At 39.3% G+C, this 288,358-nt stretch overlaps 19 protein-coding genes and 2 long non-coding RNA genes across 29 annotated transcripts; 11 read left to right on the top strand and 10 right to left on the bottom strand.

The window, feature by feature from the left end:
- Positions 1 to 10,049: 10,049 nt before the first annotated feature.
- On the bottom strand, positions 10,050 to 13,227 carry LOC132706251 (odorant receptor Or2-like). Its single transcript, XM_060677467.1, has 4 exons — positions 12,441 to 13,227; positions 10,892 to 10,991; positions 10,577 to 10,834; positions 10,050 to 10,472 (listed from the first exon to the last, which is right to left on the bottom strand). The coding sequence occupies exons 1-4, from the start codon at positions 13,211 to 13,213 to the stop codon at positions 10,413 to 10,415; spliced, it is 1,191 nt and encodes a 396-aa protein (XP_060533450.1). The 5' UTR covers positions 13,214 to 13,227; the 3' UTR covers positions 10,050 to 10,412.
- A 2,430-nt stretch (positions 13,228 to 15,657) lies between these two features.
- Positions 15,658 to 17,568, bottom strand: LOC132706252 (odorant receptor Or2-like). 2 transcript variants are annotated; one of them, XM_060677468.1, is made up of 5 exons: positions 16,777 to 17,568; positions 16,624 to 16,723; positions 16,469 to 16,576; positions 16,061 to 16,216; positions 15,658 to 15,888 (listed from the first exon to the last, which is right to left on the bottom strand). In XM_060677468.1, exons 1-5 carry the CDS (start codon positions 17,532 to 17,534, stop codon positions 15,835 to 15,837), a joined length of 1,176 nt encoding a protein of 391 aa, XP_060533451.1. In that variant the 5' UTR covers positions 17,535 to 17,568; the 3' UTR covers positions 15,658 to 15,834. The 2 variants fall into 2 exon arrangements, with proteins under 2 accessions (XP_060533451.1, XP_060533452.1); XM_060677469.1 differs by having other exon boundaries at positions 15,658 to 15,846.
- An 857-nt stretch (positions 17,569 to 18,425) lies between these two features.
- LOC132706509 (odorant receptor 49b-like) lies at positions 18,426 to 19,859 on the bottom strand. Its single transcript, XM_060677862.1, has 5 exons — positions 19,117 to 19,859; positions 18,912 to 19,011; positions 18,740 to 18,841; positions 18,532 to 18,687; positions 18,426 to 18,476 (listed from the first exon to the last, which is right to left on the bottom strand). The coding sequence occupies exons 1-5, from the start codon at positions 19,857 to 19,859 to the stop codon at positions 18,426 to 18,428; spliced, it is 1,152 nt and encodes a 383-aa protein (XP_060533845.1).
- Positions 19,860 to 58,186: 38,327 nt separating this feature from the next.
- On the top strand, positions 58,187 to 141,254 carry LOC132705965 (zinc finger protein castor homolog 1-like). Of its 4 annotated transcripts, none has more exons than XM_060676961.1 (13): positions 58,187 to 58,435; positions 78,783 to 78,865; positions 80,487 to 81,170; positions 112,629 to 113,023; positions 115,965 to 116,055; positions 132,309 to 132,780; positions 133,554 to 133,672; positions 133,735 to 135,273; positions 137,204 to 137,305; positions 137,831 to 138,384; positions 138,567 to 138,737; positions 138,791 to 139,004; positions 139,667 to 141,254. In XM_060676961.1, the coding sequence occupies exons 2-13, from the start codon at positions 78,799 to 78,801 to the stop codon at positions 139,939 to 139,941; spliced, it is 4,683 nt and encodes a 1,560-aa protein (XP_060532944.1). In that variant the 5' UTR covers positions 58,187 to 58,435; positions 78,783 to 78,798; the 3' UTR covers positions 139,942 to 141,254. The 4 variants fall into 4 exon arrangements, with proteins under 4 accessions (XP_060532944.1, XP_060532943.1, XP_060532946.1 ...); XM_060676960.1 differs by having other exon boundaries at positions 137,786 to 138,384; XM_060676963.1 differs by lacking the exon at positions 137,204 to 137,305.
- LOC132705966 (uncharacterized) lies at positions 127,426 to 128,426 on the bottom strand. The gene is made up of 2 exons (XR_009619539.1): positions 127,704 to 128,426; positions 127,426 to 127,635 (listed from the first exon to the last, which is right to left on the bottom strand). It is a non-coding gene; the product is annotated as an uncharacterized LOC132705966 (long non-coding RNA).
- A 487-nt stretch (positions 141,255 to 141,741) lies between the features above and the next one.
- On the top strand, positions 141,742 to 143,593 carry LOC132705974 (caspase-8). The gene has a single exon (XM_060676973.1). It carries the CDS (start codon positions 141,837 to 141,839, stop codon positions 143,511 to 143,513), a length of 1,677 nt encoding a protein of 558 aa, XP_060532956.1. The 5' UTR covers positions 141,742 to 141,836; the 3' UTR covers positions 143,514 to 143,593.
- A 1,025-nt stretch (positions 143,594 to 144,618) lies between these two features.
- Positions 144,619 to 146,058, bottom strand: LOC132705976 (small ribosomal subunit protein eS1). The gene is made up of 4 exons (XM_060676975.1): positions 145,937 to 146,058; positions 145,434 to 145,657; positions 145,174 to 145,376; positions 144,619 to 144,977 (listed from the first exon to the last, which is right to left on the bottom strand). The coding sequence occupies exons 1-4, from the start codon at positions 145,996 to 145,998 to the stop codon at positions 144,663 to 144,665; spliced, it is 804 nt and encodes a 267-aa protein (XP_060532958.1). The 5' UTR covers positions 145,999 to 146,058; the 3' UTR covers positions 144,619 to 144,662.
- A 94-nt stretch (positions 146,059 to 146,152) lies between these two features.
- LOC132705975 (NADH-cytochrome b5 reductase-like) lies at positions 146,153 to 147,209 on the top strand. The gene has a single exon (XM_060676974.1). The coding sequence runs from the start codon at positions 146,209 to 146,211 to the stop codon at positions 147,097 to 147,099; it is 891 nt and encodes a 296-aa protein (XP_060532957.1). The 5' UTR covers positions 146,153 to 146,208; the 3' UTR covers positions 147,100 to 147,209.
- Positions 147,120 to 147,951, bottom strand: LOC132705977 (enhancer of rudimentary homolog). Its single transcript, XM_060676976.1, has 3 exons — positions 147,788 to 147,951; positions 147,418 to 147,603; positions 147,120 to 147,362 (listed from the first exon to the last, which is right to left on the bottom strand). The coding sequence occupies exons 1-3, from the start codon at positions 147,788 to 147,790 to the stop codon at positions 147,231 to 147,233; spliced, it is 321 nt and encodes a 106-aa protein (XP_060532959.1). The 5' UTR covers positions 147,791 to 147,951; the 3' UTR covers positions 147,120 to 147,230.
- A 635-nt stretch (positions 147,952 to 148,586) lies between these two features.
- LOC132706209 (uncharacterized) lies at positions 148,587 to 149,632 on the top strand. Its single transcript, XR_009619565.1, has 3 exons — positions 148,587 to 149,181; positions 149,296 to 149,466; positions 149,528 to 149,632. It is a non-coding gene; the product is annotated as an uncharacterized LOC132706209 (long non-coding RNA).
- Positions 149,633 to 149,737: 105 nt separating this feature from the next.
- LOC132706208 (myb/SANT-like DNA-binding domain-containing protein 3) lies at positions 149,738 to 151,506 on the bottom strand. Its single transcript, XM_060677398.1, has 4 exons — positions 151,229 to 151,506; positions 150,987 to 151,175; positions 150,620 to 150,851; positions 149,738 to 150,538 (listed from the first exon to the last, which is right to left on the bottom strand). Exons 2-4 carry the CDS (start codon positions 151,149 to 151,151, stop codon positions 150,099 to 150,101), a joined length of 837 nt encoding a protein of 278 aa, XP_060533381.1. The 5' UTR covers positions 151,152 to 151,175; positions 151,229 to 151,506; the 3' UTR covers positions 149,738 to 150,098.
- Positions 151,507 to 151,949: 443 nt separating this feature from the next.
- Positions 151,950 to 166,090, bottom strand: LOC132706180 (protein ELYS). 3 transcript variants are annotated; one of them, XM_060677353.1, is made up of 10 exons: positions 165,907 to 166,090; positions 165,558 to 165,850; positions 164,237 to 164,525; positions 163,492 to 163,877; positions 161,703 to 162,296; positions 160,834 to 161,646; positions 160,637 to 160,762; positions 160,433 to 160,583; positions 156,769 to 157,863; positions 151,950 to 154,914 (listed from the first exon to the last, which is right to left on the bottom strand). In XM_060677353.1, the coding sequence occupies exons 1-10, from the start codon at positions 165,971 to 165,973 to the stop codon at positions 152,078 to 152,080; spliced, it is 6,651 nt and encodes a 2,216-aa protein (XP_060533336.1). In that variant the 5' UTR covers positions 165,974 to 166,090; the 3' UTR covers positions 151,950 to 152,077. The 3 variants fall into 3 exon arrangements, with proteins under 3 accessions (XP_060533336.1, XP_060533337.1, XP_060533338.1); XM_060677354.1 differs by having other exon boundaries at positions 164,237 to 164,572; positions 165,907 to 166,046; XM_060677355.1 differs by lacking the exons at positions 165,558 to 165,850; positions 165,907 to 166,090 and adding an exon at positions 165,200 to 165,495.
- A 677-nt stretch (positions 166,091 to 166,767) lies between these two features.
- Positions 166,768 to 167,837, top strand: LOC132706822 (small ribosomal subunit protein mS22). Its single transcript, XM_060678388.1, has one exon. The coding sequence runs from the start codon at positions 166,805 to 166,807 to the stop codon at positions 167,801 to 167,803; it is 999 nt and encodes a 332-aa protein (XP_060534371.1). The 5' UTR covers positions 166,768 to 166,804; the 3' UTR covers positions 167,804 to 167,837.
- Positions 167,838 to 167,986: 149 nt separating this feature from the next.
- LOC132706823 (uncharacterized) lies at positions 167,987 to 168,510 on the top strand. The gene is made up of 2 exons (XM_060678389.1): positions 167,987 to 168,150; positions 168,200 to 168,510. Exons 1-2 carry the CDS (start codon positions 168,010 to 168,012, stop codon positions 168,383 to 168,385), a joined length of 327 nt encoding a protein of 108 aa, XP_060534372.1. The 5' UTR covers positions 167,987 to 168,009; the 3' UTR covers positions 168,386 to 168,510.
- A 771-nt stretch (positions 168,511 to 169,281) lies between these two features.
- LOC132706821 (serine/threonine-protein kinase Wnk) lies at positions 169,282 to 184,524 on the top strand. The gene is made up of 20 exons (XM_060678387.1): positions 169,282 to 169,446; positions 169,508 to 170,319; positions 171,194 to 171,384; positions 171,510 to 171,680; positions 172,880 to 173,277; positions 174,088 to 174,363; positions 174,421 to 174,634; positions 174,690 to 174,854; positions 174,919 to 175,218; positions 175,291 to 176,150; positions 176,204 to 177,158; positions 177,218 to 177,565; positions 177,681 to 177,740; positions 177,857 to 179,422; positions 179,478 to 179,801; positions 180,527 to 180,824; positions 180,908 to 180,945; positions 181,632 to 182,342; positions 183,954 to 184,044; positions 184,103 to 184,524. The coding sequence occupies exons 2-20, from the start codon at positions 170,061 to 170,063 to the stop codon at positions 184,174 to 184,176; spliced, it is 7,299 nt and encodes a 2,432-aa protein (XP_060534370.1). The 5' UTR covers positions 169,282 to 169,446; positions 169,508 to 170,060; the 3' UTR covers positions 184,177 to 184,524.
- Positions 184,525 to 185,638: 1,114 nt separating this feature from the next.
- Positions 185,639 to 186,548, bottom strand: LOC132706387 (macrophage migration inhibitory factor homolog). Its single transcript, XM_060677696.1, has 3 exons — positions 186,182 to 186,548; positions 185,956 to 186,131; positions 185,639 to 185,906 (listed from the first exon to the last, which is right to left on the bottom strand). Exons 1-3 carry the CDS (start codon positions 186,290 to 186,292, stop codon positions 185,825 to 185,827), a joined length of 369 nt encoding a protein of 122 aa, XP_060533679.1. The 5' UTR covers positions 186,293 to 186,548; the 3' UTR covers positions 185,639 to 185,824.
- A 661-nt stretch (positions 186,549 to 187,209) lies between these two features.
- Positions 187,210 to 190,061, top strand: LOC132706386 (chitinase-3-like protein 2). The gene is made up of 5 exons (XM_060677695.1): positions 187,210 to 187,569; positions 187,626 to 187,777; positions 187,820 to 188,201; positions 188,373 to 188,615; positions 188,966 to 190,061. The coding sequence occupies exons 1-5, from the start codon at positions 187,523 to 187,525 to the stop codon at positions 189,543 to 189,545; spliced, it is 1,404 nt and encodes a 467-aa protein (XP_060533678.1). The 5' UTR covers positions 187,210 to 187,522; the 3' UTR covers positions 189,546 to 190,061.
- A 58,994-nt stretch (positions 190,062 to 249,055) lies between these two features.
- LOC132705783 (E3 ubiquitin-protein ligase FANCL) lies at positions 249,056 to 251,233 on the top strand. Its single transcript, XM_060676641.1, has 5 exons — positions 249,056 to 249,212; positions 249,265 to 249,702; positions 249,764 to 250,042; positions 250,670 to 251,034; positions 251,094 to 251,233. Coding segments are annotated over exons 1-5 (1,185 nt in total). The 5' UTR covers positions 249,056 to 249,211; the 3' UTR covers positions 251,196 to 251,233.
- Positions 251,234 to 251,486: 253 nt separating this feature from the next.
- LOC132705782 (SID1 transmembrane family member 1-like) lies at positions 251,487 to 263,979 on the bottom strand. Of its 2 annotated transcripts, XM_060676639.1 has the most exons (18): positions 263,857 to 263,979; positions 263,626 to 263,740; positions 263,235 to 263,555; positions 262,803 to 263,007; positions 262,013 to 262,732; positions 261,030 to 261,231; positions 260,844 to 260,976; positions 260,619 to 260,739; positions 259,413 to 259,496; positions 259,173 to 259,356; positions 256,360 to 256,898; positions 254,520 to 254,637; positions 254,335 to 254,457; positions 254,163 to 254,279; positions 252,096 to 252,182; positions 251,896 to 252,047; positions 251,725 to 251,835; positions 251,487 to 251,663 (listed from the first exon to the last, which is right to left on the bottom strand). In XM_060676639.1, the coding sequence occupies exons 5-18, from the start codon at positions 262,166 to 262,168 to the stop codon at positions 251,487 to 251,489; spliced, it is 2,304 nt and encodes a 767-aa protein (XP_060532622.1). In that variant the 5' UTR covers positions 262,169 to 262,732; positions 262,803 to 263,007; positions 263,235 to 263,555; positions 263,626 to 263,740; positions 263,857 to 263,979. The 2 variants fall into 2 exon arrangements, with proteins under 2 accessions (XP_060532622.1, XP_060532623.1); XM_060676640.1 differs by lacking the exons at positions 262,013 to 262,732; positions 262,803 to 263,007; positions 263,235 to 263,555; positions 263,626 to 263,740; positions 263,857 to 263,979 and having other exon boundaries at positions 261,025 to 261,158.
- Positions 263,980 to 264,088: 109 nt separating this feature from the next.
- Positions 264,089 to 270,832, top strand: LOC132706604 (WSCD family member CG9164). The gene is made up of 5 exons (XM_060678024.1): positions 264,089 to 264,373; positions 264,431 to 264,647; positions 265,508 to 265,751; positions 268,594 to 268,845; positions 269,500 to 270,832. The coding sequence occupies exons 2-5, from the start codon at positions 264,519 to 264,521 to the stop codon at positions 269,823 to 269,825; spliced, it is 951 nt and encodes a 316-aa protein (XP_060534007.1). The 5' UTR covers positions 264,089 to 264,373; positions 264,431 to 264,518; the 3' UTR covers positions 269,826 to 270,832.
- Positions 270,833 to 275,613: 4,781 nt separating this feature from the next.
- LOC132706351 (cytochrome P450 307a1-like) lies at positions 275,614 to 283,210 on the top strand. 2 transcript variants are annotated; one of them, XM_060677636.1, is made up of 4 exons: positions 275,614 to 275,640; positions 278,455 to 279,114; positions 281,537 to 282,319; positions 282,846 to 283,210. In XM_060677636.1, exons 2-4 carry the CDS (start codon positions 278,754 to 278,756, stop codon positions 283,208 to 283,210), a joined length of 1,509 nt encoding a protein of 502 aa, XP_060533619.1. In that variant the 5' UTR covers positions 275,614 to 275,640; positions 278,455 to 278,753. The 2 variants fall into 2 exon arrangements, with proteins under 2 accessions (XP_060533619.1, XP_060533618.1); XM_060677635.1 differs by having other exon boundaries at positions 275,622 to 276,109.
- The last annotated feature ends 5,148 nt before the right edge of the window (positions 283,211 to 288,358 follow it).

Below are 288,358 nucleotides of genomic sequence, written 5' to 3'. Positions count from 1 at the left end.
TCCCCGTTAGAAGCGTTGACGTGTCGACCGAATAAGACGCAGAACAATGTGAAAAGCAAGTGTCCCATATTTTTTTAACATTTATTCGACAGAATTTCCATAAAATGAAAAAACGTAAAAGCGTGGTAGCAAAATTATATTCGAATAGAATACGCTATACATTTCTGCATTACACGCAGAGTTTTAATGAGACATTCTCAACTTATGGGGACAAAATAGAACTTTTTCGAAAAACTTGTTTAATATGGTCTATTTTGCGCTGCCAGTAAATTTATTCGTGTTGTTTTGCGAAATTCTTGACTAACTCGTTTATTAAAAACTCGCTCCGCTGCGCTCCGCTGCGCTCCGCTCGTGTCAAATAAACTCGTGAGTCAAATGCCGTTTACCGCACTTGCTGCATAATATACTATAAATGTGTTGGTTAGTAATCATACAAAGAAAAAAATCAGAGAAAAAATAGTTTAACCTTCAAGTTAGCAAGGCTTTGGAAACCCCTCTGTAAGATATAATAGTGGGTGCTTCATCATACTCACATTAATACAACTGACTATCGGAATATCCATTTTTTTGATTATTAAAGCAGCAGATTGAAAGAGAATAACAAATCCGAAGACAATATGTTTTTTTAATCCGCTTTCCCTGAAAAGTTGGCAACAGAATTCACGGTCAAGGTCAAATTTTTGAAAAAATAATTCCTAACTCAAAAATTTGCTTGAAATTTGCAAAAAAAAAAGCAGCGCCCTGCAGCGTGCTTCCTAGCTTTTAAAAATCAACTGTATCTCACGTGTACCACCAAAAACCAGTTTACCCGAGAACAAACCGGGTACTTTGGTCAAATATGTACAGTTAAAGCGGAATCGTAAAATAAAACCCGATACGCGTGGTTTTTAGACGAAATAATTAGCTTTTTAATTTTTGAAGCAAACAAAACGTTCGGTCGGTAAATCCAACGCGGTTAATTGGTGACCCATCGGCGTGGAAAAATTAACATACTACCTAAAACAAATATTGAAGAAGGAAAAAAACTTAGATGTTAACCATTATTGTCTATTTTTATAAATAAACAAATGTGTCCGGTTTTTCTCGTATCTATCCCGTTTAGAAGACCGTTTAGAACTTTAGTTTGATGTCGGCTGCGGGGCTTCCTATGCGGAAGCTGCGTTTCATCGGTCGCTGGAGCTTGAATCAGGCCATGTTATCGTCCGTTCTTCTATGGTAGCCGATTGCGAGTTGTTTTAGCTCGCGGAACCCGCTCGGACGGTGCTTTGCGTTACCCCGTGAGCTCTTGGGTGGGCCCGTCGAGATCCAGGTCCCGATTTATCGCGCCGAACGTAACATCCCCTTCGCGTATTCTGGGAATCCGCCATGCAAATGGCGCGAAACTGGCCTCACATTGTGTCCCGTTTTGATTTATGGGCGCACCGGAGGGTTGAAAATTTCTAGTAACCCCGCGACGCCGAAATAATAAAAAAGGGGTTAAGGCCTCATTTGCATATTCAGATTTAGTTTGACGCTCGTTCGGATGCCGTATACGACGAAATTAATCGGGCTGATATTTGATTTGCGCATTATATGGCAAAAGATTTATCGTGCCCGATGGCGGACGATGGATGTTTGTTCAGGGAATTCGGTAGGGGGGATGAAAGGCCACGAAAAACTTCATCCTTTGTCGTCCAAATATACAGGGTGTCGCAAGTTATTTTATCACTAAGCTGTTTCGAATTCGCTGTCGAAAGTTTGGGATGCAAACTAAGTTACTGAAGTCTACTTAAGAGTGTTCGTGATCATTTATCATCACACTAATAGTCCAAACTTATATTTATAGAGTGCCACTACAGTAGAAGTGTCCAATCAAAGGTTAACACTAATTTTAAAGCAGTGATTGTAATGGGTGTTTTTTTTTCGATGTATAGAACTTTAAGTTGGCATTACTGTTCAATATGGCGACCGATTTAACAGCTGTTAAGTGATTTATTCTCAGTTTGGTTTGGCAATTCATCATGAATAGTGCAAATAACGCAATTTTATTTCGAAAATAATGGTTCTGTGCGGAATACGTATCGCGCACTACGTCCATTTTATCGTCGACAAAATCGGCCATCAGAGCAGTTAATTCGATTAACCATGGAACGCTTTCGCACCACGTTTACTCTTGTTGATATATTGATAACTCGCATCCCCAGAGACGCCGTACGGTGCGTACAGAAGAAGCTATTGCTGCTGTAGAGCGTAGCATTGAGGAAGACCCGAATGAGTCCATCCGCCATCGAGCACAGGAATTCGATCTGTGTCCATCCACTTTATGGAAGATATTGCTCAAGGATCTTGGTTTACGTGCTTACAAAATCCAACTCGTGCAAGAATTGAAGCGGAACGATCATCAAGTAAGGCGTAGATTCGTCGAATGGGCCCAAAACGAGATTGCCGTTGTTCCCGATTTTCATAAGCGAATTTTGTTTAGCGATGAAGCGTATTTCTGGTTGAATGGCTACGTCAACAAACAAAACTGCCGCATTTGGAGCGAAGCTAATCCTCAAGTGTATGTCGAAACACCGTTACATCAAGAAAAACTGACTGTTTGGTGCGCTTTATGGTCTGGTGGAATCATTGGTCCGTACTTTTTGAAAAACGATGATGGCCAGAACGTTACAGTCAATGGTGATCCGTATAGAGCTATGATTACTAACTCTTTCATTCCTGAATTGAATAACTATGATGTCCAGGAGATGTGGTTTCAACAAAACTGCGCAACATGTCACACAGCTCGTGCGACAATCGATTTATTGAAATACACGTTTGGTGACCGCCTAATTTCACGTTTTGGACCTGTGAATTGGCCTCCAAGATCGTAACACCGCTAGACTACTTTCTGTGGGGCTAAAGTCATTGGTCTATGCGGATAAGCCACAAACGCTTGACCATTTGGAAGGCAACATTCGCCGATATACGGCCACAAATGTTGCAAAAAGTCATCGAAAATTGGACGTCCAGATTGGAGTACATCCGCGCCACCCGTGGCGGTCATGTGCCAGAAATCATATTTAAAATGTAATGCCACAAGATTATCTTTCGGATAAATAAAATGCATGTCAATCGAATAATCCATCGTTGTTTTATTGCAACTTAAAGTCCTATACATCGAAAAAAACACCCCTTATATCAAGAGCCATATAAACAATGACGCGCTGGTTATAAATTGGAATGCAACTTCGCCCTGTTGTCACACATGTTTTTCTGTTTAGCTCTTTGTAAATAAAAACTTTTCAATTATTTTTCAATACTAATCCTCATTTTAAGGCAAAACGTATGTCCTAAACTTTCGCGCATCCGTGCTCGATTTGACTAACATATTTTTGAAGAAAAAACGGTCACAAATTGTATTTTTTCAAGGGAATTTTGTGGTTTGGATGGTACAGTGATTTCCGCATTATAATCACCTCTTTCGTTTTGCTTGTCAGATGCACCGCATTTGATTAAAATAATTAAATTTGTAAAAGTTTCACTTTACTACACGTTAAATATATTATGAATTTTTTGTATGTCAAAAAAAAAAAAAAAAAAATATATATATATATATATATATATATATATATATATATATATATATATATATATATATATATATATATGCAATAAGTAGAATGGTTTTATAATAAAAAATCTCATTTTTATATATTTCTTTATGAATATTGCAAATAAAAAACTATTAGTAAAAGTGACTGAAGTATTTGTTGGATCACTCTGTAGTCCCTTTGGATACATAATAAGGTTTTATTACTCTACACCTTTCTGACTTTACTTCTCGGAGATTGTTCTTTTCCGAGTGTCTTACGTAATACATTTCGTACAATGAACGTTTCCCTTATCATCGACTATTTGAATAGGCCATGAACCTTCCCAAAACAAGCGACTTAAGTCGTCTTGTTACCATGGAAACGTCAACAGTAATTTTGTAATATTTGTTGCCCGCGTCATTCGTACAATTTTCAGCGTGACAAGTGAAGGGGATCTTTTAAAAGAAATTAGTTTTTGATAAAATTCAAAATGCAGGAAGCCAGTAAAGGCAAGTTTTGAGGCTAATTTTATGCTAAGTAAATTACCCTAAAGGGCAATTATCCTTAAAAAATTCTACATTGTTTTGAGTCATATTAAAAAAATTGCCCAAAAAAGTATATTTGTAATTATTTATTAAGGAATATGTTACAATTTTAGTATAATTTAGAGACGCTGTTGATACGATGAAAAAGAAAACGAGAAAAATGTTTTACATTATAAGTTTTGACCTATTAATATATTACTTTGATTTTTTTATGGAGCGATACTGTAACTTAAGTTTAATTCCTGTAAGACATTTTTATTACTTTTGACATTTCAATAGTGAAAGGTATTGTCATAACTTTTGTTCACTATGAGTCGTCATGCTCTTTTGACACTAAGACTAACCTTAAATCGAAACCTTAAATGAACGCTCTTATTGCAAAGCAATGGTTTAACTTTTTAGAGCTATGACTAATGCAAAAAAGATAATAAAAACAGTGCTTGAGTGAATAATAATTTAGATGATAGAAAGATATAGATAAGATAGAAAACTTATTGAAAATTCCGATAACATTAATTTGTTATAATCTATATTAAATAAATAACTTTTTTTTGTTTAATTGTTATTTTTTGGACACGCTGTATTTTTTTTTGTATTTACTGAAATATCGTTATTTCAAAACATTTTGTGCGGTGATATTAAAGCGTTTTCACGATTTCATTAAAAACTGTTTTATTATTATATTGTATTAAAGTTTGATGTTCGTCATAATTTTTTCTTTTTATTGATGTGTTTTTATTAATATGAAGGCAAATTTATTGGCATAACAAAAAAATTGAATTAGTCAAACGCCTAGGGTTTCCCTGGCCCTCTGGATACGACGCAGAAAAAAAGAGCATCGTGCCGCGCCAATACCGAAGCCGGGCCGACGTTTCTCTTTTGCGAAACTAAACCGCCGTATTTTCATCCCGGCCGCTTTATTTATGCCAAAGTTTCGATGTAGATTTCGAACATTCGCAGGCGAAAAAAATCGACAACAATATGGAAGTTGAAACGGCCGGGTTCATATTTAATATAATTTCTTTATTGTATGCAAATCGGTCTGAATACATTACCGTCGCCGTGTACCATGTAACGAATTTTATATTATTGAAGATTAACATATTGCGCATATATCGTTAATATAGGTATATATACCCGGCGATCTATGGGTATAAGCGGGCGCGTATAATGGCGACGCTGCGCTGCCGCTCCGCCCTTTTTTTTATCGACGATATTCGCGAGCGGAATTTGATTACGAGGAGTCCGGCGTTCATTGATCGGCAACGCCAATCGTTTTGTCAATCAAAATTTCGCGCGTAACAATCGTAACACGTAAGAGATTCTGTCGCCTTGTCTCGGAAGGTATGGGGTCAACGCGTTCACCACGTTAGCATTCAAACAAAATGAATTTTACAAAAAATCAAACAGCAATGAAAAGTCACAGGAGTAGTATCCGAACAAAATTTTCCTGGGAATTTGGCCATTATTATTCCGTACGTTTCGGCCGAAAACAGTAGACCATCTTCAGGGATGTGTTGTAAATAAAGGAACTTAGTTTAATGATTAATGGGCTTAACGCTTCAAAACAATTTTTAAAAAACAAATTAATTTTTAAATCAAGTTCCTTCAAGTGCAATATACGAGGTGCGTTCAAAAAATAAGGTGACTTTTGTAGGTACATTCGATCTTCGATAATTTTTTTGGTATGTTGGGACACATGTCCCTGATATGTCCATAGTTTCAGCCAGTTCGCATAAAATTTTTAAATCACATTTCACATGAAACAAATTAATTTATAAATAAAGTTCCTTCACGTACAATATACGAGGTTTTTTCCAAAAGTAAGCTGACGTTTTTAATTGGGCGGGCTAGGTACATTCGATCTTCGATATAGTTTTAGCCGGTTTGCACGCTTATTTTTTGCTGTAAAAAAATGGAAAAAAAATTGCATAAAATTTTGAGTAAAAATTGGAATACCTTGCTGCAAAACACTTGAAATGTTGACAGCGGCTTATGGTGAATCTGCTTTGAGCAAAAAAAATGTTAATACAACCTGTACAACCTGTTCCTCCTCCTGACTAACTTTTGGGCGTGAACCGTATAGCAGCAAAATTTGTTCCGAAACTGCTTAATTTTAAACAAAAGGACTGTAGAGGAAGCATCGTTCAAGAGATGTTACACGACGTCAATGATGATGCTGATACGCTCGAAAAGGTCATAACTGGTGACGAATCACGGGTATATGGTTATGACGTCGAAAGCAAAGCTCAGTCGTCCCAATGGAGGAAACCAGAATCACCTTGAAGTTATGCGGCGTTTCCGCAATACGAAGAAAACGTCCCTAATGGTAGGAACACAATTCATGGATGTTGCATCGCTTTTTGGTCACAAACAAAACCACAATCCAATGCTGCTGCTACTGCTACTTTTTCCTACTATTCCTAAAACTCCGAAAACCCTTGAAATAAAGGAGTTCTGAAACGATCGAGGAGATAAAGAAAAAATCGCTTCGAGGATTAAAAAAAACGTTGTATTATATCTGTGAGGGATTACTTTGAAGGGGACAACATTAATTTTGATAAGTGATAAGAAATTGTAGCTAGTATTTGATGTTTATTTCTGGGAGGATATATCTCTGGTTTTTTTCACACATAAGCCTAATATCCCTGATACACTAAAAAAAGTTTAAATGTAGAATAGTATTATATATAATATTAAACGGCATTTGACTCACGAGTTTATTTGACACGAGCGGAGCGAGTTTTAAGTAAACGGAAATGGCCGAAGTGGCTCGGATTCGTGGAAAACGAAACTGACGTGGTCAAGTGACGCTTCCCGCACGCTTGATCGGTGGGTAATTAGATATTTTACAGACGGGAGTAGAAAAATTCGTTAATGAATACGGATCAAACCAGAAACAAAAGAACACCTCCAAAGCAAACTTGCTGCAGCATTTTTCGCATAGCTGGGAATTTTATAGGAGGAAGTAAAGATGGCTAGTTACAAAAAATGTCGCTTAACATTATTAATATTAATTTATTTGTTTTCAACATTCTTCTTTCTTTCTTCTTTCCGTAGCGTCACAACCCTTCGTGGGTCTTAGCTGCATCTACGACTCGTCTCCATCTGTCCCTGTCCAACACAACCTCCTTCCAGTTCCGTACTCCCAAGATTTTTACATCCTCTTCGATATTGTCCCTCCATCTGAGCCTTGGTCTTCCTAAGGGTCTCTTTCCTGCTGGGTTTTCTTCCCATATCCTCTTTACAAGACGTTCATTCGGCGATCTCTGCACGTGTCCAGCCCACCTGAGCCTTTGTGCTTTTATTTCGTTTACTAAACTCGGTCTTTTGTACATGTCGTTAAGCTCCGCATTCGTTCTTATTCGATATTGATCCTTCGTTCAAAGCGTCTTAACACTAGTTCGTTCTGCTTTGTCATTGTCCATGTTTCCGAGCCATACATTACGATTGGCTTGATTACTGCCGAATATATCCGTAGTTTTGAGTTCCTAGATATCAGTCGGGACTTAAACAGGTTCTGCAAGGCGAAAAAACATTTATTGCCCTTTTGTATTCTTGCTTTTATTTCGCTAGTGATATCGTTATCCGAAGTTATAACTGCTCCTAGGTACTGAAATTGGTTTACGCATTCAAAATTGTGGGTGTCCATGGTTATGTTCTGTCCTATTCTGCCCCTTCCTGCTCTCCGTCCGGCCCACATATATTTGGTCTTGTCCTCGTTGATCATCAGTCCTACCTTCTTGGTCTCCTTCTCTATGTTCATGAACATTTCTTTTGTTTTAATCGTACTGCTTCCTACCGTATCAATGTCATCGGCAAATGCCAAAATCATTTCTGGGCCCTTATTTGTAAATATTTCCAAGCCAATATTCGCTTCTTTGATGGCCATGTCCAGCACTATGTTGAAAAGCAATGGTGAAAGTCCATCGCCCTGTTTTAGGCCATTGTTAATGGAGAAAGCCTCGGTGTTGTTCTTTCAACATTCTAGAGAATGTAAATAAGGAACCAACAAATTTAAAGCTCAAAACTTAAAGCTGGTATTGGGATCGTTGGGGTGTACGCAGGCGCTTGGGACTAAATCGCGTTACGCCGAAAACGGTGTTATGCAAATTCTAAATCAACACGAGGGGGTATAAAGGAGAGGCAAAAATTCGCAAGCCATATCGTCGCAAACCCATAAATAACGCGTTATGGTATGCAAATCGGCTTCAAATCGATACAGGGCCAGAGTTAAGAGCGCGTAAGGGCGTACGAAAACCGAAAACCGTGTTGAAATTATGCTAATTTCCATTTGGTCGTTCGCTAACAAGGTCCGTATTCATATTTAAATGCGACCGTTGAGGCGCTAAATATACGATCAACCGACCTATAACTAAATTTCCGAATACTATACGCGGCGCGGAGAGGTATTTTTAGTGTTTTTTTTTGCGCACTTTTTGTGATGTTGATATTCCATAGATATGTAACCAATTTTCTAACTTTAATTCTCGTGACATCAGAAAACCAGCAGCCCTGTCTCAAGCCTTTCGTTGTTTCGAAAGAAATGTTTAGTCTGCTTCCAAGTTTGATTGAAATTTTGTTTCTAGCAACTTTTATATCCCATGGTGACTTTACGGACCACGGAAGAAGGGTTACATTAGGTTGTGAGTGGAAGTTTCTTACTGAAGCTATTTGCTTTTAACTGTTATGACTGATGATAAGGCCTTAGTAAGTGTAATCTTCCCTTGAGCTCATAAACAAAGCGTTGCTGAAAACGATCCGATATCACCCCTCATCCTATTCAAGCCGGTCTAGATCCTGTTAGTAATGGCAATACCGACCAAGGACGGTTCCAGCCGATAAGTTTTGTATAAATCGAGCAGTTCTTTATCAATCACAGTCCTTCTAAGATGTATATGTCAATGGCAACAAAAAATATCAAGGTTCCTAACCCATAAGAAGGAAAAAACAAAGTAATGGCGGCCATTTTTTTCAGGATACCTACCATTATTGTAAATTTACTGTTTAAACGACAACATTATCTGTAAAATTTCAATTATAATTAGTAAACATATTTGAACAATCCCAATTCAATTCGATTTAACACATATTTTAACAGAAGCAGTTGCTTTTTCGATGTTCTACTGGGGGATTTTTTTTTTAAATAAAGGCACCAAAACACACTGTAAATAGTTGGATACTTAATATGGTTGAGACCATCACTATAATTTTTGCAATTTCGTTTTGCAAAGCACACTTCGATTATAGAAATAGCCAATTTCGAGTGGACCGTTGGACGATATTGAGTATTAATGAGTATGACGAGTATTAATTATCATGGCCATTTTAGATATAATTTTTGTATTTTAAAAGTGCATTATTTCGAGTTTATATTTCTTTTACTTAAATTATAGGTTTGGAAAAAGATATGGAATAAGAATGTTGCAAAACGCCATCTAGCGGCGACGCAAACAGTCGGCCATTTTGAAGCTATTGACATTTATTTCCGGAAATAGTTGAGATAGCGCAAAAACAATTCTTTGAAGGATAATTAAATTTATTTCTACTGTGGTGTCCATTTTAACTATCTGTAGTATAAGATTATTCCTTAAAAATAATATTCCAGAAAACGATTACGTCTCCTGATGGCCATTAAAAATACTTTCGAGCAAGTCTTTACTTTACTTTACTTTACCAGCCCTTCTTAATTGGCAAATAGGACATTGAAATAATAAATAATAATATGTAATAATAAAACATGTATATTTGAAATTTTTTTTTATTTAAAACAAACAATATAAGTATGTACAGTATATGTACCAATTTTTGTTACCGTGTAATCCTTTTAATAATTATTATTTTTAGGGTTTAATTTTTGAAATATCCTATATAAACAAAAAATGTGTGAAATTAATTTTAAATGGGTTTAATTATACCATATTGACATTTAAAAATCACTTACCAATAAAATTCCGACTTTTGATTATGTTTATTCAGCAAAATTAATTCTTAGAATTGGGGATCAAAGGTCACACGTGAAAACCTCAGAAAGGTCGAAACAACGTGCAAAAAAAGGCAAATCGGAGATAGCGGAGTTTTGACTTAATTATTAAATACAACGCTATATTATTTCGACCCTATTGTTCGACGAGGATGATTTGTATTCAGACAATCCGCATAACGTATTCGTTATTACAGGTAAATATGTGTTGAACGGATCCTCCTCTATTATTACGCGACAATTCCGAGGCGATTTTTGGTGTCTCGCGAAAATCGTCGGGATTGTCTGCGTGCAGGGAAATGAAACACCGCGGCTCTTTTAAATGAATGTTTACTCTCGTTGGTACTTTTGCATCATAACAGTACCGTATGTATACGCGGCCTTCATAATCTAAAAGAAAACGGGAAAAAATAATTATCAACGCTCATACTCAATCGACAGCTTAAATTATTATACGATCTCCAGTGTAAACCTCACAAAGTTCTAAATACTACCGTAAGAGAAGACTGAATGGTCATTTCGTCGAAAGGCCCAATGGTCAACGCCAGAGGTCGCTGGGCTCTGAGTATCATCATGTGGAGCAACCTCCTGACTGACAAAGGTCGCTCGTACCAGCCGCTCTCGTAGATCGCATCGGCCAGACCTTGGCTCTGAACTTTGATTTCGTTAGAGGTCCAACCTAGTGCGAAAATGATGACCATCATACGTCCGGAATAAAAAACGCACGATGCAAATTGCATGCCGGTTTCCGCCTGCAAAAAATAACCAAAATAATGTACAGAGTAATTCAAGTCGCTATGGTGCCTTACCTCGAGAAAGAGGAGCATAACCAAAGCCATGTTCATCGCGTTAAGGAAATAATCCATCAGCATTAAGTGCTTCACCGCTTCGTTTAATTGTTTGATGAACCTGGGTAAAAGCAAATTGGCATTAGTTATCGCTTCAAGGGAGCAGCAACAGCATGTTACAAGGCCTGTGAAACTGAATACTGAAGTGTGTCGAGGAGCGCCATATTTCAAGCAATGGGAGTTTCGGTTTCCTCTGACTATTATATCAAACAAGTCCTATTAGAGTCTAGTAAAGAAACAAAGGTAGCGAATTGAAATTTTGTATCGGTCCTCAAGCTTTGAGTCAATCCGAATCAGAGAGGCACTGGGAAATAGAGTCATACTTTTGGCGCTTATAATTAAGACGAATACAAGCATTCTGAAGTCGTTGGAATCTCTCTTAACTCCTAACATATCACATAGTTCAAGTTTGACTTCCTCACTGAGATGATTATGAATATTCAATGTCTGCAACTTATAGAAAGATTTTGGAACACCGAGCCAGCGTGTTTAGAAAACCGCAAGTCGTCACTTTTCACTTTTATTGCGTTTTTTGGTAGTCATTACGAGGTCATGAGCCGCAGACACATTCGATTTTTTTTAATCTAAATTTATTATAGTAGTAACATTTGCAGCTTCACTAGAAACAGAAGATATAGTGAGTATCGTAGGCGCATCAATGAGATTTACAAAATTTAAGAAAAGTAGAGAAGTCTCTCCCAGGGAACACACCTCTCCGAAGCAATTGCGTCTGAATGAGTATTTCCTATAACCACTCTTTGGTGTCTCGGGCAATTTTTTTTTAAATGAAGGAGTTGTACTTTTTATCCCAGGTGCCGAGCGTCTTACCATTGACTCAGAGTATGAGACAAGGGTTTATTTTAGAGTCAGCTGCTCTCAATAAATTATCAGTTACATGAAGCAAAGCAGAAGTAGTGCTGTGAAGACGCCGAAAACCCGATTGACTTTATGGGAGGAAATGTGATCCCATGGGAACTTTGAGATGGTGGGCAACAAACTGATTTATCTAAAATCATTCACGACACTTTCTTTGGAACGCGTATAATGTCAGCTTGCTTCCAAGAGCCAGGGAAAATCCCAGACAAAAGACACAAGAAAATGATAGCTAAAAATCATTTTGATATCTTTATTGTATGCGTAACGAGCTTTAGTTCTAATACTAATCAAAGATTTCTTAACTATGTTCCGAAAAAGGGTTGGATGGCGGTCTTTTTGCTGCTTAAGATTACAAAAAACAACACGGTGCCTGAGGTATCATTCCTCTCATTAACTTCAATATTGTCACACATGGATAATTTAGAGGTAGCAAGTACATCCATAAGCAAACTAGAATTGTCTGGAACCCAAGTCTATGATCAGTTGGTGCTGTGGAAGTTCGTAAAAGTATTTGAAAATAAGAGGAATTTAAACTCCGCAAACATCAAAAAATCAAGTGCGGTAAGGACTTTTTTGCAGAGAGTCAAGACATTCAAGTACATACAGCACAAACATAGGACTGTGACATACTCACCTCACAACTCGTTGGTGTTCCTTCACGAGACCAGCCAACGTGACTGTCATGTCGTTATCGCCAACGCTCATCTTCTTTAGTTTAACCTGTAGGGCCTTTAGCACTGACGACGCGAAAATGATGCAAGTAAGGAAGATGCTCTGGGTGGAGACTCCCATTAAAATGGCCACCAAGACACTGAACGCATTCAGAATCACCAAAATCGAGGCTCTCTTTTCCGTGTCGACTTTGTAGTAGTACAGCTCATAGACGAAAGGTCTACGTACGGTGCTGTTGCTCGCACTGTTGAGCTGTCCTATGCTCACCCTGAGAAAGGCGTTGGAAACTATGGCGGCCGATCCTAGAAGAGCCGTAAAGTAGAAAATGGCCCAGTTGATCTTTTTGTCCAACGCAATCTGTCGACGATGGTATGCCAAAATCTCCTCGTCGCCAGAATTGGAAAGGTTCTCTTCTTCTTCGATTATGTAACAGATTATTCGTCTCAGTGGCTTCGTCTGACAAATGACGGCTTTGATTTGGGTTACGAGGAAGGAGATGAGGTAAGCGAAGGCTGTAAATAGTAAGTCGACGGATTCCTTGGTCGGGTGATTTTCATGGATGGAGAGAATCGCGAAACGGATGACCATGGAGACGACGAAGATGGCGAGGTAAACCTGGATACATATGGAGTATAACGCGTACAATATTTGAAAGGATGGTCTCGTAGTGACAGGAAACCGCCAGATCCCTGCCGCGATCATGCCGCATTTGGACAAGGTCAAAATCGTAGTCATGGTTTTGGAGATGTGGTGAAATCGAAGTGTGGTGCACGGTTTATTTATAGGCATAACAGTCGACGTTGAGGTTTTGATTTTTTTATATTCTCCAAGACAGGGCCGTAATCAGATCCGTCAGTTTTAAAAGCGACGAAGTGTCATAAAAATTTTAGTCCTAACGGTAATAGAAAATAATTATTGAATTATGGTTGATGTATTAAAAAAACTAATGTACACATTATAGTGTATTACGCAATAACATCCGATTGTTCCCAAACCTGTGCCGTAATTTCCCGGAAATTGCCGAAGTGGCTCGACTACGTGACAAACGAAACGGTCTTGACAAAATGACACAGACAGGAGTAGAAAAATATATTTTAACTCAATTAATTTCGGTATGAACTAACGTATTATTGGGAAATACATATGGAGTTCGATCCTGGCGGGGTATTAAATCTTGGCCATGAATAATTCGGACTATTTGCCACAAAGTTCCGCCTTTCTATGATGATAGGCTTCCGACTTGCTGCTTCCTTGTAATCATCGAAATTCAAGTCTAAAGGTACATTCTGGACAGAATGTAAATTATGTTATTGCCAAGTCCAGACAATTGAGATTTAGAAAGTAAAGGTAATATGATGGTTGTCGCCCGCGTCGATAATATTTGTTCGATTAAAACTGCGGAGTGACGTGACTTTTGTGGCGCGTGAGTTTTGCAAGGTACGTATATAATTGAAGTTGCATTAAAACTACCGAAAATGGTGAACCTTAACAGTGCCAACAGCCTTAATTATTTATTTCTGTGGTCGATTTGAATACCGACGACAAAACAATGTCGTTGTTTTCGATCACGGAAGAACAAAGCTCGACAGGTATATAAAACATTTCCCATTTTCTCTCTGATCTTCTAAGTACTCTTAAAAAGAAACTAATTAAAAGCTGAGTGCACTATGTTTGCGATAGTTTACCTTAAATCCTTCGATTGCTATAGACTATGCAATTGAAAATTAAGTAATAAAATAGCATTTTTCTGACTTATCAATTTGGGTTACGTTTGCTTAAGTTGAGTGATAACGCCAATTTATAACTTGATAAAAATAGAAAATTTTCATCTCCCGGATATCGCAAGTCGGTCGGTGACTAATTATTTTACCTTAAAGAAAAAGTTCTACTGATTCGAAATTCAAATATGTACAACATAAATTGCAATATTTATGGAGGTTAAACAGAGGAAAAAGGAGAAAACACACAAATGAAAAGCCTGGAACAAAGTTTTGCTCGGCGCTGCCTTTTGTTACCATAAAACATTGGCTTTCCACCACACAACTTAAATGACATTATTTGGATTTCAGTATGTATCTACGAGGGCAACGCCAAAATTTCCCGGCCTGAATATGAAAGAAACAGAAGTAGAGTAACAATTTTGTATTATTTTTCAATATAATCGCCCTTAACTTTAATACACTTATTACATCTTTTTATTAACAAGTCAATCCCTTTAAAAACATATTCTTTTGGTTTGTCTGCAAAACGAGCTAAAACAGCCTCTTTAAGTAAGTCCCTTTTTCAAATAATTCGCTGGGAGCCATATCTAGACTATAGGGAGGATGATCTATCTGTTGGAACCCACACTATAAAATAGCAGCTTGTGCAACACGAGCACTATGGACAGATGCATTATCGTGCACGTATGCAGTTTCGCAATTTATGTAATAATGTTGCGTAATATTTACCATTGACAGTGGTATTAGTTTCTTTAAAATCTAGCAAAAGAATTCCTTCACAGTCCCATCACCCTTTTTGTTGACTGGCAGACTCTGAATTTTCTTTGAGGTGCTTCACCCTGACAACGTTACTCCGTTGATTCTTTTTTCGATAGAGGGTCACAATAGAGAACCATAGTTTCATCTCCGGTCTATAGTTTCTATGACAGGGTACGGTTCCGACCACAGAGTTCCAAAAAAGACCGCGACACGGCGTTGTATTTGAATAGCCGAAAGGTTTTTAGGAACCCATCTTGCACTAACCTTATGCATACCCAAATGATGAAAGAAATTGGAGTAATTGAAATGACTGGAAGTTGCCATTGGATTTTTTATTTTAATATTGACTTGCAGTCGTACGTAACCCATTTTCCGTGGTATTTTGATTAATATCCGTTCCGAATTCGTTAAAATTAAGTGTATTTAGTGACTACCATTATAAAAATTTGTGTTTTTAACAATTAACAATTTTTGTTTAGATTTTATGGATATTAAAAATTATCCAAAAAGTTAGTTGTTGTTAAAATTCTTGTTTTTGCATAGTAAATAAAAAACGCGTTGTTTAATTTTTTTATGAGTGAATCTTCCCAGCAAAAATATTTCGCTCAGAGGTATGTTTGAAAACATAAACAGAAAACCTTTTGGTATTCTACACACGTTATCCTTAAGTAAGTTCGGTATAATCAGGTTGCCTGCGATTTTTGGTAAAGTATTTTTGACGTCGCTTTTAGTTCAAGTCAAGAATTAACAATAGATAAATAAAACCAGAGATTCCGCAAGTATATTTTTTATAAATTTTTAAATTTTTATTCTACTCTAGTGATCAGAACGTTCAAATCGGAAAGACTAGGTAAACGCCGCGTCGAGATGATTCATCTATTTGTACTCCTGCGACATCAGAGAGACGTACGAGTAAGCCGCTTTCATCATCTGAAACGCGACCATATTATCGCGAAAACACGCGACATGGCGTCAGAAACCAGTTTGAACCTGTCACTCAACTGTCACTCAAAAAACATTCAATGTATCCAAAAAACACTTGAGTGACAGGAATTGACAGTTCCAAACCGGTTCCTGACTGCTGTTGGAAGGTTATCGTTACCGTCAAGGATGTCTCAATCGTCATGTCTCCGAAAGGTCCCTTAGATAGCACCATCGGCTTCTGGGACCGCATCAGCATTATGAACAAAATGCGTTTCGCTTCCTCCGACTGCTCGTACCAACGGGTCTCGAAAATTGAGTTCGCCACTTGCGCGCTCTAAAACAACAATTCCTGAAAATACCTCTGAAGCGATGGTCGACATCTGTTTTTCAAAATATTTTTACTTCAACTGTCCTATAAGATATAGTTCAGATTATGTTCACAATATAATTTAGATATTACGAAAATAGCACTTAGTAACTGGCATAAATCTCAATTGTTGAAAACTGAGACTCTGGAAACTTTCAGACAGATTTTCAAAATAACCCAACTTTATTACCCTTCCATTAAAAAAAAACGTCAACCTACCTGCACTCTAATTTCGTTTGATGTCCAGCCCAAGGCGAATATGTTGGTAATCAACCAGGCAGAGTAGCACGACCTTCCGAACAAGAACATGGCGGTCAGCTCTTTCTCCTGAAACCACGAGATTGCCGAACCAGAGAGAAATCGTCCTCACTTACCGTAATGAATTCGATCAAAACGGACGCGATGTTGAACGATGCCAACACGTATTCCATCAGCATGAGGTATTTCATCGCGTCGTTGAGCTCCTCCACGAACCTGCAAGTATACGCGCTGTCATTCATCGGTCGAAACCGAGTCCTTTTCATCACCTTATGGCCCTCTGGTGTTGCACCACCAGACTTTTCAAAGTAGCCACGGTATCTTTGCTCGCGTCCACCAACTTACCGAACCTAATTTGCAACGTCTCGAAAACGGATGCTACGAATACAATCGAAGACAGAAAAATGATCTGGGTCGATATGCAGACGATGGCTGCTATGACGACGGTACAGTAGTTGAGCCACATCAACGCCGTGCTGTTTTCCTCGGTATCTAACTGGCCGTAGTAAAATTCGTATAAGAACGGCTTCCTCAAAGTCTCATTGTGCGCGAGATTGTACGCTCCGATCTCTAAGCGGTTCTGGATGTTTTCTGCGATAGCACCTAGCCCCAGCGCAGACGTGAACGAGAATATCGCCAAGTTGATGTGGTTGCCGACTTTAACACGCCTGGCGTATCTGTCGAGGACTTCGTCATCGCCGCAGCCAACGATCTTAGTTTCCTCCTCCAAGATATAAGTGAAAATCTGCTTCACGCGGCGCGTCTGGCAAATCAAGGACTTGGCTTGGGCTATGATCAACGATAAGGTGTAGGAAAGAACGCGGAACAAAATATCTGCAGCTATTTTCTCTCGGATTATAACTATCACCTTTGTACAGAACAGAAGGGTAAACGTGAGGAAATACATCTGTGCTGCTACGGAGTACACGGAGTAAGTTTTCCTGACGAGAGGGTTCTTGGAAAACGGAGCTCGCCAGATTCCGCCCCCTATCATTGTATATTTGGCAAAACCGAGTACTTCAGGCATGCTGATCTTGGGAAGGTTTCTCTGTGGGATTCGTTTTCGGTTAGATCAACTCATAAAAGTGAGACGCGCGCAGAGGATTACTTCGGTTTAAAACCTATAGGCTTTATTTTTTATTCAGTATGGGTCCAGGACCGAACTTGAGAGTTTCCGTTTGATTGGGGTTTTTCTGAAAATTTTTTCACGAAGATGATTTTTTAATTGATTTTTTTTGGTAATAGATTTGGTATTTATTATTAAATTTCACTCATTTAATTCTAGTTTGTTTGTTGATGTATTTGAAACTTGTTCTTTTTGCTTTTGTCGTTCAGCACGTCGTTAATTAGCCTTGGAGGGCCTTTAACGATTATTTTTGAGTAAAAGTTAGGTTTCAGTTCTTCGAGATTAATTATCTTCTATATAATTTAATTTTGTGTTATATTCTTGAATTAGGAAATGCGGAGCCGAAAAACAATCGAAGTACGCACCTGCAGTGTAAAAACATCGCCCGACAAAGCTTTATCAATTATTCGGCTGCGAGGAGTAGCAGCAATATTTCCTACAATAACTTACCGTATTTTCTTTGATTATAGGTGTGGGTTCGGTTTTTCTTTTATCGGCAACCGCAAATTTTATATTCTAATGAAAGGCCTTGCGTGTCAACGACTGTCGATAAATTGCGTCAGTAGTTTTCACACGGCCGAATGAAGTGGTCTTGGAACTGTTTGACATAAAGCTTAGAGAAGGAGTGTTATATTTTTTGTGAAACATAAATCTCAAGTGAGGGCACATTGTTATTCTAAAACTAAACCACCGGTGTCAGCAGTCTCCTTAGTTTAATTTTATTGCTTAGCACTCTCCGAGTCAATTTTTTCCTAATACCAATTTTCAATCTCGAAAATGATCAGAAAGTCGCTAGTATTTCTGAATCATTATCATGCTGTAGGAGTAGGCCGCTTTCATTATCTAAAACGAAAAAAAAAACGTAGTCTATTTCTGTAACCGGGCGCTCCAACTCTACCGTGAGTGAGGACTGCAGAACCATCTCCCCGAAAGGTCCGATCGTCAACACCAGAGGTTTCTGAGCTCGTATCATTACCATCAATAGATGTCTCTTGAGCTCCTTATCGTAATTATACCACGAGCTTTCATAAATAGCGTCGGACAGTCTCAAGCCCTGAAAAATAAACTTGAGTAATCAGAACACACAAAGTTGTGGATTTGCTGACTTGCATTTTGATTTCGTTAGCTGCCCAACCTGTAGCGAATATGTTGGTCATCAAATAACCAGCGTAAGATACAACGGAAAGCCACTGCGCGTATGTATCCACCTGAAACGAAAGACTCGCTTGCTCGCTTGACTGGGAGGAAATTGATTATTGTTTTAGCAGCCGCACTCACCTTCAAAAACAGAAATATTATCAACGCCATATTTAAAGAGTTTAGGGCGTAGTCCATCATCAGCACGTACTTAGTAGACGCGTTTAGGTATTGCACGTACCTGAAACTCAAAGATATAATCGCACTATTCTGCACGAGTACTACTAAAGAGATAGACGGTATGGTACAACAATAGCATCAAGTGCCGCGAAAAAACCTCACTTACTCAATAACATCCTGGTAGTCTTTGATTAGTCGGACCAGTCCATCTTCAGCGTAGCTTGCGGCTTTCTTCAGCCTAATGCCCAACGCTCCCAGCGGCGAGGACGCGAAGAAGGTCGAGGAAAAGTACACGCAATGCGTGGCAAAGGTCATGCAGGCTGCCAAAGTCAGAGAAAATCCGTTGACGACGAGCAGAAGCATTTCGTGAGCTTCCGTATCGATTGAACCGTAATACCATTGGAACACGAAACGTTTTTCTAACGTCGTGTTGAAAACTCGATTGTGCTCTTCGATTGCGGTGCGTTGAAACAAGTTCGCGATGATAAGCTCCGCAGTGAAGCAGAAATTGAAGAAGAAGACCACCAGGTTGATCTTTCGGGCGAAACGAACCTGCGACGAATGGAAAGACGCTATTTCGGGCTCGTTGAGACGAAAGAGGTCGTCTTCAGCTTCTTGGATCCGCCGCAACAGTCGGAGGAACTTGTCGGACTGGCAGAGGGCGGCTTTTATTTGGACGACAGTCAGGGATATTAGATAAGCGATACACGTAAAAATGAAATCTGCTGGCTCGTCGATGGCGGTTCCTTTGGCGGCGAAGATGTCGAAGAGGTAGGCGTACATTAGCGCGAGGCTTATTAGATAGCAAATGCGCACGAAGGATGAGTAGATTTGGTAGATAGAGTTGTACGGGAATGGTGACCGCCAGATACCGGCGACCGTCATACTGTACCTCGACAGCTTCAACATGGTGGACTGAGTTACGGATGGCAGATAAACTACGGGTCAAACGAGCAGTTTAAATACTAATTAGGGTCATCTAACATTTATTGAGGTCGACGGAATTTAATTTTTTGTCTTTGTATAAAGCATTCCTAAAAAATCAAGTTTCCCTAATTGCTGGTAAGTGGAAGCGGGACGTATAATTATAGATGGAGGGAAAAAATCCGATGACATGAATAATGTAACAGTTCGTGATTCGGTGAGAAGTTAAAGTTGAAGGGGATATAAGAGAAAAAGGGGAAAGCTAATAAAACTTGGCGAACTTTGATTAGATTTCGCAATAGAAATAGAAATAGGATAGTCTTACGGGGTTTGTTTACATCGAAAACCAAGATTGCATCGTTTCTTGGACATTTGATGATAGGCGTAGTTATAAAAAGAAAACGTCTTTTCCTATTCCACCTAGCAAAAACACTAGTTCTACTGAGATACTTCAAAAAGGAAAAACCAGCAGCTATATTTTCATGTATGTCTCCGAATATTTTCCAAACACCATGTAAAATTTTTAAAAATTGTAAATTATAATAATTGTGTATTTTTAACGCCAGCAAAAAGTCAGCGAGCAGGGAGCAAGCGTACGCAGAGTCGAACAAAGGTAAAAAGGGCGGGTGTCTGATGGAATTCCTAAACGAACCTATAACTTACCCGCTCACTTACGAGGCGATCGGTCTCCAAAAACCAATAAAACCCGCGTGATTTAGTACCACTCTTGACGTTTAGTGCCCGACTCTGGTCAATTTTGCGTGGAAAAATTAACTGCCTTTTTTTTAATTTTTACTCATTCTCCAGCGGTACATACCCATCGCGAGATTTCCCTCGGCTTATTTAAATACGCACGTTGCCAGATCGTACCGCCATTGGAGCGACAACCTAACAAGTAATGCTCGACTCGGCGTAGAGTTCTCCCAACCATATACCGTTTTTATAACCTTTTATGGTTTTGTCTTCGGAATGTTTTTCAGACCCGCCTGTTGTAAAACTTCCTGCCCAGATATTTATAATTAGGTCTTTTTTAAATTAATAATATTAATTAACTTCAAACCTTTATAATTTGCGTTTTGATTAGTTCAAAATCGCTTTCGATTTTTACTATGATTTATTAATAGTTATACTTCAAATTTTTTTATTTCGCTCCTCCAAAATCCACCATTTTAGTCTAAACATTGGCGGGACAGCTGAATTCGATTCAACTTAATTTATGTTGAGTTATCGGTCTTTCAGAAACCCGGCCGGTACCGGCAACGGCGCGTCGAGGGTCCCGAAACGGTTTATGCAAATGTTTCAATTTTTTCGCCACCTCCAATAAACAATAAAATGTAATTACGTCACCGGAGAGTCAGTTTCGCGAAGTTTTACTGTCGTCGGTCGGCGTTGCGCCGCTTTTATTTCAGTTTTAACGACCCCCGGTGCGCTTATTAAAATTATCGTTATGTGTGCTCTCGTATTGATTGATTTTGCAGACGGGCGATCCGGTAGTACCGCCGTTTAGGACGGAGGCGGAAAAACACAATATGGCGCACGGACCGGATATTTCAACGATGCTGAAGCGCTCAGTAAATGCTACTCCACATTTTCACTTTCGCTGATACACACTGCTAATTTTCAAACACTTAGTCGCTGTTAGTTCGTTAAATTTTAAACTGTTCACAGTCTTTTGGGAACATCACAATTTTTGTTTAATTGTGCTCAAATTTTGATAGGTTTTGGACAGGATTTTAAGGAAAATAAGAAAGGAAGCAAAGGCTTTTTCTTATAATAAAATAAAATAACAAAATAATAGATTGTGATTATTAGATAAAACACTCCGAAACATTTCTTGAAGGAACATGAAAAATGAGTTGACGAGAGAATGATTTTTATTACATATTTATGCACACATAGCCAGGTAGCAACATACAATGAATCTGCTCTCCGTATTTCAATCCGTGTGACATGCTTGTTGGCATTTTTTTCTAAAATTATTGAATTTTATATTGCAAACATTTTGGCAAATTGCTTAAATGTTTACAGCAATCCTTTTCGTAGTTCCCATCAAACACTCTAGTGTATTAAATACTGCATTACTCTAAAAGTCTGCGGTAAATGTCAGCTTCGGATATTTTCAGACTTTTTTTTAATGGTTTTGAAGCGATCGGATGTTAACCAGGCTAAATCAAAGATTTACAGTTTATGTTAATTAATGTCGGCTCAGAATTGTAAACAAAATTAACTTAATTAAGGATAGGACTTCCCTTGGCTTTGTTAATTTATAATTTCTCCCGAAGATTAAATTTTTAAATTTAGATGTTCTTGAACAGTTCAAAGAATAGGTCCACCCAAATGCTTAAGTTTTTTTGAAAATTGCTTCAGGGTAGTGTTTGTTTTATATATAGATAAAAAACGTGAAGCATTGGAATCTACGTTCATCTATTAGATGACATGACAGTGTGTATTTGTTGGCGAATTCGAAAAACAACTTATTGATATGTAAAATAATGGGATTTAAACTAATGGGCATCCGTAGGATATAAAAATACACCATCTGCACATTTCAACTATCCTCCTTCTTCCTTAAAGTCATATCGGGTCACGAGGAATTCATATACTTACATCAATTAACAAATGCTAATGTTTTATATTACTTTTAGAGGCCCGAGAAGGGATAAAGTTAGGCTTGGGTCATTCAGTTATTAAAAAAGCTTTGAATGTAATAGTACAACTCTTCGCCGTGCATGCGATGTTTTAGATCGAACTATTAAATGTATTAAAAACAAGTAGTATTTATTTCATAAAGTTTACAATAGGTTGAATCCATCCTCGAAATAGTTCCCCAGGTATGACGGCGCTATTTTCCTTCTAACATTTTGTACTCAGTTTGCATTTCTTAACCCGTGTTAAGACTTCGACGATTTCGCGGAAACTGAACCCAAGCTCGAATCACCAAAAGGCGCCGCGATATTTTCAGTTCGTCCGCGATTATAAGCGACTGTTAATTACAATTTAACCGAGTCAGCCGAACGCGATAAACAATTAAGACGCGGGAGGCGGAGAGAGAGAGAGAGAGAAAAAAAAGGTTTCCTCGCGTAACCCGAGACCATCGCGTACGCAGCGCATTCCTGCGCGGCGGCGGCCCCGTCGCGTACACCTAGACGCGATAAATCGGCAAATTGTTTGGAACAACGCGCTCGTTTATAATAAACACGGAAAGTGAAAATGTCGGATTTTTTTTAAGTGACTTTTTCGATAGCAATTCGCGGCGTAATAGAAAAGCCACGCAAATTTTACGATAAACAGAGTCAAATATTTTTTGTTTAATGCTGTTTGCTCTATCTCTGCGACGAATGTGGCAGTGTTCGGACGTTTTCTTAAATAAATGTAATCGCAAAAAACTAATTTTCTGGAAAAATAGTCAATATCTTTATGTTATCGACTAACTTTTAAGCTGAATTATAAAAAAAAAGGAAGTTAACTCTCATGAATAATCAGGTTGACCAGTTTTATTTGTTATAAAATATGTATTGGAATAATCAGTATTTTTCAGTATTAGATTACGATGTGTTTAGATGAAAAGTGTTTAATGCAACAAATATCGAACAAATTTAAACTAATTAAAACCGTAGCCAATCAAGAGACTGGCAATTGGTGTTGGAACCGTGGATAATTGACCGCCAATTGACAATTGACGGTTATGCTTTACTTACACAAAAAATACATTATGATGATAAACGATTTTTAATTCATAGCAGCAAGACGTTATTTTTACAACCATTTCCTTTATTTTCATGAACGTTGTTCTTCGTTGTTCTTTTGAATAACTTGTTTTGGGAAAGTTTTGTTGTAGATCCGCAGATTAATGTTAATTACAACTCTGCGCCGTTACCGTTGCGACATTTGGGTCGTATCAGAGTAGGAAGATTTGTTTTTCAAATTCCGTCATCCAAATTCAATATCTAAAGCCGAGGCTCATATACATAACCCCAATTACCGTACACCGTATATACACGCCTTTCTATTGTTTTTAAGCCGTATTTGCATTAACGAAGTCAGTCTAACAAATTATCGTTATTAATAAGCTCGGCCTCAATTCGCGATCGGTTTTCCCGTTTCGCGGCGGCCATTTTGTCTCGCAAAAAAAGTCCGTTGCCGGTTTCCCGCGATTCCCACAAAAATTACGTGCCGAAAATTTATCCACTCCGTCGGAAATATCGAAAATTAATCCATCTTTTTAACGATCAATCACCCCTGAAAATCATTAGCAGATATCGCGTTACGTCACCTAACCCTACCGGAGGGAAAAAAACACCCTTAAAAAAACATACTAGGGTGAGTATTACCTGCGGCGGGACGCAAACTTTTCTGTGCCGATTTCTCTCTCTGTCTCAAAAAAATGATCGATGTATTTTTACTATTAATCGTTTTTTTTTTATTATTATCCGTCGAAATACCGACGGAAGATGTAAAACAGGGCGGTTTAAAGGGTGGGAAATTTTTGGCTATAACCGAGCATGAAAAACCCGGTGATAAATGGATCTTAGAAATTTTGGTTTTTGACCGATATGTACTGGCGTCTAGTTCTCACCAGACTGCTAAGAACTCTTCTTTTTATACCAGAAAAAACATTTATAAGGCTTTATAAGGATGCATAAGGGTGCAAAAAATCGTATCTAGGGTATCTATAAAATTAAAGTTGTAAAGTTGTAAAAGGCTCAGAAAATCAGCTCATGATGGCGTCAATAAGGGACTTCTACCGAGGTTTACCCAAAAAAGAAAAGAAAATGTTCCCATCTTTGGAAAAATAATGACAGTGGCAATATTCTTAAGGCCGATGAAACCGACCGTTTCTACACTTGATAAGACATTGAAATTCCAAGGAGAAAGGTGTGCAGGTGGAAAATTGCCCAAGGTCCGAATAACAGTTCAGGTTCAGTAAACCCAATATGTTTTAAAAACAGGACCTTATCAGTCAAGAACACATGTGACTTATGTACCTAAGAGCTGTTCCAATACAGAATTGAAGAAGAAGGACAGAAAAATTATCCAGCACAATTGAACCAAATCAAACTGGTATATATGCTGCCCAATACAAGTTCAAAACTGCAGTGTCAAAACTGAAGTGTCACTATAGGAAGACTTTGCTGATAAAGATGATAACAGCAATCGATGACGGTTAAGAGTTTTCAGTGAGCTTATTGGATGCAGTAAATTTTATTTACCCTGCTTGGCAGGAAGTTAGCAAAAACAACTATTACAAACAGTTATAAACATGCAGGATTCTTTAAAGCAGAAGATGATTTTGACTCTGATGATGAATTGGCTCTAACGGAATGGCTAAAAAAACATTCAGGAGGTTCCGAAAATACTGAGAAAAATACCGACACCCACAAAGCCCTTGAAGCGGAGATTAGGAATAGGATTGAACATTTCGACTTCGAAAGTTACGTTTCGATAGACGATCAACCAACCGAATCTTTGACAGAAGGAGGTTATTGGGGAAGTGGCCGAGTGACGGAAAAAATAATAGACATTCTTACGTTTTTGGAGTCACGCAACGTTCCCGAGAAAGTTTGGAATTCTTTTTGTAAACTTGAAATTTATAAGGGTAATATTAACTTTCCTAACAGACTCGTTTAAACCGAAATATCCGACTTGTTTATCCAAGAGTGGGTGGATACATTTTTATTTTTAGTTTATTTTACATAATACATATACATATCTAGACCAATGCCTGGCATTTTTTTACAAAACCAATATTATATATTATGTAATAATATACAAAAATTTACAAAAGTTCAATTATTGCCTCTAGTAAACCTCGGATACAGCGAACCAATTTTGACGCAACTTTCGAGTTCACTATATTTTTACTTCGCTGTTTTCCATACAACATAACCACCAATAAACCCATCTAAATTGTCCGATGTTTTAAAATTAAATTGAACTTAATAAATATAATATTCTGTTTGTCTTTCAAAACTCACAAGACAGTGAATTAAATATTATAAATTGCTTCTGGTATGGTTGGTAATGTTTATTAATTATTACTGTTCTTGTTTCATAATTATGTGTTGTGTGTCTCCACCACCACGAAGAATGGAGGGAGAACGAAATGACAATGTGACGGACAATTAATCGCCCCTTGGATTAAAATAATCTATCATCGCAAAGTAAAGGCGAAATTGAACCTCTATTTTATTTTCATTAGGTTGAAATTAAAAATTGTTAAATTAATTGCATTTTTATTGGTACGACAAAAAGATTCACAAAGTGATAAACGCCAAGTAACATCAAAATATTTGTCATCCGACAATTGTAGAGAACTATTCTGGGACCCCTCCGGGGGGCCGGGTCGAAATTTCGTCGGATTTTCGTTTTTTTTTTTTTTTTTTCACGGCCGAAATGATGGATTACGTTTATAATCGATTTTTTCATTCCGCCGTCAAATCGGGTGGGAATTTTTTAACGCGTTGATTCGGCGCAAAAGCACATTAACGGACTTTTAAAATCGGGTACCTGGTTTTTAACGAACCTATACAAATTTAAATGTTTAAATGTTCGCAAGGTAACCGATATCGGTGGGCAACGAAAAAATATTTAATTTCGGATGTAAAATTATTCAGAAAACGGTGAAAGAAAGGCAAGAGCGAAACCTTCTACCCCCCCTGCGCTCTCCCGTTCGAGGCGGCGATATAAAGAAATTAATACCGAATTTAAGGACCAGTTTTTCGAATTATGCGTGTGTGTGTGAGAACGGATTAAGTAGAAAACTTAATACCTTGGGGGAACTCGTCCGATTTACATATTTTTTTAAAAAGGATTTTATTTAATTTTTTTTCCGACGGGTGTCGCTATCGAGGGGTACGTTTTGAAAAAAAAAAATTCTTGTTCGCCGATATCGTGTAACTGGAAAAATAAAGAAAATGGCAACGTAATAGATAAACTATAGGGAATATGCTTTGTGATATTGCCCACCCAGTAAATGTAAATATATTTTGCAAGTATTTTGGGAAGTAGTTGAGAGAAATATGAATAACATGTTTGAACAAATTTAAAAAGAGAAATTCTTAAAAATTCCATAGTGATTTGCGTGATATGTCCAGAAGGAACAATCTCTAAAGACACTATGATATACTTAGGTCGTGGTCGTCTTGGGAGATCACCAGAGAGAATGGACACAGTTTGTTAAGTGAATTGTGGAATTAGCCTTTGTCTATGTTTTAGGCCGAAGAAATTTATTTTCTCTAGGCCTTTGAAAAACATGGCTTCTGCACCTCTCTCTCCTTCAACTCCAAAACTCCAGTGTGACAAAGAAAAATTCCGAAGTTGTGGAATTATGTCTTAAAAGAATATTGGAATGGAGATAAGAAGACCAGGGCGCTAAAGAAATAGCGAAATCCTTAGGAATTCCCGAACTACAAGAGGTAAGGAACTGGCATCATTCTTAAATATCAAATGAAGAGATAAATATGTCTTCAATACGTCAGGTCAAGGGGAGTTCTTCGACCATGAAAAGCATCAGCAATTGTCATCGGAAATAACAAGAAAAATACATTTAATCATATATATTATAATGGCAAATTGCGTGTATAAGAACAAACATAATTATACAAAAGTGCACTGCCATGGTAACATAAAGCACTGAAACTCTCAGTACAATCTCGATCTCGCAGTGTACACACTCAATAGAGAGAAATCGCAGATGTATCTAAACTTGTGAACACAGGAGATCAGAACGCTAAATCTGGCTAGACGTTAACAGTGTACAAGTCTGGTAATTTGTTAACTAAACTTCATGCAGGCAACCACCAGACAAACATTATAGCTAAGCTTTATATTGGTATGACGTATTGGTTAGTGACTTTTTGAACAGAAATTACTTGAAAATTGAGAAAGATAATGATGACGCCATTGAGTGTAAATGTAAGTATTGGGTTAACCACTCTTTTCCTTGGCATCAGTGACGTCAGAGAACATAAACTTTATTTAAATAAATTATAGTTAGCAGCATATACGCACGGTAACCCTTTTATTTATTTATTTATTTATTTATTTATTTACATACACTGCTCAACAGGATCAAACCCAATTACAGAGCACGAGATCACCAACTACATTTAATTAGAATTACAAAATTATTTACAAAGTATAAACACCATCACACAAATACACTAATATTGCAAAAAAGATGATCCGCAACAAAATGAACATAAGAAAATTGCTGAGGAACACCCTGTTCAGTATAAGATCCATGAGTTTTATAATACATATATTTTAGAAATCGCCTTTGAATGGGCTCCAAGTTCTGCGAATGAACGCTATAACCAGGCGACCAGACGGCAGAGGCAAATTCTAACTTCGAATAAAAGCAGTAAACAAAAGCTTTATCGAGTAAAGCAAAATCCCTACCGCATCTGACCAAAAAACCTGAAGTTTTAGATGAGCTTGCCACTACGGACTCGATGTGATCGACAAACGACAACTTTTTACCGAATATTACATCTAGGTCGCGCCCTAAGCCCGGTCTAGCAAGAGATGTTGAGCCAATGCTGTAGTCAAAGAGAATTGGGGACGATTTGTTAATGTTAAGAGGCATCATGTTGTTGTTACACAGTTTTAAGTCATCCACATAAAGAAGGTATTTGAAGGAAAGGCCCAGCCCTATGTCATTCATAAATTGAATGAACAATAAGGGCCCTAGGACGGAGCCCTGTGGCACACCCGAAGTTACACTGTATTCGCTCGAACTGAAACCATTTACGAAAACGTACCGCCTGCGGTTAGTTAAGTATGATTCAGTCAACGTGAGTAAAGAGGAGGAAAATCCAATTCTAGATAATTTGTTTAACAGAATGCTGCGATCTAGTCTGTCAAAGGCTTTTGTTAAATCTACATAAATGACATCGATGGTCATCGACGGCACTAGTATATCCTGCGTGATAAGAAATAAATTTGTAGTAGTAGTTTTGTAGGATTTCGAAAACCTTGAGGAAGTTGCATATTATCGAGATGACGTTCTTGTCTGTCCGGAAGTTTTCCACGACTTAAGATTATTCAGGCAGGATTCAATACTTCCTAGCTTTCTTTAAATATTTTTCGAAAGTATTCCACTGCAGGCGAATGTTTCAAGTACCCCCTTTGGTGTTTTGATGCAAGCTGTGCGTTTTCGCTTATTTATAGTCGGCATTCGCGGGAAGTAGGTTATCGCGATATTTCGATCGACCCAAAAGGCCCCGTAACTTCAGCACGTAGACTAAACACTACGCAATGTTTTCACCGAATTCGGCATTTCGCAGGTTTGTTTTCTTTGCCCGCGCCGCGTGTGTGGTCGCCGTGTGTTTTTCGCCTTGTTTAAATTTACTTGCATTAATAATTACCTTTGAGCCTTTGAAAAAACAGTATCTTACCTTTTGAGTTTGAGCTGGCTTCTTTATTACTGCAAAAATGGATCCATACAACACATTATAACCATAGATCTATCCGACAAAATATGGCGTTAATCTGCATCAAATTTAAATGGGTTAGTTGGAATAGTCATATATATATATATATATATATATATATATATATATATATATATATATATATATATATATATATATATATATATATATATATATATATATATATATATATATATATATATATATATATATATATATATATATATATATATATATATATATATATATATATATATATATATATATATATATATATATATATATATATATATATATATATATATATATATATATATATATATATATATATATATATATATATATATATATATATATATATATATATATATATATATATATATATATATATATATATATATATAAGGTTGTTCGGAAAGTCATTTCGTTTTTTCCCGTCAGAGGACTTTACGTTTTTTCGAAACCAACTTCACACTTAAGCCGCATAACCATTATATGTCTTGAGAGCTGATATTGCAAGGCTTGTGTGTGAAAAAGTTCTATTAATTCTACGCAGTAGTTTTTGGTTGGTGCCCTTTTAAATATGGAGAGCAATAAGCAGCATTTTCGTCATATTTTACTTCAGAAAAGGTAAAAATGCTGTCCAAGCGAGAAAAAAATTGAGGGATGTGTATGGAGAAGGCGTGTTAACAGTACGCCAGTGCCAGAACTGGTTTGCAAAATTTCGATCCGGCAATTTTGATGTCGAAGATGCACCACGGTCTGGAAGGCCGGTCGAAGCTGACAAAGATGCGATAAAGGCATTAGTTGATGCAAATCGGCGAACCAGTTTTTTGCCAGCAAGGACCAAAACTTGTATGAGAGGGGAATTTTGTTACTGCCAGAAAGATGGCAAAAGGTGCCAAAAAAAATGAAATGACTTTCCGAATATATATATATATATATATATATATATATATATATATATATATATATATATATATATATATATATATTTGGTATTGGTATTAAAAGGGGGCGCCCTCGCGGGCGTCCAAGCACTTAGGCCACCAGATGGGCCCGTTGTGCCCCCAGGCCGCTCTAGAGGGCTCCTTTAGCCCAATACCGTGCACTGAGTCCGGATCGATCAGGGCCGTTCCGAAGACTCCCAATCTTGCCCATGTCAAGGCAGGGCACTCGGTGAGCATATGATACGGGGTCTCCTCCCCTTCCATGCACCACCTACACTCCGGGTCGTCTCCAATGCCTAGCAAGCAAAGATGCCTCCTAAGCCTGCAATGTCCTGTGTAGACCTGTTAGTGCTCTACACTCCCTTCTGGTCAGTCCAAGCAGCTCCCTGGTCCGAGGAAGGGCGGGCCCATCCATCATAAGCCTCACCTGCCTCATTCCCGGAGAAGAAAGAAAGAATAAAAAAAACGAGAGAATAAAAATACAATTAAAAGGATTGGAAGCGGGACCGCTGCAGTTGGAGGGGGTTGGGGTATAGCGTTTGACGGTGAAATGTACTTACTGCTCAAGTAATATTTGTTTCTTTATTCTGTTCGTAAATTTAAATGTGATTATAAGAAAACGATTTTTTAAAACTTTCAATATCACTTCGAAAACAAACGTTGGCGGTAACAAAACCGGTGAGGCGGTATTGCGGCATGAAACCTGTATCTGGTAAACATACTAAGCCATCTTTTTCTTCAACCGATATTTTTGCAAAATACTCGTTCGTTTCTACTCCTTCTAGACTTCCAGGCTGTGGCCGAAATATATTGTATGATTCTATAACGTCTTCTCGCAAACAATCTTCTTTAGAGCGATTCTATAACGTTACTATGATTTAGAATGGGTCATTTTTCTCACAATTTGTTATTGCCTTTTTCGGATTTGTAAGATAACATTTTACGATTAGTCTATATTATAGAATGTTTGACAGTAACAATAATAATATTAACAATATGGTATTCACTCCAGAAGAAGTGGGTACAATTGTTGCGTTAATAGAGGACAGTCGCCAGTATTTTGCATCAAAAATATATTACAGTGTGTTAAAAAAGTGAGCCTCTTTCACTACTCCTTCCCTGTCATCAACACATTGAGTTTGAGGAACTTGAGGACTGCTGAAATTATCTAGTTCGTACATGTGCTGAGCGAATATCTGGATGAAATTGAGCTTTGACGAATCAAGCTTCTATGGGGTTTGAAGTTACGATAAGAAAACAACATGTTTCTCTATAAAATAAAACAACAATCAAAATCAATCAAATCAACTATTCATAATTACTATGTATGCATTCATTTGCTAGTGATTGACTCAGAACATTAACATTAGGACCCACATTATTAGTTGACGACAATAAAACATTACGTTAATTATTTGGGAATTGTGATTACATGAGCGTTTTTTTCTCTATATGTATGTCATCAAGTTAAAAACATAGAAATTACATATGGCCGAATGATCCCAGCAGTCGTGGCCAATAGATGTAAAAGAAGAAGAAATAACATAAAAGTTTCGATACGCAAGTACAAAGAAATCCTTTTGATACGGGGACAAAATCGGCAGAAAATATCGACCTGGCAGGAACCACGCCAATCGCAAAATCTTTAGGCGAAGTCTTAAATCGTGATTAAATTGATAAATCTCCGACCCCTCGTCGTTCAGAAATAACCCCATCCGTCACGCCGCCCCCCTCTTTTCTGCGACGCAAAAAAACACGAAAAATTTGTAAAGAAACGTTCCTTTGGAATCCCAGCGACACGTGTTATCCACGTATCGGGCAACAAAAGGCGTTAAAGATTTTCAATATTTTCTTTTCGACCTAAACGCAAACTTATCACGTCACAGTGGACCAGACGTGCCGAGCGTACCGTCGCGTCTCGTACTTCGCCGCCAGTACTCGAGTTGAACGAACGCGTTTCTTGCCAGGTACAAGCAGAAAGCGATTTTTAGGGGGAATCCAACAAAAGAAGTCCGGTTTCACGAAAAAGATTTATATCTTTTTTTCTTTCGAGATATTAAACCAGTCAGAGAAATGGTTATATGAAAAAAAATTGAATGGCAAACGGCCTGAAAGAGTTGGGCACTTTTTGTTCGAAAAAGTTTTGTTTTGTGACGCGGCAGATGTAATTTTGATTAGAAAACGGCAGCAGTATCGTGGCGGTTTGCGTTTTTTTCGTTTCTTGCGGTACTAAAGCAGATTGGATGAGCAGATCTTTTAAAAATATAAATCAACAGGAAACTAGATCTATGGTACTGTGTGTTGTGTATTATATTTTTTCATTGAACATTATTTTTTGGACACATTTTTGCAAAACGTCAAGAATACTTACGCTGCATGACCGTTAGGAAAAATATCATCGATCCTAATGCCAAGCAACTTGCTTGACGGACTGTCCACTATTTACCAAGCAATTGGAGGAAAACACAATACTCTGGGCCTTGTCTAAATTTAATTTAAGATAATTATTTTCGAACCCTGTCCTCCAACATACCAACCCTAACGGACAACTCCTCGACACTCTTAGCAGACGTAGTGAAGGATGTATCGTCGGCAAACATCACGCAGTGATTGGGGGCCAAGAAATGATAAAGGTCATTTATGTAGACTGTAAATAGTAGCGGGCCAAGGACCGAACCCTGGGGCACCCCGCTTACTACTGATTCAAGCGATGACCGGTCATCCTGGTATTCTAGAAACTGCTGTCGGCCCTGCAAGTAGGACGCTATAAGATCTAAGGGCAGACCTCGTATACCGTATCTACATAGCTTTTGAATAAGAAGCTGGTGAGAAACATAGTCGAAGGCCCTGGAGAGATCACACAAGCAATCCATTCAACACATGCGCTCTGTACATTGTGATTCGCCGTTAAGATCTTTATAATATTAATCGAGACAGAACTAAAAAAACTGTTAAGATCGTTTGCTGTTAAATCAGATTCTTTATCACATCTCCCAAGACATTTTCTTTCATAGTTAACGATTTTCCAGCCATCTTTGTTTTTATTGGTTGATTTTTCGATAAAGCCACCAAAGGCAGCTTTTTTGGTTTGTTGAGTTTTTTGTTTATATTCCTTATTTAGTGATTTATACACTTCTGTATATAAAGGGTTCTATGAGACTTTAAGAACAATGACGTTTCTATTCTACTCTAGAACACCACGAAAATAAATACCCAAACTAAAAACTTAGCAAAATTAAATATCATAAATATATTATCAATTTCAGGAGGTCCCACAAATGCCTATAGTTAGGTTAAAAAAAAAGCCAATGGAAAGGTTTTCGTTTTCGAGGGAGAATTGTGGTTTATGGCAGAAAAATAACACCACTAGGATTAAACTCTCGAACCTTAATACAATTTGAGAGTTCCATACAGAGTGGGAGAAGAAGTTTCACATTTTAATTTTCATAAACGTGGTGATTTTTGGTAAAAAAAATACATGCTAGTGTCCGATTTATTAGAAAAGAATACAATATTTTTGATCATTAATCACATGGTCATCTATTGGGACACCCCACACTTAACCTTAGCCAGTAAAATTTCTACGCCCATTACTGACATAGTTGAAGAACAAAATAATTTTCCGTTCATCTGAAAAGAAAAAGAAGAAGAACATTTTTGCAAGAAAAAAAACTCTTAATACCGACGTTTCACATTTTTATTGAGATATCTTGGAGGCATTACAACAACTTAAAAAACCAATAAATCCTGATCTACAATGTAGAACCACTAAATCAGGAGCAATAACTTGTTTTGACTGGTATAATTTTGCTTTTAATATCTACTTCCTTTTCCAATCTAATATAACGTATATACTCACAGAAGATGATAATGAAATGATAATAAAAGCTCTACAGTGTGTGCGTATTGTCGTCGAGCCTTAAATCACATCAAGCTATGCAGGGGGAAAATAATTTACAGTCGGCTTTAGCTTGAAAAACTAAAATAACATCTACGATGGTCGATAAAGAACATAAACCTGCGGGAATGAATGTACATATAGCGAACCAACGTATATCGAAAATATAAGATTGAACTTTACAGTTCATTTAGAAACTTTTTTTTATTTCAAATCATCCAAGTAAATGCTCGGAGGACTGTGGGAAAAGACGACCGCCTTTTTTTAACGGAGGCCGCTAAAAAAACCTCTTCTTCCGAACTCTGACCCACATTCGTTGTGACAACCCGACAGAAAAAACGCGTCTTCGTTCCGGGACCCCCCCCTCAGAAGGCCACACGCTGGGCCACGGGCCGTCCGATAATGACCTTTTAACGAGGCCCTTCTCGACAAAGGGACTAGGTGTGAATATATAGTGTCCGATCGCCGACGGGTGCCTCGCATTATCCTCTAATTGAATCTGTCTGCGCCTTATCGCTGTCCCCCTCCCCACGTTAAGACGGCAAACGTCGATCGAGCGCAAATAATCCGTCATTGTGTCTTTGACGTCTTCGACGGTATATCGTTCCGACCGCCCCGCCGCGTTGAGCCCTTCTGACCACCCTTGACCTGTTCGTTTCGGATCCAGCTGAGCCAGATCGCCAATAGCTATCCTGATCTAGATTATGTACTTTCCACTGCAAGGATAGTAGCATGATGCGATAACTTTTTGAGCATTTCTGAGCCTGATCGTTGCCACTCTACTTACGAGTGCAGCGCCACAATTTCCCGGCCTGAATATGAAAGAAACAAAGTAGAGCAACAATTTTTTATTATTTTTCAATATAACTCCCCTTAACTTCAATACCCCTATTACATCTCTTTATTAACAACTCAATCCCTTTAAAAAAATATCCTTTTGGTTTGTCTGCAAAAAAACAGCCTCTTTTAACTCAACTTCGTCGTTAAACCGCTGTCCACGTAAGTCGTTTTTGAAATATCCAAATAAATAATAGTCGCTGGGGGCCATATCTGGACTATAGGGAGGATGATCTATCTGTTCGAACCCACACTCTGAAATGGCTCTTTCGTGCAAAAGACACATGCCTCTGGTCAGTTTTCCTCGACGTTTTACACGTATTCAGCCTCGCTATTTATGTAATAATGTTGCGTAATATTTACCATTCACACTGGTACCAGTTTCTTTAAAATCTATGAAAAAATTCCTTCACAATCCCATCATCTTTTTTGTTGACTGGCAGACTCTGAATTTTCTTGGAGGTGCTTCACCCTTACGACGCCACTCGATGGATTCCTTATCGATAGAGGTTCATAATAGAGAACCATGGTTTCATCTCCCATCACAATCCGACCCACAGAGTTCCAAAAAAAAAAGCGCAAACTCGACACGGCGTTGTTTTTGAATAGCCGAAATGATCATGCAGGATTCGACGAACACTTGTATGAGAAAGCTTAGTAATTTCTGAGATTTGCTTGACCTTTAAACGTCGATCACTCAATACCACTTCTTCCACAATCGCAACAATATCTTCCGTTATGCCTTCACTGGTCGACCAGTTCTTGAATCATCTTCCAATGCGAAGGAGAACTTTGGCCGTACACACCATTCAGCCTTTCTTTAATAATTTTAGGTGCTAACCTCGTATACTTTATATCAAAAAGTGTATTTCAGCATAAGATGACGTAAATAGGAGTTAGCGTTAGTTAGGAGTTGCTTCCGCAGATAAGTTAGTATTCTAATCCAAAGGTGAGAGCTACCTCTTGAAATGATACAACAGTGTAAAAAGGCCTTAACACAGTTTTTTTTCCACTGCATCTTTCCGACATTTCTGGGCATGATTGTTGCCGTTCTACTATGTATAAAACAACGTAAATATTGGTTAACGGAGTTGTTTCCTTACCACAGTGATAAAGTTAAGTTTCTCCCTTCTGATCCAAAGTATTTTTGAGTGTACCTACAATAGCAGTGCTAAGACACTACCCTCTTTGTGAACATTTCTGAGCTTCCGCAATATAGAAATAAAACTATCCTCTCAGTTTGAGGAGATTACTTTTGGTGTCCTTTTTTTCGCCTCGAAGTAATAAAATAATGAGAAATCAAAAAATTAAAAAAATGTTCGTAGCCGTTCACTTATCACCTGTTACTTCGGGTTTCTTCCGAGCCTCCAAGGATGGTCCCGCGACTGTGTGAACTCTTTTCGCATAACTTATCTATTACTCGACCGGATATTCCCGCAACTTTTTTTTTCGACGACGCCTCTGCTCTACAGCGACCCCCGAATGGGGTAAAAACGGGGAAAATTCGTCAACGTCAGCGGCACGCGGACTCCGTGGTTGTAATGTCGTCCAATTAACATACGGATTTGCATAAAATTTGAAACTCACAGCCGTTTCGGGCGATTCTGCCCCCGGGCCTGTCACTGACTTGAGTTATGCGACGGGCTCAAACTTTGCCGATTTTTCTTCGCTAATGGGAAAGTTTAGTGGCGTCTCAGATTAAGCGCAAACAATGTGGGATGCTTTTTTTCCATTTAAAAATGTCCGACGAAGGCGAATTGAGGTTAACCTCGAGTTTTTTTCTAAGCCCGCTTATTGCTGACAGCGTCTTATAGATCACGAAATAAAATCATCGTTTTTATTTAATTTAAAAAATATAAAGCAATAAATATGAGAAAAATAAATTTATGCAAAAACAAATTCACATACTTACAAGGATAGTGCTAACACAATACTATTTAGTGCGACGACTTTCTGACCGTTCACGAGCCTGGTTGTTGTCGATCTACTATATATATTTTATAAATTGAACTGAGGTAGCTCTAACTTGATGAAAGTCCATTTAACAAAATAAATAACAACTAAGAGTTCAAATTTTCACGAAATTATCATATGACAATTGTTTCGACAACACCAAATGTAATATTTCAACTACCTACTACTATATATACCGAAAAATGACATGAAAATCTTAATTAATGTTGTTGTGAGAATTTAAGTTTAATAATGGAGAGGTATTTAAATTTAATTGATCGTTAAGCAATACATTTGAATGTCTCATTTTGTTAATCTCCATGGCTTCCAATAGATTTAATTTTCTACTTTTTGTGGCTATATGTAAAATATATTTATGTATTTTTATTTTTTATTTATATAAAAGATTTTTATATATTTTATAGGTTATGGCCAACAATGGCGCAAGTCTTCTTAGGACTACTTATACCTTTCCTTCTCTTCAAACAAAAAAGTAATGTAAAAAGGATTAAAGCCGTTTCACTGAAAAGTTAGGACACTACGCCCTCACTTTTTGAGTCTGATTGTTGACTACTGTCGGCATTTTTACTCTTGAAACAATAAAGTTATGTACAAAGAATCCAACACTGGTACTCGCGTTCTGGTGCCAATGCCTTTCTGAGCACTTCTAAGCCCTGTTCTTATCGGTCTAAATTTTATGTTGATGTTTTGCTCATCAAACAATAATGAAAAAGGGCCCAACAGAGATGTTTTTTCATTGCAAAGATAGTAAGTAGCATTAAAACTCTTTAATCCAATCAATGCAACGATAGCAGTGCTATCGTTGCATTGAAATTGCAAATTGAAATTGTTGAATCTCTAAACTCCATACTTTGTGGTTTATGAAAAATAATGAGTTAACATACTTGCTGCCGCAATATAGAAATTAAATTTGATTGATATTTGCTCCTGAACAAAAGTCTGTCTTAGACATAAAACAACATAATGTAAAAAGAACCAAACCCGGTATACTAGTGTTCTGGACTTCGTTGCTGCCGCCTTACTAGCTATATTTTACGAGTTTTCTTTCGCAATATAACGATATTGGTGTTTTTACTCTAGTGAAATTCTCCCAACACCTTTCCACTGCAAGAATAGTAAGTGCTAAGACACTACCTTTACGAAATAGCTCTCTTGGCGTTTCTGAGCGTGATTCTGATAGGTCTGCCATATATTTTTTACGTTTTATGTCAAACAACGCTTTGCAGAACTTAAACACAGTAAGATTAGAGTTGAAAGGACATAGAGTTAGTGATTCGTAACCCTTTTGTTATAGAGACGGGCCGAAGACGCGAGAGAGATCTCGGTTTCGTAAGGAATCGTGAGCAGCGTCGGGGCGAGGCGAGCAACAAGTAGCCATCGGATGGCTCCAACAGGTGGGGTCCGCTCACTTAATCGTCGGCAATCATAATCGTCCGATGTAACTGCCGTCGAGTGTGTGAGTGTCTCCCATTAAACGGTGGCGTGTTCGAACCTTCTTCTCGGTAGCCGTAAATTTTTCAGCGCCTCCTAGTCGACTACGACGGTCGCACCAGGTCCGCAATCAGAACTTCGCGCGTCGAATTAGACGCGGTTTTGCTACCTACCTTTTTCTGGCTCTGCTGTTTGCAGAAATGACTGTACTTCACGTACATTTCTCTGGGTTTTGTTACGGCTTCTATTTGCTATGCGTACACTGGATCCCTTCTTAATGTCCCCTTCTTCTTCTTCTTCTTCTATCTGGTTCAGCTACGGTTACTTGACGATCTAATATCTGTGGTTGTTTCTGGTTAATCTCTCAAACTTCTTTCTGCGTATATAGAAAAACGTATTGCTTCCTTTCTCGCTCAATCTTGCATGCTTCTTTTAACATCTACCTGCGTGGCTCTGACAGCCGTCTTTTCTTCTGTAAATCCTGAAGATTTGCCTCATTTGAGTGACCCTAATTGTCAACACACATTTCCAACTTTTAGAGATCTCTCATGTACTGGTCTTAGGAAACCTTTTGTCTTTCTTTCTGGATTATTTCTTAAACTTTTTCCTACGTTTGTGTAAAACGAGTGGTCTTATATATTACTTCCTTCCCGACTTCACCTTTTCAGGCTTTTATTAATGTATAATGTATATGACTTTGAAGGTCATCTTTTCCTTTGGAAATCTTGAAGGTCTGCAAAATTGTCAAAACACAATACACCTTTTCAGTTTTAAGGGCTGATCGACTTGGGTGTATTTCAACAATTTTACTGTTACTAGGACTTACTGATTTATGTGGTGCGTTCTAAGTCCTTGCCCCTTTTAAAAAGATTTTGTTGGAAGCTTAGGTTTTTCGGCTGAAATGTTCTTAGGGCTTTAGGGTTCTTCGAGCCTTTGAAAATCGTGAGCCGCTTTCTGCGTTACGGTCCTGGGAAACGACGTCGAAGCTGGCCGAGGCACGCGCCACGAAAACAAATGAATGTCGCGATTGCGGCGAAACGCGGATTTTCGAACGCGGACCGCGGAATGTCAGCGACGTCGACGGGGATGGCGCGAGCCTACTACTAATCGCCCCGAGGTCGACGACGACGTTGCCAGATCGACGATTAAGATCGTCGCGCGAACTTTAAAAACTCGCCGCGTCAGTTTTTCATCCAGCGTCCGGTCGATCCTATCGACTGCGCCGCTCGAAAACGAACCGGAGCGTTTCCGGTCACAAAGCCCCGTTCTGGAACTGTCACCTGCGGAAAGGAGTGCCCGAAGAACCCACCTAGAGGGCGCGGCACCGCCGCAACAAATTACGACCTTAATAACGCACGCGGAATCGTAAATTATAACGACTAGAGGGCGGCCCGTTTTTCTCGTATCTGTGTGGCGCATAAAATCGCGAACCAGCTTTTGGATTATGCGGTGGATTTTTCCGACGAGGGAAAATATAAAATGGATAGCCTTGTCCAGAGATAAATTAGAGTGTGGATGGGAGTCTCACAGTGAACTCGATCTAATGAACCAGGTAGCGAATATCGATTTTGGGAGGTATGCGTAATAACAGATATTTAAAAAAAAATTCTTGGTTTGCATATGATTAAATAAATAAATGAATTACACATGTAGTTACATTAATACAATATACAGTGTCACCACAAAATTATTTAATTAATGAAATTTTTTTAATTGTCTACAAAATTCAAAAATTATAGAATAGAATTTGAAGATTACATTTCCAACTATACTTACGTAGATACAACCAAATTTGCATCTTCTATAATAGTCTTGTAAAAAAGCGTAATTGTTGGATAAGGCCAAGAGATCGATATTTTTGAAGGTCTGGCAAGAGTAACGCAGGGCTTTTCATTGTAATATTTTTAATTTTTATATTCATTTTTTTTAACATGTTGGAGTAATCAGCTATAGACGATTAGAGATGTCGCTGGTCAGAACCAATCAGAACATTGTAGACCAAGATCTAACGTCAAAATTCTACAGAAAACATCCGATCACTCCTATCTTAGAGTAGGGAGAAGAAAAATATATTGTTCTTGCCAAAACTGGACTCGAAAGAATGAAAAATACAATTTGAAAACGGCAACGATTGAGAAAAGCAGATAAACGACCCTCCATTGCTATGTGTTTTGTAACATCCTGTATAAAAATGAAATCCGATCACAATTGGTAAGTTATGGACAATATCTACAACGGAGAGCTTATTTTAAGCCTTTAAATCCGCTGAAATCTCTTTAGCGAACTCATAAACCAGTAAACAAATGATACATGTCAATTCCGGTGAGATTCTTTGCCATGATTTATGGTAGAATTAACGGAAATTTTCCAAATCCTCAAAAAAGCGACCCTATTTATAATAAAAAAACTATATCCCCAACTATTTAAATATATAAAAAATGGAATAAAATACGATAGCCCTTAAAAGGCATTTTAAATGTGGGAACCCGTCGACACTTCATCGTCACTGGGTCTGCCGAAATCGACCCCTTAAAAAAAGTCTCCGCCACAAAAAAAGGCCCAATTTGCAAAATTCCCGCGTCCCTGCCCTAGACCGATACGGGTGGGTCCATCCCCTGTATCTTAATGCCGGCCACACGCTGGGCTGGGTGTCCCTTCGGATAATGGCTCTCGCGGCGCCTGTCAAAACACCCGGATGTATTTATAATTGGCGCAGTCGTCGACGCGACGGGTCAAGTGCTGACCGCCGCAGAAGGTTTTTTTTTTTCTGGGCTAATTGGGTTATTCTCGTCCATTTCACGCATCATGGGAAAGATGGGTCAGCAGGTATTGAATATATCGGTTCCATCCGTGAAAAAATACAGGTGTTTGTAAACTTGGGGTGGTTGGGCTCTAAAATTAATTATACTTCAAGTTTTCGTACGGAGACTGTGGAAGGTGAGTCCAAATGGATTGCAGTTACTCTTTTTTTGAAGACTAAGTAGACGATCCCATCTTATCACAATTAGAAATAACCAGATTTGTTTTTAACCTTGTTAGCACCAAGTAATTTTCAATATATGTGTATCTGTACGATGTGTGAAAATCAAATCTAAATGGTGGTTAGTTGCGTAAGCCTGAGAAAAAGGAGGACTTTTAATCTTCAGGAGAAGATTAAAACTAAACTTGATAGAACAAATGTTCTCTGTATATATATACACATCGGGAAGTGGGAGGGGAATTACGCACTGTTCACGCAACCAATCAATGCGTATAATGGGCTAAATGGGATTGGACCTCTGTCCTTGTTCAGTGTCTTACTCCCTCCCTTAACAATTTCTAAGCTTTCGTAGGCATCTAATTTTCTACTATTATTTACATGTTTAACTAATTTTAAATTACTTGTATCTACCTTATGATTATTGTTGAACATATGTTCGGCTACACTTGATTTTTCTATTCTAGCGAATTTTAAATGAGCTAAATGTTCCTTAAATCTAACATTAATTGATCTTTTGGTTTGCCCTACATATGACTTGTCACAATCGTTACAACATATTTCATAAATTCCCGACTTTTCAAAGAGTGATTAGCTCTTCAATTATATCTTTACTGTAGTTATTATATTCGAGTAATTTCCTGAGGTATTCCGAAGTTTCTGGTATAGGAACGCTTGGAAATAATGAGGAGACATCAAAGGATACTAAACGTTCATGTTCATTTAGCCTTACGTCTTTAATTTTACCAATTTGTATTTCAGATTTTGAGTAATAAGGTTATTGTTATTTGTTATTTATCTAACATTAATTATATTAAGATAATTTTATATTTTTACATTCGTATTATACTGACAACACTTATGGAAATAAAGCTATCTTTTATATGAAAGCAACATGTCAAATTTGATTCACAATAGAGCAGTGGGAACGCAGATGAAAGGGGCGTGACTAACACATTAAGAGGCGTGTCTTCAACCAAGAGCCCCGTCCTAAAGGGTGTGGCTACGATAAGGGAGTCCTAGAATGTCAAAACTGCATCGCAGAATGCGCGAACGAATCGGCAACGTCGCGCAATGATAAAACAAACGAATGACGGAAACGACCGTTTCGACGTGTTTTCGACGCGAACGCTCGCGCGTATAAAAAATTCAAAAAGCGAACGTCGTTTCCTCCCGAACGGGCTCGTCGACATGGACGATGAATTTTAATCGTACGGTACAGCTTATTGAGGTTATTTCGATGACATCTGACGGTCCGGGTGCCGGAATTATGACGAATTCCGATACGATCCGTGGACGCGCGCGTGTGTGTGTGTATCTTCGGTCGTTTTCGTCAAAGTCAACGACCCCTACCGACTGCGCCTATTGAGATGGGGGAAGCGAACTCGCTGTGATCGCAATAATCACAATAACAAATATTTTAACGACCCAAATTTTAATGGTGTCCGTACGAAGTGCCAAGTTTTTTTTTGCGCTTTTAGGTCTTTATTTATGTAGTTTAGGAGGGTGGCGAGATCTAGCAATTCACCTAACCACCCTAAATCAAAAAGTTTTATAATAAAAGCAGTTAACTTCGCATGAGTACCAATACTAGGTTCAAATGGTCGAAATAACTTTAAATATGTTTCCAATTTGTCACCTCAGTGAAACGGAAACGTAACGCAGTGCATTATAAAAAAGAGCTTGTCGTGAGGAAAAGCGCTGCGAAACGAATGTTGAAGCATGTTAAAAAATAAATTAGCTTTAAGACGCATCCTAAAGCATGAAACGCCCGAGCCGTCCTTGCCATCACGAGGGATAGAATTGAAGCGGGGTCCAGATGCCTTGTAGTACGTTCATGAATGGAAAAATTATCTTTGACGCAATTTCAGCCACCCGGATCCATTGTGATACGGTGAAATGTGGTCAAATTTTCTTGTATTATAACAAAATCTTAAACAGCTATTTCGTAACCTCTGTAATCTTAAGGGTTCTTAGTTTCCCGTAGCTTTTCTGCAATTCGAAGCGAAGATTGCTGTTGAAAAATACCCCTAAAATTTTATAAGATTCTTGCTATGATTTGGACAAAGTGTCAGTGAAAATAGCATAATTCTCGGCGACTTCAATGTTCCCACCTTTATGTATTTGCGAGCACTCCGTGCTCTGTTGATAAGGACGAGTTCCCTACTGTTATGCCTGTACCACTTCACTCTAAAATATGATAAACTGTTAAGACTAGAATGGTGACCTGTTGGTGATGTTTCTGGCATGGATATTATACAAACCTTTGAGAAAGATAAACTTTTTCGTCCTTACAAAAGTAAACGCGGCCCTTTGTTGCTATCTAGATTAAAAACTCCTATTCGTCAAATCAAAACTTAAACAGAGGAGTACTTAAGCAATATCGAATTGAATACCTCAAATTCAAAATATTCAATCGAAGACAAGTAGCTTCAGAGTCCCAGGCTGGTGCTGTTGACATTTGTAGCTTCTTTGAGGACTATATCGGTGTCTTCGCTTCATGAGCTGTTTTTCACAAAGATGACGCGAGTATAATTGAAAATTATTGGTCCATATAGCTATTCTAGTCGTAATAATAATATTAGGATTGAGTGAAAAGCTTCTTTTTTTTCCAAATAAGTCGTGCACAATATTTATAGGAATCAATTGATGAATTAGGTCTGACGGATGTAGTATATACAAATTTTAAAAATGCATTTGATCAAATAGCCGTTACAAAACTTGCTGAAATCCAACCTGTTGTTCAGTATGAGAGGTTTAGCCCCCTATTAAGTGAAGTTAAAGACTTGGGGATTGCCAAAGTTACTTTTGTACCTCATATTGGGCAATTAGTATTATCGGCGTAGCCAGAGTTGAGTTTTGAAGAGAATTGTTAGATCTCTGTACTATTCCTACTGATTAGAATTAGAATATGGGTCATTGGGACAGCACTTAGTTGTTCCAGAGACGGTTCCTTAAATAATATATATCCTCGCAGAGGATTTAACCACCACGTAATATTACGCAGGTTCGGGGAATCATCTCTGTTTAGGAGGGACATAAATTCTTTGAACTTTGAGTGGCTTTGAAACAAAGTAAAATTTTACGTCCCCAGAACTGAAGCCAGATTTAGGCCTACATTTCCTCTCCCTACTTCTAGGACAAACGTTTTATATCAGTCGCCAACTTTGTTTGCGTGTGATAATTTCAATATTGTTTCAGACATATGGTGAGATTAATTGTTGGCTGTTTTTTGGGCCACGCGCAGAGCTTATAACTATTTGGAGTACAGGTGTGGAGCTTTCTTGTATTTTGTACTGTGTTTTAATTATTTTTCTCTTATTTATATATTTTCTGTAATTTGGTGCAAACCTGCTGAAATAAATTTGCTTATTATTAAGAATCAATAGCATTTATGTTTTTATTATTCAATAGAATATTAAAGTTATTATTATTATAAGTGATCCTTCTTTTTTATCTCAAAAAAGTAAACAAAACTCAAACGTCTAACGCTTCACAATTACAACCTTGTTATTGGTTGATATTTTCTTATCAAATTTTCGGAAGTTCTATTTGCGACTATTTGTTTATAGACAAACAAAAGTTGTTTAATATTCCACTTGAAGAAATAATGCTAACATATACGTTTATGCCAAACTTGAAGCAATAAATATTCATGTCAATGGCATTAAACCTATTGATGCCTTTGAAGGTAAACAATTTATGTGGTATAATTTTTGAAATTTAGAAAAGTATACACTTCAATATAAAATTTATGATTTAACTGTTTCGCTAGACAGTTCAGCTTCATAAGATACACTACCAATGTATTTTTTTTAATATTTTCCATGCTTTGCCTACATTGTACTTTAGTTTGTTTAATTTTAAATTTAAATTTCTCTTATTTTTTTTTCTTATAAACAATATACATTAGGTATAAGATTAAAATCTTACTACACAAATTAAGAAATACTTTTTTTTTAGATTGTTAGATTTTTTTCTATCTTCCTTTGGATGCAATACAAGGGCCCATAAATATTAACCAATATTAATATTATAATAATAATAAATAATAATAATTGACAATAAAATAAGGTTAAATAATAAAAGTTATATTTGGTTATAGCTGGGTGCTTCCAAGTCGAGAGGAGAGGAGAGTCGATGATCCCCCCCCCCCCGCGAGCGCAGCTACCGCGGAGGCGGCAGAAAAACTTCGCGTTAAATCCTCGCGGCTAATTCGGTCGAAAACATGAGCCCCCCGGTTATATATTACTCCCGTTAAAAGCGGATGTACATGACTGTAAACGGGACGCAAAAACAACTCCGTACTGTGTCCCGGGGATTATTAAATCGCTCGCGAACATTACCCGAACCCTGCCGGTGTCACTTTTGTTTAACGACACCAGTTTCGCAATTACGGGACTGCCGCGCGTCCCATTTACATGTCGAAACGGGTCGGTTGATTTGTTTCAAGCGCTTTTTGCTTTTTCCGTTTCCCCCCCCTCTCGGGTGGGGAGGCGTACGACTCCCCTCTCACCAATTTTGAGATCTCCCGCATACCACCGCCGAGATACTGGCTCCACTTCGTGCTCCATCTGATACTTGCGACCACTCTTCTGATCTGCTAGATTACGACAGCTAGCAAAACATATATTATATCTTTATCTATTATTTAGTTTTGTTTTTTATTTTCGTAATTCCAATATAAGTGTATTTATTATTATTATTATTACTAATATTATTATTATTATTATTATTATTATTATTATTATTATTATTATTATTATTATTATTATGTATTTTTATTCAACAACCTTTGAGATATAATCAAAGATATATTGCATTTGCATTGCATTATTCGAAACTGATTAGAACGTTTACATTTAATTTATGTTTGTTCAATTTGAAATACGTGTTTATTTTTATTTTAACGTAAAATTTAGAATAATTGCAAAAATAAAATAAAATAATTGCAACCTGATTAACGTTTTTGAATTTAAATATAATTAACAATAAATATTTTGCCTTCTATATTATAGATTTATGTATTTTTAATTTTTTTTTATCTACGGTTAAGATCCATTTATTTATAATATTTATTTATGTAAAAATTAAATGGTTATATTGTAAATATGTCTGTATATTCAGGGCATAATGAAACTTCATCATCATGAAAAGTGAGCACATAATCATTATTAATTATTTTAATTAATCTCGCGGATACGGTATTTTGTACAATCATCGACATTAGCAAGATGACAATGGCTTATTGCAAGTTGGGGAATAACCAAATAACAACCTTTTTGAAAAGAGCTAGAACATAGACTAGATAAGTTGTTGAAAGTGTCCTCCATCTTCAAGGATACACACTTCAGCTCTTTCCTTCATATTGCCTCTTTGAAGTATACCTTAAGTGTTTCTTATTAAATCCCAGAAAGCTCTTAATATTAACTGGGATGCGGAAAACCAGACTTTTACGATGCTCCCATAAGAAAAAGTCCAAGGTAGTTAAATCTGAGGATCTAGGGGGGCATGGTTAACTTACTGGAACTACTGCAACACTAAAGTGAGCTGGCACGCCGCCATGCATGAAACACATTCTGTTTCTAATTAAATTTGGTACTTTTAGCCATATTGGCAAATCATCTTCTAAAAACCTGGCAGGAAAAACTGTCCAATTCAGTAAGTTCCAACAACTCCTGCCGAAATATTTACCGAAAACTGTCGATGTTTAAATTCTACAACTGCATGGGTGTTTTCATCGGTCCAAATATTGTGGAAATTTTTGATCGTATCTCTGGAAAGGTTATCTTTTAGTAAATAATAATTTCGCACAAACCATTAATATAAATTAACACGCAAGTGAAAATCTCTGGGAGGTAACGCTTGGACTGGTTGACTATGATATGGGAACGATAGAAAATACTGCAATATTTTCCATACCAAGACTTGCGAGATATTTCCAATTTTTCTAGTACTAAGTTCTGGTTTTTCAATAATGAAATTTAAAACTGCTCCTTCAATTTCTAGAGTTCTTAAATGATTATTTGCCCTCAAAGTAGTCAACCTTCTGTGCCTTTGAAAATCTTCTCATATTTCATATGACTCTATTAGGAACGCTCCCTGCTCACTGCCATGAACCAAACCGTACATAAAATTCATATCCGCCAACTGCTCATCAGTTAACTCGATCATTCTTGTTTAAAATAACAATGCTCGGATATAATAAGACGCGGAAAAATTAACTAAAAAACTGATGTCAAACCGCCTTGACAACAGAACTAATAATTCTTGCAGACAGATTCTTTGAAGTATTTTAATAAAACAGATAGACAATTACTTAAGTAAGAAATAATAATGGTTTATTTTTTTAAGTGACTCGATGTACGAGTTGAAAAACACCAAGAAATAAAATTTTTTTGGAAATGATTGGAGATTGAAAGAATAATTTTTAGTTTAAGAGAAATCAGTGGCGTACCACCAAAAAAATGTCTAAAGTGATATTGCAGATATTAAAAAAATATATTTTATTTTTGAATACCAAAAGTTTGCGACATATGTTCTTATCAAGTTTAAAGTTGTATTATGTTTTGAAGACAGTTTTTCTTAAGCGCAACGCCAATGGTCTCCTGAGAAAAAAAAACTAATTATCCAATATCCTCTCGCCTTAAAAAAAAAAAAAAACGTAAAATCCAATTTCGTCGAGTTTCTCACAACGCGGGCGCCCCGCCCCGTAGACTTTCGCTTTCCTTACCCTTTTTGCGGCGTCTAACGTTACGTCGTGGGGGACACACACGGCCCGACGTGTTTTACCTGCCCCGCGTACCCGTAACCGGAGACTTATTTCGTCACCCCTTTTTTTTTCGGCAAAAAAAAATCTCCGGAAATCCGCGCGTCGTCACCGTCGCAGGTAAAAGTCCATGCAAATAAAACGTAACTCTATCCAGCTGTTAGACAGGTACGGCGCATTGTGCAAATTTTTAATAACACGGTAAAAGGGTAAAAACGTAAAGAAAGGAAAAGGACCCGGAGAAAAAGGATTCGGCGTTTTTGGTGAGAAAAATCCCGAACGGCGTGCGGCCGGGCGTACCTGGAAGGTGTGTTTGCTTAAAAGATTTTTTTACTCGGGTCTTTTTTTTCCTACGTTGTCATCCGGCATCTGTTCGCGTCGATTCGTTTTCTAACTTTGGGATTAATACAGGTAAACGAAACGCGGAGAGTGATTTCGACAATAATTAGATAGTTTTTTTGTAGTAACGTCCCTGACAATGTGTGTCTGTGTTGTCATACACATATCAACAATTAAGTAAGTTTAAAATAACGATTTTTTATAGTCTGTTACCACTCTTATCTGAAGAACTTTGATTGTCCCTGGTAAATAAATGTATAATGGAAAATTTGTCGACTGCGAACTTATACTAAAAACTGCTTCACACACAACGGCTGCAGATACTAAACTACTCTTCAATTTCCCTTTCACATCTTCTTTTATTTGTGTTCCTTAGTCCTCATAACCTTCGATCCTTATGTTGTTCTAGATCCTTTGTCTTGCGTAAGCTGATAATACTCTTGAAGCAAAAAATGCTGAGAACGAATAGTTCATCCATTTGTCTCCTTAAATTTTTTGGAAAAGAACCTATTGTATATTGACGTTTAGAGAGAAATTAGCACGCGAACATTTTAGAAATATTGTTGATTGTATACAGAGTTTCATAAAACCGCGGAACACAAATATACATCCTCTTAATGTAACAACTTATACATTTTTACATATTGTGATTCCTCCAAGAAATGTGCATTGCTGCCAAGTTATATGCAGAAAAAAATATTTTATAATTATGGATTGATATATCGGTAGGTTTATTTTAAATCAATTTTATATTTGCCCTTTATCAATCGATGACAAAAAAATATATTCAAATTTGTTATTTAGTAAAAACATATTTTTGGGAATATTGAATCAATTATTTGAATTTTAAATGTACTTTTACCTTCAGGGCTCACTAAATAGATGTAAATTGTAAATTGCACAATTGAAAACAAATATTACGGAAAACATTGAATTCATAGATATAGGGAAACCTGAACAATCGAACAAAAGCTGAACATTGAAATTATCATTTATAATACGAACTTAACTTCGTTGGTATCGAAGCTACAAAGTCAGCTAAGTAACCATCAAAATCACTTATTTCAATATAAAGAGGAAGATGAACACACACAACTAAATTTCACAACCTCTTTCATTCCAAAATGAGAAGCCAAATGAAGAAAATGATTATAGTCTTCTATTTAGTCTATCGACTCTTGTTTCCTCTTTCAGGAAAAAAAGTTGTACTAACTGTTCTCATCTATACATCCAAAAAATGTATCATGTTGCGACTTCTCAGCCCTAGCTAAGTACTAAAGCACTTAGCTAGGGCTAAGAGGTGAGAAAAAAATTGTATGCAAATTGCAAGATGTTTTATTGAGTGTGAAGAAATCAAGAGATCAAGAGAAAATTTAGTTTCGTCTTATTGTTGTCAGCTTTCCTCGCCTGAGTGTTGTGATTTTTGTCTGCGGTGGTGAAACAATAAATATTTGTAATTTTTGCCGAAGTTTGAAATTGTTTTGTCTATTCAATTTTACCTGAGATCGAGAAAAGCTTTTAAAGTATAATCCAAGTCCATAATTTTTTTATTGGTATTTTTAAACACTTTTTTGATTATGTTAAAATCGAAAAATATCTAATCAAATTGTGTTAGCAACAAAAACATTTACTACATCAGTGGGTAGTTCTATCTAAATCTATTTAAAAAATCTGCAGTTGCCGAAACCTATAGCATAGTCTATATAGCATAGCATAGTCTGTATTAGTTAGGCAAGTAAAGGCACCAAACTGAAAGATATAGAAGACTATAGAAAAACATTTTTTTAAAATATTTTTGATTTTCCCCAATAAGTTTGCAAAGTGGCATTAAAACACAAAAACAATCACGATGTCTTAAAACATTTCTTGTAAAAATGGCAATATGCAAAAATAAATGAGATGTATATCTTTTTTTTTATTAATATTATTATTTGTGTTCAATTGAAGTTTAAATGTTATGAAATAAAACTTTTTTCTGGCGAGCTATTCTCAAACGAAGATATAGTCTACTTTTATTGTTTATTTGTTAGGTTTTTAAAAGTTATTTAAAAATTACAATTTTATTATGTTGAATTTTTCTACTATTCTCGTCGATAACGCGTCATATTACAGGCAAATTTCAACGTCATTTTCTCGTCAGGATATGACGTTTTCCTGGACGTTAGAAGTTCCACGTCATTCTTTTGTTACGTCAAAACGCTCCCGACTACGACGTGTATCAACGTCACGTTGACGTCACACGGGTCACTTCGTACGCGCCGCCACTCGGATCCGAAAAAAAAATGGCGCCGACGACTTACAATTTGTTGTCGATTAAATTATCGGCGCGGAATCTGTCCGCGCGCGAGACACGAGATTTTATCGTCAAAGAGTAAGGGTAAGGGGTGGGGGGGCTTCCCTCCCGATTTCGTTAACATTTTTACGACGCATAGAAAATGCCGCTGCTGCGTCGGGGTGGCGGCGGGGGGGGAGTAGGATCGCGACAATGCGCGACGTTTTTGCTCGCGCCACTTACGCCTTCAGGAACGGCCGCGGCCGGTCGAAATTAAAATTTAATAAACCCATATAAATTCAGACGCTATGAGGGGCTTTTGGCCGGGCGCGCTCCTCTCATTTAAAAATGTAATTAAAAGGGGGCCCCGAGAACGGCGGGGTCGGGGGACGGGGGGGGCGACGGGACAGAGTGCGAGAACGGCCCGTCGTTTTTTGTTCATTTTTGAAATTCCCCGGGACCGCGCCCGACCAGTTTTATGATTTATTTCGTCTGTGCGTTTTCGGTCGTTTTTTGCATTTTTAAAACTCGCGCGCCCCGACAATAAAAATCCGGACCCATAAAATGAAGAAAGAGATTTTTCGGCGGGACCCGGCGCGTCCGCCGCCGCCAGGCCGGAAACCACGACTCGTAATACCCACGCCGCTGATTTCGACGATTTATTTCCAATAATATAGAAAACATATTTCGTGTCAAGAAGACGTTCTCGAAACGTCCACAAGAGGCCATTTTCGGATTGACGATGAAATAAAGTTGTCGCAATGTACAACATAACCTTACAAGCGTTGGCCGAATGATGCTAGCAGTCTTGGCCAACAGAAGTAAAAGAAGACGAAGAAGAACCTAACCTAATTATTAGAGTATACGACGAACAATCCCACATGGCGGACGTTGCTCCTGGCAGCTTCCGGTTCCGTTTGAAATTAGTGTCGTTAGTTTTAAAATAGTGATTTGTATATTTGTTATCTGAAGTGATGGAAGCTCAGTGCCTATAAATTTGGGAAATGGTTTTCGTCTTAAGCCGATGTATACGGATTTGCGATATGTTATTTATGTAGAAGTTGTTCCACTGTACGAATTTATTAAAAAAACTCGGAAGGTAGTCCAGCCCCTTTTATGACGAAGGTACTCTTTAGGATTTCTTGTCATTAGAAGTAAAATAACTAACTAACCTTAAAACCTTATCCTAAAATTCTTTTTCGCCTTAAAACCATCAACCAACCAATCGACCCATACCTGCACTCTCTAATTTTTCGAAGACTGAAGTAAATAAATTAATTATCACTTTATTTAACAATTTAGATTAAGTAATAATTAAGGACTCTGATTAACTCTGTCCTCCTGTAAATGAGAGACTTTTGGATTATAAACTTTCTCTGGCAAAGAAGAAGCATTTACGTCATACACACGTCGAAGAGACATCTAGAAAACTTTCCTTGGTCGTGCACTCCATCAAAAGAGACCGAGCATTTATAATTAATAAAGTATACAGTCTAAGCTAAACATCTTGCGGGGCAGAGACGTCGACAGCGTCGCAGGTGATTTCCTCGGGCCCCGTTGAGGAAGAATTACCACTTAGTAAAAGTAACAGCGTCGGTTGGTAAATTACAACGGCATGGAGCGTAACCTAAAAATCCTCAACGACCTTGAGTCGGGCGGTACTGCGGCCTGGGCGCAACATTAGCTGGCCCAACCGTAAAATAACTATAACCGAGGGAACCGATATTTGAACGACCAAAAGCTTAGAAAAAGAGGGCGGCATGCCTGGCGGAAACCTCGCGGCAGCATTCTCTCTCACTCTGTCTCAGTCGGCCCATCGCGTTCGTCGTTATTCGGCGGAATCGGCAGTACCATCGGAGAACCGGAGATCGTACCTACGCCCATACATATACCAAAAATGACGCTGCTTATTGTTTATGAGTCGACCGTGAAACAGCCAAGGACTCGCTATAAGCTCGCGAACCCCCTCCCTATCTTTTTCCTGCAAACTTTGACCTTTCAGGACCTTCCGCAGACTGTTATTACTCGCGGCGCTTTCACTACTCAGCCCTTTGGAAGGAAAAAAACGCTTTTGCGATGTTTTTATTGTAACACTATAGTTTAAGCATTTTTATGAATTTATAATATTTTTTTGAAATTACATTAAAAGTTTTCACGAAAGTGGTCCAGACGAAAATCGCTCGTTAAATTATGAACTTTGAAGTGTAAATCCAATAGTCTTGTTAATTGTTTTTTTTTGTTTGATTTTCTTATGCTTAATATTTTTTCTAGTATTGACTCTTGATGTTTTGAATATCAAGTTTTTAAGTAAGTTTGTGTGCGTAAGGGTTAAACCAAAAACAAGAAAAAAAGGAAAACGAAGAATTTCTATTTCTCCGAGTGGTTTATAGATTTTTTTTGTCTTGTGTCTTGTATTACCCACAAATTTAGTGAAAATATTTGTTGGTAAAAAACAAAGAGTTGGAGATTTCAAAAATGTTGGTTCTCATTGCAATGCCGAAAGTAATAAAAAAAAATTACCCCAAACAAGATTCATATAAATACGAGGTGTTCCGCAAGGATTGTTTTAATTTCATAGAAGCACTGCAGATAATGGCTCTCTGCAATCTACATTACAATTATCTACAAATTCGAATTGCTCACAAAAATATATGCGAAAATATTGGTTCAAAATAAATTTAAGTAGAAGAATCAAAAATTAATTTTTACTTCTTTACGAATATAATTAAAAAAATCAAATAGGTTAACGAATAATATAGTTCGTTATTCTATAGTAGTCAAAATTTTCAGCTTTTATCCTAAATAAAAAAAAAATACTTTAGGGGCGTCAGAAAATTTTAAAAAAAAATTAAAAAGGGGAGCCGCTACGCCACTGATCCGCCGACGTAAACGTCTTCGTCAGGCCCGATATCGGGGCCCATATCGCCGTCTCAGTCTTCGCGTACGGCCCCCACGGCAGATCTTCATTTGTTTCTCCGAAACGGACGTTGCGATTCGGACCGTTTTATTTTTAAAAATTCGCCCAATATTACAATGCCGCACGTTTTTTCGGTTTTGGCCTTTTTGCGTTTTGTCCGCGGCGCGGCCATCGCCCCCCCTCCGACCCTCTCAACACCGCCGTTCGACTATTCCGCTTATTGAATTTCGACGAGCCCATGGTGCGGTTTTTCTGTTTACGGTCTTTCTTGTTGTTACAGATTACGAACAGATCGAAGAAAAAATAAACTAAAATGACAGGAAATTTATTATTTTTCTTATTCAAGTTACATTGTTGAATTTTTGTTTGTTACTTATTAAAATAAATATAATAATAAATAATTCTAACTGGCCGCACCGACCCATTTCAAAATTACCGTCGGATAATTAGGGAATGCAAGAAGATCTGCATGAGGTGCTTGTGGAAAGAGAAAAACATCAAAATCAATATAATTGCAATGTGTGTATCTTCTGCTTCTTCTTTTGGTCTCGTAAACGATTTTTTATTTTTTTTAAATACTTCCCGACCCCCCAGCCCCCCATTTTCAACAGGTTCCGTCACGGGGCAAAACTGCATATATGTGCCAAATATGAAGTCGATCGCTTCAAATTTCGGACACTTACCGTGTTTTCATAGCAACGTCCAAAAACCAGTCGAAAATCGCGAAAAAAAAGTGGATACCGGCGTCGGATCGGGGCCATTTCTTATAAGCTTATGTGCCTCGTGGAAGGTTAAAAAGGAGGCGAATTTCTATTTTGTAGCTCTGATGGTTCGAAAGTTATTCAGAAAAAACCAAAAGCCGAGACCGGAGAACGGAGAACGGACAAAGAGACAAAAAAAAATTTTTTTTTCGACGGTGATCATTTCTGCAGCGCAGATACTTTCGATTTCATCGATTTTCGAAAGTAACAAGAAAATGTCAAAATACGCGACAGCAACGCGGCCGTTTGCAAGAAACGATAAGATAATTTTCCAGTCGAACAAACATACTAATTGCATACGGGAAATCGCGCACACCGCGCCGACATAAATCACTTAACATATTCATATAAATTATTATACGCGGCCCATAACAATTTCGAAAAAATCATCGGCAAAGTATTTCTTTGTTTACCAACGAACGGCCGGATCGGGTAAAAAAAAATCAACCTTTCAGCTCACGTCTCCCACACTTTATGGACGCAAAAGCGCGGTTCAGTTATGGCCGCAATTATTTATTACTCTAACACATTTTATATGAATTTTATCTATAAGTGTGTGTGGTGTCGCTGGCGTTGAAAACTGTATACAGGCCGTCGCTAAATATGACTGATATAATAGTTAAACGCGACGACGACGACGCCGAAATACGGATTAACTGCAACTCGTCCAAACTCCGTATTTACCCCTTAATATAATGATTTCATTGTATTATTTTTTTGTTAGTATCTGAGGAGGATTAACCAGTGCGCCTCTGGTATGGTGTATAGTGTACCAACACTTCAAACAAAGTAGGACAAGGACACGTGAAAATTGTTTTAAAGAACTGTGCGGAAAATATTTTTTTAGTTTTTAGATAGACCACCCTGTAAATCAGTCAATTATCCAATCAATCACATTTTATCTAAGTCATCTCGGATTAATTTTAAAAATTTTTAAGCTGAGGATTATATTTATTATATTAGACGATAAGAAGGACAGCAAATACGTAGTAGCTCCAGAAAAGGGAAACGGCAAACAAATTGAAAAAAATCTATGAATGTTGTTGTGTTATCTATAAAACTTTAATACCCTGACGCCCATTAAAGGGTCATAGACGCTGAAAAGGTTTCAGTGTTTTTACCGACGCCTTCCGACAAACTGAAATATTTTCAAAATAATTAAAATGGGTCAACATATTCTTAATTAAATTCGACAAAGCGTCCCTGGACTCTCGTGGGCGGGAGAGTGAGTGGGCAGTTGAGATTTTCGTTTAAACCATTCGGAAAGTTTTCAGTTTCGCGGCCAAGGGGGCGTTTAATAGAACTAATTTAAAATTGCTAAATATATTGAACTTAAGTTTCAAGAAACCCGCGATTTTTCAAAAAGGAAATTGTGCAAAATTTGATAAAAACCATTTTTGCTTGATAAACGAGTGACTGATGAAGAAGTGTGAAAGAGAGAAAGTTCAGACTCGTCTGCTATGAAGTGTTTCAAAAATCTGCAGCTGACTGGAAAGTTAAAAAAAAATATATGAAAATATTTAGGTTTGCGTTCAAGATATTAGTGTTGTATCAGATTGTATCTATTTTTCAGCAACTTCCTTGAGATTTGTGTTTAAAATGAAGGTGTTTCAAATCCTACCAGAAAACCAAACAAACTCTCGTAATCAATTGTTATATTTTCTTTTTTTTTTTAATCATTATTTTTTAGGTTGTGATTTTATTTCTTTTTTAATATTTTCTCAGTCTAAATTATAAATAAATCGAAATAACATTTAAAAATGTGTAGGTAATCAAAACCCATCGCTAAAGAAAAAACACGATTTGAACATTATTTTTTTAATTTCTCGGAAAATTTTCGAAATATTCTTTGTATTTTATTGTAATTAAAGAGGGATGGAATGGGGAATTCAAAAAAATTCAATTTCAAAAAAAAAAAAAACAAGGCAGCAATTTGGACGATTTGAATTTAACAAAATCGGGACGAACTGTATAGGTAGCACTTTCCCGTAAACGCGAAGGCTATTAAAAAAATAAAAAACGTCCCAGAATTTTTCGTAGTTATACCAAATCGGTCGGCGTCGACGTGTGTGCGCCGAAAGCCGATTAAAATCGAAAATATACGCAACGCCGCCGTATACGATCGTCACGTACGACAAATATCTATAGGAAAAAAATTCATTTTTATTAAGTATCGTTTCCTGTACTTAATAGTCAACCCGGTCCGCTGAATATTAATGGTTTCGGGAAAAAAGGGGGTCATACTGTATATGTTTCGCCTTTTTGATTTTTAATCGGAACCTATTCGTTGGCTCGTTACGAAGGAATTTGTCAGCCACTGGCGATCTGAATATAAATCGGCGCTTTTTTTTTCAAATTTGGGAAGAGTTTCAAATTAGTCCTACACGTCCTAAAACGCCGCATAGCTATATTGAAATATTTTTAAAAAGTGTAACGTAATAATTTTTAGGGTCGTAATGATTATTCAAACAAATGACAGTTCCCTCGGAAAAAACTTGAAATTCTAATTGGCAATAATAATAATAAACTCTTTATTTGGAGATGAAGAAAGGAGCGCTATACAACAAATAGCTGTAATTCAACTTTTCAAGAGAGAAAAAAAACATAAAAAAAGGAAAAAAGTACAAAATACTAGGTAATTGTAAATGAAACCGGTTTGGAACTGTAAATTCATGTTATTCAATTGATTTTGGCTATTGCCTGATCCTAAAATATTGCTTTAGGAAACCTGACTAAGAATAAAACGATATCTGAGGAATTTCCAACGGATGACTCTTGAATTTATACTTCACCGAAGAAGTTTTCTGCAATTTCCCAAGACATCTTTCATAGATCGTCCAGGACAACAACAAAACTCACGAAAAATTTCCTAAAGCGTCCCATTATAGGATGGCAAATGTAAAAAATGTAATAATCGCTATGGTTTAAACGATTATTCATACAAAACACGGAACTGAAACAATTACTTAAGAAAAAAACTAGAAATTCCAGTTTTCATTGGAAATACCCATCAGGACATTGGAAGGAGATTGCTCCTTCTCTGACATTACCTTAGCGATCTGAACTATAATCTAATAAGAACATTTCGATGTCTCCGGGAATTTTGCGGATGTCTTGGGATTTAATTAAGTTGCGTATTCTTTAACGTCTTAATTCTTCGCCTTAATTTCTCAAGACAACTTGCAAAGATTATTCACAACATCATCTATACCGATTTTCTCAAGATGTTCGAAGATTATCTGGGGATATACCATACCAAGGAATCAAAAGAATGTCGATGCTGTGGGGATTGGAAATCCATCTATTATGAAAACCGTTGATATCTCGGTGACGCCTGTCTGCATTGAGAAAATCACCATAGGATGCATAAAACAGTACTTGACAAGGGTCCTAGGAGTTCAGTCGTTTTTATTGCTTGATTTGGGAACGCCCGAGCGAGAAAAATTCATTGCGTACCGATGATGACCGAAGACGTCCGAAACGTAGTGGACTCGCGTCGGCGGTCTTTCGGGGGCCGCGCGATAGGCGTCGCCACCTACCACGTAGCGAGGCTGCTTTTACGCCAAAAGTCGAGAAATTCCGCGACGACCCTCTCCCCCCGCCATGCGGGGCTCACGCCGCGCCCCCCGGCCAATCTGATCCTCACGAATTTACAGAAATTTTCACGGCCGCAGCTAGGGGTGGGGATGGCCGCGCCACGGCCGACTCGATTTCGGGAAACAGTCGAAGCAGACGTACCAGGCCGGTCGTAGATGTTCGGCCGCACGTACAGGCCTGCCAACCGCCGCACAAAAAGAACCGTACCGATTATTCGAGCCGTCGTCGTCGTCGTCGTCGTCGACGTCGCCCGACATTTTTATTGCCCAGAGTTCGGGTCGCGAGTTTTCGGTGTGAGTGCGGCCCTAGGATTTGACCGTTTTTTTTTTTTTTCGTTCTCCCCCCGTATTATGTGGTGACTCTGTGGTGACCCGCCGCCCAGGAGGATTTGGTGGCTCGTTTTAGGTAAATGGCGCAAAAGCGGTTATTTTGTGACTGCAAACCCGGCCGGGCTTCTTTCTACGCACTCGGAAACGAAAATTATACAGTGCGATCCAGGGAAAAGGAGCTTTTTTTTCACGTAATACCACTCGCAAGAAACTGCCAGAAATTTTGGTTATCGTGAGGTTTACGTACACGGGGTGTCTTATTTTCGAAGAAACATTCAACTTTATATACGTATTTTCCTGCTCCGTGGCTTTTTTTTTTAATTCGAAATTCTTTAACTTCTCACCCTATAACGATTATTAAAAAAATTATAAAATGATGGTTAGATGATACAAATATATTTGCCTTAATTGCGCGATTTGGCTAATTGCTGCAATTAATTCTACATTAGATACGCTCTTAACGATGGCAACCTTCCAGCACTAACAATAAATCAACAAATATTAAAATATTTTTAAAGTAATTTTTTTATTTAGTTAAAAACAATTCTGGTATAACTCCAAAATCTAAAAGAGAATAAAAATGGACCTTATTTCGTGAAAACTTCTACACTATTTGCTTAAAATTTATTTTGGGATGCGGTACTATTAAAATTTTAATAAAACTTTATAATTACAAAATCTGTCCCAACAAAGCTGTCTAAATATAATGAATTCTGCTCTGCCGATGCTACGACAGTCATAACATTGTTAAAAGGTATGTACAGCCAACCATCATGGCAAATACATATATCTCTCACATCTAATCTTCCTTGCACCCCCTGCAAAAGTCTGGATATATGTAAACTAATAACTATCAGTTTTCAGTAATTTGAGTACTATGTTTTCCGAAAATTTGTATCTACCTGGACGCGCCCAACTTATCCCGAACAAGCTAACTGAATGCTACCGAAACGTGTCAGAAACGCCTCGAGATTTTGTCGAATTTTAATCGTAATACGTACAAGAAAACAACGACACGATGTCGAAATATATCGCGAATCGATGTGTGAAAGTTCCGTTGAACCCGCTGACCCCAAAAAACTACACGTAATAAAATTTGGCAATTTTATTTATGTTTGTTTAACGCCACGTTATTAAGCGTTAAGTAAAAATATGTTTGCGTTTGTCTTTCGGAAGTCCCGTTAAACGACGATAGAACGTACACTATACAAGGGCGATCCGGAAAGTAGATTTTATAGTACATTGAAGATACGAGAAGCTGGTCGCGAGTAGCGAATCATAGGCATTCTATGCGATAACAACCCCCTAGACTCTGTTTCTAGGATTAGAAATTTACCCTAACTCGGAAACAGGTTAACCCATTGGTGAAACAAGATTTATTAGATTGCTTAACAATATCTTTAGACCAAAATTATTTTGAATTTAATGGACAGATTTATATCTCTAAAGAAGGTTTGATTATGGGAAACCCACTTAGTCCTTTGTTAGCCGAGATTTTTATGGATAATATGGAAAATATCATACTAGAACATCCTTTAAGTAAAAGTTTTCTATATTGGTATATATACGTGAATGATGTCTTTGCTTGCTTTGTTGGAATTTACAGACAATTGAATTCTTTTTTAAATTACATTAACTCAATGCATAACACAAAATGGCTGCTCTTTTATACACAGACTTCTTAATACGCCAATCTCGACAGAAAATTACAACAAAGAACTTAATATCATTAAACAAATTGCACTGAACAACGGCTACAATCCGTCCATTATAGATGAAATTATAAACAAAAAACAAATACAGACAACATTAAACTCTATTTATCCGAAACCAAATACAGAACACGAAGTTTCAAAACATTTGTCAAAATGTGGTTTAAAAATAGCTTTCAGAACTAGCAACACAATAGGAAAATATTTAAAAAACAATAAATCGAAATGTCCAAAATACCAAAAATCAGGCGTCTACAGGTTGAAATGTGGATCTTGTCCTAAAATTTATATTGGACAAACAGGTAGATCCTTCAAGAAACGCATTAACGAACATATAAGAGCTACACACTTAAACACAGAAAAACACATTTTTTACGACAATTTTGATACACAAAAAGTAGAAAATTAAATTTATTGGAAGCCATGGAGATTAACAAAATGAGACATTCAAATGTATTGCTTAACGATCAATTAGATTTAAATACCTCTCCTTTACTGAACTTAAATTCTCGCAACAACGTTAATTAAGGTTTTATGGTCATTTTTATAAGACACGGTGTTGTCGAAACAATTGTCATGTCATAATATATAATTTCTATTTATTTTGATTAGAAATGTACCTAAATCGTAGAAAAACTGAAAGTGGAGTGATTAATTAGGTAAATTTATTTCTTTTTCCGCTATTTTTAATATTTTAAAAAAGCCTATATTAAAATCCATTAAACCATTTAATAATGTCTAGTTTTAATTTACCAATTTACAGTGGGCAATGTGGGTCAAGTTAATGTTTTCTTTATCAGCGTGTTTTAAATGTCGAATTGCTATGACGATGCAAAAGTATAAAAATCAGCGTTGACGACATCGCTTGAAGCTAACAAGCGGATTTTGAGTTTAAATTCCCTTATTTCCTCGTTGCGTATTATTTTAAAATACAAACTGCAAAAATGAAACGCTCGAAAAAAGTAAATTTGCGTAAAATGCGTAAAATATCGCCAGTTTACTTTCCTTCTTGCCAATTCCGGTACAGGGCGTTAAAGCTAAAATTTTATTTCTGATTTTTTTTTCCGTAAATGTTGGGTTCGTCCTACAGAAAATTCGAACCGAAATTACAAGATGAGGAATATTGTTATACTTGGTGTCCCAAAAGTTGACTGTTATTGTAGTTATCGTAGTTTTTGTATTTTTCGCTAAAATTTAATGTGATGTTTAATTTACTTTTCTGTATGCTATAAGTCATCAAAAAGACGCCCTCACAAATCAAACATAATAAAAGGTAAAACCGTATAATGTCACAATTATTTTGTATAACATATTAGTCGATAGAAAATATGAACACTCAGCTTTATTAATGGAAGTTGTGTAACCATGAATGATTTCCGATTTATGAGGCAATTTTTTGTGAGAGGACAACAAATACTAAAATTCACAGGGTTCAGGAAAATCTATAGAAAATGCTATTGCATGTAAAGTTAAATAAAAGTCTAGAAAACTGTATTGCAATAAATTTCATAAAATCGGAAGAAGTTACTTTGGGATAAAATATCTATTATTTAATTATATCATTATTTTATGTCGCATACCTTAAAAACACGTGGTCAGTAATGTTATATTCGAATGTAACTAGACTTTCAAAGAAGTCTGTAAAATATCACTCCTTGGTGATTATCGCATTCACCGTATATGTAATTTTCCACGCAATATTTTGGATATTTCACATTTACTCTTCAAATGCCGCTTTTGTCAACCTGGTTTAGTCAAACAGCGTCTCCGTGTCACATTGAATTGACGGAGGGTGGAAAACGCCATACAGAGCGATACATAAAAAACAACAGAAATTAAAGAAACCGGTGTGCCGAACAAAATAAGAAAAACTCGCTCAAAATTTCGCCGTCAAGTCGTTAAAGCAGCCCAGACGGCCAGAGCTTAACCGCGTCGAAGGTTCCGAGAACCGCGACCAAATCCACTAAAATATCCCGTAGATTTCACAATGGTCTTAAACTGCCAATCCCCGCAACGTATATATATACGTTTTCAATTTATTCAAATCTCGCGAGTGGGCTTCACCTATAACAATACACTCTGTAGATTTGCATACGGCCGGTTGAGTTATCCTCGGTCCGGCACTATATACTCTCCGGCATCGGAATGTCGTTTTTGCCCGGATTTTACGTCTCGTTTGGCCGTATTCCCGATATCGGTCGGGGTTGTTTTGACCGGAAATCGACTCACACTTGTTTGACAGCTGCCCCTCAGTTACGCAACCAACAAAACAGTCACATTTGTTTGCAAGATTAATAACTGCATGCAGGAAATTTTAAAAACGAGTCGACTTTGACTTTGAGCACTTATTAAAAATAAGAAGAAATTCCTAGAGAGAGTGTAGAAATAGACATCAGATAGATGCACGAAAATTTTTAGGTTATGGTCAAAGTGTATGCAGATAGCATACGTTATACCTCTAGTGTAATATGCCGAGACTATTGGAATCGATACAGTGTTGTCATATTTGTCAAAGATTTTCGCGTTGCGAGGTACCAATAGAAGCAGCAACTTTTTGAAGCATGCGCTGTAGCAATAGCGTAACATTTCCCACTTCGCTTCTTTCCTTAAATATGTCGGAGTATTATTTTGTGAAATTACATAAATAGAAATGGTTTATTTATAGTAACTGTAGTTTATGTAGTCGATGAAAAAGACCGTGAACTTTGTAATTCAAATTTTTGAAGGTACCTCTGTTTTTTTCTTTTTTTGATATTTTCAATTTTTATACAAACTACTGTTACTAAAGCTGAATGTGTTCAAAAGTTTCAAACAGACTTTCTTTTTTTAAATAACTCTTAGCATAGACTAATATATATAGGTTCAGATGGGTTGTGGAATGGACCAGTCAATTTTTAAAGAATATTTTCTCTCTCTCTTTCTCTCTCTCTCTCTCTCTCTCTCTCTCTCGCAAACAAATAGATTATAATTCCGGGCTTTCTAAGATTTCGACGATATTTGGGCGTAGCCTGGGCCGACAAAAAAACAGCGATACTATACACGGTTGTCGACATTCCGATTTTATCGACTCAAACGAAGCAAAAAAAAAAACGACTCGCGCCTTAATAGTCGTTATATCGCTTATATGCGCCGACGTATGCCCGGCACAAACGTACGCCCACCAGCCCCGTCGTTACTCCATATTTCTAATAATTTGTGCGACATGTTTATGTTGGTATAACGATTTCGAGTTGTGAAATGTGATATATATACGCGTCGGGGATACCGTACGACGGAGTACGAAGTACTGCGGAGTAATTTACTGGTTCTGTGACGAAAAATTTCCATAACTCCATCGCCCGCGAGAGATTAACGACCAGTTTGACGTACTAGCGTGGTATAGGGACTCCGAATGCAAAGATAAACAGGAAGAGGTGCCGTCCTCTGTCATTTTTTACTCGCATCTGTAATATAAGTAATGACAAATTTAATTATATTCTTTAGTCGTGTCTCATGTAACAGCTTCAAAATTAGTAAATATTTTAAAGTTCCACACAGATTTTAAACCAAAATTTGCAGTATAAAATTCTTTTGAATTAATCAACAAAATTAAAGATATAAAAATCCCTTCTAACGCAACTCTATTGTCTTTTGATGTACAAAACTTATTTCTTAGTATTCCACCTATAGATGTGATACATTTAGTAGATTTTACCCTAACTCGGAAACAGGTTAACCCATTGGTGAAACAAGATTTATTAGATTGCTTAATAGTATCTTTGTCCAAAATCCCAAAAATCGGGTGTCTACAGGTTGAAATGCGGATCTTGTCCTAAAATTATATTGGACAAACAGGTAGATCCTTCAAGAAACGCATTAACGAACATAAAAGAGCGTTTAAAAGCAATAGTTTAGATTCTAATTATGCAACACACTTAAACACAGAAAAACACATTTTTGACGACAATTTTGATATTTTACATACAGCCACAAAAACTAACTTCAAGACATTCAAATTTATTGCTCAACGATCAATTAGATTTAAATACCTGTCCTTTATTGAACTTAAATTCTCATAACAACATTAATTAAGGTTTTATGGTCATTTTTCGGTATATATAGTAGCAGGTAGTTTGTAAATATTACATTTGATAAAGACGCGGTGTTGTCGAAACAATTGTCATCTCATAATATAAGGTTGTTCGGAAAGTCATTTCGTTTTTTCCCGTCAGAGGACTTAATTGCGTTTTTTCGAAACCAACTTCACACTTAAGCCGCATAACCATTATATGTCTTGAGAGCTGATATTGCAAGGCTTGTGTGTGAAAAAGTTCTATTAATTCTACGCAGTAGTTTTTGGTTGGAGCCCTTTTAAATATGGAGAGCAATAAGCAGCATTCTCGTCATATTTTACTTTTTTACTTCAGAAAAGGTAAAAATGCTGTCCAAGCGAGAAAAAAATTGACGGATGTGTATGGAGAAGGCGTGTTAACAGTACGCCAGTGCCAGAACTGGTTTGCAAAATTTCGATCCGGCAATTTTGATGTCGAAGATGCACCACGGTCTGGAAGGCCGGTCGAAGCTGACAAAGATGCGATAAAGGCATTAGTTGATGCAAATCGGCGAATAACCACACGAGAGATCGGTGAGAGATTAAATTTGCCGAATTCGACTGTTTATGGCCATTTGAAAGGCATGGGCTTAACCTCGAAGCTCGATGTGTGGGTGCCCCATGTCCTTACGGAGCGAAATTTGTGTCGTCGCGTTGACGTGTGTGATTCGCTCCTCAAACGTCAAGACAATGATCCATTTTTGAAGCGGATTATTACTGGGGACGAAAAATGGGTTGTATACAACAATGTTAAACGCAAGAGGTCATGGAGCAGAAAAGATGAACCGGCTCAAGGCGTGTCAAAAGTCAACATTTACCAAAAAAAAGGTGATGCTCTCCGTTTGGTGGGATGTCAAAGGAATCGTTTTTTTTTGAGCTTTTGCCGGACAATACAACGATTAATTCAGAAGTCTATTGTCATCAACTGGACAAATTGAATGATTCACTTAAAGAGAAGAGGCCCGAATTAATCAACAGGAAGGGTGTAGTGTTCCACCAGGATAATGCGAGACCTCACACAAGTTTGGTCATTCGCCAAAAACTTTTACAGCTTGAATGGGACGTACTGCAACATCCACCATATTCTCCAGATCTGGCGCCTTCCGACTACTATTTGTTCCGGTCCCTGCGAAATTTTTTGGATGGCAAAACCTTTACCTCAAATGAAGATGTCAAAAACCACCTGAACCAGTTTTTTTCCAGCAAGGACCAAAACTTTTATGAGAGGGGAATTATGTTACTGCCAGAAAGATGTCAAAAGGTGTTGGACCAGAATGGCCAATATATAATTTAATAAAATATTTATTCATTATACGAAAACTGTCTTTCATGTTCCCCAAAAAAAACGAAATGACTTTCCGAACAACCCAATATATGATTTCGTGAAAATCTGAACTTTGAGTTCTTATTTATTTTAATATAAACCAGCTTTTGAGCTCCGGCGATTGATCCGGTCGATGTCAAAATCAAAAATTTATTCATTAATTGAAAAATGTAAAGAAATATTGCTTACTAGAGACAAAAACCGGTTAATGAACAGAGACAAAAAATTGGCATTGGTTTTGTAGTGAGGTCAAAATTTAAAGTATATAAAAACTTTCAAGTTTTGTAGTAATACACAATGACAATAATGTGTGGCCTTTCCAAAATATGCATTTATTTACCATTATTTCAGAAAACAACCTCAATATTTAGAGAATATACCGAAATCTTGAAAAGTTGCCGGTTTCTCGATCAGAAAGTCCAAAAAAAGGAAATGATAATTTTATTTGGTTTGGTTTGGCTTAGTTTTGATCAGTTTTGGAGTTGATATTGGATTAACAATAACGTGTGTTTTTTTGGAAAATATAACCTATATATAATAATTATAAAATACAACTTCAAAATTTAGTATTTAAAAAAATTATTTATTCTATTTACAAGAGTACTGAAAAATAAAATAAAGTGAACAATAGATTATTAATGTTAAAATAAAAAATGTACCTAACAATAAATGTTTGACATGACCTTTTCGATAACAAAAGTAGCAAGCTGCAAAATGTTTGAAAAAAGGGTAACTTCCGGTCAAAAAAAAATTTGCTTTCTTCCGTCTACGAAGAAAAATAGATATAAATGCAGTCTTTCAAAAAAGTTCAATCAGAAAATTCAAAATTGAAAACAAATATTGAGGTTAGATGCAGAGAACCACCCTTATCTACAACCGATTTTGATGTAACTTCTCGCTATACATACATATTAAAGTAACGGAAAAAAGAAACCATTGTTTTTAAGGAAATTCCCTCCATTAATTCGACTGAACCGAGAAGCAATAAAATCTATTAATTTTTTTTAGTTGTTCCCTATTTATTTTTATTTGTTCCGCCTTTTCAACCCGCGTATAGAACAGAGCACGCGAGTGCGAGGGAGAGGGCGATAACGTAACGGAGATAAATGACCGTTGCGAGTTTCTTTTATTCAAATTTAAAACACCGTACTATGATTAATGGTGCGCTTCCTATGCACAATAATACACCGTTTTCATCATTAATTTTTGTATTTGTCCGCGGGTACCGGAGCCGAGTCCGGCGGGGGAAAAACGACAGCCGAGGAGGCAGGAAAGGTTTTTTTTTCTGGCGTGCGGCGTTTAATTTTGAGTCGTCCTGTATATAGAATGGGCAATACTAGAAAAGTGCTACGGAAAAAATCTGAATAAAATTTTCGAAAAATTATATAAAAGTTCCTTCTTATTAAGAGATGTGTTTTTTTTTTTTTTTTTGTCAAAATTGGGTACTAGAAGGGCGCACATCTGCGTTAATTTAATTTTTATGTGTTCAACATTTGTCAACTTTTTACTTACGTTTGTATTGACCGGGGTTGCTTTCACCTGCCAGACTCGCTCTTGGTTTTTTATCGTTACAATTCAAACGCCTCAACCCCAAATTTGTGAACCCAAAGCGGTCGTTTGGCCGAAGACCAGTTGCGTCAATAAGTATAAGAGCTATTGAACCTTTGATTTGGAATTAAACGGTTGATTAATCTCATGAAAGAGAACTTACAATAAAATAACTCTTTAATTTGGATCAGTCACCTAATAAACTTTTTATAAAAACTTTTTTTCCTAATTTTGTTATATATGTAGTTTTACGTTCTTGTTTCTCCCTTTTATTTTTTCCCTGTTCGCTTTGCTTTTTTGTTTTATACCTACTATATTTATATTTATCCTATATTCGTTCATTTCAATAGATAATTTAGGGGGTCGAATAAGAGCAACAATTTTGTGTATGTCATCCGAAATAATAACATTCTGATTTTTATATATTTTTTTATTATTATGCAAGGGCCAAACTTTTTTCAAAGAAAACAAAATGCGCTTACGGTATTTTTACTAATAAATTCAACTAGCGTGGTGGATATTATCCATTTTATCCAAATTTATCCTGCCATTTCCACCAACTGTAGTCAATCGTATAAAGGTTGTATGTTGCCGTTTAAATTTGTGTTATTTTATTTTGTTATTTGCTCCCTTTGCTATCCCTACTTAACAAAACTTCTTATTTTGTTATGCACGAAATCATCAGATCTTTTTTTTTTGTAATCCTATTAATAAGGTTACGTTAATATATTACCGGAGGGTTTTTGGGTTTAAAAGAAATTTTTAGGTAATAGAAATCTTAAACATCTCCCCCGGAGTAAAATTCTTCCTTTTTTCAAGATTGCCGGAAATAATTTATGTGTATTATAGTACCGTTAAAAATAAAACCTAATTCTAATTAAATAAAATAATTAACCTGACAGACGTACATTCTCGCCAGGACGAGTAATAAATTTAAAGCTCGCGTTTAGGATGTGATCTTTAAGTTGAGGCAGTATAAGAGCTAAAAACTCCCGGTTCCCGGTTCCTCGGTTATGATGGTGACACTTAAAATTTTGAGTTTGTTTACGGTTTTGAATTTATCGGGGCAACGGGACGGTATCGTCGGTCTGACATCCGTACATAATTTGAGCAGAACCGTGGGACGCGATAAGGAACCCCCCTATCGCGCGCGCCTAGCGTTGGTTTTCCTAGTTTCTTTCAAATTAATCGGTTTTAATTTATGCAAAGTTTTCAACCGGATTTTTTTCCCGCCGTCGTCCGAGCGAATGTCCAATTATAAGAAATCAGGAAGCCCGAATTTTGATTTGTTGTTCGTATTATTTTTTTTTATACGTCGATTGTCGCAACCGGTTCGCCGCCATGGGCGCGCCGTTTTCACGGTAATAACGTGAGTATTTCATTTAAAAAAAGAACAAAACAAAACAAACTGTATATTTTTTTTTTTCAAAAGGAGACGAATTAAATTTAATATAAATACAACTCATAATAAACGTTTTTGGAGACCGCTTAAAACTTTTTTACAGTTGACATTGTTCGACAACACGACTACATTCACTAACATTATTAAAAATTATTTTTTCTAGTCCCGTCTGTAAAATACCTAATTACCCGCCGATCTAGTGTGCGGGAAGCGTCACTTTACCACGTCAGTTTCGTTTCCCACGGATCCGAGCCGCTTCGGACATTTCCGGGATTCTACCGCACGGATTTGGGAGCAATCGGATGTTTTCGGAGATATTTGAATTTTGACGTTTGTCAATTCTGACGGTCATGTCAGTGAATGTATTTGTGTTGTTTTGCGAAAATGTACCCAAAAATTCGGTAAACTTTTTAAGTCACTCGTTTATTAAAAACTCGCTCCGCTGCGCTCTTTTTGATTCCTAATTGTTTTATAAATATTATAAATAAAAATTAATATATTCCTGTTATATTGTAAAATTTATTTCTATATTTAGTTGAGCTGAATTAAGCAGATTTCAACTGTATAATAGCCAAATTAGACGACTACCTTACAATGCCGAAGGTCTTCACAGGATTATAGCCACACATTTGTAAGGGTTAATAAGGTGATAATAGTACCTGTCCTTACCGGTCGTCTGTCAGCAGCAATGCCTCAAATAGATATTGTAAACCCTTTCAAGTCATCCGTTCGCTGACCCCTGAGCAGGATTTGGGTATTTTAAAACAATAACAGCTTGGAGAAACCTTCACGACAAAAAGTAAAATTGTTTAAAAAGAACTATAAGCAAAGGGGTATATATATCCATATTAGCAACAGAGAGAAAATAGTTGAAAAAGAAATTTTGTAAAAGATAAGTAATAAATGAACTTACATTCTTTTTGTCAACACCACAGATGGCAAAAAAGAAGAAGAAACGTTGACAACGTCGGGTGTAACAATTTGTACTTTTATGGTAGTTCAATTTTTGGATCTAGATGGAGCGGCTGTCGGTTTTGGTTTTCTCAAATTTGACTGCACATGAAACGTTTCAGTCAACGTGAATATATTTAGTGGATAGCGATAGATCTTCCTTTTCTATTAGTAAATAAAATCCAAGAGACTGGCAACTTTGATAGTTGATGGAACTTCTTATTCTTAACGGTCGTTTAGCTGAGATAAAAAGCACAATTTTAAGACGAATCATGCATTTTGGGAACATACGATTCGGCTCCTTGCTTTTATCTTTCCATAGTCAACACAAGCAAGTATTACACCACAGAATAATTTGGTAAGTTGTGACACGCCGTTAATACGATATTTGCCACTAGCACCATCTGGCTAGAATCGCTACTACTACACAATTTCTACAATCTGAACCCTTAGAAATTTTTCGCGCCGACGCCAGTGCCGTGCCACGCCCGTATATACGTTTCACGATTTTGACGAATGGTACTGGTTTTTTTTTATACATATATACGTAGCCGCGTCATATTTTGATAGAATTTGGAGCAAAATCAAATTCGACGATCTCGCTGTGCAGCTGCGCGTTCGTTTCTAATTTGGATCACTTTGTCACGGCCGGCGGTACGTGGGGAGCAAGGGGGGACGCCCAACTCGAACTTGAATATCTTGTAATAAATTATATTCGAATACATTAACATCGGAATTTCGAGTAAATTAAAATTATTAGGATTTTCGTGCGACTGTGTGAGTGTGTGTGTTGGAAGGATCAGTCGATCTCCTCGAGTTTCTGATGATTTACGACCGGTTTTCGATTATATTTGGGCGACTATTTCGCCCATCGTCGTTACTCGGAGCGTTGGACGGTCTTTCTTCGTAGGAAGTCTGCGAGGATACTTTCCTGTATATCCTTTCGCTTTTTCTTCTCCACGTGCCTGGAAAATATTTCATATACTCAAAATTACGTTCTTTTATAAAATGTTTTCGAAAAACGAGTGTTTTTTTCTATAAAGAATAATAAACTTTTCTTTGAAAAATTCACTAAATCCTGTCTAATCGTATCCTGAATACGAATGGCCACAAAAAATGCTTTAACAGAAAAGAAATTTTTTATTATTTTAGTCAAAAGATATAGCTAACGAATTGACCTACTTTTTTCTAACATTCTGCAGATTGTCTAATTACTCGCAGTGCGTGGTAGACTTGATATATTATACAGGGTGTTTTTCATGTTTTACGGTTTACTTTTTTTGATATGCAGGGAGTTCGAAATTCGAAGAAAAGGGGAGACGAAAAATGGAAACCGTTATTAATAATTATTCAAAAACTATATCAACAACATATCAACATTTTTACCATTTTAATGAAAATACTTTCAAGTGAAAACGGCGCGTCGTAAGAAAAAATGCAAGACATAAAATTTACTCCAAAATTAATGAGAATTCAAAGCGTTAATTTTGGAGGAACCGGAACCCTTTCTGCCCTCAAACATATTTGGTCTAAATTTTGATTATTAAAAGCTCTGTATCAAATGTCATAAAAAAAATCTGACACACTGAAATTCTTAGAACTTCACCATTTTTGAGGGAAACATGGGCCTTACGGACCGATATTTGTGTGACTTTTTCTCTTTAAAATACTTTAGCAATGACCCTTTGAAATTGGACACTTAAAAATGGCATAAATCTATGATATACAGGGTGTTTCATAATAAGTTAAGATTCAGGGGATGATTGAGATAATATATGTATATCACCCGATCGCTATACAGGGTATTAAAAATATACAAAAAAAAGATTTTTCTCATTTTTAGTGAATCTGCTTTAAATATTTTGGTGATTTTTTGGTAGAGGCCCACAACGGATAGAGACAATAATCGTGTTCATTGCGAATGGAAGTTGATTCGCTGGAGACCTTTCTCATCCGTATCCATATATATATATATATATATATATATATATATATATATATATATATATATATATATATATATATATATATATATATATAACAACGATAACAATGGTTGCCATAGTAACTAACATTCATGGCATACTTGTAAAAATAAGCGTTAATCACATTTTTTATTAATCAAGAAATGTTTACTTTAAATCGGTATAACTTAGAAACGGGTAAAGTAAATAAGTTTGAGTAAATAACAAAAAAGTTCTTAAATAATATGTACTTTTGTATGCACGTATTTCCAAAGTCTCTGCAATCGAATAATTTTTCGACGCGTCGCGACGCCCAGCTCTTTGCAGGCGTCGAATTTTTTAAACTTTAGGAAATATCTATTTGACCAAACACTTTGACTACTTTTTACATAAATTAAATATTTCTTTTCGTTTTGGAGTTATTGGCGTGCGGAATTTTAAGTGAAAAACCCTATATATATATATATATATATATATATATATATATATATATATATATATATATATATATATATATATATATATATATATGTATATATATATATATATATAAATATATAAAACCAGTCTTACCTGGTAACATGACGCCCCCACCACGCGAAAAACCAACACTTCGAAGGTCTCTATCACATCTGAAAATTGCGTATCTGTTGTCAAAGATCTCAGTGGGATAAATCTGTTACACAAGCTTGCTAGTTTAAAGTACTGCGAATAGTAACATACAAAAAGTCTGGTGGCATTTTTGCAATCAGCAACATCTACAATCAGTTGTTGGATTTTCGGCTCCAAAATGTTGTTTTTTTTTTACCCTGTGCCGCAATCGGCTTAAATTAGTGCAATGTTGCAAAAATTATACCACGTAGATACGTCGACAAAGTTCGAAACGATTAAATTTGTGCGCGTACTTTATCAGCCGATTGGAATTTAGTCGAAATTGCAGCTTTCTTCGCCGCTATAAATATTTCTTTGCCTAGCTCCATTATACGTACGTACCGCGTCGTCAGCGATACGTGATATAGCTTCGGAATAATGTCACATTATCCTCGCGGCTCTACCGTCAATATTTACACCGAAATTCAAAGCGGTTTGCGTTAGAATTAGGAACATCAAAAAAAAAAACCGGCGCTTTGCGCGGCCGTCAGGCCCCGCGAAAGTAGCGCAAATATTTGGTCGCCTCCGAAAATTTCGTAATTGCGATTTTAATCCGACGCGCGTCTCTTTAATTGCCCGCCGGTGCCCCCCCCCCCCAACCACCCGCGTAATAAAACAGCTAATTACGCCGCTAATTTGTTTCGGATTAGTGACGGGATCGTTGTCCAAACAAGAATATTTTTCCTGAATATTTTTACTTTATTTAAAACGTCTGAAGTTTGTGAAAAAAATGACGATTTTTCTGTTTTTCGCGACGTTGGTTTCCAAAACAACTTTTTATGTGTAACTATTAAAAAAAAAAACATTTTTCCCTCCATTCTAGTCCTAAGGAATTTTCAGATTGGCTTTGCCATCATTTAACGAATTCTTTTCCAAGTTTTTTTTAAGTTTGTCAAGTTTTATCCAACTCCAGCATATTTTTAAAAAAACTTCTTAGCTAGTTAATTTTTATTATTTTTTATTTTTTATTTATTAAATTTATTATTAATTTATACGAGTCTATATGATTTTCTTTTGATTTTTTTGTTTTTTTTTTCGGAGTCCTTACTTTTCGAGTTTTTTTCAATTTATTTATTTTTTTCGAAACCGCCGTTTTTGATTAGAAAATTTTGAAGGTTTCTAAAATTTTTCGTCCAACTAACCACCTGTTTTCTGTTATTTTGAAGAATTTCTGTTTTCCTTCTTTCAATTTTTTTAACAAATTTTCTTGTTAGTTTCGAGGATTTTTCAAATTTTGAGAAGCTAATTTTTTCTTTGCATTTTAACGTGCAACCTTCTTTCCGAATGTTGACGTTCTATTTATTTTTTCTTCTAATTTTAACCAATTTTTCAAGTGTGCTTTTTCTCCAACATTAACGATTTTTTTAAAACTCTTTCCAACAGCCCTAAAGCTTTTTGCTAAAAAAAACGAATAAAACCTACTCTGGGTATCAAAAAAAAAAAGAAGAGAAAACTCCGTCGATGCGATACCGGCGCATACGTTGCCGCGAAAAGAAGATTATTTTGTATTCGGTCCCGAGACACTTTTGGGGCCGTTAACTCGGATTTTATAACTTATTTTATGGGCGACGAGTTTTAGGATCGGTCCCAATAAAACCAAGAAATTAATGCACATTTTTTTACCACAGAAAGGTGCTATCGGGGAGGCAGTGGCGCACCGAACCGAGGAACTTGCGATATTTACCATTTCAGAGAAGCTAGCAACAGAACCATCGTTATCCCCTCCATACGATTTGGGACTACCGATTTTTATATAAAGAATTTTTCTAATACCTTAACTTTTGAGATATGTTCAGGGTGATTTATTTTTTTAATATCATCTGTGCCAAAGGAAGTGTTTATCTTTAAGACTTAATCTTTAAAAAAGCACACTTTAACAATTGTTTATTAACTAAAAAAAACTTACTAACTGTATAATTTCCTTTCCCTGGACCTAAAAAATCGTAGTTTGACTAGTTCTATATAAACCAGATAGCTTGGATCCCTTTGTATTTGGATATATATTACTTTGAACTTTAAACATTGTACATAAGTCATGTGAGATTAGATTATGATTGAAACGGCTTTCTTTTGCATCTTCTGTATAGCTTTATGGTTGTTAATCTCATTATGATTTGAAATGAATGAGTAAGAAGTATATCGACGCGTTGCCGTTTCAATTACCTTTTTGTAAAAGGGCACGAATACATTCACAATCAATTGGGTACTTTAGAAGGGGAATAGAAAAATTAATTTGTTATAACATGCGATTTGGAAAACTTAAAAATCAAAGATAAGATATTTTTCGTACAAATTTTATTTTGTAGGAACCCGGTGCATACGGGTGCTATATGAATGTTGTAACTTGGGTCTCAAATGATGGAAGCAGATCTATTTAATCATTATTATTTAAAAAAAGGACTTCTTTTTTCTTTGTTCTTTTGCCTTGCGTGTTTTTCTGGAATATTTATGTATATGTTCACAAACGAACTTTCATTTTCGAGAGAACCAGTTCGCGTCCAGTAAAAAAAATTACCGAATGACGCACGGGGTTTTTCATAAAAGAGCAGAGATTTATCAACGAGCAACTGGCAAAATGCAGACCTGACTCGGTAGTGGAGCCCCTAGCGTCCGCAACGCATCTGGCCGACTGGCGTTTTAAAATATTCAAATTTTTATATTGTAAGAAGGGTCTCTCATTTGCATAGCGCACATCTGGGCCGCGCCCGAGACAACTACCCTAAAAAATATAATTTTGTACCCTTTCGCTCGGGGGGCCCCACGAATGAAATATCGCCCCCCCCCCTTTTTACGGTTTTAATGGGTTTTATCACCCTTTTGTAGGCGATTTTAATTTAGCGACCCCCGGATTATCCGAGAGCGATATATTCTTTGTGCGCTTTGCATACGGTGAATTTTTTATTTTTCGCTTTCGTCGAGCCGCGTTGTCGGTTTTACCGAAATCGTTTTCCTTCATTTTCTTCGCGGCAGCGGCGTTGCCAAGTGGACGTCGAAAACTTGAGTCGAACACATCGGGTGCTAATTTATTTTTTCTTTTAATACAAAATATATAATAAGATAAAGCTAATTTTGAAGGAATAATTGCGGGGGAATTTCATTCGATCTCGCACCTAAACATCAAATGGCATCAACCCTGCAGCGACCTATTTCTTCATCTCCATTGATTGGGAAGTGTTTGGTAGAGACCTCAGGTGATCCGAATGGAAAATACTTAGTCCGGTCCTGCGGCGTCGAAGAAAATGTCGCCTGCGAGAGACAAACGGTTGAAAAATCGGTTCACCGAGACCCGAAAAGCAGGTCACACACACACACACACGCACACGCAGGCTGGCACTCGGTGGTGTATTGAAAATAGGATGCAATAAAACGTTTTTAATGAAATTTCATAAGGCCGGCACACCGCACCCAAACGCACACACGTACGCGCGAGAGAACAATGCGACGAGACTCGGCGATAAATATTTATAAGGTTCTCGGGGGGATATTCAAGAAAAAAAAACGAGAAAACACTTACAAAACTGTCGATTATAGTTATTAAAACGTGGCGGATCGCTGATAAATGGAGACGCTTCTTCCTGATCGTTTCGTCTCCGTCTCGCGCCGATCTCACCGGTCGAGTGACGCTTTTGTTTTCGCCGGGGGAAGTAAATTTGGCGGAGGCGCCGGAGAATTCGGGAATCGTTTAAATACCCTTCCTCGAAGTGTTTGCTTTTCGAATGGCAACCCGACAAGCGTTATCTTTTTTTTATGTTACAATGTTACAGTGTTAAAACACAGGACTTCCGTGGTCTTTATTTTATTTAATTCCACAGACACAACGTTTCAGGTGAGGTACTTTCTGCATAGCTCAACAAGTTAAAGATAAGTTTTATACTGTGGATGATGTTACTCACTCTCTCCACTGATAGTGAATATTTTTTAACCTGATATGTTGACGATACCTCAATAACCTGAAATGAGAAAGAAAAAAGCTCCTAGTGTTAGTTAGATAAAAACAACGAACATTGCCCGTCTGAAAGTATTGCCTATTTAGCATTTAAATTAATTTTCCCAGATATACGGCCGAAATCGTAAACTTCCTAACAAATTTTTTTTTTGCGTGTGGCCCGCAAAAACATATCGGGATGTAAACGGGGGCCGGGATATTTTCCTGCAGGATCAGTTCAATATGTCGAACCATAGAAATTTTTCTTGATTCAGATATGTTAAGTCAAGCCAAAGGGCAACCTATAAGTATATCGTAAATGTATCTTAGATATACTTATTTTAACTTAGCCCCTGTGCTCGATGGCGGATGGACTCATTCGGGTCTTTCTCAATGGTACGCTCTACAGCAGCAATAGCTTCTTCTGTATGCACCGTACGGCGTCTCTGGGGATGCGAGTTATCAATAAGAGTAAACGTGGTGCGAAAACGTTCCATGGTTAATCGAATTAATTGCTCTGATGGACGATTTTGTCGACGATAAAATGGACGCAGTGCGCGATACGTATTCCGCACAGAACCATTATTTTCGAAATAAAATTGCAGTATTTGCAAGCGTTGTTCAGGCATGAAAAATTGCCAAACCAAACTGAGAACAAATCACTTGACAGCTGTTAAATCGGTCGCCATCTTGAACAGTAATGCCAACTTAAAGTTCAATACATCGAAAAAAAACACCCATTATAAGTAGTTTGCATCCGCATATCCTAACTTTCGTTTTGGTTTTAGGTCTCTGGCATACTTGCCAATTTCAAGGTCATTAAAGGGCAACAATAAATAAATAACTTTTGCCTAAAACCTTTTTTTTACTTTCCTTAATTTCTGTTTAATTCTATTGTTATTTGAAATGGTTTTGAGTAAATATACAAGATTAAAAGTTATTTCGATATAGATATAATCGATATCGAACATCCTAAAGTTCTCCGGCAATTAGACAGCCCACCGCACGAGCTTTCGGAAGCTCGACCGTAGTTGCCGGCCCATGCCTCCGCGTCCCTCTAGCGGTAGACGCGGGCAAATTGAAAAGTACCCGACGAAGATATAATTGTGCCTTATAAGGCTCAGCGTACCGTGTAGGCCGTGTGGCTGGCGTCTTAAATCATATTTTCAATAAAATCGTTTTTTTTGCCGCCGCTTTAATGCGTTCCCGCTAAAAACCTAACCTAACAATTTATTGCGAGGCGGCAATAAAATTTTACAGGCGGTGGCAGTAAATTTTAAAACTCGATCGGGAAAACGGAAGATTTTATCGCTGTAGGTATCGTTGGGGGGGGGGGGCGGAAGAGTTCCGTCCCCCCTCGCAGTAATTTCTCAAAATATGTCGAAATCCCATTAAACTTTCAGGCAAAAATGGGATTAAGGTGTAGAAAGTGTTGCTAAAAAAATTAGCGACAAGTGCAGAATTAATATTATGCTGAATTAGAGTACACGAATCGACGTCTTTAGTATAATTCTGTAAGTATTTTAACGTTTTGGTTCTTTAAGCGCTATAGACCCATTACCAGCTAATTTTTCCCGAATTTGTGCCCGCAAATCGGAGCAAGCAGTGTGTTTTTATAAACTTATTGGTTTAACTTCTATTGAAAATGAAAATAAAGTCGATTTCACGAAATGCGACTCTAGAAACCACTTTTAAATTAACTTGTACATAAGGCAACACTTACCCGTATATAGGCACATTATTTTCCTTACAGTTTCGACCACAAACAAAACAAGTTTTTCGCAAAAGCACGAAAAAGGTACGGAGAGAATCATAACCACCAAAAATGTAAACAACAAAAGCACAGACTATTAGTAGTCTCTGGCAACGGCAGTTCCTAGTTCGGCGTTGCCAATTATATTCGAATTTCAGAGACGGATTTTGAGTTCTTGTGAAAATTAGTTCATTTTTTCAGAAAAATTACGCAAATATGGCAACTCAGTTAGTTCGGCCGTGACGCATGCGCAAAAGATCCATACCTTATCTACGAAAATATCATAGCCACCTGCGGCGCCTCACCACCGTAGTAGGGCCACTATATTATCTTATAGCTATATGGTATTCGCTGATAGGCTTGCAACATTGGATACCTTACCTAGTGTTATTACCAGTTATTAATTGAAATACGCAATTTAACATCAAACAACAAACAACAAAATTATTTAAATGAAGCCAATATTGAGACCTTGGACTGACCTACACGCACCTTAACTCAATAGAATATTTATTATTTATACTTATGGGCGGATATTTTAGAGATCATCAACCCCACCTCCCTCCTTGGAAGGTGTAGGGGAGGAAACACCCGACTTTGTGTTTTTAATTATTTTATTTTAATTATGTCAGACGCCTAATAGTGTTAAAGGAAATTCATGTGACAAACATTAAGTATTGAACTGGGTTCACTTTAAATACTGAAGGTAAAATACATTGGTTAAGGCTTTCGCGGCCCGTTGATAAACTATTATCTTGATTCGGGTTTAAAGGCCGTCGTCGGTTGGAATTACTTCCTAACGTTTCGCTAGCACGAGTGGCGAGCTTCTTCAGAGGTCCTTCCATCTCCGATGTTGGACGTAGACTGTCTATCCAACAATCATTACATTGTTACATTTTTTGTTGTTTTTGTTATAAGCAACAATACTTTTTTATTCTTTTACCTAAAACTAATATTCTAAACTAATTACATATTACTAATTATTTATATTGAAAATGAATGAAATAACAATTTTTTTACATTCGCTCAATATATTTCCAGAAATACTTAATTACAGTTGCCTTTTTTTTTCGTTTAACCTCGCCCTTTCCCATTTTTTTCAGGAATGTTTCCGGGTTTATGTTGGCAACAATGGCAACCGTCACGTCAGGGATACTATCGCCGAACTCGTACGTCCTGAATGCAGGTAAGCGCGGCGTCGACGACGAATTGGTCGTGCGAGCCGGATTCCCGTAGCCGGGCTCCGTCTGCCCGCGCCGTTTTTACCGAAAATATTTCCGCCGTTCAAAACGTGTCCGTTTTAGTAAATTTTAATAAAAAAAAAGTCGCTGGAATTCCGCCCGTCCGACGGACAGAAATAATTAAAATTTAACTTCTCGGAATCGAAATGTGCGCGCGGCTTAGAGAAACCGAAATCGAGTCCTTTTCGGCTTTTTGCCCGTCCCGCATTGTGCCGACTTCTTGTGTATACGATTCTTCTGGTTATTAGTCGAGTTTTTCGCATATCCGCCGCGAAGATGTTTTTCTCGTCGTTTCCCGAACTATCCCGACGTTCCGATGCGTTTTAAAAATTTCAACCACTTTTTCATATACCATGTATACTTAACATATAGCCGTTTCTACAATTCGGGAAGCAACTACGATGACAAAGGATATGTTTGTTCTGATCGTAAACACGCCTAGCTGCAACTTTTGTTTCACCACGTATATCACGTCTAAAAAGAAAGGGGAAAAGAGCCGAATGTCAGATTTCACTGAAAAAAGTCTGAGTAAAGTTTTTTTTCACTTTTTTTCAACTAGGATTTTACTTTTTTAGTGAATATTTTTTTTTTGGAATATCGTTTTTTTTTTTCAAACAAACCGTACGTGATACAAATAAATGCATAGAATTTTTGACCAAAATTATATACAGTCCGTTTTCAAAATAAAAACCTCTATCAAAAAGTTTAATTTTGTAGACCTGTGCTATACAGAGTTATATTAAATCGAAAAAGATCACAACACAACTTAATTGATTTCTTAACTAACACCAACTTTTCTTCTTCCTCGTATATTACTTCCGTTGTTAGCAAATACCTCAAGACCAAACCAACCTTCAAGGGTACACGCCCCTTCCACTGGGTTTGTTTTGACAAGTGGTAGTTGGATTTAAACACTGCGATACCGACATTGACTAATTTCACGCCCAATCAATTTACGTGATCACCTAAATTGTTCACTGTTTCTTAGGGTAAGACAAATTGCGATACGCCACTGCTACGCAAGGCGACGGTCGTTTACAGCGTTGCCGTTCTCTACTTTGCACACCTCTTTATAATCCACGTGAAAATGGTTTGGCTCAATTTTCATGTTTCTTCTACATCGAAGCGAGACAACCAAACCGCGGGGTTTCGAGCCTTAACAAACTGGTAAACAGCAACGTTTGGTGTATTTAACGGTGTCGAGACGCGGTTGCACAGTCCTAAGTGTTAGGCAAACATACACGCATCTCGCGGTGTTGACTGAAAAACCAGCGTGGTCAAAAAAAATATACACCCGACCGACGTCCATAAGGCGCTATAATTACAAAACAAACACTGACAACTAAATACTGAAATACGAAAAATAATGTTAGCGGCGTGCGGTCACTTTCCGCTCTGATCGGGGCCCGTCTCTGTATTGTCCTCCATAGTCTATATACTCTTCCAGATTATCGGTTTTCCACCTAATTGTTGCTTCTTCCTTTCTCACAATCCAGCTATCCCAAGCGCCGCTTTTCCAAGTGCCACCAAACCACCTTATCTTAGTTTCACGTCTTTCTTTTCCAGATGCCGTCGCTTTGAAACTGTCCCACCAAGAGGCCATGGACTCGTACCACCACCGTCACGCGTACCAGCAGGAACCCCAGACCGGGTTCGGGTCCAACGCGAACTCTAGCGACTCAGAGCAAGAGGTGCCGTACACTCCGAGCTCGCCGAAAACTCACGCGTCGGAACCAAAGCGAAACAAGCGGAAAAACTTCAAGCCGCGGTGCAGTCAGAACGTACCCTCCGAAGAAGAGGTCCACTCGGGCGACTACCACGAAAACAACAACGTCAACAACAATGTGAGGAGGAGGAAAGCGCTGGTGGGACCGAGGAGGCTGGTCGTGGAGAGCGCGTACAGTCCGATGGACTTGAGCGGCTCGCGAACTCAGGACTCAGAGAGTCAGCGGTCTGATAATTCGGATTCGGATGACTTCAATACGGATAATTACCGGACGAGATCGGATAACGAGGAGGAGGAGGAGGAGGAGGAGCCCTCGAAGATCCCGACGAGTTTTTCGATCCACAACTTGTCGAAGCCTCACGTGTCTGATCAGGGCTTGAGTCAGAATCTGAGCCCGGATCAGATCGCGGAGATGCGGAACTATGCGGTGAACACGATGAGGGAGTTGTTGGGCATCTACGGGCTTACCTCAGAGGTGGCGGAGAGTATATCTAGACAGCTTCCTTTGGCTGCTTTCAGTACCGGTAAGTAGGGTGGGTGTGAAGGGGATATTGATGTGGTGTTGCCCTTCATTTTCTTCAGCGAATACGCAATTCTTCTTCAAGCCAATTTACTGTATTCCATTTCTAATGGGTGCAGAGTAATAAAACTTCGTTGTAATATACAAAAGGACAATATGGCGACCAACACGCAAATTCAATGGTTTTGGTTAGTGCAGGTAGGACCACTGGGAAAAGCGTGTCGAAAGAAATTAGATCAATTTTTTTTAACAAGTAAAATGTGTTACATTGCTAGGTCCGTAATAGAAAATAATTTTATACCTGCCTGTGTTTAATATTCTTTGGTTTGGTATACTACTTAGTCTAGTGTATCTCAGGAGATGCTCCCGCCTAAATGTAGAAAACACTTTTCTATTGAGACTAAGGACAATGTTTATTTGGTTCTCATTGAACGGGGTGCCAGCAAGCAAGCATCTTTAGAAGAAACGGTCACATTCACCTTTTAGAATTCGGAAATGGCGAAAATTAGGATTTACAGAGAACAACAAAGGCCAATTATTTACTTGGATGAAACCTGGTTCGACACTTATGATACCCCGGAAAAGGGCTGGGTTGACTCAACTGATAAATGCAAAACAAACCCGCTATCAAAAAGAGAAAAAAGAATAACTATTTTGCATGCTGGCTCTAAGGATGGTTGGATTCCAAATGGACTTTCTCTGTTTGCGAAAAATATTAAAGATTCTTCTCTGGATTACCATGGAGACACCAGTGTTGATTTATTTGAAAGTACTTCTATAATAACGACATTTATTTTCACGAAGATTATACCAAAAAGCAAATGATTGAATTTCTACAGTGCTTGAACCTACAAAAGGAATAGGTCTGTGATAATTATGCAAAAAATCTGGGGCATACAGTTTTAAGGCTTCTCACCTTACCACTGTATATTTAATCCCATTGAACATGTTTGGCACCAACTGAAATCTGCCATTCGTCGTAACAACGTTTTTCCAATGTCCTCAAACTTATAGAAACCGAAGTTTTTCACCATCCAACAATAGTATATCCATATTGCAAATGATATAGAACAAATAATAATTAGAACAGGCGATGATAGCGATAGTGATGCTAATATATTATGTGAATAATTTTAAGTAATTTACGTAGGTAATAAAAATACTTTGTAATTTTATTTTAGATTTAAACAAAAATACGCACATAAATAAATAAACATTGTTTAGTATCTTTCTTAACGAAACTCCAAATAATTAAATTCCGAGCTTCTTCTTACAGCTTGCCCGGGTTTTTCCTTAATTTTTTGGCAATTTTGGCTTTAGGGAGACGCATGTGAAATGGCATAGTGTTCCGGGAGAGGGGTAGAGGGGTCACTTTGTAATTAATTTGAGAAATACACTTATTAGACGCAGTTTTCTTCGATATTTCATATTGAACCATTTGCATTCAGTCAACCTGTACACTTCTTGTACACTACTTCTGCATAATGAAAGTGTTATGTTACTAATGTCGTTATTACTGTTGACCCTACAAAAATTTTTAATCGAATGATTTTATGGGTTAATTGTCTACCCGTGCCCTTAGAAAACCCTTAAATTTATTCGTACCGAACGAAATCCCTAATTTTATGACTCCGCACCGCTTCGAAACAGACTTTAACTTGACGTTAGTGGACGACGGCAAGTTAGGAGCGTTGTGAACAAGCGGCGTTGCCGGCTCGCGAAAGCGTCTAGCGCGACGATTATTCCTAACCAGCCATTTACGAATATTGTGTCCCGTGCTTCTTAACAATGAAGTCGACCGGGCGTTCAATAATGTCGCAATCTCGTTTGAAAAGACCTAAACCAGTTTTCATTATGTACGGCGACACACACACACACACACACACACACGCATGTAAAGTAACCGAAAAAAATATCAAGAGAGTTATTGAGTTGTCTCGCGAAAGACAATTTTGTTGTGATATGGTTATATTGGTTCGAGGCGATATTTCTGTCTTGTTTCGAATTCCGCAGAATTTATGGACCTGATTAATGTCGGGCGTATACAGGCCGTCCCCGAATTCGATTCCTGTGTATTTTCTTTTTCGTTTTTATGTTAATTGTTCTCGTCATCTTTGTTTTTATCCTCGTTTCGCGGTCCGTGTGTTTTGATCGGCAGATGAAGCGGGACACCAAGAAGTTATCTAGTTTTCTTCGCCTTTGTCGGTGGCGTTGGATTTTTTTTCCATAACCCCGGCCTTGTTATTCAGGGTGCGAATGTAAAGCAGGCGAACATTCCATTTTTGGCGAAGGATTCGGAAAATATGCCTAGTCTCGCGAAATTGTTTTTGGTTGGAATTTCAAAATTCTACAATTCTACAATTCAAAACTACTTTGCCATGAAAAAAAATTGGTACAACAAAATACAACTAGTTATTTAATTACAAATACTAATGATAAATTATGTGGCAACTTTGACATGCACAGAAATTATGTTTACCCGTTCGTGAAGGAACTAAAACGAAAACTAGTTTCATAAATCTGACATTCTGTATATTGTTTTAGCGGTTTTTCTTCATTTTGTTATTCTGTTAAGCTTTAGACATATTCTTTTTGGTCAAGCTATTCGCTGTTACGTTCGAATGCGAGGTATTTGCGTATATCTAAGAAACATAACTGTGCAATGTTAACAATCAGAGATTCTTTCTTTGAAAGATCCTTGTTGACTTTCTATTACGCCTCAGCATACTCGTCTATTTCATATAATATCGTAAACTGGGGACAAGCGAGTGATGCGGAGAGGGTGTTCATTCAGCAAAAAAGGATGCTTTTCAGACTGCCCCCGAGGCCATCCTGCAAAGATATATTTATAAAGTATAAAATACTAACAGTGCCTTGCATATACTTATTTAAATCATTCGTCATCGTTCATAAAAATAAAGGCTCTCACAATAAACACACGGATGTCCACGGTTATAACACCCGAAACACCTTCTAAAGCCAAGACTGAACCACATGTTCTACAAAAAGTCGCTAAACTACGCAGGACCTTATTAATATAATTTGCTTCCTACAAGCATAAAAGCATTATCTACAAGACAATTTAAAAAGTGCATCAGAAAGCTTCCGTCAAGCAATGCTTTCTACGACCTGAACGAATTTGAAACATATATTACAGGAGTGCCCTGATTAGTTTAGTGATATTTTCTCTACATTTTGTCAATATGTTTGTACTGTTTGTACATCCGTTTGTAACTGTTCTATACTGTACTGTTAAACGTGTGTTATCGTATTGTTTATATACATAATTCCATGTATCTTTATACTACTTTATATTGTACTTGTTTCCTGACGAAACATCCACTGTATACATACTGGGCTTTGTGAATAAAACTATCTATCTATAACTAAGTTCAGAGAGAGAATTCTGAGATCATCCGAATCTTGTTTTTTATTCATACATTTGTTATATTTCCGACACTGCTTTTACTTTTATATGTTTTCATATTTCCCTTTTTGTTATTTATTTCTATTGTTTCAACTTTACTTTTTTCTTTGAATTCGATTTCTAGACCTTTTTTGTAATAGTTGGAGCACAGAGGCTGAGGAGCGTTCATATTAATTATTGTGTTGATTTCTCTATTTATGTATTTATTTCTGGGCTGTTCCTTTTTAACAGAACGTCGTGGCAAAAAAAAAAACGTATCGAACGAGCCGGAACGGGAAGGTGCGTACCTTGAGTCTATTGTGTGTGCGTAAGCGACATTCTTGACGAATTTATTCAAGAATTAAAGGCTAGATGGATATTAGAGGCGCGCGCACAACTATCCGAGACGTATTTTAAATACAATGACTGGCGACGACGCCGCACCCATGTCTTTAAAAAATTTAAACGGCATATTGAAATTACCCGTAAAATTAGTTTAAAATGACGGCGTTTTCTTCGATCGGATGAACTGACACGCATTTAGAAGTTTCGATTTCGGAAATCCGATCTTCGCTGTCGAGTTTTAATTTATTTTTTCACCGAACGTCGAAAGCGATTCCAAAAAGATTTTTTTTTAATATTGGTTAATTTTTCTATTTTTGAATTTGCCGATTAATTTGTAATTAATTAGTTGGTAATTTATTGAGTAGTCAATGATTCTTTATTTATTAATTTTATTATTTTATCTGATATCTCTATCTCAGTTTGCGAAGTTTTTGAAAAATCAATTCCATAGTTCAAATATTTATTACCTAGTTTGTAAATTTAATGTTTCTTCGGGAAAATGGCAACCATAACGGTATATGTTTTAAAATAGTCGTTTTAAGCGTATTGAAACTAATAAAAAAATTAAAAATTCTATTGGATTCACTAAAAGATGTCCAGTGTGCGTATGTTAATTCTTTCACGTACGGATAGGCACATAAGAATTTATGAATACACATGAACACCTCGCGGTTTGTGTCTTTTATATTTCCTCTTCTGTTCTTGCGTAAATATTAATTTTGCATTTATTTTTTCTTTATAATAATTGCTTAGGTATCCTTCTAGGTGGCCTGTTTCTAAACAAAAACTGTCGAAAAGGGTGGCATTAAAAAAAACTTATATACGGGGGTCTAAAATACAGATCTAACATGCAAGATGTACCATTTAGCATTGAATATTTTTATCTTATCGAACGTATTTTTTTTTTATTTGATAAATGATTGAAAAAAATATGAACATTTCCGCCAGTGAACTTATTGACACGTTTAAAATAGACACGAAGTAAGGTAAAACTAAAACTAAACTAAAATTATTAATAATAAAAAGGAAACGCATCCAAAAAAATATACGCCACATTTTCATCTTAAAATTGGGTGAGAGTTACCCTCCTTCTTTTTGTCGAAGAGTTGAGTGCGGGGCGAGACTCGAATTTCCCTAGAAATCCGGCTACCCCGGACGGGCCGCGCCGAGAGCCTTGCGGAACCCTTTCCGCGTCAACGCATTCAAACCGCCCGCCGCAGCTGTGCACACACCGCGACCGGCCACTTTATGGACATTACTGTATAAAGTATCTTTTTCCTATTTTATTTCACGTGTAAACACTCGTATACGGCCTTAAATATACATGGCGCGTTAACGCTTTTATTGCTTCATTAGTAACCAGGAGTTTTTTTAAGGAGTTTTCGAACGTTTTTGGTCGTAAAGCGAGAAATGCTAATAAAATATAACGTTATGTTCCCATTATTGTGCTATCGACGGTTTGTTTGGACATTCTTCAAGACGCTGCCTGTAAAATTTACAAATTTACCTCCGCGGGTGATATATCCGCCGAAAAATTCCTGTGCCTAGGCTCGTGGTTTTGGTTAGTTTCTGTCTCAGTAAGTTAGCCAGGACATCTAAGCGGAAATGCTAAGTGAAGTGCGTCATGTGTGCTCGTTTGCAGGATGGACAACATGTCTTGCTAAACATAAACTAACTTATTTAATTAGATCCATATCCATATCCATATCTACGTCTAACGCGTCATATCTCGCAAATGTTTGGCTACATTGTTTTGTTTTTTTTTTTTACAACGCTCCTCGCCTTCCTATATTATTATGTCGGATATGCAGATGAGATGGAGTGGGCAACGTGGCTTGCTAAACCTGTCTGACTTGGCAGTTAATTATCTTAGCCAAACAACGCGGCGTGCAATGCGTGATCTTGTTACCACGCTATAAATCTATACGAATATGTCGGGTATGTTTAGTTTTCGTCAGATTTTGTCTTAGCAACTTAAAAAAATGCTACGTGACCGTTAGCACTTTACAACGACCTACATATATATAGTTATGTAATAGACATGCTCGTTAGCGGATAGCCAATGCGACATCCTTGCTTCCTGGCCTTGCCTAGCCTTATTAGATATCGATGTTTTGCTAACTCCGAGTCATTGAGCTGTCGTGTTTAGCTAGAAAAATGTATAAGTGTAGCGCATATTTAGCAAATTTGCAAATACTGCAGCGAAATGTTTTGCTAATAAACAAATTGCGAAGTGATGTGCTGAGAACAAGCTAATTTAGCGGAACACGTATGGACCTTTTGCTAACAGCAAACACGTTATATTCTACTTGAAGGCTGGTCAAAAATACGATCTAATATCGAATCGCAACTTTAATTAACAAATCAAGAGTTGGGCTTTACTTTCTACTTCTACTATTATTATTGTTTGCCTCGTTAACGGCGAACTTAAATTGAGTTTGAACTCGCAGAGGAATTGGTATAATCTACGGATTTCGTGGGCTCTCCGTCCATTAAGAGGCAAACAAAAAAGCGACTTCCTACACGCCCGCCGCATCGGCAAGAAATTGCTGGCAATTACGGAAATTTCCTGGCCTGTTTTTTTTTTTGGCATGTGCTGGTCAAAAATGTAAAATTTACAAATTCAGGTGAGCCTAATGTGACGCCTCATTGGCTAACGAGTCTAGAAAGTTCTTGGTGAAATAATATTAAAAAGGTTTAGCAAATTTCAAGAGGTTGGTGTATTCTTTTTATTGGAACATGCAGTCTAAAATAATGTAAAGTAAAAACTGCCGAGAGATATGAAAGGACTTGAAAAAACAGGTTATAACATACATTAAATATATTGATTGAAATAATACACATCAAAAAACATTTGCGGTTTTCCAAATTTACAAATTTCATCCTTCCAAATACGTAGCGGTAAAAATATCTAACCGCCCATACCACCCCCTCGCCCCACCATTCGAGAATATCGACTATGTAACAGCGGGAACCGGTAGAAATAACGTAGAAACACGGGGACCATTGTTCTTATTTTGAATAATAGCGAACGACAAGTTGATTAATAATGGCGGATACGTTCGGGTTTGTCCTGTGGCGGCGGGGGGGCTGTTTGTAAACCGCCGCCCGCCGCGCGGCTCTCGGGGGTCGCGTTTTTACCCTTTTCGACGAGAATTTAAGTTAATCCTTACAAAAATTCTAGAAAAATCGGGTACATACAGGGTGGATCAGCGGTGGCAAACGCTAGCTGCGGCATAGTATAGTAGGTAGCCATTTATATTATGAAAAAGCTTCATCTTTTAATAATAATAACTTTAATAATCTTGAAGTCCATTAAAAGTGAGTGAAGACCACCAGAAATCAAATATAGGTTTTAGTTTAATAAAGAAAATTTTTGAAGATTTAGTCCAAATTTCTGGAAAATAAGTAAAAAATTCCACAATACCGTCAAATTTACAAAATAGTATTAATAAAATCGTTTCATTTGGCGCGCGTTTCGGTGGGGTGGAGGGGGTCGAAACTGCCCCGTCGACACACGAACACTTTTTTTCTTTTTCTCGTAAAAAACGCGGATCGTATTACCTGGTTTGGTGGACAAAAGGCTCAAAAGGCCGTAAATAATCGTTTAACCTTCCGTTTCTTTTTTTCTCGTCGTCTTTTGTCCCTCTAAATATCGAACCCCGTTGCCGTAAAAGGAGAGAGAATTCGCATCCCCGGAGGTGCATCTCCAGCTCTCGAGCGTATTTTTTTTTGCGCTAAACGATCGTGGGAAAGGACTCAATTTGGGCGAAAAAACAATCGCGGGCGATCGCGGCAAAGGGTTGAAAATACGTTGAGGAACGCCGCGGGAGGGGTGGCTTTATGAGAAAACCCTCATGGTAACTAAGGAAGAAACTGCAATACTACGCTATATTGGAATTCAAAAATATGATCAGTGAGTTGATACCGTTAAATTTTTCAAAGGCTTTTTTATATTACTGCGCACAAGTTACTAAAATTTTACGGTTTCTCACTGTCATCGTTTTGTTTAATTAAATTATATAATAAAAATAATAATTCACAGGGTTCCATATCTGGCACCCTGACATTCTGAACTCTCTCCTGTAGTGTAAGATGCTGATGCTACGTCGTGATTTACATATGATTAACATGATTAACATTTTTAGAAATAAGAACAAAAGTACCCCTCTAATCGATAGCCTTAACATAAAAATTGATGACACTCAAAGGAAATTTGTAGCACCTGTAGCAGTAAATGGATAGTCCGCGTCGGTGCAAGGAACATTTAAACTCAGTTTCCCAAAAAAACATACTATACAATAGAAATGGTCTACAAAAACGCAACTCATGTCTCCGTTTCGTTTTGTGGTCTGCGGAAGTTTGTTCATATTTCTCATCTGTCTACGGATATTAACTGGTTGACTGACTGACGTCAGTTGCGATGTCTTTGCCTGCTTCATCGACTACCAGAAAGCCTGAACTTTAACTGAGGCTGCCTGTACAAGAATCGAGTCATTTGAGATGTGGTTATATAGACGCATGTTAAGAGTCCCATGGATCGACCATATAACCAATCTTAGGGCCCTATAAAGGATTGGTAAAGACAAGGAGCTGCTTCTCTTAATAAAAACATACAAGCTTGAATATCTGGGACACATAATGAGGAACAGCAAGCGGTGTGACTTGTTCCAGCTGATTCTGCAGGGCAAGGTGAAAGGCAGGAGGAGGCCCGGTAGACGAAGGATGTCGTGGTTGAGGAACTTGCGTACATGGTTCAATACAACAACAGTAGGCCTTTTTCGTGAAGCAGTTGACAAAGTACGCATTGCCATGATGATCGCCAACATTCGTAACGGATAGGCACCACCTGGGACAAGGACGAAGTTGGGACCTTCCGTGCCCGAAAGTAGGTGCGATGATACATTTAATACATGGATGTGTAGAACGCCCATTGGAACTATTAATATTGATAGGTAATATTTTACTTTTCAATAATATACTCCAAATCGTTTTTCATTTCGAATTCTAATTCTTACAAAGCAAGAATTGAATAATACCCCATTTATAAATGACCAGGAACGCTATTAAACAGTTTCAATAATTAAAAATCACACAAGATGACAAAAATCAAAGGTCAATGTATTAAAGGATCCTGATTCGAAAATGATTAATTCGAATGTACCTAGTTTTAATGAGGCGCAAAATTGTCGGAGATATTGATAGATCCTTCGTAAATTGTTTTTCTGTAAAAATCATTTTCGAGTCCTGAGAATGACCGAATAAACAGCCGAAACGTCGGAATAGGAGCTAAAAAGATTTTAATGGTTTCGTTGACCCCTTCGAACAAACTTAACCCCTAAAAAACAACAACAAATAATGACATAACGAGGATATATAAAAAGCAACAAAATGAAGAAGTTGGGAAAAAATATGTAAAATAGTACCCCACAAAAATTTGTTCGAAGGTGCAATTTGAGCTTCTTAAATTCGCAAAATACCCTGTAGGAAATCGTTACAACGTTTGAACATAAAACCCGAGGAAACCCTTGCCCGGAAAAAATTCACACAGTTCTTACAGCCCCCCGCCACTTAATGCGAATCCGTTTTTTTTTTTAATCCACTCCGATCGAATATCAACCCTTGTGCCGTCGAAAAAAATCCGAGTCAACAAACCACTTTACTCATTTATTTATTTTTTCCTCTACCTGGCAGATTTACCGTGAACCTAAATTAGACCCGGAAACAACAAAGGGATGATTCCCTTCCCTTTCGATATTGAAAAATTGTTCAATTTAGCATCTTTTAACCCCCTTTTCACATGGCCAGAGACAACATCATTCTCGCGCTTAATACCCGGTATCATCTTTCTCCGGGGTTTAAAAAAATAAAAAAAAAAGATCGTCACCTTACGGCCCGGATCCCTTCGGGGGTCGTTTACCCCCCCGTGCCTTGAAAACGGCGTAAAATTGGAATTTCACACAGACCCGCGAGGCGGTAGGTAGCGCTATCATCCAGCTGACTTGTCGAGCTGTTCGGAAAACGCGGCCGGGTAGAATATTCGGCTGGGTGGCAACGTCGGGGGGTTGATTTAGTGTCGGGCTACTAGATTTGTGGTACCAGCGTCTTAATATGTGGTAAACGACGGGTCGCTTTGTGCCGATCGTCTGACGAGGAGATTTACAATGAGGGAGAGGGTTTAAAGAATTTATGTCGACAACTACACCAGTCGTTAAATTACGATATACGGTTCCTGCAAGAAGAATTGAATTGTGTATTTATTTATTTATATATTTCCTGGTATAAAAATTCAAACTTTTAAAATTATTTACTGCGTTTAATTTTTTAATTGGGATAGAAAGATGAAAGTATATATTTATATGCATTTTTATGCTTAAATATAATATAGCCGGTGTTTGAAAAGAAATAGAATATTAAAAAAATAGAATAATATGTTTTAAATTATTTCAAAGTCAAATAGTTACTAGTTTTAGAGTTTTGGAGTTTACTAGGAGTCCGACCACATCTTATTATAGGAGAGTTAGACAAGTAATTCGATCTAATCTAAATCGCTCAATAGAAAAGGTCAGTCAGTAATTTATACAAAGAGAAGAATGCAAAGAAGTTTGTAAAATTTGGAGTTTTCTTCGTACGAGTAAAAGCATTCCGAACTGTAGATGCGTACTCTAGTACAGACCTATTATACCCGATTATACTGACTGATGCTTGTTGAACCCTAAAAAAATAAAGTCCAGATTTCTCAAACATTTTTTGACAATATTTTCGATATAATTTAATTGTGCATGCCCCCGTATAAAGTGCCCTTCACATCCCGTCGAACTTCAAAGTAACAGCAAACATCGGTAAATATTAAAGTTTGCACAAATGATAGCGATATTTTTTCAAATATCTGGCGCCCTGTATAATTGGCGACACCTGAAACTCTCTCTCGACACAGTTTACGATACGGTTCAAATAAAATTATCCCACTTTAACGGTTTTTCATTTATCGCCAATAATTTACCCACAAAAGCGGAAATTTTGAAGGTCTTCTAGATTTTTGCCCATAATTTGAAAACCCTGTATATAATCAAAAAAATGCCTGAAATAAACGTTTTTGCACTGGATCTTCCGCGTCTACTGGTTAAAGAATTTTGCCGATCGGGTAAAACGATTATGGAGGAAAACATTTTTCTGGAAGCTAAAACTTCGTAAAATTTGATCAAATTTAGGACACATTTCTCATTTAGCACAGAATATCGGGAACACCCTCGACAATAATTGAAAACCTCAAATACAAAAGTTTTTGCTGTCTATGCGGGCTATATCGGAATATAAAAGAAAGTGAGATCTGAAGATAGTCTTTCAGTTATAACCAATTTTCAATAACGTTAACTGTTAAAATGTTAATACATTTTAAATATGTGCAGAATTTGACCTCCTCCAAAAGCAGATCTTAATTTTTCACATTACGTACAAAAATTGTTTAAAAACAGGCAACCATTTCTGTAGGGTGAATTAAAAAAATTGTTAATTATCCAGAAATCACTTCACTGAAGTAAAAAAAATTCTGAAAGTTTCGTTAGTTTCGTACGCATTACTTTACAACGTGGTATACCTAAGTTCTTAGAAACCATCATGCACTTCACTTCAACAGAAATAAAAACTCCATCTGTTACTAAATTATTGACAAAATAGTCATTCCATATGGCCACAATAACACCTAACCAAGAGAATGATTTAAAAAATTTGTTTACTAATTTGAAAATTTTAGTTCAAAAAAACTTTCTACTTTGAAGGCAATGATTGTTTCTCGGAACCAAAACGTCATAGGTTGTGGAATGTAAAAAAATAATATCACTTTCAATGCTTTTTTTTTAGGATTTTGTAGTTATTTATCGAGTAAATTTCGAGAATTTTTATAAGTCCCCCTGTATTTCCGAAGCTAAAAGAAATATACATACAGCATGTGAAATTTTCATCGCAAGATCGATCCAAAAATTGCTCTCCTAATTATTGACATTCGATGGGAAAAGAAAAAAATACGCGCACTCGCGCAATTCCTCGCCTTTGTCCGGCATTTTGCAATTTATTATTAACCCAAATATCGCGCGCGGGGCTACGGACGAAAAATAATGATTAATAATTGAATTTTCGGTTGCGCATTTTTGACGCATACGTACGAACAATTTCGAGCGAAATTAACGCCAACAATACGCCCGACGGTTTACAAATTGAGCGTTGCGCGACCGTGTTTATTTTTTTCCAATTATTCATCGTTTTTTTAATTACAATATGTATTGTGTGACCCACTTCGGGCGGGTTTTAGAACGCGGCAATACGCGAGATTTTTTTAACGACCGTTGAAAAGGTTTAACCTTTACCCGAATTTGATTTTTTTCATTTTTTTTTATTTTAGCTCTCTACCAATTCCAGTATGGCTGTTATAAAACAATTATATAAAATAATTAGTATGTGTATAATATACAAATATATAAATAATATAAAATAAATAATATTAAATATAAATAATATACGGGGTGAAGCTACTTTTTTGAGGAAGAACTGTTTACAGCTGTTAAAGAAAAGGTGAAAAATAAAATGCAGTAAAATATTATTCAAGTTCCTATAATTTTGGGCCTTTTTTCCTGTTTCCCAACATTTATTTAGTTTGGTTTACCAAGGGCACTAAGTTCTTTGTCGCATAATTGTTAACACCCTGAGTGATAAAGATTAAAAAAAATTTTTTTCAATAGTTCGAATCTTTAATTGAAATACGGCATACCTGAGTAAAAATTCCGAAGAAAATTGATTGAATTTAATTTAATTACTTACTAAAAGTAAACATCAATCTTTCTTCCTTTTTTTAGTAATTGATTTTAAGTTCCGACGATTAATCAGAACATTTGAAAGGCCTACCTGCAAAACTTGGTCCGTAACTATGCAGAGCGTTCCTTTTTTTGAGTTGAAAATTGATCAAAATGAATTATTGCATGACTCAACTACACCTTCAAATTGTATCGATAATTTTTTATCAAAATCCTTCAGACCCTATAGACGATCTAAATTGAAGTAACTAACTAAAACCGAACAAACAGGATCAATCAAGTTATTACTATATACAGTTATTACTGTAGTACTATAGTATAATGAATTTTAATTATATATAATATTATTATAATTAGGTTATTCAATAAAAATACTTGAAATAAATTGCATCTGAAATCTTTGTATATGATTGTTTTTAAGTATTTAAAAATATTTATTTAGAACTTTTTAACATTTTTAAAAGTCGTAAATACTATTCGCTGGCAATCTAAGGTATTTTCAGATTGCTAATACCTTAAAAAGGTATTGGCGGATTTGAAATTAAAAATTACGTCTTTAATATTTTTAAATATTTTATTTGCCTTTATTTAAAATATACAGGGGTTTTCACTTAAAACTCCGCACGCCAATAAGTCCAAAACGAAAAGAAATATTTAATTTATGTAAAAAGTAGTCAATGTGTGGGGTCAAGTAGATATTTCCTAAAGTTTAAAAAATTCGACGCCTGCAAAGAGCTGGGCGTCGCGACGCGTCGAAAAATTATTCGATTGCAGAGACTCTGGAAATACGCGCATACAAAAGTACATATTATTTAAAAACTTTTTTGTTATTTACTCAAACTTATTTACTTTACCCGTTTCTAAGTTATACCGATTTAAAGTAAACATTTCTTGATTAATAAAAAATGTGATTAACGCTTATTTTTACAAGTATGCCATGAATGTTAGTTACTATGGCAACCATTGTTATCGCAGTTGTTTTAAGTGGAATTACAAACGTAAGTTGTTATTGCTGTATCAAAATATTGTCACATTTTGTCACAAGAAATATCCAAATTTGTTCGGTTTAAAAAAAACTAAGAATTATTATGTGAAAATGGTGCAATTTAGCAATGAGGAAAAAGTAGACATGTTACTGGTGTTTGGAGAATGCAGATGCAATTGTAGAGAAGCAAAAAGAGTTTACGCACGGCGTTATCCGCATAGAAGAGTCCCCGATGCAAAAACCTTTTCAAGTTTATGTAAAAACTTAAGAGAATATGGCAGCTTCATGAAACCTAAAAGAGATAGGAACAGGACGGCTACAAATGATGAAAATACTGCTGCTGTAATTCAGCAGGTTGATAATAACCCCAAGATATCCCTATCAGAGATAAAAGAAAATACCGGTGTTACCATAAGTTCTTCGTGGAGAATTCTACATAGAAACTCTTTTCATCCGTACAAAAGTAAACTAGTTCATAAACTAGAACCAGGCGATTATGCTAGAAGAATGTATTTCTTAGCGACATTGTCCGATTTGTATAGCCAAGATGCAAATTTTCTCTCGAAAATTTTATGGAGCGACGAAAGTCGATTTCAAAATAATGGAATCGTTAATAGACACAACTGTCGTTTTTGGTCCGAAAACCATCCTCGTTGGAATACAGAAAGAGGTAACCAACGAATTTTTAGTATCAATGTTTGGTGCGGCATATTAAATGGATTCCTTCCTTACTTTTACGAAGGAACTTTAATTGCAGATCGCTATTTAAGATTTCTTCAAACTACACTTCCGGAACTATTAGAAGAAGTGCCTCTTGACACTAGAATGAATATGTGGCTACAGCAGGATGGAGCGCCTGCACATAATGCCCAAATAGTAACGAGGTATTTGAACCGAGAATATCCCAATAGATGGTTTGGTACTAATGGACCGGTAAGGTGGCCGGCGAGGTCCCCGGACATTACACCACCAGATTATATTCTTTGGGGCTACCTAAAAAACGTTATCTATGAAGAACCTATCGAAGATATGGCTGATCTCATTAACAAAATTAGTGCAGCGTGTGCCGCTATCACAAGAAGGACTCTCCTACAAGTGACCCAAGCTCATCTGTTAACAGTTTTTGATAGTTGTGTTCGACCAGATGGACATAATTTTGAACAAAATTTTTGAAATGTCTTATTATGTAGTTAATTGCAATAATAATTTTGGTTATTAACTTGTAGGTATTTTACTGTTTTTTCATTTATTTATCATGTTATCAGAACTAAATCGATAAAAAATAATAAATAAAATCATACTAAAATAGTTGAAATCTATTGTTTGTAATTGCACTTAAGACAACTGCGATAACAATGGTTGCCATAGTAACTAACATTCATGGCATACTTGTAAAAATAAGCGTTAATCACATTTTTTATTAATCAAGAAATGTTTACTTTAAATCGGTATAACTTAGAAACGGGTAAAGTAAATAAGTTTGAGTAAATAACAAAAAAGTTTTTAAATAATATGTACTTTTGTATGCGCGTATTTCCAAAGTCTCTGCAATCGAATAATTTTTCGACGCGTCGCGACGCCCAGCTCTTTGCAGGCGTCGAATTTTTTAAACTTTAGGAAATATCTACTTGACCCCACACTTTGACTACTTTTTACATAAATTAAATATTTCTTTTCGTATTGGACTTATTGGCGTGCGGAGTTTTAAGTGAAAAACCCTGTATTTTGTCTTATCTAACATTACGTGTTTGGTATTTTTATAATATTTTATAAATGATGTGTGCGAACGAATCAATTTAAAACTCGTAAACAGTATTAACGTTACGTATCGGTAGGGTGGTGGGGGGGAAGGAGTAACGTGTCCCGATCGTTTTTTTTTCCGTTGTTCGGCATTGTTAAATTCAGGGAATTTCTGAAACGCGACGTATATACATATATATATATACACGTTTTTAATTTAAATAATGTAAGTGGGTTCGCGTATAGAGCCGAGGCGAGCGGTAATTTTCGTCGTTCATTATTCTTTTCGAGAAACGAGTTTTTTAAATAACAATGGGCGTCGGAAAAAATTTTACATTTGAATTATTTAAATATTAATCTCGATATATTGTGTGCGGCAAAAAGAACCAGTCATCGTACATCTGCGTTCGCGTGGAAACGGTGCCGACTCGGGCCGCGTACAGCGCGGCCTCGAAACGGAATTCTATTTTGACGGCTGCGTCGGTCTTTGACAGACGTCCTGCGCTTTTTTGTTATTCGCCAACTAACTAAGTTAGTCTAGTGGTTTTGATAACGTATCTAGTATCTGACTTAATCCGTTCACCTTTATACATACATAAATAAAACATTTTTACATGAACGTCCTCCAAGTTTATTCATTGCAGATGAAATAACTCTAGTGTGGATGCTTTGACCTCAATTTTTTTCAAAAGTTTTCGACTGTATTTGTCAGCACACCATTAAAACGGTTTATGACAGTTGGAAGAGTGCGGGGTTCTGACAATTGACAATTGACAATTATGGCCGGAAGAAGAAGAGGAAATAGTTTTAAAATTGCTCCAATTTGGCTTCGATATTGAAATATCTGGAAAACGTACAACCACAGAACAATAAATTGCTTTCTTCTGTAATAACTCTGCTTACTGCAGGTTGACTGAAGTGTTCACCTGCTGTGGTCCGGTACTCATATTAGCCATAAAAATTAACTCAAGGGAGGTTGCATAAAACGCTCCATTTCAGCCATCAAATGTCTGCTGACCTCATTGTTACGTCAAAATAACAAGTGTGGTTGCTAAGAACCAAAATACAATTTATTAACAATCATTGTTATTTAGGCGAAAATGGTTGAGTTAGCAGTAACCGTGTTGGCTTCTTCTGGGACTGGCTCGCATTTTACTCTGTACCTGCTTATATATTGTTTGCGGGGGGCGGAGCTAAATGAGAGGCATGTACATCGTCTCGTATGACTGATTCCCATACTGGTAAAAGGTAAAGACGTGAGCCGCAGTTAAGATTGTATGTGTGGTTGCTTATTGATTTCTGTAGATTCTCGGATTTTTCATTGGTAGAAGAATTGATTACATGCAAGAATTTTAATTTTATCAAATAAAATTTTATGTCCGGTTTTGTGATTGTGTTCCGCAACTGCTGAGTCTAATTGTCTTAGTCTTAAGGCACTGTCATGTTCTATGAGCCTAGTTGATATTTTACTTCCGGTTTCTCCAATGTATTCGTTGGCTCCTGGCATCTCAAATAGAATTTCGTCTTTGACAGATCGAAGATGTTGCGAGATTTTTGGACTAGCGGTAAATCTGGTTTTGACGTTATATTGGGTTGTTCGGAAAGTCATTTCGTTTTTTTTGGGGAACATGAAAGACAGTTTTCGTATAATGAATAAATATTTTATTAAATTATATATTGGCCATTCTGGTCCGACACCTTTTGCCATCTTTCTGGCAGTAACATAATTCCCCTCTCATAAAAGTTTTGGTCCTTGCTGGCAAAAAACTGGTTCAGGTGGTTTTTGACATCTTCATTTGAGGTAAAGGTTTTGCCATCCAAAAAATTTTGCAGGGACCGGAACAAATAGTAGTCGGAAGGCGCCAGATCTCGAGAATATGGTGGATGTTGCAGTACGTCCCATTCAAGCTGTAAAAGTTTTTGGCGAGTGACCAAACTTGTGTGAGGTCTCGCATTATCCTGGTGGAACACTACACCCTTCCTGTTGATTAATTCGGGCCTCTTCTCTTTAAGTGAATCATTCAATTTGTCCAGTTGATGACAATAGACTTCTGAATTAATCATTGTATTGTCCGCTCAAAAAAAACGATTCCTTTGACATCCCACCAAACGGAGAGCATCTCTTTTTTTTGGTGAATGTTGGCTTTTGACACGCTTTAAGCCGGTTCATCTTTTCGGCTCCATGACCTCTTGCGTTTAACATTGTTGTATACAACCCATTTTTCGTCCCCGGTAATAATCCGCTTCAAAAATGGATCATTTTCTTGACGTTTGAGGAGCGAATCACACACGTCAACGCGACGACACAAATTTCGCTCCGTAAGAACATGGGGCACCCACACATCGAGCTTCGAGCTTAAGCCCATGCCTTTCAAATGGCCATAAACCGTCGAATTCGACAAATTTAATCTCTCACCGATCTCTCGTGTGGTTATTCGCCGATTTGCATCAACTAATGCCTTTATCGCATCTTTGTCAGCTTCGACCGGCCTTCCAGACCGTGGTGCATCTTCGACATCAAAATTGCCGGATCGAAATTTTGCAAACCAGTTCTGGCACTGGCGTACTGTTAGCACGCCTTCTCCATACACATCCGTCAATTTTTTTCTCGCTTGGACAGCATTTTTACCTTTTCTGAAGTAAAAAAGTAAAATATGACGAAAATGCTGCTTATTGCTCTCCATATTTAAAAGGGCACCAACCAAAAACTACTGCGTAGAATTAATAGAACTTTTTCACACACAAGCCTTGCAATATCAGCTCTCAATAATGGTTATGCGGCTTAAGTGTGAAGTTGGTTTCGAAAAAACGTAATTAAGTCCTCTGACGGGAAAAAACGAAATGACTTTCCGAACAACCTTATATTTCTTTCTAACTTGCGATTGAATGTAAGGAAGGGCAACAGTGACAAGTGTGGGATCGCTTTCGGGCTCATTGCTATTGGAAGTTTGAATATTTTGCACCGCTTATTATGGAAATTATTAGAGAGAAGAGCAGAGGTAAGGTGTTTTAATTCTGAGGTCAGTGACTCGGACTGAGATAGTTTTACATATCTGTAAACAAGAGAGTTGATAACCGATGATTTTTGGGCCGGATGGTGATGAGACAATGCATTAAGGTATCGGTCTGTGTGTGTGTGTAGTTTTTTGTAAACACAATGACCCAATGTTAGGTCTGATATTCTATTGATAAGAATATCTAAGAATATATAATATATTCGTTATATATCTCTCTCCTATTTAAAACTGACGTGTTCCCTACGTTTCTTTGGTAGGTGTCTACTGAAAATAAAGTTATTGTTATTACGCTCTGAGAAAAATTGATCGAGCTGTGTGCCAAGCGTTCGTCAAAAAAAAAACGGGTTATATTGGACGGATGATTTGCAAGAAAACTCAATTAATGCCAAGCGAATTAAAAAAACTCGTGCGAAAATTTCGACTCGAAATTTTGCATCGGTGTTTGCCAACTTAAATTTTATAGATTTTCTTATAATGGTTCACCGAAATCATTAAATTAATTTTGTTTTTTAAACAGGTACTAATGATTCGTGGGATGCCCCCAAACCAATTGCAAAAATCATGTTTCTATAACTTAAATGAACGATTTCCATTGCCGTCAGCAGTCCGACTATTTTTCCTCAAATTAAAACGAATTCGATTAATTCGATAATTTTTATTTAATTCGAAATAATTTTGTTCGTCGTCATTGTGCGACCCTGCCTGGAAAAATCATTAAACGAATAACGTAAATAATAAGTTCTCTAAAAGTGTAAAGGAACGCTCAAGAGGTTTGTCGACGATGGTGAGTCACTCGACATTAAAAAAGTCCCTACTTATAATTATCGTTATAATCGGCCAAACCAAAGAATCTACTTAAAACTTCCCATATTTTTCACTCGAAACTGCCCGACCGAAAAAAGGCATCGTCGGAGAAAAAGATTTAAAAGTTTGTTTTACGCTTTTTTTTCTTTCCTCCGAGGGCCTCCGTCTTTAAACGGCCGAATCATCGAAAAATGCGCACCGTCATCAGAATTAATGTATAAAAACCACGAAAAAATTCCCCCGTAATGTACTGACTAAAGACCGGCACCAGCGATGAAAAAGTGCTCTTCGTTAATTTTTCGGGAGATTTTTTTTTATTTCCTTCACCCCACGGCGGCTAATTATCCATAGAATTTCGGTAATTATTACGAGAGAGCAACGTACAGAGGACCTCTTCGATCCGTGTGGCAGCTTTGCCTGAATGTTTCATCAGTCTCTTCAATTCGTATCTTTGAATAAAAAACAACTGCGATTTGGCATTTGCATTTATTCAATTTTTTTTGCCGAAAAAAGTACAGTCATATCAAGGATCGAACCTGAGCCCTCCCGATTAATCGTCGTTGGAGATACGCATAGGACCATCGATCTACGCGCGAAAAAAGCTCCGCCGCCGCGTTGACGTTCGGATCAAAGTCCAATCGGCGCCGGTATTTATTCTGCAATTACGGGGCGTTTTTTTTATTCGGGCGTATAATTTTAATCGAAGACGCGTAGAAAAAAAAACACACACACGCCGAATATATTGATCTCCGTTACTTTTAAATTGACTCGGAGAAAACAATGGTCGTATATAAGGAATTTCGAGCCTTTTGATGAAACCACATGAGTAATGGACGTGTATTAATGGAACGACTTGATGGATGTCGGTATCCGTCATTGTCGAAAATTCTTTCCTTCTCTCTCTCTCTCTCCGTGCCCCGCGGTCCGTTGACCGTCAGTTTTCGATTTTCCTCTCGTTGTCTGACCTACCAGAGGCATGGAATACAGGCCAGTAAATAAGTCTCGTGGATAAATGCGATGAAATAACAGTTGAATAAATATTAACGATCCATACTTCGATGATCAAACGAACTTACCTGGTAAGTGAAGTTCGATCGTAATTATATGTTACACCTCTTCGTAGAAATCAATATACGTAGTCCCCCTTCTAGTCGCTAGGTGGCACCACAGCTTTAAAGCAGAGCCAAAAAACTGTGGAATAACTTACCATGGACGGTATATTCGCCATCTATGGTCTTAACCTCATTCTATTTTAAAGCCCGTTTATAATAAATTTGCCAAAGGGCATTTTAGTACTGTTCAGAACAATAAATTGGGCGGGAATGGGTGATTTCTACGAAGAGGTGTAACATATAATTACGATCGAACTTCACTTACCAGGTAAGTTCGTTTGATCATCGAATTATATGTTACACCTCTTCTATGAAATCAATATACGTAGACTTTCAAAGGCAACTCAGCAAATTTGTTATAAAACGATTTTATTCGGCTATATGAGGAAATCCAGGAAGTTTATGAAAGCCTCGAGTACAAATACAAAATAAATGGCTATCCGAGAAAACAAACCTTCTGAAAAATTCTATGTCCCAAATGTGGCATTAACAAAAAGGCCTGCACTTGCTATATAGGTCTATTATAAAAAAGGGGAAAACATTTAGAGCATTCTCACCAATCTGCCGTTTTTCCAATCATATCAATTGAAACACCTTTACAAAACGCAGACGATGTTGAGGCATGTCGAGTTCTGTGAACAGTAAAAATAAAAGTGTAGACACCACTATCTTCTAAAGTTATCTTTATTCATCTACTTTTTTTGGGTATAGTTGCTGCCCTACAAGGCTTTTTAAATGTAATAAGTAAACGAGATTCACTGCCTCTTAAAGCACTGGTCCTCTCAATAATATATTTGAAACCACACAAAGATTTACATCTTCATATTTATGCAAAATTAAAAACAGGTCGAGTCTTATTTATAGCTGAAATCTTAATTTGATTCGTTATTCTAATTTCTAATCCATCTGGAAATGATTTTATGTTGACCAATTCTATAAGAGAGAGCGTTTGGACTCTATGTACAATCGTTAACTTCAGTAGGAAAAACTAATTTAATTGTTTTAATGACAGTTAATTGCTTTAATGACAAGTCATTAGAACGTAACCCTTTTACAAAGTCAGGGACATAACTAGGGCCCCAAGTGCTGTTATATCTTGGTTTACTTGGCCTTAGATTATAAACACCTTAAAAAACCTAGTTAGATTTGCATTGTTAAATAAATCTGATCCAAAAATAAGGCGGTGCTGCACTGAAAGAACTCAATGAGCCATAGGACTTGCCTTGTCTAAAATGAATAGTAAGGAAATCTAATATAGTCTAGTCTCCACCAAAGTTTAAATGCATGCAGGTATTAAATGCCTCAAGGTAGCGCTCTGAACAGATGATAGAAAAATATCCAGCAAATCTTCTAGAATGCTTGCCTGACAAAATCCCTGCAGCCAGGGTAAGGGATTTCCACAAAGGGTGACCTCTCCTGTCAAAAGAAGAAGGTAATTTGCCTGGAATTAGAAACAATAAATAACTACAACGCCTCCCATGAAAAAAAGGAAACCAATGCTGGCTGTGCCCGTAAGGGATTACTGCGATCCCTGTAGCTCAATCAGCCTTGATTTTTCGTAAAACAAGTGGCAACAAGCAAAACGGGGGGAAAGCATAGAAGAAACTGTCGCCCCAAAAAACAGTAAACGCGTCTACATTAGATGCCTCCGGATCTGGAAACCAGGAAATAAACTTTCCGCATTTCTTACTCAGGCGAGAAGCAAACAGTTCGATTTAGGGGAATCCAAATTTGCTTGTTATTTTAGCAAAAGCATTGTCCGAAAGGTACCATTCACCATCAAAATTCAAATTCGTGGGTTCCTTATGCGCTTCAAAATTATCGGAAGATCGAATGTAAGATGCTTTAACCCATAACCTCCTTTCTTCACACCAACCCCAAGGCGCCTCGAAATTTCGTTTAAAACAGGAAATTTTACTCACCCTATTCTATTTACATACAAAATAGCAGTTGTGTTATCAATCCTCAAAAGTGTCTCGCAGTTAGTCAAATACGAGGCGAAGCATTAGAGACCAAATGAGGCCGCAGTTAATTCTAGTGCATTAATATGAAACTGAGCTTCCCTAGGACTCCAAAGTCCTCTGGCACAATTCCCCAACCCAAAGGAGTACCATCTGAGAAAATCTCAAGTTTGTAACATTGCTGCCTTACAGGGCATTCAGGATTCTGTAAACTTTTTAGCCACCACTGCACAAAAAGAGGAATGAGGTTAAGACCATAGATGGCGAATATACCGTCCATGGTAAGTTATTCCACAGTTTTTTGGCTCTGCTTTAAAGCTGTGGTGCCACCTAGCGACTAGAAGGGGGACTACGTATATTGATTTCATAGAAGAGGTGTAACATATACTCATACATTTTGTCTGTCACAATGTAAATACTAAACATGGAACTCTACGCTTGGCGTTTCACTTTTGTTTACTGTCATATGATGTCACTAAAGAAAGACAGTCCCTTTGGCTGACGTTTAAATACGTTTTTATTTTCTGCGGAAATACTATACTTCCGGCGGGCCCCAGAAACAACCACTTGTTATCGCGAAAATGTGCGGGGTTCGTATATTTTTTTATTAAGATTGGCGCCACGTATCAACAATCCTTGTCTAGTTAAGTACAACGGAATTCGGCATGACTTTACCATTACCATTTTCAAAAAAGTATCCTTTTGGCAAATTCTCGGTATATATTCACGCGGGGGACGGCCTCTTGAGGCGCGTTTATAGACATATAGAAGTTATACGTTCACTTAATTCGCGACTTAAGAAAAAAAACGCTCTTTTTTATCGCAAAAACCGTTTTAATAGACCCGCCCGGGGCGCCATTTGACTTTGGGGAAAGGACCCGGGCCTCGTTACTCGACGAGGAACTCATTTGTCCGCGTTTATGTAGCGATAATTCGCTCACTAAAAGCTAATCTACACTTTAGCAAACCACGCTCATAGAACAGACAATTCAAACGAATACGCACACGGCAAAATGTTTTTTCTTAGATCAAAGCAAATTGCTTTGTAGTAAAACAATTTGCGCTTTCCTATTTATCATAAAAAATCTCTTATCTCTCTGTTTTATTGCAAAACAGAAATTGTTTTATTATAAAATGAAAGACTACGACACCTTTTCCTCTAGAAGGAAAATATTTGCTCACTCAAAACGAAACCTTTTGATTCCTCTTCCAAGACACAATAATTTTCTTGACCAAAAATGAAATAATGAAAATTTCTAAGACCATATACTATTTTAGAGCAAATCGAAGTGTTTTTCGAGATAAAACAAACCTATATCCGCATTATTTTGTTTCAAGACGAATCTATTCTTGAAATGAAAAATTATACTCCCTTAAATCAAAATAAACGAAAATTTATATTATTTTCTTCTAAGATATTTTATTATTTTTTCTTTCGATATTGCCACTTTAATTGAATTCATTAAAATTGTATCAGATTTTCGAGTGTCACTTCTAAAAAAAATAACTCTATACATTCTTCAGTTTAAAACCGCGGATATTTCATTGATCAAAGGTCAACGTTAAAGTATAAGTTCAAGAGAATAATTCAAACAATCATACTTTACTTTAAAATAGATTTCTTATTAAAGGTTTTGAAACTTTTACTTTAACGTTGGTCTTTGACCATTAAAATATCCGCGGTTGTGAAACTAATCGTTGACTTTGGGGACGCCCTGTATGTATAAAAGTATTACAAATTGAATTTGTTCTCTAGAAATGATTGGAGTATAGGTGTTTTGATGTGAGGAACAAAAATGGAAAGAAATTCAATCGTACGACAATACAAAAATATTTATTTTTCATTTTTCGGATTCAACAGCAACAGCAACATACTTAAAAGTACCACAAACGAGAACATCTTTAAGAAACATAGTCCTATATTCTAAAAGTCTGAAAAAAAAATTTAAAACAAATGTTAAGGTGTCGGAAACATAACGCATAACAACCATAACACAGTTAACAGTGCTACGAATCAAAAACATTCCTTCGAAATTTTTTATCACTTCAAGGGGCATATCCCAATCTGTCAAAAGGTCACGTATGTTTTCCATATGAGCTAGGTATTTCTATACGCATTCAAATCAAAAATCAACATCAAAACAAAACACAATTTTCGTTTCCGATGCGATGCCGACCAAAGCCACCTTTCCGACACACTCACTCCACATCACATAAATAACTAAACGAAATGCGTGTCTGCGTGTTAACAGGTCCGAGACAAATATTGCGAAAATGTATCGATTCAAGACAATGGGGGTTTATTTTTTTTTACTTCAACACAAATGCGCCAGATTGTTTTGGACGAACGTGTGACATATTTATTATTTTCATCACCGGGTTGTTTTGAGTAAAAATCCAATTTTCAAGATTTACATAGAAACAAATTTTTGTTTTATGGCAGTAACATTTATTATTTTATGTTTTTACGGAAAAAAAAACGTTCTTGTCAACGATGAAACTTAGAAATTCAAATTATTTCTGACTTTTTAAGAAAATTAAACCACATTGTTTCCCAGAGCTGATTATTACAAATATACAATTAGGTAAACTACTATTATACTTCAATACAAAGGAAATTTTTAAAATTTTAAATAATATACAGAATATATATATTAGTATTAAATTTTGACCAAACTGACCACCACATATTACTCCAGCAGGCTTCTGACAAGTTTAAATTCTCTAAAGCACCTGTTTCATCACTAAAATGGCAATTCTTTATTCGCAGTCAGTTTGTGGAATTGTTTCAACATATTATTTCGATGTTGAACTGGAGGAGCCTACACTGATCATCTCAAAATATTTAACCACATTGGCACTGTCGCTGATTGTGAATCCCTCCAAGACAGCATTGATGCAGTGGTATCTAATTGACTGAATCTTACTCACTGCAGTAAGGGATCCTGTGGTGGTCAGCGCCTCCAGAACTTTGGATTTTTTTTTCAGAATCTTTGTATCACTCTTGTGAAGTCTAATTTCAATTTGGTTCCATCATCAGTCAATCATTTTATCATATTTAGATAGGAAGGCATTTACCCCCACCGGAGCCTTGAGCATAAGTATATCCTCAGTAGGTTTCCATAAACTCGTGAATCGTATCTCCCATCACTTCGACACATTTTGAGACAATCTTCCATCTAATTTAAAAAACTCCCGCAATCTGCCTGTTGAGCTTTAATTTTTGTTTTGGTTTTGTTTTATTATTATTATTATTATTATTATTATTATTATTATTTTAAAGGTTTTATGTATTACGTCAAATATTTTAATGGATAGAACAGACCCGGAAACCCACGGGTCCAAATATTGACCAACTATCTTGGGTTCTCCGTAACTGGAAGCATGTAACACAAAAAGTGTTTATTATTTAACACCAGCATGAAATAATTTAATAGGTATTCTATATGCACACACTTAAAAATTGTCAGAACACATCGCAACCAGTCTCCAGTCTAGTGCCAGTCTCCTTCGAAATTTTACCCATTTTAGTTTAGATCGTAGTACGAAATGCTTTGAGTTCATAACGACTTCCTAATAATACTAATTGTTATTATTATAGTCATAATAATTAAAAATAAGCAGAAGGGTTCGTTGAATCCGCTCCAACTCTACTTTAAGAATGACCAGCTGAAGAAGATATCCTCGAGGGAAGAAACCCAATTTCAACTTCTAGAGAGAGAGATAGCGCACTACTTCGTCGTCTCACCCCGTATATCTCCGGCGTCGTCCGGCTGTTCATTATTAATCATTTTTTTCCGCGGCCGCACCCCCCGTCTCCCGCGACCCCCTTCCCCGCTACCTACAACTCTTTTGTTTCGTCGTTTCGTTCGCTTTTTTTTTCCTCTCTTTTATCTCGTTGCCTCGTATAACCAGAGGCTACTTTAGAAGTTCCTCTCGACGTCCCGCGCGCCCCCCCGGCACCGAATCGGACCGACTTCATTTGTTTCTCGTGTCTCGGAATACGCGCGCGGAGCAAAACGATGATGAATGGATCCGGGGGTCGAAACTTTTTTTTTACTTTTTCGATGGTAAAGAAAAAAAACACGAACGCGTCGACTGCCTGCGTATTTTTCGTCGAGTGTTTTCGTGCTTCGAAATTTCGTTCGATACGAAAGACGGAAGATGTTGAACAGACACTTTTCTGCTGTGTTTACTCTAATGTAGTTTTGATTGCGTTTCGAGTTAATAACATCTCGGATGTGGAAACGCGAGTTTAGAGCTGGGCAGATCGATACGATGCTATGTGCTTTAAACGCCCTCTCTATCAGTCATCTCATTAACCAAAAAAGAGCTTAGGCAACACATTTTTCACGACAGATATCGAACATCTATTTAAAATAGCATTTTTCAATTTACAATTTTTATTTGTAATTTTGTTATATATCTTTTTGAATATTTGTCTGTTAACTTATTATATCCATTTAACTCGGTTATGGTTAGTTATATTTTTCACTCTAATAATACCTTTTTTATCTTCGTTCGTTTGGCACTGATGTGTTTATAATCAAAAGTGTAAGCATAACTGTATATGAACATATTAACAGAATAAAGTCTATTTATTATTATAATTATTATTATTATTATACGATTACATCTCAGCTCTCACTGGTCTGTTATCACCCGAGGCTTTGCTTGCTGCGGGCTCTCTGAACTGTCTGTCTGTCTGTCCGTATTCCACGATGTTCGGTGGAAGTCCGATGTCTTTTAAATTTTTGGAGAAGTTTTTGGAGACAATTCCCTCCACGGAAATTACAAATGGATAGATAAACACTTTATTTTAAAAAATTTCGTATTTTTGTATTTTTTCTGTTTCAGTTTTACTGATATTGTGGGAGAGTGGAACAGCGATATCAATTATGAGGGCATTTTTCTTTTCTTTGTCTATAAAAACGATATCGGGTTCACTGTTCTATCCGTTGGGTCTATCCCAGTACAGTACAGCTCTGCCATGTTCGAGTACAGCCGAGGGCTGGTATTTATAATGCGGTTGATATGTTTCTAGAAGGCCATACATTAAGGCTAGTTGGAGGTGGATAATTTTAGCAAGTTGGTTATGACGGTCCAAATATGCGCTCTCAGCGAGAACAGGGCACCCGGCGATAATATGTTCGATTGATTCTCCAAATGAGCCACATTTTCTGCAGTTGTCCTCCACGTTGAGTTTGAGACAGTGTTTTTCATAATTGCGAGTTCTCGTGACTCTGTCTAACTCATTAAGGTCCGATTCGGACCATTTCAATATCCCAAAAGTGTACGTGAGAACAGGAATAGCCCAGGAATTGATAGCTGTGACCTGGATGTCTTGTGAGAAAGTCCTCACTGTTTCAATCAGCGCTTGGAGTCCCGTTCGGCTCTCACTGTGAACCTTCAGATCGTCCATATATAGCAAATGGGATAGCTTTTGTCTTTCTCAATTGTTGATTTTATATCCAACGCGGGAGTCATTCAGAAGGGTTAACAGTGGGTTCATCGCCAAGCAGAACCACAACGGCGATAAAGCGTCACCCTGAAATATGCCTCTAGTTATGTTTACTTTTCCAGCGCTGTTATTGTTTAGCAAAATGTTGTACTTCCATGTGCCCATCATGTGTTTAAGCACATTTCTCACTTTGGGGCATATGTTATATATAAGATTGTTCGGAAAGTCATTTCGTTTTTTCCCGTCAGAGGACTTAATTACGTTTTTTCGAAACCAACTTCACACTTAAGCCGCGTAACCATTATATGTCTTGAGAGCTGATATTGCAAGGCTTGTGTGTGAAAAAGTTCTATTAATTCTACGCAGTAGTTTTTGGTCGGTGCCCTTTTAAATATGGAGAGCAATAAGCAGCATTTTCGTCATATTTTACTTTTTTACTTCAGAAAAGGTAAAAATGCTGTCCAAGCGAGAAAAAAATTGACGGATGTGTATGGAGAAGGCGTGTTAACAGTACGCCAGTGCCAGAACTGGTTTGCAAAATTTCGATCCGGCAATTTTGATGTCGAAGATGCACCACCGCGGTCTGGAAGGCCGGTCGAAGCTGACAAAGATGCGATAAAGGCATTAGTTGATGCAAATCGGCGAATAACCACACGAGAGATCGGTGAGAGATTAAATTTGTCGAATTCGACTGTTTATGGCCATTTGAAAGGCATGGGCTTAACCTCGAAGCTCGATGTTTGGGTGCCCCATGTCCTTACGGAGCGAAATTTGTGTCGTCGCGTTGACGTGTGTGATTCGCTCCTCAAGCGTCAAGAAAATGATCCATTTTTGAAGCGGATTATTACCGGGGACGAAAAATGGGTTGTATACAACAATGTTAAACGCAAGAGGTCATGGAGCAGAAAAGATGAACCGGCTCAAAGCGTGTCAAAAGCCAACATTCACCAAAAAAAGGTGATGCTCTCCGTTTGGTAGGATGTCAAAGGAATCGTTTTTTTTTGAGCTTTTGCCGGACAATACAACGATTAATTCAGAAGTCTATTGTCATCAACTGGCCAAATTGAATGATTCACTTAAAGAGAAGAGGCCCGAATTAATCAACAGGAAAGGTGTAATGTTCCACCAGGATAATGCGAGACCTCACACAAGTTTGGTCACTCGCCAAAAACTTTTACAGCTTGAATGGGACGTACTGCAACATCCACCATATTCTCCAGATCTGGCGCCTTCCGACTACTATTTGTTCCGGTCCCTGCAAAATTTTTTGGATGGCAAAACCTTTACCTCAAATGAAGATGTCAAAAACCACCTGAACCAGTTTTTTGCCAGCAAGGACCAAAACTTTTATGAGAGGGGAATTATGTTACTGCCAGAAAGATGGCAAAAGGTGTCGGACCAGAATGGCCAATATATAATTTAATAAAATATTTATTCATTATACGAAAACTGTCTTTCATGTTCCCCAAAAAAAACGAAATGACTTTCCGAACAACCCAATATTTCTAGCACTTTTATGAGCCAATCATGAGGGACTGAGTCGAAACTTTGCTGTAGTCAATGTAACATATATTTAAGTTCCTTTTCCTAGTTTTAACCTGTTTTAGGACTACAGCGTCAATGATTAATTGAGGTTTACATCCAGTTGATCCTCGGATACAGCCTTTTTGCTCCTCCTCTAGGATTCCGTTTGTTGTGCAGTGTTCATATATCTTGTCGTTAATTATGGAGGTAAATAATTTGTATATCACTGATAGACAGGTTATCGGGCGGTAGTTGTTTGGTTTGGTGGGGTTGCCCTTCTTAAATATCATATAGGTATTCCCCTCAGTGAGAAAATTAGGAAACTTTAGTGGTTCGTCCAGTAAAACATTGAGCCAGGCCGGAAAATATTTTATCCAGAAGTTATGCAGTCTGTCCGATGGCGGAGACTTCCAGTGCTGTTATATGATCCAAAGTCATATCATTAATTGTCAGTGCGCGTTGTTCAATTTCAGCTATCCAGTCAGCGTCCTCTCTGAACTGCTTTGGTCCTGACCAGATATCTCTCCAGTAATCGCCAAACGCGTTAAGGTCTGGTTTATGCTTTTGTGTTTCTTTTTTGTCTTTTTCTTTGCTCTCCAGTTTCCTAAAGAATTTTTTCCGATTCGATGTAAATTCGGAGTTCTGTTTTTTTCTTATAGAGAGCTCATTATATCTTCGAAGTCTGGCACCCTTGGCCCATGCTTGTTGCCTAAATCGGCCTTTCAGTTCTAAAAGTCTTTGTTGATGTTGTGCTGAGCGAAGGTTTATTATTTTATGATTATTATATTTAGACTAAGAACTTAACTTCGTTGATATGGGAGCTACAAAGTCAGCTAAGTAGCCAAAAATATATCAGCAATTTTTATAACCTTCAAAATCACTTATTTCAATATAAAGAGGAAGATGAACACACAACTAAACTTCACAACCGCTTTCATACCAAAATGAGAAGCCAAATGAAGAAAATGATTATAGTCTTCTATTTAGTCTATCGACTCTTGTTTCCTCTTTCAGGAAAAAAAGTTGTGCTAACTGTTTTTATTCTATATATCCAAAAAATGTACCACGTTGCCCTAACTAAGTACTAAAGCACTTAAGATGTTTTATTAAGTGTGGAGAAATCAAGAGATCAAGAGAAAATTTAGTTTCGTCTTATTGTTGTCAGCTTTCCTCGCGTGAGTGGCGAAACGATAAGTTATTGGACATTCCAAATAATTCTTCGTCTTTGGGCTTATGCGTTAACGATATGATTAGGATAAGTCTTCAATGGATTTCATGACATTTTTCACTTTGGTGAGTACCAAACTTTTTGAAATTGTTTTGTCTATTCAATTTTATCTGAGATCGAGAAAAGCTTTTAAAGTATAATCGAGGTCCATAATTTTTTTACTGGTATTTTTAAACACTTTTTTGATTATGATAATCGAAAAACATAATATTCCTGCGAAGCTGGATAATATTTCTTTACAATCTAATCAAATTTTATTAGTGACAAAAACATTTTAGTACACCAGTGGGTAGTTTTAACTAACACGAACATATGATTTGCTAAAATCCATAAAAAAAAATCTGCAGTTGCCAAAAGCTATGCACTGCAACAGTAAAGTCACTTTATTATATGTCACTTTGGTTCTGCAGAAAGGAAAACTTATCAAAGTCGATTTTGCTACCGCAAAAAAAGCTCCTTGCAAATATTTTTTTCATATTGCTACAGTGTTTAATGTTTGCCGGATGCCTTCCAGAACCTAACCCCCCATAGACTTTATTATAATGGAGAATACGGTGCATAAAGGCGAGGTCTAGCAAAAATTATTATTATCGATTATTGTCGATACTATATCGACCCAGGCCTAAAACCGCACGCGGGTCGAGACCTAACAGGAATGGAAAAACGTACAATAAAGATGCGTTTAATAAAATGTGAAACTGGAAACTTAATACTCGCGATTTCTGGAAGCCATGTGCTCCCCGGCAAGCCGGATAATCGTCAATGAATGTAATTTCTGAAAACGTTATTTTTAGTCGATGTAGATATACGCCCGGCACAGTGTAGTTGAAAATCCTTTGATTTATGTCGACTTTAAACGCGTTCTTCTCGGAAATTGGCGATTTTTTGACATTTTGTAAAATTTCGGAGTCCATCTTGAGGAATTTAAAGCGCAGTTTGCAAATAATATTGGTGAAATTCAAAGTGAACATTTCTAGATCCCAATTAGTTATTATTTTCTTGCATACGTCAAAAAAAAATGACACGTTCCCACACTAAATTAGCGTAATATTAAAAGCGCTCCCTTTTCCAGGCAAAATTTTCGAGAACCTGACCCTCAACCCCCAAAAAGCGACGACGCCGCTCAGCGAACCGCCCACCCCGCCGTCGACACCTCTGTCCCCGAAAAACGACACCCCCAAAGGGAGTACCACCTTCGGGAACATAACGATCACCCCTTCTAGTCAGCCGACGGGCCCTAAACTACCTCAAGGTCAACCGCAGACCTCCGGCGGCTCGCCCTTTGGTCAGAACTATCCCCTCAACCTGGACGCCAAACGATCTTCTCCCCTTTACTCCCCGTTTTCCAATGGATTCGACGCTACCCCCTCGGGGGGAGAACAATCGGAGTTTTCGTATCCTGACCAAGAAGGTTACCGGAACAAGGGAGGAGACAACGCTGATCCCAAGGGAGTACTGAGTTCGAGGGTAAGTAAGTGTTAGTTTGGCCTACAAAATAGGGACTATTGAAAGAAAATTGCCTGTACAAAACTCGCCTACCAAGAGCCTTTTGATCAGTGAAGAATTCACTTGGTAATCGGTGATTAGTGTTGAGGTCGCAACATTTGTTCGGAGGTCCAAAGGAGTGACTCTAGAATAACATCAATCACCAGTCGAGTTTTTAGTCATTTTTAGTTATTTTACTCATTTTTCCGCCCCTCTCATCGATCTGCAAAACCTAATTTCAATCATTTTATATTTATTTTTTTTATTATTATTTTTATTATTTCATTTATAAAATTATTACAGTAACTTTTTCTGTATCAATATTTTGAATTTTCGTCACTTATGTCACGTATGTCAGACGGGTCCTTAAATTCCTCATATTTTTCAAAAAAGTGTCCGTAGATATGGTATTTTTTCAGTTTTTATGTCGTTTCCTCTTTCACTTACATTTAATGGGAAATTTATTTCAAGTAAATATCGGCAACCTCATAATAAAAATAAAATAAAAATCTTTTGAAACACTTTTTTACACAGTTTTAGAAGCAAGAAACTAAATCAAACAAGTCTCCGTCCACTATTATTTCTTATGATAAATTGAAAAGTTTCTTAAGTCTTTTTGGAAGACTTAAAACAAGCTTTCTTGTTACTTTCGAAAATCGATGAAATAAAAAAAATTTTTTGTTTGTTTGTCCGTTCTCTGTTCTCGTCTTTTGGTTTTTCCTGAACAACTTTCGAACCGTTGCAGCTACAACATTGAAATTTGCCTCCTTTTTTACCCTCCACGAGGCACATAAGCTTATAAGAAATGGCTCTGATTCGACGCCGGTATCCATCTTTTTTTCGCGATTTTGAATTTTGCTATGAAACACGATAAGTGTCCACAATTTGAAGCAATCGACTTCATATTTGGCACATCTATGTAGCCTTGCCTCATGACGGAACTTATTGGTGGGGCTGGGGGGTCGGGAAGTATTCTAAAAAAATAAAAAATAGCACGTGCAAGGGTCTACAAAAAACATAATTTTTCAAAAACTGTTTAAGAGACAAAAAAAAATCTTGAACCAGAAGAAGCATAGGATACGGCTCTATAAACTTTTATTCGTGACAATTTTCCAAAATATTTTTGCTTCCAGAATAATATGTGGTAGTTTATGGTACAGACATTTTCGTTGTTCGAGTTGTATTTTTTTTCCTCCAAAATTTATCTCGCGGCCGTTATAACCTGCTCGTTGCAAGCAGTTTCTAATCGTTTGAAGTCTAACATTTTTTGAGAACTCTTCCCTGATTCCCTCTGCAATTTTTTTCACAACAGAAGACTCTTCCCGTACAGTTAACTTCCTGAAGAGATTTAAATTGATTTATTACATACTGTACAGTCGAATGTGATTTTTTAATTATTTTACCAATATCTCTAAAGGATCTTTTTCTCTTTCTGACTGAAGAAACTAATAGAAAACTGAAAAAATACTATGTGTACGAAGACTTTTTTGACCGACATCGCATCTTCGAAGCAGGCTCGTCCATATAATTAAAAACACAGTAAACATGGGTTACGGGCAGACGGGCCCAAAGTTCGCGGTCGCTGTCGTCCCGCCGCCCCCGTCCCCCTCTAGCTCAGAGGGGGCCAGCGCGAATTCTCACGATTCTCACAATTCCGAAACCCAAGGAACAACAAAAAAATCACCTCTTATCTCGCGGCGTATCATCTCGCCGCGGTTTCCATTGTGATATTTTCCTGCTGTTATTAAAAGCGAATAAGACGAATTTGTGCGTTTTCTACGAAAAAAAAAAACAACCTAATCGTCTCCGGAAGAGAGAAAGAGGAAAAAATGCGCCGTTGCCGCTATCCCGAAAAATATGAAAATATAAGGAAATTTGAAAGGTGTACTCATACGTTGTTGCAATGCTATTAAGCATCCGCCATATCTGTTCAACTTTTTTAGTTTTTGGAAAGGTTAAAACTTGACATGTTTCGTAATTTGTCATAGTGGCCGAATAACCCAGCGTTTATATATCAATTTCACACTGAGACTGCTTTGCATCGAGGTCTCAGTTCAGCAGAACCCTCGATGTGAAATATGTGAAATTCTAAAGGTAAAAATATTTGCATCTGGAAAACTTTAGGTTCTACTTCCTGGTTTAGCGCTGATTTGTCTCACACCGCATATAAAATTTTGTATTGTATTTTGCTCGCCTCCAGTAATATATAAATATATAATATATATATGGTTTTTATTACAGGTAATATAAGAAATATCCACAAAAAATATTTAGGCATTGCTGCCTCAATTGTTGATCTACTGTTATCAACATTCAATTTTAGTATATCTAATATAACCAGATCCAAGAACTTATTTTGTCACTATTGTTTGAAGCAGCAAACTATGCAGATCGGAGAGTCCACCGGCAGGAAATACTTGACACTAACGGCAAGCGTTCGACAACCTAACCAAAACTGCCAGACGTCGATTTTTTTCTACCTCTTCTATCTCTTTTTTATAACTTACATATATTTAAATTAATTTAAAATTAATTCGGTTTCCATATATTTTACTTTTCTGGTTGCTATGTTATGCCGAATTTTTCGTCGGCACGGAGGATTTCGTGGTCGCGCCGGCAACGTCGCCGGACCGGCGACCGTCAAAACACCGCAATTTATTTTTAATATAATGATGGGAACGATTTGTACTTAATGGCGACGAGATCTGGAATGGCAATTAAGTCTTTAATGGAATATTACGTCTTTGGTTCATTAAAAATGTACACAAAGTGTTACGAAAAAAATAAAATAAAACGAGCGCGGTTTTAATTTATTTCGCGCGTCCGTCAGTAATTCAGCGCGAGTGGACCGACCGCCATCTTTTTTAATTCACGTGCATCGCTGTTTTTTTTTGTCTAAAAGCGCGCGTTGCGTCTGTTCCAGGCGATTTTTCCGGGAAACGCCTTCCAGTTTTCCCACCACCGTAAGACTGACAGCGCGTCGCCGCCGCCACTGGAACCATCCCCCCTGAACGGTAAGTTCCACCGCCCGCCACTGCTTTTCGATTTTCCGAGCAATACGACCTTAACGAGGTGTCCATTCTTCGCCCTATATACAGGACGCTCCGGTTTTCGACTTCTTCAGGACTTTGTTTAATATTTATAATATTTATTTAATATATATAAGTTTTGAAAATTTTAGGAAACTCCTGTGTGACATAATTAAATGAACTCAATACATTTTATTTCGTTATAAAGACTGCAAATTGAAGGATACAGAAAAGCATGTGTTTCTAAGTGTTCCCCAAATTTTCTCAAAAAAAATGGCAATATGACATTAAAATTCAAAAACAATTAACAATTATTACTTGTCTTTGCGCCCTTATGAAACACCCTGTAAATTTAAAAATTTGTTTGTTTGTGTACATTATTTTGTCCCGCAGAGTTTTAAGAAATAATAATGAACAGAGAACATTCGCCTCCATATTCTGTATACGTACAAGTATAAAATGACGCAACAATCGACCCGTACAACTCTTTCATCGGGAAGCCTCTTCAAAGCTCCGGCCAGATGTTTTTTTAAGTATTCTAAAAAGGGTCAAATTCGTATTTCGAACGCTGCTGCTGCGGAGCCTGAAGAGAACGAATTAAAATTAAATAAGCTCAATAGGCAGGGCCGGATTGAGATCGCACGGAAAAGTAAAAATTGGCCAACGAACGTGCGAAATAGGTTTCCACACGCAGAGGTGAAGTGTGACTTGTTTAAAATTTAATTTCCGTCTTCTATAAATTAGCAAGCGGGTTTCTATAATTACTTTCGCTAATAGTCTTGACGATTAAGTCATTGGGGTTCCTTAAAATACGTTTGGTTTTAACTTTTTTAATAAATTAATGTTAGTTAATAACTAGGGACTTAACCTTGTGTTGTGTCCAAATAATGAGAGAGAAAAAATTATCTAGCCTATATAAAAAAAAAGTGAAGAAAAATATAAATTTAAAATTAAATAATTAGAATTAATATTATTATTAAATCTTGTTACATAATACATCCGCTTTTAGAAGTAATTTTATATAAGCAGCGCAGACGAAAAATTTGACTTGAAAGTAGTGACTGACATCGATATAGCCAGCTTAATCCTTCCTAGAATAGAAATCCAGGAGAATTGTGCCATTTCTGACTTTACAAGAAAAAAACATTTAAAATCGTTTCCAAAATAAAAAAATATGTGTATATTCCGTTCTAAATTTAAGTTCGCTGGGGCGGGTGGAATCTTTCGGGGCCGGTCCTGTCCTGACCCGCTCGCCACGTCATCGCGCTCCAATCCTTAACCCTTTGGAATTATTTGTACAAGTGCGTGTGTATATGCGTTCGTATATTAAATTGAAAAATCCGGATATTTCATTGCTCGGCACGGCCCTTTTCAAATTGTCTATGCTTTTGACTAGGTATTGGAAAACGTTTGTTCAATAGTTTTACGCGGAGGAATATTAAACTTAAGTGCCCCCCTCACCCGAATTCAAAAGCGGTTGTTGAAAAGTACAACGTTTTTGACAAGGATATTCAAGGCTCTTGAATGGGTTTGTTTGGGCTAAAAAAATTAAAATATAATTCCCCCGTTAAAATATTTAAAAATTAAATTGTGCTTTTAAAGGCTTATGCAAAGACTGAAGCTATTAGTAATCTGCAAACAAAGTGTATTATGCGGCAAGTTTGATAAAAGACGCTTTAGTCACGTGTTGCGGGTCAAATTTGTGAGTGTGTTGCACACTATAATTTTTTAATTTAAGTTAGGCGTCTAATCGTAGATCGGTGTTTGAAAGTTTTGCCTCCTTTCCTGTGTGCATCACAACAGGAATGTGAAATTTATTAAGAAAAACTTTAAATTAAAAAAAAAACGATTAAAATATTAAAAAATAAGATATAATCGGAAAAAATGAGCGCAAATGAAAATTATGAAGAAAATGTTAAAGTGTGATTAATTTGATTTGATTGCTTTTTGGAATAAACTAATTTTTGATTTAGAACTAGTTCGTAAAAAACAAATTAAAAAATATCTCAAATTTTCCCGAAAAAAAAAAAAAACAAAGTTCGTGATTTATGAATCGTTGTTTATGTTGCTGTCTAGGAGTGGAGTTTTCTTAAATGCGAATTACTAAGCGAATTTATCTTATTACAAACGGTCGTAACGTGAAAATATATGAAACGTATCAAAAAGCCGCTTTTACGATCATCGAACCTCAAAAGCCGACAGAAGCATGATGGGGAAATAAAAAAGATAAAATTTCAAAAACAGACATCCTGTGCGCGTGTGTTTTATATTAGACCCGCGTTTTATATACGCTCTCACGAGACGCGGTCGTTGCCTCGCCTATATCGGGTTCCGTTTTCTTCAAAACGCGATTTTTCGGGTAACGCGAGCAATGCTACAGCTGAGCGGTACGGACCACAAACATCGAAGTACGGCCCTGACCGAGTAAAAAAGATTACGGGCTGTAGAAGTCCGCGACGAAACTTGGACGTTTAAAGGCGAATGCCGTCAATAAGTCAATAAATGAAGCTTAGCTTTTAGGCCAATGTAGAAATATTAAAATTAATCCCAATTAATAGTTTTCGAATTAAGATATGAACCAAAGCTCCTAAAAACTGTATTTATCATACTAACAGTGGTCCGTTATATAATGTAGTGCTCCTAATGCAACTAAATAGTACCCACTGACCCGGGCCTTGGATCATTTTCTTTCTAAATCGCGATCTCCACGCAATTAACCCGTTTTCCCTGAAAATTGAACAGCAGCATATTTATAAAATGGCGAATTTACCTGTCATCGTGAGACTTGAACGCCACTGGATCTTATTGTTTGAAACATGATTTGTAATGACAGCACATGCCCATATTCTTGGCCAATGACTCCACTACACTGCGGGGATCAATTAAAGGATCTGAGTGTTTAGGTTAGTTTTGGTCAGTTTGGTTAGTCTCAACTCCATGAAAACTTATATGTTCGCCCACATCAGCATATTTTAAAATAAAAAATACATTTTACATAACATTTAAGTCTTTTCACGATGAAAATTGTTATGATGCGCCGCTCTGTTTGTTAACCCTTTCATGTAGAACAACGCAGAGGACGTCACGCTTCACGTGCCGTTTTCTGATGTGTTAACATTGGGCGTTATAATTGTCGTACGTGTCCCGACGCATGTGCTTATCTCAAAAATGTAATTTTGGCATTTAGACGCGTCAGGACACTGTGTATAAAAAGATAGAGAACATTCGAAAAACGTTTCTACCTTATCCGGTGTTCAAATTCTACCCAAACCTAAATTACTTGTCGGTAAGAAGAAAAACTTGGTCGTCTTCAATGAACAAAATTGATCTTCAGAAAATCAACTTCATGCGGTAAATTTATGCACAAATTATCTTCCGATAATATTCGATATTAGATTGTGCAAAATATATTGGCAATTTTTGCTTCGTTTATACACGGATATACATATTTCACCTGTCTTCATTCTGCTAAAATTAATTAAAATTAAATTGATTTCCTGTTTTCTTTTTTGTTAATTGGTTTTACTTAATTTTCTTGTAAATTATTTTATTCTGTAAATAACAATGATAATAATAACAGTCTTTATTGATAACAAAGATAGGACATTTAGAAACATACTGAAGCTGCTAAATATCAACCAAATCGATAAATCTATCTGTTATACACCTTTTCGCAATAAAAAATACATACGTTTGGCTCTAATCAGATTTGTAAGAATTTATTTGGTACTCGAAGAGAACCTGTACCTACTAAACAGGAATAAAATAAAACGAAAAAAGAAAAAAGAAAACTAAACTAAAGAAAGAAACGAAAAGAACAAAAATGATTAGTTTCAATATAAACAATCTAAAGTATTTTTCTGAATGCTCCGCAACCAACCGTACATCGAAGCCATGCGGATCGCAAATATCTCTGAATGCGAGCCTGGCAGCTAGGCTACAAATCACGGACCGCAGAAGTCGCCTTCCGGACTTTAAAGACGTGTTGCCAACCACCGGCAGACAAAGGAAACTATAGAGGTCGGGTCGGGCGCGATACAATTAGCGGAAATTCTATTATAGACGCGGGTTATTTTTCGATCGCGAGCGAAATTCTGAGCCTTACGCCAAAAATTTAACATTTCGATTTCGGAAAAAATCCGAGCAAAGTTGGCAAAAGCACCCGGGACTGCCATTATTTCATTATAGTCGCGACGCGTCGCTCTTTAATTAGCCCGAGGGGGACACCCGTTAAATAGCTGGAAACGCAATTAAAATCATCGGCGAAAGAAAAGGTTATGACGCGGGGCGCGGACCGAACGCACGATGGGGCCACCGTTTTCGCGGAATACGTGTGTCCGTACGTGTCCAGACGCGTTGCACGCTCGTATCTTTTTAAAGAGCGTGTCCTTCGGAGCTCCATTGTTTCCGAAAAATTACGTCTTCCGTTTTACGGCCTTTTTGGCACGTAAAATCGACGTTTTTTTTTATATACGTCAGATTTCTGCTGTCTTCTGTAGTCAGTGTCGTCACCAACAGGCGTCAATCGATTTTTTCAGTTGAGAACTAGTAATAAAAATAGCTGAACATATTATTACCATCAAACCATTAGAGGTTATTCGTAAAAGAGTAAACCTGACCGACAGTATCCTTTAAGTATTGCCCCATTGGCGCCCGTTCTTCGTGCGGATTCAAGTATCCGATTTCGTTCGCTTAAACCGACCAATATCTTGTAACAACGTTAACAATGGGCCCTAATGCGCGATCGGTCGTTTTTCACTTAGCGAACGACCGTCTTTGATTGAAATTTAAGCCCTGCGCGACCCTCAAGCGCACGCACATATAAATATCGCATTAAAATTTAATTTCCGCGGCTACATTGTAATAAACGGCCGGCATAATGGCGGTTTTATCGCGCTAACGATTTATAAAACCGCGCGAGCCGCCGGGGGCCGCAGATTTTTTCCGGAAAACTTTACGATTCCGGCCGGTCGTCGCATTTTTTTTTAAAATTCCGGCCTGGGCGCGGTTTCCATCGACATCGAAACAGATGGCGTTAGAATCGATATTTCTTGAGAACTATGCTAATTCCGGGTAAAACGTTTAACAGGTTCGCGGCGCATTTAAACGAATCGCGAGTATTTTACGGCCATTTTAATTACCCGAAACGTCGAGTACCGCCTTTTGTCCGACTGGCTCCTAGAGACCACGACGTTAAACCGTTTCTACGTACGTCTGTCGCGTAAAATCCGGATAAGAACGACGTCGCCTCTTCCTATCAACATTTTCGGCCATTTCTATCAATGAAGCGTCCTTGCAAAATGCACGGGATCGTTTAACCAAGGATGATTATGCAACCAGCGCTACGCGACCGCGTGCGCGGTTCCGGATGTACAAACAGTATACAATGTACAAATAACCGTGGAAAAAAATTTGGGAAGGGTCGTAAAATATGCGCCTGCTCGGTCAGTTCAAATCTCGTTTTTAATCAGTAAAACTTGTCGTTTCATATCAACGAATAAGGCCCGGCGGCAACCAGCACGTCCGTTGACAGTTCGTCAATTTGAAGTGTGTGCAGACCTCCGGAGACCTCCAGAAGTAAGTCTTTGACGGATGGCTTCGAAGTAAATAAGATAGTGTCCCAGACGGGCGAAGTAGATTTGCTGGAAAACTATAGGGCTGTGGTGGCAATATGATATGTCGAAATGCCGGATAAAACCAATCCTAGTAGCAACGGGATTACGTCACACGTGAAATGCAGAAATATACGCAAGTGGTTTCACCAAAATTTTCCGCACTTGAACACAGAAAAAAACAAATTATATCCGTCTCCCAAGAAAAAAAAAGAACTTTCTCTTAATATAAAACTACCTTACTCTAAAAACTAAAAGTAATTATAATTTTAGTGTTACCATCCTTATCTACAGCTTGTGCACGTTTTTCGGTAATTCAAACGCATCGTTGCTACCGGCTCTGCCGCAAACGGTTATTATTTATCCGTTAAAGTAGAAAAAGAGGTTTCTATGTTTCGTTTGCCCGCGGCAAACGAACAAAATTTGATTTACCGTTCCGAGACGATATCGTCGAAATTCCCGCGGAGCGGGATTAGGAGGAGGAGGAGGAGGAGCGTTTTTAAATCGTAATAAAACCAAATTGATGTGTTTTTGAAAGGAACGACCGGCTAGCGGACCCTGGAAAAAATTTAAATAATAAATTGAGAGTCAGTTTAACCGAATTAAATCAAATATGTCGCAGCCAATTCAAGTCAATTTAAGCGCTTTTTGTGACGGGCGAGCGTGTTGTCGGCGTTAATCTGTGGGAAAGGAAAAAACGGCGACCCCGCTACCGTCCTGTTTCGTTGGTTGCGTCCGCCCGGGGCTTCCCAAGTACACGCGATCAACTCCAGGCACCCTAACCTAACAATAAACGTAGCTGTCAAAATGCTGTCAGTCGGCGCGGACGAATTTCTTCAGTCTGGTGCCTTAATTCTTTTAAATGAGGAACACGCTGTGCTTCCAATTAATGAATGTCGAGTCCATACTCTGTTCGTTGAACTAAATGAACGTCCTGATAGATTTTGTATGTGAGGAGGGATTTATGTACACAACTTACTTGTAAAATATGAAGCAAAAAAAAAACTAAAAATACAATGGGAAACTTATATATCTATGTCATTTTTTACGTATATTCTCTTAGATATCACATATCTATCGTTGTTATTGCTAACTACGTTTACTATTACCAAGAACAGCGTAAGAAAATATATATGCTCTACTTTCCTGACATCTTATCCAAAATATATCTAGTACAGAAACAGAAACGTCTGGAGCTTAGATTTTGAAGATAACTCCGCCTCTTTTATGGAGCTGACGCAAGAAAAAGACGGTTGCTAATTTTACCGCGATAAAATACGGCATTATTTCATATAAAGCTCCTAAATTGACCCACACATTACCGGTAGATTTTTTAAACAACATCCTCCTGATTTCGACGGTTATTTATGATAATGGGAACGATATGATTTCTGTAAACATTGCGAATACCTCGCCGATTACCCTAAACTTTTTAATTTGACGTGATTAAATTGTGAAGTTTATGGATTTTTGAACCATAAAGACACAACAATAATAATAATAATTATGATTATTATTACAATAGTAATAATAATGATAATTTTACACTAGAAATAGAGGGCTAGTAATGGGGATTGTTGTCTTTCTCTTGATCGCTTACGAGGGCAGCGCCAAAATTTCCCGGCCTGAATATGAAAGAAACAAAGTAGAGTAACAATTTTTTATTATTTTTCAATATAATCCCCCTTAACTTCAATACGCTTATTACATCTCTTTATTAACAACTCAATCCCTTTAAAAAAATATTCTTTTGGTTTGTCAGCAAAATGAGCTAAAACAAATAATAGTCGCTGGGGGCCATATCTGGACTATAGGGAGGATGATCTATCTGTTTGAACCCACACTCTAAAATGGCAACTTGTGCAACACCAGCAGTATGGACGGGTGTATTATTGTGCAAAAGACGCACGCCTCTGGTCAGTTTTACAAGGCGTTTTACACGTATGCAGTCTCGCAATTTACGTAATAATGTTGCGTAATATTTACCTTTGACAGTGGTATTAATTTCTTTAAAATCTATCAAAAGAATTCCTTCACAATCCCAAAAGATCGTGACCATCACCTTTTTTCTTGATTGGTAGACTGGTAGATTTCTGTTCCGACGCACAAAGTTCCAAAAAAGACCGCGCACACTCGACACGGCGTTGTTTTTGAATAGTCGAAACTAACCTTATGCATACCTAAATGATCATGCAGGATTAGCAGTTTCTGAGATTTCCTTGACCTTTAAACTCAATATCACCTTTTCCACAATCGCAACATATCTTCCGTTATCACCTCCACTGGTCGACCAGTTCTTGAATCATCTTCAAGGGACTCCTGCCCCATTCGAAAACGTTTTGCCCATTCTTTCACTACAGAATACGAAGGAGGACACACCATCCAGCCTTTCTTTAATAATTTTGGGCGCTAACCCTTCTTTTGTCAAAAACTACTCAATTTGCGTTATTTGCGACATTTTTTCGGACACGTCTTGTTTAAAATGCTGTCAATAAAAATCTGTTTGACGCAAGACTTCAATTTTTTTTTCGCAGCCTACTAAGATATATATTTAAAAGGAGACAAAGATTTATCGTGATCTATGTCAGGCCGGGAAATTTTGGCGCTAACCTCATATAACCGATACCATCAAACATACTCGAAGTATGTCTCAACCACCAGTTCAAAAAATTAAAGAGTAATCTCTAGCCTTGCATTTACCGTCCAAAAACACAAGCAAATTCTTCATTATTTACTTCTTCATTATTTACTACTCGTCTCCTAAACAAAATTTACCTCACGAATTCCATATTGGCTGCATCGGATGGCGAATATCGACACCTCATCGACCCGGTATCGACATTTAAGAGAAAACGTTCCCATACGGTACGTACAAAGTTTCAATTCGCCATTAAAACCGAACTCGGACAATAAAACGCGATTAAAAATGTCCGCGAAATTTACGATTTAGCAAATTTTTGCAGCCGCGTTGCCACGGGAGTGAGAGAGGAGTTTTTTTTTCCAGAAGACCTCGTAAACCAGAACCGTAAAACTTGACGTTTATATACGCGCGTACAGCGCACGTTTTCTGTATCTATCTATCTATATATCATATAAAAATGTAGTTTATCGTAGCTTTTATTGGCCTTTTCTTTGTAACGCGTATTAAATTTGCCCGGTTCGTTCTCCCACAGTTGCGGCTACTAATTATCGAGTGGTTGGATTTACTTAATCGCAATAAAAATGTTCCGCCCGCAATTCAGTTGCCAAATCGATTTTTTTACCTCCTTCGTTGATTTTGGGCGGCTTAGTTGCAGTAACGAGTTTTTTGTTTAGGCGAGTTTTGAATTGAATTGCATTTTGTAGCCTTCTTCTTCTTCTTCCAGTGCGGTATCCACTAACGGATGTTTTCGATAACATTTTCCGTTGCTTCTGTATCCCTTGCGCTGTGTATTGATGACTGTACATCGTGTAGCCCTGTCCACTGTCTGATATTTCGTAGCCAATACATCGGACTCCTCTCCGACCTTCGATCTTGCCTTCGATTAGCAGATGCAAGAATTTTTTTCTTTTTTTTACTCTTTTTAATTAATTCAAACAGTTCACGTTGTTTGTTGACCGGACTTCATTGTTTGTTACGGCCTCCAATTTATTGCCTTTAGTGTCCAACCTGTTAAAACGTAAAGAAGCAAATACGACCTTATATTTCTTTGTCTGGTATCCATGCTTCTCAAAGCCAGATGCCCAGGTACTTAAACTTATCTACTCTTTCTAGGGGCTTTGCGTTAAATGTTATGGCGGGGTTTTCAAACATATTTAGGTTTCTTTGTTTTTTTCTTGTATTGATATTCAGGCCCACTGCTATCTTTTTGATTAGTTGTTGTAGACCGTGTATGTTATCGGCAATTAACACCGTATCGTTAGCACAGCGGACATTGTTGATCCACACTCCATTAATTTTGACTCTCATCTCCGCATCGTCCAAAAACTAACCAAAGCCGCCTAAAAAATTGCTTACGAAGTTGAACAGGAGCGGAGATAGCACACATCCCTATCCCTGTATGGGATTGGATATTATTGCCTAATCTGATGTCTTTCTGGTCCATATTAAGCCTATTGGGGACCTGCTGCAGTGTTTTACGCTATCAAATGCCGTCTCGTAATCTGTGAAACATAGACACATATCTTTTCCCTGCTCATAGCAGTTTTATACAATTAGAGCACAATCACCACTTGGTGTAGTGATCTGTCTCATAAATAGTGTTAAATATTTTGTGTAACGCTGTGATGCCTCCTTCATCTAGGAGCTTAAGTACTTCTCAAGGGACTTCGTCTGGACCAGCAGCTTTGTTACTTTTTGAGTTACATATGGCACCTTCAATCTCGTCATTAGTGATCGATGGGGCGGTTAGAGTTATTGGTAGCAGTTGCAGGTCTGTGGTCGTCGAAGAGGTGTTCAATATACTTTTCCCCAACAATGTTCTTTACTTTGTTGTTGAGTATTATCTGATTGTCATTACGTTCTGTTATAATTGATTTCGTATTCCTAAATATGCCAGCAGTCAGTGCCAATTAAAAGCATCGTGTTGATTTTGCAGCTATTCTATTTCTGAGCATTCACGTCTATGATCTTTGAATATCATTGTACTTGTTGCTGTCTGTTTTGTGGTCGAAAATTATTTTTGATTTTAAGATACCGAAGCGGCTTTGCACCAGTCGTTGCAAAAAAACTCATCGCATCATTATTACAATATTTCGAACGGGAACGCAGGAATAATCACCAACGACTTGTAAACTCATCGCCAATCGCCATCGCTGATCGCCAACATCCGGAACGGATAGGCACTTGGAGAAAAAAATATCATAAAAAAGATGAAACTTACATAATTCACATGCCATGCCAAGGTCTGAATAGTTTTATTTTGAATCTTTTAGGCAATATCGATTTTAATTTAGTCCTTCATTTCACGTATACCCCTTTTTATCTGAACAAGTACGTGTACACGTAAATGAGATATTTTTAAATTTAATTTCGCTAACTCATTTTCAGGTAAGAAAACTCAAAATTTAGATTTGTATTACTGACTGGGATGCGTACAAGACAGAGTTTTTGAGTTTCGAATGACGATGTGCATTATGCTCACTTTTGCTGTATAACGTTTTGTTAATTAAAAAATTGAGTTTTATAGCGTGCGGTTAACTCAGATAAGTTTGTTTTTTCGAATATCGTGTTACTTTGGTATTAGGTAAAAATGATTCCTACTATTCAGTGTTGGGTGTTTTGATTACTGCTATTTCGGTTTTCGTCGAAATTGCAAAGCGATATTAACGTTATACGGAAGAGCCCGAGACGAGGAAAACGATTAAAATTCATCGTTAATAGTGCGGTTTCCAAACGGACGCAAAAAAAATGGCGAAAAAAAACACGTTGGCGTTCGACCGGTACCGGGAAAAACGCGTTTTACGTAAATACATCAATTTTGATAATTGGGAACGATGAATCTTCGGCGGAAACGAATTGGAAACGATCGTGCAGGGAACGTCCGCGTCGCCTCGTGCGTGACGTATATGCAACACTCCACGCGCTGCGTCAACCCCTCTTGTCTACTCTACTACTCTAATGTCCACTGGAATAGCAGACGATATTTGAAATGCACAAGTTTTTTCCAATTTTGATAGTAAAAGTGAAGGACTGCCCATTGATACCATTAATAAAACACATTTTATACACATCTGATTTTTTTCTTTTGTAGATATGAAAAAATTGTAGGTTTATAATATAGCAAAAATATCGAACAACCTAACCTAAAGTATCTTTAAAATAGAGTAAGATCTATATCTTGAACTAAACTCTTAAAGAATAACTAATATTGTCATTGCCATTCTTTGAGGAAAGTAGCTTTTTTCAGCCAAGCAGCTATTGAATTCTCTCATTCTTTTGATGTTTGTGGTGTCTTTGCCTTCTTATTCGCATCTGAAAATATTTTAGTTTTAAGAATGACAGGTTTTATTTATATATATAAACAAATATATTATTTTTACCTTTTTGTAATTTTTTCACTTAGATGAATCCGTTTTTTCTGTGGTATTTTTATTAAAATAGCGTTTTTTGTCCCGTTCGTGTCCAAAAATAATAAAAACAAGTTGATTTTAACACCAAAAATTAAAAAAAACTAAGTATTTTCCTTCTCAGTTGTTCATAGGTTTCTATTCTAATGTTCCCATAATGGCGCAAGGCCACCTATTTAGAAGGGTATCTGTGGTATATCGTGTACAGTAAATCCATACCCCTTCTTAGCACTACCCAACATTCAAATGTAACGAACTCTCCAGGCAAACCACTTGGTTACTTCTAGTTCCGAATTAATTTGCTTCGCCAAAACATCTAGACATCCAAATGGCGCTTGCGCGGATCCTCAGCGCCGAGATTCCGAGGGTGTACGTTGAACTTGGGTGTACATAGACGCCTGTAAATTGGCGACGAATATTTCGGACGAAATCTCGTTGCCCCAATAAAAATGTCGCATCGCGTGCCCGATTTTACGTAAACACACTCGTCAATTAACGTCTAATTGTAATTTAATACTGTCCCGGGTGCCCGACGTCTTATTGCTACAAATTGTTGTCCTAAATATTCACGATGCGTAATCAGTGGCGGCGGGTTACGTCGCAACTCTACGGCGTTTTCCACGTCGAAATTGTCTGTAAAGGAAACTGTTAATGGCGGCCGTCTGTTTTTTTTTTATTTATTTTGCGTACGCTCGGGTTTCGTCTCCGCCGCCGCCGCCTAGGACCGTAATCACAACAAATTGGATTCAATAAAATCAAGCCCATTGTGGCGGATCGCAGTTATCCGCCGTCTCACGTCAATTGAGCGCCAATTTAACCAATTTAAGGACGGGACTTTTTAACTATTCATAAAATTTCGTGCGTCTACAACGGGACAGGCAACCACTGTTACGTTTACGCTAGGAATTAAATCATACGTAACGAACCATTTGCGTTAAAAATAACATAAAATATTTGTGATCAAGCGACGATAAGAAAAAAGCCGAGTTTTCCCGGGCTAGTCGCGTGTCATTTGTTTTCTCTCCGGCTACCGCCGCGCCGCCTCGAAATAAATCTCGACCGAAACCGCGAAACGATTTGCACATTCGAGAATTTATAACCGTACGAGATGTCGCTGTCTTTATAGTCTGATTAATTGCAGGCGCGTTAGCTTAGATAAAATTAAATAACGTATTGTGTCTGGCCTATACGTTTGTTTTACTTGCCAAGTTTCGATTCCCTATCGAAACTCCGCGCTCACAGCGCCACCTATTAGCGGTCGCGTCAAACAACCGGCATCGAAAGTTATAAATTAATCCGTCGGGCGGCGCCAGAACAACAACGTCCGAATTGTAAACAAATCGTAATAATTAGTTCAGGGTCGCGCGAACGGGGGTGCGAAACTTAAACGACTGCGTGACGAGTGAATGCGGGTTAAATTGCCGGCACTGAAACCGGTCCACGTAATTGGCAGCGTCGCGTGTCGCGTTTGTAAAACAAATCTCTAAGTAATTGTTTATCGATCGTGTCCGAGCGCGGTCTCGCACGCGCTCGTATTTTAATTAGACGTTTGTCGCGTTTTTACGCGATGACATGCCGGAGGTGGCGTTTCCGGCCGAACGGCCGCCATTAGGTCCGTGGTTGGCGAGGTTTGTCACTAAATTGAGAATTGAGAATAAAAACAGAGCTGAGCTAAAAAAAGGCTACTATTTTGTCGAGGGATCCCAGTAATGACGTAATGAATTGAAAAAGATGAGTGGGTTCCACTCTCTGTGTGCGCTTTGAGCTCACGTAGAATGGTGCAAAAACGGCCGAGTCAGTTTAATAAAGGAAAAATGAAAACGGCCCTTTAGAAATCACAAACAGAGGAGACTTAATAGAACATAATTATACAAACCAGGCACCTTTTTGCTGTATAGAATGATCTTCGATTGCTACAAAAAAACCCTGCAATGTCTACTTTCAAACACACAGTTAGTAAAACTGAATTTGACGTTTATCTTAGATGCGGAAATTTTAACTGTGATCACCAATTGAGATACAGAAAATTATACGAAATTAAGGTGACTTTTGTGATTGGTCGGGCTACGTAAATTCGATCTTCGATTTTTTTTTGTTATGGATGGTATGGTTATGGCATTCCCTAACATATTTCAGCCAGTTTCAACACTTAAAATTTTTTTTGAGCAAAAAATGGTATAAGCTGTTCCAAGAAGTGAAACAAGTGGTCTTGGAAAATCGTCGAATCACTATCAGAGAAGTGTCTGAAGACATCAGCATCTCTATTCACTCATGCCATGCATTTTTTCCCGAAGTTTTGGCCATGAAACGCGCAGCAGTCAAATTTGTTCCGAAACTGCTTGATCTATAATGACCCCGATATGCTCAAAAAGGTGATAACTAGTCACGCATCATGGTTATGACGTCGAAACAGAGGCCCAGTCGTCCCAATGGAAGAACTCAGAATCGCCAAGACCGAAAAAAGCACCTCAAGATCGATCAAATGTCAAGGTTTTGCTTATCGTGGCGTAGTACATCAAGAGTTCTTACCACAAGAAAACGTCTGGAAAACAATTCATGGATTTTACAAGGCCATTTTTGGAAAAAAAAACAAAGCACATTTAATCGAATTTTTTTTCGGTCGATTTGCAGGTGTGCCGCCGTTTGTTATTGTTTTGTTTATCGATATTACGAAAATATTGTGATATCCGTACGAATGTCAGCAATTTCCAATATGGTTCAATCGTAATCTGTATCGAATATCGGCAATATTGTGACAAAAATCCGGCCAGCCGTGAAGCTCGTCGATCCGTTTTTAAAAGCCCGAAATTAGTAATTCCCTTCGAGGATTAACAACGGACGTTCTCTAACCCTTCACCCCATTTTAAACCGGGCACGATATGGGGGCACCAGCATTTTTAGAATTATAGCTCTCGGGTATTAAATAAAGTAGTTTTTTTAAAAACGGCATCCGGCCAGCTCGTTCACGATTGCGCTAAGAAAGAACGCATCCGAGTGCACAACTGGACGGCAAAGTAGTCGCCGAGAGGACCAGTCGTGTCGTCGGCGTCAATGTTTGGGAGCTCGACGACGGCCTCGATTGGGCGACAGCGAAAATCCTCGTATTCCGATTTTAAAAAAGGGTTAAAAGATAAATAAGAGCCGTTTTTGTGCGCCCGAGGTTTCTTTTTATAAAGATTCGGTAATTTTAGACCCTATTATTTTGAGTCCGGCTGGTATAATTGTGTTACGTGCTTGCACGTGTGCAAATTTCGTTGTGCGAGGGAAGACGGAAGTTTTTTTTTTATGTACGCTTCGATTTAAATCCACTGGGAGTTTTTGATTGCTAAGGGAGATCTCGGACGTCTATGGACGTATCGCTGAGCTTATTAGTTCGCCAATCTTTGTGATTGGAACAGTAGCGTGGAACAATACTGCGATGAAATTGACAAAATAAAATAATACAACCAAAACTATTTGAATGAAAAATTATGCTTTTATTATAAAATTAATATAAGTAAATATTTTTAATTAATTTTTAATTAAATAAGTAACGCCTACATAGAGAAAAAGGTCAATAAATAAATACATTGCGTATACGTTTCATACCTATTCCCTTTCGTTCCCTGTCCTAAATATTTCAGTTTTATTTGAAAAAAATATATATTTTTTTATTCACCGGGTCACTACGAGCTTTAATACACAAATCAATTAAAAGTTTGGGAACTCAAGATCCACCATATCTACTTAAAACTAACCTCTCTCACTCGGTCGAGAACTGAAAACTGCAAAAATATTCAATATATTTCGCAACCACTTTAGAACTCGTTCATCCTGGGCAAAAACATTGGTGGCCGATTTTAACGTAAGCACGACGGGACTTGGTTTGCTCATTATCTGCGATTAACACCTAAAAGTGCATAATATGATGTTTATAATTCCCCGAAAACGCAATCTTTTTCATATACACAAAACAACGTATTCATTCTATATACGAACGATTCGGTTATAATAATATGGAATAGCTTTTTTTAGAATTTTTAAGCGGTCCGTTTTACCTCTGGTATTACGCAAAGTACAAATAACATCGTCCAAGGGTGTGTATTATTTTTATCATGATTGAGGATAATGTGCGCTTTTGAGAAATATATTGACATTTGAAGAAAAAAAAAAACGATTTTGAAAAATACTACTGTCCTTCGAGACTAAGTGGCTAAAAACAGGGGCCTCTGAGTTCGTTTATGGGCTGCGAAAAGCCTTACCAAATTTGGAATGCACATTTTGTTGCATCAGGGTTGTTCGGTGGTCTGTGGTGTTCTTATTCCATGGTCTTGAGAGGTTAAATAAAGGACTTGTAGTGGCGTTCTCTTTTATTATAAAAAGCCTCCAACACGGCACATTTTTCAAATTTATTTACACTAAAGAAGTACACAGCGGAAAAAATATTCGTTCTTCTGCACACGCATATTTCTCGTTTGGCTTCCCCGCACAGCTGATCAAATGCGGCAGCGCCTAATTAACCAAAACTAACGCGATGCCACGTTGCCAAACCGGCCAATTTATCGCGGATCGCTTAATCAAATCCGTCCTCTTTTGCAGCCATGATGCAACAGTCGATGTCTACCCACCATCTACAACAAGCTAGAGATCCGGCGACTTCGTCGGCCAACATGGCGCTGGCCAAGACGTCGCAGATGGATTACTCGAAGTACGTGAAAAAGTTCACGTCGAGCGTAGACTGCGGTAGCGCGTACTGCAAAGACCTTAATTACCGCGAGCACTTCCATTGTCTCGACTGCAATTCTCGCGTGTTCATCAAAAAGGAAGAGATGATCCGTCACTTTAAGTGGCATAAGAAACGTGACGAGTCGTTGCAGCACGGCTTCATGCGCTACAGTCCTTTGGACGATTGCGGCGACAGGTTCGCCAACTGCACGCACAACAAGAAACAAACTCACTACCACTGCATACAGGAAAACTGCGATAAGGTGTACATATCGACTTCGGACGTTCAGATGCACTCCAACTACCACCGTAAGGACAGCGCGATCATGCAGGAGGGATTCCAGAGGTAAGGGAACTTGGGGTTTTCTAGAGCTCTTCATTGGCCAAACAATATGGCTATTTTGCTCCTAATTACCTGTCCAACATCTTCTACCATAATACTGACATACAACTGTCCTACAAGCGTTCAAATTCGAGCACTGAGGCACTCAGCTGCTTTGTGGATACAAAAATATAAAGACTTCGTGACTTCAGAAATGACCTTCAAGTTTCGAAATACCCAGTTGCTGATGTTGCTAACAGTTAAGCTGAATTATTATATCCTACATATAAAAAAGCTTCTGGAATAGACGTCAATCCTTTGCGTACACGTGTGATGCCGTAAATGTGCTTAAATCTGAACGAATCCAGGGTGAATGGGAACTCGAAAACATTTTCTATATAATTAAATGCAAATCACCAATCTCTCTTGCAAATATGCACCCATGACACACAAGCAGAGCTTCTGTCATCTGTAAGAATAAATTTAAGTCGGCATAGTTGACGCTCGTCAGTGCGGACGCGTCTTCTAAAAGTCAAACTATAAGACTGATAGAGTTAATGCGCACGGCAGACCTATCTTCTACGCCCTATGTTCACGCCAGACTGATGGTTCCAACAAGTTCATAAATACCAAGATGCTAATCTGTCTTAAGTACACTTGCGACTCCCGAAGCGTCTTTTGAAAGACTGGACAATTTTATCTTCACTGGAGCCTGTCGTCTTTAAATTGCTTTCGGTCCAAATATTCCAAACACAGATTCCGCCACCCATAAAAACTTCTCTAACCTCCACCCTCAGGTACCGCGCCACCGAAGAGTGCGGCGCCAGCTACTGCGCCTTCTTCGGCCAACGGACCACTCACTTCCACTGCAGACGGTCCGGTTGCAGGTACACGTTCAAAAACAAATCAGATATGGGTGAGTCTTCGCGTCGCCGCGTCCCCCGTACAATCCCTTACACGCGCAATTATCATCTGCAGAGAAACACAAAACGTACCACATCAAAGACGAGCAACTATCCCGTGACGGTTTCAAAAAGTTCATGAAAAACGAAACCTGCCCGTTCGATAACTGCCGCTTCTCCAAGGTGTGCAACCACATTCACTGCATCAGACCCCAGTGCTCGTACGTGTTGCACAGTTCGGGACAGTTGTTCTCGCATAAACGGAAACACGAACGCAAAGATAGCGAGCTGGCGTACCGCAAGTACAAGCTCGCTCAGAGCATGATGAGGACTTTGTCCGACGGCAGCCTCGCCACCCAGCTGCCTCCCTACAGAGATTACGAAGCTCAAATCGACCTGGCCAACTTTTACAACAGCCAGCAGCAGGGCGGAGGGGGGATATCGAACGCTTCAAACACCGAGAGTCTCAGCGACCGCAACTCCCCTCTCAGCTACAACGAAGAGTCGGAAGCGATGGACCTCAGCGCAAGCGAAACGTCCAACTTCGCCACCGCTCAAGAGGAAATCGAGGACACGTGGAAAAAATTCTGTCACGTCGTGCGCGAAGGCAGATGCAAGGAATCTTGCGAGTACAGCTACCAGGATCATTTTCATTGCGCGGCCCGCAATTGCAGGGTAGCGTTCGCCACGCGGGACGGCGCCAGGGAGCACTCCCGCAACCACGAGCAGCAGGAAACGATCACCGATAATTTTTTCCACACGGTGGACGAGACGGACCCCTGCGACGAGAGCTGCGCTTACCAGAACAAGGAGAAACACTATCACTGCAACCTGGACAACTGCCGCGAGGTGATCCCGGCGTCGGACAAACCGTTCAGGCGTCTCGAGCATTACAAGATGCATCAGTACAGTCAGAAATTGAGCCTGACCAAAGACCCGTTGACGTCCACGCATTTGGCAACTTCCATCGACGGGATGTTTTGCAGGAAACGGGGCAGACCGCCAAAGAATCGCGTCATCGAGGTGTGGAACGACTATAATCCCGCGATGGGGTCGCAGAGCCTGATGGACAGCCCGCAGGCGATCTTCACGAGCTTCAAACTGCCCAAACCTTCGACGACGCCTTCGGGACCGGCGGAGGACGATGACGACGAGGAAGAAGAGGAAGTTGGTTCGAAGCAGCAGGGTTTCGACTGCTACGGGGAGAACACCAAGTGTCCGGACAACTTGTGCCGGTACTTGGGGACGAGCCATTATCATTGCAATCGGTGCAGGTGCCTTTTCGTTACCGACAAGGAAGAGTACCTCGCCCTCCACGCCAAAGATTTCCACGAGAATGTCGATATCCTCGACGGCTTCGAGTTTTACGACCGAAACGTCGATTGCCGTCTCCCGGGGTGCGCGTCCAACAAGATAAACCGGCACTTTCACTGCACGAGGTGCCGTTACAGCTTCGTGCAGTACTCGCAGATGGCGTCGCACAACCAGAAACATATAGACGACGCGGCAGCGGCACCACTCGGTTATCAGGCTATTATCAGGGTGAAGAGCGAGGACGTGCTGGTCGACAAGGACGAGGGAAACAGGCAGGCGGACCCGGCGGCCAAGGTTTCCGGTAAGTATTGGGAGTTAGAGCCGAGGGTGAGGGTTTTAGCGTGAGGCGCGCTTATATTCAGGGTGTTGTGGACGTGAACACGGATATTTGAATGGTGGTCGGTCATAGCAGAATAGGTAGGCAGCAAAATACGACGTCATTCTGCAACAGATTGTGTATACACTTGTATATGCAGGGTATATTGTATAACCACATCCGAGGTTTAACCTTTATTTATATATATATATATATATATATATATATATATATATATATATATATATATATATATATATATATATATATATATATATATATATATATATATATATATATATATATATATATATATATATATATATATATATATATATATATATATATATATATATATATATATATATATATATATATATATATATATATATATATATATATATATTTTTTTTTTTTTTTTTTTTTTTTCACGTATTTATTCACAGATGGAAAATGAGATGACACTATATTCCGGGATATCGGTTCGCTTGTTGAACTCCGACTGGAATCCTGCAGACGTTTCGCCAAAATCTCACTTCGAACAGATATATATATATATATATATATATATATATATATATATATATATATATATATATATATATATATATATATATATATATATATATATATATATATATATATATATATATATATATATATATATATATATATATATATATATATAATATATACAGTGGGGTTCCTACAGCTTCTGCCGCATTTCACATTTCTTCCGCCATTTTTTTATCTTTATTCCTCCACTCATCTTCTTTAATTGCTCTGTCCTTCATTATATTTCTTATACCATCGTTCCATGAGGTCATAGGTCTTCCTTTTTTCCTTCTGTTTTTGGGGGTATATTTTAGTGCTCTTTTTGGCCATCTCTCATCGTTCATTCTCTGTACGTGCCATACCATATAAGTTGTCTAGTTTCTATGCGGTCAGTGCTGGTATGTATTCTCACTGTTCTTCTTCGTATTTCTTCGTTCCTGACGTGTTCTACTCTCGACACTTGGCATGCTCTTCTCGAGAAATCCATTTCTACTGTGTCGATAACTTTCTTGTCGTTCTTCGTCATTTGCCAGTATTCTGCGCCGTACGTTAAGATGGGTTCCACAACTGCTTCGTATATTCTAATTTTCGTACCTATTTTAATACCGTTGGACCACAACAAGGAATTTATCGCTTGAGTTGCTCTTCTTCCCTGCTGAGCTCTATTTTGAATGTCTGTTTTTGAATCACCTTCGTCCGTCTTACGCTTCCCAAGTAGTTATAATTTGTAGCCCTTTTTATTTTACTAATATATAGTTCAGGATCTTCATCTTCGTGTTTTCCCCCTACTTTCATATATCCCCCAGTCCAGTCCCCAATTCTCATTGTTGAGTCCGGTTGTCATTAATACTTCAAACATTTTCTTTAAGGGTACCGTGTCATATGCTTTTTCAAGACTTTTTCAAAAACTAAATGGGTAGTTAAGTTGTGGGCTCTACGTTTTTCCATTACTTGTCGCAAGACAAATATATTATCTATACAGGATCTTCCCGTTCGAAAACCGCTTTATTATTCTATTTCTATAATATAATATTTATATTTATAAATTCGTAATCCTAAAAAATCTAGAATTCGCCGCTACCAGTGCTTCGATTTTTTTAAATTGTGAATAAGCTATACGAAATTCCGTTTACAGGCTAACTTAAGCCGTTTGGGATAGCACATCAGTGAATGAGGTTGCCGAAACCTTTAAAACGCCCTGTATATAGCGCGCCGGCGCTTCCTTGAGCGTCCCGTCTTGTGTGTCGCCGTGTATATATATATATATATATATATATATATATATATATATATATATATATATATATATATATATATATATATACATAATATATAGGACAATTGTCATTTGTATTTTTAGTGGTGAGGGCTTCTGGGACATTTTACCCTATATCGACGATACCGACCGAACAGACGTGTTCTAGGCGTACGCCCGATCAAAAAATTCATGTCATTACGACAGGTACGGAACAGTACTAACCACGCTACCGCCCCCCAAAAAATAACCTCGGAGAAAGCTTTTTCGCCAATTTAAAAAAATAATAAGCCCCGTCCCGCAAAATCAACCCAAGCACGGGTCCGAATGTTTAACCAACTCACCCCTCCACCCCATTTTTTAGCAGATATCCCTCGCTAACTCGGACACGCTGTATATGTATATTTGGGCCGCCCAAAAGTTCCGCAATAAAATTAAGCAACCTTTGAATTTTTGCTAGCTAACAGCTAATTTAGCTCACAATCTAACGCGATTCATTTCTTTTGCCATTCTCATTACCTCAAATTAAAAAAAAAACAACGAATGATAGATAACGACTAAAGTCAATAAAACGTAATTTGTTATGTTAAAATGGGGAGTACATCTTATTCCGGACGTTTGGGAAGCGTTGTACATTTTCTTAGCACATTTTAACAACGCATGGTGCAATCTCTTCGTTTTCCGCAGCGAAAACCCCTCCAATAGATCAACCACAACATTCGCAACTTACAGATCAGCCCTCAACCTCAATCCCAGACCAGTCTGCGGCAGCTTCGACTACCTTATACGGGCCGGAGCTGAGCTGCAGGCGCCCCTTCTGCAAGCTGAAACGGAAACCGCACTACCACTGCAACGCGTGCAACCAGGCGTTTTCTGAACTTGACAAACTGCTGCCACACGTGGCGAGACACAGTTCGGGGGCCCTGCACCCAGTGCCCGGCGTCGAAGACAACAACAACGCGGGCGAAGAACCTCCCGAACCGCCCGAACCTGGCCAACAGCAAAAAATCAGTGTAGCGCCGTTGCACAACCTGCAAAATCCACTGCAGACCGACAAATCGCCCAAGGAGCAGCAGCAGGAGACTTATTTCACGCCCACTTTTGACGCGTACAACCATTTCGGCAATTTCCCGTCGAATTTCGCGACGCAGATTGCACTCATGCAGCAACAGAACGCGTTCCTGCCTCAAGGCCTTTATCCGCAGAGTATACCGTCGCAGATTATGTTCCAACACGCGCAACTTATGCAGAGCCCTTTGCTGACTCACCAGAATCACGGCTTTCAGGTAATTGTAGTCTGTCTCTTCTTCATACCAAAAATCACAGTATACTGTGGTACTTACTGCTTGAACGATATTTGTATTGAACCGGTAATAAAAATTGGTTGGGGTTCGCGCTCTTCTTCTTTTCGATATTTTGAGTACCCTATCCCACGATTCTTCCTTTCACCGTAAAAAATGTTCTTCAGTCAGAAAATTTGACATCGCCTTTGGCGGCGATGGCGGCAAACTTGAACAAACGATCGCTCAGCCCGCACGAGATGAGCCCGGAGGCGAAAAAAGCGCGAATTCAGAATTCCATGAGGATCCTGAAAGACGAGCCCGTGCCAGCCGGATACCTGAGGTTTAGGTTCAACGAGGTACGCACAGGCATAGTTCGTGTGCGAATATTGTGTAAACCGTGAGTTTTTAGGATTGCAAGTATCAGCATTGTGGCTACCGAGAGCATCAGACGCATTTTCACTGTCAAAGGCCCGATTGCGGGTACAGTTTTTGCGACAAGACGCGTTTCGTGCAACATACAGCACGCCACGAACGCCTGGATACACTCATGGGTGGTGATTTTCAACAATATAGGGCCAACGTCGCCTGTGGGAGGCAAGACTGCGCCTATACCGCGAATTTAGGTATGTATCGTTACAATTTAATCATAAATCAAATCTACTTCTATTCAGCATGCGTTTTGCAAATTGACGGAGCGGTTCGCTAATTTGATGGAAACGTCTATTTGTAGATTTAGAACCCACATGAACTCTGAATAATTTTACACACACTCTAAGTATAAATCGTTAACATCGACTGTGACGTCACAATGCACTGTTGTCGTACAAGAAGTAATAAAACGTATAACCTATTACTTATATAAAATAACATTTTTCAAAGAAACTTTCACAGGCAGGTAATACTTTTTATAAAACTTCTGGGCTCCTCCTTTTAGTTCGAGTCAACAAAAGCCGACGCAGGAGGAATCCCGAAGTTTTATAAAAAGTATAAAATACCATACCATTTCCTCAAAACTCCATCTTACGAAAATTACAATTTTCTTTTTAAATAATAACATATTATTGGAATAAAGTGGTAATACTACCTAATTCCCACTTCAATTATCGCCTTTTTAAATTTTTCTTTTACAAAAAAGCACCTGGGAGTCCAAAAATTTAAATAAAACATAATTTTTCTTATAAAACACTTCTCTGAAAATCGCGACTGATCTCACAGGCGACAAACGTAATTTCTGCGGTTTCGGTTCCACGCCAATTTGATCTTGGTTAAGGAAATTCTCTTTCAGGTTCCACACAAAACAAAGCGTCTCACTTTCACTGTTTAAAGTGCGAGTTCGTATGCACCGACACGAACAAGGTGGTCGCACACAGGCGACAACACCAGAAACTAGACAGCATTCAAGCGGCGGGGTTTGAAAAGTTCACGCCGAGTCAGATGTGTCGCGTGCAAAACTGCCAACACGGCGGTAAACAGACGCACTACCACTGCCTGTCGTGTCAATACGCGGTTCTGGGCCTCGCGCAGATGTCCGCGCACAAGTACAGGCACATGGACGGCTGAAACGTCACGCTCAAATTCGTAATTCTAGACACTGTACATATATTTAAAGGGCAAGAGACACGATAGTGTACAAACTTCGACGGCGGAGAAGGTTTGACATATCATCCCGCTGCATGTAAATGTCTTGTAAATAGTAACTGCAAAGCACCGGTTTTTTAATGCAAAATGATTACCTCACAAGTCACAAGTGGCCGTTTTGACAGTTGATGTGTCGCGCGCGTCGTCACGGAACGATGAATTCGCGAACCGGACCACCGGGCTGACTGCGAGCGAACGGTCACGGACCATAGCCGCGCGTTAACTGTCGTTGTGATACGAAATCGAAAAAATCAAGAGGGACAGTTTCTTTGGTATAGCTTTTGGCGTAGACGAGTAGCCTATTTGATTTCGGGTAGAGTTCGATAGAGAAATAGCGAGGCCTTTTTTCTACAAGTAGATCCGTGCCTTAGGACAAAAAAGACATATAAATCCGTGCCTTTTTTTCGAGTACCCTTTGATTTCCTTCCCTTTAGAGGCGTTATAGGGACAAGCGGCCACAAACGGTCGGAACGCGGCGAGACTAAGCAATTCGCGTTCCATCATCGCCGTTTTTGGTCGAAACCAATTGTAGCATATATCATTCCACTACAATGTTGTACCGCATGTGCCATATAATACGAAACGAATATATTGAAATTATTAGAATTTTTAAAGCAGTAGCGTTTGCATAGATTTTACAACATATACAAATCGCATATACATATATTTATCGAAGAAACGTGTCATATCTTAACCTATAAATAATACTGTCATTATTTATTTCCCCCTCCCCCGTTTGTCGCGGCTTCTTTTTCGACATTTATACGTTTTCTTGCAAGTGTGAATCGTTCGCCATACAATTACAAGGTAGGAGGTCGTGGGAGACAGGCGCTTGTCTTCTTCTATTGTTTTATAGTTCGTAGCTAGTCTTTTGTTTGTCTTTTTTTGTTTTGTTTATACATTATGTGCCAGGCAGTCTGATTTTTAAGAGCTAACAAAGTTGGCGGTCTTTATTATAGTAAGTTTTTGGAACAAACCTGTGCTTTATTTTTGGTACCTTCAAACAAAACAATAAACTGAACTTTCGTATGAATAATCATGTAGGTATGATTTTAAGCATGAATAATTACAGAAACGTTTTTCAGTGTATCTATTATACTTAAGTTTATTTAATAATATTAATGAGTTTAGAATTCGTATGGATGGATCATTTCTATGTAAGATTGTATTTAGGTTATTTTACTGTGATTATGTTTTTTTTAACTATCAGTATTTAATAAAAAATACTATTTATAATGACAAAAATTCGTTTCATTTTCCTTACCGTATGAAGTAACGCAGACTACTCGCGTAATAATCTTTATATAGAGTGCCCACTAATTGATTCGAATTTCGCAGTACCATAAGTTTTCTTTGCCCCTACCAAAAGTATAATATTTAATACCGGTCATTGCACCTCAATCGGGAACACTTTCCGTAGTTATTTCGTTGTATCTGGTGAATGTTTCTATGAGTACCATCAAAAGTGAGCATTTATGTTTCATAGTTGACTTGCCACACTATAGTGAAAATTAATAATAATTTAGTTGTTTTTTTTTTGGTATTAGTCCATAGTTCGAGTTGATTGTAGTATGTGTCGGCTCGTGACCGAAATTAAAATTTCCTCGACTGATACACGGCGAGTGTTCTTGGTTAATTTTCCTAACGTTAAAAAGTTAAGAAGAAAGTTATTACGTGACAGAATGCAAAAACGATATTGCTTAGTAGTCTGTGATTCCGCGGTCTACTCACCTGATCGGACGGGTGCTTCCCCGTCGCCAAAACTTACGAGAATTGCTGCTTTGTTAAAGTATTGTGAGTCCGTTACTCACGTTGCCATGTTCGTATTCGATCGTATTGTGAAACTGATCAACTGGAACGGGGCGATATTGTACACGTCCGATATATCGGACGAAGAGTCCGATTCTGAATACTTGGCGGACCTCAACGAAAGTCCTAAATCAGACGCTGACAAATCGATGAACGCGACAGACGCCGCTGTCCGGACGACAACTATGCCGAGTCCCCAACACTTGTTTGATGATTTAGCACGGTTAACGCGTATCGAAGCCTCGCTCCGTCCCCACGAAACCGTATCGTTGGTTTTTCTGCTTTACGAGGGTGACATGAGGCAACTCGCATTACAAGAACTTCAAATCATGGTGTTGTCAGGCGGATCGCGCGATTTGCTGTACAACTGGGCGAGGCATCGTGATTCTGCGGGTGACGGCAAGTGGCAATTGAAAATCGTTGAGGCGTTGTGCATTGTTCAAAATTACAAGGTCTTGCGCGAACTTGGCTACGCGAAACAAGACGCGAAGGCCCGATTCTGTCCCGATGTCGAAAGCGTTAGTGAAGTTATAAGCAAAGACCGCAAGATGCTGTACAGGCTGGCGGAAAAGTTAACTAATCGTCAAACGGAAGAATTTTTATGTCGAATGAAGAAAGTGTTCCACGAAATTGGCTGGAGTTTTACTCAAATGCCATCAGGTTTTTTAGAATTATATTTTCTTGACTGGGAAAGTCGAGTGAAGGACTTTTACGGTAGTATTAGGAAAGTTTTGAAGGCGATGGACCTCGAAAGAGTAGCAGATTGCGTACCGAGGGTTAGAAGTATTAGGGCGGTATCCACGTTTATGGACAACAGTGCAAGAGGGCAAGGGGGTCATCTATCCACCGAACCGTCATCTTTATTGTCGCATACACCCCCCGTTAGGGAAGATGATTGCTACAGGATAAATCCAGACAATCCGGGCGTCGTTCTCATAATAAACCAAGAGGATTTCTACACGGAACCAGACCCACAATACGCGCACTTGTTGTACCCGGAAAATGTCCGGTATAAACTCGACACGAGGTTAGGAACGGAGAAGGACAAGGATAGGCTTCAGAGAGTATTTGAGCGGTTCAGGTTTGATGTGCAGGTCGAAACAAACCTGCCCCATTACGAAATAGCCAAAGTGATCGCGGATACAGTGGAACGCGTGAGAAACGAGTCAAGTTTGTTTGTGTGTGTGTTGTCGCACGGTGGTGAAGGAGTGGTTTATGGTTCAAACAGTTGCGCAGTCAAAGTGAAACAAATCGAAAGTCTTATGGTTAAAAAAAACAAAACCCACTTGCGTGGAAAACCCAAAGTTCTCATCCTGCAATCGTGCCAGGGCACTCAGTGCCAGAAGATTGATGAAGAGGACGAAGAGGAAGATGGGGGGCACGCGCAGGACGGTCCAAACGTGCCCTTGACTGCGGATATGTTGACGTTTTGGGCCACTGTGCCCGGTTACGCGGCCATTCGGAACGTCAACAAGGGCTCCTGGCTGGTACAGACACTGTGCGATGAGATGGAGGTTAACTGGGACAAGTATCATTTGCAGGACATTTGCACACGGGTTGTCGACAAAGTGACGCAGAGAAAGTGGAAGGAGTCGAAGGATTGCAGAGTGCAAACTAATATTATGACGCCCCTACTCGTGTCCACCTTCAGGAAGAAATTCTGTATGCCGTCACGCGGGATTTGATTGACCTACTGTGAAGACTTTACCCAGTAGAAATTTAATGACTGACCTATTGTTTTGGTTCATCCATTTAATAAATTATTAAGTTCCAGCGCGTATTTTTTTCATGATGGGGTTTTGCTCTGCAACTGCAACCTCAGTAATGTATAAGGAATAAGTGGTGAGTCTATTGGCAACGCTTCATGGTCTGTGCCAATTGTGATTAGGGATATTCCGATACTAGTAAATACGATTAGGTACTCGATACTTTTGATTCGATACCAAGTATTTATAGCATCGAATCAATCTTGGAATACTTACTCGGTATCGAAACAAAAGTACTTGGTATCAAATCGAATCAGCCTCACCATTATAAAAAAAAAAAAAACGATCGCATCAGACAAACATAATCTCTATCTGATCTGTGGTGACGCGTTGTCTTGCGCTAACCAAGCCGAACTCGTCCGACTTCACTCGACCGAGCCCGAGCCAAACGCGAGAAAGACGTCCGCCCTTCATTTTTTTTTCATTGTCAAACATACAAGAGATTGCTTACGAATAACTTTATTTATTGTAATCATCGGCTTATTATTCCAATGTTATCGTGGTGCTTTTCGTTTTATAGTACGTGCTTAACGGGACGCAAACGTTATAAGTTTTTTTTTCCTTCTTAATTTTGTTTTAATTTTTGTCTTTCAACGTTCGTTGTTAGTTTCCTTTCCTTAACATGCTGGTTGCAAAAAAACTATTTTTCGCTAATTACAAATTAAAATTTTGCTAATTAACAGTGAAATTTTCAGTATATTGTGTTGGATAAAATATCATGTTGTCCTGATGTTTACTTATATTTAAAATCAGTTACAATTGTTCATTATACATTGGATCTTTTCTCTACAATATTCAAAACTTTCAATTTTTTTGACTGCAAGTGAAGGTTTCCTATAAATACGTTTAAAAAAAAAATTAAGCAATATTAAGGTCATTCTAAACTTGGAACTTTACAATAGAGATAAGGAAAGAGTAACAGTCTGTATTCTACATTAAACAAAGATCAAAGGAGTTTCGTTTGTTTATTCAGAGTGTTTTTTGCAATCAATATTTTGAGGTACCTCCCCAGTGAAACACTCACTTTTTCGTCATATTTATTTTTAAACCTCAGAAATAAAAAAACATCTAGACAGATTCTTGCACCGGAGGTTCGTAACCTTCCGGTCTGTCCACCTTTGAACCTGCTTCACCCCCTCCTTCTCCGGCGCTACCCTTAGCGTCCCCGTGGAGTTCTAAAAGTTTCGACAGTTCGTAACGCGGCTTTTTCAGCACCTTTACTTTACGAATGTACACGTCGTGAAGGGGGTAAATACCCTGACAAGCCTTCTCAATGTCCTTTGCTATGCTGTCGGGAAGCAATTTATTCACAACCTCTTTGAGGTCGCTACCCTGAATGTTTCTGGTGATTATATCCACCATCTTTTTACGGATCGCCCTGATCTGCAAAACAGCAACAAACCTGCTCAAAAACACAATACATGACCAGTACCGATGGAATTGAAACTGTTCAAGCATTCAGAAGTGAAAATTTTAGGGAACAAGAAGTTATCTTCATGTATGTGTCGAAGCGAGCTGAGTGAGTCATCATTTTTCATTAAAAAAAAAAACACTTAAAAAAGCAGCAATAAGAACTAACCTGGGTATGCTGGGCATAACATGTTTTCCTCTGGGACAACTGGTCTTTTTGGGTGAAACCAATGCAGAACACCCTCAATAAATACCCGTCAGAGGTTTTGACGTCTGCCCAAGCTTCAATCAGCGACTGCCACTTCTTAACCATTGACCTAAGTTTGTCAGTAGTCAAGTCCATCCCATGGAAGTTGGTCAAAACATATCTACCTGGAATGGCCCCAAATCGCTAATTCCAAAAACAAATTACGACCGCTACTCGAATACCTTGAACGTCTTCCGCGATAAGTCGGAATTTTCTGTACGAACGTTCGGCATCGTTGTCGTTCTGTAAATCGGCCAAGCTCACTTCAAAGACACGACCTTTAAGACCCTCCGACGCGATTTTGGTACCCTGCGTGCGGTTTACGAGAGTTTTGCCCACTTGTCGCATGGCAAACATCGACGGGGCTTTCACATCGTACCAATCTTTCCTCGTAAATGGGTCTACGCTGCAAGGCAAAATTAAGTTGTTAAACAAAAAAAAAACGCCAGTTGCTCGCGGTTAATGACTCGAAAAGTTTCAGTAATTATGCAATAATAGGGAACAAGAAGTTATCTTCATGTATGTTTCAAAGCGAGCTGAGTGGTTCATCATCGTAAACATTTGGCAGCCACGACGAAAATAATCCGGTAAAGTCTCGGCAATCCCAACATTTTACATGGATTTATCAATTGACAATCGCGTTTCGTACACTACGTAATCTCGTGGTGACGGTATTTTCACTTACATCTTCTTTTTAACACCTTTTTTGCCGCCTTTCGACAGGCCTTTATTCTTCCCGACAGCCATGTTCACGAATTTAACGGGAAAAAGAAACTTATTCGATTTGACAAGTATGACATTTCGATGTTTTCATGGATAAAGAGTTGGTCGCAAACATATTACGTACACGAATACGCAACACGTGCGCACGCGAAAACAGAATTTCCATTGTACCGTTTGTGGTCTGTGAACTAACCAAAAATGTAGGCATATTGTTTTTATCCATTTTTTTCGTTCATGGAACGACCCATAAAACCCGATCCATCAGATTGCTGCCAATCGGATTGTAATCCGTGCATTTTGGACGTCTACGAACATCAACTTAAAAAGTACGAGAAGGCTTTAAAATCGACACGCGATAGCAGTGTCAATTGCCTTTCTCAGACTTCATATTCGATTTTTCGGTTAACGAGCGTAGAAAAGCATACCAAAGACACATTTTTTTATACTTTTGCGTTTGTAAAACCTGAGAAGACGGAAACACTAATCCACAAAGAAGCACCGTGTGTTCTTTACCACCCGAGCCAATACTTTATGCTTAAAGCTACTGTCGAGGGCGAATCACTGTCCAGAGCATATACTCCAATAAATGTGGGGGATCAAAAGAACCAGGAATTTACAGTCTTAATAAAACTGTACGAAAATGGCAAAATGTCAAAATACTTGAAGGATTTAGATGTTGGGAAAAATACACTTTGGAGGGGCCCCTATGGGGACTACGTAATAAGTTACCACGAGAAGTATATGCTGTTTATAGCCCAAGGTACTGGCATTGCTCCCATTTACACCATCATATGCGATCTGTTACAAAATGAAGAGTGTTTCACATTTTTAAAGTTATTTTTTTGTTGCGACCACTATAACGTCTTATTACGTGACGAACTGTATGCACTGAGTCATTTTTGGAATTTCACTTACCAGTTGTTTGTAAATAACGTGAGTTTGGAGGTAAAATATAACGAAACTGTATATTCCAGAAAATTAGAATCAAAAGATTTAGAGACATATTTTGATGGCAACGGTAAAAACGTGAAAGTTTTGATATGTGGCAGTGTGAATTTCAGTGAACACATCAAGACTTACCTTAGGCAATGCGGTGTTGAGCAGGAAAACATTTTTACTTTTTAAAATAAATTATGCTATAATAGTAATAGCCTTTTACTTTTTCAAAATACCGAACATATTTTAAGGTAACCTTAAAAACTAAAATTATCATTAAACTCCCGGGAAAATCGTAAAAAATAAAAAATCATTTAAGATCAGAAATTGTAGTCAGTGTGACCGGCAGCCTGCCGTAACAGTATATAAATTTTTTCCTTTATCCAGTCCTTGTTATACGGCGCGTACGTGTTTGTCGATTTCTGGTACACCAAGCAGCTCAAGTCTGCAAGCTGACAAACCCCAATTAGAATCATTTCACCTGTAAAAAACTCAGAAATGACTAACCTGATCCACAAAATCAAACAACTGAGAAATATCGTAAGTTATGGTAGGTGTATTCGGATTGCGTCTCTTAAGGTGCTCCTCGTAAATTCTACACACCCCTTCCATACACTCGTTTACGGATTCATAGTCTGAGTAGGTTCTAGTTTCAGGGTTCGCACCCGGCTGGACTAGAAGTATCGTGTGCGCCTAAAATTTTAACGGTAATTAACATTTTTTTACCAGCCTGTACCGATTGTAAATTGACAACGCAGGTATTTACTACCCCCAAGATTGAAATCTAGGTATAAAAGCCGAATTTCAGCGTTCCTTTAGCTTCAAAGAGCGACCGATTTTTGTTGGCAATAACATGCCCCGCAACACGATGACTTACCATTGCATCAAAATCGCGTTTTTGTAAAATAAACCAGTTCTCGTTTAAAAACTGAATAGAAGCTTTGAAAAGTCCTTTTACCCGTTTGGTCAAACGCCTGAAATGGCTTTCAATTTCGAAGCGCGGATCGCGGATAGGTGAGTCTGTTGGTAGTTCTTAAATAATCAAACTGGAAGCCTGCTCGACTTTACCAACGTTCGCAAAAAGTAAAGAAGAGCGAGGTACTTGGACTTAGTGTTGTGTCAATCGTTCATTTTACGAGGACCGAATCATTTCAATCAATACTTTTTGATGCAAACATAAGCGGCACTGAATCCGAACAGTCCGAACGACTGATTCAGATCCAGTTGAATTTGAATTATTATCGTGTCTATATGTTGTTTTCTGTTCTAGTTCGTATAATATTTAGCTGTGCTCTGCTTTTTATGGAATCATGATTTTATCAAAATAAGGGCTACGCATTGGGTTGTACCGGTAATACATTAATTTGTTTAAATTAAATACCTGTTTGGAAATAGACGATTCATTCAATATTCAATTCAACGCATAAGCAAATCTACCAATCGAAGTCGCAACTCAATACTATAGAATAATTATAACAATACTTCCATTCCTTTTCCGTGGCCTGTCTCAGTCACGCATTTAAATCTTAAACCATTCAAATCAATCGTATTCCGCAAGGCGAATTCGATTTGTGTGGTACGGTCGAGAGCGACAGGGTGATCGAATCGTTACCAACAAACGGGATTCGGTCGTTCGATCCTATCCAGACAAAAACGGCGGGGTCGGCACACTTACACTCGTATTCATAGTCGAGCGCCAGCCGCCCGCTGGTTGCAGATTTCCTGAAAATGTTCATTCTTATTTCATAGTCGAGCGCCCTCCGAATGACGCCTGCGCAGAACGGTGTTTTGATGTTCTAAGCTCTCGCCGGCGGGCGATTGGATAAGTTTATTTTTTTCGTTTCATAGTCGAATTTCGAGGAAAGAACACATGCGCTGTTTAAGCTGAACCGATTGTCTTTCGCCGGGCGACTGGAGCATGTCCCGACATTCTCAGGGCGACTCGCCAGTTGAATTTAAGAGCATAGACCTGCTATAACTATTATGGAAAACCTTTATAATATTGTCCGACTAAATGCAGAAATCGACGAAAATGATGACATTAATTTAAGAATGCCTAAAAGATATATTAGAGATATGCAAAACCCAGTTCAATTTTACAATGATTTCGAATTTAAACGTCGATACAGATTCAGTAAAAATGTAGTTATGGAACATTTAATTAAATTAGTGGAACCAGAACTATTAAAAGTTAACCAGCGTGGTTTACCAGTTTCGCCTTTAATAGCAGTGTTATGCACATTACGATTTTATGCATCTGGAAGTTTTCAGGTAAAGTATTTACTAATATCTATTTTCACTTTTTCTTTCTGTTTTTATTTCTGTACAGTAAATATATTTAAATAAATGTATTTTTTTAATTGTATTAATATTTAATTTTTGCAGCTTACTTGTGGGGATCTTGGAGGAATCTCACAGTCAACTGTGAGTAGAATAGTAAAACAAATTTCAACAATATTTGCAGCTCAAAGTCGTAATTCTATTAAGATGCCCACAACACATGCAGAAGAACAACATATATATGAACAATTTTACCAGATTGCGCACTTTCCTGAGGTAGTTGGCTGTATAGACTGTACGCACATACCAATCAAGAATCCTGGTGGTTTGGTTGCAGAATTATACCGAAATAGAAAACGTACATTCAGTATAAACGTTCAAGTTGTTGCTGGACCATCTATGAAAATTATGGACATTGTTGCAAGGTGGCCTGGAAGAGAACATGACAGCATGATTTTTAATAATAGTTCATTAAAAGCCAGATTTGAAGCAGGGCATTTGCATGGATATTTGTTAGGTGACGTTTCCCTTGTTTGGCGAAAGGGCTAGGAACTAAATTAGAAACTACTTGCGTGATAGTAGTGGCTTGTGCGGTTTTATATAATATAGGAATTGATTTTGGAGAGAACCTAGATGAAGTTTTGGTGGAAGAAAGAGATCCAAATATACCAGAAAACTTACAAGTAAGGGGAAATGCTCAAGGTTATGGAGTTCGTCGTGCATTGATTGCGCGTCACTTTACAGAATGAAATAGTTTTATTATATTATGCTATTATACATATATAACTATATTGAAACCTATTAACAAACCAAATCTAACTTTATTACTAAAATATATGGCATATTAACAATTAGGCATTACTTAATATAATTTAGAATAATTTTTTAATTAATAAATTGATAATAAATTAATCGTTTTTTAATAAAAGTTGACGTAATTCCTCCCTTTTTATTGATAACTCCACTTCCGCTATTTGCCTTCTAATTTTCGCCTCTTCTCTTTTTTCAATAGCTTCTTGTTTGTTTATTTCGTGGATGTCTATTAAATGCTGTCTTTCTAATTTGGCATTAACAATCCTCTCCTTAAAAAGAGCATTCAAGTCCCCACTCGATTTAGCAAAAACAACTTTATCTTTTTGCTTTGTAATATTTTGTAATATTTTTTTCTCATCCGGATATAGCCTTTTACGAGAAATAGAATCGCTGCTTAAAGGTGTTGGAACTTCTATTTCACGTGAAGCTAGGCTAACAGATTTTATCTGGATGGTGGAGGATGTGGATGGCGCATTATTATCTTCTGGTAATGATGACTGGTCTTTTGTTATTGTATGTGAAGGTTCGGATATATCTAAAAATATATGTAGTCTAAATTCGATTTTTTAAAATAATTTTGAATAAAAATAGTTGCACATAATGAATTTAGTTTTACCTAGAATTGTATAATCTTTTTCTGCTGATTCAAATTTGCCATCTGAATCAAAAGGATTTTCCACATGTTCCGTTAAATGCGGAACAACTTCATCAACACCAGGAATTAAAATTTTATCAGGCATGGATTCACCACCTCCTGTAAGCATTCTCGAACGTCGTTCCTCAGCTAATTCTTCTTTGCGTTTTCTTTTAATTTTATCCCAACAACGTTTTAATTGAACACTAGTGCGCTAAAATTACATTTGCATTTATGTACAATTTATACGGTTATTCAAAGTATGCTTCTGAGATTTGTGAGATAATACCCAAGTTTTAAATACTATTTCCATATTTAAAATTATTTGAGGTGGTACAGTGATATTTACCTTTTCTGTAGTTCGACTTGCGTTAAAGTCGTCTGTAACGCTGGCCCATGCCGCATTCTTTTTCTTAATTGTTGATGCATCTGTTCGCTTATCTTCAATGATATGGTATTTTTTTATAATTTGGACCAATACTTCTTTATCTTCTCGAGTATAAGGAACTGCCATAATTGCATAAAAATTAAAACAAAACTGAAAACTTTTAAAATGACTGGTTCGTCCTAGAACGATTATCGTCGACTAACTGATTTTATTTAGAAATTTTTCGATGCATTAGGTATTATGACCATAACGAAAAGAGGAACATCAAGACCCATATATTTCAACACAACCATAAAAAATGTAAACAAAATTGAATCGCTGAATATGCGCCATCCTCTTCGCCCGCCAGCGATGCGCTGGCGACTGTCTATGAAAAGACCAAAATTTTCTTTCTTCATGCAGGCGCTCGCCGGAAACATTACCAGCGAGCGGTTGTTTTCGGCGATTCGCTGGCGTTCGACTATGAATACGAGTATTAAACACTTCCCCTTCGGCCTTGGACCACAAGGTGGCCAGTATTCCCGACCCACAGAATATTCAATTCAATTATGCGTTTTATAGAAAACTGTTGCACCCACAGAATATTCAATTCAATGATGCGTTTCACAGATAGCTGTTGGGCACGACTACCAGGATCATTCGCCCAAACCAGAGAATTTCAATTCAATTCAATGATGCGTTTCACAAAAAACTGTTGGGCAGGCTACGAGGATCATTCGCCCATTGCCGACTTCCGTCGATTTTCGGATCTTCTATAGCGAACGAGATTGATTTTTGAAGTTCCAAATGTCGAGGATTGCCGGATCTTCTCCAGCGAAGGAGACTAAACTTTAAAGTCCTAAATGTTTTAGTTTTTCAGATCTTCTCTACCCACAGAATATAGACATTTTTTTGTGCATACAAGATGTTTGCTGCCGGCATAGATAACAGGACGCCCTGAAGCTGTTTTTTCTTATGTTTTATTTAAAATATCCGTGATGATTAAATACTTAATACAATTTTGTTCCGAAAAATCCGATAACAACAAACAATAATTTCCTCCCCGTTTTCTTCTACTTGGTTTCTTCTTCCCGTATCCCGGACAGTGCCGACGGCTTCCGTCGACTCCTCACCGTCCTCGACGACGACGAGGCGGTCGACTTCTGCGACGTGTCGGAGCGCGTCGACGACACCGACCTAGTGCGGCTGCGCGTCATGATCGACGCCGTCTCATTTTCCACCTCCTTTCTGCTCCTTTTCGGCGTACGGGGGGTTGGTTCGGCGTCGACGGAAGCAGACCTCAGTCTCGTTTTCATCTTGGTCGCGGAACTAGCAATGAAGCGGCTTTCGGACGCCGCTCGCGCACCGCCCCGCCCCCCGGTAATGTCCACGTCGAAAGCGGTCACGCCGCTTGCCTCGTCTCTGGCCTTAAACATCTCCGCCTGACTCCTGGTCAGTCTTCTGGTGGTCGCGTAACCGCCGCCCCCCTCTTCTATGGGCGTCAATGTCTCCGCCGACGTTGAGGCGTAGCCTACGTTTGTGTCGACGCTTTTGCTTCGCAGAGAACGAAGGCGTGACGGCATCGGCATCGCCGCCGCTTGTTGCTCCACGCTCGCGCTCCGCCCCCTCTTTTTCCCACATTTTGGTGTGAACGTTCTATCTTCCGTCAACTGAGAGATGATGACAGGGTCTTGGCTGGCGGTTTGCGTTTCAGTCACGCTCGTGTCCTCGTCTCCCTCCATCTTCTTCTGTCGGTTGCATGCTCGTCTCGCTGGGCCCAACGGTAAGGTGCGGTCCGATAGTGAATCTTCCCGCCCTTCGACTTCAACTCCTAATGCGTCCGGTGCTTTCTCTTCCTTGGAGCCCTTAAAAGACCGCAACTTTGCTTCCTCTTTCGCTTGTACCGAAGACGAACTATCCTTCTCTTCCGATGCCTGTCCTTTGTGTGGTTCATGTTCTCCACACCGTTCACTAATGTGCGTCGTCTCGTTTCTCGCCGACGTTTGCCGTCGGTTGTATGTTTTCCTCACCTGCTCCACCTTTAGTTTTGGCGTTCTATTTATGGCGCCCGAATATTTCCTCCTCACTGGACGCAACGTTAACGTGCGATTCAATGGTGAATCTTTGTGCCCTTCAGTTTCTGCTCCAAGTGCGTCTGATGCTTTTTCTTCTTCTTTTCTTTTTTCTTCCCCTGCTCTTCTATCAGACTTGGTTTTCCTCCTTGGCAACTTCGCTTTGCTTGACTTATCGTCGTTCTTCCCTTTTCTTGGACGCGGTCCATCCTTCTCCTCCTGCACCACCGCATGCGCTTCGTGCAATTCCCGTTCTCCACCTTCCGTCGATCCTCCTGGCAATTCTTCATGAGCTTCTGCTTCAAACCCGTCGGATGACTTATTTTCCTTCTTCCCTTGACCTGAAGGCGACAGACGCTGCTCCTCCTGTTCCGGTGGACCCTCGGGTGTTTTCGCATGTTCTTCGGGCGATTCATCGTCACCTTCCCCGTTCTTAGTCCGAAGCGAACGGAACCCTTGCTCTTTTGCTTCTTCGCTACCGTTTTCATGGTCTTCGTCGTCCTGAACCACCAGACGGTCCATGTGCTCGTCATTATCGACCGACTCTATCGAGCTGTCCGTATCGACTAATGACGGGATAGTACTGACAGAACTGCCAATAAACGCGCGCTCCGACTCAGGGACGTCGTCGCAGCTAGACAGGTCGTCGTAGACATATTCATATACCGAATTCTCTTCCTTAGAGGTCTGGTCGTGGTCGAGTCGTACTTCGCCGACCGCCACTCCCCCAGCAGCGTCTTGAATTTCTTCCTCCGGATCACGGTCGACGTCGCCATCGCAGCTGGACACGTCATCGTAAACGGCCACGCCCTCCGATTCCTTTGAAGCCTTGCGGTGGTCGTCGGGCACGTCCTCGCCGCCGTCGGCCACTTGTTCCTCGACCTTCGCATCGTGATTATCATCGCAGCCAGACGGCTTATCGTCGTCGCGTGTGTACAAATCTTGGGCGACGTCATTAACGCCAGACGCGCTGGTGAGTTTTTGGCCTTCACCGAAATGCTCGAGCAACTCGCGTAGCGACTCGTCGGTCTCAGCATAGTCCGAGTCGGACTCGGTGGTGGTGTCGGCGGAACTGCAGTATGCCAAGCTGGTCTGCTTGAAGGTGTTACGCTCCAAGACCGCGCGAACCAGAGATTTCGCGACCGGCGTCCTCTGGACCACTTCCGGTTTCTCAGAGTCGCCGTCCTTGTCGCCGCTAGACGGCTTATCGTGGGCGGCTACGCCTTTCAGTTCCCCTTGCACGGACGTCATATCGTCGTCGCGTGTGTCCAAATCTTGGGCGACGTCATTAACGACAGACGCGCTGGTGAGTTTTTCGCCCTCACCGAAATGCTCGAGCAACTCGCGTAGCGACTCGTCGGTCTCAGCATAGTCCGCGTCGGACTCGGTGGTGGTGTCGGCGGAACTGCAGTATGCCAAGCTGGTCTGCTTGAAGGTGTTACGCTCCAAGACCGCGCGAAAAAGAGATTTCGCGACCGGCGTCCTCTGGACCACTTCCGGTTTCTCAGAGTTGCCGTCCTTGGCCAAGCTGCCCGAGCACTGTAGAAGGGAACCGTCCTTGTCGGCAAATGTGGCACCGAGAGGCGAGGTGTCAATCGATGTCTCGCCGCTCTTTGAAAAGTTTCCGGGCTCGTTCGAGATTTGTTCTCTGCGACCGGAAGGCCGCGATAGATCATCCGCGGCGGCGTCAGGAGGTTCCCTGTTGAACAAGTCGAAGGGCCGTTGCGTAAGTATCGATTTGCGACTATTCGGTTTTCGTATCGGAGTCTGCTCCGCGTTCCTCGAGGACGCGGACAGTCTCGGGCTCGAACGTACCGGGCCGTTGTCGGAGAACGATCCTGCAAACGAAATCGGGATGATGTTTCGCAGGCCATGGGCGTCCAACCACAGTAACGTTTGAACTACCGACGGCGGGAATTTATGTGCGCCGTTTGGTGAAACGTGTTTGACGTTTGGTTTCTGGTTGTAAACAAGGCAATAAGCTGGTTAAAATGTTTAAATTCTTCTAAACGAGAGTATGAGTTTATTCTACTTATCTGTTCAATGTTAATAATAATAATAATTTCCAATAATTAACAACTCAATATTAAATAAAAATAAATCAATTTATAAAAATGCGAGGTTCAGTTCAGTGATGTATAACTGACCTGGTTCTTCCACCTAACCTGAAAACTTAAGGTCTAAGAAATGCAGAGGGAAGTCGTGACAATTAATTAATGTTACATGGAGGAACAGTAACCGCTAGACAATATCGTTTATTTGAACTAATACCTATTTTTATCTATAATTAACTAGTGAAAAATTAGCTTATTAGTTTTTGATGTAGTTATTATATTTAATTTACTTGGTAATTCATTAAGAAATTTGGTTATTACATAAGAAAATGACGGTTTGTAAAGCTCAGTCAAGTGACATGGTGGTGTGAGGGTCCCCTTATACCTAATATTGACAGTGCGCACATGACTTCTAAATGTTTATTTTTTCATGTAAGACAGGAGGAGTTTTATTCACCAAAATCTTATAAAACGAGCAAAGAGAGTGCATATATCTTTGATTTTGCATGTTTAGCCATCCCACCATTTGGAGAGTGTGCCTTATACTCTCCAATTTGCTTACACCAAATATCAGTTTCAAACACCAAGTTTGTAATTTCGTAATATGAAAAGTATCAATGTGATTCAAACATGGATGAAAGATAACATCACAGAAATTAAGCTGTGATAACGCTAATGACCCACACGACAATATTATTGTTTTTCTATTTAAATGACCCTTGTTTTGGTAAATAATATTTAAATCGAAATAAGCTTTTTGAAGGCATTTATATGTGTGATTTGAAAACCGCAATTCACTGTAGAATAGCCGAACTAAATTTTTTCCAGCATTATTAGCATAATCGTTTGTTCACACCATGTTCTCGAAATTTAATAACTTTTTCTTTATTGACCCTTACATAGAAGAAAACCTTAACGTGAAATGGCTTAATTCATACAACTATTGCAAATGCTATTTATGTTATTACATATATGACGTAAAAGTTCTTATTTGCTAAATGTATTTTCATAAGGATGGCCACCGGTGTGGAGTTGTCGCCCGCGTTCCTCGCCGACCGATTCCCCTCTACCCCTACTCCAGCCACTAGCTCCGCCCACGGCTGCCGTGCCTGCCGCTTACGTCATAGACGCGCGGCCTGGCGACGGGCATCCACCATTTTATAGAAAAACGGTATATATGTTCTAAAATATCTCAAGAATATACGTTCGCTTACATCCAATATTTTTTTAGAAACTGTTTTTCCAAAAATATAAAATATTTTTTTACATAGGTTCCGGTCAATGTGCAGCCATTACGTTGATACCACTAACGTATGATCACAAAAAGGCTATTTCATCAAAATTTGAATAAAGCAACTTGGGGATTGGGGGTTGAAATAAGAAAAAAAACGGATTTTGAGGAAACAGGAATTCATTTTTTTAGATATGTCCCGGTCTATGTGAAGCGATTGTGTTGATACCACTAACGTATAATCACAAACTGCAACATTTTTTATTATGATATTTTTTTTAATTCCGTATGAATTTTTTTGTTGATACCCCCACCCCCCACTTCATTCAGAGATGTCCCGCTTTGCCAATCTAAAAATCTGGTCACCTTAGGCGTGGCCGTTTGACCACACCCTTCATCTAACTTACTTTTATAGCTCCTCCTCGCTTTCGGTGATTGGGCCACCGGCCGCTGCACATCGGTTATGTCCTTCGTAGAGAGCGACTGCGATGTAACGGTCGCTTTCGGCTTTTCCCGGCGCAATTCCGCTTCCGCCTCTTCCCGCCTCAATTCCGCTTCCGCCTCTTCCCGCCGCAACTCCGCTTCCGCCTCTTCCCGCCTCAACTTCACCCCTGCCTCTTCGCGCTGTAACTCCGCCTCCGCGACCGGTGACGGATAACGCATGTCGTTGAATTTGACGTGGCCTTTCAACGGCGTCCTGGCCAGTGGCGTCCGCGGCGTCCTTGCCGTATCGTCGGTAGATGTCGCTTTTAAGATACCGTGGGGCACGGTCTCGGCGCGGTGCCCGACGTCATCGCCGTCGGCCGTCGATTTTCGCCGCACGACCGACATCCGCAGTAGCGAATGGACAGAGATGCGTCCGGCGGGCGTCTTCGCCGGTGTGCTGGTCGACGCCCTGGGGGTCAATCGGGACCTCTTGGGCGGTATCGCTTCCATCTCCACGTCCTGCTCCGCCTCGTCGATGACGCGCGTATCGACGAGCGGCGTCGACGGTTCTGCTTTCCGTGCCGCAGCGATCGGAGTGCGCAGAAACGGTGTCCCTTCGGTACCGGTGCCGTCATCGTCGGACATCCATTTCGCTTTCGACATAGCGGCCAGTATAAAGCTCGATTTGTAGCGCGCCCTCTCCGCCGGATTGTGCACAAACACCGACATGGGCGTCGGCCGATCGTCTTGGCGGTAAAGGTTCTCCCTGCGCGCGGTGTCCACCAGGTCGCGGTTCACGCGCGGCAACTGGTCCTTGAACATTTTGACGACATCCTCCATTGGATTCGCTTGGCGACGTCCCACCAAGCCTACGGCCTCGGATTTTTTCATTTTGGACGTGTCGTACGCGTCGAACGCCTCGAGGAAGCGCGAGCGCAGCAGGTAGTAGCAGACGCGCAGGTCTGCGCATCGTGGACCCGCTGCTGTTGTGTTTACGTATTTGAGGAACGCGCGTTCCTCGTCGACGCTCAAAGACCGATAGAGCACGTTGTGGAGCAACTGCCTTTTGTTGCACTCTGCAAGAGATCGCACAAGCGCAGGAGTATCAGTACGTTTGCCGGTACCGAGCGTAGGTATGAAGTGCAAAAAAATTGGGGCTCAATTCGTTGAATCTTGCGTAATATTGCTTTAGATAAGGATAGAGGAAAAAAATTGGTCGCGTTCAAGCGGTCGTAGCAAAGTGCTCATGTTGCTCACCGCTCCTTAGTCGCAATTGCTATTGCGAACGCGTTCGACGTTCGCTGGAAAGTTATTTGCCGTTTCCGTGTTTGACATATGGTTTCCTATTTTTGTTCGGGTGTTGTTGATATTGAGATTTTCTCGAAGGTATATCTTTCGCTGCTGCTGATTTAACAATGGTAACAATGAAATTGGTGCTAATATTCCCTTCCAGTTTTATTTTTTTAATTTTATTTACGGTTTAACCAGTTTACAAAAATTTTACATTCATTAAAAACAAAGAGAGAAAGACAGCAGTATAACAATTAGAAACTAGAACAAAATGTAACAATAACAATAAATAGAATGCAGAACGAAATGAGCGGAGGCTGCCGAGAAAAGCATCAAGCTTTAAACAGTTGCACGCTTTCAGCATTCTCGTAAGGGCTGAATAAACTCCATAATTTGCGCGATGGTAAGGTATACGGAACATTGAGTTATCACAGCTTCCGTAATATGCGTTAAATTGAATGCTATGTAAAAGTGTTGGACAATAATACCAACCATTCAGAATCTTATAGAGAAAAACTAAATCACTCTGAGATCTTCTGGTCTGAAGAGTATCAATATTAAAGCTACAATACTGTAGTTGATCTGAAGCCTGAGATCTTAACAATACTTTCAGAACAGCTTCGATGTTATCTATATGGCAGCCATAATATGGAGACCATACTACAGATGCATACTCCAGTCTAGAGCGAACCAAAGAGATATAAAGAAGTTTAAGGCAAGGTGGAGTAACTTATCTACAACAAACCCAAATACTCGCATAGACCTGTTTGCCACTACCGCAAAGTCTATTACAAAACTTAGTTTAGAATCGAAGCAAACACCCAAGTCTTCGGATACAAGTGACAGCCTCGATCTGGACTCCATCAATATTCAACTCAATACTCAACGAACGATTAAAGCTAATACTACAGCATTCCTTTACATTAATCTTTAATCTTCCACGTCCACGTCTCTCTGAAGCAGCAGATATATTGGATATCTTCAAATCATCCGCAAACAAAAGCCACTGCGATTCCGAAACTACACTAACAATATCATTTATAAACAAGTTAAAAAGGATGGGCCCATTGTGAGAACCTTGGGGGACTCCCGAAAAAATATCAATTTTACCTGAGACATAATTATTAATACGAACCAACTGAGTACGACCAGAGAGAAAACACTTAATTCATTGCACCAGGACCCTAGCTCTAAGCTTAGAGACAAGATGTACATGTAATCCAACCAACCAAACTCCTCAAAGGCGTTCAATAAAAATTTAGGAACCACCGACTGTATGCAAACGCCTCCATAATTAGCGGCATAGCTTTTATCGCCACTCTTGTGAATCGGTACCAAATACCTAAGGACAGGTTAAAAAAATGCTGTAGTGGCCTGCTCAAAGTGCACACACAATTCTTAATCAAGACTGATAGGATCCCGTCCGGGCCATGCGAAAATCCAGTCTGTACGTTCATAATACTCTCTGTATATTGTCTTTGCTGTGTAGGTTTTTTTCCATTTCCAACCCAATATCTCTTTATCGAAAATTAGCGAAAATATATTATGCAAATAACTTAAAACTGCTTATCTATTTCGTGTGAGTGTAATTGCGCTTGTATGAAAAAAGACATACCTTGACACGATCTTCGAAAACTCGAGGAGTATTTGAGAAAACTTTTGTGTAAATACTAATATAAATAATAACAAATAAAATATATTTATTATGCTGGCAATTCATACTCACCATCACTGTCCAATACACACTATCAGAACCAGATTCTGCCATTACAGATCGCTTCGCTACCGCTACCTAGCACAAAATAAACCCAAAAAACGTCCAACACTTTTTCCATCGCACTCTATCGTTACATATCGGGAGCGCTTTACTACGTCCGCCGAATGCGACCACTCAAAAGGCAAGAAATCGTTCGCGGTGCTGAGAGAAAAAGTTGTAAGGTAAGGTCAATTAAAATAAGGAGTATACTTCAACCAGAAATATAGTGCTTTTACAACCGACACTGTGAATAACTTTGACTACGGTTTATTACCAGTAACCATTCCAGGGCCGTCCTAGGAATTTATATACCTACAACTAACAAGTGGAATATAAGTAAGTTTTCAATCCTTTTCGCCGAGTAAAGTATCAGTATATCACTATATTTTAGAATCGATTTTGTGGTCTTTATTAAAATGTGCACACAAAACAAAAATGATTATTTTCAAACTTACTTGCAGGATAAATAAAATAAATGGGTTTTGCCAAGGTCCTGCGAAGGCCTGCCTGCGTTTAAGGTACAGTAAAATACTTAAAACGTCAAAGAAATAAATGCGCTACATTTTTGGTCGCGGGTTTCGAGATAAAACGACAAATACCGTTAAAAATGTGCATCATGAGCGCGTCATCGTCGTCGCGGCCGCGATGACGTCGCTCGAACTCGAACGCCTCGTGGACCATGTTCTTCGAAATCAGCAAGCTGAGCACGGTCGCCACATCAACGTGGTCCGTTACCGGTGGCTTCGCTACCTAACAAAGAAAAAGCTGAACAGGGAGAAAATTTCCCGCCGGGACATACGCACGCGAAAGTACAGCAACGCGAGTTCGTGCTGCTCGTGGAGCAGGAGTGACCTCATCATCAACGTGTGGTGCCAGTGGTGTAGATCGTCGGACGAAACGCACGGCGCCGTAATGTATTTCACAGCCGTCTAAGAAAAAAAAAAAAAGCGAAGTAATAACGCGCGGCTGAGGCGACCCGAGGGGGGTCGCGCCTCCTCACTTGGTAATTGTCGTGGTCCAAGTGCCAAAACGCCTCTACTATCTTGGCGACGCTCTGGTCGAGTCCGAATATCTGTGGAAACCGGAACAAGAGCGTAGCATCGCGGGAGTCCGCGGTCGCCGAGACGTCAAGTAGCGCGTACATGACCAGGCTGTGCTTGAAGCAGAGCTCGATGCCGTCAGCAAGGTAAACCCCCAAAACGGACTGCAGCGATGGTGGTGGGTACGATCCGGTACCGCCGTCCTCTCGCCATCGTTCCCCCACCGTCTCCGAATGTTTATCGACGAGATTATCGATAAACAGTTCGACGGTTCCATCGCTTAGCTGACGTCTCTGCGCCCTTTTCTCGTCGTACCACCGCGTTAACTCCAGGATTCGATGGCGGGTCGCGGGACCTTCGGGTAGGAGTCCCACGTTAACCATCCAAAGGACCAGGTCGAAGTAGACGGCGAGATTTTTCAGGCAGCGCCGTCCCTCCAAGATCGCCTCCCGTTCGCCCACGAAACCGAGCAGACGGTCGGCTACGTGCTCGTTGAGGGCGACCAAGTCGCCGATCTGACAAGCCGCGTGACTGATGATCATGAGGGCGTGGTCGTCGAGTCGCGTGCCCGAATGGTCGAACAGACACGTGAAGTACGCATCGCAGGACGCTTTGAGGGAAGCGGCGCGCCGAAACGCCCACCTCATCAGGCCGTCGATTGTTAAACCGCTGGCGTGGAACGCCGCGTTCGCCAGTTTCGTCGCGCACGCGCACAACCAACCGACTAATTTCTGTTCGAGCGCGACACTCAGCAGAACATCCCGCTGTGATTCCTGCGTTCGCAGAATGTGAAAAAACGCTGATAACCAAAGTTCTTAGCAATCCTTACCGTGTCGTTCGAACTACTGACAGAGACGTCGCAGAACAATGGGGCTAGGCCCAGAGCGAGCGCCCTCTCGTAGTAGTTCCGCGGTCTGACGAGGCTCAGATGGGCGTCGGCGACCAAATCGTCGGCGAACGCGGCCTGTGCGCACCTGCTGCGCAGTTTAGTCGCGCCCCCGACCCCCACACCGACCAGATCAAAGCTGAGGGCTGTGGGGAAAAAATGCTCCTCCAAATTTTGGACGCCGACGAATTGAACGAGCGACTTGACATTCAGTTTGACGTCGAGCAAAGGGTAATCTGCGCAACGACGAGCGAGGACGTAGACGGAACAACGAGACCAATCGGGCGCCGAAGGCATCTGCTCCTTGTACCACTGGTCGAGGTCGAAGATGAGCGCATGGGTCTCTGCTTTGTCTCCTGCATCCCACAATGTCCATGATACGAGACAAAGAGATATGGTGTGCGTGCTCCTGTGCACGAAACGTTTGCTGACGGTTTGTAGGCCGAGGCACGAGCCGCCCCTGATGTGCCGTTTTAGTTCCGTGCCGCTAGCGCCGCCCAGTTCGATTTCGAATCGCAGAGAGCAGTGTTGGAAATTCTGCGAAACGGAGAGACGCTTTTGGTCCTTCGAGCCGGATAGCTCTAGCGGTCGAGTCGAAAATTTACCACTTGACGCATGCGAGATCGATAAAAATGTGTTCGTCAAGCCCGTTCGCCGCGAACATATTATGCGACAAATCGACTAGTGCAATTTCATTGGTGAATGAAATATTTAGCGCGATGAACCATGTTTAATTTCGTTGAATAATTTTTACATTTTGTGTGATATTATTAGTGTTTTTTGGTTAGTTTTTGTTATTTTTCTGTTGAACTGTCCTCTAGGATGTCGATTATATAGGCGAGGGATTATTTTCACTTTTGGTTAGTTTTTGTTAGCTTCTGTTATTTTTTGTTGATACCTAACAGTCGTCAAGGATGTCGATTATAGAGACGGAGGATTTGTTTCATTTGTGCTTTGTTTTGGTTAGCCTCTGTTATTCTTTTGTTGCTGCTCAACCGTCCTTTAGGATGTTGATTATATTGTACCTCTTCAAGGAATACCCGAATACGATACTTAACGATTTTTAAATTATTTCGATCAATTGACACAAAAAAGGTTGGTCAATCAATTTCTTGGCAGGTTCTACACTTGCTAGACGGCCTACGGGTCTTGTTTTACTTCCCGTTGTTATGCCGACTTTAAGCAACAAAACTTTCTCAACCTGTACTTATCTTTATAACCTTCTATTGTTGTCAACGATTTTTGACAGTTATAATGATCATACCAAATTTTCTATTTTTGGCCAGTAATGAATGACAACTCCTTTATTATTATTAGCATTTGTTGATGGTTGTGAAACAAAAGGCTAGTAAATGAAATAATTTAATTGCTTCACAAACAAAAGTCAATACCATGTGTGGTACTTTTGGCTTGAAATATTTTCCGATTGGTATTTGTTAAAAAAAAAAAATGCATTCCTTCATCCCTCATTGCCCAATACTTTTGTTTAATAAATTTGTCCAATATTTTCCTACCTCTATTTCAAAGTGATTCTGCACTGCCTCCAGAGAATTTATAAGAGCCGATTCATTTATGGTCTTTCACTAAACGGAACATCCAAGCGGTCCGATATTTTACGAGATTTAGCACATAGGAAATAAAAAATCGTTTTCTTCTGTTCGGATTAATTGAACTACCGAGCGTTAAAGGTCAAAACGGCGCAGTCGGTTACGTTCACACGTAAAACAATTACCTGATACATATGGGCGTGGCCGTCGACGCCGCTCTTGGCGCCATAGTGCAGCGAGTACATCACGGCGTAGGGGAAACCGGCGCGGCAGGCCGCCCCTTGACCGTACGACACCCACAGATAGCAGTAGGCTTTCGGGTCGTCGCTCGGCTCCTGCAAGGCGAACCCGGTTACCGGGATGAGTTCCTCGCATACCGGTGAGGTGTACACGAGCCCCATAACCTCCAAATCCCATAGTTGAAAGGCGCCGAAATTGTAGCCCACCACCAGACAAGCAATCTGGGGCGAATAGTATGTCGCGCTCACTTCCGTTTCCGATTTGTTGACGTGCACCCTGTCCTCGCCCTTTTCGCCCTTGAGGGCGAAGTGCCCCTTGGACGTGTGCACCTCTGAAACGCCCAAAGCACTTTCTTTACAATTACCACAAATTATACAGGTCTACAAAATTAAACTTTTTGACAGATTATTTTGAAAACTGATGTTATGTAATTTTGGTAGGCTCTTTCCATGCATTTAGTTGTATCACATAAGGTTTTCTGCAAATATTCAAAGAAAAAAAAAAGACATTTCTAAAATAATTAATTTTTTTATTCAGTAAAAAGGTGGGATCCTAGTTAAAAACAGTAAAGAAAAAACGGAACAAACAGTATGAGGAGCCCAGGACTTGAATCTTCTTGACTACACGGCCGAACCGCGCTGTTGCCAGCTTACGAAATAATCCTAACATTAAAGAAAAAAAAGTACCCACCGTTAAGATTAATAGCGAGGTGATCGCCGGCTGCCAGAGACTCTTTCAAGTAATCTTTGACCGATCCCGATCGATTCTTGGGCAATATGAACATCCCCGCGGGATTCGACTCGGCTTTCGTCTCGCCCGAGTACAAGGCGCCCTCGCAAATTTGCCGGCAAATATCCAATAGGTAAACGTCACCACCGAGCGTCCCGACGACCGCGATACCGTCGAAATACCGCAGGGGGCTCGAGGTCGGCAGAAGCGTATTCTCCCGGCCCGCGTCGATTACGTACGCGCTAGTTATCTGCGAGAAAAGGAGAGCTGGGACTCGATCAGCGATTACCATCGTTTCTAAATGCGAAAGGGTAATAAATACATTTTAAATTTGTAATGACGGAGCTCATTAAACAGGGTAGACAACTTAAAGGTTATACCGTAAAGTTTAGATGAATTGCAATAACAGCTTCAAGCGGCAAATTCCGTATTTCGGTTTTTAAGACCAACACATCTTGAATCGTTCTAATTTGCATCAAATAGAAAGAACACGGTCTATTTTATTCAGCTTCATTTGCAGATCTTGGCTGTTATCAGCAATTATGACAGTGTCATCGGCATAGAGCAGGAATTTTAATGTCATCTGGACTCGGCGCTTTATGCATTTTTGTGCATAGACGACCTCATCTTTCAATATAGGTGGGCCAGATAGGCTATCGGTTCGGAGCTTACAAGTCTACAAAAATTTACGTTTATCCACTGACTCAAATATGTAAGGAGCATAGAAAAGACTTTGGTATGAGGAAATTAGATGTCCCTACATTAGATGTTTTTTACAATAAACAATAAAAAAACTAGTCAGACAAAAACATATAGCTATTAGAAACATTTGTGCTATTTTCTTTCACACATTTAACTTTTTTTGACTAAAGATTGAATCTGAGAAAATACTGCAGTAAAAATGCCACATCCAAACTTATTTACCATCCGTTGTTTCTGATTCATAGTTGCTTCATGATCACCATAGGCAGGGTCTCCATATTTCTAACTATACGGATAAAAACATTTATTTAAAAATGACCGCTGTTGAAGTAGAAGGAAACAAAAGTTAATATTATTTTTTTAATTCATAACTCACTGTTACTTTTGAAACTTATATTATTACTCGCACTGCTTACGTGGTAAACTTATTAACAAGGACCTTATTCAGCAATAGATACCAGTTAACAAGGTAAACTGTTATTTCTCATATAAGTGATAAAGTAAACCAACTTTAAAAAATGAGGTGCACAATAAATTATATCTCTCTGGCATTAAGAAACAGAACATAACCCCAAAATACCTGTTGTCCAATGGTGATGGCGCGAACAACTTTCGAACCGAACGCGTGAAATACGCATAGGATCCCCCCATTCTCGGGACAATGGAGAGCCACCAGGAGAAACGGTAACTTGCCGTTGTACCGCTTGATTTCGTCGACAGCGACGATTCTGAGGGCCGGATCTCTCGCTGGGCCGCCGAAAGTCCAGGCAGCGACTTTCTTGCCAAGCGATGCGTTTCGGATCTCTAAACGTGCCCCGTTTGCGTGCCATACATGTTTCAAATCCGTTAGTATGCCACCGAACGTGTGAAGGTCTAAAAAAACGCAGGGTTAGAACAGACACGCCAATCCGTTCGAAGTAACGCGGAACCTTCGTCGGTGCCGTTGCGCGGCACGGGCTGCGGGAACTCGACGTTTTCAACCACCTCGAACGACATTATCGTACCGCGTGCATTTATTCTAAACGACGAGAATATACAATGTAGAACCCAATATTAAACACCATTCACAAAAAACAACGGATTTCAGGACATCACAGTATCCAAACTGTTGAAGGCCCAGATGGGCCCTGACAAGGTATCTCTTCCTCTTTTAGCAACCTGAGAACAATTGTTGGTTATACAATCATCCCCTCGCAACGAGGGACCGACCATTGAACCACGGTTTTGCCTGATTAATCTTTCCAGATCTGAAGTAACAATCTAGATTAAGCAACTGCCATTGTTCCTATGCAATTTATGGAACGATGGATTAGAACAAGGATACTCGCTCAATGCCAACTTCTATCGACGTTTAATATCAATTAAATTAAATCAATAAAAATTATCTGCAATTAATAGTGCCAAATTATTCCAAATAATAACTATTATCTACCAAACTAGGTACTACAGAAAATGGGTTAATTAAAAAAAAAGCGGGGAAAAAACGTTTTAATGATGTTATACGTAGGTTAGGTTAAAAATTATACAAATTTCGATTCGGTTGCAGAACAAAAAGTGCAGGTTTGTTTACAAATAATCACGAATTATGAGACAAAATTGTCAGTGGATTTGAAATTACCGTCTAAAAGCATACTCTCTCTGTAGCTTTTTCCAATGACATTATTCATCACTGTTCTCATTGTTGATATATTTCTTGTTTACATGTTGGACTGTGATCAAAAGGATAAACTTTTCGACGGTTGTCGGTAATGTACGAATGACCATAGAACTTATGCCCGAAAAAGGGTGTCCGTTTCTCTCTTTCAGTTCTCTGCCGATAACCTTAAAATGGCGTCGGTCCGTTGCCTATTGGGGTATTACTTGAAAGCCGGATCGCGCGAAACGCTTTTCACAAAACACAGGTGCCACCGTCTGCTGAATTACACCGCGATACCCTACGACCATGACAAGGACCCGGCCCCCTTGTTTTTCAGTCCCGACGTGCAGCAACTGCTTTCGGAACTGACTCGGGCAGATTTCGCTAAAGTGTTCCGCAAACGAAAACTGGGGAGGCATAAACTGGCGCAACCCGAGTACAAATTTATGACGGACAAAGAGCTGAACGAAGCGATGGAAAAAGCGAAACGAAAAGCGGCCAAACTGTTACAAATACCGCCAGTTGTGAGCGTGAGAAAACCCGTTGACAGGGTGTTGTCGCGCGATCCCGCGTTGCTCGGTTTGGACGAATCGAGATTCGTTTTCACGGATATAACGTACGGTATTAAAGATCGGGATAGATTAGTCGTGGTTAGAGAACCAGATGGTACTTTACGAGAAGCAGAATGGGAACTCAGAAAAAGAGTAAACCAGATTTATTTTCCGATGCGCGGACGCGCACTCAAGACACCGAAAATGTTCGACGGCGAATATTTGGCTGACGTATTGTCCCGAAAAGAATACGAATTTATTCTGGAAGCCGCTTGCGTCCAGTTTGAACCTGACGATCCGGAATATCAACGTGTGGTGTCCATCACCTACCAACACATCAACGACAATCACGCGTTTGATTTGTTACGATCGACGAGGCATTTTGGGGCCCTGACATTCTTCCTTGTTTGGAACAAATGTATCGACAACCTTCTGCAAGAACTTATCGGCTCGTTACACTTGGACGAGGCCGTTAAATTGTTGCGGTTATATTCCAAGATCCACCACGTAGAATTCGAAGGCTCCGACCAACTTGAACTGTTGGAAGATTTCGCTAGAAAATATTCGGTCAGAAGGGGAGCATTAGAATTAGTTATACAGGCCTGCAGAGATACGGCGAAGGAGAAAGAAGAAGTGTAAATGCATCCCAAACGTTAAGTTAGGTAAATAAAATTTGTTAACGCCACAATTGTTTTCTTTTTCTATAATCTGTGGGACTGGCCCAACGTGCTGTAAAACGGAAGAAGAATAATCATTGAAAGTGTCAAAATTTTGAGGTTACCGTTATGTTGTTGCTAGTGAATTCTATCGTAGAGCTTACAAAATGTCCTTAACCGTCTCGCGCGATGAGATTATCAGAAAACACAACCTCGTCTGTGCCACCCGACGTGATAACAACGACAAAATCAAAAACCAGCAGCGATGACGCGAAATATGTCGTTGTGCCAATAATAGTGATTATCGTTATTATGCTGGCATCAGTTTTGGTTCGTTGCCGCAGTGCTTTGTTGATTCGTCTACATCAACGGATTTCAGGTGTATTACCTCCTCAAGCAACGAAAACTGATCAAATTGAGGCGTGAAATTCAAAGTTTTTACGAGTTTGACTCCGAGGAGCAAGAGTGGGAATCTTTAAACAGTTACAGGCATCCGAATTATAGCGATGACCTCACGGACAGTAGCCGTAGCAGATTATCCAAATCGAGTACCACAAATCTTTAGAGGAATGTCATTTTACCTCTACTCATACACACAATACACGAAAACAAATAATAAGCATATTTCAAGTAATACGAATGTCCGCTGTGATCTACAATAAATAGTTATTTAAAAAGTCACTTCCCCATTTTATTTTGATTTAATAAGGTATTAAGTTGGCCAGGTTTATTAGTCTCAGAGAACAAATCACGACGGCAGCAGTCACTAACCACAGAACAGCACCTTTTACGTTGAGGAACCATAGATTATAAAGCGTCCCGGTGTTTCTGGGGGAATTTCACGGCGCGCAGTTGAGAGCGCCGGCGGCCTCGCGCGCGGCGCCACCTGGCAGTCGCAATTTAAAGTGTCCCGTCTGTTTTTTTTGGGGTGGTGTCATATTTTCAGGCCAAACCCTAAGATTTTTTGGCGAAATTGGCTTCGCGCCGACCGAAACGGGAACGCCGGTCTCGCCGCCGCACCCGCCAACATCCGCGTAAATTACAAGCGCGCGCGCGACGTGTAAAAAAACGTCGCAATTCCGCAGTGCGTTTTATTTTATTCCTGTGCCCGAACCGAACGCAATGTAACGATTTTGCGACGACACGTTATGACCGATCGCTTCTTCGATTCCGAACGAGTGTCCGGCAACGATTTTGCAAACCTCTGCCGGCTCGGCCTGTCGAAATTCGGCAAATTTAACCCGACGGTTTGACACATCCGCTGTGAAGGGCCTGGGAGGGGGGGGTGGAGGAGGAGGAGGAGGATAGATTATCGCTCGCGATTGATAAGAGGCCCCAGATTTTTCCGTTTTAAAACGGGATGACATTCCGCATTCCGACAAAATTCTAATAAATTAGTAAGAGGTAGAGACTGAAGGTTAGGTTAGGGGTCGGGGTGCTATCGCGGTGGTGACAACTCGCCAAAGTGGAAATTGAGAATCCCAAGGGCGTCTTCGCCGGGTACAATGGCCGATCGTCGCCGAGACGTGTCAAGGGTTCGGTGAGGTTAGCGGCCCGTTGCCCTGCTTGTCACCTGGACAAACGCGCGAAAACGGGGCAAACCTGCCCTCGGCTCGATCAGGGACTGTAGGTAGCAGCGCGGGTCGCGAACAGTGCCCTCTCCCCCTCACCGGATCATTTTTTCCAGAGCAAAGGGTGCGACAATTCCGCGCACAAAGGCAAACTCCTCCTCGTCAATAGCTTCACCCCATACTACGTCGGCGGGCGGCGCGGGAGGCGGTCGCCGGGGCTTCCACAATACCTGGTCTCGTTTACAGACCGCGGGAGGAGGAGGAGGCGGGGGTTCACTTTCCGGTCGCCGAAGCAGTAGCGGTTCGGGCAGGCACCAACAGAGGACCGCCTCGGACGCGTCCCTCGAGTTGGGCGAGGAGGCGAAACCGTCGGCCTCGCCCCCGAGGGACGCGGCTTTAAAAAATGGCGATGATTTTGGCGTAACCCCATTAACCGAGGGCGCGCGATCGTTAAAAGACGTCCTCGACAATATTGAATTTATCGATCAATCCGGGTCGGATTTAGTGGAACCCAACAGGGGTTACCATACTGTCGACCCCGACGTCGTCACGCCCCGGGTCGCTTCTAAGGTGAAGGTGAAGGCGAAAACGACAAGTAACAAGAAAAGGAACAAAAAATGTCGGGGCGCCAGTTTCGAGGCGGAGAAAAAGTCGCCGCCAAAGGAGTCGATGATCTCCACAAAGACCGTCACGGCCAAGACGGAAACCCGGAAAATTATAACGACGACGACGAGTTTGAACCGGTACACGTTCATGAAAGTAATGGACGAGGACAAAGGCAAGCCGCTGGACAAGATCAGGACCCACAGCTGCAGCAGCATACCGTACGACAACATCATCGAGAACCTCGCGCCATTCAGGAAGCGGTTCTGCAACGTGCAGCTGTTCGACGGCGACAACGGCCCCCAGCAGAAAAACCTCAAGAAAGGTAGGGTTCAATTTTCTGCAAAAACAAAACGGAAGAAAACGCATTGTTGAAATAATATAAACCTAACTGGTACGGAATCTAATTAGAATCAACAATTAAAAACTTACCCGCGCATTACAAATCTCAGTTCTCTGTGTTCTTCGACGTCCGAGTTTAAATGTTGACGAGGGATCAACAAAAACGTCGACGGCGCATTATCAGATTGTTATTGCCGTTGCTATTTGCTCGATTCGTCATTATTCCATTTAAGTTGGCGGCTGATTTATAACGATACGACCGTCTGTCCTACACGGTCGCGTCGCGAGTTATCAAATTCCTCGCCGATTAATAACGCGCGTCTGCGCACAATCGGATCCGAACTTCACGCTAGACGGGGTTAAAACGAAAAACTCCGCGTGTGAACGATTCCGCGTCAGGAATTCTTTTTCATCCCCCCGGCAATGCTCGCGTCCGGAATAAACGTGGCAACGCGTGTTGAAACCTGCGACGCACCAGTTTAATAATGACCGCCGTTTTGGATAACGTAATAGAAAAAATAAATATTTGAGCGAGTCGTATCGGCGAACGTCACTATCGCGCAAAGTTCGATTCGCGATCCGCTTTGGTCGGTTCGTTCTTGATCTGTGGCAGATCGTGATAATTTTGTTGTGGCAAGGCCGATGCCAGGCAATCTCGATGTGGGGCGTATGACGGATGCGGATGCATATGTATTGGCGTTTGAATTATTTTGTTCACGCGATTTGTCGTTGACGTTCAACATAGACGGTTTGTCGTTTTCGAAAACGAAGAAACGAATACTGGACACTTTTTTGGCAATTTTTTTTTGGTTTGTCGCGATGCTGACGTGCTTTCGTTTTGTTTTTTACGCGCGTAGATCCGAATTGTAACGGTGACGTCAGAGCGGCGGTCGAGTCGGTCCTGGACGACATCCTGGAGATGGCGGTCGAGATCATCGTGAAGAACCAGCTGCTGCGCGGCTCGTCTGGGGACCGGGGCGACGTGGCGGCCCCGACCGCCACTTCTGCAGGCGGGGCCACCGCCGAGGATGATCGTTTCGAGTATAAGGTGGGGCGACCCTTAAAATAATTGATCTAGTATTGTTTTGATTAAATTTTTAAAATGAAACCAAAACAAGGCTGAAGATCGCTCAAAAAAATTATAAGGGTGGCGAAAGAATTTGTTTGTTTCAGTCGCGTATTCGTTGCAATACGGGCGACATCTTGCCGAATTTGTATCCGCCGAAAATCACCCACACCCCCTCGAGCGACACGCTTATAGACGCGAAAAATTTCGTGGAGGAGTACGAGGAGTATCACGACTCGTGCAGCGAAATGGCCGACGCGGAGAACGCCGTTAGCCAGGTTGGTGTCCCCCAAAAATTTGAACCGGAAACCTCTTTTGGGTTAGAGAACTGAAAAAAAAAAAAAACAGAAATTGTTTGGGTTAGTTTTAGGTTAGTGTTTTATTTTTCGTAGTTTTTCTGCGATGGACCCGCGGGTTCGTACCGCGGGACCCACCCGGGGCCCTGCGACGGGCTTTGCCGCACCTCCGAAAAGGTTGGGATACATAACCAAAAACAAGCGAAACCCTATAGCGCCGCTTTGTCGTATAGCGGGGATTTTTGTGTGTACGCCGCGCCGTTCGCGCACCGGTTTTCTATTCGAAAAAAAACAAACTAAGCCGTGACGTCACGCGCCCCTAAACAAAAACTCGCCGGGACTTCACGGAAATAACCTTAAGCGCATACGCCAGTTATGTCGTTCGTAATCAAAGTATCAACAATCGGTAACAATGAAATAGAAGCGAAACAAATCTCCTTTACGTTTAACTTCCCGTGTTTATTTACTGTGACGTCACCGCGTCCGCGTTGCTAATAAAACGGGCGTAGTTGTCGTCGCAGCCGCAACGTTTCGTCGCTTTTCGTCCTACAGTTTTGAGAATCGGGGTGTGGCGGAATGTGGCATTTAGGCACCCATTTTAAACCTCATTAACCTCACACATTCAAGGTGTTATCGAAACGACGTTGTATAAGCGAATATTAATTTTAACCTCAGCGGAAATTATTTCTGGTGAACACAGATCATAGCGTATATAAAACAATAAATAACACGGAGAGAATAATAAAATCCATTTCACGGGGGTCGGGTTCTGGCATACAGTGGACCCGTTGTGTAAGGCACTTCTCGGTTATAAATGAAATTTTATTCCATGTTTAAAATGCATAGTTAAACGTTTGGTCAAAAACCAACCATTAGGGAGATATCGCGAAACAAATACGGCGGAGAAATAACGTTTTTATTTTTTATCATAAAAACGAAAATAAGGCGAACGTATACGAGATACGCCTGGTTAAACTTCTACACGTTCTAAAAGTTTCTTCAGAACGTCATGGAAATCATCTTCTTTTTTAAATCTCGTTAATAAAATGTTTGCTCGTCAATACGACGTTGTTTCAGTAATACTGTATATAGCTTACTTATCGATCAACCTCTACGGAACTATTGTGAGATATCTTACCGTACGTATTTTTCGTCTCTCCCTGTCGCCCACCCTCGTCAAGATCATCGACGAACTGAGCGCCAGCGTCGACAAGACGATCATGGAAAAGCAGCGTCCGACGCGGCGCAAAGACAAATCGGTGAAGCACAGGGGCGTGACCAGCCTCATACCGATTGAGACCGATTCGAACGCCGAAGACGACGGCGACACCGCGCAGATGAGCGACATGAACGAGGCGCGGCTCCTCGAAGTCGGCGCGATGTACAACATCCCGAAGAACTTCTTCCAGAGCGCGGAGATGACGGAAATTACCGAACAAACGATCGATCGGCACGACGAGAACGCGGAGAATAATCCGGACCTTGCCGAACAGCCGGTCGTCCTTAGCCTCACCACCGAGGCGAAGGTCGAGGACGACGACGACGTCTACAGGCCGATCGCGGTCAGCCCCGACGGAAGGTAACGCGGCAAACGGATAAGTCGTTCGTAAAATTGCTGTTGTTGCGGTTGTAGTAACCGCGTTAAGTTAGACAAAATAATTCCAGAGAGGGGCGAGATTATTAGATAATTAGCGCTAAATGATGTTGATACAGCGGTTTCAGCGTGCTAGACGACGAAATATGGACGCTGTTGGGGAACGATTTAAAATATTCTTGAAGATTGGTACTTTTTATTTAAATTAAAAATAGTGACGTCATATTTTTTAAAATTTGGTGGGTGTAAGACGATTTAGAACTAAAAAAAATATATATTCCGGAAACACACTATGACGGTATGTCAAAATATAAAATTAATTTAAAAGACGGATGACTTGTTTCGCCCAATGCCATCATCAGACTAATGGCAATATCAATTTTTCATTTCAACAAAAATCTTAGCTAAGTGATATGATTTCGTTCTACGATCTTTATGTGCGCTTTATATATACTTGATTAAAAAAAGATATATTTTTGTCAAAGCAAAATCAATATTTTGTGTTGTGTTTAATCAAATTTCATCAAATAAAAATATAAAAAATAATATTATAACGCATATTGACAAAATTACTATACGTATGTCCGACCTCTAAGAGTTCCACTGTGGGCCACATACGCGGTGCTGCGTTTCGGAATTGCGCTGCGGAATTTGCGGTGGTTGTTCTTTGTTCTGTGATTTCTAGGCGTAAAGTATGTAAACTTTCGTCCAGAGAATCTAAAAATGTCACTCAAATAATCTCCACCGGAAGTTTAGCCGCGAATTCGCGAAACGTTACGTCGTATTCGTGACCAGGTTCTTCAAGTACGAGGAGGAGATCGGTCGGGGTTCTTTCAAGACCGTGTACCGTGGCCTCGACACGCAGACCGGCGTGGCCGTCGCGTGGTGCGAACTCCAGGAAAAGAAACTGAACAAGACGGAGCGGCAGAGGTTCCGCGAGGAGGCCGAGATGCTGAAGAAGCTCCAGCATCCGAATATCGTGCGCTTCTACAACTATTGGGAGTTCCCCGGGACGAAGAAGAAGAATATCGTTCTCGTCACCGAGCTAATGCTCAGCGGCACGCTGAAAACGTAATGCCCGAAGGGTAGCGGAGCAAAATGCGTTCAAACCGCTCGTGTCCGTTACAGGTACCTGCGCCGCTTCAAAAAGATCAACCCAAAAGTACTGAAGTCGTGGTGTCGCCAGATACTCAAGGGGCTCGCGTTCCTACACTCGCGCGCCCCGCCCATCATCCACCGCGACCTCAAGTGCGACAACATCTTCATCACGGGTACTACGGGTTCGGTGAAAATTGGAGACCTGGGGCTTGCCACGCTGAAGAACAGGAGCTTTGCCAAGTCGGTAAGTATGCGCCCCGAATCTACGTGTGCCCGGCATGAATCAAGCGTTTATATAGGTGATTGGTACCCCGGAGTTCATGGCGCCCGAAATGTACGAGGAACACTACGACGAAGGGGTCGATGTGTACGCGTTCGGTATGTGCATGCTGGAGATGGCAACCAGCGAGTATCCATATTCGGAGTGCACAGGTCCCGCTCAGATCTACAAAAAAGTCATATCGGTAAGAGACAGGGCTCTGCCTTTCCGAGCTAAGAAATCGTCATCGCCGACTGCTTTACCTGCAGGGAGTCAAACCGGCCAGTTTCGACAAGGTTCAGAATCTCGAAATCAAGGACGTGATCGAGAGCTGCATCAGACCGCGTAAAGAAGACCGCCCGAAGGTGAAGGACCTTCTGCAGCACGCGTTTTTCGAGGAAGACGTCGGCCTTAAGGTCGAGGTCGTTTCGCAGGTGAGCAAGAAGATCGTGTTTAGGCTGAGAGTGCTCGATCCAAAGAAGAGGACCCACAAGCACAAGGAGAACGAAGCGATCCAGTTCGAATTCGACATGGAGACGGACAAGTACGACGCGATCGCCGAGGAAATGGTGAGACATCCACCACCACGTCGGCTGGTGACGTGACGCACGTCACTATACGTCAGGTTTGTCGTTTTGCAGGCGAAGTCGGGCATCATATTCGAGGAGGACGCGAAAACGGTCGCGCAATTGCTGAAGGCGCAGATCATGCTAATAAACAAGGAGCGCGAGAGGCAAAACAAGGAGCAGGAGGCACGCGCGCAGCAGTACCAGCAGTATATCAATCTGCAGGTGGAACAACAGCAGCAACAGATGAACCAACAGCAGCAGCAGCCGCATATGGCGCCGCCGTCTCAAACGCAACAGCAACAGTATCCTCAACCTGGACAGTACCAGCAACAGCAGAGCATCATCCAGGAGCAGCAGCAGCAGCAGCCCGGTCCGTACCAGCAGCAGCAACCGGGAATCATCCAATCCGACGTGCAGCACTACTCGCAGCAACAGCAGATGGTGCCGCAGGATAACCAGCAGCAACAGACGCAGGCGAACATGGTGTACCAGCAACACCAGTCGGCCAATCCGCAACAGCAGCAAGAGCAGCACCAGCCAACCCAATTGCAGAGGCAGACGTCAGTGGAGCCGGCGCAGTCACAGCCGATTATACACAAGCAGCCCGCCCCCACACAATTTGCACAGCCAAATTATATACCAGAGGGCGGGGGCATACCACAGCAAGCGGAGTTTATACAGCAAGATGCCAAACTGCCGCCGGAGCTAATGCAGCAACAATCCATGACTAACTATCAACCGCAGCAGCAACAGGGTCAGACGTATCACGCGCAACCGGGTTATCAGGAGCAATACCAGCAGTATCCCCAGCCGGATCTCGCGCAGCAGCAGCAACAGCAGTTTGTACAGCAGGGGTACCCGCCGCAGCAGCAAGGTCAGCACTACCCTCAAGCCGGTTATCCTCAGCAACAGCAGCAGCAAGCACCGCCTGGGTATATCGGTTTCTTGCTTTCCGAGATTGGATTTGATAGTTTTTTTTTTCCAGCTATCAGCAGCAGCAGCAAAATTATCAGCCGTCCGGTTACCAGCAGCAACCGGTCCAGCAGCAGCAGCAGCAGCAGCAACCTCCGCAATCGCAACACTACGTGTCGAGCCAGCAGCAGGCCTATTCCCAGCAACCGCAGTACATGACTCCCCCTATAGAGCAGCAGCAGCAGCAGCACCCTCCGCAGTTTGTCCAGCCGCAGCAGAGCGTTGATCAGACCGTCTATCAGCACCAGTATATCGCTCAGCAGGCCGGCGGGGGTCCTTACATCGATCACCAGCCACAGCAGATGGTACAGCAGCAGCAGGCCTCCAATCAGCAGCAGCAGCAGATTCCGATTCAGCAACCTCAACCAGTTCAGCAGATTTCAATTCAGCAACAACCACAGCCAATTCAGCAATCTCAGGCGGTTCAGCAACAGCAAATGTCAATTCAGCAACAGCAAATTCCGGTTCAACAGCAGCAGTCGGTTCAGCAACCACAGCCTACTGCAGTTCAGCAACAACAGATTCCAATTCAGAAGCAACCACAGCCTATCCAGCAGCAACAAACTCAGCCTGTGCAGCACCAGCAGATTCCGAACCATCAGCAGCAACAACAGCCCCAGACGGTGCAGCAACCATCCCCTGCCGATAACCAAGACGTCGCCGGTGGCGGCACCGTGCACCGCCTGTCGAACTCGGACATCCCGCCCATGAACCTTGAACAGCTGCAACAGAAGCTGGCGGCACAGAACGCGAAAGAGCAGCACCGGGTGTCGACGGCGTCACTGCCGCCGCTGCCGTTTGAAAGCGGCGCCACGACGCAGCAGGACCAGCGTCGCGCGTCGACAGTCTCGCAGCCGGCGGGCGGCGTGGCGGAGTACGCGCAGTTGCAGCACCAGGTCATCCGGGAGGGTAGACCTGTCGATGAAGACGTCCAAACGGAGGACCCCGACCTGTCGGTTTCCGAGCAGGTAACACGTCCGCCTCCGAGTGTACCGTCGTCGTTGCCAATCGCCGTGTATTTTGAAAGGACGCGTCTTCGTCGACGGGCGCGGACCCGGAACCCGCGAAACCACGACGCTCGTCGTCGAAACGTTCTTCGCTACGGCACCGGCTCGTCGTCGACGCCGTCCACGGCGACGGTACCGTCGAATGCCGCCTCATAAGCAAGCAGCGCACAGTCAGTTTCAAATTTAACCGCCTGGACACGACACCGACGGACATCATCGACGGCATGGCGCGCCAGGATCTCCTCGAGGCGGGGCCGCACGAGAAACTGCGCGCGCACTTGGAGCGCGTCATCGAGGAGCTCAGGTTACGACCCGACCGCATACCGGACGGCGCGGCCACGGCGACGGCGTCGAAGGACAGTCAAAAGGTACGTGTTTATTTAAACTACTCGTCAAAAGCGTTTTATTGCTCCTTCGCCGCACCCGTTGACGACGCAAACTAAAACCCACGGGCGTTTTCACATGCTCACTAAACCGTAAAAGGTCAGGCATGCCTCGCTGACCAGGCACCCCCACAAAAAGACACATAGAAGGCACCGATCGGTGAGTACCTGGTATATATATGTACGTGCCCCCATCCATCCATCCATCCCCCCAACATTTCTCTCATCCACCGTATCGCCTCTCTCGACATTCGTGACGGTACTTTTCCGGCGCAGCGCGACGAGTCGAGCACGACCGTGCCCAAGGTGAAGTCCCCGGACCGCGACGAACTGCGCGCCATGATCAAAACCACCCTCGCCGAGAACGTCTACCAAAACTTGACTTGTCGCGAGAGTTTGAACTCGAGCGGAACCGTGTCTCGCAAAACCAGCACCGCCTCCGAGTATACCCCCGAACACACTTGTTACGTGCGGCCGTCACCGCAGTTGGATCAGACGAGCGTCATCTACGTGAACGACAGCTGCACTATGGCCCCGTCGGAGACGCCCACGTCCGCACCGACGCACCCCAAGCCCGACGGTGACGGCCTCGACGGCGGCGCTTCTGACGCGCTCAAAACCGAACTGGAAAACAGTCTGCGACAGAAGGAGGTCGCGAAACTGGTGCCCGGCCAGAAGGTCAATCTCAAAGTGTTCGTCATGGCGGTCGACCGCGACGCCGAGGGGCCGTCGGCGACCGACACGAAACCGCCTCTACCCGGAACGGCGGACGCGGCGGAAACCGACAAGGCCGGCAAAACGGAAGGGGGCGCCGCCGCCCGATCTCCCCAAAGAAAGATCTCCAGGTTCCTCGTCAGTCCCGTGCTGTCGGGTCAGCTCGACTTGCCCAAGGATAAGGATTTCGGTGACGGCGAGGTGCCCGAGGCGGCGGTCTCGGCGGTGACGAGGAAGACGTCCGCGCCGCTCGAGCGTACCGGTTTGGAGGCGGAGAAGCCGGCCGAGCAGAAACTGAGCGTCAGCTCGATGAAGGAGGAGTCTACGATCAACCGCGAGGAGGTGGGGCAGGTGTGCGGTCCCGAGCTGATCAACACTCTGGAACAGCTAAAGATCAGTCTGGACAATTTGAAGCATAGCAGCCACCCGAAAAAGGAGGGCGAGGGAGGAGGCGAGGTCAAAAAGACCGAAACCGGTACCAAGCCCGCCGCTCCCGTGCCGTTCGTGGCCGCTCCCCAACAGCAGCAGCCGGCCGCCCCCGCGTTCGTCCAACCGCCGACGGCGTACGCGGCGCCGCCGCCGGTGCCCTACGTGGGCGTCGTGCAGCAGCCGCCCATAGTCGCGCCCCAGCCGGTACAATTTGCGCAGCCCCCGCCCGCTCGGCAACAGACTTTCGTGCCCGTGGGCGGGACGCAGTACCCGAGCCAGCCCGCAATAGTAGCCGCACAAAACGTCACGTACCCGCCCCCGAGCGCCGCCCCTTACCAGCAGCAGCAAGTCGCCGCGCAGATACCTGCGCAACCGCAGCTTATCGCGCAGCAGGGCACCGCGCAGATATTCCCTCAATCCCAAGCGATGACCGGTTCGGTATCGGTTCAGAATTTGAACAATGGTCAGCAACAGCCGGCTCAGCCGCCACTCCAAAACGGTCCCGGCTTCCAGCAGTCCGCGTCGGTCGAGGAAAACCTGCAGGGGTACGCGAACGCGGCGAAGAAAATGCTGCCGGAGGGCGTAAAGCTCGCGATGGAGGGGACCGGGTCGTCGAGCAGGGGCAGTCAGGTGTCGACTCCGCAGGCCGAGGTCTACGATATCCAAAGTCTGCAACAGAAGTTGTCGAGTATCGCTGCGGTGAGTCGGACGCGCGCTTGCTGGTAGCGTGGACGTCTTAAGTTTGCGTTCCCAGGCGCCGCAGAGTCCGCACGCCGGACTCGTCGTCGCCCCCCTCGAGTTTCCCCAGGAGGCGGCGGCGGTGTCCAACAAGCAGCCCTCTGCCGAAGCGCTCTCGCCCGAGCCCGAGAAATCGGCCGACGCGTCGAAGCTCAGACAGTTCGAGGACTTGAACGATCAACTGCGCAAGATTAACAACGCGCAGCAGCAGCAGCAGACGATCAAGGACGAACCGCCGCCAGCCGAGATCAAGATGGCGGAGGCAGCGCTCGACGAGGCCAAGCGCGACCTCAAGCTCGAGCTGGAACGGCTTAACGAGACGGGCGCGACCGGTGCCCAGGTGAGTCATTCGAACTACCGCGAACGGAGGTGCGAACTGAAATCGTTAAAATTTGAGGTTTAAATTAACGGAATTGTAAGAAAAAAAAGCTTGGTGATCATTTGATCGAGGGGGCCGTTATAATTTATTTATTATTATTTATTTAATAATATATTGTATGTTGTATGATCGCTTTAGAGAAGCGAAATCGCTTTTTGATTTAGATTTTCCATGTCTCTAATATAACTAAAAATATCAATTCCTTCATACTACCTACTAACACAAGACTTTTGAAAATTTTGTATTACATACCGATGTGGTACGTTTATTATTAATTCCAATTCCAAAATGTCTCCATTAGCATTATAAATAAAATCTATATCGCGATCCGTACCGGCGCGGCGTAAGTCGCCTGACGCGTGTTTTGTTTTTATGTTTTCGCGTCCCGTAGTTCAAACGTCGCGTGAGCGCCTTTATCGGTCGACAAAGGCTGAAACTGTTGCGCGTAAGTAGGAAACCGTAGGCGAGGTAGCGAGCGCGTTTTTTTGGTTATTGCCGTTTTATGCACCCCGCCAGGTTAGCGTAGGTTTCGCTTTAAGCTTTGCGACTGTCGCGCCCGAGACGATAGTTCAAACGAACGACAGCCATATTTGATCGATTCTAAATCCCCGCTTCTAGTGAACATCTATGACTCGCTTTGTTTCGCCACTACCGCGCTCCCCTCCCTCCTATTTAAACGTTTTTAGGCGCTATGCGAAGCCGCGCCCGACGTCACCGGCGTTGCCGCGTCCGCCCCCACCAAGGAGCGTCGCGTGTCCCGCTTCAAGGTCAGCGTCGTCACCGAGCCGGACCGCAGCCAGCTGCAGCAGAACAAAACGGACGCCCCCAAAGTCGAAAGGGATAACGGTATTAACGGCGCCGACGCGTCGAAGGGCGTGGCACGACAAGGTAGGAGGGACACGCAGGCCGATTTTACCACCGTCATCAATACGACGTTCGATTCGTTGAAGACGACGCTGGTGCGGTCTCTACCGGATACAGGAGGTGAGTGGTGAACACGCGAGTTTGAAAAATGAATGGAACTTTCGGCGTACCTACATTTGAAAATATTGTACTTCTTATTGCAGCGGAGGCGTTGCCGGTCGAAGAAGTCTCCCAAGTCAGGGTAAGTGACACGTAGGATCGAGAATATAGGACTGACGTGCGTGTCTTTGGGTTTACATGTTCGTTTTGTTTTTGATCTCGCGACTTTGTCATACGCTTGTTGTCTGCGTTTGTTTTGCACGCCATACTAGTTTTTTTTACATGCGGGAGACGTACCGTCGGACAAGTGCGAACGCGGAAAATACCTTTAAGTAATTTATGCCCTTCCAAGCCGCGATGTTTTTGAAAAAGCGTGTGCAAGTGCAAAAATCAGGAAAAGAAGACTAAATTAGGGGAGTGCTTATGAACTAATGCGAACAGAAAAAAAAGATGCTTGAGAGAGGGCGAAAAAAAGGTACGTTTGAGGCAACAGGTTTCTTGTTAAGTCGAAAATATCAGCGTTTTTTTGGGCGTCCGCGAATTAAACCGAAAGGATACATTTGGACTAAAATTTAAAAAAAAATCATTTTTCTCGAGCTTGACTAAAAAAGAGTCGAATGGAAAGAAGGAGGCGTGGTTGAAACGGAAGGGGAGGGACCGGTCGAAATTGCTTTGGTAAGAGAAAAAGAAAACTAAGCCTCTCGTATGGGGTGGGGGCGGAGGCACGGGACGCATATTTGCACGGGTCCTTGCCGTTTTGTGTCGCTGCAGGGTACTCACCTTCCTAACGCCCTTTTTTTATTTTTTTTTTTTTTACAATTCTTGTAGCGGCCCGAACAGAGCTCGCAGGCGTCGGCGCCGACGCCGGTCGACGCCGGCGCGCGTCCTCTCCGCAAATCCCTCTCGTACGTCGACCTGAAACGCGAGATCGAAACGATAATGCCGATACGTAAGGGGGCGGAGCTATCGCCGCCGCCGCCGCCGCCGCCGGGTCATAACCCTAGGCGGCGCGCGCCGCCCGCCGGCCGGCGTCAATCCAAAACGTTTAGGCAGTTCCCACAGATCGTAGTACATCCGCCACCGGACGGGGGCGAAGCCCTGACGGCTAGCATGCCCGACGTGAGGGTGATCGACGCCGCCAAGCCCCGTCCCGTGCTAAACAACGTGTCGGTGATGAACGCGTCGTGTCCTGATCTGACGACGGCCCTCGGTTTGTCCGAAACGTCACGTAAATTGGTTGTCCAGACGTCGACGCCGTCGCGACGTCGCACTCGGCTGCGTAAGCGCGACGAGACGCCAGGCGCTGTTCTCCGGCGCCACCTCAAAATGAAACACTCGCGCTCGATGCAAAATCTCATGACGACCAAAGGAGGCGGGGCGTCGTCTTCCGACGGTGACCATACCTACTTCACGGTACACGCGGGCACCGAAATCGGGGGGTCACGCGGTCGCGAGTGGGGGTGGGAGTGGGGCAACGGGGCGCGGCGGCGGGCGGTCACGATTGAGGAATACCTGGAGACGTATTACGCGCCCGAAACGGTAAGAGGGATGCGGAGGTGGCGGTGAAGACGCACGGCCGGATAGAAAACGCTTTTTTTTTTTAATTTAGAGAACTACATTTTTGGCGTATTTCGTTCGTTGGTTTTACGCTCAGTAAAAAAGAAACTCCCATGTCGCCTGCATAACGACCCTGTGTACAAAACTCTCCCTTTCTTTGTGCGCATCTTTTTAACGGGGCGGTTCATGGGAGGAGGTGCGTGGTACGCCACGCCCCTTATTCATATATATATATATATATATATATATATATATATATATATATATATATATATATATATATATATATATATATCATTGAATAATTAGCACGCTTATAACTTTCGTGCATGATCTGTTACTTACTGTTGCCGCTGACTTTGCGTCTGCTAACCTGCTAACTGACGCATCTCGGAAGTAAACATCATACAGAAGCAACCATCAACCATACTTTTATTCATTGCTACACAGATAGTGGACGAAATATCTGCAAAAAATCCAAAACACTTCAAATAAAAAATGGGTAAAATATGGAAAAAAGTAACGAGAATTTAAAAAAATATATTTTCTTTTTCACTCTTATTTCACCCGATAGTGTAATTCGTAGTGGACCGTGTCTACAAATAGGACACAAACCTCCTCGACGCAGTCGCTTTTTTTTCTTCGAAGAAAGCTAAAACTTCTGTTGACTACTGTCAGAATTTTTTAGCAGAATTTAACAGTTCGTATGACACAATTACGTTATTAGACACGTTTTATAGAAAATTTTCTAGCATTGAATTCCATGTACCGTTTAACATCTTCATTTTTCGATTCCCGGTCTTCAGTCAGCTGCCCAATTGGAGAAGAATTTTGTGAACAGAAGTTGGGTTGTTGTACCACACATATACCTCGAAATCAATAGATATGGTTTGCAAAATTGTTTGGAATGTAACTATCAGGTCTTCATCGATTCCCACAGAAAAATCTGGAAAATACACAATAAAAAAAGTTTTTTTTTTGGTTATCCGAAATTTCTGAAGTTATGTTTTTGCAAATATTAATTATTGTTGAAAGGGATAAAAAATAAGGACAGCAATATTGCCGAAGAGAAAATGCGGATTTTGTCTATCAGAACTTGATTTTTTTCGAAAATATTTCAAGCTAGACCGCAGAGTTTGTAATTCAACCTTTTAGGGGATTTGTCAAATAACAATATTAATATTCTATATAGTCTGTAAATATATTAAAATAAAATTGCCTATTTCGACACTGCTATATGTATTTATAGTTTATTCTATATAGATTTTTAGAATTTTCTTACCACTAGGGACAGGGCCCCATTGCAGCTGTTAAGATTTTTATAAGAAACTAATTACAAAAAAGAGACGTAATATCACTTACAAGAAATGTCATATTTCTGAAAATATTCAGAACAAGGTTTTACCTGAAATTCTCAGGTTGGCATTTCTGATTTTTGACAAATTTCCCCGCAATTTGCTTCCTTGGAAGTGTCGGAAAGGCGTTCGCTTTGACAGTGTCTAATCCTTCCGTCGCTTCTGCATGACGTTTATTCTGTGATACGACGCGTCTTGTTTTTTTTTTTTTTTTTTAACGTGTTCGGTGCCCCTTTAGGAGGAGACGTTCGAGGAGATGCTAAACCGGCAAAAGGCGGAACTGAACGCGCTGATGGAAGCGCATCGTAAGCAGCAGCTCGAGTACATGGGTAAAAGTGAAGTAGTCATAGGCGGGCGGGCACTTAGTTTTATTTACTTTAATTACAGAACGACATCGTCGAAAAATCGAGGAGGGGTCGTGGGGCGGCGGGGCGGCCGGAGGTCGACACGCCGCCGACTAGGGCGCGGGCGCGCAGAAAAGAAATTCTTTCGCGGAAAGCGAAATAATTTTTTTTAGGAAGAAATCATTGTGAGAACGAAGGCTGTATACCGTATGTAATTGTTTTATAGTGTTTATCGATCCAAAACGAAGATAAGTCTAGTTATTATCATTAGTTTGCATTCGCCGATAATTTATTTTTAATAGTCTCCAATCCCCCCCGCCCCTCTTTCAGGGATTGTTGGTGGTGGGTGGGGATTGCGGACCGCGCGAGGCGGGCGGCCGTGTGAAATGTGTTCGGGAGGTGCGTCGCGCGGACATTTTGTTTAAAAATAAACCACTTGTTGCAACAAAATATGTTTTTTTTATTCGCTAAATTTAGCCTTTTACAAATTCCCCGACGTTTAAAACAAAATTGGAATTATTAAAATAATATTAAAATATATTCGTGATATTTTTTGAACGAAGCTAAAAACTCAAAGCTGACGTTTTATTCACGTAATCTGTGGCTAAGTATTCTTCCGATATTTATTTTTGACATTTCAAAGCAAATAATCCTTTATTTGTTGCCTTCGAAAAATCGATGGAATCGAACAGCGTCGCCATTGGTACAGATGAAATCAGCGTTTTAATTTTCTTGTCCGTTTTCCAAGGTATATGAAAAAATCCGAACGAAAATCGCCATTTCTCGGCCTCAGTCTATACGCGATGACGTCATTTGCTATTACGACGTACTGCATGGTTTCAGAAAACACATATTTTCTTGAAAACCATTTACTCTATTGGAAAAATTCATATACCAGGAAATGTGGAAGATCCAAAGCCATAACCTCTCTATTTTGAACATTGTTTGAATTATATACAGGGTGTGTCGTTTATGAGCAAAAAATCTAAAAGGTCCTGAAAATTTCAGATTTTGCGGGTAAATTATTGGCGACAAAAGAAAAACTGATAAAAATGGGATAATTTCATTTGAGCAGTATTGTAAATTGTGTCCAGAGAGATTTACAGGTTTCATCTATCTTATAGGGTACGTAAGATATTCGAAAAGATATCATTTTAAATCGCAATTACCAGTACAAATTTTAATATTTACCATAGAGAGTATGCACAAAGAAATTACATCGATTTTGCCAAAGTTCCATAGTGGTCTGCAGAAACATAATAGAAAAATAGGGCCCTCTAGGACAAAAAGCCTTTAAAATACAAAGTTGCCTAGTGACTTTATAGACTACGAGGCCCGTGGTACAGAGCTGATGACTGACACAGCCACAATTTTTCGAAATCAATTTTGTTGGTTGCGACAAATTTTCGGGCGAAAAGCGAATAAAGTGAGTGGAGATTCGAGTTTAAAAAAAACTGCAGAAAAGTACAAAAATCTCATGGACGAAATGTAACAATTATTTAGGGCCCTTGAATTCAATTCATCAGTGTAAAGAAAGTTATCAACCCTGATGTTTTTATAAATTATTGGAAATGACAAATAAGGCTGAACCAAAGATATTTATTCAAACAAAACACTTAGAGCATAGTATTGTTTTACACAAAACGGACTCAAATAAAAAATAAAAGCAATAAAAACAGGAACACTCAATAAATTGTAGTTTTTCTGAAAATTTAGGCCCCTGGGTGACTTTTTAGATGTTATTGGGAGAGCTTGGACAAACGGCTTAACCGCCGAAGATTTCCCCGAATGTCGTACCATTGTAACCCACATCGCTGGCCGCTGCATTCTGGAAATGGATGTACATCCTGCAAAACGCAATTACACACCCGAATTTTGCAAAGAGTTTCATTTCACCTGTCGCTCGGCACCCCGATCGACTGTTCCACAACCTCAGCCAAGGCCTTGGATATTTTGACGTTTTCCTTTGGTCCGAGCGCTCCGATGCTCATGAGTGTAGCTTGAGCAGCGGGCTTAGTTGCGTCGCCCCCAAACGAGGTGTTTACGTCGCCGACTACCGTCACTGCGCAATACTGAAATTATCGCTTTAAAATGGTGATTATAATGTTGAATTTAAACTTACGTTGAGTGGTTTACCCGCCAGAACTTTGGAAAGGGTTTGCGCAATTTTAGCCGGTAGGTCAGCGGGTATTTTACCTTTGGGCACGTTAGTTTCAATGCGAAAATGCGGCATCTTCGTGTATAATTATTTTTATTGCGAATCAGCTCAACGCCCGTTAAGACCGTCGAGAGGTTACCAGCACGGAATGCAAATAGGTCTTTTCTATAATGCCACTTCTCTCCTGTTATAACCGTATGCAATAACGGTGCAAAGCTATTTAACGCAACTGTATAGTTCTTTGAAAAATTCAATATACTCGAAAAATAAATGATAGAAATTAGAAAATTATCTAATTAGATTATTTCAAGGGAATTGAGAACATTCGCAAAAGCATAGTTACCATAGAATACGAAGCCGCAAGTTTACGTTATATCAGTAATGCCGATTTGGTATTGGGTCACAAAGTTGTTTTTCAAAAATATTAAGAATCTTTGTTTTAATCATAAATAAAATAAATTTCATGAGTATAATAGCAGAAAATCAATTTTTTAAATTATTTGTAAGTTTATTTATTGATGTCATTTTAAGTGCCTCCGTAATGTACCGAGTTATATATTTTATTAATGCGTATATTAATTTTTTTTTCCTGAACACTCAGATTCCAAAAATTTTAATTTTTTAATATAACTAAAAAAAAACTATCAACCTATCTTAATTGTCTTTGAAATTTCAGTAGATAGATTCAGGAGTTACCAAAAGTTAAAAAAAAACAGAATAGAAAGCTTTAAAACTAGAAAAAAGTCTATAAAAATATAAATTTTTAAATGTACGTTAAAAACTGGACAAAATGCGAAAGTATTCGGAAGGATGCATCATACCAGTAGCGATTTAATTGTCTTATTGACGTAGAACAGACACACCACAAAAACAAATACCCAATCTTAAACTTTCGTGTTGTAACCTGAAATTTTATTTTAAAATTTCGTGCTTCATGGAAACATCCCATTACCTCATAGTATTGACCGGTAATTAGTACTTAATCGCCGCGTAATCTCTGTCAAAACCTAACCAACCAAATCTAACCTCTATTATCTGAGGTGTCAAACGATATCGCAAATATTCTGCGCAAAAAAAACAAACGATAAAAAAGAGGCGTGTGTCTATAAAAAAAGTGCAAACGCCAGGAATATTTGTAAACATATTTATTTTACGAGGATGATGTATCAAAATTCAATTGTGCGATTGACCCTACGGCGATGTCGCGGCCGATACTAAAAAAAAATAACTCGCAAGAAGTTTTCCAGAATGATCGGCATTTTTTCGAGGATCGATTTTTAAGCAGATTCGCGTTGCACTCCCAGAATGTTTTCGCCCGAACACAACCGTTACATTTTGCTTCAAAATCCGACGTGAGTAAGCGAATTATTTAAGGTCCACAAAAAGAAAAAAATCAAATAATTTTTAGGGATCACTGGACCCTCGATAAGAAAGCTCTGTTGGTAGTGGGATGTCTTATCCTCCCCATTACCATGTTCTGCGCGACATATATGATCCTGTTTGGTATTTACGAAAAGCTGCTATACCCAAAACAGAGCTTGAGCAGCTTCAGTTCTTCAAGTGGGTATTATCTATTAAAATGTTTGCATTTTTTTTTTCTAGTCGTTTTAGAGAAAGACCTCCATAGGGCGTCAGTTTATGGCGGCTATGAACGCAGAAATAATTACACCGAAATTCAAAGAACTCCCCACCAAGCTCTCGATGTGTCAATCTTTAGATTGGTATGCTACTACAACTTTCCAAGTAATGCGCAGTCCTTGCAAGTTAACGACATTGATCCCAATCTCTGCACCCATCTAAATCTCGCCTTTGGCAGTGTAATAAATAACAGTATTTACCTGTCTGATGCTGATTTACCTTATGTAAGACAGGCCGTGAAATTAAAGGCTGTCAATAAAAACTTGAAAGTGTTGATATCTATTGGCGGGGCCTATAACGACCGAGGTTTTCCCGAAATGGTACTAAATCATACGAACAGAAAAACGTAAGTTTATAACGGCGCCTCAGTTTAACACAGTTTCCATTAACCACAACGTAAATTTAACAGTGTTGACGTTTACCTATTGACACACAGAATAGAATAGAATTTGGTTAGTTTAATGCATACGTCGCCGCCAGGTGGCGGGTCGTAGTTCACTGCTACCCAACCTTTTAGGTTTATAAAGTCCGTGATCGGGTTTGCGAAAACATACGGTATCGATGGCGTGGATCTTGATTGGGAGTTTCCCGGAGAGGAGCCAGTCGCGGACAAACATCAGCGCCAACACTTTACTCAGCTACTACACGAGCTTCGCAGGGCGGTTGCGCGACACACGAACATGGCGCTGCTGATTACGCTGGCAGTTGCTGCTCCCGTGCAGATTGTGGACACCTCCTACGACGTTTCTTACGTCAACGAGTAAGTGAGGGGATTCAAAATAAAAGGGGTCTCTCTAACAAAATAAAGTTATGCTTTACCGGGTGTCAGAAATTAGCTTCTCACTGTTGGGATATGGGTAGCTGCAACAGATCAGAAGCCAGTTCAAAGTTGCCCATTTTGTCGTTGATTCTAAATGCATTTTCAACTCTAAAGATTCCAAAGATTTTCGAAAATATGAAAAAAAAAGAAATTTGGAATACCTAGTATACAGGATTACTCAGTTTTTTGTAGTCGGACGTCATCGGTTTAAAGAACACCAAAATGAGCTTGAAATTGTTATAGCGTCGCTGTAAGGAACTAACTCACTTTGGATTGAACATTGTTTACAGTTATGTGGACTACATCAACCTGATGTCTTACGACTACCACCACTACACCAGGCTAACCCCATTCACGGGGATCAATTCGCCCCTCTATGCGTCCTCCTTGGAAAAGTATTACCTGGCTACAATGAACATAAACTATTCAAGTCACTATTGGAACTCTTTGGGAATGGACAAGAGCAAAATAGTGATCGGTTTGCCGACGTACGGTCACACTTTCCGTCTAATGAATCCTAGAAACGAGGGACCGTATGCACCAGCCTCAGGTGTCGGCAAACTCGGTACCTTGGGGTTCGCAAGTTACCCCCAGGTTTGCAGTTTCCTACTGAGCAACCGCATCACGCCCGTATTCGACATGGAAACTTTGAGCCCCTACGCGTCCAAGTACTACGAGTGGGTATCGTTCGACGATGAGCAAAGTTTAACTTACAAGGCGGAGTTCGTGAGAAACAATAACTTTGGAGGCGCCATGATTTACTGTTTAAATATGGACGATTTCAAGGGCGCGTGCAAAATGGGATCCGGGCGCAAGTTTCCGCTCGTTTCGGCTGTCAGACAAGCGCTGGATGGCCAAGCGGGTGCTTAAACTTACGGTTACTGTTAAAAAGTTGGGTTATGTTACCCGAATATTGTTAGGACCACTTAAAATTTAATCCCTCCGCAGGCAGCTGACTTTTACTTAAGCGACCGACGCCAAAGCTTAGTACGAAATGACGATTTGTTGTACCAAAAATGACTGTGATAAAGATATTAAGTGTTTAAGGTTAGGGTTACCAGTGTTTAATACCAATTATTTACCAGGCTATTGTGCACAAATTCAAAAATCACTACAGTTTCTCCACGAATTTTGTTTTATTCCATATTCCAACCCTCAAATTTTCTTCGGCCTTATGTCAACCAAACCAACATAGACAATTTCTGAGGAATACTCTAGTATGCAACGCACGTGACAGATTAAAGTCTACGTCAAATAATCGTTAATTACGGGAAAACAATCGATTTAAAGTGAACCTTCAAGCTTTATTCCGCACAAGAACAAGCACTTACACGAAAACTAACCACATCGAAAGTAGCAAATAAAGAATGCATTTTACGCCGTCTAGTTTTGGTTAGCTTTGACAGCCTTTGCGAAACTCCCACCAAAGTATAGCGATTTGCGTAACAATGTTGGTATTATTTGGGAAAAAAAACATAACACGGTGCAATTCTACCAATAACAGACTAGAATTCGGTTTTTCCCATAGAAATATCGAATTATCCGTAATAACTGTAATTAATCCATAGAACATTGATATTGATACTTGGTTTGCCCCAGGACACCCAAGCCCGAATTCCTCACATCTATGCCTCAAGAATAACAGTTTCCTCGTCGTCCGATCGCCTTTGTCGCTGATACGACACGACGCTAGATGTCACGGCGAACGTCACCATTTAAATTCATTTTGAATTAGGTCTAGTAACTACGAACGTGGGTTACGCGCTCACCATAAATAATCCACTGATGTCTGGTGGACGATTTGGAGAATACGCCGCCGAAAATTTAAAACATCGTCCCAAGTTCTCTACTTTTTCGAGCGATATCCATTTGCGAATTTTAACGCACGCCACCACAGCTAGATGGTGCGACGCGTCAATTCGCGAATGTAGCCCGCAGACGGTTTGTGTCTGTACAGTTTCGGTTTTCCGCGATTTTTTGTCTGTTCCCGGGCGAAACAAAACGAAAAACGGATGCCGCACAAGCCTTAAGGGGCCTCCCTCATCTTTCGAAAGGGATGCCCGCCCCCGTGACGGTCAGAGTCGTCGAAAAATCGGCATTTTTTTAAGGTAAGCACCTATATCAGATTCCGATCAGAGTGTGTCTGACCTAATTTCGGATTTTTGCGTGATTTTGTCGTCTCTTCGCCTTTACTCTTTTCGACTGGCTGCCGTATCGCGTGCCCGTCTCGTTTCAGTCTCGCGACGGTCTCGGTGGAACGTGGAGTTTTCCGTAAATTAGCGGCGGTTCGTTTTTTAAGGTTATTTTTGCACACACAGCCACACGCGAAGGCTCGAGCGGTATGTAGTTTGGCGAAGAAGTCACCGGGAACCGGCGTGGGGCGCAGCACAAAAAAAACTGCAGCGCTAACTCTTTCGGTGTACAAATATCGTGTTCCCGCGTGGCGGGTCCCGCCCCCGTCGTCTCGAAGCTCTTTTTATATTATGTAACTGGAACGGTATGTTCTCTGGCTATTTTTCGCCAAAAGTGTCTGCCGCCTAGCAACAGACGAACCGGAGCGTATCGAAAACCCTGTATTATATCTACGCGATTTTTCGCCACAGTTTAAACATTTTACGGCCCACCGTCAACCCGGCGACTAGACTGGACAAAAACAGCCTTCCGTGATTTTTTTCGAAGACGGGTGGCGGCGGTTCCGTGGTCCATGCCGCGCGTTTCAATTCGACCGTTATCGAGAGTGCCGTGCTCGATCGTTTAAGTCAAGAGTCTAATTTGAAAATCGAATTCCGACGCGAGCCGGAATCATGCGGTTCGACGCGACAGGCGGTGAAAAAATTAAGTGAAGTTTCAGGGTAAGTTTTGAACCCGTCCCTCGAGCGAGAGACTAAGTTAAATGAGTGTGCTTGGCAATGAAAGTCTACTTGCCTTCGACGCAACTCTCCCCCACCCCCTAACAAACCAAGTATGGACGAAACGAGTGTGCTTTGGATATTCCGTAATGTCAAACATCGACGTAGACCGTTACTTTATTTTAAAATAAGAGACGATAGGATCGAAAACCGAAGCGACGGATCCCTCACGTGTTACCCCATATTTAGAAAGGGCGGTTACTCGCAGCGGGATCCTAGGAAGCCCCATAGAGAAAGGTAGGGTTCCCTATTGTTGTCCACTCCACCCTATAGGTCTGCCCCGGTCGTTCTCCCCTACCAATTTTCCTATTTTTATCAGTGTTCATCTTGTGCGTGCGGGGTGGGTAGTGGTGGTGTGCGACCATTTTAGGAGGGTTTTTGATGCGGCGATTCGTGCGTTTCGGCTGGGGCTGCGGGAGGGGGGCTCTGGCTTTAAATTCGTTCCGTTTTCTGGGTTGACTTTGGTTAAAAAAATCAGGTATAGATCAGGGGCGCGCGGGTATTAAAGACGTAATATTCATTTAATCCAAATGTTATTTTGAATAATTTCTTGAATTGTTAACAGATGTAACTTGAGGACATATATATTCTTATCCGCAATTAAACTGTTTGCTATATCGAAAATTAAGAAGTAGTTAAAAAATTGGCCAAATGAAATTTTTGCTTCGGGAGTAGAAAAAAAAATATTCCAAAACATACAGGATGCTTTATTAAAAAAACGAAAGTTTTGTTTATATGTGAAAATTTGTGAATTTCAAAAGAAAACCGGCTGTGTTTTGGATCGTACGTAAAAGAACGATAGACCAGTTTTCACTTTTTTGATAAGTTAATTTGTAGCCGAACTGCAAATGGTCCCTAAGAAGGTAAATTTTTCAAAATTATCTTGTATTTAAAAATTCCAGACAGCTGTGACATTTCTGTTTGTGGCAACTTTTATTTCATACAAAAGCAGCTCGGGTGGAACACACTGAACATTTAAACACATTTTTTATCTATACATACAGTAGTTAAAATTTGCCAAATTGACAATTTTTTAAAATTTTTAAATAGTATATGAATAGCACTGTGACATTTTTTATACTGTTATTCTGAAATGCAGAATTAAATGTAAACAACTTTTTGAAAGTAAAGGCCTAGGCCCCTAAAAGACTCCTGTTTGCTTGCTATTGAAGATTATTACAGTCTACTTGCATTAATTTGTCATTCGTTTTTTTTTAAATTTATATATATATGTAAATATATTAATTTTTAGGTATTAACTATAAAGTTTATTAATATAAGAAATAAAGCTTCTACCTAATTTACCGAAAGGAATTCTTAAAAGTTCATGAATGATTTGCGCGTTCACATTAAGCTTCGATATTTACCAATGGACGTTCATTCTGTGACAACCAACTCCAACTTTTACATGTGATATCCCGTATGTGTTCAATATGTGACAAGGGTCGACAGATTCTGAGCCCGCAAACCAGAAAGTGGCTTTTTTCACTGAAAACGACCCGATCACAGTGAATCTATGACTTGTCATCATGTCTGATTGTCTCTGTTGTGCTGTGCAGCAGTGGCCTATCATTTTTTCTTAAAAAGTATTAAAATCGATAGTTATTTTAAAAATGTCACCCTATATATCTCGAGATTTGATGGTTTGTTGACCTACGTTCGTGTGACGATGATTTTAAAAGTACGACAACGAAGTAGCAGAAAGCAGAAAGGGGAGGAACGGGGAGAATCCCTGTCGGACGACGACACTATAAACGGAAAAAAATCATTTTGTTCTTACGAGTCTCGAACCTGGTTAACGTAATCGTATTCAAACTGTCCGCGATTCGAAACCGACTGGCATTTTGCATATGTATGGCGCCCCCTATACGGTCGCCTCCGAAACGAGTTTCCGGATTTTTATCATTTTGCTTAATGCAGTGGCGTACTTGTTTTTTCGATAATATAAATTACCTATAGGTTGCCGCCGGAGTTCTTAATCTGGATCCAATCGTGTCAGAAGTCGCCTCTTTTATATTACGTGAGTATTATACAATAAACGAATCCAAATTGCCAAAAGAGTTTTTGATATGTTTACGATATAAATGAAAAACTGCATATTTACCTTTTTTTTGTTAAGAAGTATATCCACTTTAATATAGTTAATATTGACATCTTGTTTTTGATTGCCAGCACCATGCAGTGCATAAACATCGATATTCAAAATTTTTATAGAAAATCCATTAAACATACCGTAAAAATTAGTGATATTAAATCAAAAAGTTTATTTATCGTCGGAATTATTTCTCAATTGCAATTTTATCAAACTTTATTTGCATTTGTTTAGAGTTGTTAGACCTAGCAGAACAAAAATCGTTGTTAATGTCTATGTGATACCAATTAGCAACGTAGGTATTACACAGGTCGTTCCAACGGCAATGTTAAATTTTATTTTTTCTCTTTTTGTTACAAGGTGGACGTTTTAAAAAAAAAAATAACTCGCCGAATAGATAGCCCTTCTTCGCCACCTCGCGTTCCGCCCTTTTCTCACGGCGGCAGCAGCCACGTGAAAGCAGTAATTTTTACAGACAGCCAGAAAATCCGTAGCTTTTCTCTCGCGTCTCGTCGGGTGTCGATTTAGGTGCTCCGCTTCCCCGTCGTTGTCTCCACTCCGTTCGATGGGTACCAGGCATGTGTGGACAAAAAGTTTATGCTATTCTTTTAAACAGAACTTGAAAATAAAAAAAAAGTCGTATTTTTCTTTTGCGCTGGGTTTGAGCATTTTTATTTAGGATCAATCAACGTACGGATGAATACCCGGTACATAGATATAATAAATATAAATTAAATTAAAAAATACATCTAGTGTTAGGGACAAATCGCACGTTCCGGCAACGTCGCATACAACCGACACCGCAGCATCACAGCTGATAATGAACCGTCTAATTTTGTGTTTTGGGTTCGACCCGGGTCCGTGCCCATATATGGTCAAAAATAAAATCTCGCAATGTCAACACGTGTGTGTTTGATTTCTACTCGAAAATCACAAGAAATGAAGCCACGAATGTAGAGTTGTAACATTAAACGACTCAACATCTAGCTAGCGTCTTATTATTTATGAATGACTTGCCCCCTATTATGTATACAATATATGGTTTAACGTTTGCGTTGCCCGATTGATGCTGCGACTGGGTTTTTTTCAAACGGCCCAAATTTACTTCGTTTCTAGACCACCGAGCCGGACCAACACCGTAACGTTATATAATAATGAAGCCGGACGAGGCCCTCTGCCCCTACCTCCCTCTAGCCCCTCAGGGGACTCATTTTGCTTAACCCCTACATAGGGCACGTCCGACTTTAAACCCCCCTTCCCTCGTCTCAATACCCCCGCCATTTACGCAGGTTTCTATATACCGATCGATTCCCTGTCGGGTTACAGGGTGTTTCCGGTAACCATGGTCCTAAAACGAAAGATGAGTGACGCTATGTTATGCACCGATATAAAGATATTTAATTGTTAAATTAATTAAGAATGCACCTAAAAAATGGTGTGGCGTGAGAACTCCGTCGCTTTAGAAGAAAGTATTATTTCATTTAAATAAAAAATGTTTGTAAAATACATTTTTATGGTTTTAAGACACCTTCAAATGTCTTCTTCAAACTGCGTGCTGAGGTTGCACCTTTAACAGTATTTTTGCTCCAAATGGGGCTACAAAATAGAAGCTTTATTGAGTTCACTTTTTGAAAATCGCTGTCGATCTGCTAAGAAAGCCATTTGATAAGAATTTCAATTTACATTTTTACATAGAGTTGCATAGAGTAAACTTTATATCGAGGAACAAAGGAACTTGGACATCGTAAGACGGAGTAAGATATTTTATTGATGAATATGAGAAAAAAAGCAGCTCCAAATGAGAACCTTGTGGCACTCCCGCAGTACCTCGAATATGGATACTCTATCCACTCCTCTCACGCAGTTTATTAAGAAGATCGCGGTGGTTCATCTAAAACATTCAAGACTTCGATTTTTGACTTTTAAAATTTTTATTCTCGTGGTTTCCGTTTTAAAAAGACTTTTCTATGGCACCTCAAATCAGGAGGAAGTAAAATATGAAAATGACTTGCTAAGTTCGCAAAAAATATGAAAATTCACAAAAGTCAGCGTCTTACTTTTTTTTTTTTGACTATATTTCCGAATTGTCATTGATTATACTTTGATTAATTAAGTCTTTGTTTATATTATTTTAACTGAAGGTCAAATTATTATATTATATTATAGCCGTCGATTTGATTTTACAATTGATGGACGGGGGAGGCTCCCCCGCGGGCCTGTATTTATTTATAATCCCCCCTTTGATGTCGATTATGACACGCACGAAGTTTTTGGGGCGTGCGTCTGCATCTCCCCCCCGATATTCGCTCCCCCTTTTCTCCGTCACTTTTCTACCGCGCCGTCCGTTTTCTCTCCCCTTCGGCGTGTCTCGAAATTGGGGTAGTGCGTGTCGATTGTCGCGCGTTGACCCCCTTATGCCCCGCCACCCGGACGACTGCGACGGCGACGAGGGTGACTGACCTCTCCACGACGCGTTCTGTTGCGTTTTCGGGGGTCCGGGGGGGTGCTCCTGGAGGGGGTGCCTCCGCCGGGTTTATCCACCCCTTCCCGCGATGTTATAGCCCCAGTTTTCGTCGGCGACGACCTTGTTGACGATGTTGGGTTGTCTGAAGACGCGAGTGGGAGAGTGATGATTAGCTACATTAAAATCTGTCAAAAAAGGAACGTCAACCCTTAATGATTGTTGCATTGGATTTTTGGTTGTTTTTTTGTTTGGGATAAGAAGATGAACAATTTTTGGCACTCAAAATAAATGAGAACTAAAAGTTCAGATTTTCACGAAATTATATATTCTGACATGGCAATTGTTTCGACAACACCGTGTCTTTGTTAGTTCAATTTTTGGCACTCGCAGATTGCACAGGTCTTCGGTGATTTTGATGTTTGAAAGCTGTTTGCTTATTTATGTATTTTTGGGAGCCCTTTTTCCAAAAAACCCCGTATTTTTCCTCTATCGCGTCTTTTTTTTTATAGCGCTCTATATCTTAAAAATGTTATTTTATTAATATATGACTTGCATATGTTTGTTCCGTATTAGGCATGATTTTTATGAAATTAAATATGATTTGGCCACGCCACGAGTTGACTCAGAAGCATCAATACAGCTTTGTAACCTGTTTATGCGCAGTTTGGTTGTGTTGGTCGTCGACGGCTGTTGTCACATTGTGTGAACAATCCAAATGACTTTTGTTATATCTGTGGTAGACAAACTATAACTTCTTTCATAAAAAATACTGTTTGTTTCGTTTACGTTGAAGCGTTAAGGAACTGGCAAAAAGGTAGGAAGCTTTGGTGTTATTGTTAAAAATCACAATCACAATCTTGACTCTGCTATTCGACCAATTCCTCATCTACCAGATGCACCGATACCTGCCGCTCCAAACGAACTAGAAAACGTCATATCGCCAGAATCAGAGGAATCTAATTCCGACTCAGATTTCAGAGAGCCCGAAGTGTTTTAATTAGAGATTTGCACCTTCCAAAGGTTGCATCTGCATTGTTAGCGTCCAGACTTTGTAAGAAGCATTTACTGGCACCTGGCATTGCATAAAGCTTTTACACCTTAACACCTAACAAAACCATCCAGGAGGTTATTCAAGGATACACGGCCAAAATACACGTTAATTCGAAAATTTTTGTCGCCGAGAGGGCACAAAGGGTTTTGGCATGGATCAATCAAAATCGGAAAGTGTCGATTAAAAGTTGTGATCCGATCGGCCTTTGCTAGAGCTTTCGAAAAGTCGATTTGCGCCCGTTGGTGTGCATCGACCACCGGGCTCGATCTTAGTGAGCCAGTTTTCGATATATTTACGTCTTACGTCTGAAACGACCTGACTGGCAAAATTATAAGTGCGACTTATATATTATATGTTCTGGTAGGATGTTTTATCTATATTGTCAGTTGCCAAAAGATTAGGCATGTCGTTTATGAACATTGTGAAGCGAGGACAGGATAGTACCCTGTGATACTCCAATAATTCGAGTGCCTATCTTGGAGAAGTTTTCTATTGTCGGGATATGTGGTGTTTGCACAGAAAGGGGTGTCGACGGTGAAATCTTTCGAAGCAGGTTTATAATAAAACAAAAACGTTTATTGCTAACAGTAAGTAAGTAACGTAAGTGTAAGTAAATAAAAAAAAAACATGCAGCAAAAGGCTTGAAATAATTTACAGCCATCCAGGCAAAACCCGGGTACTGTTGAAGCCTTATCTAAAAAGAAAAGTCATTGTTCCAAACCTTATGTAGTAAGTAAATAAACAATAAATATCCAAGGAGGAAGGTAATAATAAAAGGAGAGGAATAGGAAAAGTCGAACAAAAATTGCAGGGATTGCAAGACAATATTGTTGACGTTGGAAGAGAGCAGTCCAGACAGTTAACTAGTGAAGCAACATTGTAAGAGTATGACCTTTTAAATACCTCCTTTCTGTGGTTGGGGTACAGTAAACAATTTACTATTACGCAAATTAAGCCCATGTACGGTTTGCTCTAAAAGAAGTTTTATTAAACAGGTATTTGAATTCCATAAATCAACCTCAACCGTGAGACGTAGCAGTTGTAGCAGGGCTGTAGGCACCAGAACCGTAGTTCAGCTGAGACAACATCATACAATCGCAAAATTGCATTTAAGTCTCGCGTTATAATTAGTATCTATAAAAATAAATGACGGAACATCGTTTCCGAAAATTACAGCAGCTGATTTAGTAGGATTAATTTTGAGTAGGTCGTCCGTACCAATATTATAGAAATTATTTAGATCAGAATATTGATATTGAAGCTTTATAATGTAATGTCAAATCGATTCCCAGGTACACACAGGGTTCCCTCATAGTGTATGCATGAATATGAGATTCTTAATTATGTGTCCACTTTATAGTTTTTTATTTGAAAATTAAAGTATCTTATCTCAGAAACTGTTCGAAACATTTTTTATATTCATCTTTGGCTATGGCCGACAGCTCATCCTTCGTTTTTTTCTTGGCCTCTTCAATGTTGTCAAATCGCTGTCCTTTCATGTCCCTTTCCATATGTGGAAATAAGAAGAAGTAAAACGGAGCGAGATCAGGCGAGTAAGGTGCATGGGGCAGAGGAACCATGCCATTTTTACCCAAAAACTGCTTAACAGAAATGGCCACAAATCGTGTTTTTTTTGTCGAATACTGTTGCGCAATCTTCTTAAAACTTCCAGATAAAAAGCTTGATTAACGGTCTCACCTGGTGGAACGAACTCTGCATGAACTACGTCGTTGATGTCGAAAAAGCAAATCAGCATCGTTTTGATGTTTGATTTGACCTGACGACATTTTTTTGGACGGGGAGACAGTGACGTCTTCCATTGGTTGGACTGTTTCTGAATCGTAACCATAGCACCATGACTCGTCACCAGTAATGATCTTTGAAAGACAATCTGGATCCGTTTCAAGCTGTTGATTCAAAGCACGACATGTTTCAACTCGATGTTCTTTTTGCATGTCAGTCAGAACACGAGGAACAAACTTGGCAGCAACTCTTTTCATTCCCAAATCTTCGGTTAAAATTCGCTGAACGGTGTTCCAAGACAACCCACTAATAATTGTTCAATTGTCTGTCGACGGTCTGTGAGCACAAACTCTCGAATCTTTTCAATATTTTCGTCGATTCGAGCAGTCGATGGACGTCCAGAACTAGGGGTCGGTCATCAATTGACTCGTCGCCATTTTTGAAGCGAACAAACCACTGGTACACTTGAGTTTTTCCCATCGCATCCTCTTTATAAGCTGTTTTTGACATTGAAACAGTTTCAGCACACACTTTTACCGAGCAGAAAACAAAATTTCACAGCTGCGCGTTGTTCTTTTAAACTTGCCGTCGAAAAAAACGAAATAACAAAAAAATGGCACCGCAAGTGAACAAAACAAGTTAAATTTAAAACGAAGGTGGCGTTGAACTCGCAATAAGTCGTACTATCCGCAACCTAGCGGCAGAAAGGTGTACTATACAAGCTCTGCGCGCCGCAATTCAATTCCGGTTTTTTATGGGTACCCCTCGTACAAATTTATTTTAATGTTGTATATACGAGGTGTTTTGTTTGTCGTGGGCGAGTATCAACTTTCTTATTTTAAAAGGAACATATTTCAAATATTTTTTACAGATTCTTGATTTATTTATTTATTTACCACAGTGGAAAAATCCGAACTCTGGCTCTTAGAAAAAAAAAGAGAGAAAAAAAGATCTTCGACAGGATTAAAGAAATAAAAAAATAGACGTGGTCATATTTTGATGATGAAAAGCAACTTAATATTTTGTCATTTTTGCAGAGATCCCTGAAGATTATTACTATTGGAGCAACAAGAATAATAAAAAACATGTGGAAATTACAAGATCAGGTAGAACTTTTGTCGAGGTGCGCCATTGGAGGTCCAGTATTTTTTTGATCAGAAGATGGCCTTATCGCAGTCATGAAATTAGCACCTATTTAAATGCACACTATAGAAAATGCCTTGGCAAGAATGGTGATTACTCCTGGCCTCCAAGGAGCCTCGACTTAACTCCCTTAGATTTTTTTCTGTGGGGTACACTTAAAGATTTAGTTTACAAACACAAACCGTCAACTGTCGAGGAACTTAAACGTTGGATCAGAGAAGGTATCGGATGAAATCCGTTATTCGAGTCCTTACAACAAAACTTGCTCAAGTGAAACAATAAATGCTGTCCAATGAAGAAAAATGTCAAAAACGGTTAGACTTAGGTATAGCACCTTTTACACAAAGTATATATAGAATTTTGAATAGAATTCAATTCAATGAAATAAGAAAATTGATATTCGCCAACTAAAAAAGTAAACACCCTGTATATACAACATTAAAATAAACTGAAGGTTTGTAATAGCTCTTTTTGGCTCCATCACCTATAGTTTTTGAGATAAGGTAGTGTCTTAAGATGAACGGCTCACCCTATACGTCTTGGAAAAACTTTACAGAAGACACATACAGACTGTATGAAAATAATAGAATAGAATAAAAATGATTAGTAAAGGGGGGACGGGGTTGGATTCCCCGCGGAGGAAGCCGCGGTCCATCGCAGGTGGCGTAACGGGACGCCTGCGACGCCGGGCGTCGTTATTGATCGCGCGCCTTTCGGAACCGGCGTCTAGACGATGAGCTAGACGCTGTCGTTGGGGTCACCGACCCTTCCTCCTTCCCGCGGGTTACCTAAACGACGCACCACGTCTCTGACGAGTCGTTCGACTTGGACACCCGCAAAAAATCGCCCCGTATAAGATCTGCGGATCTCAAAGGTCGGCGAGACGGTCGCCAATTCATATAGCGGTTAATGTTAAAGAGCTTAAACTGTGGTGATTAAATTATAGTTGAGTGCATATAGATAATGCATTTAAATAAACGGAGACACAGTAGGAAAAGCGCCATTTGAAATTTTCTCTTCATCGCCGTGGTATAGTTAAAAGATGTCTACGACGTAGATTTATATCGTGAATGTCGACTCTAAAGGAGAAGTTCCGATATAAATAGGAAGGGAGCTTCTATTTAACAATCTTGCAGTCAAAGCAAAATATCTACGCAGAGCCTATGTAGAGTCATAGGATACATTTTTATTAAACAAGAATTCTGAAGCGCGAAGACAGAGAAAGCATTTTGCCGGGTTCTCTACAGAGAAAGTGTCTGTTGCTATAGATGAGTTTCAAGTCGACTTGGTTAGATCTTAGTTTCGAAAAACTATAAAGATTGAGTAAAACCCAAAGCCAAGGTCTCAAAAGTAATTATGATGAAAAACCCGATTCGATTAAAAAAAAAAAACTGATGATGGTACCCTACGAACGAGGCACCTGACGTCGTATATCGAATTATTTTGAGCGCATGCTCAATCAACACAAAAGAGCTACTGTTGGTTGCTTCATAATGGTTTATATGATGTTATTCTTAAACTTTGGATTTTTACCGTGTGTGTGTGTGTTGTTTGTGTATTGTATTGCTTTTTTTCTCTCTATATTGATTAAGAAATATTTTTTCTTGTTGGGCTATGTGTAACGGATATATTTTTGCCTCCTTCTTGGCATTCATTTTACGTTCTACAATTATCAGTCGCTGAAGAAAGAACGCTTTTGAACTCTGCTATGTATTGGGTTGTTCGGAAAGTCATTTCGTTTTTTTTGGGGAACATGAAAGACAGTTTTCGTATAATGAATAAATATTTTATTAAATTATATATTGGCCATTCTGGTCCGACACCTTTTGCCATCTTTCTGGCAGTAACATAATTCCCCTGTCATAAAAGTTTTGGTCCTTGCCTGCAAAAAACTGGTTCAGGTGGTTTTTGACATCTTCATTCGAGGTAAAGGTTTTGCCATCCAAAAAATTTTGCAGGGACCGAAACAAATAGTAGTCGGAAGGCGCCAGATCTGGAGAATATGGTGGATGGTGCAGTACGTCCCATTCAAGCTGTAAAAGTTTTTGGCGAGTGACCAAACTTGTGTGAGGTCTCGCATTATCCTGGTGGAACACTACACCCTTCCTGTTGATTAATTCGGGCCTCTTCTCTTTAAGTGAATCATTCAATTTGTCCAGTTGATGACAATAGACTTCTGAATTAATCGTTGTATTGTCCGACAAAAGCTCAAAAAAAACGATTCCTTTGACATCCCACCAAACGGAGAGCATCACCTTTTTTTGGTGAATGTTGGCTTTTGACACGCTTTGAGTCGGTTTATCTTTTCTGCTCCATGACCTCTTGCGTTTAATATTGTTGTATACAACCCATTTTTCGTCCCCAGTAATAATCCGCTTCAAAAATGGATCATTTTCTTGACGTTTGAGGAGCGAATCACACACGTCAACGCGACGACACAAATTTCGCTCCGTAAGGACATGGGGCACCCAAACATCGAGCTTCGAGGTTAAGCCCATGCCTTTCAAATGGCCATAAACAGTCGAATTCGACAAATTTAATCTCTCACCGATCTCTCGTGTGGTTATTCGCCGATTTGCATCAACTAATGCCTTTATCGCATCTTTGTCAGCTTCGACCGGCCTTCCAGACCGTGGTGCATCTTCGACATCAAAATTGCCGGATCGAAATTTTGCAAACCAGTTCTGACACTGGCGTACTGTTAACACGCCTTCTCCATACACATCCGTCAATTTTTTTCTCGCTTGGACAGCATTTTTACCTTTTCTGAAGCAAAAAAGTAAAATGTGACGAAAATGCTGCTTATTGCTCTCCATATTTAAAAGGGCACCAACCAAAAACTACTGCGTAGAATTAATAGAACTTTTTCACACACAAGCCTTGCAATATCAGCTCTCAAGACATATAATGGTTATGCGGCTTAAGTGTGAAGTTGGTTTCGAAAAAACGTAATTAAGTCCTCTGACGGGAAAAAACGAAATGACTTTCCGAACAACCTAATATATTTGGAAGTATCGATCAATAAGTTACAAAATATACCGTCAACTGGTGTTATTTGCAAGACCATTAGCAGCTTATGACGGAACGATGAAACAAGTTCGACAGGGAGATATCCGCTTTTTTTGTTCAAGAATAAAGAATATTTTAAGGCAAATAGTTTTACTTATGTTTATTTTTATTTTTATATTTATTTTTTACTTATGTTAAAATGTTTTACTTATCGGATAAGTTGGTTTTGGTTTTGGGGTACATTTGTTACGAAAAGCATAACATGTATTATTTTAATGGCCCATATGTTATCCTAGTTGATGATTTAGGCTTCATCAGACTTGAAAAAAGGAAAAAACGGATTTCAACAATCAAAATTCCTGCGTCAATTTACGACATTCAGTAATGAACTAGATAAAGATGTCAGGTTATAACCTGACTGCACAATTGCTCTGACTGAACTGTTTATCTACTTAGCTCACCAGAATAATACCACTTTCCAGAGGAAACACCAATATGGGCCAAAATAGTTAATTATGTAGGATATAGCCTGGTAAATAAAATTTTCGAGTTAAACCGGTAAGCAAATTTAGCTAAATTAGCTTAGCTTTATGATTTTTTTAATTTATGGTTTATTTAAAATTTCTCTATGACACATTTACACGTATTTCTTAATATTGTACAGATCGTAATCTGGCCGATGGGCATAAATAAGCCTATTGATTACTTAACAAAATAAAATGAAATAAAAAATTAAACAAAAACAACTTTCTAGTACCTTGAGAATATTTTTTTGCGAACGCGAATCGTCTGGAATATTAAATAAAGTGCGCAGCTAGTTCTACGCAGTTCGAAGAGGTTTTGAGAAACGCGACCCCAGAACGAAGCTATAATGTCGCACGCGTCGAATCGAAACGCGCTTGCGAAATTATTTGGCCCCGTACGTACACAAAAATTGCATCCAGCAGCGACGGGCTTCACCGTCTCCCGGTGACGATCGATACGAGTGCATTCGGCACCGCCGTTCGGTCGTTTTCGTCGCGGGCCCACATTGCACGTTGCATGCACTCGCAGAACGCGACGGAATTAACGGCTGCGACCGCTGGGTTGCCGGTTGTACGCGTGGACGGAGAACGATGCGACCGCGGCAACGTCGCGCAGCTTACTCGATAAATTAGAGCCGGGGAGTTTGTGTGTGTGTGTGCGTGTAGTTCGATTGTGATCTTTCGACCTTTGACCGGTACGAAAAACTGTATCTCCAATTTTTGCGGTCATGGAGAAGGATTATATATTCAAAGGCGAAATTATAGGAGATGGGGTGGTCGTTTAAATTTTGGCAACGTTGCTATAGTCAGCGCCGAATGGACCACTTGTAAACTACTTCAGAAAGATGTACGGTAATAAAATTTCATTAGGTATGCGAAGGGACTGCAGAGTGAGCCAACGAATACTTAACGCACTTTCATTGTATGGGTTTGATTTCATTGCAATATTTCACTTTGACGGCATAAAAATTAGGTATTTTGTATAGGTACCTCCATTTTTTATTAAACTTTATACAAAATCTTTTTACCCTGTATATTTTTGAAAAATTGTCAAAAATAAAAGTTTATAGAGCCATATATTCTGCGTCTTCTGGTTCAAGAATTTTTTTATTCTCGAAAACAGTTTTTGAAAAATCCCGTTTTTTGTAGACCCTTGCACACGCAACTTTTTATTTTTGAATACTTCCCGACACCCCAGCCCCCCATTTTCAATAGGTTCCGTCACGGGGCAAAGCTGCATATATGTGCCGAATATGGAGTCGATTTCGGACACTTATCGTGTTTCATAGCAAGTTCCAAAAAACAGTCGAATATCGCGAAAAAAAGATGGATACCGGCGTCGGATCAGGGCCATTTCCTTTAAGCGTATGTGCCTCGTGGAAGGTTAAAAAGGAGGCCAATTTCAATTTTGTAGCGCCTACGGTTCGAAAGTTATTCAGGAAAAACCAAACCACGAGAATGGAGAACGGACAGACAAGAAATTTTTTTTTTCGACGGTGATCGTTTCTGTAGCAACGGCGATTCCGTAGGACTTACCGTTACCGAGATATAAAATTTATCTTAGTCCCCTTATTAGTTTCGTCTTTTTGATTGTTACAAGAATTTCCGGCTCACATCCGATCCTTTTGTAAACCTCAACGTTTGAGATTCTTTCTGTCCACGATATCTTCAAAATCCTTCTGTAACACCAGAGCGCAAATACATACCATACCATATAAACCTCTCTGTTAGTAAGGAACTTTTTAAGTCCGAGAAACGCCGATCGTGCAGTTTCAATTCGTGTTTTTATTTCTTTGATCTGATCCATGTTTGAAGCTCCCAAGTACTTGTACGAGTCCAATTTTTCATTAGGTTTTGCACGATGCTATCTGTCATAATAGCACATCTACAATCTGTCGCCAATTATCATTATCCCTTCCGAGAATTGGACCATTCTTGGAATATGGCCTCATTGTAGACATCGAAGAGCAATGGTGACACAAATCTTCGGTATATTGGTCTAGTGTTGCGTGTGTCTCGCTTTCTCGAAGTCAATGAACCCTACGTACATATCATGGTTCATGTCGAGGCATCTTTGCGCCATGACATTCGTGCCAAACAGTGCCTCTCTTGTACCCATCCCATCCCAGCTTGGCGAACATTGATTATGCACGTTTTTGTTACTTAAGTATTTTTGTCACGAGCAAATGTGAATTTCCCGAACAACGGATTTTATCCACGACGTGGTTATAAAAAATGTTTAGTAAAAATTAATGGTAGCTCACTTGATCATCTCTTTGCACTACTTAGATCTTTCTTCATTATGGTTTCCATGGTAACTAAGGGAGCGTTAGGGATACCTTGTCGCTCGCCTGCAGAATTAGCTATATCTGCTATTTTAGGAGGTGTAGTGCAAAATTCTTCACCGTCTGTTTCTATTCGATTGATATTTTGACTCGGATTCGCCTTGTCAAAGTTTTTGTAATTATCAACGGAATAGTGTCATTCGTGATGGGTATTTCCATTTTTGATCGCGAATATTGCTGCTAAACGGATTTCTTTGGATTAAACAAATATAAATATAACGCGCTACCGTAACTATTGGGTTGTTCGGAAAGTCATTTCGTTTTTTTTTTTTTGGGGAACGTGAAAGACAGTTTTCGTATAATGAATAAATATTTTATTAAATTATATATTGGCCATTCTGGTCCGACACCTTTTGCCATCTTTCTGGCATTAACATAATTCCCCTCTCATAAAAGTTTTGGTCCTTGCTGGCAAAAAACTGGTTCAGGTGGTTTTTGACATCTTCATTTGAGGTAAAGGTTTTGCCATCCAAAAAATTTTGCAGGGACCGGAACAAATAGTAGTCGGAAGGCGCCAGATCTGGAGAATATGGTGGATGTTGGCGAGTGACCAAACTTGTGTGAGGTCTCGCATTATCCTGGTGGAACACTACACCCTTCCTGTTGATTAATTCGGGCCTCTTCTCTTTAAGTGAATCATTCAATTTGTCCAGTTGATGACAATAGACTTCTGAATTAATCGTTGTATTGTCCGGCAAAAGCTAAAAAAAAACAATTCCTTTGACATCCCACCAAACGGAGAGCATCACCTTTTTTCGGTGAATGTTGGCTTTTGACACGCTTTGAGCCGGTTCATCTTTTCCGCTCCATGACCTCTTGCGTTTAACATTGTTGTATACAACCCATTTTTCGTCCCCAGTAATAATCCGCTTCCAAAATGGACCATTTTCTTGACGTTTGAGGAGCGAATCACACACGTCAACGCGACGACACAAATTTCGCTCCGTAAGGACATGGGGCACCCACACATCGAGCTTTGAGGTTAAGCCCATGTATTTCAAATGGCCATAAACAGTCGAATTCGACAAATTTAATCTCTCACCGATCTGTCGTGTGGTTATTCGCCGATTTGCATCAACTAATGCCTTTATCGCATCTTTGTCAGCTTCGACCGGCCTTCCAGACCGTGGTGCATCTTCGACGTCAAAATTACCGGATCGAAATTTTGCAAACCAGTTCTGGCACTGGCGTACTGTTAACACGCCTTCTCCATACACATCCGTCAATTTTTTTCTCGCTTGGACAGCATTTTTACCTTTTCTGAAGTAAAAAAGTAAAATATGACGAAAATGCTGCTTATTGCTCTCCATATTTAAAAGGGCACCAACCAAAAACTACTGCGTAGAATTAATAGAACTTTTTCACACACAAGCCTTGCAATATCAGCTCTCAAGATGGTTATGCGGCTTAAGTGTGAAGTTGGTTTCGAAAAAACGTAATTAAGTCCTCTGACGGGAAAAAACGAAATGACTTTCCGAACAACCTTATATATCTTAATTCGTTCGTCATTAAAGTATCATGCATTTCCCTTTACTTCATCATAAAGCAATATATCAGATAAGGTGGTAAGCGGTCAAAAGTGACAACGATACGTATTTTTCAGTATCGGATTTACAATAGGGATCGAGAATAATTTCACTGCACAAAGTTTACCTACTCCGGTACCGAAATTGAGCGGAACTGAACGGAAGTCAAAAACTCATTACATTTCGGCAATCTAGTTACCTGGCTATTATAAATAAACAAACTTTTGTTTTGATTCGCGTTGCTACGCGCCATATTGTCTAGCCATTTTGGTAAAATTTACTATTGTAGAGTTTTTGAACATGCAAAATTCAAAAATGCTAATGGCAATCTTGCCAGATTTACAGCTTGTTGAGAAGGAATATTTATATTCTAGACTATTAACTGTTATTTGACTAATGGATGACATATAGCATACATGACAGTCTAAAACCCGTGTTTGCCCTGTGTCATTTTAAAAATTTGTGACAGAAAGTTATTAGGTATCTAATCAGATTTTTTTTTATAATAGACCAGGAATTATGAGATATGTTTTTGTACTAGATTTTCATAGATGCAACTGTACAAATTTCAATAGTCCATAAAAAGACTTGTCATAAAAAGTTCCGCTTGTTTATTGCCATAAATGATAAGGTTATACTTGCGAAATTCTTAATACTCAAAGTACTCAAATATCAGTATCTCATCTTCGTTTTTTCCCCTTTTCTCTAAAATATTTATGATTATCTTTTTGTAATATTATTTTTGTAATTACATTTACATTGTCATAATTCAAGGTTAAAATTAGAACTGTTTTATGTTTTTCTTCAATAATACACTTTGTTGGTGTTGTTAAAATAAGTTTTAATAACTGTCACTGAAAAATAAATGAATTACGTAAAAATGTAAACAAGTAAGAAACTAAATTAATAATCAGTATTTAATTTACGTACGACTTTTGGACCACACTGTATATTTTTAAGTGAAGCGGAATAATAGTGTAAAGTACTGTATTATCATTAAAATTTATACTTTTCTTAAATAAGTTCATTATTCAACATTTTCAGATATTTTTTAAGATAAATAATATTGGCCAGCATTTTGATCAAATTCGCCTGTGTGCGTCGGGTACACTTAGGGTTGTGGAATTGACAGGTCCTTTTTTTTGTGCCAATTGACCTAAAAATTGTTTCCAAAATAAATTAAATGTTATTTATTTTTTTATGCTGTGCGTTGGTTTTGAGAACAAAACATGGTCAATTGGCCAGCCCCAACACTGGGTACGATCATCAACTTCGTTTGTTCTTATGAGCTGGCTTTTAATTTTTGAAAATGTGGGTTTCGTTCTGATTTCGTCGATGTACGAGGTTAGTGCCAAAATTTCCCGGCCTGGCATAGAGGCAGCTCCAGTAGCACGATAAAACTTTGTCGCAAATAACGCAAATTGAGTATAGAACAGTCATAAAAATTTTGACAAAAGAAGGGTTAGCACCTAAAATTATTAAAAAAGGGCTGGATGGTGTGTACTGCCAAAGTTCTCCTTCAAATTCTGTGGTGAAAGAATGGGCAAAACGTTTTCGAATGGGACAGGAGTCCCTTGAAGATGATTCAAGAACTGGTCGACCAGTGGAGGTCATAACGGAAGATATTGTTGCGATTGTGGAAGAGGTGGTATTGAGTGGTCGACGTTTAAAGGTCAAGGAAATCCCAAATATTACTAAGCTTTCTAATACAAGTGTTCGTCGAATCCTGCATGATCATTTGGGTATGCATAAGGTTAGTGCAAGATGGGTTCCTAAAAACCTTTCGGCTATTCAAAAACAACGCCGTGTCGAGTATGCGCGGTCTCTTTTGGAACTCTGCGGGTCGGAACCGAATCCTGTGATAGAAACTATTGTGACGGCAGATGAAACTGGTTCTCTATTATGACCCTCTATCGAAAAAAGAATCAATGGAGTGGCGTCGTAAGGGTGAAGCACCTCCAAGAAAATTCAGAGTCTGTCAGTCAACAAAAAAGGTGATGGCCACGATCTTTTGGGATTGTGAAGGAATTCAGTTGATAGATTTTAAAGAAACTAATGGTAAATATTACGCAACATTATTACATAAATTGCGAGACTGTATACGTGTAAAAGGTCGAGGAAAACTGCACAAGCTGCCATTTTAGATTGTGAGTTTCAACAGATAGATCATCCTCCCTATAGTCCAGATATGGCCCCCAGCGACTATTATTTGTTTGGATATTTGAAAAAGGACTTACGTGGACGGCGGTTTAACGACGAAGTTGAGTTAAAAGAGGCTGTTTTAGCTCATTTTGCAAAAGAATATTATTTTAAAGGGATTGAGTTGTTAATAAAGAGATGTAATAAATTTATTGGAGTTAAGGGGAATTTTATTGAAAAATAATAAAAAATTGTTACTCTACTTTGATTCTTTCATATTCAGGCCGGGAAATTTTGGCGCTGCCCTCGTATATTGTTAGTTTTTTAACTACGTAAAGTGACGTGTTTTCTAGAAAGCCAGGTTACTTTTGACCCGTTTCAGTACGGATTTCCATCTAATAGTGATGCACTAAATACCGCTATGGACTTAGTGAATTAATATCAGGGATCAGGGAAGGGTGGTTGTGATGTGATGTTGTCGATCATGGTTTGCTTATCGATAAGATTAAATAAATAGGCCTTAGAGGGATTATGCCAAATCTAATTAGAACCTACTTAACCAACCGCAGACAATGCGGAACTCTGGAAGACTGCAATAGCTGAGTTATAGCTAAAAATTGCGGGGTCTCTCAGTGTTCCGTCCTTGGGCCCCTCTTGTATAAGTTAAGTCTGCGCTTGGCTGAATTGGAAGCTCAATATTATACATTTTCAGATAATACTGTCTTAATTTATACATAAAAAAATTCAGAAGTACCGGCAAATAACAACTGGCTATTAAATAACAAATTAAAAATAAACATTGCAAAAACTAAATAAATTTATATAAAAATATAACTTTAACTTTAAGATAAATGATTTTACTTTGCAAAGAGTTGATAAAATAAAATATTTAGGGATTATGCGTGACGAGCAGATAAGTTGGAATGCTCGCATTAGTCATAAAAACAACAAAAAAGTTGCTTTAGTTTGAACGTTATACAGATGTAATTTTTTAAGTGGAATTGCAAGGTATAAAATTTATCATGCGTGTTTCTTCTCGGTTATAAGATATCTTATTCCAGTCCGACATACAGTTACGGAATGCCAAAACAAATAAAGAATTGCAAAATCCAATATTTTTGTTCAAAAGTTAAGAAATAGTTATTAGATTATATAATTCAGTTAAAATGCTTAAAATGTTTAGATAGTATAATATTGTATTACAATATAATTACAATATGTATATGTAGTGTTTGACTGAATAAAGGATTATTAAAAAAAATAATTTTTAAACGTCGTATTGAAGTAGTTTTTGTCAGACAAGAATTGTCTGCACTCAGTTAGATAAGAAGAAGCAGAAGTGACATTTCCTTGATTTCTTTTTAGACGAATCACCATTACTTAGAAGTGTCAAACTCAGTTTATCAGGTGTAAGCATATAGCTGTTAAATAATAGAGTGGCCCTACGGTAAAAAATCTTTCTAAATAGCGTTATCCACACACTTAACTCCTTTCTTTCTGAAGATTTAATGCGATCCGGACATCTTTTGCGAAAATACTGCCGTCAAAATGCGGCATCTAAACTTATTGGTGACCTGTCATCAGTTATGTTGGTTGTTGGATGCCGCAAGGTGATTGGCCAAAAAATGAGATTTTAAATCACGTGCGTGCTCACGTTCCTGTATTGTCGGCAGTACTATTTTCTTAACTTAAACTGAACGCCGATCATCCTGAACGAGTCAATAGTATGATTGGAGAAACGATAGTAAGTTTGATTTATCTATAACCAACACAGGAGGAATCCAGAAGATTTATAAACAGTATTCCAGTACCCTTTGGAAAAGTAAGTATTGACATATCTTTCACCTTTTTCCGAGAGTGCTTTATTCCGGTGGACCAGCCTGCTATGCAAGCTTGCCTTGTTGTTTTTAAATTGTCCTGTCAAGTTTTGCTAACGCTATATCCTCATTTACCCAAGTTTCGTACAAATGGCGACCCTCGCGTTGTATTCGCATGACGTCGCGGGTGGTTCTGAAACTTTTCAACCTCGCCGCCGCCGCGGCGACACGCGATAGCGGCGTCGTACGTTAGGCGCCCCCTATCCGTGGGTGTGGAAACAACGGGACGACGGTTACGTAACCGCAAGCGCGTTTTTTTTCCCACCGCGTCGCGTGTGTCGTCCCTCGACGCGCCACCCTTTTTTTCCTGCCGAAAATGAAAAAACCGCAAAAATAAACGGACCGCGTGGGAACTCACAATCGGTTAACAACGACGATAGTCCTACATCACGCGCTTTTCCGAGCGACACCGTAATATTAGGCGGCCGCGTTTGCGACGTTGCGATTTTACGCGCGCGACGCGTCCAAAAAAACGGGATTTTTCGGGTTCGCGCGAGCATGACGACACGATTAATGCCGACGACGCTACTTTTGCCCGATCGTCGTGAAAAATGGAAGAAAAAGGAAAAACGTGGCTAGCCTACCCGCCCGAGCGGGCCTTGGATGTACGAGTTCGCGACAGACACGCAAGGGGGCGCGCGCAACGTTCAACGTCGACTTGATCCTCTAGCGGGGTCGGTGCAATCGCATCGATGCACTTGTGCACCGTGCAGCGTTTCGCAAGGCTTGGCCAAGGGGGCCTGCGAAGAACTTCAGTGGCGGAAAACGTCCCCAAAACGACGGCGAGACGGGCGGGCGCGATCCGGGTGGCGATTTGGTGTTTTTTTTTTCTTGAATTTGATTGGTGACATTTTGCTTGCGTGGATACTGTGTGTGTGCGCGAGCGAGCAGCAGCAGTAGTGACAGGCTCCTTTGTTTTTCAGGCACGGAACGATTGCTTCCGAAACCCGCTGGTGAGTCTTTTTGAGAGTATAAACGTACGTACGGGTCGTACCCCTTTGGGTTCGCGTATTAAAAATGGCGCGGGCTCGTCTTTCTCTCTCGCAAAAATTTCGCACTTTTAAAAATGGCGCACACACACGCACACACGTTCAAAGATATCGTTCGAGAAAATTTTGACCGAGATCGTCAGCGTCGAAGGTGGATAGTGTTTGCTTTGTACGGGACTAAGACGACGACGGCGAACTATTGCATAATCCCGGGTCCTTTGTTCGGGTACGTGTTATCCCGCGGGAGCCATATTTGTAAATCGACCATTTTCGGCAAGGCGATAGATAACTAAACGCCGATAACGAGCTCGAACTGGAGGCCCCTTTTTCTTTATGATTGGTCGAGTGTAAAAATATAGCCGAGATTTACAGTGACACTGCAACGCCTTCAAACCAAACTGAACCGTTACGTTATAGAAAAAGCACTATTTTTTGTGGTTAAAGGTTAGGTTTCTTCTTTTTGGTCCGTGGTAGCATGTGTAAGCTGCTGGAGAGTTTTTTTTTTGTTGGAGACCGACAGTTGACAGTTGACGTATGACACGAAATTAGGTTCCGATAACGATTTAAGATTTTCACCGCACTGCTCATGTACTTGCCGTGGACGTTGTTTGTGTATTGTAAATAACCAAAAAAATACATATATACCCATGCTGTGGGTGATATTTTGCTCATCATTACAATAAAAAAATAATCACAGTTTTCCGACATTTCGTGATAAACGTCAACTACGAGAAAAAGTGGAGACGCTTTTTTTTACCTTCCGTTGGTTGCCCTGTCTCCTTTGTGATAAAATTACAGGCCGGTAACTATCATTTCTTTCCTAATGATACGAGAAAAAGTCAAACAATCAGTTTGAAAAAAATGTGTTTTGATAAAATGCCCACCTGAACCGAGACGCAGCTGTTGTTTTGCCACACTCGTATAAATGTTATATACTTCACAACATCTAGGGCCTCTCTTCTGATCTATGTTATCAATGGCTCACCTTTGATGAAAAGAAGAAAATCTCAGAGAACGATAAAATAATGAATATCTATTCTATTATAAGCCTAAAAACATTTTTTTTTTAACGTGATTTACTCAGAATTGCAGGAAAAATAAGAACGTATATTTCAAAAAAAAAGTGATTAAAGTAGCAGTGATAGTTTTGTAAATAAATGTACTTATAGGCATTACCTGCGGTGTTTTAAGAATAAAAAAGTAATTGAAATTATATTTTTCAACTTTTTTCACCCAATCATAACGAGGTTGTCATCTCTTCATATTATGTAGTTTTGCGCGCATTTTATGGTTCATCGATCAAACCCCCCTGCATTTCTGGCAGCGGTCGAACAAACGTTGTCTCCGGTTTTGAGGGGCCGCCATGTAGATAGTACGTGCATGCCCCCTGCGTATGTGTATACATACATGCATGCATGTTAATAAGCGGACCATATTGATTTTGAATTGTAAATAAACACGGTCAATAATATACCGCCCGTGTTATATACGTTCGTGACATTTTTTGCCATTGTTGCTACCGATACTTATAAGTAACACGAGAAATATTTCGATGCGCGTATTTTCGGTTGGTACGCCTGCGGAATGCGTTAGTTACGTCACGTAATGATAGGTCCATCATATATACATATATATATATTTGTATATAACGCATGGCGGTGTTCTGGTCTTCAAAGGCGGCCAGTTGAATTAAAACTGTGCTCTCTTTGGTAACACAAAGACGAAAATGATGTTAAGGTTGTGTGTATTGTTATTAAGGAAAATCCGCGAAAACATGGTACGGTATTATTCTATAGTTTATTTTTTTCATTTTCAAAGCACAAGCGTATGTTAAAGTATTACAATATCTGTTTGACCGAAACAGCTTGGGTTTAAAAAGCGTTTATGTTTGAACCCGTAATTGTTGGTACCCTAACCAATTTTGAGGTCATGCTCCATTTAAAAAATATGTTTGCGATGATTTTTTCGTATTTGTTTGTTGTTAATAATGATCGAAATTCCTAACTAAAGAACATTTTATTAAGGGGAAGCAAAAAAAAAACAAAATTATAAAAAATCAAAAATACAATTTTAATGATCTTTTCAAACAAAATTATGGTGTAAAAAAATATATTTATTATTCATTTAACACTGAATACTGACAATAACTCTGTCCCACTGTGTGAAATCTGGTGTACCGATTTTGGTTCCCTGTCGCAATATAATATCACTGCAAATATCTATACTATAAAGCAACGCAGTAAACTAAAATTTCGGTGTTTTAAACCTAATTTTGTATTACTCTTAGCGGCTGACGATGAACAATTCATGTCCCTCCATGTTAGAATCCGATAAATAAGTGTAATGGTTTTTTTTTTTGGAAACAAATTCTCGTAATATAAAATTTATGCAATGAAAATTTGATTTTCTCGTCAAATATTACCGCGATTATCCCAAGGGGTTAAAATTCCACACAATTTCGCATGATTTCGCCTAATTTAACATGATTGCGCAGATTAATAATTTTAATTGGTCATCATAATTAAACTTTTTGGTGGGAGTGGGTCCGATGAATCGGCTTATATCATAATCCATTTTTTTTATAATTACAAAATTTATTCGAATATTAATACAGGAAACATTTCAAAGTTGAAAACAGTTAAAAACATTAGAATCATTCTTAGACCATGTGCGTGATGGAAAATTTTATTTCATTTTAAATTCTTTTAAAATAAGTGAAATTTTAAGTTTGGCAACGTTGTATTTATAAGTTGTTTTGCCTAAAATTTAATTTACATTAATTAAAAATACAGGAATTTCGTTTTATCCTAATTCGCTGCGTTTTTGGAGATCTTATTTAAATTGTGTAATTTTTACCTTATAGTTTGGCTGCATCGTTTCCAAAATTTTAACCAGAGGAGAGATAAAGAAAAGTTTGATGTATAGTAACTTTTTTTTACCTTAAACGCCATCAGAAGGGCTGTAATTAACAATCTTGTTAGCAAAACTTTGCTTAATGCGCCAAAAGAAAAGCAATTGGAATTTTTCAAAATTTTTTTGCGATCGAAGAGCATCCATCGATCATATCCATAAGTTTTTCGTTTCGGTATGATAATACGAATTTTGACTGAATGTTCCTAGATTTAATTTTTAGAATGACTGATCAAATTATTTAAATGCGGTCTTCATGAAGATGTTAAGTTTGAAAAAAATAACATTCAAAAAATGTCGAATTAAAAAGAAAAATTGAAACTCCAATCTCCTCGTCTAAGCAACTCTTGCGAGGTTGACTGACAACTATCTCGCCAACGTTTAGGTGGTCGTCCAGTAGGTCTTCTGTCATGGGGTACGTTGTTGCAATTATTATGGCCATTCTGTCGGGGTCCATTCTACTGACATGCTGGTTCCATTCTCTTCTTCTCTGCCTTATCCATCTGACAACGTCATTTGTTTGGCATTTTTCTCTTATGTCTACATTTCTCTGTCTGTCCCTCAATGTGTATCCAGTTATCATTCTTGAAGTCTTCGTTTCAGTAGTTCGTAGGATTCTCTTTGTTACTGATGTTTCAGCTCTGGTTTCCGCACCATATCTCATCGCTGGTCGTGACGCAGGTTTTGTATATTCTCGACTTACATTCTGCACTCAAATATTTATTTTTCCATATGGGATATTTAAGATGTCCTGATATTGCGGCAGCTTTATCGACTTGTTTCCTTACTTCTTCTTGCAGGAATCCAGAGCTTGTAATTTTGCATCCAAGGTATTCGAGTGACATTATCTGATCAATAGTTTTGTTTTTTATTACCAATTTGCACCGTAGAGGCTCCTTTGCAATGGTCGTCAGGCATTTGGTCTTATTTGTGGAAATTTGCATGTTAAGTTTTTCTGCCTGTCTGTTAAAAGCTTGTAGCATTCTTCGGAGGTCGTCCTCTGACTCTGCAATAAGTACCGCGTCATCGGCATAGCATGATATGTTTACTTTATGTATTCCCATTCGATATCCTAATCCAGTATTCTTAACGGTTTTTATTAATTGGTCCACGATTGTGTTGAATAGCAGAGGGCTGAGGCTGTCGCCCTGGCGAATACCAGTTTGTTCTTATTTGGTTTGTTTTGTTTGTGTTTAAGTCCTTGTTAAGTTCTGTGAGTTCTTTCGAGACATTACTGCTTTCCAAGATGGTAATAATGTCTTTTAGTTGGACTCCATCAGAGGCCTTTGTTAAATCTATAAAGCATAGATAGGCTGGAGGCTAATTAGTAAAGAAAAAAATGAAAAATGGGATAGACTCTGCCAAAACATACAACAGTATACAGGAGGTACAAGATGCTCGGAATCATGGAGAACAATAAGATCTGTCAGATCAAATACCAAAGAGAAAGTCAATATACAGTTTATCAAAGAAACCGAATGGGAAAATTATTATCAACAACTACTAACGGAGACACGACCACAATTCTGGCAACAACTAACATACCAAATACAACCTAACAACAATCTAAAGCATGTAACAATAGAAGAAAAAGAAATAATAAAAGCCATTAAAGAATTAAAAAACAAAAAATCACCAGGGCCAGGGGGGATAGTGAATGAACTTATTAAGTATGGGTCGGACAAATTATTCAGAATATTGAAAAACATGTTTGAAAGAGCAATAAATGGAGAAACGTTACCAAGGGAGTGGAATACGGCATATATAAGCTCTATTTTCAAGAAGGGGGATCGTAGGAAGTGTACCAACTACAGAGGAATTAGCATTATATCAAGCATGGGAAGACTATATGGAAAGATAATCAAAAACAAAATAGAAGACCAGATAATAGGGAAAATAGGTGAAGATCAAGCCGGTTTCACGGCAGGGAAGTCATGCGTTGATCAGATGTTTACGGTAAGGCAGACTATCGAAAAGAAAAAAGCTAAAAACAGAGACATCCATTTAGCATTCATAGATATAAGAAAAGCTTATGACTCTGTACCCAGACAACAACTTTGGAAAGCAATGGAAGATATTGGGATAGAAAGAGAACTAATAAAAGCCGTAGATACAATGTACAAGAACAACGAGTTGTCGGTTAAAATAGGTAATAGGTACACAAATCGATTCACAACATCAAAGGGCCTAATACAAGGATGCCCTACATCAACAACGTTGTTTAAAATCTATCTTGAGAGGACGCTAACACAATGGAAAAGAAAATGTCAAGGTATGGGAGTCCCAGTACGCGACGACCACTTATACACCCTAAGCTTTGCCGACGACCAGGTGGTCATAGCCCAGGATGAAGACGACTTGAGTTACATGCTCAGAAAGCTGAAAGAGGAATATGAGAAGGTAGGTTTGGAAATAAACTTCGAAAAGACAGAATATCTAACAACAAAAGAAGGGGAAATCGAAGATTTAGAAATAGATGAAAACACAACCGTGAAAGCAACAGACAAATTTAAATACTTAGGGTGTATAATAACAAAAGATGGATCAACAGAAGAAGAAATCAAATCTAGACTAGGTCAGGGTAGAACATGTATAAAACAACTGAACTCCATTATATGGAACAAGAAATTAACAAAGAAAACAAAAACAACAATATTTAAGACAATAGTAGAAAGTATAATTAAATCTAAAGTAACCGCCATCGAAATGGAATATTGGAGAAGGTGTTGCCAACGAACACGCATGGATAGAATACGTAACGCAGAAATCAAGAGGCAAATGAATGTAGAAAAAGACTTATTAACTACAATAGCAGAAAAACAGCTTAAATGGTATGGTCATGTCAGACGAAGTGGTGGATAAAGAAAATCACAGAGTGGAGCCCTATGGGACGTAGAAAGAGAGGAAGACCCAGAAGATCGTGGAGGGATGAAATAGATGAAGCCATGGAGGAAAGGGAGTTGGAAGACGGAGATTGGAATGACAAAGATGAATGGAGAGTCTGGTTGAGAGAGGGAAAACGGCGCGAGCTGTAACAAACCCCATATATATATATATATATATATATATATATATATATATATATATATATATATATATATATATATATATATATATATATATATATATATATATATATATATATATATATATATATATATATATATGTATATATATATATATATATGTATATATATATGTATATGTATATATATATATATATATATATATATATATATATATATATATATATATATATATATATATATATATATATATATATATATATATATATATATATGATCTTAGTCAAAAGTTTTAGCGAGGTGCTCAGTAATGTTATCCCTCGATAGTTTGCTGGGTCTGTTTTATCTCCCTTTTTAAAAATGGGCATTGTTATACTTTGTTTCCATTCCTCTGGTATTTTCTTATATTGTAATATAATGTTAAACAGTTTTGTATATTCCTCTATGATAGCCGTGCCCGCGTTTTTTATTAGCTGCTTTGGTAATTAGATTAATCCTGCTTAAAAAGTATCCCTTGGACTTTTTTCATCTCGGTGTATTAAATGCGGAGTTAAAATGCATCAATCCAATTAATTATTGTCTTCGCATATCTCTTCTGACTCTCGCCATATTTCATTGTTTTGGCGAGCATTGGTAACGCGTTCGCTGTAGAAGTGTGGTTTTTATTGTTGTCTAATTTTAAGGACAACTTGTAGTATGGCGGGTAAATTTTCCATCGAAAAGTGGTGCATGATGGTGTTGGGGTTATCTAGATTTTCCAAGAAAGGCTTACTATCATATCGAAAACGGTAAGTCAGGGAGGCTCCGAAGAGGCCAACGGGACGATTAGCGGAACGTTAGCTGTTTCGAGTCAACAAAAACCGACGCGGGAGGAATCCAGAAGTTTTATAAAAAGTGTCCAAGGGAACTGATTTTTTATGCCAGAAACGGTGGGGTACATTTTTTTTTGGCTGAACAACTTGCCGTCACGAGTTTTGTCCATGTATACTTTACCATCGACGTGATCTTTAGTAAAATTTTGGAGTGGACTAACGCTAATCTCAATATAACTTGGTTATATATTTAATAACTTCAAAATAACGAAAATAACTTTTTTTTTTTCAAGGTAGAATACTTAGTACGTAGATACGTATTTACTCAATGAGACCTAAGATTTTGAATGACTGTTCTTAACAACCTATAATATTTAAATAAAAATTTCACTAATTTAATAAGTATTTGAGGAGCACGTATTTTTGGGCTCGTTAATTTTCTGTCGTTGTCTGTAGAAGTACCTCGTGTTTTTGAGTCACATGAAAATCTGTAGAGTAAAATTAACGTAGCAAGATATTGTATTCACACTCGTCCCTGAAAATTTTCAATTTTTTAATAATTGGCTCGCCGTTTAGGTGCACGTTTCCCCTTGTCGATCCCCATTATACGGTAAAAGTTTTACAATCAGCTGATTTGTTCTTCTCGTGTCGTCTTTCGCATTTGAGACTCGGATCAAGCAGGTTTCCCGACGTCCATTCAACCATCTGGAGGGACCTGTCTTTATGAAAAGAAACTGGTCGCACGTGTTGTGTGTGTGTGTGTGTGTGTGTGTGTGTGTGTGTGTGTGTGTGTGTGTGTGTGTGTGTGTGTGTGTGTGTGTCGTAATATTTTTAATAGTACTTTACTTATCTCAGCTTGGCCGAGTCGATCGGATTCTGTGAGATATATGATAATTGCAATATGCTTTGCTCCCCCCAGCCTAAATTATCAAAATTGTTCCTCGTTTCAATTTCTAATTTACCTAAAATTAGATATAAATAAAGCCGGTTGTGCCAGGATAGTTTTTGGCACGCAGTCGATACAATGACGTAAGTAAAGGAGTTTTTTTCCAAGACGTCTTCTTACCGTCCATACTAATGTTTGCCCTTAGGTACTTCTGTACCCATCATACAGTAATGAAATATCGGATTTTTACGGGATTTCCTTTTCCATCGTTTTTTTTTTTTAGTGGTCGCAAATTTAGGCTGGGTTCCTTGGGTGTATATGGGATAAGTCCCGGAGGGTTGACTCGTCTTCGTGAACTCATATAACAAAACAAAAAGTTAAAACAGGGAGTTTAGAAAATATTTATTTTTAATAATTATCATCTTGAGTAACTGCTAGATACTGTGTACCTTTTTTTTTTACAATATTTTGCCACACAATTTCCATATTTTGAACTATTTTCGTGGGCTCTAGTATTTGGTACAGTCACCACATCCAAGTCTATCTATCGGTCTTCTTCTGGTCGTCAATCATAAAGATCTCATCTGAAATATCATTATCGTCTGTTGACGACTCTTTGTTTTTTATTATCTTTTTCCTTTTTTTTTGTCTCTTAAGTGCCATGATACTAAACTTTGTTACGCAAACAAAATCTCAAACAACCATAATATGAAGATTATCAACGATTATGACGGAAAATTTCAACTGTGCAAGATGGCCGCCTATAATGGCACCACCATTCGGCAGTCGACATGATTTTTTTGTTTTAGTTGAAGGTAAATTCCATCGCGGCAATTTGGAAAAAGTTTTCGCGGGCAGTGGGCAGTAAAACCAGAGTTTGTCGAAGAATTGAGACATCGCATTAGAGCCATACCGCGGCAAAAAAGACCACACCCATTTTCGCTGTTAACTATCAAGCGCAAGAACGGCGGTTTCGGGATAGAATCATATTTTTCGATGAAAATACCTTTCAGTCGTCCAAAAATGGTAAAATCGGAGTGTACAGACCAGACAACCAGCGTTTCAACCCTCGATTTGTCTAGAGCTCCAGGCCATAGGGGTGGTACGGCGGATTGAGGGAAGATTTGTTGGTCAAACTTATGCCGAAATATTGCAAGATTTCAAGCTTTGACTGATGTGGATGGAGGTTGTACAAAATATTAAATTCTTCGCAAGTGTTTCTTCTTGTCCTGTTTTTGTTAAAATGTTGGGGTTAGCTAGAAACGGCATGCGTAACCAACTTGCCATATATACATACCACATATGGTTTTTTTTTATATTTTCTCAAATCAAAGATAGAGTTTTCCATTTTCTGTAATCCCTGGTTCGATTTGTTTCGAGTTTTTTATAAGAGAGAACATATGAATAAATAAAAACGTCACGATTTATACATACATTGCGGAGAGTCCTATAATAATAATTGCATTGCATAATATTTTAATAATTATTATTATGAATATTATGCTTATCTTATCTTATCTTATCTTATTTGCCTACCACCCCCGCAATCGCCGTTCCCCTTTCATCCCCCAACGTTTGCGCGCTGCCCAATCTCTCGTTTGTTTTTCCGCCGCGCCCGCTGCTTTTCCATCGCGGGGTGTGGGTGGGGGGCATAAGGCAAGAGGGGTGGGAGGGAATTCATTTGTGCGGATATCCTTGACAATGTTTATTTCGGCCGTGCACTTCTTTATTACCTTTCTGGTTTGTCGGCGCGTGTGCCATCTTGATATGGCCGCTGAGGGGGGAATGGGGGTATTACATATAGGGGTTTGGAGAGATGAAGAACCTGGCCCCGCCGCGAGCGACGCGGTCACGAAGGTGCCCCCCAACCCCGGGTGGCATTTCGCGCTTTGAGGGGTTGTGTGGGGGGGGGCTTCCGTCCAGGTCGGGGATGTTTTTGTGCGAAAGAGGTATTAGTGGTATTAGTATTATTAGTATCAGGGGGTTGGGGGTGGGGGGGTGCGTTCGTAACACAAATTTTATTTTCAAGGTCGGGGAAAACCTGGGAAAGAAGGTCGCTTGGCGAACATGACGATATCGAATATACTTCTTGTTTTTAATTAAAATAAATTTATTTAATGCAAATAATAACTAATGAGAGGTATATCGCATTAAAAGCAATTTCTCATTTATCCAAAAAAATACTTTTATCATTCATAATCTGCCCATCTATCAGTTGAAGATCTTGGTTAGTTTAATCCCACGGAACATCCTTTAGGTTAAAAGTGTTTTAGAAAAGAAAAAACGTTTTTCGAAATATCCGACATTCATTTTGGCTGGCTCACCCTCTATAGGGAAAAGTAGGTACAGCTTTGGTTAGTTATAAAATTGCAATGGGGAACTTTACTTTTCTTGATCGATTTCGATCATGTTTCGCGGTTAGTCGGTTTTCGTTTTCAATTTTCGTGCCCAAAGGTCTTACACCGTACAAAACCCGTCGAAATTATACCCATCAAAGTTAAAAAATAAATTTTCTGGTGCCAAACACAAACATCGCGACGATAAAAATTCAAAGCAAATCTTTTTTTAATTTATAATTTGTTTATTATAATTTAATATAGTGTCATCACATTTTTCCATCCGTGAATCAATACGTGAAAAAAAAAGTATATATATATATATATATATATATATATATATATATATATATACAGGGTTTTTCACTTAAAACTCCGCACGCCAATAAGTCCAAAACGAAAAGAAATATTTAATTTATGTAAAAAGTAGTCAAAGTGTGGGGTCAAGTAGATATTTCCTAAAGTTTAAAAAATTCGACGCCTGCAAAGAGCTGGGCGTCGCGACGCGTCGAAAAATTATTCGATTGCAGAGACTTTGGAAATACGCGCATACAAAAGTACATATTATTTAAAAACTTTTTTGTTATTTACTCAAACTTATTTACTTTACCCGTTTCTAAGTTATACCGATTTAAAGTAAACATTTCTTGATTAATAAAACATGTGATTAACGCTTATTTTTACAAGTATGGCATGAATGTTAGTTACTATGGCAACCATTGTTATCGCAGTTGTTTTAAGTGCAATTACAAACGTAAGTTGTTATTGCTGTATCAAAAAATTGTCACATTTTATCACAAGAAATATTCAAATTTGTTCGGTTTAAAAAAAACTAAGAATTATTATTATTATTATTATGTGAAAATGGTGCAATTTAGCAATGAGGAAAAAGTAGACATGTTACTGGTGTTTGGAGAATGCAGATGCAATTGTAGAGAAGCAAAAAGAGTTTACGCACGGCGTTATTCGCATAGAAGAGTCCCCGATGCAAAAACCTTTTCAAATTTATGTAAAAACTTAAGAGAATATGGCAGCTTCATAAAACCTAAAAGAGATAGGAACAGGACGGCTACAAATGATGAAAATACTGCTGATAATAACCCCAAGATATCCCTATCAAGAGATAAAAGAAAATACCGGTGTTACCATAAGTTCTTCGTGGAGAATTCTACATAGAAACTCTTTTCACCCGTACAAAAGTAAACTAGTTCATAAACTAGAACCAGGCGATTATGCTAGAAGAATGTATTTCTTAGCGACATTGTCCGATTTGTATAGCCAAGATGCAAATTTTCTCTCGAAAATTTTATGGAGCGACGAAAGTCGATTTCAAAATAATGGAATCGTTAATAGACACAACTGTCGTTTTTGGTCCGAAAACCATCCTCGTTGGATTACAGAAAGAGGTAACCGACGAATTTTTAGTATCAATATTTGGTGCGGCATATTAAATGGATTCCTTATTGGACCTTACTTTTACGAAGGAACTTTAAATGCAGATCGCTATTTAAGATTTCTTCAAACTACACTTCCGGAACTATTAGAAGAAGTGCCTCTTGACACTAGAATGAATATGTGGCTACAGCAGGATGGAGCGCCTGCACATAATGCCCAAATAGTAACGAGGTATTTGAACCGAGAATATCCCAAGAGATGGTTTGGTAATAATGGACCGGTAAGGTGGCCGGCGAGGTCCCCGGACATTACACCACCAGATTATATTCTTTGGGGCTACCTAAAAAACGTTATCTATGAAGAACCTATCGAAGATATGGCTGATCTCATTAACAAAATTAGTGCAGCGTGTGCCGCTATCACAAGAAGGACTCTCCTACAAGTGACCCAAGCTCATCTGTTAAAAGTTTTTGATAGTTAGTTGTGTTCGAGCAGATGGACATAATTTTGAAAAAAAATTTTGAAATGTCTTATTATGTAGTTAATTGCAATAATAATTTTGGTTATTAACTTGTAGGTATTTTACTGTTTTTTCATTTATCATGCTATCAGAACTAAATCGATAAAAAATAATAAATAAAATCATACTAAAATAGTTGAAATCTATTGTTTGTAATTGCACTTAAGACAACTGCGATAACAATGGTTGCCATAGTAACTAACATTCATGGCATACTTGTAAAAATAAGCGTTAATCACATTTTTTATTAATCAAGAAATGTTTACTTTAAATCGGTATAACTTAGAAACGGGTAAAGTAAATAAGTTTGAGTAAATAACAAAAAAGTTTTTAAATAATATGTACTTTTGTATGCGCGTATTTCCAAAGTCTTTGCAATCGAATAATTTTTCGACGCGTCGCGACGCCCAGCTCTTTGCAGGCGTCAATTTTTTTAAACTTTAGGAAATATCTACTTGACCCCACACTTTGACTACTTTTTACATAAATTAAATATTTCTTTTCGTTTTGGAGTTATTGGCGTGCGGAGTTTTAAGTGAAAAACCCTGTATATATATATATATATATATATATATATATATATATATATATATATATATATATATATATATATATATATATATATATAATGTCCGGAAACATTTGAAATATTACAATTTTGTTGATACAGGGTATCCCAAAAATGTCCCGCCGACATCATATTTGTTATTTTAAATGGATCACCCTTACAATCCTTGGTTTCTTTAGAAATTTCTATTCGAATTTTGTACATATCTTATATTTAACTTTTACTTTGTCTTTGAGATATTATTCGAGGTTTAAGATGATACCCGAATAAATTCTTGTTGAATATGAAGCTGCCCGCCACATTAGGTCACTTGTTGGCAATATTAGGTATTTTTTAAGCAGCAAAGACATGATACTAGTTTTTTTAAAGATACAGTGCTCCAGATTTACGAGTAAAACGTATTGCTAACGATACAGGGTGTCCATTAACGCGTGGAAATTTTGAAAAAAAAAATCGACTGTATACTCCACACTTTAATAGATTCGATAAAGCTTCAGAATGAATATTTAAAGAAAGATTAAATAGTTAATTATCTAGCTTGATTGAAAATACCTAATAACAAAAAATAATTGGTTGAATAGGTTAACCAGAAAACTATAGCTTATTGAAAATATAAACAAAATATATATTAACAAAAAACTTTACAACTACGACATTTTTAAGTAGAAATATGAAAAACAACAAAAACAAAAGTTTGTTTATACCTTAATGCACCAAAAAAAATTTTAAATATTTTGATATTTGTACGCAGCCGGGATCGTCAGAAGAATTATTTGCATGCTGCATTTGCATCTATATTTTGTTATTAATCTTAATGTCTTTATTGTTTACTATCCTATTCTTTTGTTTAAAGGAGACTCGCGGCGGGTGGGAGGGATTTGTGAAGTTTTCGCGTGAGGCTCGTATCGTTGTCGGGGGGCGGGCGAGATAAAAATATCGATCCTAGGTTGCCGCGAGGGGCCCCTTCTATATTGGTAATAGTTATTGTGGATCTATATACGGGCGTCCCAACTCCCAACCCCCGTTTGACATTACTAATGTATAATTTTATAAACCCCTATGTGTAGCGCGGGAGCCTCAAGGTCGGCCGGATATGTGTGCGTATCTTACGTGGGGCAAAAGCGGCGACGTTGCCGAACCTTCGGCGGGCGATCGAGGGGGTCGCGTTGATGTCAAATGAACAAAAAAAAACCTTTGTGTTTTGAATCTTTGAGAAATCGGTGAAATTTTAAGAAAATCTGCATCATTGAGTTGAGAAAAAACGATTTGTTTAAATGGCCGACACCGCCGTATATATAACGAACCTTTTGGCCTGACAATCACCTCATTTTGCGTTCCTTCGCAGAGTAAAACTGGCGTAAAATGATTTAGGCGTACGTTTCATTCAGAAACTTCAGTTTCGCGGATGTTCATTAGGAAGGGGAGGGGTGCGTTTTTTTGTAAACCAAACGTGTAAAAGCGGCAACGTTGCGCGCTTCAAAGCGCATCCGATTACACCGCGTTATATAATTTAAAAAAAGTCCGTTGAGCGATACGTCCGTCGAGATTGGTTAGTTATAGAACGAGTTTTACAATTTCGAAAGTACGGGACAATAGTATTGGGACAGAATAGTCCAATAACGATGCACCATTTATAAGTATATGGTATCTAATTTTTCTTGAGGCGGTCCCAATATCGCGGCCAAAGGCTGGATGAATTTTGGTACAGTCTCGGTCGCCCTCATTCTATAAAAAGCAACGCTCGATTGCATTGATAGAAATAAAGGTAATTTTACGTTATTTTTCTAGATACGGCAATATTAAAAAGCGGGTTTTAACATATAAGTGCATATTTGCGAAAATGCTTTACCATTAAGATTCGAAAAGTGCAATCTTGTCCTTGTGCTTAGTGTTTAAGTTAGTTTTTAGCTGCAGTCCATGCAGGGAATAGCTTTGCTGGGGCTCAGATTGAGTATAAAGAGGTTAATTTTGTTTCTGTATTTAAAATGGGTCGTGTGAGCACCTCTGACGAGCCTCGAGGAGTTATATACATGGACACTGGTCAATACTGTGCAGCACGAGGTCTTAGCGAAGAAGAACATTTTGTTTCATCACGATAACGCACCAGCGCAAAATATTTAAGAGCAACGAAGAAGTTGTCGAAGCTGTAAATCAGTGTTTGAAGCAGTTTGACGGATCTGATATAACCGAATTAAAACAGCGTTACGGGAAATGTATCGGTGTTGATGGAGATTATGTTGAAAAGTAAAGCAATAAAAAATAATAAAAATATCGTTTTTCTTGGTCAGGCCGGAAACTTTTCACCTCGCTCTGGTACTCAGACAGTATTTCGAATTCTTAGTAAATATATATATATATATATATATATATATATATATATATATATATATATATATATATATATATATATATATATATATATATATATATATGACACTATACTCCGGGATATCATCCGTTCGCTCGTTGAACTCCGACTGGAATCCTGCATCCGACTGGATATATATATATATATATATATATATATATATATATATATATATATATATCTCACGTATTGATTCACGGATGGAAAAATGTGATGACACTATACTCCGGGATATCATCCGTTCGCTCGTTGAACTCCGACTGGAATCCTGCATCCGACTGGAATCCTGCAAATCCTGCATCCGACTGGAATCCTGCAGACGTTTCGCCAAAATCTCACTTGGCATCTTCAATGCTCGCGCTCCGAAAACACTTCGAACACTGGGAGGTTATCGGCGGTGCGTACGGTATTTATACTCTGCGCCGGAGATGGTAACGATGCTGCTTGTGCGTGGGGGGAGGTGGCTCCGCCCCCTGAATTGTCGCGTTGTTAATTTCGCCCGATCGTAGTTGCGATGTCCCCGTTGGCTGCTGCGCATCGCTCTGCTGTTTGATTATCGTTCTCCACGTGTTGGATAAATGCAGAGCGTCGTCTCTCGTATTAAGGTGTCCGGACTTTTCTATTTCGATGGCCTCTCGTATAATCCTAGTCCTAAAATCAGGAATATTAGCTATTTGTTTGCAAGTGCCGAAATCAATTTTATGGCCTGTCTGATGTTGGCGCTGAAACAAAGCAGATGTTGTTTGTTTGTTTCTTATGGCTAAACGATGTTCCTCGAGCCTGGCTGAAATCCTTCTGTTGGTCTGTCCCACATACGTCAGGCTGCACGATCCGCATGCTACACTGTATACTCCTTGGTTTTCCAGAGTAATTTTTTGTTTTGGGTTTCTTAGTATTGCTCCGATGGTATGGTCAGGTTTGTACGCCGTTGATATGTCGTGTTTCCGTAATATTCGGCCGATTTTGTCAGTAACCCCCTTGATGTATGGCAGGACAGCGATCGATCTTCGTTGGGTCTCATCCTGCACACTCTGCTGCGGCTGTTGTTGTTTACTGATTGCCTTGCTGATGGTGCGCCTTTGATATCCGTTTTGTCGAAGACAGGTACTGATTTTCTTCAGTTCTTTATCTCTGTTCCTCTCGTTTGTGAGCCTGAAGGACCGAGCAATTAATGTATTTGCCACTGCCTGTATCTGTGATGGGTGGTGATGAGTTCTATTGTAAATTGAATCATTGGGTGAATGGAATTCAGATGATCTAGGAATTTCAAAAGCTCCTCCTTCCCAAAAGGCCATACAACAAATACGTCATCAACGTATCTTGTCCATAGTTTTGGCTTCAGATTTGCCTTCTCTGTTGCTTTCTTTTCGAAGTAAATCATGAAGAGGTTGGCAATCACAGGTGAGAGAGATGATCCCATTGCTGCTCCATCTATTTGTCGGTAAATTTTCCCGTTGTGCATAAAGTAAGAGTTTTTCAGGCAATGTCTTGACAGATCCATTATGTATGGCGGAAGATCTTCGTTTTCTTCTATAAGCAAGAGTGCCTCTTCTACTGGAATACTCGGGTAGAGGGATTTGACATCGAAACTTGCCATAATGTCGTCCTTGTCCATCCTGAGAGAACCTAAAATCTGAGTGAAATGTTCTGAGTTTTTAACATAGGAATCTGCCTTTTCCACTATAGGCTGAAGTGCACTGGCCAGATGTTTTTCCAGCTTGCATAATGGTGAGTTAAAGGCGCTTACGATTGGACGCAGGGGAACCCCGTCCTTATGGATCTTTGGGAGCCCGTAGAATTTTGGGCAACGACTCGATTTTTCCCTCGGAATATATATATATATATATATATATATATATATATATATATATATATATATATATATATATATATATATATATATATATATATATATATATATATATATATATATATAAGCTAAAAAAAGAAATTCGGCTTTAATCGTATTCCTGTGTTTCGCGCGTCTTTTCAACAAATGAAAATGTCATAGTAACACTAAATTATACGCGGTGTAATTTTAGGCAAGATGTAATTTTGTATATATACCTAAACTTGTTGCGGCACGCAGGTCCGGTGTGTAATTTTACATTTTTTCCTTAGTGTAGAGTACTTTCGGTTTGATAATTTTTCGTTGAACTTACGGGCAATAAAATTTCAAATCATATTTTATAGTTCGGCGTCTAGGTGTTAAAAATTTAGTTATTATGTACCAAATGTAATGTAAATTTCTAATTGGCCAAATATTGGCTCCTCTGTACATTTTATAGCAAACTTGTAATATAACTTTTTGATTCGTGATTAACTCATGTGTCGAGTTTGAATAAATTTTGATAAGAAAATCTTCAGTTATCGAATTCAATATGATGACAAAATTAGAAAAACATTTTAGTTTAGGTAATAAATCAAACGCACACGGTAGAATAAATTTTGACAATGACAACGCAAAAATTCGTGACAGTAACAATTAAAGCTAAATATGCATCATTCTATTGAAGAAAAAGTAACCATAATTAAGTGGTATTATGCAGGAAACAGTCTTAGAGTAATGTTTTCAGTTTAATTTCTGCTAAAACTATACTGCAAAGGTTCAGCCGAAAAAGTCGATAATAGAGAGATGTGAACATTTTACTGTATACGTTAAAGCAAATAACGATAGGGATTTTTAAACAAATATTTGTTTCACTGGTGAACACACTCCAACAACTAACCAAAGGTTCAAAACTGTGAATGTTATAGCCAAGACAATGAATATCGTTTTGTTCATACTCGAACCCATCAATATCCTCAAAAAATAAATGTTATGGTGGGAATTTGCGGGCACCATATTTATTGGCCGTTCCTCACGGCAGAAACCTATTTGCACTTATTACAAAATCAAAATCAAAATCATCGGCTCAAGGTGCCGAATCCTTTGGCCGGCTAGGTCAACTGACCTCTCACCTAACGACAAGCTTGAAAATCTTACAAAGTGCTATTTCCTTAGAATGCGATATAATTTCAATATCAACTAAGCAATGTTAGATATGAATTTTATGAACGTTTAGGTTATTGTTTAACTGTTAACGTGTTTGAACATTATTATTAATTATTTTTATATAGGTGTACCGATACATTTTCAGCACCAACCAAACTTCGTATGCGCGGGCTACAGAGTTCGACATTTGCCTATTTCCCAAAAAATAAATATTGAATAGATATCTTTTTTTTATGTGTAGCTAAATATTTGTTCCTTATGGTTACTTTTTTCGAACATTTTTTATGGTTTCGCCAATAAGATTAAAAAAAAATTGTTTTTCCACCGCTTAACTTCTGGCGAACCACCAGATTTCTGGAACTGAAGGTTATGTCCGCGCCACGGCTGGCGCGGATGGACGTCCAATTTTCGATGACTTTTTCCAACATTTCTGGCCGTATATCGGCAATAACACGGCGAATGTTGTCTTCCAAATGGTTAAGCGTTCGTGGCTTATCCGCATAGACCAATGACTTCACGTAGCCCCACAGAAAGTAGTCTAGCGGTGTTGAATCACAAGATCTTGGAGGCCAATTCACAGGTCCAAAACGTGAAATTAGGCGGTCACCAAACGTGTCTTTCAATAAATCGATTGTGGAACGAGCTGTGTGACATGTTGCGCCGTCTTGTTGAAATCACATTTCCTGGACGTCATGGTTATTCAATTCAAGAATGAAAGAGTTAGTAATCATAGCTCTATACCGATCACCATTGACTGTAACGTTCTGGCCATCATGGATGTAACGGTGTTTCGTCATACGCTTGAGGATTAGCTTCGCTCCAAATGCGGCAGTGTTGTTTGTTGACGTAGCCGTTCAACCAGAAGTGCGCCTCATCGCTAAACAAAATTCGCTTATGAAAATCGGGAACAACGGCAATCTCGTTTTGGGCCCATTCGACGAATCTACGCTTTACTTGATGATCGTTTGGCTTCAATTCTTGCACGAGTTGGATTTTGTTCCGCAAAATCTTCCATAAAGTGGACGGACGCAGATCCAATTCCTGTGCTCGATGGCGAGTGGACTCCTTCGCGTTGTTCAGGCGTGAGTCTAGTCATGATGAGTTGCCAAACCAAACTGAGAATAAATCACTTGACAGCTGTTAAATCGGTCGCCATCTTGAACAGTAATGCCAACTTAAAAGTTCTATCTATACATCGAAAAAAAAAATATATCATAGTAGGCTGCGAAAAAAATTGAAGTCTTGCGTCAAATAGTTTTTTATTGACAGTATTTTAAACAAGACGTGTCCGTTGGCAGTGATGCCAACTTAAAGTTCTATACATCGAAAAAAAAACACCCTTTACTTTGGATTACGCACTCTACAATAGACTGTCGCTCTCTGCCGCCCGCTTAAACTGTTTTTTACATTTTGTGTTGTCTTTGTCTTAACAATAACTATACTTCTATTTCTGTTTCGCCAAATTGTGCCGTAAGCTAAGGGTCCTAGAAAAAAGATAGTATGTCCAACAACTTGTTTTCTACTCTTTACTCTAAAATACGCAATTATGCACCGATTCAGCTTGCTGAAAGTATCACTCACTCCGGGGCGTCAGCTTTAATACCCACCTTAATAAACTTTCTTAGTGAATCGTGTCAAATCAAAATCGTGAATAAAATGACATTTATCAAATATTGCATCTTTACTCTTTTGTGTGTGTCCACACTAAAATATGTTTTCGTACAGAAAAATCGATTTCTTTGGTAGAGTTTTGCAATTTCATCGTATCTAAATATCGGAAAAATTCGGGGAATTTGCAAATTCAGATTTTGCTGATACCCTGTCAAAAAAAAAGAAACCTAAGCAATTCAGGCTAGCTCTTAATATTATACCGGAAAGCGCGAGGTGAATGCAACAACCGCCATCGGAGAAACTAGACCATTGCCCCCCCCATCAGCATTCTAGGCCGTCCTCATAGGTCGACCCGTAATCGTCCAATGCGTGCACGCGCACAAACGCTGCGTTTCTAGAATCATCCGCGCTCCTACCTATCCGCACGCACATCCTCGTCGGTATTATGGGTGGGGGTGGCGGCGCGGTGGGGTCCCTCAGCGGAAAATTAAAATACTTCCCATTCAAAGTAGTATATTATGCAACAAGTTCGTAAACGACACTTTAATCACGAGCTTTATTTATCGACGTGTTGCTAATTATAGTTTTTCTATGACCATTAGTTTATGGGTGCATTTTTGTTAAAACATTACGAATATATTCACCAAAAACATCCGATCGCTCTCAAACTCAGACTAAATTAAATTATTTTTCTGCCAGAGAGAAAATTTTAAAAATTTTTGGTCATATCTTAAATTAGATTTGAAAATCTTTATTCCTTATGAGATTTGATAACCCCGGGAAAGTGTATTTGCATAGAAGACCTGTATTGTGTATATAAATATGATAAAATATTGTACGAATGTTGATTTCTTTCACTTTTTACGGAAATAGTACTTACTACGCATGTGAGTTCATTTAACCCAACAAGGCAACACTGTTAAAACTTTTTAGTAATTTTACCTAACATTATTTTCTACGTCACAGTCGTAATGCACACATATTTGGAAATTTTTCAAGCTATATTGAAATTTGGATGTTTTCTCGCTAATTAGAGTTTTTACTGAAGTATGTATGAAATGTAACAAAGTGTTTTAGTGAAACTACACTTATTTTGACTATATGTTTCAGTAAATGGACGCTGTCGCTTATTATTGAACGTTTTAATTGGCGACAAGTCCTATATATATATGTATACATATATATATGGGGCGTTAATTGCCAATTTAGATCGCGAATTTCCCGAAAATTCCTTAATTATACCAGGGATACGGCACCCCTTCCAATTCGGGGGCAGGGTGGTGGAGTTTCTAACCGCCGCCTAAATATAGTTTTCTTTGTGTGCGTTACACGTGCGGGACCACCGAAACCCCATCATTGGCGGACCGACTACCCCTGAACCTCCAATGTTGGTAGATGTCGACCGGTAATCAATCGGTGCGGTCCTTTGTTGTTGCCGATGCTATACAAGTTAATAATGAAATTGCGTCGACCAAAAGTAAAGAGCCATGGGGGGGGGGGGGGGTGACATTATATCCGCGTTACTATAAATAAGAGGCAACGCGTATGTATGGACCAAATGAAATTACTGTTTCATTGCAGACTGCATCGATATTTTCGTAGAGAAGGCACCAACAGAACATTTAACGAAATCCCAGCATATTTTGAGAAGAAAATGCCGCACCCTTACTGGCGGCCATGTTGGTTGCTGAAGGCCGCAAGGTCATGGGTTAAAAACGTTAAGGTCTAACGTCTTCATAACTAATATCAAATATTGACTATGTAGTTTAAGTGAAGAGTAACGTGCAAGTAAGTGATTTTGCTATTTTACAATAGAATAATTCTAAGTTTTATTTGGAGTGACATACTTAATTTTACCAAGGCGTTTAACGAGCCCGAATGATTCTTGTCAATTTAAAACCGTAACAATGAAGTGTAAAAACATTGTGACACATTGCTGTGACGTTAGGGTTGACCGGCCAAATTTTTTGGTTTTTATGGTTTTTAAAATACGAGGTTAGATAGATTTTTATTGACAGCATTTTAAACAAGAAATGTCGCAAATAACGCAAATTGAGTATAGAACAGTCATAAATTTTTTGACAAAAGAAGGGTTAGCACCTAAAATTATTAAAGAAAGGCTGGATGGTGTGTAGGGCCAAAGTTCCCCTTCGTATTCTGTAGATGATTTAAGAACTGGTCGACCAGTGGGGGTCATAACGGAAGATATTGTTGCGATTGTGATAGAGGTGGTATTGAGTGACCGACGTTTAAAGGTCAAGGAAATCTCAGAAATTACTAAGCTTTCTTGTACAAGTGTTCGTCGAATCCTGCATGATCATTCCTAAAAACCTTTCGGCTATTCAAAAACCACGCCGTGTCGAGTATGCGCGGTCTCTTTTGGAACTCTGGGGGTCGGAACCGAACCCTGTGATAGAAACTACTGAAAAAAGAATCAATGGAGTGGCGTCGTAAGGTGATGGCCACGATCTTATGGAATTCTTTCTTAAAGAAACTAATACCACTGTCTAGGGTAAATATTACGCAACATTATTACATAAATGGCGAAACTGCATACGTGTAAAACGTCGAAGGAAACTGACCAGAGGCGTGCGTCTTCTGTCCATGTTGCTGCTGTTGCACAAGCTGTCATTTAAGAGCGTGGGTTCCAACAAATAGATCATCTTCCCTATAATCCAGATAACCAAAAGAATATGTTTTTAAAGGCATTGAGTTGTTAATAAAGAGATGTAATAAGGGGGGATTATGTTGAAAAATAATAAAAATTTGTTACTCTACTTTGATTCTTTCATATTCAGGCCGGGTAATTTTGGGCGCTGCCCTCGTACCATGACACTTATATTTATTTATTTATATTGTGCGTTACGCAAAGCCGTCGCGTTATTGAAAATCCGAAGTATCGTATTTGGATATTCCTTGATGAGGGTTATAGGTAAACAGGACATCACAAACGTATAAAAATTTATTATAAGATGCATATTATTATTAAAAAATGGTAGATAACACTCTACAATTGCCAGATGTTATTTAAAACATTTTCTCACTGGTTAATTAAGAACACTATGTGACAGTGATTTTATAAACATTAACGCAACCAATCCCAATTGTTTGTTTGTTTGATTAACTTATCTGTTTATATGGTTTTATGTAGCGTAGATCCGTCGGAGAGTTGGTTCACCAAGTGGCGTGAAGATAAAACTCCGCAAGAGGTAATTAAACTCAAAATATTTAGGAAAATATTTATATATTAATAGGAAAATATTTCGAGACAATTCAAATAATTGGCTTGAAAATATTGATGACTAAAGTGAAATTGGTGGATGTGATTTAAAATTTGTGGAGATACTGAACAGGGCCAACTCACTAAGAAATGTTGTTAGAGGCTGGTTTTAATCCAAATAAGAATTTTAATTTTTAGTTAAATCAGTAACTTCAATCAACAGTTATTAAATACATTTTTAATTGATGAAAAATAGGCGGTCTCCATAGAGATAGAAAACGTATTTAACAGTTTCAGCTTCTCTGCGAAGCACTATATGGTTTCGCGTCTAATCCCTATGGGCGGATGGTGCGTGCGCCAGTAAACCGCCACTAAAGATAAAACAAGTACCACTCTAATGCCGGTTTCAATAAAACTTCAAGAAAAAAATCAAGGTGTTCCATATTGACAGCATATTTTAGTATTTATTTTGTATCTAAACTTTTTTTTGTCCTCATGACGTCACTTTTAGTACAATTTGAAATTGTAGGTGATAGATCGGGCGGTTGAAGTATTGACGTGTAATTCGGGACGCTCCGTATATCCGGGGCGAAGGTCGTCTCCTTGCGCCACCGCCGCGCCGTCGAATTTCCGGGCGTCCGCCCGCGCCCGTCCTCCTTCTGCGGGGCGGCCTTGGCGGAATAATAATTTTGCGCGAGGCCGCGAGGACGGATTTTAGTCGATCCTCCGCGTCGCCTGTTGTTTCCGAATTCAGTAACCATGGCGACGCGGGGTGTTGCCAGGCGACGACAGTCGGGTGGGCGTGACGCGGCACGGCCCTCCCCCCGGACCACGGTCCCCGTTTCCCCCCTTTTCCGGCGCGATCCGTCGCGGGACCCGCTTTATTATTATATTTCCGCGCCAAAAATAAGATAACAAATCGTTGAATGCCGAAAGCTACCCGCGAAACCGTCGAAATTTCGCGATTTTATCCACGAAAACGCGACCAGGGTAAAAGCCCGTCGACCGTGGTCGGCTGCGGGCGCGCGTGCGCACGTCTTCCGACGTTGCAATGCTTTGACCGAGACCGCGCGCGCTATCAGCCGGTCGTGTTGCCTGATGCACCGTGATGCAACGGGGGGTCGACGCATGCGCCGCGCATTTACGGAAAATCGGTCGGAAACCCCGGAGGTCGCGGGTTCGATCCCACCGAGGACCGCGCTTTTTTTTTTTTCGATTTTCGTTTCGGAACGATGGACGTGTCGCGGAACGCGCGATTGAAATGTCGAGAAGTCTCTCTAAAATTCGATCGGCCGGGTTTATTATTTTGGTCCGCACATCCATTTTCTCGGTGAAAGATCGCCCGGTCGAGATCCGCGCGGCGGAATTCTTTTCTCTATAAATAATTCGAATATTGAAATCGGCGTTTCGTCGGCGGCGCACGGGAGGGTGGGGGGCCGGGACAGCAGCACCCGTCCGTTCGTTGAACCGTATAACATTAAGACCGACGATAAAAGAGTTGCCTGACCTGAAACAAACAAACGGCATTGTGTCGGGACGTGCGTGCCGCTGCCGCCGAAAAAATGGCGATTTTCAAAAAAATTATTGCATTTTTAGAGATCCTTTGTAGTTCGATCGGCGTTAAATTATAGAAAAGCAAAGCAATTTATGAATAGACATACAGGATGTTCTATTAAAGAAAATACAGTTTAGTTTGTGTACCAATATTTGGGTGTTTGAGTAGAAAACTAATTACGCCACCGGATTCTCCATTAAAAAAATAACCGGGGTGTCTAAAAGTGCAAAAAAGCGAATTTTTGTAAGGTGATTATTATAGTAGTAATTTGTGTATATAGAATCTAGCAAAAAATCGATGGTTTTTATAAAATAAAAATAATTCAGATTTTGATATTGGAATATCCCGCATTAAGCTTTACTTAACTTATTAACATATTCATTGGGAAAATAAAAATATTGTGATATGAATACGTTAACTATTCAAACGCAATAGAACGCTACGCTGCAAAATTTAAATGCCGAAAGGTTATCATGTTTTTTTACTAAATAGCCGATGTGTAATTTACATAATTTGTCATGGGCGCCGTGGTCCTAAGTTTTTCTCGTTTTCCTAAAATTGGACGTTATTTATAATTAACAATTTTAATAGTATAGTTTGATAGGCGCCGTTTGAGTCACCAGTTTGTTTTGGAACCAGCCGAATGAATGCTTAATAAACAACGAGTGAATAAAGAAATTACCCACGCGTTGCTATACTATACTACTTCTTTTACTCCCATTAGTTTTTGGGTATATTTTTGCGAAACATAAATACGTACGTGTGACGTGACCGTCAGAACCGAGAAATGTCGAAAACTATCGAAAACATCCGATTGCTCTTAAACCCCTGACTAAAGTAACGGAAATGTCCGAAGCGGTTCGCAACCGTGGGTAACGAACCTGACGTTTTAAAGTAATACTTCCCGCATTCTTCATCTGAGCATAATTTAGTCGGTTGACTGGTAAGACGTATTGGATATTAAGAGTAAAAAATACAACACTAAATCGTAATGAATATAGTACGGCGTTCAGCGGCTCGGGCAGAATTATCGGCAACGTGGCCGCACGCATTCCCAGACTCGTCTGCACCACTTTACGTATCCGAACACTCCTGATTGTATTCAAGATATTCGAATCAATTTGTTCGACCCGGCGCATCCGCCAAAACCGGGACCCGGTCTGTATTGGCAATAGTCGCCGAGATATAAAATTTGGATCGAATTTTGTCTCGACGGTTGCTATATTTTCACACTACAACGCACTCCTGCCGTGTTAATAAACATTTCTGGTGGTATAACGGTAATAACTATAATCAAAATGACCGGTAACCCCACAAAAGGTCGTCAGCAATAGATGGTGTTCTTTTTTGCGGAGACGCATGCCCGCGACGATGCCAGCTCGTCGATAAATTCCTGAAAAACGGGGACGATTTAAAATATTTTCACTTCACTAACCAAAACTGACAGTGCGATTTATTCGTAAAATGGGTGACGGCACAAATGAAATTCCATTTTCCTTTATGAAAATCTTGCATTTTAAGCTAGTTCAATTGTCAAAATAGCTAACCTGTTAAGACGACCTTGTGGTCATAGAACGTAAAAGGCATAGATATTGAAAAGGTTTCATTAATGCCAACGGAATCCCTATCAGTTAATTTATTCTCTAAATTCTTACAGTGCTTTAAGAAATTTTCTTTAGACATCGCTTTTAAATAGTATAAATTATATAAAAATTGAAAATTTCGACCAAGTTTGTGCATTTAGTGGTCGATCGATGATAAAAAATTTTAAAAAGTTGCTCATTATATTACTTGTGTTTTTTGCTCTATATTATTTTTTAATTTTGATTCGGTATATTTTTGGAGAAGTTGGCATTTCACAAATAACTAAGATTTTTTTCATTTGAAATTTTGAGAATTAAAGTTGAAAAGAATATAGTACACTGGCAAGAAATATAATGCATCTAAATGAAACGGTTAGAAATAAAACTCATTACGTAAATATTGTGTTTATACTGATTTTTTTTTCGTTTTTTTTATGTTTTTATTATTTGTAAACTTACCCTGTTCGTAAAAACAGCCAGGAATAAAAGGAGAGCATTTTTTGACACCTGCAAAATGGGTTTGCCATTTTTCATCTCTCTTTTTTTCGACCAAATGAGAGACTTCTTTCGTCGAATGTTAAAATTGAAATTTTAAAATCAATAAAAGTTAAAAAACACCGCTAAAATAAAACACCAATTCAATCTAAATTAACCGTGTTGTTTGGTTGGACACAGCAGTTAATCTTCAAATCAAGACGTCAGCACTGATGACGCGTATTGAAACGAAACCCTTCAAGAAAAGATTTTAGGCGCTCTCGGCAACTGTGCGGCATTTAAACGCGGGGCGCAGCGCGCGTGCGCGTCCAAAGTGCCGTTGTTGCTTGGCGGTTCGCGACTCGCACAGATGCGAAAAAGAAACACCGCACATACACACATGCACGCACCGTGAAAGCGACGCGAGGTTCACGGCCGTCGTCGGGCCGAATGCACCGGCATCAACCGGGTAACCGCCTTCAACTCGTCCGTCTTCGCCGATGGGTCGCTGGCCGACTTTAATCCTCCCGAATTTGACGACACAGTAAACGAAAAAAAAAAAGAAAAAAAAAGGCCGATTCATCGTCCTTAAATCCGATGACCGCGCGTCACACGCAGCGTTAGAGTCCGGCTTAAGCGCAACATGGACAACTGTGAATGTTCGGTCTTGCAATGACAGGAATTATTAAACAGGGTGAACAAATTAAGGCTTATATCGTTCCAAAATTGGGATTTCATAGAAAAATCCTTGATTTAAAAAAAAAATCACGAATTTTTTTATTTAATTGAATTTTTTTTAAATTGCCCTTTTTTTGTAGCAATTATAAAATATTTTCAAGCCACTTATAAACAATATAGTAAAATATACATATATATATATATATATATATATATATATATATATATATATATATATATATATATATATATATATATATATATATATATATATATATATATATATATATATATATATATATAAATATCATATATATATAAATATCAAGCATGGGAAGACTATATGGAAAGATAATCAAAAACAAAATAGAAGACCAGATAATAGGGAAAATAGGTGAAGATCAAGCCGGTTTCACGGCAGGGAAGTCATGCGTTGATCAGATATATACAGTAAGGCAGACTATCGAAAAGAAAAAAGCTAAAAACAGAGACATCCATTTAGCATTCATAGATATAAGAAAAGCTTATGACTCTATACCCAGACAACAACTTTGGAAAGCAATGGAAGATATTGGGATAGAAAGAGAACTAATAAAAGCCGTAGATACAATGTACAAGAACAACGAGTTGTCGGTTAAAATAGGTAATAGGTACACAAATCGATTCACAACATCAAAGGGCCTACTACAAGGATGCCCTACATCAACAACGTTGTTTAAAATCTATCTTGAGAGGACGCTAACACAATGGAAAAGAAAATGTCAAGGTATGGGAGTCCCAGTACGCGACGACCACTTAAACACCCTAAGCTTTGCCGACGACCAGGTGGTCATAGCCCAGGATGAAGACGACTTGAGTTACATGCTCAGAAAGCTGAAAGAGGAATATGAGAAGGTAGGTTTGGAAATAAACTTCGAAAAGACAGAATATCTAACAACAAAAGAAGGGGAAATCGAAGATTTAGAAATAGATGAAAACACAACCGTAAAAGCAACAGACAAATTTAAATACTTAGGGTGTATAATAACAAAAGGATGGATCAACAGAAGAAGAAATCAAATCTAGACTAGGTCAGGGTAGAACATGTATAAAACAACTGAACTCCATTATATGGAACAAGAAATTAACAAAGAAAACAAAAACAACAATATTTAAGACAATAGTAGAAAGTATAATTACATACGGAGCAGAAACCTGGCTATTGAACAAAAAGAACAAATCTAAAGTAACCGCCGTCGAAATGGAATATTGGAGAAGGTGTTGCCAACGAACACGCATGGATAGAATACGTAACGCAGAAATCAAGAGGCAAATGAATGTAGAAAAAGACTTATTAACTACAATAGCAGAAAAACAGCTTAAATGGTATGGTCATGTCAGACGAAGTGACGATAGACGGTGGATAAAGAAAATCACAGAGTGGAGCCCTATGGGACGTAGAAAGAGAGGAAGACCCAGAAGATCGTGGAGGGATGAAATAGATGAAGCCATGGAGGAAAGGGGGTTGGAAGACGGAGATTGGAATGACAAAGATAAATGGAGAGTCTGGTTGAGAGAGGGAAAACGGCGCGAGCTGTAACAAATCCCATATATATATATATATATATATATATATATATATATATATATATATATATATATATATATATATATATATATATATATATATATATATATATATATAAAATATACACACTACACAGAACGCGCTTTTGCAAGAAAATGTGTCGTTGTCGAATACGTCTCGCGTATTTGGTTGGTGCTTTGTCAAAGGAGTGGAACTAGTGGAAAATAGAGCACCAGTCGAAAACATTTAAACGGATGGAAGGAAAGAAAATAGCATATGGCAGTTTTGTATTAAAACGACAGATCCAAATAAATCTGGTTGTAGAGCGATTTGTAAAATCTGCAAAAAATTGAAGAACTCCAAGACTCAAAACACACCATGACGCTTGCGATACTAAGCAGCAAAAAACGAATATAGGTAGGCAAATAATATTTTGCTTTATTATTACTTATTTCATTTTTGTTTCACTTTTCATCTCGTAAAAGGTAGAAATAAGTATGGTATTCACAAAAACGTTTTATTATTTAAAAAATGTCGTTTCATGACTAAATTTGAATTAACGCATATTTATTAATTTTTATAATTTTTGGACACTTATTTTAATTTTTTACAATAAATAAAAAAGTATTCATATCGTATAATTTCTTAGGAAAGAATGTACACGATTGTCAACGTATTAAAAAAAACCGTAAAAAATTGGGCGCCTATCTGATTTATTTTTATTAACAATGGTAAAAATTAATTATGTTTTTAATGTTTTCATTTTCTTTTTAGGCACTCGAATGTCGCGTGACAGTTCTGTAGGTGTTGCTACTACAGATTTGTCAGGCCTTTGGCAATCTCCGCAGAGTCCAAACGGAGAAATAGAGAAAAAACTGAAAAACAACAGAATATCAACAGATTGACAAGCAAATAACAAAAGCAATTTGTTGCTGATTGTTTGAAGATGTGCGTCACTCAGTGGGATATATTATTAAAAATCTGTGAAGAAAACAAAAAAGTTTTAGCTTTTTTGGAGTTCGATTTAAATCCTGATTTTAGTCGCGATTTAAATCACATAAAAGTAAGAATAATATGAAAATAGATAAATTGTAAAAAATAATATTATTAAAGTTTCCGATTCTATGAGGTTTAAGTCGCATTGCCTGAAATTGCTTCTTATTTAAAGTCATTGATTTCATTTTTTTCCAAAACCAAGCTTTCCTTTTTAAGTTGTTATCCCGCCAAGTGTTACCCATTCATTTACCCAAGTTTTTCCCGATAGTAATCTTTTATAACTCTCGCATTGAGAAACAGAGCATAGAGAGTTTTCGTCGTTGTATTGGAAAATTCTAAAATATTATGATAATCGAAGGATTGCTTTTATTATTATTTTCGAGTTGAAAAAAAACACTTAGGAAAATAGTAAATGTGTCGGGCGTAGAAGTGCTTTGCATTTTGTTAAGAAAATTAAGCGAACTTGTGGGCTAGTTGATTTGGAGGTCCGTTTTGAACGGTCAGCTCCAGCCAGTATTTCATCAAGTTGTCAAATAGCGGCTATCGAAATAACTTCTTCTCCCTTCGGTAAAATATCTAATTATACACTGATTTGGCGTGATTTAACAAAAATTAAAACATTTTGGTAAAAGTTAAATAATCTTTAAGGCTTAGTTGTCATAAACCTCCTTGAAACATGCACGGTACGGTATAACATGAAAGTAGATACGCGGTGAAGTGAAACTTTTTGAGAATCTTGTATTTTGGACGCATGTGTAAGTAACCCTGTATTTTTTCGTTTTTGATCGTATTGACGGTGTTAGCCGCTGTTCTAACTCTCACGGCCGACAGAGAAAAAGAAATCTTACACAGGAAAATATAATGCACGATCATCTACGAAACAGATATACATATCGCGAAAACGAAACCGCCACGGCCTAAACATTATCGAAAAGCTAAGATTACTCAATATTTTTAATCAATAGTTATATATTTGCATTCGGGGCGAACCAGCCGCCGCTTTCACGGGAGTCAGTCATCGCTTCGGCGGTATGGTCTGTTCATAGATATAAGAAAGTGACCAAAAGTGGTCATTAACATACAATGCAGTTTCTCAGTTTAATATTCTTTGGTTTGGTATACTACTTAGTTTAAGTTTATTAGTAATCATTCTAATTTCGTGTGTTGAATCGTGTGCGAATTATGCAAAATATATGCGAGTCTAGTGTATCTCAGGAGATGCTCCCACCCAAATGTAAAAAACACTATTCTATTGAGACTAAGGAAGTTATAAACAATGTTTATTTGACTCTCATTGAACGTGGTGCCAGCAAACAAGGCATCTTTAGAAGAAACGGCCACATTGACGATGAAAATTGTGCCAAAATTTTCTCGAATGTAGATGAAAATGATCAAGATATGATACGGTGTAAAATTTACCAGTTATACGAGGAACAAAGCGTGCTTACATTAGATATCTTAATTAGGAGGAGTGGAAAAGATGAAACCGGTGTTAAATGTGGAAATATGGAAGTGTATTCGACACATGGGTTTTAGATTTAAAAAAATTGACAAAAGGCAAGTTTTCTTTTAGAATTTGGAAATGGCGACTGGAATATCTAGAAAAAATTTGGATTTACAGAGAACAACAAAGGCCAGTTATTTACTTGGATGAAACCAGGTTCGACACTTATGATACCCCGGAAAAGGGTTGGGTTGACTCAACTGATAAGGGTAAAACAAACGCGCCATCAAAAAGAGGTAAAAGAATAAATATTTTGCATGCTGGCTCTAAAGATGGTTGGATTCCAAATGGACTTTCTCTATCTGCGAAAAATATTAAAGATTCTTCTCTGGATGACCACACCGCTGATTTATTTGAAAGTTGATTTAAAAACAAACTAGTTCCAAACATTCCTTTTAATAGCGTAATTGTAATGGACAATGCAGGTTATCACAGTAGACAGTTCCCTTCCTCATGTGACACAAAAGCAACAAATCAAAACTACATTTATTTTCACGAAGATTATACCAAAAACCAATTAATTGAGATTCTACAAAGCTTGAACCTACAAAAGGAATACGTCTGTGATAATTATACCAAAAATTTACGGCATACAGGCATACCTTACCACTGAATATTTAATATTAATTAATTAATTTAATATTAATAATAATTAGAACAGGCTATGATAGCGATATGTGAATAATTTTAAGTAATTTAAGTAGGTAATAGAAATAAGTTGTAATTTTATTTTAGATTTAAACATAAATAAATACATAAATAAATAAATATCGTTTAACATCTTTCCTAACAAAACTCCAAATAATTAAATTTTAAGCAAAGTACGGACCTGTTCGCCCATATTCCATTCTTACAGCTGGCCCGGGTCTTTCCTTAATTCGTATCATCTTATATCTATGAACAGACTTTACCTTTATTCCGAGGCCGCGCGTCGTCTTCTTTACCGATCGGGCGACGAATGCCGGCCGAGCAAGCGAGACGGTGACGGCGTGCCCTTATTAACGGCACGGCCGCCTATATTCCCGAGAAGACGTACACATTAAAAACGAATTAAAATTATCCGTGGCGACCGCGCGCGGGGCGGCCATTTCGTTGACCTTTGCGAAAAAAAAAGAAAGAAAGATAAGTTATCGGCGGGGCGGGCGGCGATAAGATAACGACGTCGTCGGGCCGATGCTATTTTCGCGCCGCTGTATACGTGCGACGCACAGAAAAACACGGTTGTTTACACAGACTGGTGTCGGTCGTCGACGTTTGCGAAACTGCGAAATATGTTGGCGAGGTTAGTGTCGTGTGGCGAGGGGCGGATGCCGCCCGTCCGGCGCCCCTTTAACGGTGGCGCGTGATACGATTTGTGTGCGAAACGAACCCGAACTACGAGGAGAGTGTTACGACACCCAAAAGGTAGTTTTAATTTTTAAAGGCGGCGTCGTCCGCTCCGACGTGGACGATTTTACGATTGTTACATTTTTTTTGGACGTTTAACGTTTTCGCGTAATTCCTGCGGACTTAATTAGCCGGGGCATCGGAGGCGCGACGACATGGTTCTGTTTACGAAACGGTCCCGCGTTGTTGTAAACGCGACGTCCGTCTAGACCAGCGATGTTGTCGGGCCCCGTCGAAATTCTGAACCTACGCAACACGGGATCCAGTGAGCCGCGTCAGCGCGGTAAACAACGCGATCGGACGCGAACGGTCGGTGAATAAAAAATAGAGACCGTCCCGTCTTAAGCTGGAGATTGCGTGTATTTTTTCGCGGATATATCGCGGTGCAATAATGGCGCATAGCATATCAAATAGCTATTTTTAGTTAATTGTACCATAAAACTCGCACATTTGTATTTTAACCGGGAGAGTTAGTGCCACTATTGATTTTCCCGCGTTTTTTTTTTTAATGATCTTACGCGCAAACCGGCACATAACCTAGTGTGAACAGGACGGGGGCTCCTTATAAAGTCGCAGAAATGAGTTACGATGATTTTTTTGATTTTAAATAACTAGTAACTTATATTATATTACATTATACTGTTTTATTTAGAATTTTTTTTAATCAAAATAGTTCACTTTATTATATTCCCGGAATAGGCATACGGGGTCGGTCCGAAGAGTTCGCAGAGTCCTATTTTTTTATCAATGGAGTACGCTGTATATTATGTTTTAATTCTATAGACAACTTTCTCTATGCCTACGTTTCAAAATAATCTAATCACTGAATCAGGTACATTTTTACTTTTTTTTTTTAGGATTAATTTTTCAAAGAAACTTCCACATGCTACTGTAATACTATTTACAAAAGGAGGAATCCAGAAGTTTTGTGAATAGTGTTAATTTAAAAAACTGTACGTTATTGTCTAAGTTATTTTAAAAGAAAATGTGACAATTTAACTTCATTTCATTAAATTAGGTCATACAATGGGAAACCGTGTTCCGAAAGCTATAAATATTCGGAATATAAAAATTTACGAATCGTTGCCGTAATTTTAAATAAGATAAGATTATAAAAATAGGCGGTTATCATTGAGAAAAAAAACTTGTCCGGTTTCTTCGTTTTGACCTTAATTTTTTTATTCGTCGACCTATATCGACAGTTATTTCATTGAACGGATTGAAATATATTTCAAAAAAGTTCAGCGTTGGAATATTATCAGGCACAATAACCGTGTATAATTTTCCGAAGACTGAAATGAAATAGGCAGTATTGAAGTCAAAACACTATTTTTTAGTCTTTCCTTGAAAGCGATGGCGGTTTTGCTTTTTTTTTGGCGCCCTATCTCGGTCTGTCTGTCTGCCGTGCGGTTTGACAGCTGCGCTACCCCGTCCGTCCGTACGTTTGATGCATTACGTAACGAACGTGAACCCGTTGCCTAGAGTGGAATTTTCTCGCCGCCGCCAACACCATTTTAGCAGACGGTTTGGGAAACTAGTGCGAGAGACAGAGATGGACGACCAGCCAGTGCGTGCCTATGCGCATCTGTGTGTGTGTGTGTGTGTATGTGTACGTCTCAAGGTCGACGGGTTTACATTGTCTTCTGCGTCCCGGGGGACTCGCCGTTTACATAACGAGTCCGGTAATTACGGCCGCTCATCTGACCGCGTCATAATTCGATTGGCGCGTTGTCCGTTAACGGTGGAAATCCCGGCGGAAATTTTCTATAAACCGCCCGACGCGGTCTATGAAAATGTGGAAAGGCGTTTTTTTTTTCTTTTAAGTCCGGCGGATCCCCGCAGCCGTCGTCGGATTCAACGGTAACCGAGGCGATTCGGCAACAGCGCGTGAACTTGCGCCGGATTGCGCGAGCCCCGCCCCACCACTTTCCCCGCTTTGCGGATGTCCCTAGCAGGTAGAAAGAGGTGCGCGGTTGCCGGTTTTACTCGGTAGACGCTATGCAATTTCTGTATTTATTTTTTATGAAAATATTGCAATTCCGACTACCATTTTTCGTCGCCCAAGCTTTTATTAAAAATTGAAGGATGTCAATTTATGTATATATATGTTTTTAAAAAACAAACTTACAAAAAATTACTTTTGGAAACTGTACAACACTTGAAATATTAAATATACACTATGCATTTCTCAAGTCTAGACTTCTGAGATTGTAAATTTCCGTCATATACCCACGGTTTTGCATAAAGTTTAACCACTAAGTACTTGTTTATTAATTTTTCCGTGAACTTGACGCCATTTTGGAAACAGATATGGAAGATGGAAAAGAAATGAGCTTTTAAAAAATGCGTAGGTGGCGACTACGATCTCTATTTTTCGGGACCGCCCTTATATTACTCTGTTTTTGGGATTCTACGGAAAAATCAGAAATTTTTTTAAAGATCAGATAATTGGCAAATAGAGATTTACAATGAACACGACGAAAGAAAAAAGAAACGGTCGATGGGAGCGCCTCCCGATCCAGATCTGCGTCGACCCGCTCGCCCGATCTGAATCCGGGCGAGATGAAGAAGAGGTCGAAGGACTTTGTCTCCAAGGCCTTCTTTACGCGAGAGAAAGAGTATTTCACGTGTGCCGAGTGACCCCGTCTCGCCCTGTCTCTTTCTCTATCTCTCTTTCTCTCTCGTTTTCGGTGATTTTTAGCGATTTTCGGACAGACGAATTTTTAAAATTTATTGATTTTTTCAACTGTCAAACACGCGATCATTTTTAATTTATCCCCAAATTCGAAAAATGTCTGCATTGTTAGATGAAAACGCAGTTGCCGTCAATTTTTTTCTAATTTGTCTTAAACCAGTGTTGCCGATTGCTACTTTGGGATTTTCTCTAAAACTATAGGCATTTGGTCATCAATGTGCATGAACTGCGCGACATCTTTTTTTTTTTTTTTAATTTTTGAAAATATCTTGAGCATCAAAAATTAGTGACCTCATTCTATTCGGATTTATAAAGTTTGTCGGTTCACCCTTTCCAAGTGTTTCAACTAAACGAGATTTTTAGCAAATTTTGTGTGGGTTATTTTGGCTCCTTGATAATATTTTTTTCACAAATACAATCCTATTGGCAATTGAATAATAATTAGTACATCGGCGGTTATGCAAACCTCCGGAATGGAAGGAAGGGGTCACTTTCGCCAGACGGTCCGAGGAGAGAAAATACGTCGGGGTGAAGGACCTCTCCATCTTGGCCGGTGTCGCGCTGCTGCTGCTGCTGATGCTGCTGCAGCGACGTCTTGGCGGAAGAACGGCGTTGCCGGTTCCCGGCATTCTCTTCCGTCGGTTGCAGTTTTCGCGATCCCTCGAAACGGGGTTGCCGTATGTACCCCCAAATTGCGGAATTCCCAGTCGTCGCTTTTGCATAGATTGGCAGCATCACATTTTCCGAAATGTTTCTGAAATAATGTCGTCACCAGTTACGGCGTAGTATCCATTAAATGATATCGCTGCATGTTCTAAAATTCCTTTCCTTTCGTTTCAGGTTTTCGCTGCCGAAGTCTGAAGGAACTCTCCGTAAAAAGTTACGTCAGCGACTCGATTATAAGTCCGTTTCGATTGCGGAGACGGCCGATAGGTGTCGCCGTTGTTTCTCCTGTCTGTGTTCGTGAGGAGTAACCCGTAGAACCGAACTTGTGTGTTGATAGCCGTCACGGGTTCGATTTTAAGGGTACCTTCTTTCGATTACTTCGATCTCGCTCGCGCCTGCGCGCTCGTAATTTAGCACGCATCGGTCGTGCCCCTTATGTTATACGTAAGGACGTCCGTTGTTGCAACGCCGCGTGTATGTATATATGTTTGAGTGTCAGTTGAGGTAGTAGGTTGTATAGTAAGTATTACACCCGTTTTGGAGTTACTGTGCAGCCTGCTAACTTTCCTGATCTCATTCTTGTTCACCGCCGAAGACCGACACTTGAAAAGTACGTTTTTTTTTTTGGAGCCAACGGAAACGAATAAATTCTTATTATGTTTGGGTAATCTGATAGTTATTTATTTTCCTGTCAGTTTTTCGGTTGTTTTCAGGCGCCTGCGTAGCCACTATTAACCACCGACTCCCTGAGACCCTAGCTTGTGACGTCATTTGCACACTCTCACAAGTTTGAATCTCGGGATTGGGTGTTTAAAATACTTCATTTGATCGGACGATATCGAACAGACTGAAACGAACGATTGTCGCAAACCTGTTGCGATTTCTCGTGCGATCTGTGACCGGCAGGCTCGGCCCATCGTTAAGTAAAAGAAGAAGAATGCGTTAAAGTTTTCTGGAAATGGCGGCCTTCCATCAGTGGGTGGTTTTTATTTGTTTAGGTTAAGTTTTTATCTTGTTTCCTTGTTAGTGGGCAACAGCGGACTAGTCGTCATGGATCAAACTGATCTCGAGTTGTTGTTGAATTACCCGCTGATACACAAAACACGTGAAACGGTCGACGAAGTCGTTTACTCAGGTTATGTGTTTGACGGGTCACTGGACGTGGAGGTGTTAGTGAAATGGGGCTCTTGCGTCGGTCGTTACGAGGTAGAAGTGCCGGGAGACACGCCGCTGTCGAAAGAAATCGACGAATTGATCGCGACCGGTCATTTTCGCGGCGTGCTCGAAGTACTGGACAGAGTAAAGCTCCACTTGGAGTCGATACGACGTCGCGACTGCGTTAGAAACATCGCGGGAGTTTACCAGAAGGTTTTATGGGAGTACGCCGAGTTTACTAAATTTTACTTAAACCTCAAAAGTTGCCGGCTACAAGAGGACCTAAGAAAGATATTTTTGTCATTGACAGGTCGGGATAGAGGCGTTTTTTGGAAGTCATAAATGTCATAACATGGCGTGATTCGTTTCAGATGCCGGCAGTCGGGAACATTCAGCGTTAATATCTATAGACTTGTCAAGGTGCGACGAAGCGATTTTCGCTTTGACTTCGTATGATTTGCCCCAAAGAGAGGCGGGTACGACCTTGTTCGAACCAAGCGAGAACGTGGCGACCTTGTTCGATCGATTCGCCGCGCAGGTGGAATACCTGCAGCCCTATTTCGATCTGATGGACGAACTCGACCAGAACTGTGATGTGCTAGATCCCGAGAAGCCACAGCGAGCTGACCCTTATAGAAGGATCTGGTTAGGTAAGCTGTTTTTTGGGTAAACATTAGCTTTATTGTTTGAAGCATATTCCTAAGTTTTAATCAAAGGTGTTTACCATTTAGTCTTTTGTGAATAATAGGGACTTTTTGCACACCTTATTTTTTGGTGTTTTGGTTATTTTTTAACTTTGAAGCGTTGACCTTCTTAACCAACAAAATTCAACACTACCTAGAGTCAAATAAGGCGGTGTTGTTGGTCAATATTTTTCTATTAACAATTTTTTTGTTTATTTCGACGTTTTCTAGGGTTGTTACATATTTAACTCAGTGATTAGAAGGTAAATTTTGTGGCAGAGGCTCCTAATATATAAGATGTAACTCAGGTCCATAACAAAATTATTGAATTGAAAGGAGGTCTCCCAAGGTTACAATTGTGTATCTATTTAACAACCAGTTTTGTTTTCTGAATTTAATTGTAAATATAGTGATTTTTTATTTGTGAATTTTTTTTAGCCTTGTATTTAAGCCCAATTACAATATTCGTTAAACTTTCTATTTACAACAAAAACGATTAGCAACTGAAACTCGTAGCAATTAACAAAATAAAATAGATATATGAGTAAAAAACAGATCAGGTTAAAGAGACATTGACAATTTTTTGGACTGTAGGCGAGAATGTCTCTGTACAAATCACCACCGACCCATACAACGTGTTTCTGCGTCCGGACGTCCGGTTTCTCGGTCCAGACAGACTGGTCGACCCCTATCGGGCTACGCTGAACGATCGTCTCGGTGATGGCGAGGGTTGGACGTGCAGGGATGGGGTATTCCGCGGTCTCTTGGATCTGCTCGGTTTGGCCTCGTTTCCGCGCCTGCGGGAGACCGTAACCCGCCACGACGACGACGACGACTTGCTCGTCGCCGAGGGTGATTGTAGCGTGTGTTTCGCGCCGAGGCTTAACGGTCAACTGGCGGACGTCGTTTGCAGGAACGCGTCCTGCGAAAAACGTTATCACGTGGAATGCTTGTACGAGGTGAGACGAAGAGGGAAGAAGGTTAGGGTGACGAGATCGAGATCCATTCCTGATTTCAGTGGCTGGTGGCGGTGAACGCTCGCAAAGTTCTCGATGGCATTTCGGGCCGGTGCCCAAATTGTGAGAAAGCGATCACCTGCCCCGTACCTGTTCGCTTTTAATTTAAAAAGAAAAGCAAGGAGTTAATTTTTGTATTTAAATAACGGTATAAGTTTTGTTGAAACAGCGAGGTGCGGGTTGTGGGTATCGTAAGAGGTAAAAAGACCGAGAAAGAGACGTGACAGAGATCTTGCGGCAGTATTTCGTCTTTGGCGGGGAGAGCACTAGAAACCTTTACCAAACAAAACGCAAATCAAGTACAAACTTTATTAAACTAAACTAAAACAAATACACTCGATACAATTTTAAAAATGGTCGAACACTTAAAAGTAGTTGTTTGCACTATTCGCGTCTCAAAATACCGATATCCGACTGCGGTGCGTGTGGGAGATGTCGTCGTCGAGGGTCAGCAACACCATGAACGTGAAGAACATACCGACGGCACTCAAAAAGTGCCAGACATCGTGGTAGTCGTAGAATCGCAGCAGTGTACATTCCGTGTTAAAGTGTCGCGACTTCGCAGGAGTCGCCTGGGACAAGCGCGAGCGATGTCGACAGGGAGGGGAAGGGACCGAACGAAGCCCTACTTACCGACCAAGAGATCGACTTGTGCAGGAAAAAGTACATCGCGGAGATCGCGCAGAGGGTAGACGCGATCAAGAAGATCCAACAGACGATCCTGACCCGTTCCTTGTTGACATACTGCGACACAAAAAGAAATAAATAACGCGCCGCTCGACGCCAGCTCGGCTTCGAACCGACCTTCATCACGATGTAAAAGATAAAGTATAGCAACGTGTTCGACATGAACACGAGTAGGAGGAAGACGGCAAAGTTTTGGGGGCGGTATTGGACGGCGACGTACGCCAAAGCCCAGTTGCAAGCGTTGGCGAACAGCAGCACGCAGAAACGAGCTAAAAACGCGACATTAAACGCCCGCTAGGCGCGGAGGTAGCGCTCACCCTTGTAAGACGGTACGAATACGTTCAGCGGTCCTGACGAGAAGTCGTGCCTCAGCGTATGCCACATCCTAGTCAGCGACGTGGTACCTGCAAAAAAAAAAAAAATCAATCAAATCAAGTCAAAATCAAAAATCTTTCAATTCATGAAGAAGAACTTTTGTTGAGATTTATGAAGAATTGTATTATTTCAGAATGCTGGTTTAACATCGCTATCGTTTAGACATTTTACTTTTTAAGTGTTGCTGTTAACTTTTATGCCTTTTTGATTTATTGGTACTTCTGAATAATATCAGCCACACGGGTCTATGATGAACTTTTTAGTTGGTTAAAAACTCTTAACGAAGCAACTGCATTGTTCCATTGATCTGCATTTATTTTTACTGTATTATGTATTTCGCTAATTTTATTTTAATAAACCGCACTAACATTTTTTAAACTGTTGAATCCTTATAACCAACCAACCAAATTAAATGTCTTCCAGGTAGATACCACGCAAGTTCTACGTGTATTTTCACTTTAAATCTCGTTTTCAACCAATTAGGCTTGTCCTTGCAACCGAACCAATCTACGAGGCTTAGTGACTTCAACACGATCTAACACCGTTTATCAATTCGACAGTTTTCCGTGTGGATGTTTTTTTTTTCAGGGTAAAAAAAATAAGTACAGGATGTAGAGATTGCCATTTGAAAACAAAATTGGAAAATTTTCGGTTAAGGGTATACTCTAACTGCTAAATAATCCATCATCAACGTTAATTATGGAAGATCCAATCAACGTGCCGATATTGGCTGATACAGGGCTAGCCTTAGTCAAGTTCACCCCAACGAAAGTTAATTAAATGTGACCCCATTCCTGACCAGACCAGCGTCTAAGACAAGACAACAAGTGCCAAAAAGTACAGGCCAATAAGATTAACCGGAAAAAGTCAAAGAAATAACCAAGTTCATGCCGCAAAATAATGCAATTCTACAAACATAGCACAGTTTCATATCAATATCCTACCTACGGACCATTATCTACTTAGAATACGAAAAGGCGTTCAACAAGGTGTTTATCCAGCTAGATCATTATGGTGTCTGAGGAAAGCTGCTTAGTCGCATAAAAAAGAACTATACGCAGTCCGGAGTGGCGCAGTTCATGGTTTGGTAGTGCTATGCATAATTTACGCTGGACAGACCTTGGTCGGTGACCTATCTACCTCAGAAAAACGGACAGAGACCTATAAGTGAAAGTAAATGCAAAATTTTGGATATACGACTCAACAAACCACCATATAATTATCAACTTAATGGCGTACAGCCGACAGGTGAATGACTAAAAATGTCACGGTGCAATTGTCTTAAACGACCTGAAGTAGGATAAAAACATATCAACTATACCAAAAAGACGCAAGTCATTGTGATTCTCGACCCAAAAGGCTTTCGACGGGAAGACACCTTCTTAGCAATTGCCTAGTGTATGTGCGGAATTGAATCGTGATATCTTAAATATAAACGCCTTCCTAATACATTATCTTCAGATCGTTGCGCGTAAACAAAGTGTTAAGTTTAGAAGACATTGTATCACAGTTTCATCGAGTACTGACCCGCTTGCTTTATTCCCGCAGAATAATAATAATATTAAAAACAATGTGCGATTATTATAAAAAAAAAAAAACATACCAATAACCAATTTGTTTAAGGAAACGGATTTTCAACCTAAATAAGCGAAGAATGTAAATTGTTCAAAAACTAATATATTGCTCGATTTGAAACGCTCTGATTTTTATTTTTCGCGATTATGGATTTTTTTGTACACTCTTGAATTAGAAGTTCATGTACTTTAACATTCATTAATTGTCAAAAGTTTAAAAACTATCCTTCAAAAACATTTTGCTCGAAAAAAACTACATCTCATCTAATACCAAATAATTGCCATGAATTTTTAACAGCCAAAAAAAACAGCAAGTGTTACCGCGACATATTTCCGATTTACGTCATCGGCGACCTTTGCTACAACATAATAGATCCCCGCCCACTCAGCGTTTACCGCGATACTGGTCGTTACAGCGTCGCAGAAAGCACTTACTTATACTCCAGCAACCCATATAGTACACCTTCAACGATAGGTAGAGGCACGACAGTATGTGAACGACGGCGAAGAACATCCAAAAACTCTCCGTTCCTTCGAAGAGACCGATCATGCCTACAATGACGCGGTTGCCTAAAATCCAACATTAACCAACGACAAAAACACCCACCCAACAAGATGGCGACCGCCAATACACCGAACGTGGCGTAAGCGTTGGCGTTAATGTCCGGATGGCGGTTCTGATATAGCTTGATCATGCACAACACTGCCATCACGTACATGAAACTCGTATCTGAAAAAAAAAAAAAACAACCGGGGCCGTTTTGCAGAGCTCGAAAACTCGGCCGCCCTTACCGAACTGGAAGTTCGACTGGCTCGGGCACACGTGGTAACTGCCACTCAACACCCCCTCCATGATCAGGGCCACGCCCATCGCGTAAAACAACCCATAGTGTTGCGGGATGCCGTAGTGCTAAAAAAAAAAATCTCAAACCTTTCCATAATTTTTTTTCGGGCAAGAGACGCAGCAGAATAAGTGTCTAAAAGAAACCCCGTTTCGGTGACCAAGACACCGGAAATGTTCGAAGTGTCATGTAACATTATATGATTACATAAATAAAGAATTTTCATGTAATCCGAAATTCGTAACTTTGCTTATATCATTTGTATAACATGATGATGTATATTTGTACGTATTAGAAATAAAAACGAAATCCATATTCTGATATTTTCTATGTATTGTATTGTATTTTTCCCTTGTCAATAAATAAAAAGTATTCGTTAAATGTTTTTTTCTACTCCCGTCTGTAAAATTCCTAATTATCCACCGATCTAGCGTGCGGGAAGCGTCACTTTACCACGTCAGTGTCGTCGTTTCCCGTGAATCCGAGCCATTTCGGACATTTCCGGGATTTTCCACGCTTTGAATTTTGATGTTTGTTAATCCTGACGGTCATGTCAGTGAATTTATTCGTGTGTTGCGAAAATGTAACAAAAAAACTACCGGTCGTACAAAAAGTATAGTATGCAACACGTTCGGTAAACTTTGTAACTCACTTTGTAAAAAACTCGCGCTCCGCTACTGTCAAATATACTCGTGAGACAAATGACGTTTACCGCACTTGTTGCATAATATACTACTTGATAAAATACACACACTAGACCATATATTTTTTAAACGTTAATAGTATACTATGCAACAAGTGCTGTAAACAGCATTTGACTCACGAGTTTATTTGACACGAGCGGAGCGAGTGTTTAATAAACGAGAGACTTAAAAAGTTTACCGCACGTGTTGCATACTGTATTGTTTCTACGACTGTTAGTTTTTGGGTACATTTCCGCAAAAAAAAAAAACGAAACAAAGCGTCGGAAATATCTCCGAAAACATCCGATTGCTCCCAAACCCGTGCGGTAAAATCCCCGAAGTGTTCGAAGTGGCTCGCATCCGTGGGACAAGAAACTTACATGGCAAAGTGACGCTCCCCGCACGCTAGATGGGTGTATAATTACGTTATTTTACAGAGGGAAATTCTATTTCGATTGAGATTAATATAAACGTACATCGAGTATCTTGCTTTGTAAGAATGTGGCAAAACCCGTTAAAATGTTTGTTTTCATATTGGATGTTCGTAGTGTGCGCAATTGATCTTTAACGTTTTCGCCGTAGTTTGGACTTGGTTTGAAACTATTAGTCACAGTACGGTTTGAGGATAACTAACTTTACAAGAAATTATTGGTAATATGCGAATATACAACTTCTCTGCGTTTTAACGTCATATTATTATAAATATTTTCTCTAAAAAAATAAGTATGAATCTTCAATATCAAAGGAAACTGACTTAGATGGAAGAATAACACCAAAAAAAACGATGATTTTTGGAATTTTTTGTATTTGTACATTCCATTTGAAATATACAAATAAATTTATGAATGTGAATAATTAATAATAATTTAAAACCCCATGGAGAATCAACAAAGAATCTGAAAAAATGTAGTGGCATATCAGTAATATTGGTTTATGCAATTTAAAACACATTTACGGCTGCCGTTTTTGCATTGCCCGGAAGGAAGTTTCGGATTCCGCTCGAACTTGACCCGAGCATAAAAATGGTCGAAAATTATAAGGAACAAGTTCGTAACTTGACGCGAACACAAACCTATTTGGTAAACCGAATAAAGCGTGACCGCTCACCCTGTCAAAGTCGGCGTCGTCGCAGTGGGTCCTCTCCCGGAAGAACGTAATGGCGAGGAACAGCAGTCCGAGCAGCACGTAGCCGACGTTCGAGAACACGTGGTTGAAATCGCTAAGCACACCCAACGGGTGACTGCACAGGAAATTGTAGTAGCACAAGTCCTGCTGACCGGTTTCGTTGAGCACGCCCTGGTACGTGACGACGAGCTGGACGACCGGCAACGCGTAAAACAGTCCCACCGTCAGCACGTTGTACAGGTAGAGATAACTTTTTTTGGCGAGTATGCGGGGATGACGCAACGCGAGGTCCTCGAGGCAGGGTTGAATTTTGCAGCGCCTCGTCTCGCGGTCGTACGGGAAATTACGCTGGGAGTCGACCTCGTCGATGGACTCGCTGTCCTCGCTGCCCGCGAGGCTCCTGGTTTGCGCCGCATCTGAATTCGTTGGCACTACTGCCTCGGCGTACTCGAGCCGGCGCGGTTCCCAGCAACGGCGCGTGCACAGCGCGAACGCGATGGCGAACACGACGTAGAACGCTCCTGCGCAGAAAGTACGGGTGTACTCTAGCGCACACGGGTCATTTATGGAAATTTACTCGGTAATAAAGGTTCACGCAGAAATCTTATGTTTTAGATGGGTTGATTATTTTTTATGTTGTATTTTACGTCTTGCCTACGTGTTCATAAATATCACGTAAGCTGATTCCATAAATTGCATGCGTTTATCCAGAAAGCCGCGTTGCCTGTGAGTTTTTAAGGTCATGTCCCGTTTTAACGTCCAGCAGTAGTCCGCCATCATCGTTATGCTCCGTCTGCTCCATTTAATTAATGTCCTGGTGAAACCTCCGTCCCTGTTCTTCGCTAACCGCTCCAAGATTTTCAATAAAATAGTTCCAAGTGTGAAAACCGGAAATGCACTTTCAAACTCATATTACAACGTGGACGATGAAAGTGTTGTAATATATTTTGAACAATACCCTCGTAGTTCTCGTCATTAGAGTTTCCAAGAAACTTATCAATTACAACAAATTTCTAACACAAATATTTGAAACATTGCCCATTTTTGTCTAGGGCTTTAACAAACTGCTTCATCAAGAGGATGCAGCAAAACTTTTTTTGGGGTCAACTAAGCTCTCTCTTAATACATTTTTGCTACTAGGTGTAAGGCTTGTTCTAGAGGGCCATTCTATTTGAGTCTAATGTCTCTTGCCCGACTATCCCGCTCACAAATGTAGTACGAAAATTTTGTATAACCTGATGTTCTTGGTAGTTTATTTTCTGCAAAAGGAGTCCTAAATTTTCATACGTTTCTTTTAAATGTATCGAATGGGCAACGGGAACCGAGGCCCGTTCGTTACCATTGTGCAATAAAACGCCTCTTGAGTCGATAAATTTTGAAAAAAAGTCAGGAATATTGTTGCAATACACACTAGCAGTCTTTACTGGATTCACCAAACTGCGCTGGTTACTACGCTGTATTGACGCTTCTGCGTCAACTCTCTCTGCTGCTCTGATATTATCCAGGGTTGCCAAATTACATTTAATTTCATAAAAATCATGCCTAACATGAAAACATTCATGTCATAGGTATGTATATAAAATTACATTTTAAAGATAAAGAGCCCTATTTAAAAAAATGACAATATAGCAAAAATATGGCCTTCTTTTGGGAAAAGGACCTCCAAAAATATACAAATAACCAATCAACTTTCAAATATCAAAATCACTGCAGACCTGCGTATTATTATATTCTTACATATTAAGTACATTAACTAGGTAACAATAATTACTTCAACTACTTCAATACTATTGTATAGTTGTATATACCGTATAGAAATGTCATAGTCATCTTTTTTTAGATACAGGGCGGTTTTAGAAACAACATGTTTACTAATAAAAAAAATAAATATTTGTATTAGAATAACTCTGTGTTTGAAAGGCTCATAGCAGACCTAATAAAATAATCAAAAGACAAGGTGTTCCATTATAAAGAAACTCAAGTTTAGTTTGTGTAAAAAAAAATTGTGAGCTTGGGAAGAAAACTGACTACGCCACTGGACCCTACGAAAAAAACCTATCACTAATCATTTTTATAATATGCTAAGCTCACTTTACGGCACCCAAATTGGTAACTGTAGAGTTTTAGTGGTAATACTTGAAAAACCACTAGTATGGAAAAAAGAAGCTACAAATTACATTAAACAAAAACAGCACTTTTCTAATGGTACTTTTTGGAAATATTAGCAATTGATATCTTGTGAAATGTTAATCTACTTTACTTTCAATCAAGTCAACAGGATAGATTACGCTCTTAAAAGTAAAACAATTGCAGAAGTATGAAAGTCGCTAGCAAGCTAGTGAAAATCCAAAGGAGTATTACTGACATTTATTATTATTATTATTATTATTAATGTCTAAATTTTCATTGTTCACATAGCTCGCTCTTGGCAGGACCTGTCAATTTTATTAAAGTGTTTCTCCGCTAAACCATGGGGGGGAACGTCTCAGTATTCGCATTTTAGGGTAATGGCGGCAAAAAATTGTTTTCTCACATTTTTAGGTTGTGTTAAGTACCCATAACCTACATTTAGGTAGAGTGACTTAGAGATGACTTTAGTAGCCTAGTAAAAGAAGGTTAAATTTAAATGTCATCCAGCGTTAGATGGTCCCTGCAAATGTTTGTGGGAAAGGTGATGTTCTCATAAAGACTTTTGCGACATAAGATGGTTTCCTATTAATTGTTAGCGTTTAAGAGTTAAGGGGTAACGTTTGTTTCATTTTAGCACCGCGCCTACGTCCTCCGTACTCACTTACCGATCGAGCACAGCGTCCATATGACGGCATTCGTGTAGTCTTTGTAACTGATGCTCGGTTTTATCTCGACTGTGATCGATTTGGTGCGATTGTCGCTGGACGGGATCGTGGGCGTTTGCGAGCACTGCGAGTCGTCCGCCTTCGCGACAAACACCACGAAAAACCCGTACGGGAACTTGTCCTTCTGCAATCGCCCCGGATAACGTGTACGATCACTCGCGGGCAGTTTCGTCTACTTACCGGTATCGTGATACCACCCCTCATATCGAAAGTTTCGTAGAACCCGCGAAACGTGATGTCCTCGTTCAGATCAAACACCGGACACTACAAGCGGAAAAGCCCCAAATTTGAAACTAGTTACATGACGACGTCAACGAAACCGATAATACGAAGACCCAGTGCTTTGACGTCATGGCCGCGTCACGCGTCCGGACAAGTGACAGTCGACCGGCGACATGATCCAAAAACCTTTAAAATCGATCGGGTGCTTAAGTGTTACTTAAAGAAACGATGCTTTTTTATAGGTTTCTAGCCGCCACTTCAAAAGTTCAAAAAATGTTGATCTTGACGCGGCTTTTGACATGGATTTAAAAACTGACAAACAAAATTCCTGTGTCAATTTAAGATATTCAGTAATGAACTACATAAAGCTATCTGGACTTTACTAAGAATTTTACGCTATAGTTAATATATTTAGCTTTTACTTGATGAAAATCCATTTATCAAAATTAATAAGAACTAAAAGTTCAGATTTTCACGAAATTATATATTTTTACATGACAATTGTTTCGACAACACCGTGTCTTTATCAAATGTAATATTTACAAACTACCTGCTACTATATACACTGAAAAATTTAAATCTAATTGATCGTTAAGCAATACATTTGAAGGTCTCATTGATTTTTGAGCGAAACAATTGTGAATATATATAATTTCGTGAAAATCTGAACTTTCAGTTCTTATTTATTTTTAATAATGGTAAATTCATCTGTTGCTATCTGAACGGCAAAAGATTGATTACTTTTCCGGGTAAGTTTAGCCGTTATAGCTATTGAATATTATATAACCTTTTGATTTTATTTCATAAATAATAACTCATGAAGTTATTATACAGGGTGTTTCCCCCGTTGTTCATCTTACGTTGAAAACACACCCTAGTTTTCTATCATATACATATATATGTATGCCCGAAAACGCTTTCTTTTGAAATGATAAGAAATATACTTTCTTTCATAATTTTCATACCACTTTAGACATTTCATTGATATTTTGGACACTGATAACAAACACTATTGTTTTTTTCATCATTAATATGTCTTTTTCTATTGTCAAATTGGCATCGTATCGAGTTCATTGCCTACACCTGATGATGTCACGCCGGAGCGCACAGTCTGTGTATTATGGGTTTTGTTGACCGCGCCCACACATACGTCTTAACTCTTACGCTAACGTTCTGAATACTGACGACCGTGCAGATCGAATCCTGCGACGTGACCATCAAAATGACGGTGTCGAAATTCGACTCGTCGTCCGTCAGATTCGTCGTGAAGTTATAGAAGAAATACCTGAAGCAAAAGACTCGATGAGGATCTATGAAACAAGCTTTAGACGCGTAAAATACGCGAGAATGATGGTTTTCCGTAAGGCAACTTACAACAACTGAACTTACTGAGGCTCGCTCGGCGATATGGTAATGTTGTACTCCACCGAGTGTAGCAACTGAAAGTCTTCCTTCGAATCCACCACAACCACGAAATTTACATTACGTTCGGATGCGGTAGATATCGTCACTATAGGATAACCTACAACAACGTACGTTACTGGTTGGAGCCACCGAAGCAAAGCTTCACCTCACGGTTGGTTGCGCGCAAATTTTTAAACATGTCGAGGCACAGGGTCCGCGACGATGTCATGTAACGTTGAACGCCATGACTGCTCTCCACCGACATCGGCAAATTCCAAGACAGTAAATTTTTCGGCTGCGCAGCGACAATCATCAACGGGGCATCTGAGGTCGCGTTTTCAGACAAAACCGTCACCCGGGACGGCACAACCTCCTGAAAAACGGCGACTTGTCGACTTCGTGATTCGAATTTTTGATTTGTGAAAATTGTACAAATAAAAATATTTTTAACACACTTAACTAAATTTCCCTGAACATTTAACGAGACTTGGGCATATGCCGCAAAAATGCTACATCTAAACTAAAAACTATCGAATTGACGAACTGGCAGCGGTCGTGTTGGTCGTTGAACGGCGTTACCGCGCGTGCGCATATTGAAAGGCTCCTCTCAAAATTTTGTTGAGAGAAAACATAACCACGTACTAATAAAATGTCTCGTTTTCTATGTGAACCGACAGCATTTCAAATATCACAGTTAAGTAACTTTTACGTTATAATATAATACGTCTATAAAAAGCAAAAAGTTTTTGAAATTTCATGGATGGAACTGTGGTTTTTAAATTTAATCTAAAATGACTTTTCATTTGTTCTGTGGATTGAAATTAGGCAGTCTGTGGCAAAAATATCAAAAAAGAAAAGCCTTGGAAATTTTAATTTATTATCAGATAATAGTGCTGTAGGAATCTTCTAACGTTATGTAAACTGTTACATACTTTGTCTGAAAAACTTGCAAGATCGACTTTAACAACTATACAAAATAACCACAAAATTCCTTCCCTTTAGTGAAGGATCTTTCTTATTTCCTCGCAAACCAATAACGTTTCAGAGCACGTCTTTTTTCAAGGAGCAGCTCCGCCACAACAGTCGCGAATAAAGTAAAACCTCTTCGACTTTCTTTCGCAACATTTAGCCTGAAATCGAGACCTTGTACTTACGCTTCCGCCTGAAAATATTAGTATGTATTCGACAGTCTTGTTGACGGTGGCGGCATAAGGGGATGAGTAAGGCAAATCCAGCACGATTGTGTTCAAAATCTCACAATGAGTCAACACCAAACACAAATAAAGTATGATCAGTACCAGTCTAAACATTTTCGTGCGCGCCACGGAAATTTGATGTTCAATGATGTGTTCCCAGCCGCCCTAACATAACCGGACAAATAATTACTCTCAAAAAATCCACAAAATAAACTCGCCCTGCACCACACAATAACAACATCACAGTCTAAATTGATTGGTTCCATAACTGAAGGACTATTTCATCTTCTTACACAACATAAAATTGGGCATCAGAGCCAACGTCACTCGCCCACACGTAATGTTTGGTAAAGAACGTCTACAACCTCAGACCACTAATTCCAAAATCAGGTTCACGCGTATGGCAAGAACGAGCTTTGCCACATTATGACGTCACCGCGGTTAGACGCGATGCCGATTATCCCGCCATGCTAATTTCGCTAACGCAAAAAAAAATCTCCTTTGTTTTCAAAGTTAAAGATTTTACCCGAGACAGAAAAAAAACACTAATATAAAAATAACACAAAGAAATCCAACAAAAACGCAATGGGACTGTTCTGGTTCAAATGAAGTCATCATCTGATGCTGAGCCGTTCGACATATTAGATCCGTCGGTATCGTCCTCCTGGTCGACGTCAACTGCAATGAAAAACCACACACGAGGCCGGCTCGTTTCGATGAGACAACAAGAGAGTCGCCAAGGACTTACGGTCATATGTGACATATTCCAATTCATCGGTGGTGTCTTCTTCCTCGGAAAATGTCACGTGGTATTCAAGGGATTCGTCGCCATTATCTTCGAAGTCCGCGCCGTCGTCGGTCCAATCAACCTCCTGATCTGATCCGTACAATTCAAAATTTGGATCATATTCTTCATCGTCCTCTTCTTCTTCGGCGGGAATCAATTGTCTGCCCTAAAATGTTTCGAAACTCCCAACATAAATAAATAATGCCCCGATTTAAAACATTTCCATCATTTTATGTTACTGAGTATGAATATTTGGACACAACGCGTTTTGTCCTTTGTACACAATGTATAAATAAATCCAATTTAGAATGAATAGAAAAGAACAGTAGAGAAGAAAATTACAGCTATTATTTCTTTGCCAACCAATAATTTGAAATATGTCTGCGATTTTACCCTGTTTACAAAGTCCATGACGATAATGGGTTCAAACTCGTCCATGCTGTCTTCGTTATCATACTCCTGCTCCATGGGGTTCCCGATAAAGTCCCTCATATTTATTAACAAGCCTACACTAATTACAAAATTCTATTTACAAATGCGTGACGAATTCTAGTTGGCCGACTCGAGCCTCACGTAGTTGCGTTTTGGGGGTGGTATCCGGAAATCTCTCACTTTCACTCTTTTACCGTTGATCTTTAAGACTTGCAGCGCCTGTCTACCCTTATCGAGTTGCTTTTTGCTGTCAAAATCGATTATGCACCAACGACGCGACTTCTAAAAGCAGAATACAGTCCCGAAGGTCAGAAGATACAAGGGCCTTCCGACCCTGTAGCTGAGATTTAACCTGTCTGGGCAAATGGACGATGGATATGTTGGGATCCAACTCTCTTATTTGGTGTTCGTCTTTAATTTTAACTGGTAACCTCAAATAAAGCGAATACCTCTGCTTGGCTTCAGCTCTGAAACAGGCCACGCGCTAGAATCTGTTGTCATCGAACGCCGTAAAATGGCGAGCGAACGGGGGCAATAAAGTAGATGATGGCGCGGGACGGCACCGGCGCGCCGTCCTACTCACCCCATAATTAGCTGGCAGCGAACTTATCGAAAAATGCGACGATAAACATGCCAAAACCAGACTTTGTTTTTTGTAAAATCGTACACGACAATCCCATAGAATGAAACCCTAGACATATCGGACCGTAGTATGGCGAATGGTTAGAGAAACGAGAGATGATTAGATTCGGAATCTGGATTCGAATCGCGCCGCGCGTGTCTGTAATCTGTGACGGCGCCCGAACAGCTCAAAGACGGACGCAGCGGCGCCGACGGGCGTCGAAATCGGCCAGTCGACGCCCGAATTGTAACCGTGCAAGCGGGTGGCGCTGAGTCGTGAACCTATATCGTTTATTTACACCTCGAGGTAATTCAATTTTCTGTCTTCAAGTCGTGACAGAGACCAGAAACCGTATGTTATTTGTTTTTTGATCCACTAAACAAACATGCTTGCCAAAAATTGCTAATCAGATGGGTGTTATTTTGGGATATTTTTCCGAGGGCAACGCGAAATTTGTAGAGCTCCTCTAACCGTTTTGGTGAGTTTTCGGCGCCACCTTGTGCGTTTTTCAATCAAGGATTCCATTATTTTTTAGAGCTTCGAACAGAAGCGATGCCCGCTGCGGCCGCCGACACACGGATAACACCGACGGCAATTTGAGCGGAAAAGAATAAAATGGACAAATGCTCGGAGTCGCCAGATATAAATTTTGGATCATAACCGCTACGTTATTCTTTTACGTAGTAGGCGTCGTTGTCTTGTCCACCGTCTCGCTGCACGGTCTCAAGAGAGGAAGACGGACGGAGAACAAAGTGCGTAAACTACGCATCTGATCTATCCAAATCACCAGGTTTTGAAAAACTTTGGCAAAATAAGCAAACTGTGCGTCGTATTTTATTTTAAAGCAGCCGCTATGCGGTTATTTCTATTGTGCTCCTGCGAAACATCTCCAACTATTTCTAACTATATTTTTTCAACGTGCATGATAGACGAAAACTGTAAATAAGAAAATTGTTGCTCTCAATTGCTCTGTTCTCCACGTTCTTCCATTGCATTTTCAGATCTCCCTGGTTCAAGAATTTTCATTTCATTTTTTTTTTAAACCCACTTGCCAAATTTCAAGTCAATAACTGGAAATTTTGAATACATTTTGTACCCTTCTGAGTAAACAAAATTTGTGGCCTCTGATTCTGCCTAAATAGCAAAATAACCAGCCACTAATTGAAGCAGGGAGTTTTGGTTAGTTAGCCCCAGCCCCTTCTTCCCAAAATTCAATTCCGTTAGGGGATTAAACTCCACATATCCAAACCAGCTATGTTCAAAACTAACTAACCAAAAACCGAAAAAATTGAATGGCCGCCGATTTCGGAGGGAGTATCAGAATTTTATCTCTAACGGTTCGAAAGTTACAGCCATAGGGAACCGAGAACAGACGAACAATTGTTTGACGCTGATCATTTCTGTACAAAAGGCTCCATGACCAGTTGCTGAGATGTGGAATTTGTATACGGTTTTGTATAGGTTTTCATAGAGCAACCTCAAATCGGTGATGTTATAAGACAGTAAAAAAAAAACAAATCCCAGTTGAGTCCACGTTTAGATTTTTATGCTATTTGAGTACTGTGACGGTATTTTATTTACGCAATTAATTAAAAAGATCTATTCGTCGCAGCCTCTGATTCCTGACGATTCTATAAGTCACCGAAAATCGCCGCCCCTGAAGACCAAAACCACTAGCCTAGATTACGGTCCTGGCGCATTCAGGCCGGTCCTGAAACGGTTCAAGATCCAATGGTGTTCGGACCTGCGATACCTAGATGGAGGCGGCGACCACAGCACTGGAAAACCCACAGCGTTAGTTAGTTTTCCGGGAAGTGGCAACACGTGGCTCAGATATTTGCTCCAACAGGCGACAGGTACGAGCGAATCTCATTCTTCATATATTTATCATCATAATTCGGTATTTACATGTCATTGAAGCTTCTTCGACAGATACAAACACAACATTTTTGAGATTCTTTTTTAAAAGTCAATTTAAGTCGAATGATATGTGTTAGCAAATGAGCCCGACTCGCATTTCTGCAGATTTATTAATTAGTACTATATAATTCTTTAATTCCTGAAGACGTCAGCGTAAATCAAATTGCCACGGATTTCACTTACTTCACTTTTACTAAGCTATTATCTTGATTCGGGTTTAAAGGATGTCGTCGGTTGGAATTACAAGATAATAGCCGCGAAAGCATTAACCAATTCACTTTTACTGTCCAAAAAAATGCACCAGTTATTTACACCAAAACCTCCAAAAGAAAATTCGAACCAAATAAACAAAGGATCATCGCCGTTAATTTCGTAAAATGCAAAATGTAGTCGATTGTGGTGTCCAGCGTTGCCATATCGAGGAGGCTTTATGAAGGAAGTGTAACTATATCTGCGTTCATTAAAGAGACTTGATAGTTAATTTTTCGATCCAGTTACCAGAGTTGCCTTAAAAATTTGTTTCCTTAAGATCTTCATCTTCATCACAGCTAAGCATTACTATCTACATATGTGGTCCTTCCACGGTAAGAATGATCTCGTGCGCATGCGTCTCCCCCTTCCCAACGCCGAGCCAAGTTAACAGTCACAGAATACTGTCCCATTGTTTTATTTTTGGTGTTCGATGATTATCTCCATGTCTTTTTCGTGTTTTTGGTTATATCTATGAACAGACTTTAACTCCTAAAACCAATTTCCTTTTTGCCTTAGTCGCTCATAGTTTACTAAAATAATTAAACATAAATTTGGAATACTGCAATGGATTCTATGTTTCACTAATACTTTGCTGAAGTGAATATAGTTGAATACCTCTTATAGTTATAGTTTATAGTTCTTAACACGAAATTGTCGTCTAAAAAAATTGTCTTACGCTTGTTGAAATTGTACGAAATTTCACTACCGAATAGTCGAGCACGTTGCGGTCAATTAACTGACCCAATTCAACCTTTATATCAGCACTTCTTTCTGCCGCACGCCTTTTATGCTAAAACGCTTAACCGGCATATTTGCCTCGAGTGCCAATTATTGGCTACGTCTCGTTCAAACGAAAAAGCAGCCATAGTGTAGCAGCAATGCCGCATCTCAAGTCACACGGACAACGGTAAGGAGTCTTAAATGATTGAAGTACATGCATCTATCATGTATATGCACTAGTTTCAAGTGTTTTAATTATTAGATAATCGCTGCCAGCGCCCTAATCATAATTAGTATAGTACTTTCGCAAATAACTGATTTTGGCCTAATGGCTGCAATATAAAATAATTATTTGTGGGCAGAAATGCGTCCTTGTTATTGGAGAAATATTAAAAATAGTCTCCGCAAATCAGAGGGATCGGGACGACTTTCCTGTTAGCATACTGTTCATGAAACAATAGGAAAGACTCCGATTCTAAGTAATAGGTTTAGAACTACGATTTGTCGTGTGGCTCTAAGGCACCTTCATATGATAGGCTGGCTGACGACAGAACATTCAGGCTGTCTTTGCAAGAGGAGGAAAACTCCAGCTGCGTACCACGACCGAGAGTACAAGGAGCTCAGTTTCTTGAGACCGGACTCGACTTGGACGCCCCGCAGATAATAGAATATAATAGAATCCAGGCCAGAGAAAAGAGCGATACTACCAAACCTCCTCCAAGGATCGATACGAAGTTGTCGAGCAAATCAATAATACCAACTAACATATCAAATCAATCAGAAAATCAACTTCAACCAATTTACTGGCAACAATAATACAGATTTGGACCTAACACACTGTGTAGCAGCTGATTGCGGTAGAGTATATTTGCGAAAATAGAACTGCTGGAGTATCAGAAGCTATCTATCTAGCTAAATACATGCTGCGTGAGATCCTGCTTTTGAGGAACGTTCATAAGTTAACCGTTCCTAGGTTATTCAGCGAAATACACGAGGCGGATTGCACGGTTGTTCGAAACACATTAGTAAGTCACCTTCAGGAACATTAGAATTGAGGTTCTCGTATGCTCTTTCGATCCCAGAGGAATCCAGGATGAAAAAACCGTTGTTATTTCTACCAGTGGGGTTATTGTCACATTCCAAGAAATCAGGCGGACGTAGGGAAGAAGGCTCGAATGTTCCACCACTATCGTGAGGAGGCGATGCATTATATAAACGCGGAGCACCGCACCGATAGGTCAGTCAGTCTAAAAGAGAAACTGAAGCACTAAAATATAAATAATAGAAGGATAGCCGTTATATAAATTATTAGTAGTGTAGTCTACGTGTAAATAGTTATTGAATTGATTACTTTAGACGAAATAAATATTATATTTCGTTAAGGTTTACACAAAGTGACCCCAATTTAAGTCGATTACATTTTTGTGAAGTAGGTTCATATTTTTGCTATTAATATTTCTGGAAATTTTGTTATATTGTCAAAGGGTGCGCTCTAGCGGCTCCACTAAGAACTAGACATATCACATACGTTTGTTAAAATACTTAAGGAGTTGTTTATTTAAGCAAGCATTGAGTCATACATACCACTTTATTTTAATAGATAGGTGAAAAAGTGTTAAACAAAAAATAATTCAAAAAAACTACTTGAAACATACGCCCCCGGAAACCCCACCCCAAAAAAGTCTTGATGACGAATAGCTTCCGAAACAAAGTACTGTTTGGCCAGCCTCTTTCAATACTTTTATTTAGGCGGAAAATTTTAGGCCACTCAATTCCATTAGAACGTAGAGGTCCCCGATTTTGCAGGCTATTACACGGGCTCCGTTTACAAGGACTACGGCCTCCTGAAAAACGGTTTTCCGGCCGAGAGCGTTGCGAATGGCTCGGTGCTGGTGGTGAAGACGCACGAGTGGGGCGCGCGCGCCCGCTCCATGTTCTCCAAGGCGATCTTGTTGGTGCGGTCACCGGGGGCCGCGATCCAAGCGGAGTTCAACCGGCAGAGCGGCGGCCATATTGGATTCGCGTCGCCGGACCGATACCGCCGCTCCAACGGCAAACGTAAGTGACCGCCACTTACTGTGAGCGATTTAACGATTTTGCTATTTAATTAAGGTTCTGGCAGTAAAAGTATTAAGCTAGTTGCGAGGTAAAATTTGGAATGGTGGAATTGTTTTAATATATGTTTATTTTGATAATGCTTAAAAAACTATGACAAACTAGCACTTCCTATGAAATTAACAGCTAATTAAATGTTTGTCCACTAATGGCCACTGACTACCACTATACTTGCTAGTTTGTCGGAAAGTTGCAAGTACATTGCTGCAGTTCGCCTGCGCTATAGGTTTAAAGAAAACAAGCTATGCATTTGGAAATGGCAAACTTTTCCTTTGATGTTAGAGATTCGGAAAAATCCATAAAGGCATGAAAAATACATGCCAATACCCAAGAGAAACGAACACAGTCTTATTTGGCGAATGCGCCGGGTCTTTTACCGTGGGAAATTAACACACTACAGTTCGTCGTTAAAAGTGCCAAGGCCACGTAACGGATGGTGTCACGACACAAGACCTTTTTCGCAAAAGCCTATTAAAAAATATCTTTTGATGCGGTGCTGCCATCTATTAGATGAAACAAGATACATACGTATGGGAATTTTTTAAATTTAACGGGCAAACATTCAAGTTTCTCATATATTTTGGGTGACATTTTTAGACTGGCGTCAGTTCGTATACGACAAGCTCCGCGGCTGGCAACAGCTCAATCTCGACTGGCTGTACAATTTCACCGGCCCAACCCACGTGGTTTTCTACGAGCACCTCGTAGACCGTACCGCGCGCGCGCTACGTTCCGCCATCGATTTCGTGGGTGGAGTCGAGGCGCGAACATTCGACTGCGCGATCGAACGCAAAGAGGGCATCTACCGGCGCAAACGGAGACTGCTCAATTTCGACCCGTTCACCGCGGAAATGAAGCGACGCATAGAGGACGTGCGCCGCACGGTATACGACGCCATTTACAAGATGGCACCCGGACGGTGATCATTCGCAGACAGTTTTTTTTATTAATCCAGGACATAAGCAGTATTAAATCGCAATTGAACCTTCAGAAAATGTCGTCAAGCGCGCAGCCGTGTTGCAGAGTATCGATTATTATCAGCCGAAATGCACAGAATGTTCAGTAATTTCAGTCAGGTAATTTAAATGCCAATCCTACCAATTTCAACGTTTTTGTTAAAAACAAGTTATACCATTGTTTTCTTCCGCAGTTTGAATTTATTATACTCTGGCGCCTGGTGATATAATGGACAATTTTTAGGTTGTCCAATTCTTTGATCCGACCTATAGCGTTTCGGGGCAAACGAACCCGACATTTTCAGTAGTGCGTCTGTGTTTACAAAATTATCACGTCTATCAGAAATTACTCCTAATTATCAGTAAAAATGTCCACTTACACACAATGTCCAGTACCAGTGCAAAAAATCTTCTAAAATACAATATTTCCTAACCTATACATTTTGAGGACAATAAAAAAAATAAAATCAGGAACAATAATACCCAAAGTTCAAATACATAAAATAACGGCGCACGATGTCTCCGATAAAAAAAAAATCAATGTGAAATGTGTTTTAATAATAAATACAGTATTGGTATTCGATTCGTAGTGTCCGTCAATTCGCACTCTAATTTAAAAGAATACTAGTTAGAAATAAGCAAAATAAACTTGAGGAAATTCCGCACTAGGTTCTTACAGCTTCTGAAGTGTTTGGTTAGGTGGCGATTCTTCTTCTTTTTGGTATTCGGCGCCGTCGTCGGCCCGCACGTCTTCCTTTACTTCCGACCGGCGGATGATTTGAACCGATTTTACGTGAACGTTGAATATGCGACAATAAAAAAAAATAAGTAAGACGTCTGAGACGTTGCTCGTAATCTGGCGACTTTGTAAATATGTAATACCGTAATACCGTAGCGAAAAATAAATGGAGAAATGTTTACAATCGCTCGCGCGTTTTTCATTTCGATTTTCCTTTAGAAAAAACCATATATATATAAATTGATGTGCCTAGGGTGGTTGTGATATTTTCGTACACATTTCACTCACTAATCTGGGCCAACGTCAACAACGATATCCACAAACTTAACTTCGGCCGAAACATGCAATATCTTAACTAAAACCTGTCCAATTGAACATCTGTCAGCGGCCATGTTCGTTGTTGAATGCCGTAAGACCTTCTGAAAATTGTTCTCATAGTTGCTTCAAAAGTTCCTGAGAAGAAGAAGAAGAAGAGAGTGGCAAATAAGATGAGTATTATCGGCCGCTTGGGGTAAGTAAATAAGCAGTTTCACGCTTAAAGTATGTTAAAAAGAAAACTATTATATTTAGGAAGTACAGAACCAAGTATTTATTACATTGGCACATATGAAAAATAAAAAAAAAAACAAAAACTTTGGGATTCTCAGTCTTGCAGTTGTCCTGCCATTGAAGCATTGAATCCAGGGGTGGCTCTTCATATTTTTCGTTACATAATGGACAAAAATAATCTTTTTAAAGATCTTAATGGGACTGTTTTTTTCTTCATTTTGTTTGATTTAGCTAATTCTTCGTTTTGTTTAATTTCCAAATCTTCTTTAAATTGACTCGAAGTTATTATTCTCGATTTTAAACTTTTTCTTTTTTCGGCGTCAGTTCTTTTTGGCGACGGACCGATAGCAGTATGTCAATATGTTCAGTTTTCTCTGCCTTCGAAAATTGTGGTGTTTTGAAAACCTTATGATAAGTTTATGGCTAAATTCCAGTCGCGAGGGAGCATTGCCGACTGTAGCAACTTACTTGTAGGCTTCATTTAATTTGATATCGTGTGATAGCCCTCCCAGGATGTTGAGTCATCCAACGGTCACACTCGATGGCCTTAAGGGGACCAAAAAAAAACTCCTGTCTATTGGTTGAACTTTGTGGCTGCTGTGGGTAGCAAAAGGGATAACTGTGTCTTCTGTCTTCTACAGTAAAGAGATGCTTCCAAATTAATATGGGACGAGTGATTGTCTAGAATTAATAACATGATCCTTAAAATGATATAACCATTTCATGAACAGATCTGAATTTATGAATCCGGAATCAGATACCATACCAACACATCCGGTGGGCCCTGCATCAAGGAGCTCACCCTTCATCCTTTTCCTCGGAAAAATGAAGGCAGGTTGTATTAATTACCCAATGGCGCTCATGCAACAAACGGTGGTTATTGTAATGCCTCTCTCAACAGATACAACTTTTCCTACCACTTTTTTTTTTCACGGATACGACTCTGGGTGTTTTTCTGGGAACCGTACTCATCCCAGTTTTACCCATGTTAAAGAAAATTGTATTTTTCATACAGTTCCTTCAAATTACGAAATAATCTGTCAACTTGTACTTCATTTAAACAAATTGCCCTTGCAGGACTTGGATGATGTAATCGCAGTCTCTCGTGTCGCTCTCGCACACTTACAAGGAATAATTCGATTTTTAGGGCCGCCGACGAATTTGGAATTTTATTTTTACTTTTCTCTAGAATTTGATGGTAAAAATTTTCTGCCAATTAACGTAGCTCACTAGTAACGCTGATAATGATGGTTTCAATGAGTGATAGAAAAGTGAGACGTTTTTAACAATAAAAAAAAATACTCCTACTAATGTTTAATCACTTTATTAACATTTAATTATTTAACCTTATTATTTGATAATCCAAAATATTTTCTTCAAATGTTTATAAGAAATGAAATTTAGAATCTAGCCTATTTCAGAGCTAATTTTATTAAATATTGAATTATTTAAGTAATAAAATGTGTTTTTTTTTCAAAGAAACTTCCTCAGGCTACTGTCATACTTTTTACAAAACTTCCGGATTCCTCCTGCGTCGATTTTCGCTAAGTCGAAATTGCTGACGTTTACGTCAACCTCTGAAGAAGCAAACGGGATGATTGACGAAACGTTAGCAAGCAAAAACCGGCGCAGGAGAAATGCAGAAGTTTTGTAACAATTAATAAAATGTGTATTGAAATAATCAGTTATTAGTCCCGCGTCGATTTCTTCGAGACACTGTTGAAGTTGAAAAATCACATTTTTAATGCAATAAACATTTATTAAATTTAAAATAATTAAAATACCAGGCAATCAAAAAAACATGAAATAATGACATGAGAAATGTGCAGCGTTTGGTAAGATAAAAACAATATTGGTTTTCGTGGAAATCTTGATAATTAGAAATGAATTATTTCTGTCAAAGGAGATGTTTTATTCATTTCTTAAAAGGTTTTTTTTCACATTTTACCACTTAAATACGTCAACAATTATTAAAATAGTCTCCAACAATTGATTGGTGATTGTTCTTGTTTTTCCGCAAAGTGGAAATGTTTCCCAAAATTCAACTGTTTTTAAGTGGTACGTTCTATTCATATTTTCCGATATTGATTATTAATTAGCATGAAATTACTAGTAGTTATTCTACATACACCAAATTGTGTCCGTAAAATAGGCGAAATATATGATAACCATTTAATTTAAACGATAAAGGATAAACGGTTCCACAAAGTACAAGTTACCAACCTTAAAAAATCGGGTATAAAAATTGAGAAATAATTAATATTATAAAAAATTTCTTATTTTATGACACTTTTTTTTCCTTGACTGTGAGCTACGCGCCTGCTTTTTTTAGACGGCCACCCAAGCATGTTCGTATTTTTCGATAAAATCAAACAAACACAAATAAACCCGAAGCTTCTCTGTGGGAATCGAACCCACAACCTCTGGCAAGTGGAGTTGGCAGTTCTAACGCCTTACCAACCGAGCTATCCTCGGTCGCTGTTATTATAATTCTCTGCTATGATAAGAACGAGAAGACTATCCATTACTACTAATTTAGATCAAGTTTACTGGTGCCGTTTTAACGTACAACTCTCCTTTTGGTTAGTTTTTTCTATAGGTTTTCTTACATGGTCCACGTATTTAATTCGGCAACTCCAATTTATTAATAATTATGCAATAATCCCGGCGCGTGACGCTAATAACTGTTTTCTGTTTTGGCCAAGTCTATTCGCGTCACCGCATAATATTCCGATCTTATCGGCAAAATTTCGGCATCTGAAATTCAGCGGTCGACTTTAAAACCGTAAACACAGAACAAATACAGACGACGGTGCGCGTATCTATCAAACGAAGACATCGACAATGTTGCAAATCGCCGGACCGCGTTTGTATATCTTTGCGAACAAAAAATACGCGTTCAACGCCACCCGCCGTATCCGAGTAGGCGTCGTATTCCGCCGACGCATCACGAATTTCAAATCGCCGATAAAATTAAATTTCGTAATGGTCCCGCGCGATCATCTGGTCGGCCGTTATTTGCATGTCGAACGGCCGAAAATTCATGAACCTATGGCCCTGCTAAAAATTCGTCTGGACCATTTTGATCGATTTTACGACATTTACAAAGCAAATCGCACGCCCAAGGCCAAGGGCACACGAAGGTGACGATTTCGGTATCTGTATTACTGTGACATGAAGACGTATTTGTCACATTCCGTCAAAAAGAAAACATGTTACTTACCTGCGGTAATTCTGAAGTACGCCGTGTTGTCGGCACGCACTCAAATCGCGATTTTTATAACGATATTTCGTCTTTAAAAACAGCAAAACACTGTCGACATTCAAAACTGACAGTTAACGCGATGCAACGCGCACGCCCGCACCACCCGCGAGAGGAGTACTACGCGTCGGCGTGAACAAAGCACGCGACGGAATTCCTCCGCCGCAACATATGACACCTTACGTTTAAGCGCATTACTTGCCGCCAACGCGTCGAACGTTGAGATATTTGATGGATCCTCGAAATTAACCCGGAGAGATTTAACCGAGAGCAAATACTCAACTGTGGATTGCAATTTTTAAATCTCTCAATTTAACGCGGAGGGTCCCGGCAAAGTTGGCGTTGTCGGATCGTACGAGCCCGATAACCACGGATAGTTCCTTCATTTGTCTAAAATTCAATGTCACGGATCATGGACGAATTAATGATGCGCATACATACATTATACGGTCTCGTATCGAGTCCGCCCACCGTCGCGGCAAAAGCAAAAAGTCGCCCCGAGCATTTGATTTGATTTCTCCGCCTCGGAGCGTCGTGTTTTCAAATCAAAAGGCTTTTCCGCTTGTTTCGTAAATAAGCGCGCGGACAGCGACGTGCGCCATTAACGTAATACGGCTCGGCCTAAGACCTAAGCCGATACACGACCACAAACGCTATGGATTTCGATAAAAAATAAAAGTTCCATTATTAGGAAACTTGGTTAGGGTCGTAAAGATTTCATAAGAAATCTTAACTAATGACTAGGTTATACAATACTTTAACATTTAAGGGTTAACATTATTGTTTAAGCGTTTTGACTAACTTATGAAATTAATGTAATTTAAGAAAGTCGAATTTTATCTTGTCGAAAATTGCTTATCTTTTTTTACATGTTAAATTACGTTTAACGATTAAAAGGCATTAGTTGCATTTAATGATTTTTCTGTTAAATTTAAATTACAGTAAAACCGATCTAGCGTGCGGGAAGCGTCACTTAAGTACGTCAGTTTCGTTTCCCATGAATGCGAGCCACTTCGGACATTCTGAGGTTTTTTAATTCTGACGGTCATGTCAATGAATATATTCGTGTTGTTTTGCGAAAATGTACCCGAAAACTAACGGTCGTCGAAAAAGTATAGTACGCAACACTTTTTAAGCCACTCGTTTACCGCACTTGTTGCATAATATACTATTATAAATCAACCTTAATTTAGTCGAGTTTGAGGTTATGATATCGCTGTTGTGAGATAAAGGTATTCTTTCAGTTATTTTCGTGACGGTTTTCTTAGTTCTAAGAAATATATTTCGAAATAGTATTAAGGAATGACTCGAAACGTTCAATTGCAAACAGGTCGCCCCGTTATCTAGAATTTCCAGTAGGTAGCGGTGTAAAATTATAGTGTAAATCGCCCAGCGCTGACGACACCAATGATGTCGCGTATCCTTACCCAACAGATACTAAGTGATAGTATAATAGTAAAAACCGGCATATCCTGTTTTTCGTCTGGGATCTCAACGTAACGCGCATACCATTTCCGATTCACAAACGAAAACACGCCTACTATACATAACAATGAATGAAATGTATGCGTTCTTGTATCGTTATCGAGGACTGTTGGGCCGCGTTTCCTTGTTGGTAAGCAAGGGAACCGCGTTCTATCATTACGCAACCGGCAGCTTAGCGATGTTTGCCCGTTTTGCACAGAAAAACCTCTCTCTAGGGTAAGTTGTAACGTAGTTGAACGAGAGACGACAAGAACTGTCGGAGCCTTTAAGAGTGAGAGGTCCATTTTCGGTGACCTTGCTTCGATAGCTTCGTTTGGCGTTTATAACCGTTATAGACTGAGAGAAATTTGTTTACCAACTGAAAATCATATTTTTGAAAAAGAAAGTGCACATTTATTTCACAATTACAATTATTTTTACAATCTTTTACATACTTTATAGGTATTATCTTTAATTAAAATATTTGCATACAAAAATAATACAATTGTTTATATCGGTATTTAATTATAAAAAAAATTACTATAATAAATAAATTGATATAATATCGCCTCAAAATGTAAAAATAGGTGCTATATATCGAACATCTGGGCACTTTTTCACTGGTACTGTACTGGTGTAGAGATTCTCTATCGTAAGCCTAATTGAGAAGTGTTACTGATATAGTTTTTTTATTATCACTCATTTTCGACAAGCCAGTGCGCTTAGAAACCTGGATTGGCCACTGTCGCCTCTCGTATGATGGGGCTCTCTGAAAAAACACAAAACAAGCCGCAACCAGATATAAACGCTGACTAGGTTAGTTTTCGTCGCAGTAAAGGTCAATGCCAACCTATTCACAGATACAGCGCCCATAGTTTTCGAAAAAGGCATCGGTTAATCGAATCCACGTCTTTTTTTTTATTTATCAGAAATACCCCATTTTTATGCTTCAAAATCGATGCAAACGTATTCAGCTGAGACGTTTTTCGGCTATCATAATAAAACTTGCAGATGCAGTTTTTTTGGAACCCGGAATACGTTTGCATATGGTATCGGGAGAGCGAAGGACTTTGTGGTCCACATACATATAACGGAATTCCGGAAATTTTCCCGAAATTTCTCGCCCGGCCGCGCCGCCTAAATCTGATATTCAATTAGGTGGACTTATGACCTCGTTTCGGGATACCGCCGGGCGTATAGTCCTCGGGGCCGATATATACAGGGTGTTCAGAGACACAAAAAGTATAAAACGGCACCTCGTCACTCGATTTTTCGGTATATCCGAATCTTTTTTGCGCTATGCCCCTTTCGAATTGAAAAATTCAATCATTTGACTTCAATTTTCTGATAGTTACATTTTTCAACAGTATTATTAAACATTCGTGTTTGTTCAATTTTGATATGATACCATGTTAATTATTTGTTGGTTTTTTTTATAGTTATTCTATTCTATTATACTTTATTGTTTATAGTTAAATGCAATTTTATAAGTGTAACAAGCGTCCTTGGAAAGATAAATACGTATTGCTGCAGTTAACTCGTACAGAAGTTGCAAGAAGTGCACAAAGAAACATATTAATAATACGACTTGGTTCTTGAAAAATTTGCCCAGGACCGATGAAAAAAAAAAGGAAGAAAAAAAAAAGAAAAAAGGGAGTTAAACATTAAGGACTAACTAAATAAATTTTAGAATTTTATATGTAAAGTGCAGGTTAGCAGGGTGAAATTTTCAGGCATGAGCGTAAGATCGTTCCCATCTCTATAAAAACATTATAGCCGAGAGAGGCGCAATAATTTTTACCGTACTAGAATACTGTTTGCCCAGATCGTATTATTTCATGTTTTGGTGATATCAACTGGCCGGTAAAATGTCAAAACTTGTGTCTACATCAATAAATCTGAAACTTTAGTACAAACCGTCATCCAAAACACATAAATAATGGCTGCAGAACGTCTAGATGCGGCCATTTAAAGTGAGATTATTATAATCCATAACACAGGTCTACAGTGATTCTGATGTTTGGGGTCCCTTTTTCCCTATCGCGTCATTCAACAGAAAAAATGAGAAACAAATTGTGGATCCCAATCTTGACTTTGCTATCGCCATGGACCAGATGTACCGATGCCTACCGTCCCAAAAGAACTACAAACCGTCATATCCTCGTAATCAGAGGAATCTAATTCCGACCCAGATGACTCAGATTTCACACCAAATTTCAGAGAGCCCGAAGTGTTTAGTCTTGGAAAGTTTAAGAACAAAATATATTACAACACTTTCGTTCTCTAGGTTGTAATATGAGTTCGAAAGTGCATTTCTTGTTTTCACTTTTGAACTATGCTCCTGAAAATCTCGGAGCAGTTAGCGAAGGACAGAACAACAATAGTGCCCATTGTTTTTGAGAGAGCGGTTTCACCAGGACATTAAGGAAACACACAGCCGGACACCGCAGCTACCAAAATTATATAAAATCAATTTTCAAAATAAAAACATCTGTCAAAAAGTTTAATTTTGTAGCCCTGTGTAGTTTTATTTTGTTTTCACAGTTCGGAAACTACAGTCGCATCACCCTTTAATATTTCAGCTATCTTGTTCATCGAAATCAGAATCATGGTCAACATAAACATCCTCCCCCGCATACATTGTTGTCACAACACCAACGTTATTTAAAAAAAAATACATTCTCCCGTATATCGACAACCAGAGAGCCCGTTAAGAAATTCAAATGTCCTGAATCGCATTAGGCCAGAAACCGAACGAATATGTTAATCGTTATCTATAAAAACGATACCAGGACGACCGTATCGCTTAGACAACGTCCCGGTCCCCTTTCGGCGACACATCCCCCACCCGCGACCGACCCCGAAGTTTTCACCACCAAACATGTTGTCTCTCGTCGTCGCGACGCTTTGTTTCGTTCTTGTGGCGTCGTTTATCTTCGCCAAGAGACGGCCGGCGGCGTTACGCCTGAAACCGGATACGCTAGAACCTCCGTCGCCCATGGGGCTGCCGATAATTGGCCACATGCACCTCCTCGGTGGCTACGAGGTCCCTTATCAAGCGTTCACGGAATTGAAAAAGAAGTTCGGGAACGTGGTGAAACTGCAGCTCGGTACCGTCAGCTGCGTCGTCGTCAACGGGAGAAAAAACATCAGGGAAGCCCTCGTCACCAAGGGGCACCATTTCGACTACCGGCCCGATTTCGAACGTTACCGGAGGTTGTTTTCCGGCAACAAACAAAACTGTAAGTATTGAAGATAGAAAGCTAGGCATCGACAGTAAATTTTTATTCATAGATCCATTGATAAAGGTTCAATCCTTAGTCCCCAGTTCTATCGTTAGTAGAGTTATTAAAGAGAATAGAATAGAATAGAATATAATGGAATAGACGCATGCATGGGCATTTTTTTGAGTGAGGTACTCGGATTTTAAAATTAAATATTTCTCAAAAATCAAACCCAATGCTCCTCTTATTTTAGAAATAGGTTGTCCCATCGAAGCACTCTATCGGCAACCACCCTGCAAAAAACTATTCATATTAAACTGCTACGCGGTATTATTTTATGGGGAATACGGAATTGCACTTTTGCACACAAACAAAATTGTTTTCAAAAATCACACTGCTAAATATCCGTCCAAATTGTTGTTGTCAATTTTATATTTGTAGCGAAATATTTTAAAGAGGATCGAAATTTTAAATATATTTATGTTTATTAATTGTTTATTAAAAAGTTTGAAAAAAATTCTCGGTGTCCATGGTAACTAAAATAAAATATCATCAATACTATTTAAAAATCTTCCGGATTGTTCCTGCGCCGGTTGTTTATAAATCAAACGTTTCGCCAATCACCTTGTGGGTTTCTTCAGAGCTATATTGAAACTGACTCTCGCATTCTACTCTGTACCTGCTTATATACACTGTCTCGGTTGACAGTCGCGGTTAAGATTGTTTGGTTGCCAACCTTCTCATGTTAAAATCAGCTCTTTTGTTTACAGACCCGTAAAACTATCTTCACTCACTGTACCCAGAATTAATTAAAACACCTCACATCTACTCTTCTCTCCATATTACAGATATTAAACTTTCCATCACAAAATACACTTCACCACAATCTTCCGAAAGCAACCCACACTTGCCGCTGTCGTCCTTTCTTACATTCAAAATATCACTGACCCCATATCAATAGTTCTTAAGGAATATAATGTGGGAACCAATTTTACCACTTGTACAAAAATTTCTCAACATTTTCGATAGGTCAAAGACAAAATTCAGTTTGAGATTCCAGGAGTTCAAAGCATTCCAAGCGTATGTGGCATTGGAGATACCGGACTCAAAGAACACGAAAGACCCTTAAGACTACCAGAAATCACTCAAATGCTCATGTTCATGTTGATGTTCCTTCTTTAGCTCCACCTTCTTCAAAGAATATATAAGCAGGTATGATCTGTTCATAGATATAAGAAAGTGACTAACTGATACGAATTAAGGAAAGACCCGGGCAAGCTGTAAGAATGAAATATGGCCGAACAGGTCCGTACTTTGTCTAGAATTTAATTATTTGGGGTAATCCAGAGAAGAATCTTTAATATTTTACGCAGACAGAGAAAATCCATTTGGAATCCAACCATCTTTAGAGCCAGCATGCAAAATAGTTATTCTTTTACCTCTTTTTGATGTCGCGTTTGTTTTACACTTATCAGTTGAGTCAACCCAACCCTTTTTTTCATGCAAGTAAATAACTGGCCTTTGTTGTTCTCTGTAAATCCTAATTTTTTCTAGATATTCCAGTCGCCATTTCCGAATTCTAAAAGATTTCGTTAAAACTTGCCTTTTGTCAATTTTTTTAAATCTAAAACCCATGTGTTGAATACACTTTCATAAGGCAGTTCTGCCATATTTAACACCGGTTTCGTCTTTTTCAAGCCTCCAAATGAAGATATCTAATGTAGGCACGCTTTGTTCCTCGTATAACTGGTAAATTTTACGCCGTATTATATCTTGATCACTTTCATCTACACTCGAGAAAATGTCAGCATCGCTTCTTTTTTTCCTCGATGAAATGGGATTATTCACAATTTTCCATACAGTTGATGTTGGAATTTTCGTCAATGTGGCCGTTTCTGCTAAAGATGCTTGCTTGCTGGCACCACATTCAATGACAATCATCAAATAAACATTGTTTATAACTTCCTTAGTCTCAATAGAATAGTATTCTCTACATTTGGGCGGGAGTATCTCCTGAGATTCACTAGACTCTCACATATTTTGCATAATTCGCACACGATTCAACACACGTTGTATTACATACGAATAAGAATGATTACTAATAAATTTAAACTAAGTATACCAAACCAAAGAATATTAAACACAGGTAGGTATAAAATTATTTTCTATTACGGACCACAATTTTACCTGAATTTAAATTCCGAAACTTTAGGTGATAATCTTGTTGCATTGTATGTTAATGACCACCCTTGGATAATCCCATTCAAAAGCAATTGGTCACTTTCTTATATCTATGAACAGACTATACAGAGTAGATTGCGAGCCAGTTTCAGTTTGGTGCTGAAGAAGCCAACCGGATGATTGGCAACCGATTTGTAAATAGTATTTCAGTACCCGCGGAAGTTTCTTTGAAAAATTAAAATCTCATCCCCCTCCTCAGCGCTGGCGTTCTGCGACTGGTCGGCCACGCAGAAAACGAGGCGGAACATGTTGAAAGCGTACACGTTTCCTCGCGCCTTTTCCAATAATTTCTTCGAGCTGGACGACATCATCGCCGTCGAGACGCGCCGCCTCGTCAACTCGATCGTGCCCGGCGTCCGCTTCGACTTAAAGCCCCAGATCCTAAAAACGTGCGCCAATATTTTCACGACCCATTTCTGCTCGGAGACGTTCGACGCTGACGACGCAGCTTTCACGAGGATGACGGAAAACTTCGACGAGATCTTTTACGAGGTCAACCAGGGCTACGCGGCCGACTTTCTGCCGTTCTTGCTGCCTTTGCACCAAAAGAACCTGCAGAGGATGACGCAGGTGGCGCGGGAGATCCGCGAATTCATCAATCGAGACCTCCTGAAGAATAAGTACGAGGATTTCGACGGCTCCGCGACTCCCTCCGATTACCTGGAGAGCCTGATCGGACATGTAAAGAAGGAAGGGTCGGGTTTCGATATGGAGACGGCGCTGTTTGCCCTCGAAGATATACTTGGAGGGCATTCCGCAGTAGGAAATTTCCTCATGAAGCTGTTCGGATTTTTGGCGAAGGAGCCGGAAGTGCAGAGGAAAGTTCAAGCTGAAATCGCGTCGGTGGTGGGGGGCGAAAGGCCCGTGAGTATCTGCGATCGGAACCGGATGCCGTACACGGAGGCGGTCATCTTCGAGGCGATCAGGGTGATTGCCTCACCAATAGTGCCCCGAGTGGCCAACCAGACGAGCTCCATTGACGGTAAGCAGAAAAGGGTCAGATGTAGGGTTTCATTTCTTTTTCTCTTCAGGAATCAACATTTTACTTTGTGACAGAAAGATCTCAGCCCGGCATCGATCTCCTCTTTAGATATTAGATTTACAGTGTACTATCAAATTGAATATCAGAAGCAGAAATTTTTTTTTTGCAGAAACTTCATTTGAATTTCTCAGTCTTAACTTTTGACATAATGTCTGTGATCCAAGGTGGATATTATTGCAAATGTTTTTTGTTTCTAAATTATTATCATGTCATACTAATGATAAAATCAAGTTAACAATAGAAACGTTCTTATGCCGAATTTTAGCAATTAAAAAATGTTAATTTAATTACACCACCTTTTAATGGGTCTTCTACATACACCGTCAAAAAGATATAGTCAGAAAATATCCCAACCACCTAGTTCAAAGCATAAATGATCGAAATGATGTCACAAAGTACCCGTTACTAAACGACTCACCCCAAAAAACTCTGTTAATGTTACCATAAAATTGTATGCCTACTACAGGTTACCGGATCGAGAAGGGCACCTTGTTGTTCCTTAACAATTACGACCTGAGCACTTGTCCCGAGCTCTGGGCGAAGCCCGACAAATTCCAACCGGAAAGGTTCGTCAGGGACGGCAAACTTCACAAGCCCGACCATTTCCTGCCGTTCGGGGGCGGCAGGAGGAGCTGCATGGGGTACAAGCTGGTCCAGCTGGTGTCATTCGGCGTGGTGGGGACAGTCCTGCAAAATTTCACCATCGTTCCGGTCGAGGGCGAGAACTACCGCGTACCCGTAGGATCGTTGGCCTTGAAAAAGGACACTTTCAAGTTTGGGTTCGAGAAGAGGCGCGGGCCCGCGACTTTGTCGTCGCCGGTACCGTTGTGACGTACTTCTTTCGCCTAATTTTTCGATAACAAGGAGTCAAAATTTCCGATTCAGTATTAAAATCACTTGGTCGGCAACGTAACGAATTATCAAAACGACCTGTTCGACTAATTACGGGTCGCACAGAAAAACCAATCCGGGTCCGGCGTCTAATTTTATTCGCGGTTGTCCACGGTGTTCGTTATTATTGGCCGACCGGCAGTTTCGAGGAGACCGAACGAAACGAACGGCACTGACCGAAGCGACGAACGGTAACGTTGGTGGCGGCGTCGCGCCGATTTTTTGAATATACGCCGAGCGATGGCGCCACCCGCGCAAAAACCGAATTGACTGAGCTACGTAGTTGATTTCGCAAGTATTACTTTATATTGGCCGCGGCATCGACGTTTATTTAAATTTCTAAAGAGGTGTATTATTTTTAATAAAACTATATCGGCGTTCAGCGTGTAGCGTATTTTTTTACCCACCCTATTTATTACTCTATTTATTGCTACTGCCACTAGGGTGGCCAACAGTACCGTATTATATATTATTGTACTATATTTCACTATATACTATAGTACACTATATACTATTTAAAAGTATACATAAAATCGAGCACAACTAAAAAATCTTACTTTGGAACGCGCTCGTAAAATCTGCACTAAACTTTTTGTGCATCGCTGGTTGTTGGAGCTTCTTCTTAGTAATTGTAACCGTAAATTAATAATAACCGTTTGCAAGGGAATTTATTTCAAAATAAAGGATTCTCCTTATTTTGTTAGAAAATGTACAGATCACATTACATTTACACTCTTTATTCCTGCGATATCTGTTGTTACAGGGTAAGTTTAGAATTAATAAAAAACGAACTTTTAATAAATACCAATTTAAATATAGATACATAAAAAAGATAATTTGTAACTAAAACTAACAAATACACGATTTTTTTATTTTGATTTATAAAATTGATATTTTTAAAATTACGAATGCATTCTGTTTATATATTTATAACCTACTTTACAAAGATTTTGTCCGAACAATCACTCAAAGATGTACAATATTGAATTCTGTGGGTGGCGTTGCACCAGACAGGTCGATTCTTGTCCGCTGTGTACAGAATCTCAGTTTTTCAACTTTTAAAACTTGTCTTCGTTAAAATTGTTATTGAGGATGTAAGCGTCCGGCAGTTTCGCTGTTTTCCCAATACACGCCGCTAACCAGGACGGAGGTCCGTGATGGTAGCTAGGGAAGCCGTGTTTTTTTATAGTATGACAGGCAAGGATACACCTTTCGTTGGGGAAGAAAACTGGACAGCCGTCACGAATGACGCGAGCTCATTAAAAGAAGAAGATGTACAATATTAAGGTTAAGATGCCCACATTATGGCATTGACAGATTGTAACAATAGGATCTTTTCAGTTTCGCCTACTTGATGCTGCGCCTATGCAATTAGGTAATCATCAGTGCGTCGAGAGTTTCTGACTTAGATCGAATAACAATTTAATCATATCATAAACAAAAAGAGACCTTGCGTCTCTTGATAATACAAGAAATTTTGAAGTGAAAAAATATTGGGATAGGCAATTTAATAAGCAGATGCGATAATGTATGTATTCTTTTAGAACCCTTTTGATTGACTGATTTTTACGAAAGTTTTCGAAACTTCTGTTCAACAATTTTGCGTTCTCCTCAAACTCAAATGAAGGTTCCACTTTTTGTTCTGTAAAACGTTCGGAACAAACACTACATTTTTCAATCAGGTTCTTTATCCCATCCCACGCATATCTAAAATTTAATACATACCGTTTCCATCCATTCCACTAAGAATTATTACTTACAAGCTAAATTTTCATCTCAAAAAAATTGTATCAACCTAATGCCGAGTAACGCATTACGTCTCCCATTACGTCCCGTACCCCTTAACGGCTGACCGGTGCGTAGGGCAATCTATTGTGTCGGATGTTGGTTGTCACGTGGTGATTTGCTTAGGCACCGTTGCCAAATGTTTAATCTGACGACGCACCGTTTTATTCGAATCAGCCCGTTCTGATGGCACTCACTGCAAATAATTACAGGTTCGCACACTGATTGCAAGAAAAACAGCGCGGTTTCATTTTTGTTTGGTAGACGGACGATTCCGGGATGAAGTCCAAAGTTCCCCGAAATTACGCTTACGCAAACGGAAGAGGAATAAAGGCAGCGGCGGCGGCTTGGACAAAAGGCCAAAATTTCGCGTTTCCTCTATATGCTCGTATAATTCGGTTTTTGTTCGGGCGACCGGCTTTTGTCCGCTTTTGTGTACTTTTTTCGCAATGGTTGCGAAAAATTACTTCCGCGCCGCGCGCGGGAACGAAAAAAGTACCGTTAGATTTTGTTTATTTGCCGCAATGGCCGTGCGACGCGCGGGTTATACGATTCGACATTTTCATTAGTGACTTGAATTAAAAATTAACCAAAACCGTTTTAAACTAACCAAAATCCACCAATCGCTCCTGTGGGATTAGCCTGTAGGAAAAACAAAAGCACTGTTCTTCTTCGAGACGTTTCGCCAATATATTGATACTTTTTCAAATCAAAATTCTTCTCTCGCTGCGGGGGCAGAATTTCACCTTTTAAAGGTCAAACAATTGATGCCTTTACGGGAATGAACTACTCGGGACGACTGTTGCCTTTTTTAAAAACTTTATTTAAATTTACAACCGTTTAAAATGGTCTGTTACAATAACACATCTAGACAGAACTCCCGTCGATACCGTTAAACTACGTTTTTATATGTAGAAATAGGACTCTGCTGGGTCAGCATTCTCGGATCTTCGCTAGTGGGATAACTCGGGGCATTAATTACACCAAGGTTAAGTGACATCAACAGATAATCTCCGTATTCGCAATATAGAAAAAGGACAGTAAAAAGTGATTACGGCATATTTATTTATTTATCTCGTCACCTTGCATAAAATTCCTTGCAGCTGTACCCTCTATAAAGCTACCAAATTGCTAGATGAACCTTCTTCGAAGAGAGCAGGAAACCAAAGAGCTCTAGCGAAGAACGTTATCCGGTCTCATCGCAAAGATCATTCATTTCGTCGATTAGGTTCGTTCAGAGAGCGCGGAATAAAAACAATGCCTCCCGCTTAAAACGGTTGACTACGTTCCTAATTTTGATGTCATTAAGTGCGTCACAAGGAATTTTACGAACGCGATGTGTGTGTATAGTGTGCCCGCAAAAACGACAAAAGATGTGACGCATATAAGACCGCGCTCTCTAGGCGTCATTTTGACTAACAACGTAGCTTTCATTTTGAAAATACGAGCAACATCCATAGTAAACTTAACATTAACCAAAACTAACCTAAGAACATATATAATCCAAATTTACCTGACAATGGTAGTGTTGTAAGGTTTTAAAAGCCAATTTAATTTTTTAATATGAGGAACGTTCAGATGGAGAATATTTAAATCAAATCAATACCATTAACCTTTGACTCAAAGAAAAAACGTTAAGAAATAAACAAAAAAAAAACGATTTGATCAAAATTAAATACGAATTTGCTTCATTGGTGGTTCTTAATAAATCAATAGGAAGCTGTATGATTATAATATACCTAATGTCTTCTTGAAACTAACACGTGCATGATAATTGTTATTACTTATTCTTATAAAAACAAAAGTAATATTTGCATTTCGATAATAATCTAAAATATAGAGGTAACTAACTGACTTAAAAAATACAATAAAAAAATTAATAAATGAATTGTTAATTAATTAAAAATGTTCCCATTAGATGCGGATTTTAGTGGTGACTGAATATCTCAAACACCAAATAGTGTATTGTATAACAAATTTGATATACGTCACTTTAGTCAAGAGCTTCATTTGGCACTAGCGGAGCGGCTAGTGGAAGTTTATACTTTCTATGTTATATTATTATAGTTTTGTTCGTTATTGGCAGGCTGAACTCGCCAAGATTTTTACAAGTCGTGGTAAAAATGGAAGGCAACCTTCGCAATTTGACGCCAACATGTAAAAAGAAATTTGGAAGGCGACTTTAATGCCGTTAGCGAATAGTTATCCCGTGTGTGAATATTTTCACGTTTCCAAGGGTAAGTAATGTGGGCTGCATAACTATCAAGCATTACGTATTGCTTTTTGCGGTAAGGAGAACGATTCTGCATGCGTACCAAGTTGTAAAGCAGCAGTAACGCAGGATTTGTGCTTTTGTTTAGGGATGCTCATTGTCACCACATTCTTAATACTCGATACCGGCAATAAATTATAAGAGATGGTTATTTCAATTTATTTTTTTTTTAAAGAAATATATATTTGTTGCTTTTATTTCTAAGATTAATTAGATTATGAATATTCATGATTATAATATAAGAAATCTTACTGATTTCCTCCGAGTCAGCGCTGGAATGCTACTAGCTACTGTAGATATAGCCTATACTGATAAAACTTATTTTTAGAAAAAAAAATGGTTAAACGACCATGCAGCAATCAATAAGTTTGGATGCGCATTTTTAAGGCAGTATTTTCTGAAAACAAGTTAGATGTGTGGAGATCGCTGTGCAGAAAGAAAATGGCCAAAGTGCAGGTTAGTTGGTGAAATACACAGGCAAGCTTGAAAATTCATTTCCTTCTCTACGACGATAATATCATTGCCGGCTGCGGCGCATCAATTTTTATCGTAGCAGGGTCACTCTATTCTCTAATAGCTATATGCACTACACAGTTGTTACAACACACAATTTTAAATAAATGCTTGTTAAAGTTTAATTGGTTTGTTATCTGAAATTTTGTTCTGATTGTTTTATAATAATTGTTTTTTATACTTATTACACTTTTTACTTTATACTTTTATTATTATGGCTTTTACAGCTTCTAATATTATTTTTTTGTAGCTTTTATGCTAAATAAATATATTAGAATACTATTATTTTCTTCACTACCTTTGTCGTCCATATACTAAGTTATTATTTATTGTTAATAAAAATACACACGTTCGAGAAGCATAAAAACAATCCAAAACAGTTGTTTGATATTTATGTTCGATTTTACATTCTGTTACTTCCAAGGTCACATGACAGAAAACTAACGCCACTCATCTACCGCGAGTAATAATTCGCGTTTAATTTTCGAAAGGAAAAAAACGTCTGTCAGAAACGCTCA

Source organism: Cylas formicarius, unplaced genomic scaffold (genome assembly GCF_029955315.1).
Source record: "Cylas formicarius isolate icCylForm1 unplaced genomic scaffold, icCylForm1.1 PGA_scaffold_8__14_contigs__length_24414737, whole genome shotgun sequence".
NCBI lineage: Eukaryota > Metazoa > Arthropoda > Insecta > Coleoptera > Brentidae > Cylas > Cylas formicarius.
This window is presented reverse-complemented; position numbering and strand designations above follow the sequence as displayed.

Coding starts and splice junctions, on each gene's coding strand:
- LOC132706251 (XM_060677467.1), bottom strand. CDS start 13,213: ATGACTACGATTTTGACCTTGTCCAAATGCGGCATGATCGCGGCAGGG. Junction 10,992..12,440: donor GAACACCAACGAGTTGTGAG/GTGAGTATGTCA, acceptor GCTTTTACCCAG/GTTCATCAAACAATTAAACG. Junction 10,473..10,576: donor CCATTCAGTCTTCTCTTACG/GTAGTATTTAGA, acceptor GTTTTCTTTTAG/ATTATGAAGGCCGCGTATAC.
- LOC132706252 (XM_060677468.1), bottom strand. CDS start 17,534: ATGCCTGAAGTACTCGGTTTTGCCAAATATACAATGATAGGGGGCGGA. Junction 16,217..16,468: donor CAAACGAAATTAGAGTGCAG/GTAGGTTGACGT, acceptor TTGTTGTTTTAG/AGCGCGCAAGTGGCGAACTC. Junction 15,889..16,060: donor CGATTGAGACATCCTTGACG/GTAACGATAACC, acceptor GTCGCGTTTCAG/ATGATGAAAGCGGCTTACTC.
- LOC132706509 (XM_060677862.1), bottom strand. CDS start 19,859: ATGTTGAAGCTGTCGAGGTACAGTATGACGGTCGCCGGTATCTGGCGG. Junction 19,012..19,116: donor GACTACCAGGATGTTATTGA/GTAAGTGAGGTT, acceptor TTTGAGTTTCAG/GTACGTGCAATACCTAAACG. Junction 18,688..18,739: donor CTAACGAAATCAAAATGCAA/GTCAGCAAATCC, acceptor TTTATTTTTCAG/GGCTTGAGACTGTCCGACGC.
- LOC132705965 (XM_060676960.1), top strand. CDS start 78,799: ATGTTGGCAACAATGGCAACCGTCACGTCAGGGATACTATCGCCGAAC. Junction 78,866..80,486: donor CTCGTACGTCCTGAATGCAG/GTAAGCGCGGCG, acceptor TTTCTTTTCCAG/ATGCCGTCGCTTTGAAACTG. Junction 133,673..133,734: donor CAAAAACAAATCAGATATGG/GTGAGTCTTCGC, acceptor TATCATCTGCAG/AGAAACACAAAACGTACCAC.
- LOC132705974 (XM_060676973.1), top strand. CDS start 141,837: ATGTTCGTATTCGATCGTATTGTGAAACTGATCAACTGGAACGGGGCG.
- LOC132705976 (XM_060676975.1), bottom strand. CDS start 145,998: ATGGCTGTCGGGAAGAATAAAGGCCTGTCGAAAGGCGGCAAAAAAGGT. Junction 145,658..145,936: donor AAAGGTGTTAAAAAGAAGAT/GTAAGTGAAAAT, acceptor TTTGCCTTGCAG/CGTAGACCCATTTACGAGGA. Junction 145,377..145,433: donor TATCGCGGAAGACGTTCAAG/GTATTCGAGTAG, acceptor GGGCCATTCCAG/GTAGATATGTTTTGACCAAC.
- LOC132705975 (XM_060676974.1), top strand. CDS start 146,209: ATGGAACGACCCATAAAACCCGATCCATCAGATTGCTGCCAATCGGAT.
- LOC132705977 (XM_060676976.1), bottom strand. Junction 147,363..147,417: donor TGTTTGATTTTGTGGATCAG/GTTAGTCATTTC, acceptor GGGGTTTGTCAG/CTTGCAGACTTGAGCTGCTT.
- LOC132706208 (XM_060677398.1), bottom strand. CDS start 151,151: ATGGCAGTTCCTTATACTCGAGAAGATAAAGAAGTATTGGTCCAAATT. Junction 150,852..150,986: donor CAAGTCGAACTACAGAAAAG/GTAAATATCACT, acceptor ATGTAATTTTAG/CGCACTAGTGTTCAATTAAA. Junction 150,539..150,619: donor AAAAGATTATACAATTCTAG/GTAAAACTAAAT, acceptor ATATATTTTTAG/ATATATCCGAACCTTCACAT.
- LOC132706180 (XM_060677353.1), bottom strand. CDS start 165,973: ATGTCGTTCGAGGTGGTTGAAAACGTCGAGTTCCCGCAGCCCGTGCCG. Junction 161,647..161,702: donor TCAGTAGTTCGAACGACACG/GTAAGGATTGCT, acceptor CTGCGAACGCAG/GAATCACAGCGGGATGTTCT. Junction 160,584..160,636: donor TCGCGTTGCTGTACTTTCGC/GTGCGTATGTCC, acceptor TTTCTTTGTTAG/GTAGCGAAGCCACCGGTAAC.
- LOC132706822 (XM_060678388.1), top strand. CDS start 166,805: ATGGCGTCGGTCCGTTGCCTATTGGGGTATTACTTGAAAGCCGGATCG.
- LOC132706823 (XM_060678389.1), top strand. CDS start 168,010: ATGAGATTATCAGAAAACACAACCTCGTCTGTGCCACCCGACGTGATA. Junction 168,151..168,199: donor TTATGCTGGCATCAGTTTTG/GTTCGTTGCCGC, acceptor AACGGATTTCAG/GTGTATTACCTCCTCAAGCA.
- LOC132706821 (XM_060678387.1), top strand. CDS start 170,061: ATGATCTCCACAAAGACCGTCACGGCCAAGACGGAAACCCGGAAAATT. Junction 173,278..174,087: donor GCGGTCAGCCCCGACGGAAG/GTAACGCGGCAA, acceptor ATTCGTGACCAG/GTTCTTCAAGTACGAGGAGG. Junction 180,825..180,907: donor GTCTCTACCGGATACAGGAG/GTGAGTGGTGAA, acceptor TTCTTATTGCAG/CGGAGGCGTTGCCGGTCGAA.
- LOC132706387 (XM_060677696.1), bottom strand. CDS start 186,292: ATGCCGCATTTTCGCATTGAAACTAACGTGCCCAAAGGTAAAATACCC. Junction 186,132..186,181: donor TGGCGGGTAAACCACTCAAC/GTAAGTTTAAAT, acceptor CGATAATTTCAG/TATTGCGCAGTGACGGTAGT. Junction 185,907..185,955: donor ATCGGGGTGCCGAGCGACAG/GTGAAATGAAAC, acceptor TGCGTTTTGCAG/GATGTACATCCATTTCCAGA.
- LOC132706386 (XM_060677695.1), top strand. CDS start 187,523: ATGTTTTCGCCCGAACACAACCGTTACATTTTGCTTCAAAATCCGAC. Junction 187,570..187,625: donor ATTTTGCTTCAAAATCCGAC/GTGAGTAAGCGA, acceptor AATAATTTTTAG/GGATCACTGGACCCTCGATA. Junction 187,778..187,819: donor GAGCAGCTTCAGTTCTTCAA/GTGGGTATTATC, acceptor TTTTTTTTCTAG/TCGTTTTAGAGAAAGACCTC.
- LOC132705783 (XM_060676641.1), top strand. Junction 249,703..249,763: donor GATATTTTTGTCATTGACAG/GTCGGGATAGAG, acceptor GATTCGTTTCAG/ATGCCGGCAGTCGGGAACAT. Junction 250,043..250,669: donor TTATAGAAGGATCTGGTTAG/GTAAGCTGTTTT, acceptor TTTGGACTGTAG/GCGAGAATGTCTCTGTACAA.
- LOC132705782 (XM_060676639.1), bottom strand. CDS start 262,168: ATGTTTAGACTGGTACTGATCATACTTTATTTGTGTTTGGTGTTGACT. Junction 259,357..259,412: donor GGGGTGGTATCACGATACCG/GTAAGTAGACGA, acceptor GGGCGATTGCAG/AAGGACAAGTTCCCGTACGG. Junction 254,280..254,334: donor GGCGGTCGCCATCTTGTTGG/GTGGGTGTTTTT, acceptor GCGTCATTGTAG/GCATGATCGGTCTCTTCGAA.
- LOC132706604 (XM_060678024.1), top strand. CDS start 264,519: ATGCTCGGAGTCGCCAGATATAAATTTTGGATCATAACCGCTACGTTA. Junction 264,648..265,507: donor GAAGACGGACGGAGAACAAA/GTGCGTAAACTA, acceptor TATTCGTCGCAG/CCTCTGATTCCTGACGATTC. Junction 268,846..269,499: donor CCGCCGCTCCAACGGCAAAC/GTAAGTGACCGC, acceptor TGACATTTTTAG/ACTGGCGTCAGTTCGTATAC.
- LOC132706351 (XM_060677636.1), top strand. CDS start 278,754: ATGTTGTCTCTCGTCGTCGCGACGCTTTGTTTCGTTCTTGTGGCGTCG. Junction 279,115..281,536: donor TTCCGGCAACAAACAAAACT/GTAAGTATTGAA, acceptor CCCCCTCCTCAG/CGCTGGCGTTCTGCGACTGG. Junction 282,320..282,845: donor CCAGACGAGCTCCATTGACG/GTAAGCAGAAAA, acceptor TGCCTACTACAG/GTTACCGGATCGAGAAGGGC.